At 36.5% G+C, this 251257-nt stretch overlaps 4 protein-coding genes, 1 long non-coding RNA gene and 1 pseudogene across 14 annotated transcripts; 2 read left to right on the top strand and 4 right to left on the bottom strand.

The window, feature by feature from the left end:
- Positions 1 to 21635: 21635 nt before the first annotated feature.
- On the bottom strand, positions 21636 to 148649 carry LOC102509418 (kinesin-like protein KIF27). The gene is given in 26 exon segments (XM_032477510.1): positions 21636 to 24250; positions 26484 to 26561; positions 27073 to 27143; positions 29981 to 30044; positions 34044 to 34145; positions 43038 to 43190; positions 57289 to 57311; positions 59618 to 59741; positions 62976 to 63053; positions 69411 to 69554; positions 72062 to 72315; positions 99225 to 99389; positions 101513 to 101711; positions 103182 to 103388; positions 107577 to 107792; positions 111364 to 111441; positions 111443 to 111541; positions 114143 to 114253; positions 120582 to 120779; positions 121942 to 122147; positions 124923 to 125078; positions 126356 to 126462; positions 126927 to 127096; positions 132905 to 133111; positions 139478 to 139621; positions 148483 to 148649. Coding segments are annotated over 26 exon segments (3420 nt in total). The 5' UTR covers positions 148501 to 148649; the 3' UTR covers positions 21636 to 24202.
- A 19734-nt stretch (positions 148650 to 168383) lies between these two features.
- Positions 168384 to 178619, bottom strand: C4H9orf64 (chromosome 4 C9orf64 homolog). Its single transcript, XM_006183189.3, has 4 exons — positions 177784 to 178619; positions 177043 to 177302; positions 171702 to 171897; positions 168384 to 169048 (listed from the first exon to the last, which is right to left on the bottom strand). Exons 1-4 carry the CDS (start codon positions 178118 to 178120, stop codon positions 168816 to 168818), a joined length of 1026 nt encoding a protein of 341 aa, XP_006183251.2. The 5' UTR covers positions 178121 to 178619; the 3' UTR covers positions 168384 to 168815.
- A 9244-nt stretch (positions 178620 to 187863) lies between these two features.
- HNRNPK (heterogeneous nuclear ribonucleoprotein K) lies at positions 187864 to 199489 on the bottom strand. Of its 9 annotated transcripts, none has more exons than XM_032477502.1 (17): positions 198988 to 199083; positions 197261 to 197338; positions 197069 to 197153; positions 196572 to 196669; positions 195856 to 195912; positions 194336 to 194379; positions 193386 to 193458; positions 192799 to 192870; positions 192184 to 192297; positions 191702 to 191830; positions 190773 to 191080; positions 190585 to 190639; positions 190151 to 190234; positions 189832 to 189847; positions 189673 to 189755; positions 189119 to 189288; positions 187864 to 188404 (listed from the first exon to the last, which is right to left on the bottom strand). In XM_032477502.1, the coding sequence occupies exons 3-17, from the start codon at positions 197124 to 197126 to the stop codon at positions 188371 to 188373; spliced, it is 1395 nt and encodes a 464-aa protein (XP_032333393.1). In that variant the 5' UTR covers positions 197127 to 197153; positions 197261 to 197338; positions 198988 to 199083; the 3' UTR covers positions 187864 to 188370. The 9 variants fall into 9 exon arrangements, with proteins under 9 accessions (XP_032333393.1, XP_032333395.1, XP_032333392.1 ...); XM_032477501.1 differs by lacking the exon at positions 198988 to 199083 and adding an exon at positions 199346 to 199489 and having other exon boundaries at positions 187865 to 188404; XM_032477505.1 differs by lacking the exon at positions 198988 to 199083 and adding an exon at positions 199346 to 199489 and having other exon boundaries at positions 187865 to 188344.
- Positions 191781 to 194651, top strand: LOC116663047. The gene is made up of 2 exons (XR_004319069.1): positions 191781 to 191901; positions 194307 to 194651. It is a non-coding gene; the product is annotated as an uncharacterized LOC116663047 (long non-coding RNA).
- Positions 199490 to 199588: 99 nt separating the features above from the next.
- RMI1 (RecQ mediated genome instability 1) lies at positions 199589 to 213010 on the top strand. Of its 2 annotated transcripts, none has more exons than XM_032477500.1 (3): positions 199589 to 199725; positions 210038 to 210134; positions 210912 to 213010. In XM_032477500.1, the coding sequence occupies exon 3, from the start codon at positions 210948 to 210950 to the stop codon at positions 212826 to 212828; it is 1881 nt and encodes a 626-aa protein (XP_032333391.1). In that variant the 5' UTR covers positions 199589 to 199725; positions 210038 to 210134; positions 210912 to 210947; the 3' UTR covers positions 212829 to 213010. The 2 variants fall into 2 exon arrangements, with proteins under 2 accessions (XP_032333391.1, XP_032333390.1); XM_032477499.1 differs by having other exon boundaries at positions 199626 to 199831.
- Positions 213011 to 220812: 7802 nt separating this feature from the next.
- LOC116663045 lies at positions 220813 to 221279 on the bottom strand (annotated as a pseudogene).
- Between the last annotated feature and the right edge of the window lie 29978 nt (positions 221280 to 251257).

Here is a 251257-nt window from a genome sequence, read left to right as displayed (position 1 = left end):
TTTTATAATTAGACTCCAGCTTGGTTTTATTCTATGTAAAACTCCCAGCCTTATGATTTCTTTTCAAGGACAAATTTATTGAAAACACACGTATTTGAAATGTGTTTCCTAACCTTAGAAGGTTACCCTCTGTGAAGAGTCTGCCATCATGTTGTGTAAACTAAGCAGATAAGCCATGGGGAAATTTTAGGTGCTCTCTGAGGGCAGAGAGAAGTAAGTTAAAGGGTACAAAATCTATTATATGAAGTTATGTAGAAATTCCAAAGAATAACAGTGGTTCTGGAAAAAATGCTTCTGATTGTTTGTTTTGTAGCACTCAAGAAGGCAGCCTATTGAGATATTTTACATAGGATGCTGAGAAGTGTTTTTAAAGTCATTCAATCTTTCCATTTCATCCAAATAATTCTTACAACCTTGGTTACCAAATGTGTTGAAAGGTGAAGACAGAACTACATTGTAGCTTATCTGAGTTGTTCTGTAATGTATCAAGAATAGTGAAGGGTCTGAGATTTTTCCCTACTTACAAACTAACAGTTTCTTGGAATGCTGACAAAAGACACACGACTCTTAGGTTAGAAACAAAGGACTTTGTTACAGCAGTAACAGTGGCCAGTGTATCAGCTTTTCCTTGCATCAGTTCCCCAATCCCTAACTTCTGCAGAGTGATGCAGAAAGGGCCAGGTGAACCTGCACACGCAGTGGGTTGCATTATAAGATAGGAACCTCAGGCATGGGGAACCCAGATCCTTTCAATGGGCAGTAAGCTTGCAGCCCTTTGCTCTGGGGGGAGATATTGTATTCCCCAAAACTGTTCACTATACAAGTATCCTTGAAAAAAATAATCCAGAACAAAGGCAGTGTATTCGTTTCCTATTGCTGCTGTAACAGATAACCACAAATGTAGTGGCTTAATTCAACACAGATTTTTCTTACAATTCTGGAGATCAGAAGTCCAAAAAGGATCTTAAAGGGCTAAAAATCAAGGACTGCGTTCCTTCTGGAGACTCTAGGGGAGAATCCATTTCTTGCTTTTTCCAGCTTCTAGAGACTGCCTACATTCCTTGGCTTGTGGCCAGATCGCTTGAACCTCTGCTTCCATTGTCAGTTTCTTCTCACTTTCCTGCCACTCTCTTTTCCTTATAAAGACCCTTAAAAGGATGATGTTGGCCCCCCCTCCCAGATAATCCAGGATAATCTCCCCATCTCAGGATCCTTAATCACATCTGCAGAGTCCCTCTGGCATATGAAGTGACAGATTCACAGGTTCTGGGGGTTATGATATGAACATCATTGGGGAGCCATTATTCTGCCCACCAGAGACTGTCAGTGCCTGTTTTTACAGATGTGCAGAATTGTGAGAGAACCATAAAGAATTTTCTCCCCAAAATATCCACTCCTTGTTTCTACACTTTCTTGACTTCTGGCAAACTTTCCCATGAGTATGCCATTCTGTTTGTCATTCTGATCAATTTGACCACAAAAGGCTGAGACTGAATCCACTCCATTTGTTTCATATAACATTTAATAAGGTTCCTATCGGTAGAATTCCAAATAGCAGGATGAGGCCACCCCACAGTATTAATAACCATGCTCACCAGGGGTTCAAACCCAATCAGCTGAACAAACCCCATACACTGTCAGAGTCTACTTTGGCTGCTTCCTAGGTATTGTTCCTGTATTGACTTTTCCCCTTGGTCCAAGGCATTAATCTAGTTACAGCCGGTTGTCTTAATGATTGCACATATTTTGCTTTGGCCTGCAAGGAGGCAATCTAGCGCAATTATATCAATCATCACCCTGAGCAGTGAGTTGAGGCTGATTTGAATGCCTTCCAGGGCCAATGTGATGTCATTGATGTCTTCAGCTAAAGTCAGGACACATTTTGATCTGCCTCTTCAAATTAGATGGTTCTCGTTGTAGGAGTAGGAATAACTGCTCACTAATTGCATACAAATAACAAGTAAGTAAGTAAGCCCTCTGAGAAGCTCCTCCAAGTAGTCAAGGGCAGCTTCATTCTGTATAGTCCGCCCAGTAACCTGAGGGCTGTGTGATCTGCTGATGATGCTTCCTTAAATGTGTCTTATGACCAGCTCTAAGGTGCAAGCCACTGTGTTTTCAAGAGGAGGCAAGTTAATACCTGGCTTCTATGTAAGAAGTATAGTCCTGGGGCGCACATGGTAAACCTGGAAAGAAAATGTTGTTTATAAATTTTGGAGCTCCCTAAATGTGATCACCAGCTGGTTGTTAAGCCTTAGGGTTCCTAGTTCAGTTTGAATAATTGAGACTAGTCCTTGTTTATGGAAGGACTGCCTGCAAGCAGTGAGTCCAAACTGTCCTGTTTGTCCACATCACCTGCCCACAGAATGACTAGTGAAGGCCACAGGGATGGGAATGGGAAAGCTCTCTGAAGGTGCTGACACATGTTTTGCATGGAAGGTGCAGGATCTGGGCCATTCCTTGTCATTTCCAGTTGGCTTCTTATTCGGGTTGAGGAGAATGGCACTTGTGGTCAGAGCTATCTGGTAAGGTATAGCAGCCCCAGCAGTGAGTTAAAGTCAGTGTTTGGTAGTTCCAGAGAGCCCACCTAAGCATTTTTCTTCATGAGGAAAGATCCCGGGATAGCTCTGAAAGATGGAAGATCATTAATGTCTCTCCCTTTCCTGTGCCTGCCAAGGCCCAAGATGTTTCTACCCCTAGTGCTGGGATTGTTTACCTCCACCACCAACATATCAGTGTGTCCCATTCCAGTAACTGTAACTTTATCCCTAATCATCTCTACTCACACCCAGACCTTTTATTCAGAAGAGTAGGTGCAGACGGGATAAGGACATTTTTCTAAAACTTACAGGGACACATTGTGTCTCTCATTTTGACCTTTATGGAACATGTGAGGGGGGCCCAGGGAGGAAGGTATTCAGTTATGTAGTCATTATCTTCATGAGCTAGGACCATGTCAGGCCAAGAAGAGAATCCAAGCACCTGAACCAGGTTTAAGTTTCAATCCCATAGGCTCCATTTGGCTGAGCTGCCACCAACTGGGCCAGCCCGCAGTTGTCATTAGGGGAAAGAAAGAAGTGTCATGCCCAGGAATGCCCAGGGTAGAATTCTGGATATTCAAAGTAGGTTTATAAACTCCCACTCTGGCCCTTTTGTCCTTACAATTACCTCGGAAGTGGCCAAGAGGAGATGAACCCTTCCTGGGGATAGCCCCATTCAGTGACCAAAATACCCAGCACTAAAGTGTATGAACTAGGAGGAGGTAGGGGTTATAGATTAAAAGATCTTTTTGAGTTGATTTTTGAGATGACTGTTTCAACACTCAGTAACACCAGATGCCTGTGGATAACAGCATGGGAAGTCCGTTAAGGACCTTGGCCATCAGCCCACTGAGTAACTTTTGACAAAGATATACCATTGTCAGACTGTAAATGCTCCAGAAAGCCAAAAATATTAGTTTCAAGGGCCACAGTGGTGTGGTTAGAATCAGTTGATTGGACTAGACTAATAACACTGAAGCTGAAAAATTGTCCAGAGCAGTGAGGCACCAGCAGTGGCCCTGCTACTGGTAAGACAGGGTCAAAAGTCCGATGTAATCAACATGCCAGGAGTGGGCGGGGTCCACACTCATGCATCATGGCCTCATTCCCTGTGAGAAAAAAATGTGTCACCTTTTGCCGGGAGTCCCAGTGTGGCGTGCAGTGGTAGCCTCTGCATCAGGAACATAGACTTCTCTACTCTGTTCCCAGTTTATGACGATGGGTGTGAATCATACCTCATACAATGACAGACACATGGCAATAAGGGCAGCACAGACCTCTGTCAGCAGCTTGACTCCAGTCAGTCCACTCAGAATGGCCCCTACCGTGGCTGGCTCTCTACATGAGACACAAGTGGCTGGGCCAGCAGCTGTGGTTTGTTTCCACAGCTCACATCTCCAAAGAGGAGGAGTGTTTTTAATCTGCCCATCCGTAGTTTTCCAAGTACAGACCAAAGAGCTAGGCCATTGGCAACTGCCCAAGAGTCAGTACAAATATAACAAGGTTCAGCAAGAGGACTACTGGTGAGAGATAAGAGAGTAGCCTTGAATTCTGCCCAGAGTGTAGTGACCTTGTCCACTTTTGATTCTACATGTTAACGCTGGAATTGCACAGCTGCAACAGCTCCAAGAACCCTATCAGGTTTCAGCGTAGCCAAACCATCAGTGAATCAGGCCCAGGTATTTAGAGGAAAGTGTGAACTGAGGGCCCCACTGAGCCAGTGGCTTTGCCTCAAGCAGAAAAGCCAGAGGGAGGAGAAAGTAAAGGATAACTTTTCTCCTAGGGCATAGCTACCACTTTTTCACATAAAGCCAAGATACCACTGGGGCAAGAACGGTGGGATTCTTGAGCATACCATTTCCATTGACAAGCAAGGCTTATTGAGCCCTTTTCACCTTGGTGTCCTTCAGTCCAAGTTGACCCATCCCAAAATGATAATATTAGGCTGAGAGTTGCAAGGCCTTTATCAGTCAGGCATTCAGTTTCAACAAGAGCTCAGCAGCAAGCTAACAGCTGCTTTTCAACAGGGGTGTAGGTAGCAGCTGTTTTAGAGAAACTATGAGTTAAAACTCCAAGGGGGAACCTCCAGGTGGAGACTGCCTCCCCTTGTCAGAGGTTCCAGTGGGCAAAGTCATCAGTCCTGTAGACTTGTAGCTCAAATCATGGTGCCTCAGAGATACTAGGGCTTCTCAACCTGCAGCTCCTCCCAATCAGAAGAATCTCCTCTGCACAACATTGTACACTGACTATAACTCAATAAAAAAAATTTTTTTAAAAGGAGAATCTCCTCTGGCATTTATAGGACGAGGAAACCCAAGTATATGACACATCAGTTACTACCGTACCCTCAGCTGTAAAAATAACAGCACCAGTACATTGAATAGGCCTGAAGGGCCCCACCCACAAGGTCTTACTAGCTCCCTTTCTCCAGGTGAACCCTGCCTGAACCCCATTAGCTGAATCCAGGAGCCAGTTCGCCCATGGGGCTGGTAGAATGGTGACTTGGGCACCTGTACCCAGCAGAGCCATACAAGTTTGGCTTCCTCCCCTCCCCAAAGTTTCCCAGCTTACTTGCCAGATGCATGGACCTCTGGTTCCCCTTGTGGAAAGAGAAACCTTGTCCCCTCCCCTAATTATCACCACCTTACAGCAGCAGCTGAGATTGGGGTGGAGGAGAAAGGAGGGAGCTAGAGGCAAGGAAGGAGAGAGTGGCTAGCTGTGGAAAGGGAGGTACACTGACTTTGCTTTAAGTAGTGCAGTGGCTGACCTCAGTTTAACCAAACAAAATTCCAATGTTTTTAGTCCACCCAAAGCCTTCTATTAGGCAGCAAAGTCATCATTTGCTCACATTATTTTAGCCTTAGGGTCTGTGGCAGCCACAGCCACATTTTCTAGAGTTTGTGTCCTTCAGCTGACCACCTTCTTGGAGGAGTCCACCTTAATCTGAGTCATCTGCTGTCCCACTATCAAAATAACATCTCTTAAATTCAACATAAGTGCTAGAGGGAGTTTTTTCTGATGTCAGGGCTGATTGCAAGGATTACTTCTAGATTTCTTTGAGTCTGTTTCTTAATCTTCAATGCGTTACGTCATCAGCATTGTAAACCCAATCTGGGGCAGTTAACAGCCTTAATAACTAATCTAAATGCCTCATTTATGGTTTTTCCACAGGAGTTAGTCTGCTCAGGATAATCTCCCTGAGAAGGCCAAAGCTTCTTATAGAAGTTTGAATGCAATGTGAAAAAAGCAAACAAAAAAAACCTCCAAGACCTTTTACTGTCATCTATGGGTGGATCTAAGATTAGCACGATAAACTTAGGGAAGGGCTGAGCCGAAGGACAAGTAGAGCTGTTGCCATTCTTAACAAGCATTATATGCCGACTCCCTGATAACCGTAGCCAACCAGCCAGAGTTCTAAACATTTGCCTGGTTTCTGCCATAACAGTTGGAAATTTCCCTTTCATGTAAGTGCGTATCTCTGTAACTATTGTCAGAAAGAGGTCAAAACTTTGTACTATTTATTGTAATGGGGTGAACTGAGGCTGATCTAGTATCAGCCTCTACTTGCCCTACTTGCAAGCTGTCGAGTTAGTCTGTGGGGGTTTTGTGGATGTGGACAGAAGACACAAGTCTCCTAGGTTAGAGACAAAAGAGTACTAGCAGTAGACAGTCTCAGAGTTGCCATATGCACCATTTTCCCCAGGGCCCCGTTCTCACAGGCCAAGGCAAAGAGGACCAGCGTCATCTGTACTTGCAGTGGGTTGTATTACACAAGAGGAACTCAGAGCCTGAAAAACTCAAATCCTTTGTGATAGGCAGTAATCCAGTCTGCCCTTTGCTCTGGAGGGGAACACTATGTTCCAAGGCTGAAGCACACCTGCCCTTCGCTCCAGAAGGAGATAGACACTGTATCTTCCAAGTTTGTTGTTTACTATATAAGTGTCATTGAAAGTAGTTCTTAACAGAAGTAGCCAGCGCCTCTTCTCACAAGACATGCAGAAATGCAACAGACCACTGGAAACTGTCCTCTAACATAGTCTCATAACAATTTATATGTATCTGAAACTCCTTGCATTCGAAAGTTCTTGAGAATATATTTATTCTAGTTCTTCTCATCCTTAAAGACATATCTCAGAAAAGACTAGAAAGAGAGAGGTCAAAAAGCTTTTTCTATAAAGGATCAGGTAGTAAAGATGAAAAGTTTTTTGTACCATGCAATCTCTGCTGCAACTACTCTGCTGTTGTAGCACTAAGCAGCCATAGACAATATGTAAATGAGTCAGGGTGATGATCAGTCAATCAATCAATGGGTGTTAACAGTACAACTTCATTTAGGGACATTGAAATTTGGATTTCATATAATTTTTATGTGTTATGAAATTGGTATTATTCCCCTTTTGATTTTTTAACCATTAAAATGTAAAAATAATTTTAATCCACAGGCTATAGAAAAACAGGTAGAAAAATAAGCAGCAGGCCAAATTTGTTCCCTACTGTTCTAAAGAATAAGATTCTCTGTGAGGAGCCTCAGCCAAGTGCTGGAGGCTCAGCAAGTACCCAGCCAACCCGTTCCTGCACACCATCCTGATACTACTAGAGCCTCCGGCACCCCTGTAATCAGCCCTTAATGTATCCATTTATTAAATAAACATTACCTGAGCATCCAAAAAAAAAAAAAAAACAAACAAAACCAAAAAGAATAAGATCCTCATAAATTGGCATGAATTCAACTAGGAGATGACAACCTTTTTTTTTTTTTAAATCTATTTCTTCTAAGTACCTGTTCCCCAAGTTAGAAGAACTTACAGTTAAAGGGAAACAAAACCACTTAAGTTCTAAGGCTTACTTATAAAACTGCTAATTGTAGTGTGTGACACATGGTTAAATTTCTGTGTCAACTTGACTGGGACACACAGTGCCCAGATTAAACATTATTTCTGGGTGTATCTATGAGGCTGTTTCTGGGTGAGATTAGCATTTGAATCAGTGGACTCAGTAAAGCAGATGGCCCTCCCCAGTGTGGGTGGGCATCACCTGACCTGTTGACTGTCCAACTCTGACAAAAAGGCAAAGAAAGGTTGGATTTTCTCTTTGCCTGACTATTTGAGTTGAGACATCAGCCTTCTCCTGCTCTCAACTAGAGCTAACACCACTGGCCCTCCAGTTCTCAGAACTACACTGCTGGCTTTCCTGGGTTCCCAGCTTGCAGATGACAGATTGTGTCTATGTAATTGTGTGAGCTAACTCAATATATACACACATATATATATTCCATTGCTTCTGTTTCTCCGGAGAACAGACTTGACCATGTGTTAGTATGAGTATCTTGATTAGTTAATATATAAGATCTTCCTAATATTCTTCAACTAAGTTTAAGTGAAAATGCTTAATTGATTATAAGATAAAATTTTAGGTTTCTTGGAAGATTGAACACTCAGTTTCAATTGTGGATAATCAAGGTATAACCCCTAAACATTATGACTGTATTAATACACATGTTGGCAGATGATATCACAGCTTGAGGGGGTAGGGAGGGAGTTTTTGTGTGGAATTTGTAACCCAAAGCAAAACTTAATAGCTTTTAGAAGCTAGGAGAGAATTTCTCAAATAAAACACAAAAAGCACAAATCACAAAGAAAACACTGACTTAGTTAATTATATTAAAATAAAAAATTTCTGTGTATCAAAACTTCAAAAACAAAATGAAAAGGAAAGCTATATGCTGAAAAATAAATATGAGAAACTTACAACAGTTAGTATCCAGAATATATAAAGAATGCCTGTATATAAATAAGAATAAAATAACTAAGAAATGGGCATTTCAATCAAATGGAAATGCTCAACCTCATTAGTTTATACGGAAAACACAAATTTAAGCAAGATACCAATTCCTACCCATTATACTAGCAAAAATAAATCTGACAATAGCAGATTTTTTTTTAAAATCTATTTCTTCTAAGTACCTGTTCCCCAAGTTGGAAGAACTTACAGTTAAAGGGAAACAAAACCACTTAAGTTCTAAGGCTTATTTACAAAACTGGAATATAAGGAAAAGGGAACTTTACTGTACTGCCATTGGGAGCATAAATTGGTTTAGCCACTTAGGAAAATAATTAAGCAGTATTTAGTAAAGTTGATGATGTACCTATCCTACAATCTGGCAATTCCACTGGATAATATAACTATAGACCTTAGAAAACCCCGCTATAAATCCACAAAGAGACATACAAGAATATTTATTGCAACACTGTATGTAATAAAGTGAGAAATAACCTAAATATTCACCCACAATACTCATACAGTAGAATGTTATACAGCAGGTAAAATGAGCAAACCAGAGATATATGTATCAATTTAATAAAATCTCAAAAATGGTGAGCAAAAACTGCAAGCTGCATACCATTACCTATAGTTTATCATTTATATCAAGTTTTAAAACAAGCAAAACAATACTAAAGTGTGAAAACATGCACAGGAGTGACAACAAAAACATCAGGGTAGTAATTACCTCTGAGATGAAGGGAAAGGAATGAGATTGGGAAAGGATATGTGGTGGTGGGAGTGTTTTGTTTTATTTATATTGTTTTATTCTTTAAGTACATTAATAGATACAGAAATGTTTGCTGTATCTTTCTCTAATCTTTTGTACTTCTGAAATACCGCATTAATTAGACAGATTCTTTTTAAACCCTTCAAAATGATGTAGTCCCCCTTCCTCACTCTTTCTGAAGTCACTAGGTGGTATGAGAGTCAGGAAGAAGAACCTAGAAGGGCATGGTGGTAGGCACTATAGCCCAGAGCTGGGAGTCAGAGCCCAAGCAAGTGACAAGGGCATTCCACAGTGGAGGGGGTGGCAGCACCAATGGGAGATAGCTTACAAACAGGGAAACTGATCAAATAAATGCAGAAGATCTCATTATTTGTGAATTCCCTATTTGCAAATTCACTTACTTGTTAAAATTCATTTGTAACCTCAAAATCAATACTTGTGATGCGTTTGCAATCATTTGTAGACATGCACAGGGTGGTAAAAAGTTTGAGTTATTTGATGCACACATTCCCAGCTGAGGTCAGACAGGGTGACACTCTGCCTTTACTTCAGTTCTCATACTATAAACAAGTGTCCTTTTCACAGTCTGTCTAGTTAGTGCCACATTAAAAAAAAACATTTTTGAGCTTTTTTGTTGGTGATTTAACTATTTAAAATGGCCCCAGTCATAATGCTGAAGTGCTGTCTAGTGCTCGTAAGGGCAAGAAGGCTGTGATGTGCCTTACAAAGAAAATATGCGTGTTAAATAAGGTTTGTTTCAGCATGAGTTACAGTGCTGTTCGTCATGTGTTCAATGTTTATGAATCAATAATATATATTAATAAAATGTCCTTATACAGAAACAAATTTTAAACGATCCTATATTGATCAGTTGATAAAAATGTTAACGAGAGGCACCTAACTCTGTATGTCCCCTCGGAGCAATGGTTCAGTGTTCACAGTGATATTACAGAACAAACTACCTCGAGTAATGAGATTCAACTGTAAATATATTAAGGATAATGGAAACCAGGTTTCTCCCTGTCAGGGAAGAGAATGACAAATACAGTAAGGGAGAAAACTAGAATGAACTTCATAGTGTTGGATTGGAATTAGTTGAACTCATAGTTTTTAACATAGATACAGATTGACTATAAATAGGAACGTTTGTATCTATGAGCATGTGTGTGTGCATGTGTGTATTCCTAACTCTGTTCACTGAAAGGTCTAGGAACAGTAGTATCACGATAGGAATAAGCACACCGAGCGCACAGATCTTGGCTTTTTCCCCTCTTGTAAAATGAACCAGGGGTCCCTGGAACATACCTGATTCACAGGGCTGCAGTAGGAAAAGTACATCTTTTCTTTTTTTTTCCAGAAAGCAAAAACGTGCTAATAGAATGATGGGATGTGTCACAAGGACACAAAAGTCAGCTTGAAGAGGCTCCCAATAACCAAATTGGGGACAATTTGAGTAACAAAATAATAGATTACAGATCTTTGAATAAAATAATAAACCACAAGTCCGTAAGATGGAAATGAATAAATAAATTAAAATTTTGGTAAAGACTAGTAAATTTAAAGCACCCCCCCCCACAAATTATTAATTACAAAGGGAAAGAGATTAACTTTCTGTTGGATAAGCCTGGCAGACCATATCAAGCAAGTGATCAAAGTGCACATCATCAGAAACGGGACAGACCTGTATCATGCGTTCATAGGATGTTCCATCAATTTGAGAAACTTGGATGGGGACTAAGAATTGGATGGAAGTAATGTAACAATGTTAATTTCCTTATTTTGATGGTTGTATTGTGGTTGTGTAAGAGAGTGTCCTTTTTAAAATGAAATACACAGAAAGTATTCTGGACTATCAGGTTGGCAACGTATTCTCAAATGATCAGGGAAAAAGAAATTTTTTTGTTATTTAAAGAGATTTTCTGTTAGGTTGTTATTTTGTTCCAAAAATTTTTTTTAAAAATCATTAACACTGATCAAAATTAAGTAGTGACCACTAGAAGACAGAATGGATTTGGGGAGAATATTGTGCCACAGTAAATCTATTTATAGGTTTTGATAGAATTATTGAATAATCAGACATAAAGAGTAAACATAATTATCCTGATTTCAGCAAGATATTTGACAGAAACCTCATGCAATCTCTCTGTAAATAAAATGGGAAAATGTGTGCTGGAAAATAGTAAAGTTAGGCAGCTTCAAAGCTGGTTGAATATTTATACCAAAATAATGCCTTTTTTTTTCAATGTAAGCCTGAGAGAAAGTTTCCAGCAGCATGCCATAGGACTTTGTACTTGGTCCTAATCTACTCAACATTCTTGTCAACATGGAAGATATGAGTCATCTTTGTCAAATGTACAGAAGATAATATTTAGGAGACTAGCTAATATAGTGGATGGCAGAGTCATTAAAAATCTCTGCAATGACAAGCTGAAGTGAATTAAAGAATATCTAATAGATATATGTATATAATCCCCTCACTTAGGTATATGAAACTAAACAAATACAAAGAGTCTTTAATGATTAGAAGTGCTTACAGTCAACCCAAATTGACTTGTGAATGTTCATGTAAAAGCAAAATGAAAAGCTGGTATCACAGATGTTACAGAAGAAGCCTTTCATTGGCTGGGCCAAGTAACCAGCAGTGTATTTCTCACTTTAAAATGCAGTGGAGGGAAAAACAGTTAAAATTTTTCAACACAAATACTGTTTTTCAGCTTCCAAAGAGGCTGAGTTGTGCCCTAGTGTCCGTATAGTATCTGTTTCTAGTATCTGGAAGTATTTGTGAATTAAAAAAGGAAAAAGAAAAAGAAAAAGAAAAAGAAAAAGAAAAAGAAAAAGAAAAAGAAAAAGAAAAAGAAAATCAGTGTAAAATATGTATCTAAGAGAACAGTGTACTTAGATTTTTGTTGTAAATACAGGCTGAATTTGATAATTAAATGTAAACTTCACAGGGTAGGGTAGATTTGGTGTAGACCTATTTTTGTAGGTATTTAAATTCTAAAAAGTATTTTACATAACAACTAGCTGTTTTTTAGAATGCTATACCTCTAATATCACCTATACAAACTAGTACAAGGAGGGAGGAAGAGGTGGAGGGAGGGAGAGAAGAGGAAGAGGGGGAGGGGGAGAGGGGGAAGGGGAAAGGGGGAGGAGGAGGAGATGCATGTGTTGTAGGCTGCTGGCCATTGAGGGGCAAAAATAAGTATTTCAAAAGGAGTAGCTTCCCTTCAAAGTAGAAACTAGATCTATTGGATTTAGTGTACTAACCACACATAAGAAAAGAAACAGGTCACATTGCAGTAAATGGGAAGAGAACATAGGCTTCACTGAAAGACAAATGGTGTTTTTTCTTTTACAGTTGGACTGTTGGATCTATTTTACCACTTTATTCTTCAACACGGCCTTTATTTCAAAGTGCTCCAAAGGATAAATGCAAACCTTTCTGAATTTTATGATCAGGTTTTAAAACCGAAGACTTTGAAAGGAGAGACTGAGGCAATAAGCATCTAAATGACTACTGACACAGACAAAAATGCAGTCTGGCTTTTCTGCGTTCTCATCAGGTGTGCCTTCATACTAGACACCTGCTCACTGAGGGTGCTGCGTCTCACCACCATCTACGTGTCACTTCAGAAAAGTTACTATGGTATCTTCCACGTAGTGGGAAGACTGAATAAATGATGCTTCTCAATCTCAGATTAATAAAGGAACAATAAACTCTAGGGGCCTTTATTATATATATTATAAGCAGCTTGAGGGAATCTGGACAAAGAGAAAAGATATTCATTAAACACTGAAGACATTAGCCCCCAAAATCATGATATTCCAAATGGGGCAACTGCCTCCTACAAACAGAACAGTTCTTCTCTCCTGAATGCAGCAGTTGGAAGTAGAAATCAACTGCTGAGCAAGCGACCTAAAGAGCAGGGGGCTGTGTCGATGATTTTTCTTTTTCCTATTAACACTATCAGAAAATGTCAGGGACTTGGTCTAATGCATGCTGAGTGTTGTTATTCTTCTATTTTTTCCCTACTCTTCAATTTTTTTATTTTCTAAGTTTTACGTCAGTTAACTTCTCTTGTTTGAGCAGCTTTCTTGTTTAAGGCTTAGGAAGTAACTGATTCTCTTGATATAACTGTTTGTCAAACATGTTAAGCTTCTCTAAAGATAAGAAAGCCAATGAGAAAAAGTTTAAATTTATATTCAGAACTCCTAGTCTTTAAGCAGTAGTGTGTTGATAAACTGGTTGGGGTGAAGATGGAGGTGTTGATTTGTAGCTTTTATGTGTTGCCAACTTCCGCAGTGTAAATAGTCCCACCGTGACCATTTCAAGCTATCAATGTGATGTGATATCATTGATTTCAGAGTTGGGAAGAGATGCACAGTCAGCTCTTAGGAGCCAGTAAAAGTCGTGACCGACACACCACTGTGATCTTAAGTCACTGATTACCACCCAACATACAGTATTTCTGTTTTTAGTACCTATGTTTTTTAAAGTGTACTGTAAAAATTTAGTGTTCAAAAATCCCCTGACAATATTTTTTAAATCACAAAAATGCAAAATGGACATTTAGAATCTTCCAGAACCCCAGATGCATACATAAGTCATTAAGAGGGAAATGCCTAGTTTCTTCCTAGAATTTAAAGTTATTTTTACATTAATCCCTTATCAGTCATATCATTTCCAAATATCTTCTCCCATTCAGTAGGCTCTTTTCATTTTGTCTATGGTCTACTTTGCTGCACAGAAGCTTTTAAGTTTAATTAGATCCCATTTATTTTTGCTTTTATTTCCTTTACTTTGGGAGCTAGATCCAAAAAAATATTGCTCTGATTTCTGTCAAAGAGTGTTCTGCCTATGTTTTCTGGTAGATTTTACCAAACATTTAGAGAAGAGTTAACACCTGTCCGTCTGGAACTATTCCAAAATTTTTGGCCTATTTTTAAATTTCATATGTATAATATCACAGTATTTGTATCCTTTTCTATTTTCCTTCTTTCATTTAGTATTGTTTAGCACATGCATCCATCATGTTTTTTTGTATAGGTGGGCCTTGTTAATACATTTCAGATGGATTTTTCCCTGTAGTTTTTTCCTATTACAAACAGTGCTTCTATGAATATCCTCACACACATAAAATGTAACGTTCTCCAGGATACGTATATTTATGGGTGGATTATGGGGTCTGTGGGTCTACAGCTTTGCAAGGATAACGACATAATATTTCTCAAGATGGCTGTAACAGTTTACACCCTAATCAAGTCTGTATGAGAATTTTAATTACCACAAAATTTCACCAGCTCTTGGTATTCTCAGACCTTTAGATTTTTTTTTACCTTTTTGGGTAGAGATATAAATGGTTTATCATTGTAGTTTGAATTTAAATGAGGCTGAACACATTTTTATGGGCTGTTTGGATTTTTGGATTTTGCATGTTTTTTACTATTTGGTTTTAAGAGTCTGCTGGGTGTGTAAGGGTATTTCATTTTGGTTTTATTTCCTTTATTAATAAAGCTGATCAGCCTTTTAAATGTTTACTGGCTATGTGTGTATATGCGTATGTTATACACATATATATATATATTTTTTTTTTTTTTCTTTTTGTGGTTGCTCTAAGATAGTGTTTCCCAACTGGAGGTGATTATGCCCCTCAGGGGACATTTGGGCAATGTCCAAAGACATTTTCGGTTGTCACAACTGCAGGAGGGGGCTGCTATTGGCATCTAATGGGTAGAGACCAAGGATGTTGCGAAACCTCCTACCATGCACAGGATAGTGCCCTGCTCCCAACAAGAAAGAATTAGTATGATTACTCCTGCACTTGGATTTCATTTTGCCCTTTGATCTAGATCAACCACACTTTTCTGTTTCTAGTTGCCTTGACTGCTGAAAATTCAGTACCTGATGTTCTCAGATAAATCTTGGTGACATTAATAAAGCACTTCACTTTTGGTGATAAATACCACTTTTAAGAGGTCAGACTGGAGCTACTCGACATTTTTTCACAAGATACAATAGGTCTGTTGCTAAAAGCAAAAAAAAAAAAAAAAGGCAGTTATTATAAGAAAGTATTTGTGGTAACTTATTTTTGAAATATTTTCTTTATATAGTTTTAAATCTTTCTCCCACTTTGTATTTTAAGAGTGTGGTTCTTCAGACTGAATTCATCTTATTCACAATGCCACAGTGAAAGCAATTCTAGCTCAAATGAAACTCCTTTAAGACACGCTTCTACATAAAGTTCTTTACGTAAGAGATGTTATAACAAATAATATGTGTGAGGGCAGTTTGTTTCATCCACAGGAGGGTTATATGGAACTGATACACTTTGTAGACTGCTGGTAATTTTTGTAATTAACTTATTCTTTAAACTTTGAAGTGCTTTTCCATCGTTTGACAATGGTAATTTCCAATCATTTGGTATCAGTATGCCAAGCAGGTAATAAAAGGTGGAGTTAAAAATGTCTGTGGAGTTTGTATAATTTAATTTCAATTTCCAACTGCTCATTGCTAGTTTATTAAAAATACTGCTTTTTGTATATCGACATACAAAGTATATTTCTTGTAGGAAGCATATAGTTGGATCTTGCCTTTCGAAATAAGTATGACCATTTCTGTCTTTTCACTGCAGTATTTAGATCTGCTTGCATGTAATATGATTACTGATATGGTTAGGTATTTACATATGACTATTTTAAGTTGCTGATCTCTTCAGGCCCCCTATGTGGGCTGTGTGGGCCCTCCTCCTGTGGCCAGCTGCCTACTGCAGGCGGTCTGGTAGGAATGCCTGGCCCCTGGTCCAGCAGGTTGCCAGGACCTGCTGTGTGGATTAGAGAGGATTCCAAAATAGCCAGCACCACTGTCCCTGTGGTAGAACAAGTTCCCCAAATGGCTGCCTCCAGTTTATGCCCCAGGGTGAGTCCCAGTTGCCGCCTGCCTCTCTGGGAAGCTCTCCACGATCAGCAAGTGGGTCTGACCCAGGCTCCTAAGTACTGCCTCTGCCCTGGGTCTCAGAGCAGGTGAGATTTTGTGTGAGCCCTTCAGAGGAGTCTCTATTTCCTACAGCCCTCCGGCCCTCCTGAAAGTAATCCCCGCTGGTTTCAAAGCCAGACATTCTGGGGGCTTGTCTTCCCCAGTGAAGGAGTCCTGGGCTGGGGAGCCCGATGTGGGGCTGGGACCCCTCACTCCATGGGGAGAGTCCCTGCAATTGTAACTGTCCTCCTGTTTGTGAGTTACGCACCTGAGGAGGTGGGTCGTGACAGTACCACCTCTCTGCTCTTCCTACACGTGTTGCTGTGGTTCCTTCTTTGTATCTTTAGTTGTAGAAGGTATTTTCTGCTAGTCTTCAGGTCTTCTCATCAATATCTGCTCTGCAAATAGTTGGTAGTTTCGTGTGACTGTGGGAGGAAATGAGCTTAGGGTTTTCCCACTCCACCACCTTGGCCCACTCCCCCTGAGTCTCTGAGGTCTTAACAAAAGGGTCTTGTAGAATAAATCCTTGAGCCCTTTCTCTTTACTTTACTGTTAGCTCCCTGGTTTCAATCCTTGCCCTTTATTATTTTCAGAACCTTCGGCAAGGAAAGCCTGGGTTTGAGATTTTATTATTGAACACAGCAATTCCTGGCTCATTTTCATTTTCTTTAAATTCTGCTGAAGAACTGAAGAGTTTCATTAGTTCACCTCTATGTATTTTAGCTTAAGCAGTTATTAAAAAAAATAACTTTCTATATTGTCTGAAAAACCTACCCAGTCAGATTTTCCTTCATTATAGTTTCTATTTTCCATGCTGCTATAGGCAACAGTGTTGCCAAACTTGGTCATTTCAAAACAAGAAGCCCCTTTTCTCCAGCTTCCAATTACATTTTCCTTCTTGTCTTTCAAGTTCTCACCAAAAGTCTCAAGTCCCTTCTATATTCATTAAAAAGCCCCCTTGGGGTCTTTCCACCTTCAGTCTGCTACCTGGTGCCAAAATCAATATCACATGCTCTAAGGGTTTTATTATAGCATTACCTTTCTTCCAAGTAACAAGTTTTGCTTTGGTTTTTTATTGCTGTGTAATGACTACTCTCAAACTTAACAGCCTACCACAACAATTTGTTCTCTCTCACTGTGCTGCGGGTTGTCTGGGCAGTTATCACTCGTGATCTCTCATGCAGTTGGTCAGAATGCTGCTCAGGTTAGGGTCACATGAAGCCTTGCCTGGGATGGATGTCCAAAGTGCTTCACTTACATGGCCTACAGTTGCTGCTGGTTGTTGGTGAGGCTGAGGTCATCAACCAGAGTACCTATAGGTGGCTTTCCATGTGACTTGAGTTTCTTACAGCATGGAGTCCCAAAGTAATTCCACATGGTAGCTGGCTTTCCCCCGAGGGAGTACTGCAAGAAGGCAGAAGTGGAAGTTGCCAGTCTCTTAAGGCCCACGCTTAAAAACAGGTACAGTGTCATTTTACTGTCATCTATTGGCCAGAACAGTCACAGAGCCCACCCAAATTCAAGAGAAATCATAGATGCCACTTCCTGATAGAAGATAAATAATTCATGGACACATTAGAGGAAGGGGCAGTTAATAATATTTGTGTGTGATGGATTTCACACATACACACGCATACACACTCACACATTTTCCCTGAATTTGTTTTTGTTTTGCCTTTTAGCCTAACGGTGAACCTGGCCGGCTACAGTTTTTAAATCATCTAGAGAACTGATTCACTGTAATACTCCATGATAAGCTGATATTATAACATTTAGAAATAAGCAGAAAAAAAGCCTGTTACTGTGACAATTAGCAAAAATATTTTGCTATTACATAAGTCTAAACGTTATCTAGTATGAGTAGCATTGTCCTTTACTGAAACCAAAAGAGATGCCTTTATATATTATTTATATATTATTTCTTAGTATAGTACTACTGCTCAGGTAACAACATAAATGTTATATTTGGTAAGATTAAAATCACTGGCTCAAAATGAACTACAGTGTTAATGAAGAGTAATCTAAACTCTAATTGTTGGCCATCTTCCTCCAACAATAGCTGGTTTAATTATAGGCCTTTAAATCAGTTATGTTAAAACATCAACTCAGCCTCTGAACTCAAATGTTTGCACTATAAATTGGTGGCTATAGCTCCATTAAGGGAAATAGCAAAATAGACTGATAGAATTTTTAGTTCCTTCTTTTCCAGGGATATGCCAGAACAGCTTCTACAGACAAACTCTTCTGTTTGAAAATGCTAAAATGTTGAAGGACTTCTTAAAATACTGAAGGCCTGACAAAGGAGGAGATCAGCAAGTCAGTTACTCAAAGAAAATGAGAAAAGGAAATAAGCAGAAATACAGAAAGTCTGTCAGCCTGGAACTGAAAAAAAATGCTATGCTAGTACTAAGCTATTTAGAGGATATCTACTGAAAAACTAATGTGGCTATACTATTGGATGAAATAGACTTTTAAAGCAAAATAACATACTAGTGATTGTCACTGTAAAAATAAAATCATCAGGAAGATAGAACAGTTTTTAAATTGTTAGTACGTCAAAAGCAGAACTGACACACACTTTTAAATAGCTGACAAATTCACAATCACTGTCAGATTTTAACATATCCTCTCAGTAACCGACAGAACAGAGGATAGAGATTAAAGACATATAAGATTTGAAGAAACGTGATCTAATTGGACATAGACTACTGCACCCAACAACTGCAGAATACATATTCTTTGTAAGCCCACAAAAAACATAGTTAGATCACATATAGTTGCATGAAGCAAATCTTAAGAAATTTCAAAGTATTGAAATCATAGAATGTTTACTTATCCCATATTTCATGTGCAGTTATATGTCATTTATATTGTAACAAAGTTGTGTTATAAAAAACTAATTTTATACAAAATATTACAGTCAGTACCCACTATGTATATTGAGGTATTTAGAAGAAAACTATCTCTTCCTTAACAAATACATAATGGGGAGCATAGTGTATAAAATAATTTATACAATAAAATAACTCACATCTTAGTTTGTAATATGATTACAAAAAACCAATTTTGAATAGATGTCACCAGAACAGTATGACATGGTTAATGACAATAAAACTAATGTTCTAAAATTTTTCGAATGGGAAGTAAAACAAAGGAAATGTCAAGCTGGTTGATTAAAATTTTACAAGTTTTCTTGCAGCAACACAGTCATTTTGATTCACAAAGCTACCTTCCCTGGTTTAGTTCGATTATAGTGAAGGGTTCTGGATTATAAAGCAAAACTTCCATGTCTAGGAGATGTTCTGTATTAACTAACACAATATAGTTGAGCATGTCAATAAAATAAGTTTATACAACCTACTTCCATATCAGCAAATCACTTAACACAAATTCAAGCAGAAGTATTTTTCCAATTTTTTTCAATTACAAATAACAGTACATTAGATAAAATTTGGGGGAAAAATAATTAACCTGTAATTCTCCATAATCCCTCATCCCAACACAAGCAGTTTTATTTTGTAATTTGTTTTCCAGTTTGTCCATATGCATATGTATTTTCACATTAGCTATAATGAATTTACAAGTTTGTATTTTGTTTTTATATTTAAACTATGTCCAATATATTCCATGTTTTTACATAGTTGCCCTAATTATACCTTTTTAAAGGCTGCATAATAAGAACTCCCCGTGATGTGTTACATTTAGTCATTCAAGTTGGATATTTGGGTTAGACATTGAAGCTGAACATCTAGGTTATCCCATGGTTCCTTTTTATACCTACTGTTATACCTGTATAGATCTCTTAATGTTTAGTCTTCTCTCAAACTGTTTTCTTAGGATAAATTAGCCAATATTGGGAATTAGTGGGTAAAAACATTTTTTTTTTTTTTTGGCTCCAGAAACATGTTACTATAGTGCTTTTCCAAAATGCAGAAACCAAAGTACAAGACTGCTAATAGTACATGTGGGTATCCACTTCTTAACAACCACACTAGCAGTGGATGTTAACTTCAAGAGAATAATATTTTAAATTAAATAAAACATTTACCCCAGGACCATCCCTCAATGATTTACAGTGTTTGGAGGACCTGTCGTTCACTTACCATCTTGTCTGTTGCTTCAGGACTTGTTCCTTCATGGAAGTTTACTAATGTCTGATCATGAAATCATTTTATATTCCTTTTTAAAATCATTAATATTCTTAAATTATTATATGGAAAGGGCGACAATTCCATTAACAGAGAACAGCATAATTTAGAATTAAATTACACATCAGAAAAGGTTGATAAGGAAACCAAATTACATAATGACAAGTAAACATCTAAATGGTGGTCTCTGAACTCAATCCCTCACTCCCATGCCCCAATCTCTTTTTTTCCTTTATTGGCTCCTTTCTGTTTATGAACATAGTAAAAGTCTACTCAGTCCTGAATGTAAACAAACCAAATTCACTCAACCCTGTAGCCCCTTTAAGGCACCTTGGGGGCCCCTTATAACTAACAAAATTTTAAGGAGTATAACTTTCTCCTCAGTGCCTTGCTCTGTGTCCTTGCAAAAGCTATTTTTGAAGGTGATTAACATGTCCTTTAGCTGTTAAATCCAGTAGTCTTTCCTCAGGCTCATAACCTAAGACCTCTCTGCAATACTCATAACCATGCCTCCCACCTTTCTCACCGCTGTTTCCTACCATTCCCAAAGTCTGTACTCAGCAATATTTCTCTTCAAAAACCTTTTCCTTTGGGTTTGTCAACTATTTATACAACTTTATTGTAGACGGATCCCAAATCTGTTAACTTCAGTATTTCCTCAAAGGAATAGATCTATATCTCCAACTTCTTGAATTCTCTACCTTCAGATGCTCTGTAGGCAAATCCAATTTAACAAGTCAAAAGTCTTTTCTAAAGAATATGAAAACAAATGTATGTATGTATATGCATGACTGGGACATTTGCTGTACACCAGAAATCGACACACTGTAACCGACTGTACTTCAATTTAAATAGTTAATTAATTTTATTAAAAAGTCATTTCTGTCTCTTTCCCCGACGTTAAGTCCTCCATCAGTGCACCCTACTAGTGGCCCTCTCATTCTCACTCTCATTTAGGCTTGAGATCTTGTTTTCATCTCTGATGTCCTTGTTCTTTTGTACACGTTTGCTAGATTCCACCCTGAGAATGTTTTTTATTTCATTTTCTGAGTCCCACTGCTACCTCCCTAGTTCAGATCCTCTTTATCTCCTGTTTCTACTATTATAAAAGCTTCCTTGATATTTCCAAATTGATTCTTCTGTAATTTCCTATTATATCACTGCCATTTCAGTCTTCTTAAAGGACAGCTTTGATTGCATCGCTTCGTCCATAAACTCTTAATGGCTTTTTCCCATGCTTACCAAATTATGTATAGACTACTTAATCTGAAATTTAAGATGAAGAACAGCTATCCCCAAACAACCTTTCTGTTTACCTCATTACTGCCTATGCTCCAGGCAAAATAAAGGCACTCAGTTTCACTCCTTGCTATCTTTCTATATCCTGAACACACTGCTTTTCCTTCTTCCCTCTTTTTTTATTTTTCTTTTTTGTTAAATGACCTCCACCCCTTAAAACTTTGTGGAAAAGTTGCCTATTCTTTAAGAACCAATTTAAAATGTTACTTTTTTCAGTAAGTAACACTTGACTTTCCTGAACAAATATACTCTCTTCCATAAAACTGTTATGGAATCCACTGTATTCTGCCTTGAATTTCAGTTATTTATGTACTGTACTCTTTTATTATTCATATTAGACTGAAAATAATTTGAAAGTAGAAATGGCATCTTACATAGCTTTCTACCCAATATTTTCACTACCTATTCTCATTTGATACCCAATTTCATGCTGTTCAATCATTTACTAACTATTTATTTTGAGCCAAGGTAATAAAACTAGGACCTGAACATAGCTCTGGTTCCGATAGCTTTACTAACACACCATAGAGAATGTCAAAAATCCCATAGAAGATGTCTAAAATATTTGATCCATTTAAATAACTTGCTTTGTTGCCATAATCACTTTTTAAGTAATATATTACTAATGGAGTTTGAAGTAATTAAAATAAATTGTCTAAGTTACCTCTTTGAAATAGTAAGATGCATTTTCTTCTGTACTCCAATAGCAATCTGAATGTATCAGTATTATTATTTATTGGAATATTTTATGAATAGTTCTTTACATTTCTGTTTTCTTCCAATTGTGGTCATATTTGCATCTCTAGTACTTAGCACAATGCCCAGCACATAATAAGCTATCAATAATTTCACTGAACATTCAGAAAAGAATCTGAGTAACGATATTTATTAAAAAGGAATGCCTGATAAATCAATCTAACAGAAGAAATCACCATCTGGTCACTGATTGTCTTTTTTTTTTTAATTTTTTTTTTGAGGGGGGAAGTAATTAGGTTATTTAATTATTTGTTTTAATGGAGGTACTGGGATTGGACCCAGGACCTCGTGCACGCTAAGCACGTGCTCTACCACTGAGCTATGCCCTCCCCCCCGATTGTCTTTTCTATCTCTAACTAAATAAAACTTTCCCTGTTGAAACTGAGATAATGGTCTAGCAGTGACAGATTAATCCACAGGATTGGCTACATCAATCAAGAGAAAAGAATTCAGGGGGGAAACAAAGTTATGAGTGCAGTACTCCAGAGAATACCCAATGTAAAAGAGGAAAATCAATGAAGTTTTCTACGTGCCAGGTGATTTTAAGCCAATATACACACTAATAGAAAATGGCATATCTATTGAGTGTCTACCATGTACCAAGCCCTGTGCTAGATGTTAGATAATGTACAAAATGGATAGTGTACTGGTAGATAATCAAAAATAAGTGATAATATACTGAGCGTTGGTAATTCAGTTCATTAACTGCTTGGATAACTGAATTATAATTGGAACTATTCAAATTCTATTTAGCTTGTTCATATAAGACAGTATTAGAAATTTGATCTTGCTTATCACTGGGTTGAAAAATATGGTATCATGGATTACCAAATATACTGAATGAAATAATTAGGTTTTGATGGTACCTATTCTTAATCAAAGGTAAAATTAGGGAAAAACTAAAGAGGCTTTACCACTTTATCAATTAAACAAATAATTCTTTAGCATCTACTCTGTGCCAGAGAGAACTAAGTGTTATGTGTAAGTCACAATTCTTTGCAAAGTTCATGTAACTTCATGGAACAAGCCAGACATATAGGCAATGCTGACATTTTTTCTTAAAGACTGTCATGAAGTGGAGTCTTTCAGTTAATGCTGGTTTTGGAGGCAAGACGTCTATCTTTGTTATAAAACAAACAAACAAAATCCTCTGTATTTTAATGAATCGTATTTGTATTTCATTGACTACACTAAAAAAAATCCCATAAATGCTGATTATTCTAGTAATTGATTACACCAGTGAAAAATATCTCATTCATTCCTCCCTCACATCACCGCTCTTCCTACTCTGTGTGTCTCATTTCTGTCCTCAAACCAGACTGTTCTTTAAACAAATACTTCAGCCTAGATTTTGTTCGTTCTGCCTGGAATGCCTCTCAAAAAATTTACAAAAAAGGCATCCACCTTCCGAAAACTGTCTCATGCAAGTTTTCTCAATTTCCAAACAATGTGATATCACACTCTAATATGTATAGTAATTATTTTTGCTGTTGTCATTACCTATGCCCCGCCTTCTACTTCCCCTGAGCATAAGCAATCTGAGGATATCTTCTGTGTCTTGTAGGCTTTCACATGCAGAAAGTGCTAAGTATTCACTAAGCTTAAATCCATTAATTGTGCTATATGCAAAAATACTTTCACATGTTTCTGAAATTTAAAAAGTCAAACATATTAATGGAAGAGTAAATTAATTTTATTGACTGATGAAAAACTAAAGTGATAAGAAGTATGAATAGTAATAATAATCACTGAGTTCTGCTGGAATTCTATTTCTCTTCTTTTCACTTTAAGCCAAAAATTATAGACTGTTAGTGAGCTAATCATTTAAGTTTCTTCAACAAAAACTGCATAGTTTAGCAGTTGTACAGCATTAAATATACACATTTTTGCAAAACCCTGAAAGTTTTAATTTTTGTGTTGACCTCAAAGGCTAATGGAATCACCTACACTGGTCGGATTCAGAGTTTCTTTTCCCTTTTCTGCCACCCTGTAAAGAAAAATAGGGCAAATTATTAAGGAAATAACATTTTGGGGGCATTTTCTTTTAAGAATAAATGAGACCAAAGGTATTGTTTAATATGAAAAGGAAGCAGCTTTTTTTCAGTTTGTTGCAAATTTGAATGAGCATACCACTAAATTATTTTTAAATAGTGATTTTTACAAATGGTTAAAGTAAGCTGTAGAAAACAACTATCTATTTAAATTAGTCTGGACTTAGTAAGACCACCAGCGTCCTATTTTTTAGAGGTTATTTGCACTGTCCCAGATTTTAAAAAAATAAAAATTGTGATCAATACTAAATTAAAGTTTGTTTCATATGATCAGCAAATTTGGTGATTCAGTTCATTACTCTTTGGTGTAATTAAATTCAAGTTCTGTATAGTTGTGTTCATATTAGACAGCATTAGAAATCTGATTTTGTACATTAGTGGGTTGAAGAGTAGGTTATACTTTTCATACTGCTCAATGGTGTATATAAATCTGTATTTAATTTGCTCCAAATGAAACTCTATGTATGGTATTTGAGCCAAGGAAAGAAAAAAGTAGCTTAAAAGACAAAATATTTTTCATCAATTACTTTTAACATAACATTTTCTGCCTCATTCTGACTCAAAAAGTAAATACTCACTTTAAAAACATAGAAAGCACAAAGGTACAGAGAAGAAAATTTAAGCCATCCATAACTATTCTACTCTCCATTTTAACCATAAATAATAATTGGATGTATTTATAATAATTTTAGTTTTTTTCTCCATTTTTATAAACTATAGCAATGATACTCAAATTTAGTTGATCACTAGAATCACCTACGTGGTAATACTTCTTAAATTCTAATGTCTAGACTTTGTCCCAAACCTATTTATTTACGATTATTAGGAGTGGGCTGAACAATCTGCAATTCAAAAAGTTCCCAAGTGATTCTGATGACCAGCCACGTTTGGGAACTACTTGTCTGTGGAAGTGCGTTCCTTAGAGTGGTGGTTATCTAAGGGGCACGCAGAACCCAGACCCACTTAATAATGTTGGTAGCTTCTCTTGGTTTCTTTCTTTTTCTGCCTGTAACTTCCCTCTTGGTGTTCAAAAACATTTCTATATCGACCCTCTTTAAAAAAAAACCAAGTATAAGAATGCTGTTATTCACTCCTGACCAAATAAAACTTTTGCAAAGATTCATTCACAGAAAAAAAGGATGAAGAGGTTTTATAAAACTTGAGATGTATAATGACATGTACTAAAAACAAGATTTATTTCTTGATAGCAGGAAGATAAAAATAAACTTACCAAAAAACCTTCTATAAGGTAGATACCCACCATACATAAGTACCAATGTTATACAGCTTAAAACTCTTACCTTGCTTCTAAACAAGTTCAAAATAATAATAATAACAAGGATCCTTTTCAAAGACTCCCAGGCCAAGTCTTTTCCTTCCTGGGACTGATGAGATGTCAGAGCTGGACATCTTATGCTCTCTATGCTACCAGTGGTGGCTTTCAGACTTTTCTGACTATGACACCACAATAATTAACTCATTTTATATCATGACATAGACAAACATACACACGTATATACAAGTATATGTGTGTGTGTATATTCACACATATACATATACTGAAACAAAGCCCTGATATTTTTTACTGCTTCATCCAGAAAAAAATGCTGAATGCCAGCTTGTAAATGCAGAAGAAATGATAGAATTAGAAAAATCACTATTTTGCAACTACCAAAATAATAACTGATACAAATATCATCAATGGACGCTAAAATTATTAGGTAAAAAGAATAGGATATTCACACAATCTCAAAATATAACTTCACATGTTATTTATTAATTACAAAGGGGAAAAGATATATTTACAATGAAGATATCTAGGGGATATTACTGTATCAAATGATCAAACTTTTTATATAATAGGGTAAATATTATTATGTATCTTCCCTCAATATGATTTACTGGTAAATACGCCATGTCCTCTATGTGGTACCAAGGATTTTTCCAAATTACTTTTCTGAATTCCTGTATATACCAATATCTAGAATAAATTTAACATTTCCTAAAATGTAAACTATATGACACATAATAACAAAATTATTCGTATGTTTGGTGAATAAATTTTGGCCTAAGAATAAAATAGCACATTTATTCTCACATATATAAATATGTGTCTATTCCCAATGTATTATTTGTGATAAAACCACTTTCAAAATTATAAAAGCATACCTGATATTTGGCTAATTCTGCTTGTAATACTTTCACTTTAGATCTTTCTTGTTCTAATGCAGCATGAAGGGAAGTCACCTATAACCAAATATTCAATTAAAAAAAACCTTTTTTGGTAAATGCTCTCAATTCTAAACACTTATTCACAATGATGATTTTTGCCTACTAAATGAATAAGAATCAGAGGAGAATTCCTCTCCCCACACGATTTCAATCAGGCATTTTACTCAGCTGTATGTTAAGGATAGATAGGACAAGCTTGCTGTTCTAAAACAAGACCACAGAATAAGGATGGAAGGGGAGAAGAAGTCCATGAGCAAGATACGTTCCAGCTGTCCGTTGTATCTCCATGTTCATAGTCCACATCAGCTAACATGCACCCTTATCGTCCCCCATTCTTTAGGACATACATACCACTCTTAGCACAGTAAATAGAATCTTCATTCATTTGCTATTATGTAATAATAACGAAGTATAGTTTAAAACAATTTTTCTGTATTGATGGGCTCTGTTTTTGTTTAGTCAAGTTTCATAATTCAGGACTAAAGAATAGCTTAAGAAAATCAGTCCTATATATAGTCTTCCTTACCTGTACAGTTAGCTCATTCTTGATACTTTGTGATTCATCAACTTGCAGAAGAATTTCTGCTTTATCTTTCACTGACAAAAAAGGAAAAACAGCAGTATAGTCTTTTCAGTCACACAGATCCTTTAAGAATACTTCTGGTGAACCGAGACAGCAGTGCAGTCAGGCAAAGATTAACTGTTCTCATACTTAATGAATTTATTTCTTGACCCTATATATAGCTCTTCATTTTCACTGGTAAATTCTGATCATTATTATCACCACAGCAGTTTTTATTAGAAATTTTACATTTTCTGTAATGTTAAAATATTAATTGCACAGATATGACGAAAGATAAATTTTTCCATCTATACTAAAAAGGACAAGGACACAAGAAAACGAAAGATTGCACGTAGAGTTGAGGAAAAGCTTTAAATACCTTGATTAATCTTAAAGCAGGATTTTTAAAACAATGTAGAATGTTTTTATTTTGTTTTGTTTTGTCAAGGTGTACATACTCTAAGGCCCACAAAAATTATTTTTATTTGACTTTTCATACCACTAAAGCACTGTCAAATGTAGGTCATATTCATATGACATCTGTGGTCTCTTAGAACTATTCATTTGTGTAGAGATTTTTCCCTCTTTGGGGAAGCAAGAGATCTGTATTTTGGCTTCTATGTTTCCTAAGCTTTAAAAATTTCCACATGGCTGATTTACTTAACCTATAGTAAAAGCTAATGCATGAGAAATTTGATCCTCAACTTTGAAAACAATCTAGCAAAGACTGAAGAGATAAAACTAATAAAATTAGTATAGGAGGAAATGTTCAAATATATAAGAGTACTGATATCACCACAGCTCTACCAACATAACACTGTCATTCACCCTTACTTTTCATAGTTTAATATGATATGAACTAAGGTGAGACTCTGTCAAGAAACAAATCACAATCTCTCAAGAATTAACTTGGGAACTTTTACAAATTGTACTTTCTACTCTTGCATCCTCAGAATTAAACCCACTCACTGAGAACTACTGATTTTTAACAATTATGTAATATTTCAATTACAGTCAGTTTTCCTATAGTGCTGTTTTGTGTTTCGAGATTAATACATCAGGGAACAACTTGAACGCAACATGAATTGTGTACTTGCTTAAGCACAATTTCGTGAACACAGAAACCTGCACCCACGCACACACCTCAGATATCTGCCGGCTATTTCAGTTCACTGTGTCATGAACCACACCAACCTTCCATCCTTCCTTGACTTAGCAGTAACACACACAAGCTGCAACCCCTCTGAAACCTCCTTCTACAGCAAACTTTACGTTGTCTTCAAAGTGCCATTATTATTATAGTATTTATGTGTTTAACTATTTTAACATCTATAAAACTGTTACTGTTTTTATTAGGCTCCCATCTTTTTTTAATGTGTCACTGACAAAATTTTTGAGTGTTGTATGCGCCTAACTCCATTTTCCCTATAAACTTTGTGATTTAATTGTCTAACTTTGTAGAGGTTAATGATTTATAGGAACACGTATTGCATTATAACAGATTGACTGTATTTACATTTATATTATAAATGCTAGAGTTTGTACACTCTAATATACTGTACTTTTCATGTAATGATCCTATATAAAATTCTTCTACTTGGATTATTTATAGTATGGCATATGGACACTAATGTTATTTATTGGTAGCCATTTTTAATCTGTTTTTGAGAGTAAGCTTTTATCAGTTAACTTTTTCACTTTTCACAAATGTTTCCTTAAGGAATATTACTTTATTTTTACATATTTAAAAAAATCACACATCCAGTATACAATGATACCCTTAATTTCTCCAATTAAAACTATACCTTGTAAACAATCATTTTCTTTTCATAATTTTATTCATTAAATGATCCACATGGAGCTCAGTGACATGTACAGATCTAAATTAATCTCAGGGTACTGATATCTAATTATTCAAATAATGCCTTTTCCCATTATTATTTAACTTCTATGTTATCACAGTTAAGCTGTATAATAGTTAAGTTACAGTTATAACTATATAACTATTTTACTCATATTATTTTGATAACTGTTATTTAATAGTTTAAATTTTGGCTGGACAGTTCCACTCCCAGTATCTTCATATTTGAAACAATTTTTGTTATTTTATTTACTTACCCTTTAAGGTAAGCTTCATAATTTCTTAGGTGCTATACAGAACTCACAGGAGCTATATTTGGCATTTCTTAACATTTGTTAACAAGGGAAATTGTTTATTACACTTACTTTTGTCTATTCAGAAGATTTTCTCATTTATTCATGTCTTTCTCTATGCCTCTTTTATGGTTCATAATTTTCTTTTGTAATTTAATACACACTTCCCTTTCTGTTATGAATGAAAAATGTTCACAGAGCTTTCAACGTTACTGTCACCAGGTACACATATTCAGGAATGCAACTGACTTAGGGGGTTTTCATATAACATCAGCTTTTTTAATCTTATTATCTCTAATCGTTTTGTGTTGATTTCCTTGGCTTCCTGCTGGTGACACAGCACCAGAAGTTTAGAGTGGCTGCAAAAGTATGAAGAGTTGGGGTGGGGGGAGGGGGGAAGAAGGAAACCTAGGCTTTCTCTCTAATAATTAATAAGCAGAATCTTAAACAAATGTTATTCTTGTTTTCTCTCTAAATGCAATCCAATAATTCATAAGAAGTGAAACTTCAAGAGTTTCTTACCTGAATAGTTGTAAACTTGTGTAATACTAAGGTGCTGTAAGAGAGACTTGTAATAATAAAATTATCAGCAACAATCCAGTTTGTATCACTTGGGAAACCTTTTTATTTTACTGATTTCATAAATCACGTATCTTGAAAAGCTGTCTTCAAATATTTTTAAGATTAACTTTTAATTCTAAAAACAGAAATCACTTACTTTCACCTTCCTGAAGCATTTTCAGTAACTGTGCATTTCTTGCCTTTACTTCTTTATACTTTGCCTAATAGTCAAAGAAAAAGAGATTTAATTTTTAAAAAGTAAATGATATAATTAATGATTTACTATAAATTTATCAAACTTTGAATTCTGGGCTTGCTCAATTGTTTCTGAAAGAAACAAGATGAAGGAAAATGTACTCAGAACTGTCTACTACTTAATTAAACTCCTGGTATAATAATATAAATTAATATAAATGACTGAAGAAGAGTAGAATAAAAGTAGAGAAAACTGAGAATACTACTAAATTTTCTGAAGAATTTCTTTTCTTCCTCAAATAAAATCCTTGTACATTCAAAATACTTAGATAAAAACAACAAAAAAAACTGACTCACAGCCCTATACCAGTACTATACTAGAACTCTAAGTACCTGTTCTATATCTGCCACTGTCCAATATGTGGCTACTTAATGGAAATACGGCCAGTATGATTTTAATTTTATTTAGTTTTATTTAAAAAGTTTTAAATTTTATTTAATTTTTATTTATAAAAATTTTAAAATTCACTTTTATTTACTTAAAAACCCATGTGATATATTAATTTTATACCACATGTAGTGGTTACTGTACAGCACAGTTCTATAGTCTCAGTTAAGGCTTTACTAATCTCTTGTGATCTCATTAACTAAATATTGTTAAAATAATTTTTGGCTGACATGAATTAGTAATTTATGGAAATATCCTTCAATTATTTTTCAACTTTATTTCCAAATGGCTTAGCTTTTCTTCAAAGTATATAAATGACACAGTTATATTATAAACAATTTAGGAATTATGTTCCCACATTAACATCCATATTTTGAATAATTTTCCCCCTATACTACCCTTATTCAACATATCTTATAATACATACTGAATTTATAAATATTTAATACATTAAAGGAAACAATACATTTAATAATTATAGAAATACAAGAGGTCAGAGAAAGCAAACAGATCAATATAAAAAACTTGTCATCCTTTCTCTCAACATGTACGCAGATACAGAAAGAAGTTACCAGATTCAAAGATCTTTGTAAAACAAATTTAATGTATCTTAAATTAAGTCCATTAGATGACTTTTACTAAATACTCCAGTAACTTGCTTAGGATAAATCAATAATGGTACTGAGTGATACTGCAAACAATTCACTGAACAGAAGAAGCAAGCACCATCATAAACATAAAGGGAGTAAGACTTTTGAGAAGCTTAGAAATGAAGGAAGGAGCTAAATCAGATGGAAACATAAAAATATGAAGGGGAAAACCATATAAAGTCAACTACAACTATATTCACTATGAATATAGAAATATATCTACTGGGAATATGAAACTTTATCTTATTACGAGATTCTCACTCTCAGGGCTTCAATCAATGTTAATATCAAATTCTATCTCGAGCTCAAGCCCTTTGTCCAAGGTCCAGGTCAGTGTACATGGAGGCACTTCTTTAGCTGGTCTTCAAGGTCTAAAGCAAGCTCATAAAGCAAAGATTGCAAATGAGCAAAATTAACTGTGAAAATTCTTCATGTTGTCCATAAAAAGATCATACAGTTTTGTATATGCAATCCCGAGTAGTAAATACATCTATAAAAGCATAAAAGTATAAAATCCTAGTACTGTGCAATTTATAATAGTTTATGAAATAAACAGTGCCCTCTTTAGTATTTTTAACTTCATGAAAAAGAGAACACTTAAAGTTAAATGCATGTACATTTAACTCCACTGTGATTCCACTGTGTCCAATACAGATGTCCAACATCCTGAACACCTATGCCTGTGACCACAGCCATTTCAAACTCAACATGTCCAAAATGGAATCTATTAGTTCCCATTCCCCAGAGCAGTTCAAAATGTGTTCTTCCTCTTACACTCAATACCTGTTCATTGTACTACCAGACTGTCTTCACTCCAGGCCTCAGCTATGTGCATTACCTTCCACAAAACAATTCTTATGCCACTTCCCTTCTAAAACCTTAACTACCCTCCTCCTTGTCTAAAATACAAATGCCTTCAAACTCTGACCCCAACTAACATCTCCAATCTCATCTTCTACAACTTCCCATTTCTCTAAATGTCAGCAGCCATGTATTTCCTACCATTTCCATGCCTTTGTATGCACTGTTCTATCTGGAAAAACTGTCTCATTTTGTGAAATCCTTACCAATTTTCAATAGCACCAATGGATTCATTCCTGTTCCGGGCTTCTGGAGCACTCTGTCAAATCTCAGTCACAAATTCTACATTGTAATTGACAAAATACTGTAAATTGGCTATATATCTCAATAAAAATAAATAAATAATAAAAAAGCAAATTCTACATTGTACTGCAATTATTTACATGTTTATCTTCTCCATTAGACTATGAACTTCTTACTAACTTATCTTTGTATTCGCTGTGCCTAACACATGGTAAGTGCTCAACAAAAGCAAAGGAAAAATATAAATGACAAAGAAAAAGCTAAGGGAGAAGTGGGTGCCGTTCAAAAAGGTTTTTGCAGGGATGGCTCCTAAAGGGATGAGTAGAAGAGGAAGGGAAACCATCAGGGTTGGAACTTGCTTTATTTATTTCACTATTACATATACAGGCACAGAAAAAGCACCTGGCATATTATAGGCATTCAATAAATAATTGTTGAATGAATAAATATGAGGTCAAAAAAGAATGATACTTGAGATGAATAAGGTATTTTTTTTAAAGCCTAAGGAAGGAAGAGAGTAATCGGTCTGTGGTTAAAATAAATTATATAAATAACTAGTGTTGGATTAGGATGTGAAGAAACTGGTACCCTTGTGCACTGCTGGTGGAAATTTAACATGGTGCAGATGCTATGGAAAACAGTTTAGTGGTTCCTTAAAAAGTTAAACATGAAATTACCATATGACCTAGCAATTCCACTCTTAGGTATATACCAAAAGAATTGAAAGCAGGATCTCAGATACTTGTACACCAATGTTCATAGCAGTGTTATTCATAATAGCCAAAAGGTGGAAACAATGCAAGTGCCCATCAACAGATGAATAAACAAAAAAAATGTGGTATATACATACAGTGCAGTTATTATTCGGCCATAAAAAGGAAAGAAGTTCAGATACATGCTAAAACACAGATAGATATACATGTTGAAAACATTTTTCCAAGTGAAATACGCTAGACACAAAAGGACAAATATCATGACTCCACTTCTATGAAGTACCTAGAATAAGCAAATTCAATGAGAATTAGAGGTTACCAAGGACTGCAGTGGAAAGGCAAATAGGGAGTTTAATGGGTACAGAGTTTCTATTTGAGATGATGGAAAAGTTCTAGAAATAGATCATGGTGATGGTTACACGTGAGGAGGAAAAACGTTGCCTGCCATATTGGTAAACAAAGGATGTTGCAGCCATCAAGTCAGCAGCCACTGCAGCTGCCCCAACTGTGCACCCTGAGGGGATTCAAGATGGGGAAAAGCAGGACATTGGCCCTAGTTAAGATGCATATCAAAGGAACAATTTCAATGGACCCATCGTCTTGCAACTTCCCATACACAGAAAAGTGCTAAACTTATTGAGATATCTGATTTTCTTTAATTAACAGTAATCTTCTGATGTTCCAATTACCTAATTTTTGTTGCAAAACTACTATATATCCTGGCTCCTCCCTTACCTCTTCAGAGCAGTCCCTCAGAGTGATCTGAGAGGCTGTCTTCCGGGCTTAAAGTCCTCAGAGAATCCACCAAGTAAAAACATAATTCTCAACTTTTAGGTTGTGCATATTTTTTTGGTCGACATCCAATACTGAGAAGGTACTTAATGCCACTGAATTGTATGGTTAAAATTGGCAACTTTAATGTTATATATATTTTACCATGGTAAAAATATACTATCATTCAGATTATGTCTCATTAATGAGTTAAAAAACCTAAACAGCAGAAATATTGTTTCTATCATTCAAATATTAAACATATTCACATATAAGAAAAACAGAAAATGTACAAATTTATAGAATTATTTTAGCTTACAACAGTAAATATATACAAACCTCCCACTGAGTAATCACATTTTTCAGCTTCTGGATCTCAGCATCTTTCCTTTCAAGTTCCAACTTTAGTCTTTCAATTCTTCCATCTTTTAAAACTACGTCCTGAAGAGGGAAAACATTATTTTAGAATGAAGATAGTTGGGCCAATTCTGGTTTACAATATCCTTTTTGAAAAGTTTAAGAGGAAAAAATCCCAATTTTAATTCATCTCCTAAAGCAACCTTAAAGTTGTTGAATACATTTCCACTTGTACTCAGTTATATAATTATAATTATGTACAGTACAAGCAATAAAATATTTATGACTAATCTCAAACTACAAACATAACCAAGAACAATACCAGGACTTTGAAATGATATTTCCATCCTGGAATAAACATACTAAAAGTGGTCTGTAACAAGTTGTTATTAGTCTATCTTAAAAACCTGAAACAATTGAAAACTTATGAGAAAAACACACACAAGAAAATACCAAATCCCCAAATAGCTTTTCTCTAGATCAGCAATTAACAGAGAGAGGATATAACTAGGAAAAAACATTTCTCCCAACATTAATTTTAAAAAAATCTCCAAGAATAAAATTCAGTAATTTTCAGGATTAATAAATTACAAAATATTGAAAAGGAAAGAACAAAGCATGTCTGTAGACAGGAAAACTAAATATTACTAAATATTAATTTGTATATTCAATAAAGTTTCAATAGAAATTCCACTATGGTTTTGTTCAGTGGAACTTAGCAAGACAGTCAAAACTTCATCTGGGAGGATACAGGAAAGAAACAAAAAGTTAATGCAGTAGGATTTGCCTATCAAATAATTATACACTATACAGCAAAAATAAATAGCATGGTCACGGTACCTAGGTTGACAGAGCAATGGGCAAGAAAAGAAAGTCCAGAAAGAGATTTAAGATATAAAAATTTATTATAATATAGCCAACTATGGTATTTTAAAGAAGTGAAAAAAGCTGAATTACAGAATAATGGTAGGTTATGAGACAAATGGGTAACTGGGAAAAATCAAGTTAAATCCCTGGCATCTTGCACCATATAACAAAATAAATAAATTTAAATATAAAAAGAATCACTCAAAGTTATACTTTTGATAAGAGTATAAACTGGTTCTATTTATCTTAATGAATAATGTGGCAACATTGTTTTATTCCAAAAAATACTCACTCAGCACCTATCTGCTAGGTGCTGGGTGTACTAAGGTGAACCAAACTGAAAAGATTCTTGCCTTCATGGGACTTGTCTGGTAGAGGAGGCAGGCGTTACATTAAGAAATGCTGCAATTAGAAACCGAGGTTGAAGCAACGAAGGAAAGAAACATAGTGCTATAAAGGGAATAATGTAGATTATTCCCTGGTGGATCAGGGAAGCTCTCTGCAGTAGTAACACTTAAAATGAAACTCGAGTGGTTGGGTAGAAGCTGACTAAGTAAAAAGTGGAGGGAAGTAAGAGCTTTCCAGGTGAAAGAACAGTATGTACAAAGGCCTGGAGGCAGGAAAAGAGCCTAGAGAATTTGAAGGCAAGTAAAGAGGCAAGTGAAGTGCAGTTGGAGCTTAGTGAAGAAGACAGTATAAGTTAGTTTAGGAAAAGTTAAGTAGAAGCCTGATCATGGAGGGCCATGCAGGCCATAAGAATGGTCTGTATATAAGTCTGAGTAAAACAGAAATCAGTGAAGGATTTTGAGCAGGATATTTGTTAGGTTTATGTTTTTGAGAGAATCACTGTTGCTGCTGTGTGGAAAATGCACTTGATCTTAGCCAAAAGCCCAAGAAGTGATGGAAAATGGATTAGAGTGAGGTAAAACAGGTAGAAAGATCCTTTAGATTTCTACTGCAAGCCCAGCTCAAAGAAGATTATGCACTGGATTAGGGTGAAAGTAGTTTAAATGGAGAGAAGTGTATCATAAATTATTTGGAGGCAGAATCAACAGCATTTGAGGTTCAATGTGACACGTGAGGAAGACAGACACTTCAATCCAAGTTTCTAGTTTAAGGAATAAGGTTGGTGGATCAAAAATAAAAATATACATACTATTAGACCCAGGAACCTCACTTTTAGGAATTTATCTTAAATATACAAGTGAGAGGGGGAATATGTATAAAGTGTTCACTGCAGATTTATTACAACAAAAAAATGGACATCAATTTAAATGTCCACCAGTAGGATGCAGGCTCAATACCTGATAAATTTACAAAGCTGGAAACTCTGAAATCACTAAAAATGATGATGCAGACCATAAAATATATCTGCATGATGCCAAAATTGTGATACTATATGCAAAGAAAAAATTCTGGAAGGATATACGCCAAAATTTTAGTAACTCTCTTAGAATGTGAGATTATGGAAGATTTTTACTTTTTTGTTTAAAAATTGTCTTTCATCAAAATTGTTTTATACTGAGTTTATAATCACTGAATAACATAAAACACTAACACTATTTTAATTTTTAAAAATGAAACCACTTAAGTATTAAAGTAAAATCTACATAATATGAATAGCCATTATCCTTAAATAGGAAAGCCCTTCTGAACACAATACCAAAGGGAAAAAACAAAAAAGAAAAGATTGTTAGATATAACTTGACGAAGAATCTCCAAAAATACTGAAACAAAATCAAAAGGTAAATCAAAAACTGGAAAAAATAGTTGCAACTCATATGACAGGCATATGACCAACAGAAATGAGAAAGTGTATAATCTCAGTAGTAAGCAAAGAAATGTATCAAACTGGTATATTTAATTTTTTCTCAGTGTGGGTAACTGAAAGCAATTTAGCTATAAACATAATTATTTAATGAACGTATTACAGCTGACTCTTGAACAACAAGGAGGTCAGGAATGCCAACCTTCTGTGAAATCCAAAGTCCATTTGTAACTTACAGTTGACCCTCTATATATGTGGTTCCTTCCTCATCCACAGATTCAACCAACATTGACTGGGAAAATCCGTGTAAAGTAAACCCAAGCAGCTCAAACCTGTATTGCTCAAGGGTCAACAGTATTACTTTATGTATCTGAAACGCTCACCATCTCTATATTTCACTGAAAAGTGGTCCATATAAGTTTCCACATTATTGGGGGGAAAAGTATATACCCATACAAAAGTAGGACCACGTAAAGTATCAATAGTAGTTTTCTACAGGTGAATGAGATTAGGGTCAATTTTTTCCCACTGTATCTGCAAATTGGGGATAATAAGATATGTACCAACTTCATAGTTAACTGTGAGAACTAAATGAAATAATTATTTTAGTACTTAATATCTGGCAAATATATACTAAGGCCCCAAATATTTATTTTTGCCATTATTGTTTCTTCATTTCTAATCAGTAGGTTTCCAAATTTTCTACATCACTTTTTATAACAGAAAATCATAGTTTTAATGTACACCCATTTTTTGTAAAGTCTTGTATTTTATTAAATTTTATATTATCTTTTAAGTAGAAGATGTTACACTAAAATGAAGATAAAAGGGTGTATATGTGTATAAGTCTATGTCCACAAGGGATTTGTAATCTATCAAGAATGATAATAATTAAAAATGTGCTATGTGAAAATGTGCCATAAAAAAAGCCAAAATTCTGTGGGTTATAGAAGAATAAGGGAAGCTGAAGATTTGTTAAGTTGCAGAGGCCCTCCCACAGAAGTGAGAGTTCTAAGCCCCATGTCAGGCTCCCCAGCCTGGGGCTCTGGCTTGGGAGGAGGAGGAGACTCCAGGACATCTGGTTTTGAAGGCCAGCAGGGCTTAGCTCCAGGAGCCCCAAGGGACTAGGGGAAACGGACTTTACTCTCTTGGGAAGCATACAGACAGAAACTCACATGTGCCAGGTCCAAGGGCAGAGGCAGTGATTTCATAGGAACCTGGGCCAGGTCTGCCTGCTGGATTTAGAAGGTCTCCTGGGGATGTTGGGGATGGCTGCGGCTCATCCAGGGGACATAAAAGCTGGTGGCAGACATTCCGGGAGTGTTAATCTATATTAGTTTTCCTGGAGGCTGGTATCTTGATTGGATCATTAGCACCAAGACCTAGCCCCACCCAACAGCCTGTAGGGAATCCTCAGGCCAAACAACATATGGGGTGGAGGAACACAGTCCCACCCATCAGAAGACCTCCTGAGCCACAAATGCCTCTAGACACGGCCCTACCCACCAGAGGTCCAGGACTAAGCTGCACCCAACAGTGGGCAGGCACTGGCTCCTCCTGCCAGGAAGCCTGCATAAGCCTCTAGTTCAGCTTTATCCACCAGGGGCTGATACCAGAAATAAGAAAACAACAATCCCAAAGCCTGTGGAAGGAATCCACAAACACAGGCCAGAATCTACACTGGGACTGGCTGGGCCATGGTTCTTGGGTGACAAGAGCAGTGTACTGCCCTGGGAAGCATAGGATGTCTTCCACAGAGGGCCACCTCTCCAAGGTTGAGAAACTAACTAACCTGCCTAAAAATACAAATAGAAAGATAGACAATATGAGGCGGCAGAGGAATTATCTCCAACGCCAAGGCACAAGATAAAATCCTAGAAGAAATTAGTGATGAGAAGATAGGCAATTTAACTGAGAAAGAGTTTAAAGTAATGATGGCGAAGATGCTCAGAAAACTCGAGGAGTATAGATACACAAAGTGAAGTTTTTAGCAAAGAGTTGGAAAATATAAAGAATACCCAAACAGAGCTGAAGAATAAAATCACTAAAATGAATAACATACTAGAAGGAACGAAGGATAGACTAAACAAGGCAGAAGAACGGATCAATGAGCTAGAAGACAGATTAGTGGAAATCACTACTGCAGAACAGAAAAAAGAATGAAAAGAAATGAGGATAGCTTAAGAGAACTCTGGGACAACATGAAGTACACTAATATTTGCATTACAGGGGTCCCAGAAAGAGAAGAGAGGAAGAACCTGAGAAGATGTTTGGAGAGATAATAACTGAAAACTTCCCCAACTTGGGAAAGGAAACAGTCATACAAGTCTAGGAAGCGCAGAGTTCCACACAGGATCAACCCAAAGATGAGCACACCAAGGCACATAATCATCAAATTGACAAAAATTAAGGATAAGGAGAAAATATTAAAATTAGCAAGAGAAAAGCAACAAATAACAAACAAGGGAACTCCCATAAGGTTATCAGCTGATTTTTCAGCAGAAACTCTACAGGCCAGAAGGGGGTGGCATGATATATTTAAAGTGATGCAATGGGGAAACTTACAACCAAGAATACTCTATTCAGCAAGGCTATTGTTCAGACTTGATGGAGAAATCAAAAGCTTCACAGATAAACAAAAGCTAAAAGAATTCAGCATCACCAAATCAGCTTTACAACAAGTTAAAGGAACTTCTCTAGTCATGAAAACTGTAAGACAACAAAAAGAATAAAGAAAGAAAAATAGAACTAAATAGAACAGAAGATTGCTTAGGCAGTTTGGGGTCTTTTATGGTTCCATGTAAATTTTGGAGTTGTTGTTCTAGTTCTGTGAAGAATGTCGCATTTTGACAGGGGTTGCACTGGATCTGTAGATTGCTTTGCATAGTACGGCCATTTTGATAATGTTGATTCTTCTAATTCAAGAGCACAAGATATCTTTCCATTTCTCTGTATCATCTTCAATTTCCTTCATCAATGTTTTACAGTTTTCAGAGTATAGGTAACCTCCTTGGTTAAGTTTATTTCTAGGTATTTTGCTCCTTTTGATGCAAAGGAAATGTTTATGCCAGTTATAAAATTCTGGTTTTTGAAGTGAAAAAAAATGAATGAAAGGCCGCAAATGGCAAAATATCCCTCTTTCTTATGGGTGAGTTGTATTCTATTACATATACATGCTGCATCTTCTTTAACCATTCATCTTTTGATGTGCACTTAGGATGCTTCCGTATCTTGGCAATTATAAATAATGTTGCTGTTAATAGCAGGGTGTATGTATCTTTTTGAATTAATTTTTATTTTGTGGTTGGCTTTATTCCTTTGATAACTGTGTAAGTTTAAAAAGCTAAAGCTCTAAATGTTCTTAGAAACAGTGAACAGTATATATATGTAAATTTAAAAAATATGTGCAGTGTATTGTGTGTATGTATTTACATACAATACATTGTTTATGTGCAGTCAAATTGTAACAATTCTACCTAATAAAACTGAAAAATGGAAAAAAACTAATAATATGCCAAAAAAGATGCCATCTACAAATAAAGATTTCTATTAAAATTAATTGTCATTGTCTTCCTTTGTTAGTCTTTTATAACATTGAGCTGTATCTCTGAATTGTATTATTAAAATTTATATAAATGGTATCAAACTATTACTATTTGATAGCTTGATTTTCATTAAAGATTATGTTTTTGATATTCATCCAAGTTGCATGTATTGCCATATAGCTCATTCATTTCTCCTACTGATTTTGTTATCACAAACAACTGAGTTTTGAACATTCTTCTTAAAGATGTCTCCAGGGCTTAATCTAAGGCAGAATTTCTAGGATATACTGCCTCCCCATCATCTTCAACTTTAAAAGTTAATGCCAAATTGTTCTTCAAAATGGTTATGCCAGTTTATGTTATCGGGAGTAGTAAGTTACTTTTGTTCCACCTCCTTACTAGTACTGCGTATTGTCTGATTCCTATCACTAGTCTTTTCACGTTCCTGCAGTTTTCTCTAGGCACTGCAGTGAAATTAATATTACATAATAGAACTTTTTCATCTGCTCAAAAATTTTCAAAAATTCTTTACTATCTCCTGACTAAATCATAAATCAGGCTTTTAAATCCTTTACAATCCTTCCAAACCCACCTTGCCAAACTTATACTATGCTCCCCTGTAAACCTTGTCTTAATTAAACTGGTTTACACTTCACTGCCTCTACTCTTCTACTCATGGCATTCCAATTTCTTCTCTCTCACCTCTACATGTTCAAATCCTACTGTTCCTTAAATTCCAATTCAAAAGCTATTTTTTCCTAAGAAAGCCACAGCTAATCTCTGTTCCTGTGAGTTAGCTTTTTTGGACTTACCACTTTCCTCCTGTACAAAAACAATTGTCTCTTAAATGCATGCTGTGGGTAACACATTCTGCTAAACATTTTAAATCATAATTGCTAATTTTCCTAATAACAGTACATGAAAGGCAGGTAATTTCATCCCAATGTAACACAGCTGATAAGCTGCAGAGTTATATTTTGTGTTAATAGGTTTGTTTGATTTCAAAGACTGTCCTCCTTCTACTAAACTCAAGTCATTTTGGTTTTATTATATCATTAATATTACTTAAAATTTAACTGAACTTAAATGTACCCAACTTTGCTCTACAAAGGATTTGAGATACCTAATTATTTGCAAGTATATACTAATATCTTTCTTCCTATCCTACAATATATGAGATGGTTTAAAAAATAAGAAGATATGAACCACAAAGGGAAAAATAATAATCAATGAAAAAAGAGGTAACAAATATACTAACTATAAATGCTACCATGGTTGCTTGGACTGTACATAAAATTTGGCAGTCAGTCAAGGTAAGACAGGAAAACTCCAAATTTAACTCAATGCCAGAAAGAAGTTCACGTGTACCTCAGGGCATGCAAGGATTTCTCACTACTAAGTTGAAAATACATGAGAATAATAAGATGATAATTCATGTGGTATAGTGTTTTTATAAAGCAATCTTATTGCTGCATTAGAGTAAAAAGTTCTTAAGAGTCTGGCTTCTCTTGTGTCTTACATAACACAATACAGTAGATGTTTAATTTTTTGAATGACTGAATTTATCAGAGGAAAACAAAGAGATAATATCCATTAAAGAGAGTAATAGGATGGGAAACGGGCTTTTGAATTTGGAATGATCACTGTAGAAATTTATTAAAGTCAGAAAGAGATGATAGAAATGAAGATATGGCCAAAGTTACATGGCGCTAATTTTCAGAAGAAAACATGAGCACTGTTTTTTTAAAAAAATATTGTCTAGCAATACCAATTAATACCAAAATTAAATTACAATAGAGAAAGCAGATAGTACTGTGAGAGCCAATGCTGTGTACTGGCGAGAAGGTTATACCAGAAAATCAAGAAAGTAAGAGAAAGTGTTCATGCGGACGTCACTGAAATTGCTTACCACAAGCTCCCAGCTGGGAGAACAGTTATTGACGGACTGGAGGTCAATATAAGGTAAAGAACAGGTTCCTAACTTAAGAGGAAGTAAAAGAAAAGACTGGTGGTGTGGTGAGAAAAATGAATGCAGACTTAAAGATCTCTACATGATGAGATCTTTTGTTTTTTTCCAAACAATATTTTTAAAACGTGAATACCATTCTTAGCATGTGAGCCTTACAAAAATAGACCAGTGCCAAAGTTTGCAACCACTGGTCTGCAGGATAAAATTCTAACTTCTTAGTTTCACATTAAAAAGACCTCTATAATCTAGATTCAATCTATTTCTCTAGTCATGTTATCCCACACTCACTTAAGTCTATACTTAGATACAGAACTTTCCTGTTTCCTGATTATTCAGTCTAAGGCCTTTCACAGCTCTGGGCCATGGCTCTTGCAGTTCCTTAGAGTTCTCCATTTCTCAAAATCCAACCCAAATGTCGCTTCTTTATATACCTTTCCCAGTTCACCCAAGGATCTTTTCCATTCAAAATCTCTTTTTTAGTGTCCATCTCTCTCTTAAGCCTTCACCATGCTGAATGATACTCTCTTTACAGGTCTAAGTCCTCTTATCCCCACTACTCTGAGGGTCTAAAGCAAGAACAGTCTTATCCATCTCGGTATTCCCACTCCCTACACTGGTGCCTAAAAATGTACCCAGCATATAGAACATGCTCAATAAATTTGCATCAATTAATGAAGTACCTCACACTTTTTAATATAAATATCTGTGTGTAATGATGACTAAGACTGGAACTTTATACAATCATAACTGGATTTCACTGCTTATGATTTTTAAAAAAAGAAAAATAATTTCACTGTGATTTTAAGAGAATTTTCTATTTTACATGCCTGGTTGTGCTCATGAGCTGTGCAATTATCTGTTCCATTATATTCTGTAAGCTGTTCTCTTCTTTTTTCTCTAATAAGAATTTTATGCACATCATCTTCCAGTCTATTGAAGAATCCTCCATCATGTGATAAAGTCTGAGAAGAACTCAATTCCTGTCAAAAATGAATTAAGATTTACTATCAATCAACACAAAAGTGCATGCATTTAATAAACCTGGTCAGCTCCTAGAAGGATAGAGAATGAAAGAAAAATGATAACTAAGAAATAACCAACCATCTGATTTTTCTCTATCTCCAGAAGATAACCAATAGGGACACATTTGCAGATGTCTTTTTCTTACTTCATATTTTTTGAGTTGGGTACTGCTTAATTTTAAAATTATATTTTCATCCATTTACAAAAAATTTACTCATTTAATTTGCACAGTTCAATTTTAATATATTCACAGAGTTGTGCAACCATAAGCCTTTCATAAAGTTTCATCAGACCAAAAATAAACCCAGAACCCCCTCCATTCCTTCCTAAAACCTCCCCAGTTGTTCCCTTGGCAACACTAATCTACTTTCTATCTGTATAGATCTGGCTATTCTGGACATCTAATATAAATGGAATCATACAATATATGGTCTTTTGTGACTAACTTCTTTCACTTAGCAAAATGTTTTCAAGGTTCATCCATATCATAGCACCTATCAGCACTTCATTCTTTACTGGCAAATAATATCCCATTGATGGATACACATTTTATTTCTCCATTCATTGGTTGATGGACATTTGGGTTGTTTCTATTTTTTGGCTATTATGAATAAAGCTGCTATAAACATTCATGTACAAGTTTTTGTGTGGACATGCTTTCAGTTCTCTTGGGTATACACCTGGAAGTAGAATTGCTGGGACATATGGTAACACTATGTGTAACCCTTTGAAAAATTGCCTGACGGTTTTCCAAAGCAACCATACTGTTTTACAGTCCTATCAACATATTGATGTATGAGGGTTCTGATTTTTCCATATTCTCACACTTAGTATGTATCTTTTTTGACTATGGCCACCCTAGTGGGTATGAAGTGGTGTCTCACTGTGATTGTGAGTTGCATTTCCCTGATGGCTAATTGTGCTGAGCATCTTTTCATGTGCTTATAGGACATTTGTGATCTTTTCGGACAAATGTTTACTCAGACCCTTTGCCCAATTTTTAACTGAGTTACTTTTTATTTCTAAGTTGTAGGAGTTCTTTATATACTCTAGATACAAGTCTTTCAGCAGATATATGATTTGCAAATATTTTCTCCCATTCTGTGGGTTGTCTTCACATTCTTGATAGTGTATCTATCTCTGTATCACAAAAGTTTTTAATTTTGATGAAGTTCAGTTTATCCAAGAAACCACTGCCTAATTCAGGGTCACAAAGATTTATTCATATATATTCTTCTAAGAGCTTCAGTTTTAGCTCTTACAAATTTAGGTTTGTAATTCATTTTGAGTTTTTTTTGTGTATAGTGTAAAGAAGGGGTCCAAATTCATTCTTCTGCATGTGGGTATCCAGCATCACTTGTTAAGAAGACTATTCATTTCCCAATGAGTTTTCTTGGCACCCTTGTCCAAAATCAACTGAACATATATTGAAGGGCTTCTTTCTGAACTCTTTATTCTGTCAACCTTTACGTCTATCCCTATGCCATACCACACTGTCTTAAATACAGAAGACTTGTATTGCCCAATCTTTTACAATATATTTAAAAATAACGTTTACATAAATTCTACACACCTGTGATAAAGAGATAAAAATCTCTTTTTATCACAGTCTACTCAATTATATAAAATTAGAGATTTTATAGCTCTCCAAGAGAAGCATCATTTCCTTTCTAACTTCCTGTTATAAGACAGAGACTGAAAAAAGTGTTCCTCTCACTCCCGTTGGTTTTACCTATGTCCCACATTTGTGAGCTTTAACAGTCCCAGTTTTATCCATTTCAAATGTATTTGTGACCAAATGACCCAACAGTTCAACGACTGTTCATCCTTTTCCTTTCACATTATCTTACGGTGTTTGAAAGAAAAAAAATGTATGTATCAGTGCTTAATATATAACAACATTTAAAATGTTTGTACAGCACTTTATATTTTGCAAAGTTCTTACAGAAACATCCCTTTATTTGAATCTCATTAGCACCATAAGAAATTGAAAGAGCAAGAATAATTTCCCCACAAAGTAATCATGGCCACAGGAAAGGGACGTAACTTGCCCATGAGTCATTCTATTGTTAAGTGGTACAGATATAACTCTTAAGTCTACTGCTTTATAAGATACTTCCGGTATTTTGTATGATTTCATTTTAAGCAATAAATACAGCAATGCTTAAAACACTGCTGAGCTTCTGTGGAAGGTATAGCATGATAATGGCAACTAATCAGCGTCTGGATTTCACTTCTTTAAAGACTGCAGTTCTAGCCAATGTCCTGTTTTTTGATGGCTGCTACCAATACTAGCACACCTACCCCAAAGGGTACTCTGTCCTCGATTTTTTTAAGGCATAAAATTTCTTTTCAGCCTAAGAAGAGAAAACACTTCATAACTCTTTTTATGAGGCCAGCATAACCCTGATATCCAAGCTAGACAAAGACACTACAAGAAAACTACAGACTAATATCCCTTATGAACATCAAAATACAAAAATCCTCAACAAACTACTAGCAAACAGGATTCAGCAGCATATTGAAAGAATTATACACCATAACCAAGTCAACCCACTGTACGGGAAAAAAATATCTGCAAATCGTATACTTGATAAGGGATTAGTATCTAGGATATATAGAGAACATCTAAAACTCAGTAACACAACAAGAAGAATAAAACCCAAACAACACAATTTTAAAATGAGCCAAGGATCTGAACAGGCTTTTCTCCAAAGATACATTAATGTCCAATAAGCACATGAAAAGATGCTCAACAGCACTAATTATTGGGGAAATGCAAATCAAAATTACAATGAGATACTACCTCAGACCCATCAAGATAGGTACTGTCAAAAAAAAAAAAAAACCAGAAAACAAATATTTGCAAGGATGTGGAGAAACTGAAACCCTTTTACACTGTTGGTGGGAATGTAAAATGGTATAGCTGCTGCGTGAAGCAGAATGATGGTGTCTCAAAAAATTAAAAATAGGATTACCATATGATCCAGAATTCCATTTCTGGGTATATTCTGAAAGGAATTGAAAGCAGGGTCTCAAAGAGGTACTTGTACACCCACGTTCACAGCAGCATTATTCCCAATAGCTAAAACATGGAAGCACCCAAGTGGCCATCAACAGACGAATGGATAAGCAAAATGCAGTATATACATACAATGGAATATCAGTCAGCCACAAAAACAAAGGAAATGCTGCAAATGCTATAACACAGATGAAACTTGAGGATATTATGCTAAGTGAAATGTCAGCCACAGTAAGACAAATATGTATGATTCCACTAGGTATACAGAGTGGTCAAAGTCATAGAGACAAAGTAGAATGGTGGTTGCTGGGGGTTGGGAGGAGAGGAAAATGAGGAATTACTGTTCAACAGGTAAAGATTTTCAGTTTTACAAGATGAAAAGAATTATAGTGATGAATGGTGATGGCTGTACAATGTGAATGTACTTAGTACTACTGAACTGTACACTTAAAAATGGTTAAAATGGTAAATTTTATGTGTATTTTACCACAATGGGAAAAAAAAAAGAAAAAAATGGAGCATAGACTTCAAGGGAAGAATTAAAACCATAAAATTAGAATAAATTGTTGTGACTTTGGGTTAAGCAAATAGTTAAATGTTCACCAAAAGCATGATCCATAAAAGAAAAAAATTAATAAGCTAGACTTTATCAAAATTTAAAACTTTTATGTTTCAAAAGACACTAAGAAAGTAAGAAGGCAAGTGCCAGTCTGGGAGAGAATACTCGCAAATCATACATATGACAGGAGACCTGTATCCAGAATAAGTAAAGGAACTTTACAAAACAATAATAAGACAACACACTTAAAAATGGGCAGAAGATATGAATAGACATTTCCTCAGAGAAGATGTAATAGCTGATGAGCAAATAAAATCATGTTCAAAATCACCAGTCATTAGGTAAATGCAAATTAAAATGGGATAGCCCTCATTCAGTCACTAGTGTGGCTATAATCAAAACAATAGACAATATTAAGTACTGGCACGGATGTGGAGAAACTGGAGCCTTCAAACATTACTGGTGGGAATGATAAATAGTATAGCCACTTTGAAAAACAGCCTGACAAAACACTTACATAAAAGTTTAACATAAATTACCAATACAACCCGGCAACTTCACTCCTAAGTATCCACCTAAGAGAAATGAAAACACCTCCACACAAAGATATGTATCATATGTTCATAGCAAATGTCCATCAACTGGTGAATAAACAACATTTATACAATGGAATGCCATTCAGCAATAAAGTGAGATGAATTACTGACACCTGCTAGAACACAGATAAACCTCAACAACACTATGCTAAGTGAAAGAAGCTGTGTATGAACGAATGCATATTATATGAGTCCATTCACATTAGATTACCAGAAAAGGCAAATCTATAGGGACATAAAACTAGATTAGCAGTTGCCAGGGTTTGAAGGTGGAGTAGAAACTGACTACAAATGGATCTGAGGGAAATTTGGGGGATGATAGAAATGTTCTAAATTTAGACCATGGTTATGGTTGCACAGTTACTTAAGTTTATTATAAATTATTGAATTATATACTCAACAAAGGCTGAATCTTATGGTATGTAAATTATAACTAAATAAAGATTTTTTTTTAAAAGGACACCCATGTTTGCACTATTTAGCTTAAAAACTAGATTATTACCTATACCACGTACTCTCCATTGAAAATAACTGCTAATACAAATTTAGTGTTTACCATTTCCATCTTTTATTGTTCTATAGATGTATCAGGGTTCTATTTTCACTTTGCTTGTTTTACTTTATATTATGAAATTTTTTGCTCAAATACTCTACACCTAGATTTAACAACTGTTAAACCTTAATTGTAAATCCTTAACAATTTATCCCACCCCCTTTTTTGCTTAGGTATTTTAAAGTATTGACATGACATTTCATCTCAAAATTCACATGTAACTAGCTACAAAAAAATAAATTTTCTGATTTAACCAAAATGTCAGCACATCTAACAAAGATATTCCTTAACATCATCTTATACCTAGTTTATATTTAAATTTCTTCAATTGTATAGAAATATCTTTTATTGCTAATCTAATTAGGGTCTAAACATTACATTGGCCATTTCTTAGATCTTCTATAATCCACAACATCCCCTCCCCACACTCCACCTTTTCTTCTTCATAATACTTTCCTGTTGAAGAGATCAGGCCAGTTGTTCTACAAAATATGCATCTTCTAGGTTTGCCTGATTGCTTCCACTAGGTATCTAATCCCTATATTTCCTGTAAAATGGAAGTCAGATCTTCCGACTTGATGTATATATAGCTTAAAGATTTTTGGCAGGAGTAGTTTGCTTGATTTTAAGTTTTGTTAAATTAGTATCACTCTGATAAAGTCTTCTAAGACTTTTTCACTCAACATTCTCTTTTGGATTGATCCATTTTGTTGCCTAGAGTTACATAATCATTTTCATTACTGTATAAACCATTGTTATTATAATTTAAATTTATCCATTCTACTGAACATCTACATTTGGATTTTTTTCAAAGGTTTTTTTTTTTTTTTTGGCCTGGGCTATTACACATTTATAAACATTCCTGTACACAGTTCTCACGATACATGGGCAAGTTTCTCTAGGGCATGTATCCCTAATAAGAGAACTGACAAATCTTAAGTTATATCAGTTGTCAGCAAACTATGGCCCGAAAGGGGTCCTGCTGCAGTTTTTTGTAAATAAAGTTTTACTGGAACACATCCATGCTTATTCATTTATCTACTGCCTGTGGCTATTTCTGTAGTACATGGCAGAGTTCAGGAGCTTTGACAGAGATCTGATATGCTCCAAAGTCTGAAATATTTGCTACCTGGCCCTTTACAGAAAATTTTTACTGACTCCTGGGTTAAAATGTACATTCAACTTTCCAAGAACACCAAACTTATACAAAATATTTGTAGAAATTTACATTCCCATTAATCCATAACTCCACTGATCTGTAACATCTGAATCCTGGTATTTTCTAACTTCCTAATTTTTGACTATCTGTTGAATAGGGAAAAAACAGTATCTCAGTGTGGTCTTAACTTGCATTTCTCCAATAGTAGCAAAGTTAGACCTTTTTTTTCATGTCTTTAGCTATTCATATTTCCCGGTTTTGTAAAATGCCTGATGTTTCTTGGCTATTTTTTAAAATTTCTAAACTATGAGAAAGAAAGAAAACAAGACGGCAATCTCTTTTTTAACCATGTGATAGTTCTTTCTGTATCTGGACACTAATCCAGTTCTATGTTTTGAAAATAGGTTCTCTCAATTTGTGCCTTGTCTTCTAAATTTCTTTTTAGTATTTTTGTGGAAAATAAGTTATTTATTTTGAATGGCATCCAATTTATCCACCTTTCATTTTATAGTGTTTTTGTTGTTTTCCCCTACCCCTAGGTCAGAAATATATTCTCCTATATTTTACACTTCTAAAGGTGGTAGAATTTGTCTTTCACATACAAGTATTTAATCTATGTAGAACAGATTTTAAAGTGTGACAGAAGGTAGAGATCCAATTGATTTTTTTCTTAATATGACTAACAGCTGTCCCTTGCTTTTTCATACATAAAACATTATGATGTGATGTACAGATTGCAACATTAGGACAGGAATAAATCAACCAATGGATCAGAATACAGGCATACCTCATTTTATTGTGATTTGCTTTATTGTGCTCCATAGATAATTATGTTTTTGACAAATTGAAGGTTTCTAGCAACCTTCTGTGGTCAGATGATGGTTAGCATTTTTTTTTTAGCAATAAAATATTTTTTAATTAAGGTATGAACATTTCTAATACACAATGCTCCTGCACACTTAACAAAACTACACTATAGTGTAAACATAACTTTTATATGCACTAGGAAACCAAAAATTCATGTGACTCATTTTACTGCAGTATTTGTTTTATTGCAGTGGTCTGGAACTGAACTAGCATTATCTCCTAGGTATGAGTGTAATTTTCAGTATACAGGTCTTTAACCTCTTTGGTTAAATGTATTCCTAGGTATTATATTTTTCTGATGCAACTGCAAATGGAACTGTTTTCTTAATTTCTCTTTCTGATGGTTATCAGTGTATAGAAATGCAAGAGATTTCAGTATATTGGTTTTGTCTCCTGCATCTTTACTGAATTCATTTATTAGCTTCAATAGTTTTTTAGTGAAGTCTTCAGTTAACCCTTGAGCAATTGAGTTTGAACTATGTGGGACCACTTATATGCGAATTTTTTTCAATAATAAATACTCCAGTACTATATGATCTGTAGGTGGTTGAATCTGTGGATGTGGAAGTCCAAATACAGAGGAACCTCTAATATGGAGGAACCCCATATACAGACGGCCAACTACAAATTACACATGACTTTTCTGACTGTGCAGAGGGTTGGCACCTCTAACCTCTGCACTGGTCAAGGGTTACCTGTAATAACATGACATCGGCAAATAGTGACAGTTTTACTACTACTTTTCCAATCTGGATGCCTTTTATTTCTTTTTCTTGACTGCTTTGGCTAGGACTTCCAATACTATGTTGAACCAAACTGTTTAATACAGTTTACCTCTTCAGAAGCAGTGTGCAATTCATTATTCCATATCCTCACCAACACTTCAAATCGTTAGACTTTCATTTTTGCTAACCTAGAGGGTAAATAATATTCTCATTGTCATTTTAATTTGCATTTCCCTGATTACAAATGAGGCTGAACATCTTTTTGTATCTTTTTACACCATGAAATATCCTCTTTTGTGAGTATGTCTTTTTTCACTTGTCCTTCGGTTGAATTCTTCTCTGGAAAAAAATCTTTTCTTACTCTGAAGATCATCCTTTCACTTTCCTAACATACTTCGATGAAAAGAAGTCCTTGATTTAATGCATAAATTTAAAGCCAGTGGGTTTTGTGTCTTTCCTACCCTAAAGTCATAAACATATTCTTCCTATATTTGCACCTAAAAGATTTGTAACATTGCCTTTGACTTTTGGGTCTCTGATGCACTGTGGATGAATTTTTGTGTATGATGTGAAGTAACAATCCAACCTTTTTTCCATAAATATATTCAGTGGGCTCCCCGAAACCAACTTACTTTAAAAGGTTCATCCTTTTCATAGTACTACTCCATATCACTCTGTTACAGATCAAGGGGAGCACCATCGTGCTAAGTGTAAGAAGTCACAAAAGACCACATATTGTATGATTCCATTTATACAAAACGTCCAGAATAGGCAAATATACATAAACAGAATGTAGATTAGTGGTTGCTTAGGCAGGGTTGGGCAGGGCAAAAGGGGTATGGGAAGTGGACTGGTAATGGGCACAAGGTTTATTTGGGGGATGATGGAAATATTGTAAAATTTGATGGCTACATGTGCTATTTCTCTTTTGCCACACTTGAGTGCTTTGAACTTACTCCAAGAAGAAGTCTAAATAATGATATATGAGCATCATGTTAAAGACTACATTATATATGGGGTAAGTCTACTTTCTTCTCTCCCCTAGAATAGACCCCAGTGGATTCAAGTCTTGAAGTTGAACTGGCAGAGGAATTAAAACCTATGTGCCTCTGTTGCAGTGTTATAAAAATATACAGGAGAAGCAGACCAAAAAAGGCTATAGAAAGTTTTAGTAAGAAGGCTGAACATTCACTCATCAACCAATATTCATTTACAATATCTACTATGTGAAAGGAGTCAGGACTACCAGAGAAACTAAATCAAAAGCATATGGCCCCAGACTTCCAAGAACTCAAATACTAGTGAAGAAGCAAAACCCTGATTAAACAGGGTGTTGAGTGCCATGAGTATACACAGGGTGTTCTGGGAATCTAAATAAGACTATGATTAGGAAACCCTTCCAGGAAAAAGTGACTCTTTGGTCTATTTCTGAAGCATAGTTAGTTAGCCAAATAAAGAAAGATGGAAGGGGTATGATGTCACCAAAATGGCAACACAGGTTGTTCCCGATTTCCCTCCCCCTCACAAGAACTAACTACTATTCATGGACAAGACACCACTGAGAAAGTCGGAAGGGAAGAATACATAGGCGGCAAGGTAGTATGAAAAAATATAGCATGTTCAGAAAAACTCTATAAATACTCTTGCATGGCTTGACACAGAGTCAATCTTGAAATTCGAGGATTTTAAAATGTAGTAAGAGAAGGGCAATAGCTGAGGTACTACCGGTTTCATAAGCCCTATCATTCAATTATTACCATACGTATGTATTACTGAAGTAAAAATTTAAATTTAATGAAGAGTGAGATCTAAAGAAATAATGGATCAGTCACTATTAGCTGCTAAAAGCATTGCATGAAAGTCTGATGGGAAATGTTATATTGGCTCACAACACCTGAACCCACTGATCAATTTTTTAAAAAAACTTTTTAGAATAGTCTTAGATTTACAGAAAAGCTGCAGATAGTACAGAGTTTCCATCTGTCTCTCACCCAGTTTCCCCTGTTGATAACATCTTACATTACTATGGTGCCATTTGTTACAACTAAGGAACCAACACTGGTACATTACTATAATTATGCTCCACACTTTTTTCATATTTCTCTAGGACTAGTTTCTCGTAATGTTCTTTTTCTGGTCCAAGATCCCATTCAGGATATATTACATTTAGTTATCATGTCTCTTTAGCCTTCTCTGGTCCATGATGGTTCCTCAGCCTTTGTTTTTGATGACCTTGATATTTTCAAGGAATACTGGAATAATGGTCAGGTATTTTGTAGAATGTCCCTCGATTTTGGTTTGCTGGATATTTTTCTCATAATTAGACATGTATTTTTATGGGGCAAACCACAGAGGAATAGGTTATTCTCATCACATCATATCAAGGGTACATACTATTAACATGAATTATCACTAATAGTATTAACATTGATCACCTGCTCAAGGTTGTGTTTGCCAGGTTTCTCCAGTGTAAAGTTACTTTCCCTCCCTTTCTGTATTCTACTCTTTGGAAGCAAGTTACTAAGTGTAGCCCACACTCAAGGGAAGTGGAGGGAGTTAAGCTCCCTCTCCTGGAGGAGGAATATCTGCCTAAATTATTTGGAATTTTCTGTATGGGAGATTGTCTCTTGTGTCCCACTAATTTATTCAAATCACTTATTTATATTGGTGTTGACTCACAGATTTTATTTTGTTTCTCAAATTGTCCCAGCTCTGGCCCCTGGAGGTATTTCACATCGGTTCCTATGTTCCTCTGACAGCCCCTAAGTGCCTGTCCTTTTATTTTTTGAGTACTTCCTTGTTTTCTGGCACTACCAGATGCTCCAGGCTCGTCTTACATATATTCTCTTGCAGCTCTAGAAGAGCCATTTTTTCAAGGAATCCTGGTTCCTTTTATTGGAGAATGGTAGAACCACTGATCAACTTTCACATCATAACAATAACCAGACAGTCTATGTTCCCTGATGCTGATATGAGAGGAAGTGTGACACACCACACAGGAAATACTTTTGCTTCCCTCATCTCCTCAAAAAAACAAAAAAAAAAAACCCAAAACAAAACAAACTGAACTTGATTCAAAAGTTAATTAACATTTTACAGGAAATCTTGTAAAGATGTAACTGCAAGATCCCCCAGTAATCATGTGAACTATTATGAGGTAAAGCCATAAATGGCAACTGAGACTTGGGCGCAAAATGAAGAGTTCTAAAGCTATATAAACCCGTGGCTTCAGCCAACTATGAGGCCAGCTCTTTCCTTTTCCTCCATGGCTTGGCATATGAACTAAGTAAGTGTCTCTTTTTTGCTTTTGATGAATTGAGTTTGGCTTCTGTTACCTGTTACTATAGAGAGCAAACAAGTATAATAAATACAAATAAGAAAAGGCAAGTGAACAAAAATAGATTCAGGACACTGAGAGCAGTAGTATATAGGTTGAATTGCTTAGGTAGCACCAGATTTTAGGTGAGATTTTTAAAAGCTAGAGAGAATTTATTTGCTTTTAAAATTTAATGATCTATTATTACTATTCTCTTCTGTTTTGGTAGTGTAATAGGGTTCACTTTTCGGCATATAATATTTATTTCAATCACACATTGATGATTTATCATAATTTTAGAAATCAACAGATCCCATCTTACTTTTCAGCTAATATAATTAGGGCCTCAAATGAATAAATTATTTCCACAGCCTCACATATCCACAGTAGACATGCTGAAAGCATAGTGCAATAAAAAGGAGATAGGCTGTGCAGCCAGATGTGACCAGATTTGTTCCCTGGTTCCCTCTCTCACCCTTTTCTCTCAGTGCTTTTTATTTTTTAACCTTGATTATTATTTTTATTGATACATAGTTGAAATACAATACTATATAAATTACAAGTGTACAATGCAGTGCCAATGCTTTCTATTTTTAACATAAATTTTTTAACAGGTAGTAAGTACACAGACATGATAGAAAATTCAAAAATTTACACTGTGAAAGGCAAGCCCTTCTCCTATCCCTGTCCCAGTAACCCCTCCTTCCCCACTCTTTGGCAACCACCGTTACAACTTCTTGGTTACTTTTCTAGAAATGGTGCATTTAGGCATATTGACGACTTGGCCTTTCAGACATCAAGGCACATGATGATCACTAAAAGTTTGACGTTACTGAATGGCATTAGAAGGACTGGAGTTGGGAGGGCCTGATGAAAGTGGACTAAAGAGAAGGGAGTTGCTATGAGATACTCCACCCAACAGCACTGCGTTTAAAAAGGAGGCAACTGAAAATTTGAAACAAACAACTTTCAGGATCAAATAATGTTCATTAAAGGCATGATTAGTTGAGGTTTTTAAGAGGTATGTACAAGCACCTATTCTATTATTCACTTTCTTTGTCTAGATTTCTCTTGAGATCTTCTTGACCATTATAGGGAATGATAGGGAGGGTACTGGTGTAATAGTGTTACATCTCCTGGACATGTAAAGAAGAAAATTTAATTGCTCCCATTTTCTACTCCTGCAAGAGTCATTTTTATTCTAATTGTTTTAGGGTGAGAGAGATCACAAAGAATTGGGACTGAAGAGAAAACACTGAGAATAACACATGACCAAGATGGATGGAGAAAGAAAAGGGGGAATGATGAAATTAAGCTGAGAACATGTTTTAGCTAGCAGTCTGAGAAATACACAGACAGTTCAAGTACTCATCATTACTCAGAAAAAAAAGTAAAAACTCTAATCTCGTTTAAATTTTATCCAGTAAAGATCTGACTTAAAAGGGGATGACTAAGGCGCAATGCACTCTGTTCTCAACAGAGGTTAGGAATTTTACAGTAACCATGAAAAAGAAATTCTCTTGGAATAAGTAACATACTAAAGATGGAAAGAATTAAGTCAATTATTGAGTATAAAATGTAACAAAAATTAGAACATTTTTAGGAGTAGAAAACATTTCACTGTAAAGTTGAAATTAGAATTTTTTTTTCAGACTTATTTTTGAACTCTCTGAAAAAGAGTTTTTCTAAATTCCTACAGCAATGGCATAACCATTGCACACTTACTCAACTCCAGAGAAAGTAATACCCCTAACGGAAATGGAACATAACTCTGGTATACTTTAAACAAGAATCAAAGGATAATGTGAACTACATATTCTTTTGACCAATGTCTTAAAATAGTTACGTAGGAAATAAATTATAATTAGACTGCATTTACAAATGCATAAAATGTCTTAATCACTAAGATTTTTCAAAGTGAATTTTATTACATATCAAGTTTTCTAATAATAGATGGCAGAAAACAGCTTTAAAACTATAATGAGAAACAAAATATATGTCCCACACCCATGCTTGTTTAAATATAACTCGGATTAAATATATTAAATAGATGAGATTCTGTCAGTCTACTTTTTTTTTCAAATTAGTGAAGAGGAAAAACTAAGCATAAATAGCATATAAAAATTATTTTTCCCTCCACTAACAGTTCCTGGTAGTCTCTTAGGAACAGGGGTATACAATTTGCATCTGCTTTCTCATTTGCATAAAACTCCTCCAAATAAGGTAATGAGAAAAAAATTGAAATCAGTCAAAAAGTACATGTTTTACACTTTCAAACATAAAATTAATACTCAGTCTATAATTGTAGTCATAAATTTTAATCTAAGAAATGGCAACAGTGGTTTGTAAATAACTTTAGAAGAATTTCTACCAACTATTTTAACAACAAATCAATTTTGTGCTTGTGTGCACAGTTGAGGACTGTATTATTAATACAGTCACAGAGTTATTTAGATGTGGTTTTCTTAGACACGGATTTCACTTCCCTGACCTGTCAAGCAAACACCTAAAACAACAACAACAAAAAACTGTCGAAACCATATATGTATTCTAAATTGAAATCAAGGAACATCTGACCATTTAAAAAAAAACAATTACTGGAATTACTAACATGAATACACACGTAACAGAAGAGTAATGAAACTTTCAAATTACCACCTAATGAAGTCAAAAGAATTCTCACAATTTATTAGTACCTTTCTCAATATTAGAAGATATTTTATAGCAGTATCTCCCAATTCTAAAAGGTTTAGAGGCTGTGTTAGTCTTAAAAAAAAAAAAAAAAAGTAACAGAACACTAGGAAATTATGTGTAGGCTGTACTACCCTCTAATGGTGAATGGTCAGAGAAGTACATGATCAGGCTAACCTTATCCATAGGTATAAACTACAGAATCACAGCTTACCTCACAATTTCCCTAATTCCAAAATATCTTGAGACATGGTTTCATGATGTTTTTAATAAAGATTAGAATGTTACACCACTTCTCCCTAAAATTTTAAGCTTATATGTGGGAACCTTTAAACACACACAAATTAGGATGCTGGTGTCAAATGATATTATAGTTCATACAAATAACATTTTTACTCTATTATAATATACTTTATATCCTGCCAAAAACATGACTGTGTTCATTCATGAGAAACCTATGTTGTCCTCTAAATGGTTATGTCTCAAAAAACTCATTTCTAAACTCTAAAGTATTACTCTTAAAATCATCAAGTGTTTCCTAGAATAAAGATGGTTCTAATAACTTACCTCAGTCTTTTTACTATTGTGATCTGTAAATGGAGAAAAAAATGGTCAGACTTTACTGAAAGATATTAACATATAATAATATTTCAATATATAAAATACTTAAACAAAGTAACTGAAAAGAATTTCAAAATTATAATAAGAGTTACAGAAGTCATTTGGGGGTTGTCCAGGACTCATGTCAGATTTATGTTTCTAAGGATAAGATGTTAAAATTTACCACATAATTATTAGTTTGCTCAGTGTAAGGACTTATATCTAAGCATATGCCATCCACACCAAAGGGTATTACTAAATTTTAAACATTTGAATTCCATATATTTTAGGTTTTTAGTTTCACATAATTGGGGGAGGAAGAACTTGAAGGGGGACAAGTATGTCTAAAATCAAATCGCTGAGTACTGTTACTACAAAAGCTGACAGATCACTGCCCTTGTGGAGTAAAATAAAAGGCAGAATAGTAATTTGTGTCCTTTAAAACTATTAACTAGTTTTTCTTTTTTATTTTAAAAATATGTATCATAGTCACTTGATAATACTATGAAAAAAATCCTAAAAATTGATATATATATTTATAAATGAATACAAAAAACCAGCATAACTATATCTAGATTTAACAAATCACTGACTTAGTAACAATACAGTATTTCTGGAAAGTGATCACAAAATGAGAAAAGGAAGACATAGGGAATCCACACAGATATAAAGTTCAAACTATAGTAAAAAGGTAGCAAGTGTTCTTATTTAAATTGGAGATGATCAAGGTATGTAATATTTAACAATGCTTCTTGTGCACAGCAGAAATCTTCCATTTCCAAGGACTAAAAATAATTTAACTGAATAGTTTCTTACAAGAAATGTACTTGAGAACCTAAAAGCTAGTCTGGTTCCCTAAAACATCTATTGTTCAGAACTGAGTCCATATGCAGCAAAGTAAATGTCAAAATCACAAGTTTCAGATCAAACTACCAAATCCTCGAGGGCTACACAGTCATTCTAGCATGTCCTACCTGGAGTACCACATGATGCCAGAAACTAGAGGAAGAATCATGCTGTGTTAATCACGTTTTGAAACAGTTGTGCAGCTTCTCCTTAACAGTGTCATACTAACGTCTTTCTCTATGCATCTAATAAATTTACATAGTATTTAAACATATGAAGAATGTATTAAGGAGTTTTAAAAAGCATTATTTTCATGTCTCTGCCTAGTTTTTGATGATATTCTTATATAAAATCTTTCTTATTAAAATTGGAAATTTTAACCCCAAAACAAAGCAACTTAATCTAGAGAGACAGGCTATAGGAAAAACCTTCCTGATCCTTAAATGAAAGCAATACAATCCTCCAAATTTATTCCTAACTTCACAGACAGGCTTGTTTCGGGTTTTTTCTGCCATTATTGATGTGGTATTATTAATCCTTATGGAACAAATGTCCAATGTATTAAGGTTAAATTTGTAAGAGTCAAATAGACTTCTCTGGCAATGAACAAACAGCTGTTCATTGTTATGCAGTTGTTATGACTGGTATAAGCACAGAACTCTTCATTAAAAATTTCTGTGATGACAGTAATGTTCTGTACTTGTGCTGTTTAACACAGAAGCTACTAGTTACACGTGACTACTAAGTACTTGAAATGTGGCTAGTGCAACTAAGAAGTTTTTTATTTTAGTTCATTTTAATTAACTTAAATTTAAGTTACCACACATGAATAGTAGTCACCATAATATACAGCACAGACTTAAGGTTTTCACCACTTCCCACATCAAAAATAGTGTGTTTTGTGGTCTGTCTTCAAAAGTTTGGTGGATGGTATAATTTCCTTCTATCTTCTCTGTTCGATAAAAACAATACAAAGGATATTATAAATTTCTAGTAGTAAGTCTCATTTTAAAAATTTACATCTTAGTTTTCTATGATACAGTTCCAGATAACTTGAAGACGTTAACCTATAATGGATGAAATCTGAAAATACTACTCCTGGTCTAGTGTAAGCCAAACCACTTTATGTATAAAAACAGTAATATTGTTCAAGATGACTCAAAAACTACAAATGTCAATTTTTATTTTCAGTGAGTTTTAGAAAAGGGACAAATTCAGAAATATAAAAAGATAAATTCTTTCTGAAGTTTATGAGGTTTTAATGACTGATTTAAATTACTTTAACCCCCAAACAGTTTCTTTCCAAACAGGTTTACATTTTTTACATTCTAAGAAACAAATTAATAAAACAATCTTTATGTACTTTAAATATTAGAAACATACTTATAACTTACATATAAAAAGACTTAGAACAGTTTCTCTAGCATAACAGATTTTGTACATATATTACCTTCAGATTGAAACTCTTTTAGTGATACTGTAAGAGGTTTGTCTTTTCCCTGATGGGTCTTTCTTTTATCTTTTTTATTTATAACCTTTGACTGAGTTGAAGTATTTTCAGCATTTTCATATTCCTAAAAAAGAATTAATTAACAATAATTAAGCTTGGCTTATACTAGTAAAATCAACTCACCAATAGGTAATATGTTTCTTAAAGTTTTATTTTTTAAAGATAAACGGCAAATAAAAAATCAAAAAGGTTAGCCAAACTGTATAAAAAGATATCTGTTTATTTACATACTCAATCTCTTGCCTCTTAAACATTAAAATAAAAATAAAAAGGTATACCTTGGTCTACAACTTCTAGTTGCCATTCTCTTCATTTCAGGACCAAAATTAAGACAATTATTGACAGTCAATTTCCATTCTCACTCACACTGAAATCTGGCTTCTACTGTTCTGATACTAAAATTAAAGTCAATCTCCTCTTCAACACCAAATCCGAAGACATTATTTTTTTCAAGCATCTCTTGGTTTTCTCAACATACTTCTGACACTATTCTTAAGTCTCCTTCACTGGCTTCTCTTTTCTCAACTCTGTTCTTAAAAATGCATCTGCTGTTCAGCATTATTCCACTCTTAACCTATTCCTACGCTTTACACCTATTGTTCCTCAAATGCAAAGTTTAAAGTTCTACCTGATGACTTCTGTATGTACAGACAACTCAACTGGAATATTCAATAAGCATCTCCAAACTAAGTATGTTCACCCTGCCTTCCCTACTTGATCCTCTCTAAATCTTGTTTAATGCCACTATCATCCACTATCATCGACACAATTCTCTAGGCTAGAAACCTCACTCATCCTTATCTATTCCTCCTATACACTTTATACGCAAATTAGTGACTAAATCTTGTTGAGTTTATCTCCTAAAGATATCATAAATCTATTCTTTTTCCTTCACACTTTCCGTCATTTCTCCTATCCTCTTTTGCTTGACACTGCAACACCTTCTAATTTTAGCCCCTCCATCTATCTTCTACACTGTTACAGCATGAGTCTCTAAAATGAAAACCTGAAATCAATCTCAAAGTTAAAAATATTCAATAGTTCTCTGCCAACAAATGTCTAAAATTCAATCTCCTCAGCCTGGTACACAAGGTTCTCTATATACTATCCTTGTGGCAGTATCTTCAGCAACTCTAGGTCTTGAAATTATAGTTTTTCAAATATGCTATGTTCTTTCACATGTACATATCTTGTACACTTGCCACTCCTTCTCTGAGAATGCCTACTTTCTCTTGTCTACCACTGAACTTCTAATACATCTAATGACTCCTCTTTACGAATCTTTTACCAAGATATCCTGGACTTCTGACAATATGGATAGACCTTGAGCACATTACACTAAGTGAGATAAGTAAGACAGAGAAAGACAACTACTATATGGTATCACTTACATGTGGAATCTTAAGAAAAAAGTCAAATCTATTAAAAAAAAAAAACGGAGAGCAAAATGGTGGTTACCAGGGGATGGGAGTGCGAGGATAAGACTGATGGTGTTTAAGGATACAAACTTGTAATGAGCAGTAAATAAGCCACAGAGATCCAATGTACAGTATAATGAATACATTCAATAATATTATACTAAAATGATGTAATGTGATAAATACTGCTTTACTGGCACTCATAATACATACATGTAACAAAGTAACACACTGTGTACCTTTAATTTATAAATACAACATGCCAAATTTATCAAATGAAAAAAAAGAATTCTTTCCTAAAACCCACCCCCATCAAAGGCACAGAAAATTATTATCTTCCTGAATTCCCACTGCACTGAGAAAAGACATGTCTCAATACTACACACTACAATTATATGTGTGTCTACCTTCACTAAACTCAACGGCTTGGACGATGTCTTTATCCTTGCATTGTGTGCCTAGCAAAGTTTGGCTATTCAAAAAAATATCTGGTAAATGAGTGACAGAATAGAAAATGCCACCCCAAATTTTAATTATTATAAAAACCCTTTGGCTATAATAAGCATCATTTCTTTACTGGAATACTGACTTAAAACTCAATGGCTACATCACTGTAATCACATCAAATTAGCATCGCATAAAAAGGAGTTCCTTTATTCTCTGAGTCGTTACAGTCTAAAAAAAACAATGAGTACCAGGACTATGGCTGTGCCAAGAAAACTGGCTGACAGCATATTTTACCAACACCATCAACTTTACACCTTCTCTATAGGTACAGCTAATCCCTGTAAGCTTTAGAATATTATGAGATGTATGTCTAGATTCTATTTGATAAATTTTATCTCCAATCGAGCAAGCCAGGAGTGTTTTTCCAGTGTAACCTGAAAGTCCATCTAAATGATTAAATCACAGTAAAGCTAGCTATACCCACTTTTGTAATTGCCATCTCTGTGTCTAAATGAACAATAGTAAGGATTATGTTATTAATTATTCATGATAACAGGAATATGGACACAGGAAATGAAACCAACATACATAGTGTACCAAATCCACTCTAACGACAACTTTTATCCTCTTCTCTTGAGGTATAAATAAATAGCAAAATTATCTGCTGTAAATTTTAATTCCTCTCTTTCTTTCATCTTGAGTGAAGGAGCTAGTAGTGTACAATGACATAGTCTAAAGCCCTTAAGTATGACCAGAGGCCAATTATGATGAACCACTGAGTAATCACAAGTTGAATAAATTTTATGGACCAAAAAAAATTCCCAATATATGTAAAGGACCAAAATATTAAATAATACAGAAACAACATAAATGTTCGATTTAAATATAGAAACTAGAAACCAACACTACTTTTTGCTTAAGTTCCTACAGTTACAACTTGTAGAATACACTTCACCATATAGCCTAATATCACAGGTTAGTGACAAAAGCGGAGTTCAAGAGCCCAAGTTATCAGAAATGACCTCCCATTTACTTTAGCTAATTTGTAGTGTATCTCTACCAGAAGGTCTCTTAATAGATGCCCCTGTATTCACAACTACTTAAAAAATTTAAATTTAATTGTTTTCTATGTTCATTTAAAATATTGAAGTAAATCATCTGCTATTAACTTCCCTTCTTTTCTTCCCTTCATCTTGGCTGGAGAAATTTCTTAACATTCCAAACCAGCAGACAAAGCTTAGTCCACGTGTTTCTGTTGTCTCTCTAAACTTGAAGAGAAATCTTATAAAAACTTTATGATAATACTTTGTTGCAATAATGAATTTTTAAGACAAACTTCAAAGGAGAACTTTCACACAAAATTCAGAGAAAGGTTGATCCTAACCTTTGACCACTAAAACCTAAAATATTTAAATCGATAAATGTGTAAATACCTTTTTGTGTTCTTCATATTCTAATTTACTTAGCAACAATGCCTTCTCAAGATCTGCTTCAAACATTTCAGATGTCAGCTAAAAATTAAAAGAAAGTTTCACAATAAACATATGATAACATTATAATACATCAGCAAAATAACCATAACAAAACAAACAGGAAAAGAAAAACAAATACTTTAAAAACAAAGTCTGGGTTCTCCAAAGTTATCTACTCATGCCAAAGGAGAGAACTCTTTGAGATTTTTATTGCCTCCTTTTCAACTTATCTGTGGTATATCACATAATCTTTTCACTTTAATTTAAAAAAATCTTACAAAAAAATTGACACTGTAATAGATGTCAAAGACGGTACCCAGTTTAGGACATAGAAAATGTCACAGTGATTATTACTAAAAATATAAGAATACTGAAAACTCAGTAAATATTATAAAACACACCATTTTCTTAATACAGACTAATCCACAGGTACAGAACCTTCAAATAACTGTGACCAATTGTCCTGGTATATGCCTGGTGTTACAGAATAATTCCAGTGCATCATTTTACTGCTATCCTTTTATTCCTTTTATATGACAGCCCTATCTTTAAAGTCATGTAACTCTAGAATGATTCTTTGTAATCTGTATCTTTTGATTCCTCTTTCTCATCAGTCAATCTCACCTTAACTTCTTACAATCTAGTTTCCACCACCCTCCAGTAAAATTACTCTCCAAGAACTACTTTTCCTAACTGCCAAAAAGAATTGCTGCAGGAGTTGAACAGGACTCTGGGTTGTCCACCTTTGGGGATAAGTTATGCCTGCAGCTGAATACAGGACAGATACAACACGACAGGAGTAAACATCCTGGATTCATTTACATATACGTGTCTACCTATGCATACTGTATAATGAAAGCATAAATTTAATGGACATCGCTTGTTTTTGTCTGTCCATAATCCCTTCCTTTATTCCCCTGAATAACTACACTTCATTCCAGTGTCCTACAATTCTAGCAGGACAGCCAGTCACCTAACCCTGCATACCACCTGCTACCACACCCACACAAACATCCCAGCTGCCATCACCAACGACGACAGGGTGGGAGCAAAGGATCCAACTGTTTTTTGTTCTTTTAGGAATTAAAGTTTGAGAACAAACACAAAGCAAGTGGGTTTCAATCACCTGATAGCCTCTAAAAGTGAGTGTAATAGTTCTAGTACTAGTTAATGCCTCGGAGCACCCTAGAATTCCTTAGTTTCCACTTTTCCCAAGGCCTACTTATTTAGCTTTTAATTAAAATCTGTGAATCACTCAGTATCCTTTTGGCAAATTATTTTTTGCCCAAGTTACTCAGAATTGTTTCCGTTGTTTAAATATTTTTTAAAAAGCTAAACTAAAACAGAAACCAGCTCCAAAAAGGAGTGATCTGTTTCAAAAGGATATGCTGAAAATTAGAAAAATATTAATGAACTGGACACTATGAACTAATAAACCTTGGTCCTTAATAGATAGACATAATTTGGATAGGTAGAAAAAGGAATGGAAGAATTTCAGGAGGAAAAAGCCATGTGAACAAAGGTATGATATTAAGAATAGATATATTATGGGATACCTGATAAAAGATGAATTCTATACAATAAAAGAGAGATGTGGGGAAAACAGGCTTTGGGAGATCACACAGGTGGATAATTTAAATCCCTATTCCACCCATGCTAGTTGTGACGTTGGGCAAGTTATGTAACTTCTGTGAATCTCAGTTTCTTCATACGTTAAAAAAGAAATAGAAACATCAACCTTGCAGGGTAGTTTTGAAGATTTAAAGCTATAATATGTGTAAAGTACCTAGCACACTGCCTATCTGGCCCAAGAGTTACACAGAGTAAATTAGAATTCTCCTCCTCTATGTTGGAAAATAGTAGAAAATAAGATTGCTTAGGTAGGGTAGAATTAGATTCCAGACACTCCCTAAAAATTAGGGATTCAGGTCAGATGAAAGAGGAACACTGATAAAAAGTAATTTTAAAGCAATAAACTGGCATAATAGAAGAATGAGAACTAAGAACTGATAAGTCTGGCTAAACCACTGTAGTCTCAGCATATAGGAACCTGGACCAGAACACAGCAGTGCAGAAAACAAAAGAAGGCTACATCTTAGCAAAGAACGACCAAATTTTAAAGGAACACTGATTAAATATGAAGAATAAATCAAAGATAAGATTTATGACTCCAGATAACAGGGAGAATGGTAGCACAAGATTACAATATCAAGAAAGAGAAAGAAAACGTGATTCCAAATTCCCTAAACATGTCTTAATTAAAGAATTAGTTCATCATAAGACTGCTGTAAATATAGCTGTCAATTTAATTAACCACTACATGTAAGGCAGAACTGTGGTGGGGGGAGAGTCTGGGCCTAAGACAGGCACCGGACAAGAAAATGCAAATAAAACCATGATTTTTAAAAAGTACCTTATATTTAAGTTGCAAATTGAGAATTCCTCATCATTTTCTTTGTACTTGTAGGAGGAGGAGGAAAGGAAGAAAAAGAGGAAAGAGTAGGCACTAAACGGCCTACAGGACTGGAGAAGATACTTACATGTGCCCAAGATGGAGTACTTCAGATCCCCTTCCTCTTGGCTTCCTTCATTGCCTCCTACTCCCCATCTAGTAGTAAAACATTTTTTTTCTATTTAAACAAACCTATAGCTCAAGGGTTTATGACCACTTAAAGAGTATGAAGAACCAATGGAAAATGAAAAGTAAATATTTCGGAACTAGATTTTTAAAAAATTTTAAGTCAAAGTACCATAAAAGTTTAATCCATTTTAAATCCAAGCAAATCAAACTGCAAATGAAGAGCTGATCTTCATTTCTCATAGGCACCATGGGAACAGATTAATTACGAAACAACACAGAATATTATTCTGAAGACATCTAACACCTGCACCCAAGCGTTCAGTCACAGTAGCCGTAGCAGCTTCTGCTCCTCTAACTCAGTGATTTTCAAAGTGTGGACCACACACCTTTCACCAATTTGGAAAGAAAAATTATTTTCCCAGAAATCTTCTAATAGTTTTATTTAACATTATGATTTTAAAGGCTGTCAATATTCTACAAAAACTGTATCTATGTGCTTACACTAATGATTAAGTTCAGTTCAACTCAGCTAATGCATCTTCGTGTCCTTTGAGTGTTGTTTACCTTTATTTCAGTCTGCATTTTTTCTTTGCTTTATTATATCTCAAAGTAATAAAAATGGTTCAAGGATTTACTGAAGGAAAGCAGTAATGAAAACAGTAAATAATGCAACTTATAAAAATACCATAAATTTAAAGATGAACAGGACTCTAACATAGTGAATACAGAATATAAAAGCTGTATGTGTCAGGACAAGAGTGATATCACATAAGCAGCTGAAAAGGAAAATTATAAACAGAAAACGAAAATAGTGAGTATTTGAAATTTTGATTTGTTGAGTCATCAATCTATTCCCAGCTTCCTGCTATGAAACATGGTCAGACCAGTGGCCAAAAGACATTTACAGTTTTTGTTTCACTTTCAAAGCACAATGACCTGCATGAGTCTTTCCAAGACAACTACCAAGTAATGCTTTTCAGAACAAAAAGTGATGAATTTTATTGTTAAAGAAAGAGCCAAAAAACACAAAGGACTTATTTGAACTTGCACTCCTCATAGGGAAACCAGGTGCAAGTCAAACTATCACCAAGAGACTTACTATCCCAGCCACAAGGTTAATGAGAAATACCATGCTCACACACACACACACACAAAAACAGAACAAGCTATTAGCAAAATGCCTTTCTCAGATGGACTGGAGGATGCAATGTGAAATGCCAATTACTGTCGTGTACGTGCTAGAAAAGATTTCACTTCAGAGCTGGACAAAACCAGTGATGTGTGGCATTTGATTCAATACAACAAGAGGAAGAAATACACAATGAAATTTGATCAATTTATCACTGAAAATCTGAGAAGAGATTTTTCTATTCATTCATTATTTTTGAGCCATGATGTAAAATTTTAAAAGGTACACTGTAATCAGTAATATTAATGCACTATCATGAATAAAAGAGGTTATACCTGAACAACATCTACAGAGATTTAGTCCCAGGCAAGAGGTGTTGGTGAACAATACATCTCTTGATCTTGATTCAATGTTAAAAGAAATGGTAAAAAAAAAAAAATTCTGAGTACAATCAAATCAAAGTCATGGCCTATTCATCTTTTTTTTAATAGCTTTACTGAGATATAATTTACATATTTAAATATCACATATCACATAAAAATCACCCATCTCAAGTGTGAAATGTACACCTCCTCTAATGCGTACATCTCTGCAAAGAAATTCTGTATTTCCCCCACCTCCCTTTCAATTTCTCTTACCCAATTTTTCATCTCAGCCTAGTATTTCACCATTTTATATAACATGACTGTCACCTTGACTTTTACAAAATGTTCTAGAGCTCCTTGGATTTTATCAAAGCAAAAAATAGATGCTGCCTAAAATCAATTTCTGTTTCCCGTAGCAAACTTTTTTCAAAGTACGCTTTCACTCTGGACATTAAGTACAAAGTTCTTTTCCTTTTATGTGGTAGAAACTTTTCTTTAGTTGACATGAGATCAACTAAGGTCCAGTGTTTGCTCATAAGTAGGTGGAGTGGATGCTTCCTTACTGTCTATCTGGTTGCAGTTTAATGCCAGCTCTCAGATTTTTACGCTGGGGCTTTGCTGGTGTAAATTTACATTATCACTTTGATGATTTAGGAGTAGGAAAATTTGTCTTAGCATAATTTCTTTTTTGTATTTAAAATAAGCAGCCACATAACAGGCAAGATTTCAATATCCAGCTTTTGGAACAGCTCAGCCTTCAAAACCTGCAGTTTCTCTTAGTGCTGTCTACCTTTTTCAGAGAGAACACCCACTGTAACTGTATGCCTCTGCCTAGTACAGTCACTGCCAGGTCCCTACTTTCAAAATCTATTATTCTACACACTAAAACACGCCGGGTGGTATACTGTCCATCGGTTCCAAGGCTTCCCCTTATCTCTTCCTCACCTGTCAGTGTAATTATCCCAGGATCTACTCTACTTCACATGACCTTGATTATTTTCCTACAAGTGAGATTTCCAAAGGTGGTACCAGGTTTCCTAAGTGATGCATCAACAGTATACCCCGCAAAAATTCCTCAAAGTTCCTGAGCCTTGGATGATATTCTTACATAGCATTAGGGCCAAGATGACTATTTATTTCTTTTTCATAATTAACGGGGGTAGGAAGAAAGGCAATCAAATATCAGTGTTTAAATTCCCACATTACACAGAATTTATTTCAGTGCAAAATCGAGTAGTCTTTCTTTATAATTTTCCAGTGCTCCTTGGGCCACTGACAGAAAGTCTCTCTGGTGAAGACACTGGTAAATTCTATTACTGTCTAAACAAGTAGATCACTACATTAGTAATACATGTAAACCAGAAAAAACTTGTCATAATAAATGCTGTAGAAGGAAAAAAAGAGTCAAATAACTCCCCTAGAAAAATACAAGACAATTTATCCAGTATACCAGTGCCTGGAAACACCATTTAACTGACACTTGTAATGATTAGCCTGAGGCATTACAAAATCCTATAGAAAATGTTATGATCAACATAGTTTGTTAAAAGCATAGTTTAGTATATAGTCTAATTCTTTCAAAACTGGTAACCCAAGCACAATAGGTATAGCCACTCTATTAAGCCAAACATATGCTAAAAAAATACCTATTCCCAATAGAGCAAATGACAATATAACACATAAGCAAGTAACTATTCATTTCTCATACATATGGCATTTCCTGGAGTATATTCTTAGTATGTTATTTTCCTGGATACCACACACACAAAAAGAAACTGACTGTTTTTATTAAATTATCCATTTGATTTGGTTATTAATGACATGTATTTAATAGAGGCATAAAAGAACAAAACATCATGTAAATAGGTTAAAGAAGAAAACAAATGTCATAAACTATTTTATTTACATCAAGGCTGAAAAGGAAAAGTTTCCCCTCATAGTCTTTCTTTTTTTAAGCAAAACTGTCACTGAGTATTTTTAATAAGAGACTTCCGGCCCTACAAATGCGAGTGTTTACCTGAAATAATTAAATCCTGTTGTTCTACCTTCCGTATCTCTCCCTCACTTGTAAAAAGGCAGATGAATTAAAAACTCAAAAAATAACTGCTTAAAATTGCCAAAACTAACAAAAATAACAAATCTGTTAATCTGCTTTCCTAGTAATAAAAAACAGAACCTCTTAAATAGCAAACACACTTAAGTTAAACCAATATAAAATGCTCCTCAGAACAGTGGTGTCATGGATTCAGATGCACTGCTATCTTAAAAATGTATAAATTCACTAAAAACAGAACAAAATAATGTGATTAACTTAGCTGTACCTGTTCATCTCTTTGTCTCCATTCTTGCCAGTTTTCTTCTCGTGAATCTTTCTGTACTGTGTTTGGTAATAAAAGCTCATGTTGAGCATTACACACAGCATGGGAGGATTTCTGGGGAATTTTCTTAAAAGCAAGATTCCTGAGCTATGAAACAAAGAAAATATATTAAATTCAGTCTACCAATCCTGGGATATTAACAATTTTTTTGAAGTTAAGAAATCAATATTTTTATACTAAACATTCATTATGCTAACTCAAAAAGTCACTACTCGTATTTTTATAATCTTTGTAGAATGTTAATTTTGCTTTTGAGATAGTTTTGGTGGATTTCTAGATGAAATGATTAATAAGTCAGAGTGGCTTATACTCTATTAGACCACCATTTTAATGATTCTGCTTTACTAAAGGGAAGTTAATAGGAGTAGATAACGGGATAAGTGTGCTTTTAAAATGCAAAACAACAGGGTTCAATAAGATTAAAGTTTAACAGTTTACAAATTCAAAAGTTTAAATAGTTAGAGAAGATAGCTTAAGTAACTCTAGTCACTACTTTGCTAGTCCTGAAAAATACAGGGCCTAGTCCACAAAGTAACATAATGAACGGTACTGGCCAAGCCACTCTCAGTAAGAGTTATCTGAGACACAGTAGTTGAAACAAAGGAGAAAAATATTGAGAGGCTATTTTTGGATTACATCATATTCCCTCAAAAAATATGTTGTAGGCCTAACCCTTTGCTGTCTGTGAATGTAACATTATTTGGAAATAGGATCTTGGCAAATACACTCAAGTTAAAATAAGGTTATGCTGAATTAGGATGAGCCCTAATCCAATGACTAGTGTTCTTATAAGAAGGGTATAGACAAGGATACACAAAGGGAACACAGTAACAAAAGAGGCAGATTGGAGTGATCCAATCACAAGCCAAGGAATGCCAAGGATTGATGGCCACTACAAGAAGCTAGGAAAGAGGCAAGGAAAGGTCCCACTTAGTTTCAGGGAGAACACGGCCCTTGATGACACCATGGTTTGGACTTCCAGCCTCTAGAACTATGAAGAGAATAAACTTCTGTTGTTTTAAGCCACCTAGTTTGTAGTACTTTATTACAGAAACCCTAGGAAGCTAAAAAAGAGGCTTTAAATCGAAGATCAACAATTTAACTGACTATCCTGTTCTACAAGAGGGAGTGATGAGATACAAAGACTACTTTACGCAGCTGGTTTCTGCTGCAAAGGACACAGAAGAGGAGATGCTGCTGGAGATGAAGCCCTGGTAGGTAGACTGTTTATGTACTTTACAGAATGACAGCCATGGAAGTGGGAAGGGAGGATCCTCAGGCTCATTCTCAGTTACACAGTTTCTTATTCTCTAATGTAAATCCCACTATTTCCTTGTTTTCTGTTCCCCCAAATCATCTTTCATTCCAAAAAGAAAATGGTAGGCAATCAAAAGTTCTGTAAGATTGGACTTCTAAAAAGTTGTATGGTGGGGAAAAAAATGCCTTTTAAAGTGACTCTCTGTGGGGCAGAATTTTAAAAAGAGAAATTTAGAAAGCAATAGTAATGGAAATGTAATAAAAACAAACATGATATGTATGTTCATGTATGACTAAAGCACTATGCTGTACACCAGACATTGATACAACATTGTAAACTGACTATAATTCAATTACACACACACACACACACACACACACACACACACACACACACTAGAACAAAACAAAACAAAACAAAAAGGAACAAACTTGAATTGAAAAGGCTTTTTCTAAGTCTGGGAATGTGATGAAGTGAATATAGGAAGTAAAAAACACTGTTGCTATTTGTCTCATTAAATGGTACTGAGAAAAGTTCTTACATATTTGCCTCCTTCTATTAAAAGACAAACACAGGCTAGAATTGTTTTTCAGCATTTCTTTTAAAAATAAATTAGCACATTAAATGTTGGTCATATAACTCATGCTAGGAATGTCCAGGGGAGACAATCCTACCATGCACTTACTTCCCTTAAGAAAAAGATGACCATCAAATGCATAAAAATGTACATTGAAGGATAGTCATAGGATTATTGTCTATAGCAGTAAAAAAGTGAGAAATAATCTAAATGTGTATGACAAGGGTTCGATTAAGTAAACTATGACATAAACACATAGTTAAATAATGCGGAGTCCTTTAAAATAATGTAGATCTTTATTTACTCATATGGAAAACTACTCATGCTAATTTTAAAAAAGCCAGTTATGAAATTCGATTATATAATTTCATTTTCTTTTAAGTAAAATAAGAATGTATAGATGTGTACATGTTCATCCCTATATATTCATATAAGCTTACATTTGTGTACAGAAAACACACACCAAAATATTGATTTGTTGTATCTCTAGCTATATTTACAAATGACCTTTGTTTCCTTTCAAGATTTTGTTTTTCAGAAATTTTTTGGAATGAGCAAGTAAGCTTCTACAGACAGAAAAAAAGGCATTTAAAAAAACGTTCATTACATTTGACTTTAAATATACACAAATTCATACCCATTCATTGAAGTCATATTTCCAAGTACTTATGGACCAGGAACTCTGGATACATGCATCAACAAGATAGTACCTGTCCTCCACCCACTGGGAAAGCAGATACAAATAATTATAATTGCTACCTCATTTGCTTCACTCTGTTGCTGTTCCTTCTTTTTTCTTCTTTTCTCTCTCTTCTTCTCATTTGTAGTTGATTTATTAGTTTGAGACTTTCCAGGATTTCGACCTTTGCTTTTTCCAGGCTCAGAATCGGAACCACTGCCACTGTCCACTTGCAACAAGGCGAAACGAGAAGCAGTGGTGGGAACAGAACTAAGTACTGCTGAGGCCATTGTAAAGGTTTCTTCTTTTAAAATACTTCTGTCAAGAATAATTCCTGTGCGGAGGAAGAAGAGGAGGCAGATGAGTAAACACACTTAGTAAAATTCATTCCAGATTCTAGAACAAATATAAATATAAATATATATATATTTACTTCTCCAGACACTGGATTTAGTAACATTTGGATTCATACCCACAGTCCTACTTGCAATAACATAACTTTTAAATCTTAAATAAACAATATAAAATTGTATAACAAAAATAGAAAAATGATATATTGAGATCTCACAATTATGACAAGACTACCACCAATACAATGTATTCATTTTTCCATGTATAATTTCTAAAAATTAATGATTTTTCTTTCTTTTAAATACACTGCCAGAATACACACATATTTATGAAGAATATCCTAAATCAATATAGTTTACAATGGAAAAGTAAGAATATCATTTTTCATGGTGCACAGAGACCCTTGGTTCAACAACATGTTCACCCCCAACTTCTAAGACAGGAAAAAAAAAAAAGAGAGAGAAAAGGAAGACAATTCTTATCATATACCAAGTGCTGCCTTAAGTTTGATTCTGGAGACTGTTCTCAGTCACAGAACTGACAGCAAAACAGAACTTAAATTTCCTCAACCAAAGGAAAACTTCAAATGCCCTTCACGTGACAGTTTAGGTCACTAGTCTCAGTGCACCCAACCTCCTTCAGCTTTTTCAGAACCTTTTAAGCTTAAGGCAGGATATTAAATGTCCTCTTGTAATATCTAACCCAAATCATTTGGTTTTACAGATGATGCAACTGGCACTTAGACTGCTTAAGTCATTCTGCAGGTTATTGGCAAAATCAGGACCTGAAACTAGGTTTGCTGAACCTTACTCTGCAAATTCAAATTAAGAAGCCTTGTAATACTAGAAGACTAAGTACTCTCTCAATTCAAAACTGATTTTCTTAATAGATTATACAACTCAGAAATTTATTTCTATTTTGAAATGTATCAGGTACACAACTGAATAAAATATTAAGTCCACAGAAATAAATGAATACTTCAAGTACCCAGCATTAAGATGAACAGAATGTTAACCCATCCCATGCCTCTCCTCAACAGTATCCCCCCAATTTCTGCCCTGTCCAGAAATAATTATTATCCTGATTTTTGTGTTACTTATTCCTTTTTCTTTATAGTTTTATCATGTCTGTCTGGAGTCACAGTGCTCATATCTGAACTAGTTACTGTCATTTCCACAATATCCTACTGCTCACAGAAGTCCACTCTATTCAGTATGGGAGGTGACTATGCATACGTGTGAATACCAGGAGGTAAGGATCACTGAGGTCCATTCTGAAAGCTAACCACACACTATAGTTTTCATGTTTTCAGGAGGGAACAAAAATGAGAAGCATGTGTTCAATCTTCCATCTTAACCTAAGAATCCAGAAAATTATCTGGAAATCTTTCAATTTTTTTGGTAAAACAATGAAGAAAAATTAAAAGAGCTGAAATTTGACAATGTCATCTGGTAGTTACTAATCAAAGTATTTATATTATAATGCCATGATAATACCTACTGCTCAGAAATAAGTGCATCAAGAAAAAAATACCACAACATGCAGAAATGACATTACAGCAATAAAATTATGACATATTTTTAGGCTTAAATCTTTCCCACAAGCATGAGAGTTAAGGCTTGGAAGTTATTACAAGAGAGAAAATATTACAAAATGAAAAAGAAATTCCAGACTCAAAAATATTACGGAAAATATTAATTCTGCTTCAACTTCAACTTCAACATGTTAAAATCCTGTAAGTTTTGGTCACTTTGAGCACTTTAGGTAATTTATTAATCCTACACAGTTGTTCAACATCTACTGTATTTAATTTTAACTGTTGGTACTATAAATTGTATATGTTAGCTGTTCACAAATATTCACTGCCCCTCCCTGAAAGAGAGTTATGTATCACTCTCATGTTGAACGCAGGCATGGCTATGTGACTCACCAGTGAAATATAAGCTTTAAAAGCCAGAACATGGTTCACCATGTTCTCTTTTATCTGCTTCTGTGATTGTGGAAGCATATGTTGAGATGAAATCTCCATCAGTCAGGTCTGATGGAGTCTGAAGCTACAATGAACAAAATCTCTTTACTAACCTGTAATGGATATGTAGCTTGACCAAAAAAGCAACTTTGCTGCTTTCAGCTGCTGAAATTTTCAGGTTGTTACTGCAATATAGTCTAACCTTATCATGACTAATAGCTTACACAAATACATCTCTTTTCCATTTTAGGACTGGTATCAATACCATGAATTTCATATTTGGATTGTTCTGCATGAGTGAAATGTTCACAAATGTTCTAAACACCTCTCCAAAGATCATAGAAAAAATTTTTTCTGTGGCATAGGGCAGAACTTCCTCACCCGTGTATCATCAGATAAAGCTCCCCTTAGTTCTCGGCACTGCCAAGACATCGTGGAGAATTGAGAGACTCTGGGCCAGTCCCCATCAGATGCAAGCAGCCTTATCTGCTGTTTCCTGCACATGCTGCCCTGCAGTTCTGTCAGCTGTGACCAGAGAAGTACTCAAGCCCCTGGAAATCTACTTCATCACCAGGTGCAGAATGCACTACTGCTCATCATGGCAGATAGGGCCATGGAACTGCTGGAAGAATTCATGTTCTAGGTGCCCAAAATGCAAGGCATGCAGTACCGGGAGCAGCAGCTGCTGTTAGGAGTGAGGAACACAAAATCTCCTAGTGAGCAAGGTTCCAAGCAAAAGCCTGAAAACTCTATATTCACAAACAGCAGATACTTCTCCCCATTTGCTAGTGGCATGTCTTTTAAATGGCACAAAATCTAGCAGCAAGGTGACTGCTCAAATAATGCATGTGCTTTCTGCAAATTAGAGCCTGTCATTATTTTAAATACTTGAAGTTACAAAGTTCAATTGAATTTGAACTCCTTTCTTTTTATCACAAGAAATTCTGTATTACATTTTTGATGAGAAAACTTTTTAAATTTTTAAAAAATATTTTCAACTGTTATAAATTATTGAATATAACAAAATGTTTTGTTTTTACTACCTATAAAATTTCAATGGGGGTTCAATTTGAAGAAAGCACCATTAAAAAGTCTGGATCAGAAACCATATATTCTTATTTAATGGATAAACCTATTATTCAAAAATTTATATTTGCGGAAGCAAGTACAATTTCCTCATTAAAACCCTAAAAAGATTTTGAAGTTTTATACAAATTCAACACTTATTATCTTTCCTAATACTTTATATTTTGTTTTACTTATCCTAGTCACACACTATTAAAAAAACAACTTAACAAATTTTTTTCCACTCAGCTCTACGTACACTGTAGATCTCCCCCTCAGTTGTGGAACAATGAGATGCCTCTGGTCCTTTGTGTTAGTAATGCAAAAGCCAAATGGCAGACAAGCACTGGCACAAGAATGCCGACCTGGAGCAAGAATGCCTGGTCAAGCCCAACCAGCTGCTTACTGTGAGCCCCTGAGCAATTTCCTTGAGCTCTCAGCTTCTTCACCTGTGGAATAGGGACGAGAATACCTAGCTCACTGAGTTGCTGTGAAGATTAAATATGTCAGTACGTGTAAAATGCTTAGAACAGTAGCCAGAACAGCAGAAGCACTCAAACATAAACACTGACTAGTATTTTTACTATGATAATTGACTGAAGTATGTCTTGAGGGCCTATGAGGCATAAGAGAAGTGGCACAAGCTATTGAAAAATATGGCTGAGCATGTCTGATTCCATAGCAAAAAGTGTTCTGAAACTCAAGTGAACATCTGGCCCCTCTAAAAGCTAAGGTTTTAATCTTTGAAATGAAAAGTAAAAAAATTTTAAGCACTGAGAAGTTGTGGTTGAGCAACCAGCCACTGAAAAGAGCCAAAGACCTAAAGATCATACCTAACACACTACAGAAGAACACCAATCTATCTGAAACCCCAAATCACAGAAGTGACCATGCAGTGGACACACATGACAAACAATAAATGTTTCCTGAAGAAGTGAAAAGAAATAAAAGACAGAAAGACAGAGAAAAAAAAGCATTAAAACAAATACTGTTGACTGAGAAAAGAATCAGTGATAAACACTCAAAAAACAAAATAATTATTTTTCTGAGGAGGCAGCTACCTACGCTTTACCTTAGCAACCCCTGTGTTAGAATACTTTAATAAAAGGGTAGATGGAAAAAAAAAAGGGTAGATGGAAAGGGGAAAATGCTCACGTCTAACGATCCTTTGGTCAGGAGTAGGGGTGGGAGAGTAGGAGAGTGGTAGTATTTGCACTATACTTTACATAACAGCAAATATTAAAGGCAAAAAGTGGCTCTACTTAGTCAGCAGTTGAGGGAGTAAAGAGATGGGACAAACAGAAGGGCTCGATCAATCTAGGCTATACATTGTATGTAAAAAAAAAAAAAAAAGTGACAAATAGCCAACATACCAACTATCTCAATAGCCATGAGAGAAATCTACATACCATATCAAAAGATGTATTAACTAAGTAGAGGAAAAAAGGAGGGGGGGAAATATAAATTTTAAATGAAAGAAGGAAATAAAAACATAAAAATAATCCCCAGTTTATAAATATGTGATTATTTATTTATATACCAAAAGAAGGAAATTCAGGGGTCTAATCATTATGCTTATTTTCCTTTCTATAGCTTTCACTAGTTCCCCAAATATTCTATAATGACCGTATTTATCCCATAAGAAAAAAAAATCTCATTTTAAAAAGGGAAAATGGTCATCTGTACCCAAATTCAAAAAGGTAAGCATAATGCAATCAATGCAATATTGATTTTTCTGTCCTGTGTTGAAACTTAGGGCAACTACAGGTCAGAATTGACAATGAGATGCCTCTGGTCCCTTATGTGACTCAGAAGACAAATGACAGAAAGCAACTGTCAAAGGCTGATTATGTCATGTTTTTAACAGAACACTGCCTTCATTAATAAATTTTTCAGAATTTGCAAAAAGATAATCATGTTATATAATCCAGGAATTCACTTGAAACTGCTTTTTGTTTAAAGCTTGAAGAGAGAAGGAGATAAATAAGTAGGCCATGAAAACATCAGACTTTTTAAAGATAGTATTTCAGGGAAAGGCTAGGGTTAGTATTCCTTCAGTTTTGTGTCCTAAACTTCAGCATCTCCACCTATAGTCATATCTAAGAGATGCTGGGTAAATAGAGTCAAACAGAGCTCTTCTCCCTCCTCCTACTAGTTTTTCTTTCTCTCTCTCTCACATGGTCAAATGCTCAGACATTTATATACATACACTTAAAATAACATGGACATAAGGAAGGTACACAATGGAAAAATACAGCGGACATCCACTAAGCTACCTACATCGGTCAGCCTATGAACATAGTAGCCAGTCCTCTATATTAAACATTTACATGTTACGAAAATACTACACAAATCAGGCTTTCTAGTCCAGAAATTTAATGATTATTTCCTGTGTTTCTGCCTTTTCCCTTTGAGTCTCCTTTTAAAAATAATTTAAAGGCTAATTTAAGTAGTTGAAGGAAGACAAAATTCACAAGATAATTAAAAAACAAATGTTTCAGGTCAAATGCACAAGAAACAAGCTCACAAATCTAAATATGCAGGCAGCTCATCACGTAAGTAGAATATTTTATAATTTCTTGATGATTATCATTAGTAAAAACTATTAATTCCTCTATACTTGAAATTGCAGCAATGGCAAATTATATTGAAGTCTTCACTTTATAAATACTCAGTACTCAAAAGTCAATTACCCGATTTATTAAATATTAGAGCTTATGTTAGATCTTTCTATAGCAACTATCCTTCCTCAGATTTTGTACTCCAACAAAGCAAACTATTTAAAATTTCTTGACCACACATTTAGTTTTACTTGTTCATATCTCTTTGCTGTGCCTTTTGCCTAAAATGCCGCCTGTCTCTTTCACTTATAACTTATACTCATCCCACAAAATCCTGCTCAGGTGCTAGCATCTCTGTAAAGCTTTATCTCACCTGCCCACTGAGTTAATCATTCCCTCCTCTGTAACATTTCTGTACTTCATATTTACCTTTATTACTGAATAGATTTTATTAAAATGATCTGTTTAGTGTTGTGCCTAGTCCTTCATAAGCCTGAGTTCAACATCCTGAAAGGCAAGGGCCTCTTCTTTCCATCCCTAACAAAACCACAGGACCTGGCACACAAAAGATAAATATACTGAATTTAGTTTTTAAAAAAATACATTTCCCAAGTACATGTAGAGTACTTGGGAAGTACTATGCATTCCAAGTATCTATGTAAAGACATGTTCAAAGGCAGAATGGACAGCTAAAGGAAATGTAAAGTGCACTACAGATAATCCACAATTCCCATAATGCAAATATGAGTTAACAATAATTACTAGCGGTTCAGAGTTGCTTCACTGTAAATCCCACTCTATTAACTGATCATCACCACAACTAATTTTGTTTAGGAAACATATTTGTTAGGAAACATAACTGATTTTAAAGTACTGATTTAAAAGAATTAGGATACATCAGGAACTTAACTACTTTTAAAAATGAATAGTCTAAACTGCAAACAGCTGTATTTCCAAATGGCTGGTCCTCTACCAAGGTTTTGAGGACCACTGACTGCCACTATGATGTCATCCCTCTAGACTATGATCTCTCTAGGGGCAAGAAAGATAGTAGCAGTAGCCATACCTCAGTCCATGAAACTACAATTAGGGCATTTCAAAACTAATATATGTATACAATCCTCCATCGAGAACAACCAAATATATCCCATTTTATAAAATAACAACAGTCATCTTGCATTAACACTATCAGTCATCCTGATCAAAAAAGAAATTAATACAATGCAGCTGCCAATCAGCACAGGTTCAATTAAAAAAAAAAACAACCATAAAATGAAATGACTCTAAGTATGAGTGACTTAATATCTGGTGAATTTTTTTTTAAAGAATTCTATTTCTGTTCTTCAAATAACACAGCAAAATAATATCTTTCACTTTAGCTTGTTATAAAGGTTCACAACCAGCAAGTGCCAAGTGCACACCAAAACTTTGCTCCCAATAGACTTACTGCAAACAAACCACATAAACTTAATGGGCATGTCCTATATTCCCTTTTTTCTTCATAGTTAAATACTGCTTCCTCTCTCCAACCTGCAGCGCCTAGTTTCTATGGACTGAAAAAGATAAGCAAAAAGTACAAGCAGGTACTGAGTGAGGACCTGAGGGATTCTCCCACAAATAAAGCACATGTATTTTCATTTGCCTCCTTGATCTCCTGGTCAACTTCTGAGTTTTTTACCTTAATCTACAGAGTGAAGACATTTGATTGGTATCTTATAGATAAGTTTGTTGTAACCATTTGTATGAATATCCTTTATTAATTAGGAATCGACTAATGAACTAAAGCGTTATAAACCTGTTAAGAAAAAAATCTGTATTTCCATAGATTAAAATTTTTTAACATTTTAACTTGCCATAAAGTTTCTCTAATATCTTTATAGCTGCAAGTCAAATTTATTAAACTGATTCAGATTACAACCACAAACATGCTTACTACATAAAGAAACAGACGATACAGAACGGTGTAGAAAAAATTTCACTGGCTTTTTAGTAGAGAAAAGACGATCTTGTATTAGTGCTTCCAGTGAGAGTCGTAGCACCTACCCACTGTAGAATCTAGCTAAGGTAAAAATGAAAAATCTAAAAGAAGGTGGAGAAAAAAGACAATTAATGAGCCATTTTTTATCGTTACTGTTCAATATCTACAAAGTACCCTAAATGCTGGAGATGACAAAAATTCTGTAGGACTCCTTGTTCCAAACAATAACAGCAAAAAACAGACAAAAAACAAAACTCAAAACCCTTCTCTTTTACTTTTCAACAGCTAGCGGGGAGGAGTAGGAGCACTTTATTCAGAAAGTAATCCACTATACCTCATTCATGAACGAAAGCCAAATTTCACCCATAGGCTGTTAACCGATGCTCCAAAACTTACTCGCGCAAAGTACATACAGAAAGAAACAGGGCTGGGCGAGACCTAACTCGTGCAAGAGAAGCGGTTTCAAAACCTGAAAGGAGAAAACAGCGAGTCAGGTCGTCGCTCCAGAAATTTCCGAGCGCCTGGCTCCCCGGGAGGGAGCGCGATGCCCGCGGCGGGGAGGGGACGGCGGCACCTGTCACTCGGCGGCCCCGCGACCACGGTCACCCCCGGCCCCGACCCCCGCGGGGTCTGCGGAGGCCCCGGCACGGCCCGGACGCCGGGGCCTGGGGTCGGCGAGGGTCTCTCTCCGCCGCCCCGAGCCCGGCGCCGAGCGTCGGGGCTGCGGCCCTTCCCGAGGAGCGGCCCTCCCGCGCACTCTGCCCAGCGGCTCCGGCCAGTGGGCCCGTCGCCTCAGGCCGAGTCCCCAACCGCCGAGCCCGCGGCGCACAGAGCGGCGCGGCCAAGCCGCCACCACCGCCTCAGGGGCGCCGGAGCGGACCCTCGGGAGGCAGCTCGCCTCCGCGTACTCACCGGGCCTCCCCGGCCGCCGGCTCGGCCCTCCTCACCCTCCTCCCCCCGCCGCCGCCGCCGCTCCGCGGCTCTCGGGGCGGCCGCACTGGGCGTTGGGACTGGGCTGGGTCAAGGGGCGGGGGCGGACTCGCGCCGGGCGGGGGTCGCGCGGCGTCCTGTGAACGGACGCCGGGCACTAACGGGCCCCGGGGCGCCGGGCCGGGCGGACCGCGGCGGGGAGCGCGGCTGCAGGCTGCGGTGAGGGGCGGGGAAAGCGCGGCGGCGAGCCGAGGGCGGGAGGGAAGTCCCGCCGGAGGGGGCGGTGTGAGAGCCGCGGGGCGGGGCGGGGCGGGGCCTGGCGCGCCCGCCGCCGCGCGCGCGGGGGTTTGTTTATTTTCTCGGTTGGTTGCGGCGCTGGCGCGTGGGTAGAGGTTCGCCCGTGACGTGAGCGCCCGGAGTTAGGGGAGAGGGCCAGAACCACCTGCTGGAGAAGGGGAGCTACGGGGGCCGGGCAGGGTCCAAACGTCTCACGTAGGCGGAGGCGCCGCGGTCTTTGGGGTTACTGGGAAGAGAAGGGCTTTCCCGGAGCGGGGGAAAGGAGCCAGGCCTCCCAAGAGAACTGGAGTCCAGGCCATTCCCCCGCGGTTGGGCGGCTTCACCTACATCGCGGAGAGCAGTTACAGGGCCCTGGACTGGATAAGGGCTGTGGAACCTGGGGGTCCGAATTCCTAGCCACTTGGAGCTCGATCTCCCGTTAGTGAAGTAGGGATGGTCCTGCAAATCAAGATTGGAATAAAAAGACTGCATCACATCTCTGTAAGGAAATAACATTGCCCAGTTCTCTGTAGTTACAGCACTTTGACATTATCTCCCTTGGTGCTCTATCACGGTAGTAGGAGTCTCATTTTACAAGCCAAGTTAAGTGACTTAAAGCCTCACAGCTAATAAATGCCAGAGCCGGAACCCTAAAGTCCGGACTTCAAATTCTGTGCTGCTTACCGCTGCATCACATTATCTCCCTAAATCACTTTGATTCATCTAATAGTAGACGCCCCCTAGGTAAGGTGCTGCAGGGTTACAGAGGGGGAGTTGAAGATGTTATCCTCGCCTTCAGAGTAAGGAATAAAACAAGGATAAAGCAATTATAATAAAAGACAAACTATGATAGGTGCCATGTGGAAAATACAGAGTACAGCAGATCACGGAACTGCTCAGACCTGTCTGGAAGATCAGGAAAGAAAGGCAGTTGAGAAGGAGGAGGCATTAGGGATTGACACTGAAAGAGATGGGATAGTTTTGTAGCCAGAAGAGGTAGCATGAGAACATATATGAAGAATCAGTGAAAGTCGTGTTCAGGAAAAGCAAATGGTAAGACTCTAGAGCATGTTGAGAAGTGGAGACACAGAGGAGAATGGGGCCTGAAATGCCAGGTGGAAGAATTTGTATTTGTAACAAAATTTTGGGGAAAGAAAAGCAAGGTTTTTCTTTGATCTCTGTGAGTGGACACAGAAATTAGAGGGAAAATGGTCAGACAGATCTGCAATAAGCCAGATGAAAGGTAATGGTGAGTCTCAGCTAAAGGTAAGGCAGAAGGAATTTAAAAGAACTTGACTGAAAGATGATATGGAAGCAGAATCTACAGAATTTGGCCATTAATTGGTTTTCCAGTAAGAGAGGATAGCCTGAGAACATATCTGAAGGTTAGTCAATGAAGGGGGAAGAGAAAAATCAAAGACAGTGAGAGTTTTGAGTTTGGAGATAACTGTAAAAGACAGAAAAAAAGACAGTTAGAGATAGGAACTGCTTTAGGAGAGATCAGTTTAGATTTGAACATTTTAAGGCTTTGAAAGATTTTCCAGACAGCCAGACAGAGATGGACACTAAGAACTTAGATGTAAAGGCTTTGAATTATGGGAAAGAGGGTTGAACTAGAAAAGAGATTGGGAAGTTATCAGCCTAGCAGTGATATCACTGTGAGAGAAAAGAAGAAAACAAAGGGCAGAATCTTGAAGATATTCAGAACCTTGCTATGCAAAATGTGGTCAATGGCCCAGCAGCACTGGTGCCACCAGGGAGTTGGTTGGAAAGGTGGAATCTCAGCCGTCCCCACCCTAGACCTGCTGAATCAGCACCTTCAATTTAACAAGAACCCCAGATGATTTGTATCACATTAAAGTTCAAGAAACTAAGACCTAAATGAGAAAGAAGGGATCTAACCTAGGTAGAGAAGTCAGCAAAGAAAGAGAGAAGGAAGTGGGAGAAGCAGAGCAATGCAGAATCGGCAAAACAAGATAAATTGGAGTTTCACAAAGACAGGGGCAGGACTATCCAAAACCACAGAGGTCGCAAAGTGCAAGGAAAGAAGGTATGTTTGAATTTTGTGATTAGGTGGTGTGGTCATTGTGCCCACGTTGTTCTAACTGAAAGCTTGGAGATTGCCCTTTGTGACTGGGGACAGCCTAGAAATATAATCCCCCCAGTCCCCACATACACGGGCCATATTGAAGTAGGTGTGTGGATTTGACAGCGGGACAAAGTAGAAGTTCTTTACTAGTTGCTTCTGTTTTCTCAGTGAAAGAAAATCATGTGGAGAAAATGCTAATTGTCCATCACAGTGTATTCTCCCCTTTCTGGGTACACAGACTATTTTCCTCAGCCTTTCTTTCAGTTAGCAATGGTCAAATGTGAAGTTACTGCTGGTGGAATGTGAGCAGAAATGATGTTCGTCACTGCCGGGCCAGCATGCCTCCTTCATCCATTTTTCCTTCCTGACAGCTGGATTATACAGATGACTACAAGCCCCTGGGGTTGGCAGAACCACAAGAAAGAAGGTGCATGGATGCAGGAAAGCTGCCCACTGACCTGGTTCCCCCATTCTGTATTATTATGTGAACAAGATATAAATTTCTATTGAGTGGGAGCCATAACAGTTGTGTTTATTTGTTATAGCAGTTTAGTCTACTCTGGCTAATGTAGTTATTAACTGAAAGTAATGAGGGGGGAGTTTGGAAGGGGGAGGGACAGAGGAAGAGAGGTGAAATAATAGTCTGTGAGTGTGGGAGAGGGAATTGACTAGGAAAACATGGTAAGGTTTGCAGACACTACTAAGGGCCCACCTGAGTGAGTGGTCATGAATTTACAGTGAGATCAGTCAATATGGTTGTGCATTTTTCTCCAGCTATATTTAGTTGCTTATGAGCAGGCACTGAGTAGGTAGTTTGGGATTACCCAGGACTGAGATTTGGCCGGGCGAGTATGATGGGGGAGAGATGGGCAAAATAGTTGAGGGTAAATGCAAAGGAGACATTATAATTTCAGATCTAGTAAGAAGGAAGGCTTTGAGAGGGGTAGGGAACTGTGAAAAGATGACAGGGTGAATAGAATGGTGTTTCTCATCAGGTTGAAGAATTGTTGGAGTTTAGGTACTATAGAGAATGACCTGAAAAGAGAAGAAATGGGTTGGAGAGTAGCGGGCTTGAAATTAAAATTGGAAGAGGGTCAGTAATGTAAAGGTGGAGGGAATGGCCGTGACAGTGGGTAGCTAAGATAGCACAGGGCAAAGATCGTTCAAACAGACGTGGTCCAAGAGTTGAGAGGCAGTAAGTGTTTGAAAGATATATCTATGTCTATATATTTACTTTGCAAAGAATTACCCACCAAAGTGACACTAGAGTTGATGCAGTGAGTAGCTGTGGTGAGAGTGATAATGAGCCTGGTGCTAAAATCTTCAAAGAATGAGGAGCTGAATTCTCTGAATTAAGGTGTTGAAAGTCATCGGTGATTTAAGATGTTAAAGTCTTGCAGTTATCATGTTTCATTTAAACAGACGTTCTAAAGTTTTGTGTTACTAATGTGGGATTCTAATTGCTTCTCTTTGACCTCTCAAATTACAGATGGTTACTGCTTCTTTAAGAGGAAATGCCCATCTGTCCGTATTATAAAACACACACATGCCAGGATTCCCAGTTTAAATATCTGTGCTTTAAAATTTGTCATAAAAGAGTCTCTTCTACCTCCAACGTGTATCCTCAAATAGGTATATTAACAGTGATACTAGCCTTGCCACATCAAATAATGTGCTGTACATGTTCAAAATCTACATGGAGAACCACAGGTATTGCTTAAGTTAACAGAAAATAGGGATTGACTAGAGACCTGACAAATTAAAAATAACAAGAGAACCTGTAGTTTAGAAGATGATGCACCACGGTATTATATAGCATAGGGGCTCTGGAGTCAGACTGCTGGGAGGTAAGCACATCACCCATCTCATGGGGTTATTGAGGATAAAATACGTAATACATGTAATACATGTAAAGCATTTACAAGACTGTTTAGCACATACTAGCACTCGCTAAACGGTGTATTATTGTACTTCTATCTAATCCTTATGGAATTGCCTATAACTAGGACTTCTCCTACTTAGAAAATATGTTCATTACATCTATATAGATGGTACGGAGACTTCTGGTTAAACGTGGTGCATTGACCACATGTTTTTCTCCACTCACTCCAGATACCTCATTAAAATGACAGGGAAGGGATAAAAATATAAACCCATAAAGGCAAAGCGAACAGGAAAAGAGATCTTCTGCTGAAGAAAGATGTCAGCAAACTTGGGAACATGGAAACCAGATGGATGAGTGACAACTAATGTACCCAAACTGAGAAATTTAATACATAAGCTTTTGGGAGGAGGTAGAGCCAACCAGAGTGAACCTTTTCAAGTCCCAGGCCCTGGAAAGGCTCTGAAACTGCAGCTGCCACACCTTTGAAAGCAGAGGTAGAGCAGGGATGAAAATGAGAATGTATTACAAAAGTTTTATGAAGAACAGTGGGATCCTACTTTCCCTCAATCCCTACTTAATTCAGCAGATAGGAAGTTTACTTTCTGAAGAATTTGACTCAGAGCTCCTCTGGACACCAGGCAGAGTTGAGGACAGGGATGACTCACTCCACAGAAAAACAGAATTAAATGAAGTTGTGCATATTGAATTATGAGACATCCCCACCAGCTTCGTTCCCAAATTCGGATCCTAGAATGCTGGGATCCCATCAGGAAATTGGCAGCTTCCTCTGGGGGGAAAATTGGCTGGTCCAAGAGAAAAAACATTGACAGTTGGAGGGTTCTATAATGGAGAATGTGGCTTGTAACCTATCTTTTTACAGTGAAGCCCAACAATGGACAAGCCCTGCTCTTGCCAACAGAGGCTCCCATCAACTTTTAATCATCTCATTCTTAAATGTGGGTGAATAGTTAGAGGATCTCCAGATATTTGAAGAAACCCCCTTACATGAAAGAGCCTGAAATGAACAAACAGAAAAAAGGAAAAAAGAAAAGGCAGAGAGAGAGGTAGGGAAGGAAGGAAAGGAGGGAGGGAGAGAGGAAGGAAGGAATAAAGGAAAGAAAGAAGAAAAAACAAAAGAAACAGAGGAAATAGAGCCAATGCTGGGAGCAAGAAAAAGATGTCAAAATGAAAAAGATTTTAACTTGCATATGTTCAGGAATCTGCTGGAAGGAGGTACCCCATCAAAATAAGGGTGTAAAACAAGAAACAGAAACACACGGGGCCTAGTAAATGGTCAAAGTTACCATCAGTCTTTCCTTAACAGACTATGCTCCTTAATGGATGGGTCTGTGATTTATTAAACTATGTTTCCTTTAGCAGTTAGCACTTAGCATAAGACCCAGCACATAAAAATTTATTGAATAAATTAGCTTTCTCTGCATTTCCATTAATCTTTAAAATACATAGCATTGAGAAATATACAGAGAGTACCCTCACGATACAGAGAGACAGGGTGCTCCTTTTGTGTTTTACTTAAGTAGGAAAAATACATGTGAAAGACCTGAGAGTATAGACTACAGAAGCCAAATTACCTGGCTGTGCTCTGTGCTCTTACCATTCTTCGCCTGGCAATAAAACAGAAATAATTCTTGAAGGAATAATCTTAAAATAATAAGCTAAAATTTATCATCGCCACTAACAACAACAAGAAGTTGCATTTCTGCTTATTAAGTCAGTTTGTATGGGTAAACATTACCTAAGTTCCTCAATTTATGGTATGGTGTGTTGCTATCCCAAAATTACTGTCCACCAAAACCAAACAGTGATCAATAAACAAAAATTAGTTTTATTTCTCTACACTAGCAATGAACAATCTGAAAATGAAATTAAGAAAACAAGTCCACTTACAATAGCATCAAAAGAAAAAATATTTAGGAATAAATTTCAAAGAAGCATTAAGACTTGTACACTGAAAACTACAAAAAAGGGTTAAAAGAAATTAAAGAAGATCTAAATAAATGAAAGATAGCCCATGTTTATGGACTGGAAAGCTTAATATTGTTAAGATGGCAATAGTCTCCAAATACAGCTATAGAGTCAATATAATTTCTATCAAAATTTCAGCAGGATTTTTTGCATGAATGGATAAGCTGCTCCTGAAATTCATATTCGAACTAAAGGGACCTCAAATAGCCAAATCAATATTGAAAAAGAACAAAGCTGGTATACTGACACTTCACAACTTCAAAATTTACTACAGAGCTACAGTAATCAAGTGTGGTACTGGCATAAAGACAGACATAAATCAATGGAATAGAATCAAAAGTCCATAAACAAAAACAAACATCTGTGGTCAATTAGTTTTCAACGTAGGTGCCAAGACAACTCAATAAGGAAAAGACAGTTGTTTTTTCAATAAGTGGTGCTGAGACAACTTGATTTCCACACACAAAAGAATAATGTTGGACCCCTACCTCACATTTATACAAAACTTAATTCAAAATGGACTCAAGACATAAATTTAAAAGCTAAATCAATAAAACTCTTAAAACGTAAGATAGACATAAATCTGTATGATATTGGATTAGGCAATGGTTTCTAAGATATGACAACTAAAGCAAACAACCAAAAAAAAATATTTATACTGGACTTCATCAAAAGTAAAACTTCTGCAATGCAAAGGACACCATCACAAAAGTGAAAAGACAACACAGAATGGGAGAAAATATCTGCAAATCATAAATCTGATAAGGGATTTGTATCTAGAATATATAAAGAACTCTTGCAACTCAACATTGAAAAGACAAATGCCTCAATTTTAAACTGGCAAAAGATTTGAATAGACATTAATTCAATGAAGATAAACAAATGGCCAATAGCACATGAATTTAGTCATTGAGAAAATATAACTCAAAACCACAATGAGATACCACTTTACATATACTAGGATGAGCATAATCAAAAAGACCAGACAATAACAAGTGTTGACAAGGATGTAGAGTAACTGGAACCCCCATACACTACTGATGAGAATGTAAAATGGTGCAGCTGCTGTGGAAAACAGTTTGAGAGTTTCTCGAAAAGTTAAACATTGACTTATCATATGACTCAGAAATTCCACTCTTAGGCAGAATTGAAACATGTTCACACAAAAACTTGTACACAGATATTTATAGCATTCCATAGCATGGTTATTCATCATAGCCCCAAAGTAGAAATAATCCAAATGTCCATCAACTCATGAATGGATAAACAATGGATTATTATTCAGCCATAAAAAAGAATGAAATACTGTTACATGCTATATGAGTGAATCTTGAAAACATTATTCTAAGGAAAAGAAGCCATATAGTATAAGATATATGCTGTATGATACCCATCTATACGAAGTGTCAAAAGTAGGCAATTCCATAGAGACAGAGAGTAGATTAGTGGTTGCCAGGGGATGGGGGAAAGCTGAAATTGAGACTGATTGCTAATAGGGACAGAGTTTCTTTTTGGTGTGATGAAATGTTCTGGAATTAGTGATTGCACAACACAGTGAATATACTAAAAACTACTGAATTGTGCACTTTAAGATGGTAAATTTTATATTATGTGAATTATATCTTAGTTTAAAAACAATTTAAGTGAAATGTGATCCTAAATCTGAAATAAATCCTAAGCAATTCTATAGATCAAAGCAGTAGATCTAGAGCAGTTTCCTGTTTATGGAAGGACAAAATGGCTTGGCAAAATCAGTCAGTGCTCTTCCCCTCCCATAAAAACTAGCTGGATGTGATTTCTGTGTTCAGATGCAATTTATGATAAGTTGCCCCCTTTGAGAATACATGCATTGAGTTAATTGAAAAGCAATTTTTGTCAGTGAGTTTACATCTAGTTTTTCCAGTTCTGTGCATGTTTGCCTAGCTCAGAAACATATTTCCATCTATAAAAAGCATCCTTGATATTCTATCCCCTTACCCTGCTTTATTTTCTCCAGAGTACCTATCACTGGAATATTAAGTTCCTTGAGTGACAGGGCTTTTAGTTCTCAGCTCTATCCTCAATGATAAAAGGTTAATAGAAAACGTAAAGCAGGAAAAATGCCTATAAATTATCTACAGAAAATTTCTATCTGTTGTCTATAGATGCTATCTTTGTGATGTCTTCAGAATACGAGTAACTTTAGTTACCATCTCACCCTTTGAAAGAGGCACAGATTCTTCCCTAAGAACTAAACCCCAGGGCACTGGCCTGGTTCTGAAGGGTACTTTGGTTTGCGGTAGCCTGGCCGACTAAACTCACGTAATCAGGTCCTTACATCTAGTTTCCCTTCTCAGAGAATAGTGAAATAGTGAACTCTGTAATAAACCTTACTAAGAGGACCTCAGTACCACTGAAGGTGACTCTTCCAGTAAGAGTGTATATGTTAGTATTCTTCTCTGATTTATTTGTTCACAATCCACTAGAATACTTCTGATTGTAGGTTCCATCACTCTTAAAGTCTTGGCTTTCTCTTTGATTACTTGGCTGCACAGCTCATGGGTGCTTTGATCTAAACGGAGATAAAATATTCCTTAACATTGGCAGATACTTGCAAACTAAGGGGAGTGATCTTCCCTCAGAGTACCTATAAAGGAGAACATCATGGTAATGTTGGATTTAATTCTAATATTATTCTTGTATGCAGTAGCAAAGAGTACTCAGTGCCAAACAAAGCCTGACTTTGCTGTTAATTTGATCACATACCTATACATATACCCAAAAAATAACTGTTACAGTTTCCTTGAATGAAAAATTGAGTTTAAAATATCTTTGTGATTACCAAATGGAGGAAACCAGACCTCTCAGTTATAAGAAAAGTTATTTTCTAACCATTCAAAAATGCAACTATTACTAAAGAAATAAGTAACAAAGAGCCAAAAACTGGTGGTTAAAAACCCAGTAAAAATATATTTTTTGTTCATAAATCAAAGAAATGAAGTACTTCTTATGCCTATAAAAAGACTCGGCACATCTTTAAAATATTTTCTTGTGAGAATAGAATTCATATGAAACTTTCCAGAGAATAGTTATTTCTACTGTTGCTAACATATATAACTAAAACTCTGAGAATTTGTTTAAAAATGTGTTATGATATATATAAAGTAAGCAACCACATTTGTGCTAAAAAGTTATCCCATTTTGACAGCCAACTCTATAGAAAAACCTTCATATAGTAAAAATAGCAGTTTCACTTCCAATTAATTTATTAAATAATTACTTTGAGTTGCATTTAAAAAATAAGATTTTGACTTTAAATGCTTTTTTAAAAGAAAAGGCTGTTCGGTGTTTTAGAAAGTATTATTTAATGTATTCCATTAGTAAGATTATAACCTGGGTCACTTGGATCATGTTCTGGTCATGTCTTATAGCCAGTGACACCTGGTGCTGGCTGGGGAAATGTCTAGTGAAACAGATCGGCTTAGTTCCAGGCTTTGAATGGAACAATTCAAATTCTGCCCAACCTCCAGGTGATGGGAATTTCAAAAGAAGACTGGCACCTCAGTAAAAAAAAAAAAAAGTACCTTGCCCTGTTCCCTACCTAGAAAAAAAAAATCATGCTAGAATGTAACAGCAAAAACCTTCGACAATTTTAATATTTATATATTATCAAAATTATAAAATCAGTTGAATTAAGATTAACTCCTCACTCCTTTTCATGGTGGATAGTGAAATACCACTGCAGGCCACAAACAAAAATGAATAACATCAATTCAGCCTCTCAAGGCAGGCCAGTAGCTGCTGGTTTGTAATTATGAATGCAAGTCTTTTATCCAGAGATTTTTTCAGTAGGAAAATTCAGGGATAGTTTAGCAGAGAGAAAAACTAAGCAAAATGGTTAAGTATTGTTTTATAAAGATAAATCCTGTCAATTCTGTCTACAGTGTTTGTTTTGGCACACTATTCATGGCTCTTCACTAGTAAAAATCACTGAAGTCCTATTCTTCAGTTGATGTTATGGCTGTTGGAATTTATCCAAAACTACTGTTTCTTGTAATTCCCTACTGAATGGCTCCACAATTTCCATTTAAATTCTGTTTAGGGTGGCTTCTTTTCATATAGTCCTCAATAGTCATCATAGGAAGAGAAATCAGTATAAACTGGGTTGTATATTTTCAAATGGCAAATTTAATAATAACTAGGAGTATTCTTTAGGGTTTAGAGAAAGCCAAAGATTTAAGTTAAGTTGCAGTGTTGTTGCAAGAGAAATAGAATTATATTCTCTCAAAATATTTTTGAAAATCCCTTGCTGGTGTATGGAACGCTTTAAAATAAACCTCTTTTTTCTCCTGTTTTTATCAGAGCTATTTGAATCTTGGAACACTGTGGGGAGTGAGAGGTAAGCAAGCTATAATTTGCCTATAATTTGATTTTGTTACTTGGGGCAGGGTCCAAGAAGTGGTTCTTTTAAGAGACCCCTTAGATCAAATAAATTCTACCAATATTTACTATTTTGGACTTGAAAAATTGTACCTTGCTTTGTATATACTGTAATAAGCTTAAAACCACAATACAGTATGCAAATATTATTTTAAGATACATTTCTTTTGTTCTACTTTAATTACACAAGCATTAACTAATAAGTGGTGTTTTAAATTTTCAACAGTCATACATATAAAATTTTTTAAATATTTAGTTTTCTCCTCTTCTGTTGTGAATGGTTTTGCTCCTTGGGCATATTAAAGATCTTGCTCATTGTAACAAAGCCTGTGAGACTTGTATTTTTCTCTTAAAGTACCATAGAGATTAACTCAGTAGAACTTTGTGTCATAATTTACCAGTAGAACCCAATACATAAATCTAAGTCAATATATTTGGGTTCAATTAAATTACACTGCTAGCATTTCAAATAGTGGCAAATTCTGTTGCTTCACTGAGGAAATTCCTACAAAAAAAGATATAAAAACGGACAACTAAGACCGATTCAAACTATCAAAAGCCAGTATTATAATATCAAGCTTTTCTCACTTCCTCTTTATAATTTCTCTTATTCTAATTATCACCATACTGGGGTATTGTCAGGGTCAACATGAAGGACATTATAAAACTCAAATACCACTCCAGTATTTGGTGCCATATATGCACTGCATTCCAAAAGCAAGAAGTGGAAACAGTCTCTCCTTATGCATGCATTAAGGGGTGCACTGTTTATAGAAAATTTAAAAACAATAAAACTTATGAAAATTCAGTCTACTTTTTATTCTCAGCCTCCAGGTAAACAATGACATTGATAAAATATTCCTATTAGACAGATGCTCCCATACCCACCCTTTAAACACTACTGCCCAAATGAGTTCAGAAATACTACATACTCAGTGCATTTATGAAACTTGCTGTGATGAGATCTCACTCTCACCTTTATTTTCAATTTTTGAAAATATAAATGTAAAAGAATGTGTTAACAGTACTAATCAAGGTAGCCTGCAGCCTGTTATATCTTTAACTGTAATATTTTAAAAAGTTCCAGTGAAGTTGAGAGAGTCATTATAGGCATGAATGAACATTGAGCTTTCATTATTCATACCCCAGTGTTTTAAAAAGTCACAAGTATGTTTCTCAGGAAATAAATGAAAGAGTAAAACATCTCATACCTGCATTCAATGCATGAGAATTTGTGTTGACTATAAAAACAAACGCCCACTAAGGACCTGACTCCTTAGCAAATCATTCTGAGACGTACTATGAGACTCCTTTTTAAAAAAATATGACACCCATTCTTAAATAAGCACTTATCACTTTATTGACCTGGACTAATACAAACAAGTCAGTGGCAATAAAGTCCACATTACTGAAGATCATATGTAAATTTTTGCTGACTTCTTGGACCCTGAATTCATGAAGACATGAAGAACTGAGGGGGAAAAAAAAAACCATTAGCAAAAGAAAACAACATTAAAGCACAAAAGGACCTTCACTTGACACCTAGAGTTTCCATTTTCATAGAATTCTCCAACTCTTATCTATGACACTCTGGAGTCAGGGAAGGAACTAGTACTTCATGGAGGCAAATATATTTCCTTTCAAATGCTCTGTATAAGTGGAAAAACCTAATAAACAAACAAACAAAAAACTATAAGCATATTTCATATACATGCAAAAAGGTAAACACAATGACAAAATATTTAAGAAGGGCATGTGAAACAAACAGTGAAATTTATTATTAGTGTATATATTTAAAATTGTACTTGCCTTGGGGGGAGGTGCCTTTATTTCTCTTTCCTTTGTGAATGCACCGACTAAACTAGAAAGACAGGAGGTTCACTCCCGGAATGTATTATTCAGGACATTCTGTATATGTGTGTTTGAGTATGTATATGAAATCTATCATATATGAAGGATGTATGTTTAACCAAAAGGGAAAAAAAAAACTGTACCTCTGTTATTTAGAAGTCAGTTCACATTTGCATTATCAAATCTATTCATTGTTGGTTTAGTATAAATTTTCTTTGTTAGTGAGCTTGCTTTTAGAAAATGTGTTTATATTTCCACAGGTAAAACAAATATGTGTCAATTTCTTGGGCAGGCAGAATTCCGGTGTCAAATATATTCTTTTATGAATTATTCCTAAGTTATTGCTTAATTTTATAAGGAATTTAAAATTAGGAACTTCATTAATAAATATGTGTTTATTAATAAGTATATGATTGCTGTGCTTTGTTAAGGCACTGGCCTTTTGTCATTATTTATGTATGATGTATATTAAATATATATCCTACAAACCAAAGGCAAAAAGAGAAAACTAGCTTAAAACCAGAATCTGACTTCAAATAGTCGCTGTTAAAAATAAAATTTCTAAGTTGGTTTGTAAATTTGTTGTTTGAAGTAGTTTCTCATTGGGCGGATGTTATAAAAACTATGGTTCCATTTTCAGGTAAGACCACAGAAGTCTGTTTCACCCATAATTTAAGTGAGTTTTAGTAACATACTTAAGAGATATAGAAACTATTCACCAATTTAGAATTTTGTTTTGGTTTGGTTTTCCTCTATAGGAACTGGTTTTTACCAGTGAGACCAAGAAACCCTACTCCCTAGGAGCTAAAAACTAGAAAAAACTAGAAAACTCTTTGAGCACAGGGCAACAGTTGGGTCTTAGGTGAGATGGTCAGGGTCAACAGCAACAGAGGAAAGAATAAAAGAAAAAATTAGCAAGCAGCATCAGATAAGAAAAACTAGAGTCAGTAAGAAAGAGGTTATTCTCATTGAGTAGGCACCCATAAATCAGGGTGACTTTGCTACTGCCCTACCCAAATATTAATCAGTTTAAGAAAAACTTTATTTTACAAGTGAAAGTTTGGAAAAGTAACAAAAATAACAATATAAGTAACAAAAAATAGCAAAATAATACCTCTGGTCATTATAATGGGATGAAAAATATGAAAATTTTAAAAAGTACAAATTGTATTTGGGCAAATCAACATTTAGCTCTTAATTCCAAACTGAAGTTTATGTTACATAATAAGATTTAGAGCAAAAAAACTTGAAGAAAAAATTTCATTTATATATTCACAGCCCCAGGGCTATCTGGCCAGCCTGTGTACAAGGCCTGACTAAGCAGGCTGTAGAGAAGAATCTCAGATTAAGTCCATCAGATTATTAGCTAAAGATCCTCTGTTTGGACTTCAAGCTTTACAAGTGTGCTCCATGTGACCAGATTTCTTTTTCTTGAAATGTCAGAATGCTTTCATGTTATTCTATCCTTGTTTCCCTATTCCATGGAGCTGTATCCACTTCTCCCAAAGAGGTACGTTGAATAGACAGGCAGAGGACAGATGAAAACTTACATTCCATAGTATCAGCAAACCAATTAATATAACACTCTAAAAAGAATTCCAGAAGAAGAGTAGAGCCCATGTTTAAGACTGATCTTAAACACCCTGTATGGGCTCTGAGGACCATAAATTAACCTTAATCTATAAACCCAAGCAGTTGCCTTAGCCCGCAGGCTGCATTTTGGCACAAATTTTCAGCTGTGCCAAAACATATGCAGCAGGTGACTCTCTGACACAAGCAATATTTAATCGTGTTTTTTTAAATAATAAAATATCCTTGTATTTATAGAACAACAATCTGAATTTATAAGGTATTATAACATACTTATAATAATGTACTTCATAATATACTTTAATATAATAATACACATTTGAGGAATATTTTACTTTATTATTCTACTCTTAGTTTTGCTCTTCAAATATGACTGGAAAAAAATTTTAAGCAAATTTATAAGTGGAAATATTTAAAAGTCCCATTACTTGACAGTATTGTAAAGCATGTGTGTGTTTGGTTTATTATGGAAATACAAATTAAAACTCCTCAAATATATAACAGAAGATATACACATCTATAGTATACAAAAGGATTAGAGATTCCTTCCTCCCCTTCTTCTTTTATCCTGAGGGAAGAGCTAGTGAGCTTAAGCTTTAATGTTTAACAGGTTAGAAAAAGGAATCTTACACATCTACTAAATTAAAAGTTCTATTATTAAATGTCTAAGTTTTTAAGTCACTCGGTTTCCTAGCTACTTCAATGGAATCAGCAGTCATAGATCCAACCCCAAGACTGGAACGTCGTAATGATAGTTCGAAGGTAGAAATCTGACGTAACTCTTTGCGACACAACTTTACAGGTGTGACACCATGCAGCTGTCCCACATTTCCTACTGGCTGAATGTGGGGTGATGATCGACTATGAGATTTTGTAAACTGATTTTCATCTGTTTCTGTTTTGTCCTCATTGCTTAACAAATGCCCACTAGTAGGTGCTAAAGAGCTATAAATTGGAGGTAATTCTGGGCCATCTTCCCAGAGCTTCTGCGGATTTGGTTGCGTTCGTAAGCTGCTTGTGGAACTGTCTAATTCTCTCTCCCTTCCACTTAATTTCATACTTTCAGTTCTGGACACCCATTTTGATTCTTCTGAAACCACGCCTGCTTTGTCTGGGTTCTGGACTCTATCTCCAGCATCATGATCTAAAAATAATCCAAAGAGCAGGGAAAAAATTAGAGGTTTCCTCAAAAACAGGTATCTTAATCATGAAATCCTAACATAACTACATTATTATCACTCAATATAAATTATAATCTTTCAGCTCTATTTGTTAAATGACTTCTTTGAGACAAATAGAAGTGTGAATATGATTCTTATTTCATGTAGAGGCATCTTGCATGTGAAGGACTGAGAGCTATTACTTAATGGGAAAAAATTGAGAAATAGTCTTCAGGAGATTTTGGTACTCCCTGGAAACACAGGAGTGCTTTAGGCCTCTCTGGTGCCCTTCCACACTTGCCCTCTTCTGGGTTTGCCACTGGTGAATCACATTCCAAAACCTGGTCATATTTCCAGGGAATCTTCTTGAAAATCTGCTCTTGGTTGGCACTCCTAGCATGAGAGCAGGGTTCTACTGTCTGAATGTATTCTGGGGTACATGCCATAGCTTCCACCATCAAAATGGAATAGACAGCACACCCCGCTGGAATGAGTGACAGGAATGAAGAGATCAAAGCCTGAGGCCCTCAAGTCAGAGAATCATATAATATCAAAGACAAAAACTTACTTAAAGGAAGTCCATATAGATACCAGACCTAATGCAGAGAAAAATGCTAACTTTAACATATGTTGATGATGCAATTAATACACTTCTGGTCCTGTGAATACCAAGTTTAAAAACAGGAGTTGTACACTGGTAGCTCCCAAGCCAAATCTGGCCCACAGACATGTTTTACTTAGCCTATAAAATAACATGTGATGCAAAATTTAAAAAGTGGAAAGTTTCATATAAAAATACAATTTTCCAGCTTTTATAGAAAAATGAGAAGAACTGACGATTTTTCCCGGGCAACAGCAGCTGGGCAGAGCTGCCCCTGCCAATTTAGACAACTGCTACAGTCCCACTGCTCACTGTGGCTTCCCAATTCCCACAGGCATTCTAGTTTGTGACCCCTGGTTTAAAACATATTTGATGTTACATACAACCTTTAAAAATTGTGAATCACTTTGGTGTACACTTGAAACTTATATAATATTGGACATCAACTATACCTCAATTAAAAAAAAGAAAAAAAAAAGGGAAAACATTTTCTAATTTTTAAAATTCTTCTAACAAACAAAAAACCTAAACTAGCAAATGACATAGATCCTCATGTGGAATTAGCAGATACTCACAAAGTTGACCAGAGTGATCACAGTGGCTCCCAAACTTTGCTGCACATTAGTGTCACCTGGAAGCTTTTAAAAACCCTGATACCCAGTGTCTGGGGAACGGAGCCAGGCATTGTAATTTTTAAGGATCATATGAGAGCAGAGATGAGCTCATTGGAAAGGCTCACTTCAAAACCCTCTTAGATTCCTCACAACAGAAAGTTTCCCTCTCCAGAATTTTACCATTGAGGGGAAAAACTGAAGATTAATTCACCCATAGTCTCACAGCCAGTAAAAGAAGTTAGTATTCCAACCAGATCTTCTGACTCTAGTATCCTCACAGAGTTTTATAAGGATAGAGTTTTAAATACTTAAACAAGTATGTAGACTGTATGTCCATATAAACCGATTTTATCCTCACAAAATGTTAGAAAACAGATGCATTGTAACAGAAGCATGATCAAGAAGTGACCAAGATATTTTAGCCTAAAGATTAAATTTTCTGCTATCTGAAAATGCCAAAAATATTCAAAGCAGGTAAACACAAGTCTGGTAGGCAGATAGTGAAAAGATTAATATCAAAAACCAATCAACCGAATACCAGGACACTTATGCATTAACTAGGATACTGATTATTAAGCACAGAATACATTTTAGGGAACTCAAAATTTTGATATATTTAAATTGCTATATTTTATAATTCAAACAAGTCTTATTAAATGTCATCACATTAGAGCAGCATTTTGAGATAGGATATAGTACAAGCTATACCCCAATATGAGTCCAGCTGAATTTTTTTAAAGCATGGGGAAAATACTGAAAAGAATTAAGCTGAAATGTTAATAGTTGTAGGTAGGATTATGGGTGCTTTTTTCTATAATTTCAAAGTTTTCTATAATGACTATATATTGCTTTTTATAGTCAAAAAATAAAATATGGTTTCATTTTTATAATTATCTGTTTTGAGATACAATTGATATATAACATTATATTAGCTTTAGGTGTACTCTTTATATATTATTGTACCCACCTTTCAGCAGTTTTCTTTATAAGTACAAAATAGCTGTGTTACTAAAAGGCTGTAAAGTCACCTTTCAAAAGCCAAACTTAAGTTATTAGAAGAATACTTCTCTAAAGGAAAGCTAATTCTTTCATAAAATGCGATTACTTTAGAAATATCGATTCCTCTCTATTGGTGGGCTTAAAGACAATCTTTTTTTAAAATTTAATTTAATTTAATTTATTTTATTTTTTAGGGGGGAGGTAATTAGGTTTATTTATTCATTTAAATTGAGGCACTTGGGATTGAAGCCAGGACCTCACGCATGCTGTGCAGGTACTCTACCCCTGGGCTCAACTGCTGAGCTATACCCTCCCCTCAGACAATCAATCTGTTTTAATCATAGCACTATATCACCTTCATGGCACTTTTTACTTTTGCAAAGTTCTTTTTCATGTTTTATCATTTCATTGAGGAAGGTGGTATTTCTACATATCTACATATAATTATGCAAGAAAACATCTTTGTCTCAACATGGGTTTTATTATATCTTTTAATTTTCAGGGGTCATAGTATGAAAATACCCAATTTAGAAATAAATACAATATTATTTTACCTTTACTTTTATTATTCACTATTTAGTTTACTTTTTTGTGATAATCAGAAGGGTTCATTTACTATAAAACAGGAAAACAACAGCTATTCCATATTATAGGGGTATTTTAAGGATTAAGTGAGTTAGGGAATGCAAAAGCCCCAGCTACGTGGCAGGCAATCCAATAAATGATCATTTCCTTCCACATACACATTTGTTCATTCATGCACTTCTCCAGCGATTCTTATACATAGACTAGACAACTGTTTGTTTACAGAGACAAACAGAAGTTAAATATCTAATTCTAAATAACCTATCAATTGGGAAAGGCTCCACTATAAACCATGTTACGGTGTCAGCATGACAAGTAACACTAAATCTCTTACTTTCTGATGGTGCTAGTTGCCGCCGAATTGCTTCCCCTAACAGTTCCTTAAGTTTCTTCTTAAGATCTCTGCTGGTTTTCTTATAGAAATAAAGATCTCTTTCCAGCTGCTGGATTTTATCTTCATAATTTTTTAAAGTTTCCACAATGCCTTCCCCATCTTGCTCTATAAAATAGAAATTTACATTTAAAATCAGTTTAAGATAAATTATTGAAAATTATGTTCTAACAGAGCTCGCAGACTATATTTAAAGGGCAGAAGTATGTTACATGTATCTGTTACCTCAATGGATTTGTTTTCAGCTACAATTTGAATTCTTCTGTCTGTAAAATTTTTCGAAGTTAAGACAGAGCCCTTCTCCACCCTAACCCCTACCAACTACAACATTTTTCATGATTCATAAACACTTTTTGAGTCACTACTAACTAGATTTATCTTCAGAACAGCAGAAGTTAAGGTTCACATTTGGAACTCTGTCCACTAGCTGCATTAGTTTATATTAGGAACTATGGATATGTGGAAAGTTGTAAGCCTGAAGTTTATAGGCTCGAGAAATATACAGCCAAAAAACCCCACAAAAAATAGAAACCTGTCAAAAGAGGCTACAGAGATTAAATTACAAAGGAAAACGCCATTTAAAGAAGGAGAAGAGGGGGAAAAACACAAGCAAAGTTTTAGTTTATGCTACAATAACTTAAAGCTTCTAATTAATATTTAGGAATGTCCAAAACTGCATCCATTTGGATTATGTTCTAGAACCAGTAAAACTCAGATTACTGACCTTCAGAGATACACACTTTCAGACTTACTCTTTCTTATTGGTAAGTTTATAAAATGGCCCTATTGGTTTATAATTTTCTTTTATTATAACTGTTTTATAAAAATTGATCTAAGTATATTGTATATTTTATATTAATCCATCATCCTGGTTAAATTTTTTTAAATTAATAATATCATAAGTCAGAATCCCCATGAAGGATATCATTAGAATCAACTTAATTTTACATCCTATATTCAGTTGAAATTAGAAAATTCATAAATTGTTAATATTTCTCAGTTAACAACTTTGTTATGAAAAACTTGTCCCAGCTATAGAAATGAGTAATTTTTAAAATGTTTTCATTTGATTAAAGCATGAGCTTTTGTGATACAAGGCCAATCACTTGAAAAACATATTAAAAATTCTATTAAAATATCACTCTTAGAGACTTAAGACAGAATTAACATAAGGTAAGGAGAGCATGTTTGCATGAAATAACGACTGGAATCCTGTCAAGGAAATCTGTCATCAGGCAACTGGTTGCTAATTAACTGGTTATAGAATTAACTTAGAGGCAAATTGTCTCAACACTCAAATGCATATATTTTCCAATTTTCTGCATTCTCAGGTTGCTTCTTCCAGATCCTTTTTAAGTCATTTCCAGCTGTAGATTCACAAGAATCAAGACTAAGCAGCTAAGCAGCCTGGACTGAAGCATTACCAGTATTGCTAGGCAGTGATTTTGTTGCCATAGCAACTGTTTGTGTACCAGCCATAAGCCGTATGGTGAGGACCAATTGCTGCGACAACTCTTTCTACACCAGAGTTGACAGCTGAACTACTGTGCACTGATAACAGTGTGTGCCCTTCAATTGTAGACTAATTTTGACCTAAGCTATAACCTTAATGCATAAAATTTACAACTGACTGATACTTATAACAAGAAATATAACCAGAAATCTTACAGAACCTATCACTTTAATTTTATGAAGGGAAAGTAATTTAAATATCCGGATTCTATATTCTTGGGAGATAGGACCTTTTCAACTGTACACCACCAAGCCAGAAGTCACCCCACATTCCTACATGAAAACTAGACCAACAATAAATTAACAGGATTGCAGCAGTTGTGGCGCTGGGGACAGGCAGAGGGGATGCCATTTCAAGCACAAACAGCTTGACATCAAAGTCAACTGTCTCAGCATGTGGACCAAGACATGTAAAGCACAAAACATCCGTAAGTAGTAACTATTTATGCATGTTGGGCTTTCTTTTTTTATCTTTTTTTTTTTTTGGCAGGGGGAGGTAATTAGGTTTTTAAATTTTATTTATTCATTTATTTATTCATTTGGAGGAGGTACCAGGGATTGAACCCAGGACCTCATGCTTGCTAAGCATGCACTCTACCACTTGAGCTATACCCTCCCCCCATGCTGGGCTTTTAAGTGATCCAATTCTGTCCTAGCTTCCTTTCCCAATCCTCCTCCTACACATCACCTTTACACAGCTGACAAGAAGAGGCAGGTACCTTTGAAATGATGTAAGAGCAGCTGCATTTTTTGCTCATGTTCCTTTTGCTGGAGGGTCAGTCTCCGGTCACACTGCAATTTCAGATGTTCCAGTGCAGATTCCAACTCACGAACTGTATTATCCCGTTCCAGAACTTTCATTTTAATTTCTTCATTCTGTAACTGCAGTTTCCGTTCAGCTTCTCGCAAATTAACCACCTAGCAAAGACATTTTTTGACCTTTTCAGTGAGTCTTAGATAGCCTAATACAACAGGTTATTTACTTTTCTTAGACTTCATAAAGATGAACTCCCATGATCACCATGATATAACCAGACAAATGCTTTGTAACATACCCATAAAATAACCTAACAGCCTTTTGAATTTGTTGGGATCCTGAATTGGTAACAATTTCATTTTAAATATAATGTTCTAACAATCACCCCTCCAACATTTCTTAGACATGATCTCTGAAGTTTACATTTATAATCCTACAACTCTATTTCTCCAATCTAAAAAGATAGCAAGAATCTAAAGACTCTTGTAACATCTAGATAATTCCCAATTTTAACTCCAAGATGAATGTTATAAATAAGTGACAGAATTTTTTAAACTACAAATATGGAATTTGGTCTCAGATTGTACATGCAGTCTAGTGGGTTCCTCTCTGCACTGATATAAAGTGAGAATACTTCAGGCAATATCTGTGTCACAGAACTTGTTAATAATGCAATGACTTTCTCTCCAGAAAAATACTCATTTCCACAAAGGGTTCTTCAGATCAGAAAACCCCTTGGTCTGGGAGCTTTGGGTTAAGAACCCTTGGTCTAAGAACACTACAAAGGAGTAATCTAAATTTTAAAAAAAGTTATCTATATCAAAACCTCGGACAATAACCACCATATTTTTGCCCTCCATTTAAATATCCGGTGATACGATGTACTCTTACCACTGACAGTAATTATCCAAGAGGAGGGCTGGGTATAACATTTCCATTAATTTGTTCATCTTTATTTCATTTGTCCAACAGAATCAGAACTTTATTTTAAAACTTAAGTGTTTCATTTTTCATTAATTTTCTGCTATTCCCTTAAATTGAATATATTTTTCACAGAAAAGAATAATCTACTTGTTTAACACTTCATAATATTTATCTTAAGAGAAGACATTAGAGAAAAGATAGATACAGTTTTCAATGCTATGAAACATCTCTGCATCAGTAAATTGTCACATTTGAACAAAATGTTTTTATTTATATTAAGCACATTCAGGTTAATGCTAAAATCTATTACTATCTTTGTCACTAATGCACCATTTCATCTCCATTTCAATTCTCAGGGTAGGGTTAGAAAGTACAGGTACCCCTACCCTACAGCAATGAAGGAAGGGGAACCCAAATGTGCAGGGCCCTTGAGTTTTTCACAAATGCTGAGTAGCAACCGAATCTAGAAAACATCCAAGAAATAGTGACTGAGGAATATAACAAATTCTTTGGTTTTTAGAAGTACTTAAAAATCCCTTCTTTCAAAAGGCACTTCAACTTTAAGAACCTCACAAAGTTAGGCCTACATACTTGGATAAGAAATTTTAGATGACAACATTCACTACTGTAAATTCTACAGAAATGTGAGCTGTGTAAATATCTCAATTCCTCTTTATAAGAAAATCCTTTGTCCCTGAAACACAAACCTTATTGAAATATCTGAGAAGAATAGCTCTAATCTCAACTGGATTCAGGCAAATTAGCTTTTCCAAGACATTTGCTTCACTGTGAGAGAGGTTTTGGAATGCAGCTCTGAGTGACTTCTGGCGACTCTGGATACCTTCGTTCTTGTATTCAATTGCAGCTTCCAAAGCTTCAATCCCTTCTTCGAGTTGAAAAAGGACATGTTCTTCCTAGATATAATACAATAGAAGCCACTCATTTTAAATGAAGTAGTCTAACTTGGCCTTTGTCATATACTAAGACCATACAATACTACTTGAGTTGAGTCTAATGGACATTACCATTCTTTTACTAAATGTTAAGAAAATGTTTATTGAGTGCTTGCTATGCCACACAATGCATGGTGTGTTTACAGAGATACATATAACATATAATCATTGAATCCTCACAGTAAATCCTGGGTAGTAAAACGGAAGAGGTAGAAGCTTAGGTGAAATATGAAACACCCCAAGGTCATAAGCAAATGCTAGTCATCAAGGAATACACTTGAACAAAGCCTCAGCCCACAGGTTTGGCAGTATTGTCATCTATCTCCCTCCATGGCTCCTAAAGTGTACATTATGTGTCAGTGAGATCTGGAGACTGTGGGCGTCCTTCAAGGATCTATCAAAACAATATATTGCTAGGAAGGAAAGAAGAAATAGATTTAGAACAATCTATTAAGAACCAGTAATCAGAGGAGAGTCTCTAGGGAAAAATCACAGTATGACATAAGAAAAAGTAGTGAGGATTTAAGGACATGAAACATTTCATAACATTCTTATGAGATGTCTAATAGGAAAGTGTAGGTATCAAAAATGGTGGCAGCATAATCTTTTTTTCATACACTGGAGAAGACTTTCTTTATAGGAAAAAAAATCTGATGAATTCCTGTCAGAAAACCTAGCAGTTCTCTGAACTATCCAAATAACATCTTAACTGGGGGGAATCTAAATCTCTGGTAAGAAGTTATTTTGGATGTGGTACGACTTGGATGTATATTTCTGTATACCTGTACTTGTGATGGAGCCCACCTCAACTTTAAGTTCCTCGCGGACAGATGGTTTTGTCCATACTCACATCCTCATTGCCTAGCACAGTACATATCACATAGTTTAAACTCAGTATCTGCTGAATGAGTTAATAAAGGGGGAAGAGAAAAAATTTTTCATATGTCTTGGGTACATGACCCGAGTATTTCTCTCCACTTTTCCCCCTAGCGTTTCAAAGGAAAATAGTGTTCATATTTCTGATCTACCTAAAGAACAGTTAGAGTGACTTCTGGAACTCCTTTTTTGGAATTCAAGGAAAGGTATGTAATAACCTATTCCAAGGGAGGCTGAATAACACTTATTTTTAAAACGCTATTTTATAAAATTTCCTGAAAGAGCTATTTTGAACAAAAAAGTTCAATAGCATTTTATTTCTCTGTGCAATCACTAACCATCAAGAATTTGGTGATCTGATAATCATTCCATAAGGAAGAAAGTAAGATTCACCTTTTTAAGAAAAACAAACTTAAATCTTGAAAGGAACTTAGATGAATAAAAAGAACCAGAAAATAAAAGTGAATTTTCCAAAGAACATATTTGACTTTTGAATGCATACTGCTATTATATTCTACCAAAAACAAATGTGGAAAGAGTTTGCCTTTATGTATGGCTGAGAACAATTGGTATAAATTCAGTCTCTCTAGTTTCGGATCTAACTTAAAGAAGCACTGAGATAATATAAGGCAGTATGACTACAGAACCCTGAGGACAGCCCTCTCTAGCAGGGCTGCAGCATATAAATATTTGTGGTTCCATCCAATCCAGCAATAGGTTGTAGGCTGACAAGATGAGTGGCAATGGGAAACTGTCCTGGGATGAAAAATTAGCCACAACTCAAACCATAGATTATGAAGAGTTGACTGTGCTTTGTCACTGCTTTTCAAATGTGCACCAGGGATCTTGTTAAAACGCAGACTTCTAGTTCAGCAGGTCTGGGTGGGTCCCGAGGCCCTGCATTTCTAACAGGCTCCCAAAGTGATGCTGTTGCTGCTGGTAAAGAGACCACGCTGAGAATAACAAGGATCTAAAGCAGTGGTCTCCACACATTTTAGATCACACATTCCCATCAGTAAAAGGAAACAAAACAAAAACAACTTTTGAGCAAGCACTGAATGTATTTCTTTATAAATTATATGTATTTTCCAGTGCTAAAACATGAAATTAAAAGTTTAAGAGATGAAATAAACATAGATTAATACTTCATATATGTTCTTCCTATACTCCACTTATTAGGCAACTTCCCTGCATTATTAGAAAAATGGAGTTAGAATATTTTATTTTTCTTTAATTTTAGCTTCTGGATTTTACTCCCAAAAAGGTGATTTGTGTATATTAAGTTGTTGGGTAATCCTGTACTAGTATAGTGCTCTAAAGTCTTTGTCACTTCCCATGAAGTAATACAATTAGAAAAAGTATTCTGATTTATTTTGGAAAGAAAAAATAATTCTAAGCAAGTTTAAAGACATCAAAACAGGGAGCCATTCCACTTAGATTTTACTCATGTCTTGTGTCACATCAGAATCTCATGTTCCCAATCACCTGCTATTAGCAGATCTACTTGGTACTATTAATCTTGGCTAAAAACAGTGGTGAGAGCAGATCCCATTTCAGAGCTATACTAAGAAGAACCAACCACGTGGAAGAGGGTGCACAGAAGATCACATGACTACATGGAACCCCACCAACGGTAGGAGGCTCGTCCTTCCCTCAAACCAATCCAGGGTGGCTGTCAAATAGGTATCATGCATGGTGCTACATTTCACCACAAAACACTGTATGTTTTCAGTTACAGAATTTCTCATGAAATAGAAACTTAAACGTTTCTTAAAGATGAGAATGGGCCCCCTATCCTTCTGTGAACATAGTTTGCTCATTCCCATCTCTATACCTTATTTAACAGTGTTCTATCTAAAATGGCCTTCTTTCTTAGGTCTACCAATACATACCATGTTTTTCATAATCCAGCTCAAGATTCTGATCCACCAAGGCTGCCTTAATTGAGTCTTCCCCCAAATGATCACTGCATTGCTTTGTATAAATAATGTAGTAAGTATAGCTTTATTACATTACCTATAAGTTGCTTTTTTATATTCTTCAAGGTCTAGAGTTTTCTCATCTTTCTGTCTCTCTTTCTCAGATGGAGTATGAGTTTCTCAAGAGGAGCATAATGTTTTCTACTATGTTTCTTCCACAGGGCCCAATAACTGTCCTAGGTGGGCAATAATTCCTAAAATATTCATATGTTTTGCTTTTCTTAGGCCCTGAGACCTACAAATCCGCAAGCTTGGGGCACCGATTTAACCACCTCGGGAGGACAGCCTGATTCTGTGATCCTCTGCAAAGCTACCCAAGTTAAGTTATAAAGCAGGGCAGTGGAACCTTATGTCACATGGCCCCCAGTCAAGTCTGTCTTTAAATCCTTTCATCAACTCAATGAACAATAATCTAATATCATGAAATCCTTTCCCCTGTTCTTCTTAACCGAACCCCTTAACTACTTCTTACACGTGCCCCAGTCTAAATCACAAGATTCAGTGAGATGCATGATTCCCAGCTTCTTAATTTTCTCTTAGCAATTTCCCTTGCTTTGGTAATGACAGGACATCAACTATAAATATTTGAGGAGAAAATCCAGGCTCAAAAGTTCATCTCTGTCTGATAAAGTAAGGTATAGATACTATTGCCAACTGAAGTAAAATTTTTAAAAAAGACAAAGTCTGGGACAATTTGTAGCCATTAATAAAACATATTTTGCATAGTTAAAAAAAAAAGGTGAGAGAAGCCATATGCTCCCCTAAATGAAAACTCCAACTGAAAGATATTTTTATTGGGGTTTGAATCTTATGCGTCTACCTGGCTGGGACATAGTGTGAAATGTGCTCAACATGCTCCTAAACTTTCCGGAAGAATTAACCCATAATGCTGGAGGCATCCATCATAGGTGATGAACTACCTAATACCATTCAAGAAAGATGCACAGAGAGAAGGTAGGTCCCCTCTTTGGAAGAAATGAGAAAAAGAGTCCCTCAAATCATTTTCTGTGTTCTGTGATTTCAGATGAGAAATCCCAGCTGAGAAAGGCCAGACTGAAGGGAAGGGTTAGTCTCCCAATCCTGGGCAGTGCCAGGGAGAGGCCGTGTTCACGGACCTCCACGTGAGAACTTATGGTGCCAAACAGGTGCCAGGTAAACTCATTACATCTGACAAAGTCTCAAGGAAACGAAGTTGACCAGATTTGTCATTTTTATGTTTAAGTAACAAGGATGGAGGGACTCATCCAAGTGATCCATCATACAGCACTTCCAGTTCCAAAGAATACTGACTTACTTCCGGTGATAACACGCTACCATTTTTAAGTTTCTCATCCACGCTGTCTCTTCGTCTCTGCAGCTGATCCTTTTCTTTCTGGAGGGCTTGAACTTGTTCTGAAATCTTTATTTTCTCCTCAGATGTGCTGCTCTGGAGCTGTACATTCTTTTCAGACAACTCTTGGTCCAACAAGTTCAGGCGAGTTGCTATTTTCAAACTGTCTGTGTTTAAAGCCTAAAATAGACAACCAATCAGACATGGCAAAGACAGTTACTAGAAGTCCAGGCTGTAAATAAATTAGGAAAAACACAGAGAAAATTACTACATGAATATATTTTTAGCTTCTACATTATTGTTTTCTCCCATGGATTTTTGGCAGGGAGGGGCTTCATTTTCTAAAATCTTGAGTTGAATGCCTTTTTTTTTAAAAAATGGAGATTCAAACAATGAATTTAATACCAAGTGTGCTTGGCCATACTTGACCGGACTATACAACACAGGTTTTGAGATGCAGTATTTTTCTTTTTTACTATTTTCTAAATTAAATTTTTCTTCCTTGGCCTATTACATGGTAGAATTAATTATGTTAACATTTCCTAGAGGTTGACATTTCATTTGTTGTTTAAACATTTAATTTGTCTCTACACTTACTTCATTCTGTTAGATTAATAGAGATGACCAGTTAGATACATAGAGATCTTCATTATGACACACTTTAAGATAATCTTAAAAAGTTTTTCATCAAAGTAATTATATGTATATACTACCATAAGCCTTATAGTATTTTTTCAACATTTTTTATTGATTTACAATCATTTTACAATGTTGTGTCAAATTCCAGTGTAGAGCACCATTTTTCAGTTATACATGAACATATATATATTCATTGTCACATTTTTTTCTCTGGAACTACCATAAGATCTTGTATATATTTCCCTGTGCTATACAGTATCATCTTGTTTATCTATTCTACAATTTGGAAATCCCAGTCTATCTCTTCCTGCCCCCCGCCCCCCTTTTATAGTATTTTTTTTAAAAAGCAGCCTTCCTTTCACCTGAGTCCTGCTCCCTAGAATCAGCCATCTTCAGCCTTTTAAGCTTTCTTCTGGTGTTTATGTCCATTATTGTAAATAACATTACCAATTTAAGACATTGTCTGCTGACCGTCTATTATGGAAAATAAGGATTTAGCACACTTATGTCCCCTCTTCTATACTTCCCCTCCCCCTATTCTCCAAACACAAGTTAAATTACAGTTTTTAGTAAAATCAATATTCGGTTTACATGACTTTGTAAACATTATTCAAAACTGAACATAGCATAAAATGACCATATTTCCATGTGAAACAACTTTTTTGGTAACTTATAACTAATTCTTCTCCAACAGAACTATTAAATTCCTCTCAACATTATTTTTTCAATTGATCAAAACTTAAATTAGGAAATCTCATTCCATTCTTTTCTGGAAATGTTTTGCCTGGAGTCTCCATCCTCCTGCTCCAAACTAGACTAGTTGTTTCTGGACTACCTTTAGCATTATTCTGAAATTTCCTACGTTAGATCACATTTTTAGGATCCTGAGTCTTCCTTTTCCATAGTTATGCCCACCTCTTTAAGAAGCACCATCTTCTGGCAGTTTCCTGAGGCAGGCTAGGTAGTAGATAATATTTTCTCCTGAAAATGTCCTTATTCTACCTTCACATTTGATTGATAGTTGGGCTAAAAAGTGAATCCTTGATTGGAAACAATTTCCTTATGATTTTAAAGACTGCTTCAGGTCTTTTAACTTCTAATGAAGAAGGCTGAGAAGTCCAGTGCCACTCTGATTCTCGAGATTTACAAGTGGCTCGTCTTTTCTACCTGGAAGCTTTCAGGATCCTTTTTTCCCCCTTTGTGTACTCACAACTTCACAATGATATGCTTTTGGCACTCATTTTGCTGGGCCCTTGATGAGCTATTTCAACCCAGAGTCTCATATCTTCACTGTTGGCAAGTTTTTTGTATTAAGTCTTTGATACTCTCCTTTTCTCCTGTTTTCTTTGTTGTATCTTTCTGGAATCCCCATTACTTGGATGATGAACTTTCTGGATATATCTGCTGATTAAAATTTTTTCCTTCCATATTTCTATTTATTTACTTTCTGGGATATTTCCTCAACAAGAGTTGGATATCTTCCAACTCTTTTAATTTCCAGAGTTTGTTCATATTTTTAGTAACTTGCAGTTCTTGTTTTATGGATAGAGCATCATCCACCTTGAGGATATTAAGGTTTTTTAAGAAGTTTTTTCAGCTCCTTGCTCTATCTCTGATTTCTCTGAACATCCTTTTTCCCTTTTGTTTTGGTCTCTGTCTTTAATGTTAGTAACATTCCTGAAATATCTATCATACTTAACAGTCAGCTATTAAAGTGCTGATAAGCTGTGTGGTAGGTAAGATGTGTCGTAATAGGGTATCTGGGATCTGGCCACTTAGTTGGGGGCTCCCAAATATTAGTTTTGTTTTGTTTTTTTCTACAAAAAGTGTAATCAAATTTAAGTTTTTTAAGGTCTTTTTTCCAGGACTGTTTCAGAAAAATCTACCAAAGTCCTGCTGGGAAGTATAAATCTGGCTGCTAGCATTCTGGGATCCAAGTAAGGGTTAGGGAATGGACCTAACCCTAATGAATCTCAGGATTCATATGTAAACTTTCACTTATTCCCTGTTTAAAGTATTTTGACTTACCCCAGCCCTCTGCTGTGCCTGGTTCAATCTTCCAAAAATAAACCATCTAGCCAGTCCCAGAGTGAGAAAAGCATGGTTTCCTGACTATGCCCTGTTTTCATCCTTATGCCTCAACTTTTGCTTTCTGAAAATCTTGGTCCCTTCATTTCTAGTGTTTTTCATGTTCGATGTGAATTATCTCTTGTAAAGCTGTTATTAAAAAAAAAAAAAGAGGTAAAGCTAAAGGCTTGGCTCTCATTGGTGTCCCTCTTGCAGGCACTTGATTCCGGCTTCCTCTTTTCTGCTGTGTCAGTAACCACTCATCTATCTGCTTTCCATCTTACATTTTTGGGTAACTTTTGTCCTCTGTTGTCTCCCCTACTGTTTTTTCCCGTTATGGGTTTATAGGTTTTTTTTTTTTTGAGTAATAGCTTTACTGAAATATAATTGACATACTATACAATTCACCTATTTAAAGCGTATAATTTAATGGTTTTTAGTATATTCGCAGAGTTGTGCAACTATCACCACAAAAAATTCTGGAATATTGTCATCAGCCCCAAACAAAAAACCCATGCCCACTAGCAGCCTTTCCATTCCTTCGCCAAGCCCCCACCCAGCCCTGAGTAACCACTATTCTACTTTCTGTCTCTATGGAATTGCCTACTGTGACTAGCTTCTTCCACTTAACATTTTCAGGGTTCATCCATGTTGCATCATGTATCAGTGCTTCTTCTCTTTCTATTGCTGAATAATATTCCATTGTATGGATGTACTTCATTTCATTGTGAATGTATTAATACCTTATATACTTTAAAATGGTCAGAATGGTAAATTTTATGTTACATTTGTTATACAATGATTTTTAAAACACAAAAAAGTTAATAATAAATCATACTTGGCAGAACGTTGAACATTTTACTTCAAAATTGCAATAGATTTTTGTGATGGTTATTAAATAAGTGCTAATAAGCAAAATACAGTGGAAACCAGCAGTTTTCTTTTGGTTTCTAACTTCACAGGGGTATGATTTACTTCATAGAGGAAGAAAATTCTAGTTTATATGGCTTACAACCAGAATCAGAGAGCACATTAAATAGAATACCTGACTAGATCGCAACTTCTTATTTTCCAGATGACTCTTCTCCTGTAACAGGGCCTCCTTCTTAGAAACTATGGCCTCCCAGTTTCTTTAAGTCTTCTTCCAGCATCTCTAATTCTTGGCGTTGGTTCAGAACTTTCTCTACTTCTTCATCTAACCATTTCTTTTGCTCATCCAGTTTCTACATTAAAATTCCAAAGAAATGTTATCATTTGTTTTTCTTCTGCCATAAAATTTATATGGTAATAACATAATTTCAGATTGGCTAAAACACCTTAAATGAACATTTAAAAACTATCTAGAAGACCTTAAATGAATAATGGGAATAACAAATATTGTCTGTCCAAAACCGTTAAAAAATATGTGGTTCTAAGTTAACATCTTTGTGTTTGTTTTATAAGGAATTAAAATTCATTTCCCAAATATGTTTGAGTCTGGGGTTTTTCAGGGTGACAGTTTTCTTTACATATATTGAGAGTTAGTACCGAGAACATGCTGGAAATCTTCTCCCTGTTGGAGAGGTGCACACCTCCATCACAGCACTAACACTGCCAGTTGCTCTGCAGTCTGTCTCCCCTGCTTGAGCCCCTGACTGACTGCAGGCACTATGTTTTTCACCTCTCTATCCCCAGTGCCTGCTTTACTGCCTGGCCCGTGATTAGCCTTCAATGAAATGTTAAATGAATGACTCAATGACTGCCTGAGTCAATCAATTAACCAATGAAGTGAATAAATGAATACACGTAGTTGAAGGCATAGATGATGGAGCATGGAAAGCCACTCTACAGTGTCACCTGTTAACATCAAATAATTATAAAACAAATGGAGCTGGAAAGATTTCCAAAACAAGCATCTTAGTATTCTCTTCAGTTAAGGCTACCCATTGAAATAAGCACAAACAAAAATATGAATGGAAGGACTATTCAAGATGAACTCTACCAAGTGCCCCTCTGCACTGTGGACAACAGTAATGTAGCAAAGTCACCTAAATAAAAAATAGTAGAACAATTCTATATAGTACTATTTTCCAGTTCTGCTCCAACTTAATAAAAATGGTTCCTAGAAATCTATATTAAGACAATGAGACACTAAATATGCATGAGAAAAAAAGAGCAAATTTGCCACAACAAAGTAGGTCCAGAGCTATGCAGTCTTCCATCCAGACCTAAATAGTATGGTCCTATAAACAACAGCACATCCAGATAATATGGAAGCCTAAAAGAGTGTATCTACAATTATCAGGAACAGGAAAGATATCCTAGAGCAACTATAAAAATGCTTTAGTTTTGTTATGTCCACCTATACCTTAGAAACTCCATACATGAGACCCTACGAAGTCTAGCAATTAACTTAAACATAGTCTACAAACATTTCTTGATTGTGAGTGGGTTTGAAAGATAAATAATAAATCTTTTGTAAGTTCCATTCCAACAGGAGAGAAACTCCCAAAATTATGATCGCTAATAAGAAATGCTGTATACAGCTAACTCCTAGGTACCATGTAAGCAAAAATGGAGAGAGATTCGTTCTGTCTGGGAAATGGAAGAAATATGAGTGCCAGCCTCACAGAGTAGTTAACATTTTAGCTGTGCTTTGAAGAATGGGTAGGAGTCCGCTAACATATTATAGGGTTTTTATGGAAACAATAATAAATGAATGAATTTGCCTGCATTTAATAGTAATAAAGGTTATGATTCGTGCAATTCACTGTATCTTACTAATATAAGTTTTCTGAAAATTTCTTAATTTGTCTTTTCTCTTTTTATTCCTACCACACAGTTCCAATTTTAAATACTTTCTTCTTATTAAGCGGCTTCATATCAAATCAATGTCCTATTAGAACTCTTTGGATATTCACATTGATTAATTTATATTCGTATTCTTGTTTAGAGTCCAATTCTGGAAAATGGGTTTTTGTTTTGCACAGTTAAAAAGCGTGAAGTTTTTTGTGTGTTTCAGTATTATTTTTAACCCAACACAGTCAGTGCAAGCGGCAGAATCTATTATCGTTTTCATTTAAAATTTAGATCCTTAATTTTGAAAAACAGGTCTCGCTATTCTTTGCATTCCTACCTCTCCTACTCCCTCACACCTTTTCCAGCCAGAAATATTATCACCGAGCAGCTTGGACTGTCCGAGAGAGAACTCTTTAACCAATTTCTAAAATACGCTAGTAAAATAACTGGGAATACATCCATGTTCTAAATTTTACTATTAAAATGTAATATATAAAGTTTAAGAAGAGAGAGCAAATAAAATTTTCACAATTAAGGTGATGTACTTGCATTTGAGTGTAATTACAGTTTTAAGTGCAGTAATTTTTCTAGACTGCCATTCTGAATTTACATAAAATTAAAGTTTTGAATTTTGATATTAGTTTATGGATTTCATTTTTTTAATGTGGCACTAAAATGATAGCTTTTTAATATATTATATATGGCACATATACAATTTGGTTATGTTTAAATAGAGAGCTCTTATTTGTAGAAATGAATGTTTCCAGGGGGATAAACCAGACTTGACATTAAATAAATGTTTAATGTTTATATTCCACAACATTCAAATAAGCCCATTTCTACTGAAATAAGAATATAGCACATTTCTGGATAAGAAAGTAATTTTTTAATAACAGAAAGGTTTCAGGTGAAATATTAGAATTTTGCAGTCAAGTGGCAAAGTCTAGTGTTTGAAGATTTTATTCAGAGTCCACCATTTTTTACCTCTACTTAGACAATTATCAAATTGATGACAAACCAGGAAACACTAAATAGAATTGACAAACCTGAAGTTGGTCTACACTTCCAAATGGGCCTTTTCTCCTCATCTTAAACGCATCAAGGTCCTCAGCTTTCAGTTTTAGACCTTCTTTCTGTTCTGTTTTTAACTGTAGTTCCTGTAGAAAACAGAAATTTAAAACACCTTATTGTTTTTACTACATGGCTATCATTAAATATTTATGCAGATAACCATTTTCTTAACATTTACTTTCTTGGTTGCAAAAAGAAAAGAAGAGTCAATGAAGGTTGGGGCTATTTGAGAAGAAAATAATCTTAATCCCTCACTGGAGCAATAAATTCTCACAAACAAAATCAAGACTTACTAACAAAACTAGGTATTTTTTTTTCCTTCTCTGACAGTTTTACAAATTAGCATAACAGGGGTAAGAGTCTGAAAAGTTTAAACCTGCTTTCTCTTCTTCCTTTCTGAGTTTCGTCACCTTCAGATAGTCCACCCAGAGCACCCATCTGCAATGGGGATATTAGAATTTATAACAGTAGAAATATAAAAAGAAAAGTAATATTCAGTTCCTGGCATTCAAAAATCAGATTTTACATCATGAGACTAGCCAGCCTTTCAAGACAGATCTTGGTCTTGTGAATAGTAGTTTCCAAATTCCCTTAGTTTCCATCCACATCTTAAGAGTCAAGTGAAAAGGCCCCTTGTGCTCTCCTGGGGTTTAGAGACAATGCTACTGTCCAGCACCACAGCTTAGCAGGAATCAGGAAGGAGGCCATGAATTCAAAACGGGCTGGTCTGTATTGCTACTCGTACTGGTCCATGATGGATAAGTACAGAAATTCAAAGTGTTTAGAAACTTTTATAACAACTTAACAGAATAATTTTATGTCTGTTGAATCTAACCATTAAAAGATGGACTTCTATTGTGTATTTTAATTTTTTATTTCATTTTTCTACTAGTTCTTATTTTACAAAAATGTGGGCTGTGACAAATTAATAATAAAATGAAAACTGTACCTTCTCCATAGGTGACTTCAGAAGTACTGATATAAAGGAAGTAAAAGCAAAGCCAACCATTTTCCAGCCCTGGGAATGGTGGGAAGAAGAAAAGAGACAGTAATGGATGTACATCCCAACTTTTCTCTCTCAGAGTCTTGGTCCAGAAAGGGAATGATGAGTAAAGGTATCACTGAGGGCAGAAGGAGAGAATGAAGACTGCAGTGCAGAGGCCCCATACCCACATGGGTCTGCCCAGCCTCGCTGAAAGAACAGAGAAGTACGATCAGGAGACACTAACTGGACTCCTCAGCCTCGGGTGATGAGGATTCTAAGTTGAGAACCAATAAGGGTTGGTTATCATGGGGAAGTGACTCCCAGACTGAAGGTAAGGGCAGGCCACTGGGCTAGCAAGCTAGGTGGAAGACCTAGTTCTCTGGAGAGGGATTTACAATGCCTTTAGGAGATGAGATGAAGCCAAAGCACCTCCACGCTCTAAGTTGAAAGCGAGACTAAGTTATAGACTATAAGCCCTAGGCTTCATCGTCAGGAGCCAGCAGGGAAAGGAGGATGAGAGAGAGCAGATTCCAGCCAGTCATATCCAAGGACCAGCTTAACTCCATACGATGCAATAAAAGCTACACACCAGAACATCACACACACTGGACTCTTATATTAGAGAAGCACACGGAGGAAGAGGCCAAAAAACTGAGCAGTCGTATTCAAGAGAACTGAGAATTGTTTAAGAAAATTGTTTAAACTATCAGAATAAGGCTTGAAAAGACTGGACATCTGGTTGGTTCCCACCACATTTCCAGCAATTACCCTGACATGGATTGGGCCGGGTAGGGTGGGAGGGTATCATAAAGAACACAGGTCTTAGTCCCTGTCATACACAGCAACTTCAGGATGTTGAAACAAAGGCACGCTATACTTGGAGCTGATGCCCTACTATTCCGATTCTTCCACAAATGCTTTAAAAGTATACTATATTTGGTTTAATCCCCTCTTCTGCTTGTTGCTCTAGATATTACTGCCTTTATCTTAATATTAAAGTAACTGTCTACCAGGCACTGTGCTAGCCTTTTTACAGCTATTTAATTATCCCACTTAATCCTCACAGCAATCCTATTGAGACAATACCATTATAAACTCCACTTTATAGATGAGTAAATTGGTGCTTAGAGAACTAAAAAATCCTAAGATCATGCTATTACCCACAATTTCATGGATTCTCATACTTTTTCTTTATAGCTCATCCATGGACTTCAGTTTAGAACTGCTGCTCTAAGAAGAACCTATGCAGAAATCATAGAATTCTCTGGAAATGGTTTAGTCAAGGAGAAAATGGACTGTTAGAAAGGACAAGATGTCCTTTAGGATTCTGAGCAAGTTTTCTATTTTTTGCATGAAGTAGTGGAAACTTCAGTATATCTTTGGGGCAGACTGTTCCTTTTTCTGGAATACTCATTCTCTCCCTTGAATGGATACAATTCCCTAGAAGGGGTACATTTTCCTAGAAGGAACAAAGCTGCCCAGATAAAGATGTAAAAAGTTAAAGTTACAGGCAGAGGTGCATTTCAGCAGACTATGCACTCTGATCAAAAGAGTTTTTTCTTTTCCCTAAACAGATTTAGAGTGCTATCTATGTCTTGCTGGTTTAAGCCATGATTCATGAGAGATGAGAACTTCAGACCCAAAGACCAAAAGACTGACAGGCAGCCTTGATTCTCACGCTGGAAGGACTATAACAAAGAGACAAGGTTGTGGGCAGTGAAATGAGAACTGAACAGATTCAAGGTATTTAGAAGATACAATCTATAGGACTTAGTGATTCATTGGATGTGGGTAATGAGGAAGAGGACAGAGTCAAGGATGACTGCTAAATCTCTAGCTCTCTGAACTGAATGGATTGAAATGTCATGTAAACTGCATTGCTCCCATGAAGGGAGCACAGAGGCGGAATAGTGGGGAGATAAGGAAGATCTTGAATTCATCTAGAAGACAACCTAATGAAGATGTCAGTGGTTGGATACATGAATCCACAGCTCAAAGGGAAAATCTGGGATTAAATCTGGGAGCTGTCAGAGTTTAACTGCAGTCATGGAAAAGATGAAGTCACCCAGGACAGAGTATAGAAGGTAAGAGAGCACAGGTAAGAGCCTTGAGTAATTCCCATAGGTAAAGGAATGACAGTGTAGGAGAAGCTAGCAAAGACAAAGAACAGGCAGTCAGTGAAGAAAAAACAAGGTAAGTATAATTTCACAAAGGCAAAGGGGAAAATACTTCAAGATGGAGGGAGTGGAAACTATGCTGGATGCAGCTGGGGTGTTAAGGACTTTAGTGACAGAGAGAGCGCTAGTGAACTTCTCAAGATCTTTGAAGTGAATGGTACAGCCAGGACCCAGAAACCACACTGGAGAGGATAAGGGAATGAATGAAAGCAAAGGAAACAGAATCAAATGTAGTAAACTTTTCCAAGAAGTTTGGTTATAAAGGGGAGAAGAGAGAAGTGTAAGGCTGAAGGAGAAAACCTTTAGGAGGAGAAAAATCTAAGATGTTTAAAGAAAGAATCTAGGAAAAAAGGAAAAGTTAAAAATACAGGAGAAAAAAATAAATAAAGCATTATAAGTGCTTAGCATGGCACTGACTGAAGATAAATAATGTTATTTACTTCCATAATGATTATTATTACTATTAAGAATGAGTAACTCAAGGAAATTAAGAAAGCAATTCCATTTACAACAACATCTCAAAGAATAAAATATATGGGAATGAATTTGTCCAAGGAGATAAAAGACTAGTACACTAAAAATTGTAAAACAATGCTGAAAGAAATTAAAGAAGATTTAAATAAATGAAAATATACCCCATGCTCATACATAGGAAAACTTAACATTCTCATGATGTCAGTAGTACCCTAAGAGATCTACACAGTCAACGCAATCCATATCAAAATTCCAATGGCCTTTTTTGCAGAAATGGAAAAGCTGATCCTTAAATTCATATGGAAGTGTAAGGGTCCTCAAATAGTCAAAACAATCTTGAAAAAAGAAGAACAAAACTGGAGGACTTACTTCCTAATTTCAAAACCTACTGCACAGCTACAGTAATTAAAAGTGTGCTACTGGCATAAGGACAGATATACAGACAAATGGAATAGAATTGAGAGTTTAGCAACAAATCCATGAATCTATAGCCAAATGACTTTGACATGGGTACCAAGACCATTCAATGGAGACAGAACAGTTTTTTTTTAACAAATAGTGCTGAAGCAACTGGATTTCTACAAAAGAATGAAGTTTGGTCCCTACCTCACACCATATACAAAAAAATAACTCAAAATGGACCAACAACTTAAATATAAGAGCTACAACCACAAAACTCCAGAAGAAAACCTAGGGGTATATCTTTGTGACCTTAGATTTGGAAATGGATTCTTAGATATGACATTAAAAGCACAAGCAACAAAAGGAAAAATAGATAAATTATTTCATGAAAATTTAAATCTTGGGTGCATAAATTAATAATATTTAAGAAAATTTAAAGATAACCCACAGAATGGGAAAAAACTTTTTTCTAAGTCACATATCTGATAAAAGTTTAATGTCCAGAATATATGACAAACTCCTACAACTCAACAGTGAAAAGACAATCCAATTAAAAAGTAAACAATGAATAGATATTCCGCCAAAGAAGATATACAAATGGCCAATAAGCACATGAAAAGATGCTCAACATCCTTAGTCTTCAGAAAAAAGCAAATTGAAACCAGAATGAGATTCCACTTCACATATATTTGGATGACTATAAAAAAAAAAAAAAAGTGTTGGTGAAGATGTGGAGAAATCAGAACCCTACGACATCACTGATAGGAATGTAAAATGGTGCTGCCACTATTGAAAACAGTTGGTGGTGTCTCAAAAAGCTAAATATAGAATTACCATAGGACCCAAGAATCCCACTCTTAGGTATTTCAATTCCTTTGGAATTGAAAGCAGGGACTTGATCAGTTACTCATATGCCAATATTTGCCACAGCATTATTCACAATAGCCAAAAGGTGGAAACAATCCAAGGGTCTATCAACATATAAAATGGATAAACAAAATGTGGCATAAACATGCAATGGAGTATTACTCAGCTATAAAAACAAATGAAGTTCTGATACACACTACAACACGGCTGAACCTTGAAAACATGCTAAATGAAATAACCCAGACAGGACAAATATTGCATGATTCCACTTTTGTGAAGTATCTAGAATATGCAAATTCATAAAGATAGAAGTAGATCAGAGGTTACCAGGGGCTGGGGGGCAAAGGGGAAAGGGAGTTATTGCTTAATGGTTATAGAGTGTCTGTGAAGAGTAACAAAAAAGTTTTCAAAATAGATAGTGGTGATGGTTGCACAACATTGTGAATGTAATGAACGACACTGAACTGTACACTTCAACATGGTTAAAGTGGTAAATTTCATGTCATATATATTTTACATAATTTACAAAAATTAATAATGTTATAAACCAAAACCCATTAAATTGTTCACTTTACATGGGAGAATTGTATGGTATGTGAAGTATATCTCAATAAAACTATTAAAAAAAAAGAATCAGTAACTTGGCTTAATTTCTCTTTAAGCTTCCTTCCATCGCTAAATTCTGTCATTTTTTTAAGGTCTGAGAATATATTATATTCCAAAGTTAAAAATCTAGGAAATCTTCAGTTATGTTCCATGCCTTGGGTTGGGCTTAACATTTCAATAAACAGAGTCTGGTCCACAGTGCTAGTTAAGTGTTTGTTATTGTTGTTATAATCATGATGATCCTCTTCTTCAGAAGAGCCCTGGTGAGGCAAGTATGATTAAGACCATTTTAGATAAGAATAAACAGACAGATGCAGAGAGGGTAAGTGATTTTCTCAATAAATGATCTAGCCAGGAACTGACAGAGCTGGGGTTTGAATACACGCTAGCTTGGCTCCAGAGCTCGGGCTGACACCACTAGTTCCTCTCCAGCCCAATTCATTCTACACAACTGCTGGGTGTGCCGGTCTGACCACTCTTGTGCTCACCACAGAAGAAATGGATACCATTTTACCTTGTACTTTTTCTGATGCCGCCACAGGGACAGTGCATGTCAAAGCACTTTGAATATGGGAAATCCTATTCAAATGTTCACGACTTTTTAGAAAGCCAGCTTTATATATTTATGTTTTCGATAGCCTCAACTAAAGTTAAGGTCCTTGTAAGAGAAATTATCACTGTACTTTCTTTTGTGCAGTCACAGCCTTCAAGACAGTACTCAGAATTCAATAAATAGTTTTTACTACGTAGATCAGCAAAGCTTTACAGTGAATGAGGACAGCAGCCAAGGACAGGCCAAGGTAAGACACCTCGCAAGCCAACTGAATCAAAACCTTGGCTTCGTTACCTCTGAGCCGTTGAACATTTCATATTATGCTTAGCAGGAAAGTATGACAATATTACTTTGATTTTTTGTTGATCCCGCTTAATTTCTGCATCCAGTTGTTTCCGTGTTTCGTTTTCTTCTCGAAGTCTTTTTTGCAGCTGTACCTTTTGATATTTCATGTGATCTACATTCTGCTCTAGTTCATTAGCACGTTTCTCATTTTGGATCGAAAGCGATGCCAATTTCTTACTATTTTGTTGCTTCTTCTGTAGGACCTGGGATCATATGGAATATTTCAAAATGAAAAACTGCATCTCTCATATCCATCAAGTAAACAAACTTCTCATTCAATGGCACAGGGAGGCATTTTGCCTAGATTTTAATTTATTCTTGATAGAACTGAAGCTAGGATATAAACCCATGAAATTCTAAATAAAATTTCATAATAAACACAAAGGAAAAAGTCTTAATTGTTTTGTTTTACTAATGTTTTTGTTAAAATGAGTATTTTGTTCGACATCCCAGCCTGAATTTAAAGGGTCAAGAAGTGAAAAAGAACTGATCCTAAGACTCTCTGAGGTGAATTGCTAAGTGAAAATACGTATCCTGAAGGAAAGTGGAAAGGGCTGTCAAGTTATTTTAACTTGGTGTTGACTTGAGAGGCTACTTAGGTAAAAAAAATTTAATAGAGATGTCCAGATGTTTGAGATGGCATTAAAAACCCTAGAAGGAGGAGCTTTTTGAGTGTGTTCACTTCTGCATCTCTACCTAGTATAGGACCTGGCACACAGGAGGTGTGCAGCGAACATTTATCTTGTTGAAAGAAAACAACTGTGGCACAGTTTCAAAAATACAACCAATGCTCTGAATGGGTTAACTACCATTCCTTCTACCTACAGTGGAAACATGAAAGAAAAAGATTACGAATCAAAAGAAATGGAAAAGGCATTGTAGCAAATTCATTGTATTTCTGAGATTATAGCAAAGTCCAGCATTTAAGAATTAAGAATAAGCTGTAGTACTCAAAGTTATTGACCTTTCTTAAATTGAGCAGTTATGATTTCAGAAAACCATCCGAAATAGTCATCATTTGCTGAATGTCAACCAAGTGCTATACACGTGCCAGGTATTTTATGTGTATTATTTAATCATTCATCTTTCATCCTTCAGAAAAGGACACTATTTCTGTGGTTATCTTTATTTCTCACCACGTAATTTTTGATAAAAAGATTAGTATATTTCTTGGATGAAGAAATATACTGCCCAGGCTGAAATTATATAAATCCAATCATATAAAAGCACACTGGAAAAGAAAACCTGCCATCCAGTTCCTCTTGCTAGTAAGAACTGAATCCTACTTCTTTCCTAACTAGGTACAAGAATCCTCAAAAGCAGGAAGCCTTAAATAAGTTTTCTCAACTACATTTTTTAAATTACCTGGACTCTTAGCTTTGCGGCATCCATCTTTTTACGAAACTCCTTCTGTAATTTTACCTTCAAAGCAATATCAGAAAGATCTCTGTTTTCCAGTTCCTGTAGCTGCTTTTCTGTTTCAGTTAATTCCACTTTTGCTTGTTCTGCTTCCTGCTCAAGTTTTGTTACTTTCAGAGAATACTGTTTGCTTACAGACTTGGCATCATTACCTTCATAATAATTACAGTAACAATAATTATAAATTATGTTTAAAAAAACTAAGCAAAACATTGAAAACATAAAATTGTCCTACTCTTAAAAAGCTGGGAAGGGGAACTACGTAAGGCATAGCATTAGAAACCCAGCTGTCCTCTCCCATCCCCATCAAACACAACTTGCCACCTGGCCTCTTAATAATAATTCCTTAATGATTGCCCCATTTGGAGCCATTCAGTCTTCTCCCTGGTTCATCTTTCGTCTTCTGCAGCATTTGATCTTCTGAGTTTGCAATTTAGCTTTGCTAGCATCAAATTCTAGTTAAAAAGGATATTTGGGGTTATTGGCCTCTGCTTACTACACTTTGGTGTCCCACCCATAATCTGTCTCTGAATTCTTTTTTTTTTAACTGTTACCAAAAAATTTTCAACATATCAAAAGTTAGAAAGCAACATAATGAACTGCCATCACTCAGATTCGAGAGTTATCAAGATTTTGCCACAGCTGCATTATCTATGCCTTTTATCTTTTGTTTTAACTTGCTTAAAAACTGTAAAGCAATCCCAGATGTCATATCATCACTTATATATACTTCAATAAGTATCTACAAAGAATATGGAAATAACCAAAAAGTCATTATCACACCTAACAGTGTTAATACTCACCAGTCCCTATTCAGACTTCCCCTTGTCTCAAAATGTCTTTTACAACTAGTCTATTTTAATCACGATCCAAACAAGAGCCACAATACATCTGATCGTTGTGTGTCTCAAAGAATCCTTTAATCAATACCCAGCCCCTCTCCTTTTTCATTTCACTTGAACTTGTTAAAGATGAATTCTTTTTAAATGCTTTTCTTATGAATATTTAGAACATAGAGAAAAATGGAATATAGATGTTTCTGTATGTCTTCATTCTAAGCCCAGCTACTGACCTTAAAAACTTCGTTTTGATTTGTTCTGAATAGTCAACTAGACCAGCAAACTCACAGCATTGGGAAGTAAGAGTTTAGAGCCCATGGGATGAATAACCACCAGGGACTGGTTGTTATACTGCTGTACTGAAAATCTCTTAATTTTCTAATAAAAGGAATTATTAAACTAAATGCACCATAAGTTGTCTTCTCACTCTACAATTCTATGACTAACTTTAAAATACGTATGACTACTGTATTTTAATGAATCTAAGACCCCATAAATTGATTAACACATCAGTATCATGTATTTTATGAACCAGTAAGAAAAAAAAATACAGTGCCAATTACACCGTGATAAAATGCTAAAATGCCACTGACTGTAGTAAGATGCATCCTGATTTCAGATATTGAAGTGTGAAAAATACGTATTAAAACAGAGGAAACAGTACACTTGTCACTTTAACGTTGGCTGAAGTAGCTGCTGTTCGGGGAAGTCTTCACTGAGAAGGCATTGAAAAATAAGCATATATTGGCCCTTTAGCTAACCACCACCTCTAACGGTCTTTAGGAAAGTTCCAAACTTCCCTTGGTTCTAATGAGCAAGAAAGACATTCTCTATGGAAGTTCAGGTATCCTCTATTTTAAAGCAACCAGGATGGGTGGCTACAAAAATGTGCTTGTTTAGTAAGACAGCCCATGGTAGGATAATCTATCTGAAAGAAAATCATTTATTCTAGGGGGGTAAACATCCTCAACTTCCACGGGCAGTCCTCTGGAATCACGGGGATGGAGAGGATATATAAACCCCTGAATACCTCTACAGAGGTTTACTGGCATGATCCTGCCTACGAGGAAGGAGCATGCTCAAAACCAAACAACTGGGATAACTGGAACTGCGATGATGCACAGTGCATCCATCACCGGAACAAGGAGGGAAGATGCTTTGGACAGCAGCTGGGGTGAGGAGACTGAGAAAGGAGGAGCCACGGCCAGAAAGCAAGCTTGCAGGAAAGAGGAGGGGGTGGGGAGGCAGGTTTCTCTTTGCTGGCAGAGGATTTGGGACCCACAATTTGGGAGGTTTGAGTGTGATTATAGCTTTGGGCTTGAAGAAGAGGAAAACAGTATTGCCTTCAGTTCCCCCAGATGTGACCATGGAGTTGTTTTTCATTGGAACTGGGGGAAAGAAATGCTAGTGTGTCTTATTCCTTCAATTTTTTAGTGAATTTCAAAGTAGTCAAGGCTCACACTTGAAGTACAGTAGTGGAGAGAAACCCCAAAAGCTTGAGGTGTGCATTTTTAGGGCAAACCTAACGTAGTTGAGGGTTGCGTACATATGCCCAGCCTGGCAGAATTTGAAACTAAGGGAATGAACTGAAAGTTTGGCTCACTCAAGAGAACAGCTCTCAAGGACCAATCCTTAAAACATTAGAGAAATAAAAATTATTTTAAATGTATTATACATTTAAAATACCAAGTTTATCATTCATGTTAAAAATAAGCTATCCAAGAAAATAAAGACAAATAATTTAAAACAAGTATTTACTAAAATGAGTTAGAAAAACTCTCCAACTTATTCCCAGATGCCTAGTATAATGGTTCTTATAAAAGTGGCAAAAAACATTAAGTCCCATAGAGTTCCAGGGCAACACAGAGTTCACACTGGTTACAACAATTCACAGGTAAAATCAAATATAACAAAGTTATTTTGATGACTAACTTCCACACATTGGCTCTAGAGTATCCTTTGTTATACCAAATTCCAAGCTACAGTGGATAGTACTGAGTGTGAAAAACTTGAGTAAATGTTACAACATCAGAAGCAAATTTAGAAGCTTTTCTTTCTCATATAAGCTGGTTCACAGGATACTATTACCTGTTTTAATTAATTCTTTAATCAGATCTTCCTTCATCTTGATGTTAATTGTAAGTTCTCTCATTTTTTGCTTAGCTTCAGTAAGTATGAGTTCTGAATTCTTTAATTTTTGCAAATTCAACTCTTGACTCTCCTGGAGACATTCAATTTTTAAATCTTTAAAATTAAAAAAAAAAAGAAACTGAGCAATAAAACTACCTGCTCATAAATATTCAACAGATTTAGAGTTAAAAAAGAAAAGGAGACACAGAAGCATCCTAGTGGTAACAGAGGAAGGAACAGAAAAAGAAAAGAAAAAATACATGGCACTTGGGATTTTAGTTTTCCAGCTTACAGTGAGTTTTCCTTTCCTTAAAATATATGCATGCTCTAGTCATAACCTGTAGATTCTGATACACAGTTTTTCATGGCCCTTAGATATTCTGCAATTTGACATTTTCTTACCCTGAGTTATTTAAGAAAGGTGTAAGATTTTCAGATGGGTAGAAATTTGAATTTTTTTTCCTGTTAACTTGTGGTTTTACTGCAATCAGAGAAGGTAGTCTACGCCAGGCTACTCAGTGTGGTCCTCACACTATTACTGTCTTGCACCAGAACATAAATCAACTATGTCACTGTTTTAGTTCAGCTGACGTTTTTTGTACCAAGACTTCCTCAGTGAGGGGGCTGGTGCACTGATTTACATTCTGACATAAGTTTCTTACCTGGCTGTAGCCCAGTGACAAACAGTTGGAGGATGGCTATTTGGGTAGTGTTTATCTACACTATTTATATATTTTTAAATTTTACTTCAGTTTCATTTGTGACATAGAGTCAATTTTTTGTTAATAGTACATGCATAAGCTCTAGGAAAGATGCTATTTTCACAGTGTGCAATTGATTTATCATGTCATTTATACTCTCTGTACTCTTACTCTTTGTGTTTTGACCACTCATATCCAAGAAAATGAGCTAAAATGTCGTACTATAATTTCTGCAACAAATATTTTTAATGCTGTTTTTGATGCATAAAAATTCTCGTCTGTTGTGAACACTATGAGCACTGAGTAGACTAAGTTGGCTCTAATGCCAGATACATCACTAACGGTAGGCACGTGTGCCAGTGAGGCAGTAACACCTAGTAAATTACTGAACATGTATTTTAAAGTAGTCAAGAGTACAATGCATATCAACTGAGGTCTGAATATAAAATCCCCATTCTGAGAGATTTAGCCTATATCTCTAGCCAGAACTGACTGGTGGAAAAACTTTATTAAGGAGTAAAAAAGGACAAAAAAATCAGAGGTAGAGCAGGGACTATAAAGGAAAAGGCAGGAAATACTCCTAAGTTCCCACCTTTGTGAATTCCTGGATGCTTCTTCAATTATTGCCTGAAGGAAAAGAGAAGTGTCTTATAAACATTATATCTAAATTAATTGAGAAAGTCTGTGTACCTTCATTCTCCAATCTTGACTTTTGTGTTTGATCCTGCATATCATTCAATTCAACAAGAGAACAAACAGAGCCTGGCTTCTGAATCCAATGGGAGTAACTTCCATGTCTTAAAAAAAAAAAAAAAATCAGGATCAAAGGTAACTTGTATGTTAATGGTTTCTAACCTGCCCTCAAATTAGTTTCCTCCCAAATTATTTTTTAAATTATGAATTAGAAAAAATAAACAGAATTTACTAATATTCCACAAAATAAAAAGATGCCCCCCCACCATGATGGGCCCAGTGGAAAATTCATCATGTTTCTTGCCACTGTGGCAGCAGAATGAGGAAATCTAAAAGCATTCCCTCTGAAAATTAAAATCCAACCACCATAAAATTATCTTACAATCGTTAAACTACATGACTTGTATTCAAATACTAGTTTCATAACATATTAGTTCAAAGTTCATGTAGCAAAACGACCTACTCTTACATCAAACAGAAGAGATACACTTTAATGAAAAAACCCACATCTGCATATATTTATTGTATCATGTAATTCTGTCTATTAAATCAGCCTATGTGAACATACCTAATTTCAGATTTCTCTTGGCTTTCTGATTCTTCATCATCACTGTTATCAGAAAACTGGCAGTGGAGGACTTCATCTTGTTCTTCTATGTGACCCAGCAGCATCTGACTTCGTGTTCGAAATCCGGCAACTAGTCGATCCAGAGAGTATACAGAAGGACTTGTGTGGACCTTACAAGTGATGCCCCCACCCAACAACAGAGAAAGTGATTTTTAAAGTGTCTATTTTTATCTTATTGCCCAAAATATTTTTAAGAGGTTATTACATAGGTATTCTTCAAACAGCCAATCACTGAAAATACATTCCCCCCCCAAAAAAGTCAAAATTCATTTCACATTACTATTGTATCTCATGGACACATACTTTTTTCAGAATCTACATAGCTCTTCCTCTTCTAGAAAGATCATCTAGTTTCAATGATAGCTTCGTGGAAAATAGTATTCAAAAATGAAACCAGAAAGGGGCATGAGTGAAAGCATCACAGTTCTTAAACACAGCACAGGTACTCCCCGACAAATGTGGAGTCTGTACATAGTGTAATAGGAGACAACTGTTCCTCACCCCACCCGCTAGTCTTCCCAGCTCAGAACACTGGGAGAACTGCTAAGGGTCTGCGATTCCCCTCCAATCCAAATCCCACCACGTGAAGAAATCCAGAGCCACTGCCACTCCCTCTGCCAGGGTAAAATATTCCTGATTTGTAAGCCTGATGTATTTACTCACACTTCCTATGTGGTAGTCAGGGGGAACTGAATAATGACCTAAGAGACATACTTAATATGTATCACAGGATGAAGAGATTTTCATGGACTAGCCGGGGAGCTTTCTGTATTGTAACATGCTTCTATTGGCAATACACCGTAAGTTCCCAAAAACTGACCTTGGAAAACAACAATGAATTAGAAATTGCCTTTATACCTTTATTCTAGTTTCTGTTACCAAATATTTCCTTTTTCACCACTTCTCTGTAACCAAACGGCAGTAATTTCTCAAAAAAGGATAATAAGATCTTAGGGGAGATACTCAATGTATTAGTTTAAATTATTATAAGCTATTCAAATTATAACATATAGCAGAATGTGTATATCACATGGTGCTCCAGATTCAACTGACACAGGTCCCTCACACAACCCCTCCCAGAAAAGCCGACCTGGTACTGAATATTCCTTGATACCTGATTTTTGTGCCTCCACTGTTGGTCACCTAATAAGACCAGTTGTCATATCAGGACCACGATGGGTAAAGGGTAAAGTTTTCTAGGTGGTCTCCCATCTCTCGGGTACAGGGGGAGGGTTTATTTACAGAAGAACCAACTCAAGAACTATTTATCCAACAAGCCCAACGTACCTAGCGTGGCCATTCTGCATCATAATTGACAGGAATCAAGCTTTCTCTTTGTCATGGGAGGGGGATTATTTTGGAAGCAAATAAAACTTACTGTTCAGAATAACTTTGTTCTCTGGGATTGTAATTTGCTTTAAAATTTTCTTTTTACAAAGAAAACCAAATGACCCAACTTAATAAGGAACACCAAATAAGTTCTGTCAAATGAGTAACATTCAGTAAACTAATTCATTAACAGTCTTTCCAACAGAAGGTGCTTTGCCCCTTCTAGGCTCACAAAGCCATCTATAATCTCCTTCCTAGCTAAGGGTTAGGTCCTGCTTCCTGTAGTTGCTTCTGCACTCCCTGCTGCCCACAAATGATATTTCTGCATTTTCAACCACACCCCAAACAGTACTGATCACAATGTAAGTACTAAATAAGCTGATTAGTAATTTAGATAGCTGAAGTGTATCCAACTGGAAGGTAAGTTAAAAAAGTTTCTTTTGTATAGCACAGGAAACTACGTTCAGTATCCTGTAATAACCTTTAATGGAAAAAAATATGAAAATGAATATATGTATATATATCCAAGACTGGGACATTGTGCTGTACACCAGAGACTGACACACTGTAATTGACTGTACTTTAAAATAAAAAAAAGGTAAGTTTTTCTCTCTAAACTTCTCCTAGAATTGCACAGCAGCAGGACTGGACAGAACTTTAAAGCTTACTGAGTTCAACTCATCCCATGTTTGACTCTCCTTTCTAATACTGCAATTTACCATTTAACTTCTGCTTAAATAATCACACTGTGGGGGCCCTCACAAGCCTGGGACCTTGGCCAGTTTTCACTAGCAAGTCCCTCTTTATACTCCCTTAGCACTTCTTCTCCTTGGTCCTACCTAGTCCTAGAGATAAAGCCTAACAATAATGATCCACCTTCAGATATCTGAAACCAGTCATCACGTCTCCTCTGAATCAGACTAAATCTTCAGATTTTCCCCAAGGTCCTTCAGGAGCTTGCTTGTTATCTGAAAATAATCTAATTTGACTTAAGGTGCTATATCCAGACCTGAGTGTAATATTCTCAATCAGCATACAATAAGATAATTTCCTCTCACTAATGATGCATTTGACTTTGTTTCATCAGATGTGCTACAACTCATTTGCCACAGTTTCTAGCTTTCACATATTTAGCTTTGTAGTTTAATTTGAGAGCATCACAAAGGTTCATGAGATGTAAACTGTGGTTTTGCTACTGTAAAGTTGGTGTGTTTTGCTGGAATGAGGGCTTGGCTAGCAAGGGAACCTGGTCCAATCTCAGCAGACACATCTCATACAGCTCTACTTCACCATGAGCAATCATGTATGCAAAGAAGCGATTAAAAACCAAAACAAATTACTTATTTTGTGAGAAAAAAATGGCTTCAGCGTGAGAGAAAAAATTTTAGTAGCAAACTGAAAAGGATGTTAACTTATAGTACATGGAGATAATGCCTAAGAATTTTGTGGATGAAATGTAATTCACTCAGGAAAAAGAGAAAAGATTTTACAAACATTCACTTCTGTGAATTTGGAGATTCCGAAAGGTTTTTAAAATATATCCCGTAAGAACACTTTGGTTGGTTGTCTTTGTATACAATTGTGTCAAGCACTGAAAGTGATACTCTTTCCCTATTGCTTTTATTTCCTTTTCATAATACGGTATTTCATCAAATCTAAAATGCCATTAACTGCAAGACAAACCCTTATTTTTATACCATCAAGAAAGAAAAAACGCTGCCAACTATGACATACCATCAACTGTAACGCATATCCTGCCATCAAAGATGATAAAATGTGAAAAAAAATGTGAATCTTACAATCAATGAAAAATGGTAGATTTTCATCAGCATTTGTGGTATTATTTTAAACCTAAGTAATGACTGGGGCCACCTTTGTAATTTTTTCTTTCCAAAGTGCCCTTTTGTATGTACAACACTGGCTCTTAGTTTTAATTATATCATACTTACCATGTTAAGAAAATAGAAATCTGTTGTATTTTTTCTTTAAGTTTAAATCTAGATTTGATTTTTATATTTCATTAGATGAGTTCCTGCTATCTATTGAGACAAGTAAGTTTCCTTCTCTTTTTTCCAATTAATTTGATAAATTACACCATTTTAGTTGTGAGGGGCCATTTCATTAGGGTTTTTGCAAAAGCAGACAAATCCTAAAGTTACATTTCGGTGTTAAGCTTTTTAGAGCAAGAGATAGTTGAAAACAAATGTGAAACAATAGGAAACGGTATGCCCTTAGGATAAAATATTATTCAGCCATCAAGATCATGATATACTATGAATATTTAATGATTGTTGTCAAGTGTTTGTGATATATTAAGTGAGAAAAGCTAGCTACAAAAGTAGATCTACAAATATAACATAAACAATACACCTTTAAAATAAGATCTTTTCACCTTTTCTCTCCAATATGTGTAAACAAGCATATAAAAAATAAAATCAAACTCTTTCTGTAATCAATTTAAAAACTGATTAAGGAGGGAGGGTACATAGCTCAGTGGTAGAGTACAAGCGTAACACGCATGAGGTCCCAGGTTCTATCCCTGGTACTTCCACCAAAAGTCATAAATAAATAGATAAACCTAATTACTTCCCACACAAAAATTTTTAAAAATAAACAAATAAAATTTTTAAAAATTAAAAAAAAATCTGATTAAGCCACCCCCCCTTCCTTTGAAAGTATTTTAAGTTGAGAAAATATTTCCCTTGTCAGACTGAAAACATGAAACATTAGAGTTGAACTCTAAAAGAAAATATTAGAGCTGGGAAATATTTGCTTGACTTCTGCCAGGGAGACAGAAATCCAGGAAAAAAAGAACTGGTATTTCAGATGTCTCTGGCTTAATTTAGCTAGTTTAAGTATTTAATATGAAACCTTCCCCTCTCTCTTAGAACAATGGGACAGGAAACAGGACTTGAACAAGGCTTGGCATGCTTTGTGTCTCCCCATGCAAGCCTGCCTTTTCATGTCTGCAGCAGTAACTAGCCCAAGCAGGAGGTGTGGCCAGCGTTCCTGGACGCACAGTAGGAGCAAAAGAACTCTCAAAACTGATCATATGATCTTTCCCCCATATTTTAGTAGCTAGAAGGGTTCTTTTGAGGGTAGAAGGAAAATTTTAAAAACAAAACTGAGAATTTGCTAATTTGAAATAATAACTGTGGAAGTCTTTATTCCAGTCATGCCTGTTTCAGGTTTAATCAAACATCTAGACATAAGAACAGAGGGGCCTAGCCCCTTTTCAAGGGCCAGTGGCTCTGTCTCCTCATAGAATAAATGTGTGTGTGTGTGTGTGTGTGTGTGTGAACATCCAGTGAAAAAGAAACAGTCACTGAAAGAGAGAATAAATCTGTGTAACTTTTATAATCAGAAAAAAATGTTATTCTAAAAAAATAAAAGAATGGACAGAAATGGGAAATTCTTTCACATTACTAGGCAGTAGTAAAAAAAAAAATTTAGTTAGAAGTTTTGATATATAACTATTAAGTTGAACTAATAGATACCTGATTTGAATCCTACAAAGGACTTATATTTCTTCTCAAATGTTCTATAAAAATTTACCATGTATTCAGCCATAAAGAAAATGTCAATAATTCTAGAAACTTTACCTGAAATTAATAATAATGGTTTGAATTTTAAAATCTAACCACTTAAAATTGCAAACTACATAGGTAACAATAGCATCTCTCTTACTCGCTCCAGGCACTGAGTCTGGGATGCAGCAGAGGCACCCCGTGAACACGTGTTGAGGATGCGGTGTGCCAGGCACTTCCGGAGTCACCATCTCATGTAAAACCTCCATACACCCCGCCCACCCCCAATTCTGACAGATAAGGAACCTGAGGTTCACACAGGTTTAGTTCCATGTCCGGGCCTATACAATAGAGCTGGTGTTCACACCCAAGCCTGCATGACTGCCAAGTCTATAACCCGTCTCATATTTCTTATCCCTTTACTATGTAACCAACACACAGATCTCGAACAAATCACTTGCCTTCATAAAATTAATAAACAGAAACCAAAATTCATGAGTCTGCTAGTCTTTTCCATGGTGGAGATTCCTTGATTTTTTTCCAGAGAAATCTGTGTGTGCACATATTGACAACCCACACGCTTAGTTTTATAAACAAAAATTAAACTGAAACTTCCTGATTTTTATAGTCTTGATTATGTCAGCCTGGCAAGACTGAATAATACATAAACGAAATTTTGAAAAGAATCAGACGGACCAAAAAAGGCAAAATAAATACCTCCAACCTTATCAACTTGCTGCGGTTAAAGAAAGAAAAAAATTCATGAAGATATTAGGCTTAGTCATGTCCAAAAATATGATGGCAAAGGGCAGCTTTTTTCTCCTTAATGAATGTAGACATTATCTTCGAACTATTCCTTCCAAATATAACTACACATTCTCCTACTTACTAATTTTTTTACTAAAAAGAAGCATGGTTTTTTTAAAAGACTGTACACAAGTCTATAAAACCAAATAGAAAAAAAAAACCCCACTGAGACTATACAAATACACTGTACTACAATATTACATATAACATATTTTAAATCTGAAAATAAGAAAGAGATTAATGTTTAGACTTTACCTTCCTGGAATCTGATCTTGCTGGGATATAAATATAATGCCCCAAATGAGTATCAAATGGTACAGTATATGGTCTCTTTTCAAGGATCCTGGCATCTGGCCCATCTCCACAAGTTTCCTTAGCTGGAGAAGTCATTGACAGGTTAAGTTTTGTTAGTTCTTCATTCAGTTGATCCACAAGAAGTTGTTGTTCTATTATTTTTTCATTCTTTGTAAAAGAGAGATAAGAATTTTAAAAATAGACAACCTCAGTACATGTGTAATGATTAAAAATAAATTGTATATGGACCAAAACCACAACTACCTTAACAAAAACAGTAAAACTTCATTTATCCAAAGACTAGCTTCCGGTGTTCACAAGAATCTAGGATTGTTCCGAGTGGTAAAAATTTTTGAACAGTAAGCAGCAACAAACACAGCCTAAAGAGTTAAATACTCAAAGATAACGAACGTCCCATACCCTGTGATTGGTTACCTTGCCAACCTGAAGCACTCTGATTAGTTGATCTTTATAAACTTCCTGAGTGAAATTCAAGAAGTAACAAGAGACAAGGAAGTTGACAAGTGGTGAAAGAATTGCAAATAGTTGAGGCGACAGCAAAGAAAGTGGTAATGGGTACAGTGAAGTGAAAGCCTGTACAGAGTGAAAAAGAAAGCCAGAACCACAAAGAGATAGAAGATGGGCAAGTGAGAGTCGTGGGAGAAAGGAGAACTTGGAAATCAAAGGCTGAACACATTGTATATGGGAGTAGGGAGACAGGGAGACAGGGAGACAGGGAGAGAGAAGAGGGAATAGAGAGAGAGACACACACACATTATATGTGGTTTAGTTTTCTATGCATCCTCTAAAGAAAAATTCTGAAGTATTATCCAACCTAGAAAGCTCAACATCAATCTTTATTTTATAATCACAAAACTATGTAAACAAGAAATGTCATTCATCTTAATACGTCCCATGGACTATAATGTTTAAATAGGGGGAAACCCCCCCCTAAAGTTTCACTGTGTTAATGCTGAACTATAAAATGTAACTTTATTTAAAAGTCATGTATTCAGATAATTAAAATATACAATACCAATAGCATATAAGTTGAGGCAGGTATTAAACACAGTCCTTACATTCTCTGGGAAAAGGGTAAAGATATCAATTAATGTTAGACTGTATTAAGTCAAGGGTGCATGGTATACTCTCTAGGATAACCACTAAAAAAGGGGAAAGTTCAACCTCTAAGATAATTAAGTAAATACAAAAAGTAAAAATACACAATTAATCCAAAAGAAGGTGAGGAGAGAAAAAGGAACATAGAGCAGATAGGACTAGTAAAAATCACAATGGTGGGATTATAACCAGAATACAACAGTAATCGTGTTAAATTCAGAAATGAACTGAGAAATCCCAATTAAAGGAGAAGGACTGTCAGAATGAATCATAAAATTATCTAGTCTGCTGCTTAAAAGAAAGTTAAAATTGACACAGAAAGATTAAAAAGAAGATGGAAAAAGAGACTCTGGAAATATTAATCAAAAGAAAGCTGGTATAGCTATATTAATATAAAATAGACTTAAAGGCAAAAACCATTAGAAGAGATAAAATGAGGCAAAAAACTGATAAAAAGGTAAATTCACCAGAATGATGTAACAATTTTACATGTCTACATACTTGATAACCCAGATTCAATATATATAATGCCAAAATTGTCAGTATTCACGAAGAAGGACAAATCCAAAGTCACAGTGGGGGATTTTAACGTCACTCTAAATTACCAATACAACAAAAAGACCAAAAAAGTGAGTAAAAATACAGATTTGAATAATGTGATTAACATGATTAAGAGAACCCAGAGGTTGCAGAATACACATTCTTTTCAAGCACATCTCTAATATCTACAAAAACTAGCCTTATGCTGAGCCATACAGCAAGTTTCAACACATTCAAAGAACTGAAATCATATGGACCATAATGCAATTAAGCTAAAAATTAATGAAAAGAAATCCTCCATGTGTTAGAAATAAAATAACTATATAACCCAGAGATCAAAGAAAAAAGTCACAAAAAAATTAGGAAATACTTTGAGCTAAATGTGGAATGCAGGTAAAGATAAGCTTAGGAGGCACCATATTAACTTTAAATGCATATATTATAAAAAAGGCTAAAAATAAATAGAAAGGCTAAAAATCAATAAACTAAGTATCCATCTAAATAATTTAGAAAGATAGCATACAGTTTCCCCCCAAAAAGCAGACAAATTAAATAATAAAGGTAAGGATAGAAGTTAATTAAATAATAAAGAAACATACACTAGAGAAGATTAACGCAGTCAAGAACTGCCTCTCCGAAGACACTAATAAAACTGGTAAACCCTCAGTGAATATGACCAGAAAAAAAGAGAAGGCACAAATTACCAGGAATAAACAGGGGCTATCATCACATATCTAAAGAGATATAAGACTATTATAAACTTATGCCAATAAATATGAAAACTTAGATACAGTGGTCAGATTCTTAGAAAAATAAACCTTATCAAAGGGGAGGCAAAAAGGAAATATGATTGAATTCATACTCAAACGTTCCCACAAAGAAACATCACACTCTCAAATATTTCACAGGTGAATTCAATCAAACATTTAAGGAAGAAATAATACTAATTTTTCACACACTAGAAAAATAAAGAACGCTACCTAACTTATACCGCAAGGCTAATCTAAGTTGTTATAATATCTGACAAGAATATTCTGAGACAGGAAAATACAGGCTAACTGCACATGTGCATAGAGATGTTAAAATCCTAAACAAAATAATTGCAAGCCAAATCAAGAACATTTGTAGAAAAGAATTAACATAGCAAGCCTGCCTGCTATCCTTTGAAAGACCTGCTTACAAGGCTGTCCACTGGCTGGTGTCTGTTCCCAAAACCCTAACTGGTAAGAATGGCTTACTTTGTTCAAACTGTTTGTTAAGACAAGGTAGTTTACGCTGAACACCTGCTTTCCTTCTGGTAGTCTGGAAATTTAGTACATGCTGGGCAGAGAATGCCTTCATTACCGTGCCTCAATGAAACCTGAGTCTCTACTGAGTTCCCTCATAGAAAACAATTCACATGAGTTGTCACAGTCTTTGCTGGAGAAATTATGTACACGTGGGTGACTCCACTGGAAGCTTGTGCTTGGTTTCTTCCAGACTTCATTCTATGGGTGTTTTCTCTTTGCTGCTCATTTCTCTTCTTTCACTGCAGTAAATCTTAGCCATGAACACAACTATGTGCTGAGTCCTCCCAGTGCATCATCCAACCTGAGAGTGGTCTTGGGAACCCCAATACAACAGTACATCATGACCAAAAAAAGGGATTATTCTAGGAATACAAGATTGGTTTAAAATTATAAAAATCAACAGAATTCACATTAATAGAATAAAAGGGGAAAATCATGATAAAGGAAAATCATTTGATAAAATTTAATATCCACTCATAATAGAAGTTCTCAGCAAAGAGATTTTCCTTGGTTTGATGAAGGATAAATTTAAAAATATCTACAGCAAACATGATACTTAATAGTGAAATGATGAAAATTTTTCTTCTATGGTTGGAAACAAGACAAAGACACTTGCTATCACCACTTATATTCAACACTGTATAGAATATTGCAGTAAATGAAGAAAGGTTAAAAAAAACAAATAGAAAGTATAAGGATTATAAAGGAAGAAATAAAAACGTCATTATTTGCAGAAGATACAATTAGAAACAAAAATACAAAAAATTTACATAAAATATCAGAATTAAAAAGTAAATTTAACTGTGTTGCTGGGTAAAAGCTATCAATATACACAAATCAGTACAGTTACACGTACTAACAGTTAAGAAAATAACAATTTAAAAAGACACCATTTACAGTCACATAAAAAAATCAAGTACCTAGGAATGAATCTAACAAAAGATGTACAGTACTTCTACAAACACATACACACACACACACACACACACACACACACACACACACAAATCATTATGAGAAAAACCAAAGGAAATGTAAGAACATGGAGGGAGGTAACATGTTCATGCATTAATTAGAAGACTCACAATCAAAAGATGTTAATTTTTTCCAAATGTATCTTATAGATCTAACCCAATCTCAACCAAAATCACAAGTTTGTGTGTGTATGTGAGTATGGTCCCTGACAAACTGACTCTAAAATTTATATGGAACAACCAAGACATTCTTGAGAAAAAGGGAAATAGAGCAAAGACCTTGCTCTACAGAATATCTAGACTTATTAGAAAACTACATTAAATAAATGTGATATTGGTCCAAGGATAGACAAACCAATGGGACACAACAGAAGACCCAGAAATACACGATACATGCATGAATGAACCTTGACTTATGACAAAGATAGCACTCAGAACAGTGGTGAAAAGATCACCTTTTCAGTAAATGATGCCAGAACAAATGGATATCCACTTGGAAAAAACTGAAATTTGACCTATATCCCATACACAAAAATCAATTTCAGGAGGACCATAAAGCTAAATGTGTCAGGTGAACGAAATTTGTAGATACTGACGGGCATACGTAGAATGGATAAACAAGATTATACTATATAGCACAGGGAAATAAATACGGATCTTGTGGTAGCTCACAGTGAAAAAGAATGCGACAATGTATATATGTATGTTCCCGTATAACTGAAAAATTGTGCTCTACACTGGAAATTGACACAACATCGTAAACTGACTATAATTCAATTAAAAAAAAAAGGTTAAAAAAAAAAAAAGGCTAAATGTGAAAGGCAAAACTACAAAGCTCCTAGAAGGTAATATAGAAAGTATTCTCAGAGGAAAGGGCTGAGAAAAGGAAAGTTGTTAAATAGAGCACCAACGTCATTAACCATTAAGAAAAAGATTGTTGAATTTTATTCCACCTTTTCATCAAAAGACAACATTAAGAGTAAAAGCAAGTCACAGAAAGGGAAAAAATATTTGAAACCATGTAACAGAACTCATACCCAGATTATCTAATATGCTTCTGCAAATTAACTGAAAAGACTCAGTCCAATAGAAAAACAAGCAAGAGACTTGAATGAGCTTCTCACAAAAGAAAGTATCCCAACAGCCCAAAAAACATGAAATTCAAGTGCTCAATTTCACTAGTCACTGGAGAAATGCAAATTAAAACCACAACAAAATAACACTACAAACCTACAGGTTGCCTAAGATTTAAAAATTAACAATAACAAATGCTGGCAAGCAAGTGGAACAGCAGGAAGTGCTCATACAATGGAAAACAGTTTGGTTTTATTTACTAAAGTTGAAGATTTGATGTGCAGTCAAATTCTAACAATTCTACCTAATAAAACTGAAAACTGAAAAAAAAAAAAGAGTTGAAGATTAGCCAACCCTATGACTTAGCAATTCAACTCCTAGGCATCAAATCCGAAGGAAATGTGTGTGCATGTGCACCACGAGACATGGATAAGAAAACTCATAGGAAAACAAAAAGTCCCTCAACAATAGAGCAGAAAAATAAATTGTGGCATATTTATACAGTGAAATCCTATACAGCTATAAAACTGATCAAGCCGCAGTGACAAACAACAACAGATAAATCAGAATAGACAAAATGTTCAATAAATGCAACCAGATACTAAAAAAAATATACTGAATGATTAAATTTATAAAAATTACAAAAACTAAACTGTAGTGTTCAAGGATACACAGTAAAACAACACAGCAAGGCAAGGAGATGAATTACTATGAAAGGAAGGAGAGCAGCTCTCTCTGAGGAGGAGACACTAAGGACAGTCTGAGGGGCTGGCAGTTTGCTATTGCTTGATCTGGCAGTGGTTACCCAGCCATTCTCTTTGTGATAAATCAATGAACAATACATTTTGTTTCATGGTTTTAAATTATTCAAAATTACAAGGGTTAAAAAGGAAAAGAAAAATAATGTCAAAATCAAAGCCTACCTCATCCTGGGTCAGATTATTACTCAGGGCGACAGTTACTTCCTGGTAGGAAGGAAAGGTTTTAAATGAAATTAACTGTTTTGGGGGTGGGAGCGTTCATACCAGGGAGTATCATATTTAGGGACATACCATGTTACACTGCAGGCACATCCATGTTAATAATATGAAAGCTAAGGTAGAGAATTTGAAAGATTTAGCCAAAGTTAAAGAGCAAATTATTGATGGAGTATAAAAGGATAATCTAACAAATTAAAAAGTTTAAATTCTGCATTTACCTTCCAACACTTAACAATATCACATTATCTATTACCTTGGCGAACAAGGGAAGGGAAGAGTATAAAAAAAAAGATACCATAATATGTTTTGCAAGTTAAGTTCCTGGGTATTAGGATTTATGTTTTTGAAATATAAGTCAAACTAACAATAAAAATGTTTTCCCTTTATACCAATTCAGGGGGAAAACTGTAATAACTCTTCTAGGTGCTTGTGTTGAGAACTCTTCAAATGAAACTTATTTTTGCAAACATTCCCACTTATCATTTAAAACTGCTATTCCATTTAATAAGGTACTCTTGCAACGAAATATATAGAGCAAGGTACATTAAGAGACTCTACCTGCAACCTGTTCACTTTTTGTGCTTCTTTCAAAGATACAACATGTCCTTTGTTTTCCTGCACCATCATTTGCACTTGATTCTTTAGTTCCTTCACCTCCAGGTCCTTCTGATTAAATACTACTTCATCAGCTGCAAGAGCACACTGGGAGGAGGGAGAGAAAGCACGAGAGAATCACCACGGAGAGTAAGAAAGCGCACGTAATACCACAAAATCTGTGGTTTAACGACAGCTAGGCAATGTCTCTTCAAATTTTCTTATTCTGTTCATTATCACTTTTCTTCTGGTTTCTTTATAAGAAAGACAGAAACAGCTGAGAGGACCTAAAACTGCTATAAGTGTAATAATCACCACAAAGATAGGAAGATTTTCCGGATTTTTATTTTCTGCATTTTAAAACTGAAACCAGTGATTCAGGTTGTAGAGTACATTCAATAAGATTTTTACAAGTTTGCTAGAATTGCCGTAAGATTTTAATGTGGGTTTTTAAAAATCAAAGAGGTCACAATTTCCCAAACTGACCTATAGAGTTTAAGAATGCATTTGGATATCTAAATAAAGAGTATTTGCTAATTTTGTAAACTTTCACTATGAAGAGCTATATTTTGAAGCTGTCTGAAAATACAGTTAAACAAATAGTTTTCTTAGTTTCCACTGAATTATTCCTGTTTCCAAATAAACTTGGGATATGCAAATAAATACATTTACAATAAATTTTCAACTAAATAAACAGAAAATTAACATTGGTCAAGGGTCTACTTTATGCTAGGTTGTGATTTTTAAAGTAATTTTAAAATATTTTAAAATATCTCACTGAATAGACACGATTCCTCTCTCATGAAGAAGCTACAGCTCAATGAGTTGACACCTCTTCCTAAGATGACACAGTGGATAAACCAAACTTCTGACATTCAACTCCAGGGTCTGTCTGAATCTGAAACCTGTGCTCTTTCCACTAAGCCACAGGAAAAGACAAGAACACGTAGCTGATTTACAAAATAGTGTTTCCTTTACAAACAAGATTTAATTCACAAAAACGAAGTATGCACGTGACTCCCCAGGTGGTGGGAACCTGTGGGCTGAGGCTAGCCTTGATTTTACCACAGCCTCCCCTTGGGGCTTTGGGCAAGATCCTTCTCTTCTCTGCTTGGCTCTTCAAATGACCAAATGATCCTGGACTTTAGAACTCTGTGCGTTTATATAACCTACGTGACTCCTCTTTTTAAAGTAAGATATAACTGTAATTCACATTAGTTAAGTTCCTCTTCTACAGGCAATTAACTGTCCATCTGAGAAGCTAAAATGTAATTGCTCTCCCAGTGCTGCATATTTAAATATTTTTATATACGCTTGATAAACTACAGTTTTATTGTTTATTATTTATTTAAAAGTGTTTATCCGTTGAGTATATTCATGTTTATGTAGTGTTCTTGTGTTTAAATTCTGGGGTTAAAAAGCAACAAAGTCCTCTAAGAGGTATTTATGAGAGGATGGAGCATTCCACTAATTGACGAGTGGTAAAAAACCAAGCTTACAACACTATCTGACAGTATCTGAAAAGGAGAAGACAGTAACTTCAAAATGACATTGGTCTAGCAAAAGTCCAGCTCTTATTCTGCCTGCGAGATGGCCCACAATCTCATCTTGCTGAGGAATTTGTTTTTAAAATACTCACCTGCCTGCCTACTAGGCCAAGGGAGCAGGGCTGAGCAAAGAGAATGTCCACGCCTCTCAGCACACAGACCCACTGACTCCCTGAGCAGATGAGTTTATCGAGCTGCCTCCACAGAATGCCTGGCACGTGGCCCTACCTACTGGCTACTGAGTCCAACCCCTTAGCTACCACCGATGTATAACCTAGGCACAGGCAGGTGAAAAATAAATGAGAGATCACAATAAGCTAACATGTGTAACATGTGCTTGTCCCTTACTACAGCTCAGACATCAGTCTCATCACTTCATGGGAACTAACAGTGCTCTAACAGCCTTCACAACAACCCTGCATGGAGCTTATTATTAGTGTTTTCATTTTACAGATGGGGAAACTGAGGCACAGAGAGGTTAAGTATCTGTCTAAGGTCAGAGTGCCCATAAGCGGAGGAGCTGGAACTCAAACCTTGGGAGTCTGATACCTGTGTTCTTAACTACTATGATATTCTGTCTCTCACAGGAAAAAAAAGAATAGAAAAGAAAATTTTAAAAACAATTTTTTAAAGAGACACATGGGGCAAGGAATGACAGCAATCATTTCTCTATTTGCTGTTCAGTGGTATCCAAAGATGACTGGTCCTGCAAGATTGTAGACCGAAAAAGGGAATTCACTTTTTGAAACTAGGAAACACTGAATGCTATGTTTCTCACTTTGAGACTCAATATACACTAACACTTACCAAATTTCTCAGAAGTCTTGGGATTAAGAAACCTGTTTGCTTTTTGTAACCTGGAATTCCCCCAAAACAATGTGACCGTGGTACCATTTTACCATTTTTCATCAAGGCCGTTACATAATCTAGAGCATGGTTAGTTTCCAACAGATGGAGAGAGGAAGTTACTACCCACTCACCCCTAAGCAGGTGGGTTTTTGGGGCTTCCAATACCAGCACCTCAGAAGCATGCTTCCTGTCCCCAACTGCCATCAAGTACCTATTACCTGTACTCCCTCTTCTGCCAGTTTCTTACACCAAAAAGGAAGGGCCAGGCCTGCTCTATCTAGGAGAAAGGCAGGGCAGAGTTACTGCCTTTAAAAGGATCCATGATTTTTAGAAGTATTATTTTATATGCTTATATTTAAATATCAAAGCTTTGTAATCGAGCAGCAGTTTTCATAGTGTGACCCTTCTGGCATGAACTTTAGATCTTTCCAGGGTGTTCGTGAGGTCAAAACTATTTTCCTAGTTATACTAAAACGGTATTTGCCTTTTTCACCACGTTAACATTGGCACTGATGATGCAAAAGCAATGATGGGTGAAACTGCTGGCTCCTAGTATGAATAAGGGAAGTGTCACCAAACTGCACTGCAAGTCACTGCATTCTTCACTGCTGTGCACTCACAATACGAACAAACCAGCAAATGCCAGTTTCACTTAAGAATATCTTGATGAAGTAATAAAAATTACTTTATTAAATCCCAACCCATGCATACTTTTTTTAAGGTATTCTATGGGACAAAATGGGAGGTATACATAAAGTAATTCTGCTATATATGAAGAGAGATAGTTATCTGGGGCAAGAGACTGTATGCAAGTGTTTGAGCTGAACTAGCCAGATTTTTCAAAGGGTGCTATTTTCACTCTAAAGAACAACAGACAAACTACGGTTATTCACACTTGCTATGTGACAAAACCGTCATTTCGAGGAAAACAAATAACCAGTATTTGCTCCAAATGATAAAATTCAAGTTTCATGCAAAAATTAGAATTTTGGAAAACATTTCTGCTACTGTAAACTTCACAGCTTACAATACTTAAAGATTTTGCAGGTGAGATCAGTGGTGCTATAAGTAAATGTGACTTTTTGATATTGTATAATGAAATATGTCAACATTTGAATGATCTGCATAACTTAGTAAATAAATATTTTCCAAGTGACCAATGCATCATGATTTAAAATCACATGTGGATAAAAGATCCATTCAAAGTACAAGATAAAAATCAGTGAATTTTAATGTATAAATCTTAATGTAACAGAATGGTTTCAAATCCCACACTGCCAAGTAACCTTTAGGAAATTTCTACTTGTTGAGTTTTGATATAATGTCAAAGAAGAATATCCACAATTATCTGAAAACGTCATTAAAATATTCGTCCCTTCTAACTACAAATCTAGATGGGGCTGGTTTTCTTCATACACTTCAACTAAAAAAATATATTTCAACAAACTGAATGCTGACAGATACAAAAACCCACCTGCCTTCTATTAAGTCGGACATTAAAAGAGATTTACAAAAATGCAAAACAATTCCACTCCTATTAAATTCTTTCAGTTTTAGGAAATAGTTATTTCTCATGAAAAAATACTCTTTATACTATCATGTAATCAGGTTATCATTGTTAGTTCTGAGTGAATTAATAGTTTAAATTTGTTTTAAATTCTAATAATGGTAAATATCAACAGATAAAACCCACATAAACAAAAGCTCTCTAGGGAACCTCAATTTGAAGACTGTAAAGAAAAAGAGAATTGCTAGAATAGAGGCTTCAGTACATATGAAAAGGTACTGAGATAAGATTTCTAACTAGAAAGCTTTGTTGTTGTTTCTTGTTTTCTTAATTTTTTTTAGAAAGCTTTGTTTTTAACTATGTTTTCCTATTCTTAAAAAATGGTAGGATATCCATTTGCCCACCAGATTATAAACTCCACGCAAACAGAACTAGGTATCTTATTCTCCATTACATCCCCAGTGACCCATACTCTTCATACAGTAAGTATTTTTTGAATAATGAGTGGGGAAATGTAATCCTTGAGTCAATATACATAATATGTACACATGTACATACCTACATTCCTTAAATATTATCAAATACAATGGTTTGTTTTTTGTCTAAAAAAAATCAATACTCCAAACTCAAGGGATGAAGCATGTTTTGCTTTCAAGAATCATTGACCCACAGAGGGATAAAAATAAAGGTTGGCTTAATTTTGTTTCTGAAACTGTTTCCTTTCATCCTGTAAACAAATGACCAGGTCTACAAAAGTCTACTTAATAAATATAACAAAATACATTTAAAGGAGAAAGAAGGACAAGCCAAGACAGGTATGAATTATGAGGAGAGAGCAACAGAAAAGGGAAGAGAGAAAGAAACAGAGTAAAGGCAAGTGAGATTTTACACATAATCTTTTTTAAGAATTTCTGAAATTCCCAAATGACTCTTACTTGCCCAAATGCATTTAGTCCCTAAACAAGTTACTTACAAAAGCAGTGTCTAAGTACCTGGCATTTCTTAAGCTCTCGCTTCAGCTGGAGAACTGTAATATGCTGCGGTCCTTCCTCCAGGTTTCCTACGCCTTGGCTCCCTCTGAATGAGGTGAGAATCGCCTTCCTGATCTCCTGGGTCGTGTTAAACCACTCCTGCAGTCTGTGTTGCTGCTTCTGGTTCAGTTTCACGGCATCTTTCAGGTCCACCAGGAAGGTAAAGGCTTCCTCTATACAGTTTTGGTAACCCAGACATTCTCCTTGCAGCTGAGCTACTTGCTCCTCAAGAGAATGGATCTTATTTTTATCAGGAGTCTCCTCTCGGTGCATCTGGCTAGTCTGGCTGCTAACAGACTGCTGGCTTTGCAAAGCTTCTCGAAGCAACTTAATCTCAAATTCCATTTCGTCCATACGGTCTGACTCGGGGCTGAAGTTCAAGGTGGGTTTGTTTCTAATGTTGCGTGCTCTGTTGGCGTATTTGAGAGAATTTAAGGACTCATCGAAATCTGAGGAGGATGGGCTGACACAAGTGATCATGAGAGTCTTGGCACTGCCTCCCAGGGAATCTTTCAGAAGCCGGGTAATTTTAGCGTCCCTATATGGAATATGAGAACTCTTCCTGCGTGGGTCCCCAAGAGCGCTTATTACATTTCCTAAAGCCAGCAACCCACTGTTGATTTGAATGGATTCTTTGAACCGTTCGCCAGTATTCCCTGTTTTGGTTACTCTTTCTGACCCAGCCAAATCCACAAAATGGAACTTTGAGACAATATGTCTATGGGAATACCACGATCCATCTTCGGCTGCCTCTATATTTTTCTTCACTTGACAAACGCTGATTGTGAAAATTGCATGTGATCTACTGGAGTGCTCGTTCATTTGGGTGGTACCCGTATGCCTGGCTGCATTTCCCATCTCCAGGAGACTCAGCACTTCATCTGCACTCTCCACCTGGCATTCCTTGGCCCCAACAATCACTTAAAATAGCAACAGCAAGCTTTTAAACCAAGTTTTAATCAAAATCCAGTAGAGTTAAACTAACCACACAATAGTTATCGTTTGCTAAACTGCCCAGCTAAGACAGTCCATTTAAAAAAAGCAACAGCATTTCAAACAACAGTAAAATCAGCAACATCATTAAATCATTTTAGATGATCTTCTAACCAGACTATTTTAATAGACAGCAGTCATTTTGATGTTTAAATTCTGTAAGATGTAACATACATGCCTTTTCAAACAACCTGGTGTCTTTGGAATCACACATCACTCTCAATTCTTCAAGATGGTTGACAAAAGAAAAACTCTTTATTCAATTATTTTGATTTGTAGAGTCCAACACATTAATTAAATGAACAGACTAACTAAATATATAACTCAAAAGAATTAGTCAGTAGTAGATTAATTAAAGGAAATTAATTTCTTCTGTGCTTCATTAATATTCAAGCCATCCTGAGGTTGAAGGTTTGTGGTACATAACCAATGATAAATGAAAATGTCAGTATCAAGTTGGTTATTCATTATAAAAACAGGTTTGCCTTGTATAACATCAGAGTGCAAGGTAAACAATGAGATGGCAATTCAAAAAAAGCAAAAAAAGTTTCTATTTTAATGGCAGAATAGAACCCAAAATAACCTAAGGTTACTACCCACATTGTCTATATACAAAAATATTTCAAAAAGGAGTAGGTGGATTTGGGATTTGAATCATAGCAATCTCCAGAGCCTGTGCTCAAAAATGACAGCGTCATGCTTCCTCTTTAATCTATCCTGTCATGCCATCGTTTCTTTGAAAAGTAGTCATTCTGCTTGCACTGTTTCCACCATGACACATTTTTAAACAATCTAGTTCATTTAAAGCTCTAAATACCTGTACTACAGAAAGTGCTAAACTGTCAGCAATTATAAAATATAACAAGGTAATCATAAATCAGAATAAAACTATTGTATAAAATTTTTCTAATGTTAGGCTATAGCTTAATACTATCTATGGTCCTCAAACCCAGCTGCAAATCACTTGGGACCTTTCTAAAACGTAAAGTACCAACATCCATGCCCCATCCTAGACTAATTAATCAGAATCTCTAAAAAGTGGGGCCTAGAAACCAGTATTTCTTAAAAAGCTTCCAAGGTAATGTTATTTGTGCAGCATCCAGGTTGGATACCACCCACCACTTGACACAGAGGAATTCAATAAATATGTCAGACAAATGCATTTCTGTTCTGAGTGGGACATTTTATAAGGTATATGGCAATTTGTCTTGTGACAGTTTGTTACATCCTACAAAAATTTCTGTAGGACTGCTATCAGCTGTGGAATATTTCCGTCATTATATTTATGAGTATGATAGTGTATACTTCTGCACTATTTTACAATAAGCATATTTTACTTCTGTAACTCTTAGTAAAAGATAAAAACATTTGATAATTACATTTCATAAGATACAGAAGCTCGAAACATCAGTCTGACTTCTGTCCAGAAAAGATAAACTATACTAAATTATCTAACAAGACCATAAACCACGTTAGCCTTCTTTCTAAGAAACAAAACAAAACCAGTTTCTTCAAACACCCAGGAATATAGGTATGTATATGTATGACTGAACTATTATGCTGTACACCAGAAATTGACACAACATTGTAAACTGACTATACTTTAATAAAACAAACAAATCAAAACCCCAAACACCCAGGAACACCAGGGCTGCCAGGACAGGGCCTATAAGGAGACAAGCTTTACTGCCCCCTGCAGGCTGCTGCTGAATGAGATAACCATCTTACTTTCCTAACTGCTAAGGTTCTACTAAATGTGTTTTCTAGGAGAAGAGACATCTAAGAACAGTCATTGTTATTAATAATGGTGAAAATCTGAAAACAACCTAAATGTCCAACAATGGACCATCAGCCAAATAAATCATTATAATATATTCAGAAGATAAATTACACAACCGTGAAAAGTCATAAATTTGAAAAATACTTAATGATGTGGAAAATTCTTACAATATAAATACTAAATGAAAAAATAAGATGAAATGCTATACATGAGTTTGCAAGTATATTTTTAAAAAATAGGATGTGCATAGAAAAAGAAATCTGGAAGAAAACACACCAAAATTAGAAGCTGCGATCTCTGTATTCTGAGATTAAAGATGACCTTTAACTTTCTTCCTTAGACTTTAGTATGTTTTCAAAATGTTCTATGTTGAACATATGACCTTTTAAATCAGAAAAGCAGAGTTATTCTTTAAAATATCTGTATTTTGATCTCCCCATTCTAACCTTCTCCCATTGCCAAACAAATGCATATTTAATGAGATTACAAGGTTGATAGCACAGAAAAGCCAGACCTTGAGAAGCACAACAAAGGACAGGTAAAATGTCAATACAAAGGAGAAAACAAAACACATAAACCCTAAATTAACAACAACAACAACAACAAAAAACAAAGAGGAAGTGATAGGTGTGCTGGGACAAAAATCAAAGAGAAAGAGAGAGTTCTGGATCAACTGGAACACCAAAGGGAGAAGCCGTCCCCAATCTCACAGTAACTCTGGGAGGAAAACAAGTATAAAAGTTAATTTACCCTATGTCACAATGTCACAATCTTTCTTGAGGACAGCCCAAAGTGGAGGATAATTATAGAAAATATAGCTGACCTTTGAACAACATGGGTTTGAGCGAATTTTTTTCAATAGTAAATACTACAGCATTTACTCTACACTACCTGTGGTTGACTGAATCCACCCACGCAGAACCATGGATACAGAAGGCAGACTGTAAGTTATACTTGGATTTTTGACTGCGTGGAGGGTTGGTGGCCTGATCTGCCACCACCCCTTTACTCATGTTGTTCAAGGGTCAACTGTACTTTGAATTACACCCTAATAAGTCCATCTTACCAGCCAGTCTGAACTTTATTTTTCACCTGGGTGATTAAACTGCTATTGGTAATCAATAAACTACTCAATTTAAAAGTAAAAACAAATCCATTTTACATCCATGTCTGACTTAAAACAATCTTTGGAATATAACCAGAATCTGAATTAAATCAAATTCTTTTGCTAATGAAGGCTTTCAATTAAGCAAGCTATTTACCTGTGTTTCCCTTTTCATCTTCTCGGATGTGAAGATCCTTCACAGATGTCTCCAATTCTAGAAGATCTCTTAGGTCTTCCTTGTATACTTCTATATAAGACACTTTTACATTAAAGTCAATGCTAGGATTTTCAGAGATGTTTTGAAATATTTCTTGGATAGCACGAGGAATGATACCCTTTTGACCCTCCACAATTGAAGCTGAAAATTTAGGAAAAAAAGCATATCTGAAACTATAAGAAAAGCTACAATCAACAAATTTACAATCCATAAATTAATTTTCTTAAATTTCTGTTTAAAAAAATTTAAAAACCAAAACTATAAATTCATAGGCAAAAGTTTTCATATGCATGCCCTTACTCAAAATGTATTCATGTGCTCAATAAATATTTATACAGTACCTACTATGTACCGGGCAGTATTCTAGGACCCCCAGAAACATCAGTGAATAAAACGGGGGAAAAAAAATCCCTGTCCTTATGGAACTGTACTAGGAGAGACAGACAACAGCAAAAAAAGAATAACTGGTACATTAAAATAGTGTTAAGTAAGCTTGCCTGGAGGAAAAAATAGGGCAAGGTAAGGGGGACTGGAAGTGTGACTGTATTTAGGTGGGCAGTGCTTGCAGTTTTAAATAGGAAAGTCACGATGAGCATCAGGAAAAGCTGACATTTGAGCAGAAACTTGAAAGAGGTGGCAGAGGAGCCAGGCTGGTATCTGAGTGTCCCAGACAGAGAACAGCAAGTGCAAAGGTGCTAAACTGGTGTGATCCGGAAACAAGGAGGCCATGTGGCTGGAGCAGAGGGAGCAAGGGGAGAGTGACGGGATGAGGTCGGAGGGGTGACAGAAATCAGAGCATGTAGGTCTTGGTAGACCATGATAAGCTTCAGGTTTTTTCCTGAGATGAGAGCAACTGGAGCAGAGCAGTAATTTGGGATTTAAAAGAGACCACTCTGGCTGCTAGGTTTTACTTCGATCATAGAAGGGCAGGGGTAGAAGCGGGGAGACCACTTAGGAGACCAGTGCAGTAATCCAGGAGTTAAGAGGGCTGGGGGATGGGATGCACGTGATAGAGGCTCACACAAGGGAAATGTGAGAACTGACCAGATTCCAGATTATGTTGAAGAGAAAGCCATTAAGATTCACTGACAGATTGGATGTGGAATGTGAAAGTGATGAGCCAAGGATGACTTCAAGGTTTTGTCTTCAGCCACGGGAGTTGCCATCAACTGACATGGGGAAGAGTGGGTGTTGAGTTGGTTTAAGGGGAAAATGGCAGAGATAATTTTTTGACCTATTAATCTTGAGCTATCTATTTGGGATACAACTGGAAAGGCTGAATAGGCAGTTGGATATATGAGACCAGAGTTCAAGACAGTGTCTGAACTGGAGGTAAAAAACTGGAAGTCAGCTAGCTACATACAGACGGTATTTAATGTCATAGGGCTGGATGAGATCCATCACTGCCTCTTCTTCTCTGTCACTTCCATAACTCGGAACACAGATGTAATATTATGAATGCACATAAGACACTCAGATACTGAATGTTCACAGCAGCACTATTCACAATAGCCAAAAGGGGGATACAACTCAAGTGTCCATCAACAAATGAATGGTTAAACAAAATGTGACTTGGACATACAATGGAATATTATTCAGCCATAGAAAGGTATTAAGTTCCAGTACATGCTACAACATGGAGGAGACCCCTGGAATCTTTATGCTACATGAAAAAAGCCAGACTTGGGAGAACAAATACTTTATGGTTCAACTTCTATGAACATCTAGAAGAGACAAATTCACAGTTAAAGAAAGTAAACTTAGAGATTACCAGGGGATGGTGGGAAGGGGAGTTATTGCTTAATGGGTACAAACCTATTTGGGGCGATGAAAAATTTTGGGAAGAGTGGTGATGGCTGCAAAACACTGTGAATGTATTTAATGTCACAGAACTATACTCTTAAAAATGGTTAAAATGGTGAATTTTATATTTACTGCAATAAATGGCTAAAATGCCAAATTTTGTCTTACATTTATTTATTTAACTGCAATTTTTAAAATAGTAAAAAATATTACAAGATGAAATTTAGAGTAAGTAAAAGAATAAATTGGGACTTAAGGGTAAATAAGTTTCTGTAGGCCAGTTTAGAAATCTGCCCACCATTTTTAGCACTGTTCCATGGAAAATATAGTCCAAGCCACAAAAAGGTGGCTTATAAATGAACCTTAAAAACAACTTACTTCTCAGTCGAAGATTACAAACGTTTAGATTTTTGGCAACAAACACCTTGAAAAGCTGGACCTTATTAATTTGGACTGCCTTTCACTTAATTTAAGATGCAGGATTGCCATCGTGTGGCAGGTACAGGAAACTGCAGGTTTTTCCAGTGTGAAGCAAAGCGAAGATTTCCTCTTGGAGAACTTCCAAGAACTAGCCAATAGTACTGTCTGTAAACTCCAGTATATATATATATACGCATTCTAGATTAGCCAGAATATAAGACTGACCAGAACTAGTTCATTTACTTCCCACTTCAACAGATGAAAACCCACAATAATTCATTCAGAACACATCAGAAAGGTGAACTTCAAATAATACTTACAATATTTATTATAAGTTTCAACATGTATTTTGGTAACCTAAATATCACATTTTCAATGCCACACTTATATTCCTGAAACAGACTATTTCAGAGAGAAACTGTAAACGTTAACACCTCAACAACCACCATTTAGCTTTATAAACTATTTAAAGAGTATGCAAACAGAAGTTTTTAGAGAAGATTATACCTAGTAAAAGTTGGTAAATCCAAGGTTCTGAAAGGCAGGGAAATGAATATTAGTTTAAATAAGCATCATATTGAAAAATAAGAGATTTTCATTCTGCCACAGTGTCTTGTATGGTACCTAGCCACTGCAAATGCTCAATAGATTACTTAATGGAGGAAAAAACATTATTTCCATGGTCAATAATCAAAAAGCAGATGACTGAACCAGAATTAGTGTCCTACAGACAACCTGGGAAATCAAAATACTATTTTCACAAATACACCAAGGAATGTAACTTCAAACAACAAAGTGCAATTTTTCACAACAAAGTGCAATTTTTCAATCTATCACATGGCAAAAAAAAAAAAAAAAAAATTGGGGGTTCATGATTTCCAGTAAGTGGCAAGGATATAAGCAAATAAATGGCTTTCGTATATTGGTGGTAGGAATATAAAATAGGCATATTTTAGGTATTAAATACATCATTAAATGAACAAATAACAACAACAAAACAAAAACTACATGCGTGAGTACTTGTAATATGCCTAGAATATGTCTAGAGGACTCTAGAACATTATTTCCTGGGAATGAGAAGAGCTTTCATTTGCTTAACTTGATTTCTTAAGCATTATTTGCAATTTGTTTTACAATGAACATTAATCTGTTTAAAAAGTAGAGGAAAAAACATCAAAAACTGTTCCTAATGGTGATCTATTTCTTCTGGCATGAAATATTTTACAGCAGTTAAAATATTTTAGGATTATAGATAACTTGAATAACTTTTTCCCTTAGGGAATTAAAATTGCATTCATGGCCCCTTAAAAAACAATATAGCCATAAATCAGTCACCAAGCTCTGAAAATTTTAAGACTCCTATGAGTAAAAGGAATAAACTGAGTCTTAAAGATCATAAAACATCTGCCAATCAAAAAAAAAGTTACACTTTTCAAGAAAACCCACAACTTGTAGTAGAAAAACTGAATTTAAAAAATTTTGAGACCCTAAAATAATCTAGCATCTATAGTCTCTTAATACTGTAATAACAGTGATTCTAAAAATCGGGAAGGGAGAGGGGGTACTGGGCACTTACAAACTTAGAATCTTTAGAATAAGGGCTTCCTCAAACCACAGAGCCACCCTCTAACCCTCCCCACCAATCCCTGCATGTAATGAGAGATGTTTCTGAAAGTCACATATTCTATTTCAGAAGCATGAAAGAGGAAAACACATTGAGTCATTACACATACACAGAACACTGATGATAATTTAAATAATAACAAATATGCACAGCATTCCAAAATTTGCTTTTAGTAAAAAAAAAAAAAAAAGCAATATAGTAAATGATCTCAACAGAGGACTTGGCTTTCAATCCCAGCTCTGTCAGCAGTCACCTAACTGAGAAAGCCCTTCATTGCTCTGTGGATGGAAATCCTCAATTATAAATGAAGAAAAATGATTTCCAAAGTTCCTTCCAGGTCTAAAGGAAATCCTATGATTCCATCTTTCCAAACTAGAATTATAAGCAAGAGAAAGTATATCTCAAATGCTCAGTTTTTAAAATAGGAATCTGTATGTATGCATGAGGTGCTAGATATGTTAACTACATGTTTCACAGTTTCAGTTTTACCAAATCATTACACTGTACACTTTAAGTATTTTACTATTTTATTTGTCAATTATACCTCAATAATGCTTAAAAAATAAAATAGAAATCTCACTAGAAAATTTTTAAGAAACACTTTAAACTACATAATAAAATTCTCCTACTGCCTCTAAGTCCTGGTTGCAAGACTCTTAACATTTACAATATTAAAAGATGCAGAACCTGATCATGTTAACTCATTTCTATTTTAAATTCTATTCAAAATGACAAAGCGTTGCTAGAGGCAGACGTTGGCAGGTAAGGAAATTGGTGAAGGCGGTCAAAAGGTAAAAACTCCCAGTTATCAGATACTTAAGTCCTGGGGATGTAATGTACAGCATGATGACTATAGTTAACAATACTATACTGTATATTTGAAAGCTGCTAAAAGAGTAGAACTTAAAAGTTCTCATCACAAGAAAGAAATGTAGCTATGTGAGATGACTGATGCTAGCTAAACTTACCCTGGTGATCATTTTGCAATATATACATACATCAAATCATGATGTGGTACACCTTGGACTAAGACAATATTACACGTCAGTTACAGCTCAACAAAACCAGGGGGTGGGGGGGGAGACACAAGAAGGGCTGAACACTGAACATTGTCTTAAACTTCTTTCCTCAAGCAAATATAATCATAAATTGTTTAATGGCACTTCCATATTTAAAACCAAATCTTTCAAAGATGATCTTCTGAACACATCTGATTACCCTATTCATTATTTCATTCGGTCAATATGCTGAGCACCTACTATGTGTCAGGCACAGTAGTATTTTAGGTTCTTTCTAGTGTCTCAAATAAAAGTCAAAGAGTATGAAAATCTTACCAACATGGCCTCCTCCAATGGTGTATGTCTTCCCAGATCCAGTTTGTCCATAGGCAAAAACTGTTGCATTATAGCCCTCAATGAGTGACAACACTAGTGGCTTTATACAGGTATTATAAACTTCGTCTTGAGTGGAATTTTTGCCAAAAACAAAATCAAAAGTAAAGATTCTATCTCTCCCAATGATAATTTGTTGGGTGTTTGGAATAGCTCTCACACAAGCTTGATGATTATGAAGAACTTCTTTGCACAGCAGAGGTCTAATTCTTACAGCAACTTTTACTGGTATTTCCTCCATGGCAGCTTAGATTTTACTAAATAGATTTTCTACTTAATATTCAGTATCTAGTGTGAGAAACATCCATTTTATGTAAGATCTGGACCCCTGTGTATCAAAACAAAAACAAAACTTAATTATCAACTCCTCTATCCCAAAAAACTAACCATCTTCTAAAGCAAAGTCAATTAGAGCAGGTTTTGTTCCAATATAAGAGAGCTACAAAGATGAACTCTGTCTTGAAAAAGTATCCCTATACTTTACAGATTTGCTGCAAAATAATCTAGAGTATGGGAGCCATGAGTTAGAGTATGGTGAAGCAAAGTTTTAAGTGCATGAAATTCCATTATGGCATTTCTTCTATAGTGGTAATACATTTACAGCTCATTCATCTAAATATTGGCTAACTGGGGAGCTAGAAGAATAAGGCAAGGATATAACTGGGTAATTGTACACATGTACACAAGTACTAAAAAGCAAACCCTTGTACTAACTTTTATAGCTATGTACCGAAAAATAAAATCTTTTTGTCACAAATATTAGAAATCAATTCGCGAAAATAGTTTTAAGGATTTCTGTAAGTTAATGTAAATTTAAACCAAAATTTTTATTCAAACATAATCAAAACTAACAGAAAAACTACTTTTCTACTCCTAAATTATGTTGTACTTATTTCTGAATATCTCTGGTGGAATAAATACTTTAAAAATTAAATTGGCAGCTACACTTACAATGAACAACCTGAAAAATAAATGTAAGAAAACAATTTCACTTACAATAGCATTAAAAAGAATAAAATACTCAGGAACAAATTTAACAAAAGATGTGTAAAACTTACACTTTGAAAACTACAAAATATTGTTGAAAGTAAAGGAGATCTAAATAAATGGAAAGACACCTAATGTTCATGGAAGACTTAACATGTTAAAATGGAGATAATCCCCTAAATTGATCTAAAGATACAACAGAACACCTTTCAAAATCCCAGCTGACCTCTTTGCAGAACTTGACAAGCTGGTCATAAAACTCATATGGAAATTCAAGGGACGTAGAATAGCCAATACAATGCTGAAAAAGAACACAGTTGGAGGATATACTTCCCCAATTTTGAAACTAAGCAACAGTAATCAAGACTGTGGTACTGGCTAGCATAAGACAGACTTAAAGACCAATGGAAAAGAATTGAGAATCCAGAAATAATCCCCCAGATTTATGGGCAACTGATTTTCGACAAGAGTGCCAAGACAAATCAATGGGGGAAAGAGCAGTCTTTTCAACAAATGGTCATGGGACAACTGGATATCTACATGTATAAGAGTGAAATTGAACTCTGACCACACATCATAGACAAATTATACATATTAATTCAAAATGGTTCATAGACCTAAATGTAAGAACTGAAAACATGAAGCTCTTAAAACATGGGAGTAACTTTTTGTAATCTTGGATTTGGCAATGGTTTCTTAGATATGACACCAAAATCAATAAGCAAAAAGGAAAAATAGATAGAATGGATGTAATCAAATTTAAAAGCCTAGGGCCTCAAAGGACACCATCAAAAAAGTAAAAAGACAACTCACTGAGTGGGAGAAAATATTTGCAAGTTATACATCTAATAAGCATTACTATCTAGAACATATAAAAAACTATTACAACTCAATAGTAAAAAGACAACTCTGTTTAAAAGTGGGCAAAGGATCTGAAAAGACAGTTCTTCAAAGATGATATAAAAATGGCCAATAAGCAAATGCAAAGATGCTCGACATTATTAGCTATGATGCTATCGGGGAAATGCAATCAAAACCACAATAAGATACCATTTCACACTCACTAACACAGCTATAATCAAAAAGACAGATCATAATTTGTGTTGGCAAGAGTGTAGAGGGTAAGGAACCCTCATACACTCTTGAAGGGAATGCAAAATGATGCAGCTGCGTTGGAACAGTCTGGCAGTTCCTCAAAAAGTTAAACACTGAGTCATCATTTAATCCAGCAACCCCATTCTTAAGATGTGGCATCTAAAAAAAAATAACATAAACGAATGTATTTACAAACCAGAAATAGACTCACAAACATAGGAAACAAACTATGGTTACCAAAGGGGTAAGTGGTGGGGCATTGGGATAAATTAGGAGTTTGGGATTAACAGATACTATATATAAAACAGATAACAAGGTCCTACTGTATAGCACAGGGAATTATATTCAGTATCTTGTAATAACCTATAATGGAAACAATCTGAAAAAGAATATATATGTATATGTGTAATTGAATCACTTTGCTGTACACCCGAAGCTAACACAACACTGTAAATCAGCTATACGTCAATAAGAAATAAATAAAATAATATTTTCAGCACTATTTGCAATGGAAATGTTAATTAAGGCATACTGAATATTCACTAGCCTTAAAAAAAAAAACTCTGCACCAGTACTGTGCATTTATAATTTTGTGAGTAGATAGTCTGAAAAGATTCACAATAACAGAAAAGATTTACATCACACTAGTAAGGGGCCATTGAGAGTAAAAAAATATCAGCTCCCCTGGGCTGTGAAATCCCAAAACAGAGTCAGCAAACTACCTTTAATGGCCAACAAAGAGATGCACCTAACCTTGGCAGTTTTAATCATTTTAGTGAAATTCTACACTGAAAAAGTACTCATAAACATGGCAAATCTTTTCTTGGATTCTAAAGGACTCTACAGTCATTTGGTACTGGAAACTTTTCCAAAGAAACTACAGGGATACAGTATGACTTGATTCCTCCAGATGTCTCTGAACACCTATATTACAGTTTTCATCATAAAGATTAGTTTAGTTTTTTTTTTTTTAACACCATTGAGGGAGGCAGGGAACCAGGTAATTGAAACTCAGACCTGTTGTTCACCGACTTCTTTAAAGTTTAAAATTAACCTATAGCTGGCCCTAGAAAATGCTTCCGCTTGAGTAATGGAAAAGGCTATTTTGTGGAAACACAAAGCCCTGACTCAATTTAATATATATAACCACACTGTTCAAGGGTTTTGCTTGCTCAGCCTAGCTTAATCACATTGTTCCAGGGTCCCTAGTTACCTGATCTTATTTTTGCAGAGTGTTTGTTCCACAGAGCAGAACAAACTGGAAAGCAAGCAGGAAAAAACTGCCAAGGAAAAGAAAACAAGAAGCACCAAAGAAGACAGATAAAAGGACCCAGCCGAGACCCCAAAGTAGGGGTTCTTACGTCAAGCCACCTGAGCTCACAGCTCCTCCACTTGAGTGTCTTCAAGGGTCTCTGCCTCTTTTCCTTTTTTGAGCAATAAAGCAGCTTTCCCTTTTTCCCTTTGCCTCTGTTGAGAATTCTTTCTCAACCAGCAAGCAAGGACCCACGCTTTTGGTGGGCTTTCTAACTTGGGACTCTAGCCACTAACATCATCATATTAAAACAAAAGTCATGGTCTATGTTAAACTAAACCTAACTACTCCCAACGAAATTGCTAATAAAAGACGCCAAGTGTAACATGTTTTTACTTTCTTGGTTTTCTTAATAGGAACAATCTGGCTACAAAAGCAATTGAAATCCACCTACTCTAATTATTAAAAAGCGACAATAAGCAGATGCCTTGCAAAAAAATTAATATACGAGAATTGAAGCTTAAAAAAATAGCACTTCTTCAGATTCTGATCAATTACAGCCATCAGAAGCAAACGTCACCAGTAAAGGTAAGGAAGGGTGAAATCTGGACAGTAATATTTTGGCATACTCAATGGAGTTTTGAAATCTGAGCAAAGGAAAGAGAAATATTTGACCCCTGATGCCATGTCATTGATCAGAAAGAGGTATTTCCAAATTCCGTTGCTATCCTTGTCTTTTAAAAAGTAGTGATTGTCTAAAAATCGTGGTTTGTTAGTAATAAATATTCTTGTGAGAAACTTTCTGGCAAATGGATAGTGAATCTCATAAGGATCCTAGGAAAAGGTCCCAAATGCATAAAGAACTAGATGGAGAAGAAAGCAAGTAAAGAGGGGGAAAAAGCAAAGCTTTTAAAACTTGGAGAAGGCAAAGTTTTGTTTGAAAGATGTTTCAAAAAAAGAATCTGAGTACTCCTTTCTCAATTATCACTTGCTCTAAGGGAAGGAGGCTTTCAGACTTTTGCAGCGCTTAGAATGCACCGAAGTTTCAACACCCGCAACGGAAAGGAGAGGCCTGCGACAAAACGAAACCCCAAGGAGGGTGGACGGTCCCATCCCTCTTCAGGTCCCGCAGCTGGAAGTATGAACACAAGAAATACACAGGATCCGATTCAGTGGGCCTCGGCCTGGAGTTCCCGCGCGTCCCTATTCCCCAGGCCCTTCTACCTCGAGGGGCACCAACTTCCCCCCGCCGCTCGCCGGGGGTCCCAGCATCGACCCCAGGCTCCCCCGGGGGCCGTCCTGGGCCTCGCCGGGGTCCCCGCCGCCCCCGGAGCCACGCAGCAGCGGCCGGGCCCCCTCCTCCCACGGCGGGCTTGGGGCAAGGGCGCGGAGGGCGGGGGCGGGGCCGGCCGGCCCACCACTCACTCACTGGTTCGAGGAAGCCCGTCTCCGGCGGCGAGAGCAGCGCAGGACTTCTCGGCTCCGCTTCGCCGCGCCGCTGCTAGAGCCGCCGCCGGCGCCTTTTGTTGCCCCGGGTTCTCCCGGCAACGGGCGAAGCCCGCGGCTGAGGCGTCTGGCCGCTCCCCTGACCCGGAGCGGCCCAGCCCGCCCCGCCCCGCCCCGGCCCCGCCCCGCCCCGCCCTGCTAGGCCAGGCCCCGCCCCTCCCCGCGAAGCCCCGCCCTGCCCCATCAGGAAGGAGCCTAGAGCCCGCCGCCTGGAGGCCCGCCTCCCAGATTCCCTCCAAAGTAAATATCCCAGGGACCCCTCAAAGTCCTGAGCCGAAGTAACTCTCCCTGAGTTTATAAGATGAATAGGAGAAAGATTCACGTTGCTTTCAAGATATTAGCTACCAGTTCTGTTTATTTTTATTGAGGTAAAGTTCTCGTAACATGAAATGAACCACTTTAAAGTGTACAATTCAGTGGCGGCTTTAGACATTCACAATGTTGTGCAACCATCACCTCTATTTTCAAAACATCTTCCTCAACCCAAAAAGAAATCCCCATACCAGTTAGCAGTAACCCCCATTCCTCTCTCCCCAAGCCACTGCCGACCACTAAGCTGCTTCCTGTTCCTATGGCTTTACCTCTTCTGGGTATTTCATCTTATTTATAGAATCTTACAGTTTGTGACCTTGAGTCTAGTTTCTTTTGCTAAACAATATTTTCCAGATTCAACCGTGTTGTACCATGTATCAGGACTTTTATTCCTTTTTGTGGCTGAATAATACTCCATTGTATGGACATACTACATTTTATTTATCCATTTATCAGTTGATGGACATGTGGGTTGTTTCCACATTAGGGCTAATATGAATAATGCTGCTATGAACATCCAAGTACAAGTATTTGTTTAATGTCTTTTTTCAGTTCTTTTGGGTATAGACCTAGGTATGGAATTGCTGGATCATCTGGTAATTTTACATTTAACTTTTCCAATTTAGTTTTAAATGCCTCAATGCCTCCCATTTTTAGTAGCACAATCTAAGCATCTTCAAAAAGCAGTACTTCTCTCTTGTAAAGCACATAGAACAGTAAGGACTCAAAAATTATTAGGTAGCTAGAATGGTGATGACAATTTTCTCAATTTTGTTCAGAGGAGAAATACATGTATAAAAGCACAAAACAGTAAAAATATTCAACAAAATTCACCAAAATAACCATCATCAAAACTGGATTCAGGTCATTTATAATCTAATCAATTTGGGTCTTGATTCAAGGAACAAAAAACAATTCTGGATTACTTAAGGAAAAAAAAGACAGTTGAAATGTTGAAAAGTTTATCATTAAAATGCTTTGTTACAAGTAATAAAAATGCCAAGTCATATTATCTTGACTAAGAAAATATATTTTGGTTCATACAGCCTCAAGTAAATATGAAAAATTCTTAGAGTCAGTGCAATAGGACATACTTCTAAATATTCATGAGTTTATTTGAGGGGGGGTCTGTTCTGTTGCATTGATCAGTTTATTCCTGTAACAGTACTACACTGCTTTAATTACTATAGCTCTACTGTATATATTGGGAATTGAGCAAGCTGTTCCTCATTGTCCTCTTTTCTTGACTATTCTTGGCATTTCTCTTCCAGAAGAACTTTTGAATCCATTTGACAATTTTCAGAAGAAAGTTCCATTGAGATTTTTCAGTTCGGATGGCAATTAAATTTTAAAAACTTGTTAACACACTATTTTTATAAATGTAGAGGACAATTTTTTAAATGTAAGAACCTCCTGGCACTTTATAACAAAGATAAAATGGCTCTTCATGATAAAGTACAGTCTTCTTGATATGGTATACAAGGCCTCCCATAATCTACTTTTTGACTACCTTTCTAGACTCATCTCTACTATTTTTTGCGTCACATTTTATTCTCCAGCATCAGCAGAGACCATATATTATTTTTATGTACCCATTGCTGAGCACAGTCATAGTGTTTAATACATAGTAAATATTAAGCTCATTGTAGAGATGCAATAAATATTTATGGAAGTAAAAAATAAAAAACAGAAAACAAGCAATTTGCTCAAGGCTACAGGACTGGTAAGTGGCAGAGGCAAGACTGAAGCCTATATGTGTCAGATGACATGGTCAACACTGCTCCCTAAACACTGAGCTGAGCTAAAGCTTTTTCTAAAATACACCTCATCTCTCTGTCTCTCTATCTCCCCCCATATTTACTCAAATCAGGATCCAAACATAGTCCACGTGTAGCATTTGGTTGACACGCCCCTTAATTCTCTTTTAATGTTACCTGCCTCCTTTTTCAAAATTGTGGCAAAATACATGTAACATTTACTATCTTGACCATTTAAAAATACGCAGTTCAATAGTGTTAAATATGTTCCCATTGTTGTTCAACCAATTTCCAGAACTCTTTTTATCTTGCAAGACTGAAACTCTATACTCATTAAACAGCAATTCCCTATTCACCCCTTTTCCCAGCCCCAGGAAACCACCATTCTACTTTCTATCTCTATGAATGTGACTACTCCAGGTACCTCACATGAGTGGAATCATATAGTACTTGGCCTTCTGTGACTGGGTTATTCACTTAGCATAATGTCCTCAAGTTTCACCCATGTGGTAGCATATGTCAGAATTTCCTTCGTTTTCAAGGCTAATGTTCTATTGTACGGATATAACATATTTTGTTTACCCATTTATCTCTTGTTGGACACTTGGGTTGCTTCCAACTTTTGGCTATTCCGAATAATGCTGCAAAGAAACAAAGGTGTATAACTCTCTGTTCAAGATACTGCTTTCAATTATTTTTGGTATATACCCAGAATGGAATTCCTAGATTGTGTGGTGATCCTATCTTTAATTTTTTGAGGAACTGCCATACTGTTTTCCACAGCAGTGTCACCATTTTATAATCCCAACAACGCACAAGTGTTCCAATTTCTCCACATCTTCACTGATCCTTATCTTTAAAAAAAAATCACTTATTTGTTGAAGAAACCGTGCCATTTGTATTGTAGAACATCTCATATTCTAGATTTGGCGACTGCATCTTTGTGTTGTCATTTAACTTGTTACTCTTTTTCCTACATTTCCTGTAAACTTGTAGATCTAGATTCTTGATTAGATTCAGGTTCAGTTTTTCCTGGCAAGAATAATAGACAGGGCTGTGTACTTCCTATTGCAACATACCAGGAAGCACATAATGTCTGAGTATCCCACTTTTAGTGATGTTAAGATTATTAGTGAGTTCAGGTGCTTTCAGCCTAATCCATCCATTTAAAATTTCCCCATCAGCATTTTACCTTATGGTTTAACAAAGACTGATGATGATTTTACAGGTCTATTATTTCATTAGGTATTCCAAAATGCTACTGTTCTAATATTCCTTTCTGCATTTATTAGCCAGAATTGTTCTATAAAGAAGAGCTTTCCCTCTATCAGGTTATCCTGAAATGCAGTTAATTTCATGCAGCAATGGTAGGAACCATGCTTGATTTTTTTTCTCTTTTATTTATCAATTTGAGAATAACGAAGTGATTCCTACCAAACTCCAAAGTCAATCAATAGTTTCTTTTTTTGGATTTGGTGTAGGAGGGGTGACTATGAACTCATAGCATTTTATATTTTTTATTTGCTTTCCAAATACTATGCTCACTCCTCAGAGTATTTCTAGACTTCTTATTAAATACCATTGTGAACTTTTTCTTTTTTTTTGCATTATTAAAATTTTTTCTTAAGACTTTCTTTTTTTGTTTTAATAGAGTTTATATTCTTTCAGAGCAGTTTAAGGTTCACAACAGAATTGAGCATATAACACAGTTTGCACATAGCTCTCCCCACCCACACATATATACTCCCCTACCCTCAACATCACTCATCAGTGTGGCATATTTGGTACAACTGATGAAACAACATGGGCACATTATTATCAACCAAAGTCTGTGACCTTTTTCTTTTCATTTTAATTCACACTTCATCAAAGTTATTGAGTCTTAATAATTGAATTCCATTCCAGCAAACAAAGAATACTGATTAATTCATATGCCAGCCAATCCTTAGTCTATCCTGAGAATGTTGAAATAGAAATAGTGAAGGAAGGGAGAGCATTATTAGGTTTTTTCCCACCTCCAGACAGGAAACTGGATTAGTTCTTTCCTTAGACCAACTCAGAATACAGATTTACCCCTTTCCTAGTTCTTCTTCAGCAGTTCCCAACTTGATATGCCCCCCACTTACTGAAGAATTCTGATCATATAAAGATGTAGGAGACAAGGTTGTTTTGGCTGCTTACAATCTCTTTTCCTTTCTATAAACAGAACAACTCAATTTATTCAAGAACTGCCACTGCTCCACCTGGTAAGCCAGCCAATCACTTGGCCCTTGCCCGAGGCCCCCTGGCTGGGGACCTGGGACTCAAGCCAGGCACAACAGCCAAGTGGCAGATTTTTGCATGGGCTATTGGCAAAGACTGGCACTCTTGCCTGTAATCACTAGCTACTAGAGTCATCCCTTCCAATAGGGCAAAAAGAAATACAAAGTGTGATCTCTGTGCATTTTAATCCGTGGAATATAACTGGGCATTGCTAAGATCAGCTCTTTCCCTGGATTTATCTTTTTTTTTTTTTTATCATTACATTTCCTTTTTCATTAAGCTAGTTTCCATCTGGTTTCTTTCATTTAAAACTAAAATATCCTTAACCCAATGCGAGAAATTAAAACAGAAAGGAAAAGGAAAAAAATGGAATGTAGTGCATGGGAAAAAGAGAAACTTAGATGACTGCCACAGTAATAAGTTCCCCAAGCTTTCAATTGTTTGGTCAGCAAATTTTATACCTGAGGGAACCTTACAAGTTATTTAGTCCCATTATACATTTATTAATTTTTTACTTTATATCTGATATCCTTGAGTTAGACAAAAGTTATTTTGCCATATTATTTATTCATACCTGTATTCGGGTTCTCCAGACAAACAAAACCAATAGAATGCAGAGACCTACCTATAGATATATTTCTATCTATAGACTTATAATCTATATCTGTCTATCTTTCCATCCATCCATCCATTCATCCGCCTAGAGAGAGAGAAAGAGAGATTTATTTTAAGGAATTGGCTCATGTGATTGTGGGAGATTGTAAGTCCAAAATCTGTAGGGCTGGCTAGCAAGTTGGAAATTCAGGTAAGAGCTGATGTTATATTATAGTCTTGAGTCTAAAATCTGCAGGGTAGGGCAGCAAGTGGGAAAGTCAAGCAGAGTCTCTCTGTTTCAGTCTTTAATCAGAGTTGTTTCTTTTTCTGGAAAACTTGTCTTTGCTCTTAAGGCCTTCAACAGATGGGTTGAAGCCCCCACGTTACAGAGTGTAACTACTTTACTCAAGTCTATTGACTATAAATGTTAATCACACCTTAAAAATATCCTCACAGCTACATCTAAACTGGTGTTTGACCAAACAACTGGGCACCAAGCTGATACATAAAATTAACTATCACAATGCCATCCTATCTCATCCTATAAATAAATGATTTGAGACATGCATATATTTTACAAAATGATACAAAAAGAATATTGGAACCAAAACGAGAAAATCAGGCTTAGATTACCCTATTTCATATGTAAATTTAAAAGGCATAGAGATTTTAACTGACTTGTCCAAAAGTTGATGACAAAACCAAGGCAGTGAGCATACATTGATTCCCCTTAGGGCAGCCCAGACCCTTGGATCTTTACTTGGGACATTTTACACTGTGGAGGACTCACAATTCTGGACTTCTTTATTTTCAGGGACATTACTTCCCATGGTTTGGGGAGCAAATAAAATGAATGAACAGATAAAAATGCTGCCTAGATCCTGGCAGCCTATTTTGTTGCCAACCAATGCACGAGCATGAGAAGGGGTTGATGGTGACCATGCTGAACTTTATCTGAGCTCTGTAATTTTGGAACATAATTAAGAAATGACATTAAGAAATCCCTCCAACCTTCTGTTTTCTGAAATTCCCCACCCTTCTATGTTCTGGGAAATGGTATACCCCAAAGGACCACCCTCTCTACGTGACTTAGATAAGACTAAGTGTCGACTCTTTCTCATGTCTCCCTTGTTGACCTGTGACTGTGACAAAGCCAAACACAGATCTTCCCTCTTTCGCCTAAACCTGCTGACAAGACCAGACACAGACTCTCCAATTCCTCATTCTTTGTCTTGTGAATGATTAGCTAATATTAGAACTATCTGTCTGCCTGAAACTAGCTAGACACAAAGATAAACATTTCCTGTTCAGTGAACTGAGATGTCTCCTGACTGCAAAACCCCACCCATAAATCCCCCCACATGTAACTTGTCTACTTCTCAACACCCCCCTGCCAAGGAACTCTAGTCTTTGGATCTGGGGTGCTCTTATTGCAATTAACTGAATAACATCAATTTCCTTACTTGTTCAGGTTTTGTCTTTGGCAATAACATCTACCAAAGGGCTGAGGATAAAGAATCGGCTTCCTTTCTCTCCAGGCAAGATGGGGGTGGGGTGGTGGTGGTGAGGTTGATGTGATTTTAAGGCAGCCACATCTTTCTCGGCAAGATCCTATACTTTGGATGTTACCAAGTTAACACCACTTTCACAGCAGGTTATCAGCAGACAAGCCACAATTAACATAGGTACAACTGGTCACGTAGCTCATGGGAAATCTATGACTGCAAAAGCTATTTCTGGAGTTCACACTGTCAGCTTCAAAAGTGAACTAGAAAGCAATGTTACAAACTTGGCTATGTTAATGCTAAGGTTTAGAAACCTGATGACCCAAGTTGTCCTTGGCCAGAATGTTATAGATCCTGTGGAAGTAATACACCCAATGAGTTTCCTACGGACATTCCAGGGACCAAAGGAAAGTTCAAATTACTCAGACATGTTTCCATTGTTGATTGTACTGGCCACGATATTTTGATGGCTACTACGGTGAATGGTGCCGCATAATGTTGGACTGAATCTACATTTTACCAGAAATTAGTCATTCCCAATAATGTCTAATTTATATATCAATGCAAGGTTTGAAATGACACTGTCTGCTATAACCAGCTTTTGCTATAGCATGCATAACACCGAATCTATTTGAAATAAATTTTTTTTCTTAAAAAAAAATAAGTAAACCTAAGTAAAAAAAGAAGGAAAAAAGTGATGTAAACACACTGTGAGACAGTTGGGTCATAGAGTTATAAGGAAAAGGAAGATGTAGTTGCCTCAAGTCAGATACTATGGCTCATTAAACCTGTCTTTCCTCAACCGGATTATTAAGCCATTGCCAATTCAGCTTCAGGGGAGAGAAACAGTGAAGGAATACATTGATTGATTTCTGAATTGACCTGAATGAAATCTATTGACTTTTTCAGTGCCAGATAATCAGGGGGAAATTAAAGATTGAGAGATGAACAAAAGCAGCCCCTGACAAAAGCGGGCCGGGCACTCCCAGCTATGCTATGTTACTCTCCTGTTGAATGTAATCTCAGACAAGGTTACTCAGGGACCTTAGTGAAGTGAGACAAAATAAGGCCACTTGATAACTTTGTCTAGGCCTCTGTGCCACACACACAGTACATCCTGCTATCTTGGCTAAAATGAGTGACTGCTGCTTTTTTACCAATTTCAGCTCCCTTGCTCCAGCCTGCCCTCCTAGCAGGTAAGATTTATTGAGACAACCAAAGGTAGAATTGCCCCTGTTTTCCGACAGCATCCAATCCAGAGAGAATCTGCTTCCTTAGACCCTCCCTCAAGTCATCCTCTTACTGAGACACCCTATGCTGCAGCAAGTAATTAACCCAACCTGTTTACCTGGAGAACACTGACATGGTACCACAGCTAAATTACTTGAGTCCATAGATGGAGGCAGTCCTGAAGAATTAATGAAATATGTTAAATTTCTTAAAAAGGCAAAATGGTTTTTTGAGCCTGTCACAAAGTAAAAGCTATTAAAGGAAACTGAGTCACCAAGGAGTCAGAACTAGTGTTTAATCTCTGCTAGGGAGCTGGTTTAGCGACAGAAATAAAGGACTTCCCTGAATGAAGGGCTATGATCGGGGGCTCCAGGAGCTGGGCACATTTTCATCGATCGTCTTTAGGAGATCAGCATGCAGAATAAATCAACACAACCAAAAACCTTTCTAGATCCTCTTTCTACATTCTTATCTTCTGGAACTTCAGGAGCTGGCTCCAAGTTCATTATGTTCCCCAGTCTACCCCGAAATTCAACAAGAGAGAAGTTATCTCTGCGCAAAGCCCACACAACTAAGAATACTAGAATTAAAACATTTGTAATCCCTAATGAAATAATAGGGATGCTCCTGGAAGAGGAGCATCAATGGCTGTTAAAACCATCAGGTGAAATGTTATTTAACTTAAATTCTTAGACTATATCAGGTATAAAAACTATAAAACCCATGCATGGCGATGAAAACTTGCCATTTCCCAATATCCATCCACACTCCCTGAATAGTTTAGCTGGTACCCAATGCCCAGAATAGAGACTACTTTCCTGGCCACCCAGGCAGTTAGTTGTGGTCATGTGACCAAGTTCTAGTCAGTGAAATGAAAGCAAAAACGCACATGGTAGCTGCTAGACCCTTCCTGTCAACCTTGCATGCTTCACTTCATTGCTTCTTCAACCTTGCTGCCTAGATTAGAACACAGACATCTTCGGTGATGAGTTCAGGCTATGCTTAGTGGCACAAGAGAAAAGACAGCTGGGTTTTGGACATCAAAGAGCACCATACAGCCTGGAACTGCCTTCCCTGTGCTTTACACGATGGAGCAGTAAATGAGGAAAGCAGGAAGCCCAGAGCTGGCTGAGGCTGGGGGAGGTAGGGGAGAGAATGGGAGAGGGAGAGGTAGGAAGAGAGGGAAGAGGGAAAAGGAAGGAGGAGAAAGGGCACAGGGGTGGGCAAGAGAGGGAGAGGAGCAGGAAGGGCGGCAGGAAGAGGGGTCGGGTGAGGCCTGAGGTCTGGGTAATCATTTGACTTTCGCTTCCTGGAGCCTTATAAAAGCGGGTTAAATTGTAAACCATTAGCTATGATACTTTCTACAAATTACAGAAAACTAATTCAAAATGATGGCAATCATAATGTGATGTGCTCATTAGCTCAGGAACGAAGGTTGTAGGTAAGATGGGCTCTGGCCCCACACAGTGGCTACTACAGCTTCAGGTATCGTGTTTAGACAGAGCACTGCTCAGAGTAAGAAGATGGACCTTCTCCTCTGTCCCTTTAAAAGTGAAGAAACCTTTTCCCATAAGCCTCCCTGCATACTTCCCTTACACTGCCACTGGCCAAAACTAGATTATATATCCATTACTAAAGCAATCACAGGCAGAGAATGGGATAATCACAAATAAGAAACCATTCAAATTCACTCAGGTCTACCTCTGGACCCGGGGACAAGATCACCTTCCCCTGAGTCACACAGGGGAGGGCTAGACACAGGACCACTACTTCTGGTGGCGCAAGCTGTGCACTACAAGACTCCAGGGGTCCCCATTCACATTTCCAGTCATTGTAACGTGTAAAGTTATTACAAAAACTTTCCAGCAGATGGCAGTAAGGACTTGGAGAAAGGACAGCTTTTTCTGATTCACACAAATTCATAGGTAGTTAACTAACAAAAATCAACATTATGCTAGAAGGTCGCGGTACAGGTGGGAAATGAGTGCCTGAGAGGTAATGAAAGTTCTGCAACATAAAGTAAATAATTAAACTCACTGTAAACCTTTTAAAATTATACGTGGTAAATTCTATTTTAATGAAAGAATCCATTCCAGGTTTAAGAAAAATTTTTAAATTCTTTATTCAATTCCAATATAGTTACTCTGAAAAAAAATAGATATTCTAAACTGAAAATCATTATGTACGAAATCCACTGTATTTACCAATAAGAAGTTTTTGAAAATTTGTCAAGACTGATTTTTATAAAAGCAGCAGCATCCATGTAGCAAAGATCCCATTCTGTCTCTCTTATCAAATAATTAAGGTACACAGAAAATTACTACACTTTGAAAAAAGATACCAATTGAATGAATTATCACTGAAGTTTAATCACATTATAAGATATGATTAATTTTAAGAAATCTGAGATTCAAAGAAAGCATTAAATTTCCTTCATTATTTCTGTCATGTACCCTCTTAATATCAAAGCAAAACTGTACATATAACTATGTGATAAAAAATGCAAGTTTTCTTTGGATCAGTTTACACTGTGGGTCAATAGTATATGCAACGTGTGCGATGAAACGGAATTCCTTTCATACCGTTCCTGTGGTCACGGGCATAGTCCCATAAGTAATAATCCAGAAGAATGGAATTGATCTCGTCACTAGATTTTTCACCCTTTTCTTCAATAAGCTCCAGAAGACAATCACGGATCAGCTCAACACACCAAAGTGAACACCCTCTGATTTCCACCTCTTGCCTACTCCCATATGAAAGCATTTCTCCTGCAAGGGGAAAAAACAGAGCAAGAAACACAATAATCTAGATGAACAACAAGGTCCTACTGTATAGTGCAGGGAACTATATTCAATACCCATCCAGGTAGAGCCATTGGATGAGACGACTGCCCCCGCTGATAGCTTGACTACCACTATGAGTCAGAGGCACTCAGTTAACTAGCACACAGATTCCTGACCCAAAGAAACTATGAGATAACAAATGTTTGTTGTTTAAAGTAATTAAATTTTAGCGTAATTTGTTACCTACAGCAACAAAAGCCATCATGTTGAACTGTGGCCCTTTGCCCACCAAAAATACATTTAAGTCCGAAGTCCTGGTGCCTATGAATGTGGCTTTATTTGTAAATGGAGTCTTTGCAGATGTAATAAAGTTAAGATGAGGTCACACTGGATTAGGGTGGGTTTTCAATACCATGACTGTTGTCCTCATTAAACAAAAAGGAGAGGATACAGCGAGACAGAGGAGACACACAGGGAAGAAAGTCATGATTGGAGTGATGCAGCTACAAGCTGAAGAAGGCTAAGGGTGGCTGGCAGCCACCAGAAGCCAGGAAGAGGCAAGGCAGGATTCTTCTCAAGATCTTTCAGAGAAAGTATGGCCCTGCCGACACCTTGATTTCAGACTTCTAGCCTCCAGAGATGTGAGAGAATAAATGTCTGCTGTTTTAAGTCATCAAGTTTGTGGTAATTAGTTATGTCAGCTTAGGAAACTAATAAAGTAACTAATACAACAACTTACAGTATGGGATAGGACATGGACTTTGAAACAGAAAAAGAATGAACCATTTGAGAGGACAGACACAGATTAGAGCCAGGGAAGGTAACATGGCCAACATACTAGGCCTAATAGTCAGCCATAGAATCACACTGAGGAATCTAATGCAGCCAAACTGCATTGTCAGTTTTTATAATTGACTAAAAAAAAAAAGTAGGTCTTTGGTGAAGAGAAGGGTTAAAAATAAAATGCACAGGAATCTGGGAAGATCTTCCAAGGGGTGCCCTGGAGATATCCGGAGAGAAGAGAAGGAATACATGTGCATTATCCTCAAGTCTGGAAGAAGTACCACTGGAGGCCTGTTAAGGAAGTTCTACCTCATCCAGTCAAGCCACCTGGTTCGAGATTTCATTTAAAATAGGTTTTAAATATCGGTGTCTTCTACTTACGTGTGCTCCTTTACATTTATAGTTTCTGTTTCTCCTCTCATTTGCTAGTAAAGTACTTTCTGGAAAAAAAAATTCTAACTTTGCTTAAAAAAAACTAAAGGACAAAGGAATTTGTTTCTCTTATGCCAAACTAGCTAAGGACAGCAGAGTATCCTTTCAGAAGCTGGACATGGTGGAGGCAGTAACAGCTGCAGCTGGACATCTGGAAAAGAGCCTCTGGAGGTGAAATGGATGGCAGGAGAAAACTCAGACAACTCTGTACAACAATGCTCGGTGATCCCTTCTCACCAGGGTTTTTCTCACAGTAGCAGAGACAACTGAGTGCTATAAAAATACAGCAGAAGGAGACAGAGAAACCATGAGAAGTCAGGAAAAGCAATGTGGAAGAGGTAGCATTTGAGCTAAACCTTTATGGATGTGCAGGATTTGAATTGAAAAAAAGAAAATTTGGATGAGGGAAATCAGGCAAGAGAATGTTTAGAGAAAGGAATAAGCACTGTATACACGGGCCAAAACCAGACCAGCCAAATACGGCTGTATGTAAAAGAAGCCCTGACTGCTAAATGCTGTCGCTTCTAAAGCTATCCCACAATTAATGACCCTGGACATGAGCTTCATGACATAAAACAGCTTGTTATTTTTCAAATGAGGAAATGGGCAAAATGGATTGCCCAAGGCTGCATAAAAACCTGGTAGAAGCAACCACAGGAAAATGGTACCTTTATATTCTCTTAGTCTGGGTGATTGAAATCTATTTTACAAGAGAAAACTATTTAATCATAAAAACTACTTCTTTTAAAACCAAAGAAAAAAGTAGTAAAAATACTGCACCTAAAGAGAGAAATTAACATAAAAATTATACAATATGATTATTTTTCTTATACAAAGAAGTGTTTAAAAAACAAACAGCTACTTGTCCCACAAACATAATTATCGATACTCATGTATTATAGAAAGGCACCTACTCTTGAGAATCAATAATCAAATCCAATAATGGTAAACAAATAAGCCTAGAAAAGTGAGTGACTTGTGCAAGATAAACCAGTGGCAGACCTTGGAGTCCCCAACTCAAAATCCAGTACATATTACTTATCTCTCAATCCTTCAGTCCACCTTTTATTTCACAGTGTAGTATGCTCTTCAGATTAATTAACATTCTTTAAATACAAACCTGAACTGTCTTAGTGTTCACACTTTCACGTGACATAAATTTATGTTTCAGTTTATTATGAGGCTCTGAAATGATAATGTCCAAATACTGTGATTTCCCACAATATCCATATTCCACAGTGTAAACAACAAAAAGTAATTTTCGCTATACTTTAATTATCCTTGCATTCTTCTTTATATGTGCTTTTAACAATAATAGTGTTTTCTTTTTCTAAGGAAAGGAGACGTTTTGTGAAAGAAACTAGACAAAGACTCAACAACAATTCATAATATAACAAAGAATGTCTTAATTAAGCTGGCAAACCTTTGAGAAGCTTCTCCAGTAGTTCATCAGAGTATTTCAAGGCTCCCAGGTAAACAAGAACCTGAGGCAATCTATAGTCAGCAAACATGGTGATACTGGAGATGTCCTTAAAGCAGCCGTCTCCTTTTCCCTCTAATACACTCCACGTATCTGCCACGAGGATTTGGGCACGTTTGTAAAAAGAAATTCTTTTCCCCTGATGGGTCAAGAATATAAATGTTACCTGGGTATCTGAAAGCTTTATGTATGCAGTAAAAAAAAAAAAAAAGGCACACAGAGAAAACATTTCTCAAGGGTAGAATAATCTTAGTCTGTCAGTAAGAATTTACAGACGTTTTACAGAAAAAAAGAAGGGAGTCTAATAAATATTAAATTATCTCTATCACTTCAAATTTACTTCCGATATTTTTCAAAGCACATAAAATATAATTTATGTAGTCATGGTACTCTTTAGTGTTCTTTTTCAATGGTATTACTTCATTACATATTTCTGTGTCACTATAATTCACCTGCTTACTATTTCTAAGGGCTAGATAGTATTTCTTAAGAAAGTTCATTAAATTAAAAAACATATATATTTTTTATGATTGCAACTTAATTCACATTAATTGTATAAAACCTGGAAGAGTATATGGAAGAAAATAATCATCCCTGAACTCACCTCTGAAGAGAACTACAACATTCATTTTTTTGTTTCCATTTAGATAATATGATTAACTTATTTCAGAGATAAGGACATAATTGATCAAAAGCCAGAATTTATCAAGTCTACCATTTTTGGAAATGGTCCAAGTCAATATGTTAGTCCATATAACAAAATAAATTACCAATTACATTTATACACGGAAGAAACACATTTAACCAGGCATTATAAGATAGTGGGTCATAATTTAACTCAAAAATTCTTGATAAAACTATAAATGCTCACTAGTATTGAACTGTGGAAAAACACAGAGACAGATAATTACCATCTATTTCTAGTCCTAATACCAATGCTAATAACTTCAAATCATCTTTTATAATTGCTAGTCTGCTAAAGAGGAATAATCAATATCACTGGCTCCCAAAATACATCCTGACCACCTTGGAAAATATTTTAATACGTAGATAATTAAAGTAAATAAAAAATGAAATTAAATTCTTTAAGGAAAGGCTCCATATAAAAATTCCTTAAGATAATAACATAGATTCCTTTATTTATTAAAAAAAACTCCAATGATACTCTATCCTAATAAGAAATAATCTAATATTGCTCACCTTAAGGCCTACCTCTTGCAATCAATCCAGACCTACTTTTACTATGTAAATTAAATTTTCTAAGGCCACCACTAAGAAACTTAGTATCTTGTTATCCAGAGTAAAAACATATGCTGATTTTTCTGAAGTCTATAAATTTAATTGAGTGTTGGGGGAACAAATCATCATTAAGAAATATCCCTCTATCATTTGGGAATATAGATTATTCCCAACATGGCAACTGTTCCTCTATATAGAGGAACTTACTTATGGACATACATATGGTAAGTAGGTTTCTAATTCAAGTCTATTTCTTAAACAGCAATATATAAAACTTAATTTACAAAATAAAACTGTATCAAACAAAATCATCATGTTTATTTACTACAATAGAGATTACTGTCTCCTATTTTTAACAAGATTCATAGAGCAAACTGGAAAAATCTAGGAACCAGATTTATATAACAAAATCAGTGCCAGCATCTAACAAAACATAAATTGTCACAACATGAGCACTGTTTGCATGGTAGTCAATTAGTATATCACAAAATTAGATTACAATACCTTAAAATGAAAACAAAAACCAAAAAAATTCTAGTGAACAATCTAAAAATAAATTAAAATCATCTATAAAACATTTCCTTAAGCTGATATGTACTCAAATAATTTTAGTAATCAAATATTCTACACCTCTAAAATATTAACTGGTATCACCAAAATACCAGTAAATCCCAAAATAACAATTCCCTTTATGTTCCATAATATTGCTTTGAAAATAAAATATTTTCAAAATAGTACCTTTATAAAATAATTGTCAATGTAAAACCCTATAACCATGAGTTGATTTTCTGCAACAAATTTATCATGAACATATTACAAAGGTCAAGAATTACAAATGCTTAAGAGTAACATGAAATGTTATTAACTAAAATGTCAAAAAAGCTCATGCTTTTCATGTATATTTATCAGTATGTCAGAGTAAAGGACACCAGTTTATTAATTAGGACTTTTACATAGCTACTGTATATTCTAAATCAGACTCACTTGAAGAGTTTAAAAAAAAACCGCTCTTTCTCTTTTACCCATAGATCAGAATCTTTGAGGGTAGTGCTTTGAAAATGTGTCTGAATTCTAAAGCTTCCCTGATTCTGGGGCACAGCCAGGTTAGGAAATCACTGATTCAAATTTGTCTGAATTAAAATTTTATAATTTCATTAATTTGTTCATAATGTCTAAAAATAAATGATACTCTTAGTAAATATATATAACATTAAAAACAATTGTAACTATTTAAAAAATACAGCAACTAATAACATGACCATATTAAGAAGAAGCAAGGAAAAAGGCACTCTCATATGCTGCTGGAGCATCTTTGCTATCACCCTCCTGGAGAAGAGTTACTGTTTTACGTATTACAAGCCTGAAAATCCTGGCCATGCTCTGACTCAGTAATTCCATTACTAGGAATCCATTCTAAGAAAACAATTATGAGTGTTAAACTATTGTGCAGTATTGCTTATTATCACACAAAACTGAAAAAAAAATATGTAAAATTCAATTAAAAAATAAAACTGTATCACAATTATTGTGGTAAAATAATTTGGGCAAATAATTATGGTACTGTACATCCATACAGTGGAATACTGTGAAGTCAATAAAAATAGTTCTATGGAAAAAAATTGTGCTGTGAAAGAATTTTTATTGACACAGATGTTCATAATATGTTAAACTTTCAAATAATTTATGTGGCTTAATTCTCCCCAGCCCATATGTATACACATTCACACACATAGAGAAAAAGACCAAACTGCGTGAACAGTGGCTACCTCTTGGCAGAATAGAGACCGCTTCTCTGTACTTTTCAAAATCTATAATTAATGTTTTACTTTTGAAATTAAAAATTTTTAAAATATGGATAAAAAGATATTTGATTTTAGCACTTTCTGAATTCTAAAGCAACACCAAAAGTTCATTAGAATTCCTTTATACTTGCTATGAATTAAGCAGAGTGCTTTAATTATTTGTATGTCTTTTAAATTAATATGCAAAGATAACTGTAGATTAACTAATTGAAGGATTAAGTGAGCACCCACTATATGCTCAGTGTTATGTTAGGAATCACAGGGATTCCAGAAATATAGTGCTTTTGGATAACACTAATGATAATCTTATGAAAAAAAAGAAAAAAAATAATACTCCTTTAAGAAATTGTTAAAATTTTTAAGTTTGATTTTTGTTACATTTTGGGGATTTTTCTGTAAGAATTATTTTAGAAATGAGTACTGATGGGAAGTGGTTCAGATACTAATCTTCATTTTAAAATCTATCAGCCTTAAATTAATCTATATCCTGGTACAATTTTTTTACAGAACTTTTTAGCATACGTAGCAAATTGAAAGAAAGCACTGTGTTGTAAATTAAACAGAAATTCAGCAAATGCTTCCTAAATCAATATTATAATTTACCAAAAAAATACACTCCTTTCTTTCACAAAAACAAAGACTCAGGACAATTTGTAAGTACACAAACTACAAGGTGTCCTGAATTCATTCCACCCTAAAGTCATGTTAAGTTTCACCTTAACTCTTCTACTACAACCATGTCGATTCTGGATACATGGATTCTTAGCCACATGAATGGCAGTTTGATTTCTTTTACATGCTGTTTAATATATTTAAATTGCTTGAATGATGGACCAAGGAACTTGATCCAACTTTCCTGAAAAACAAGTTTGAAATGACATACTCTGAAAACAAAGATAAATGTCTTTGCAATAGTAAAATGGTAAGTCAGAAGAGAGTGAAGTTCTACAGTGGCTTACGGTCTCTTTCCTAGAAACTGCCTCTGTCCGCAGCCACACTTAATTGGTTATAATACATGCCAGTTCAAACAGCCTTTGCCCAGGAATTTTAGAACTGAAAGTGAGAGTTTTTCCCTTTCTCTCCCTGGTGGCTGAAGCAATAAAATGCAACATTCATGGGCCTTTTCTACTTCATGGAGAAAGCTGGTCTGCAGTAAGAGAAAAATGGAGTCCACAGAAAGCAGAGAGACTGAATCCTGATTGCACTGAGTCCCTGATCCTGGATGTTCCTATCCCCAGTACTCACCCCTAATTCTTCTTTTTGCTCAGGATGTTTCTTGTTTTGTGTCTGTCACTTGCAATTAAAAGAATCTTAACATGTATACTCAGGCATCTCTCGCTTCATAGTAGAATTGAAACACTAGCTATTACCTGACTAAATGACCTAAGCTAGACTAGCTAACCTTTCTTTCTTTTAGACTTCGGTTCCTGGTCTGCAAACAGGACTATAATACTCCTTGTCCTTAGGCCCTACAGAGCTGTTCTGTGGATCAAACAAGAGGGTGTGTGCAAACACCCTGTAAATCATAAAAAGCGATTTGAACAATATTATCGGTAATTTTAGTTGCTGTTGAATTGTGATTACAAAAAGATAGCTTTAAAGTTGAGTTGATAGAAGTATTCATTAACTTAGTCAATAGATTTATATTACATGATCTCTCTAAAGTTGCTTTCAATTCTATGTCACAGTTCAAATCACACCGTGATAAGATTCCAAAAGAATTATACAAAAACAAAATTCAGGTGTATACTGGGACAGTATACAAAATGTTCACCATTTTAAAAGTATGTCTATTTAAGTTTTTTTGTACCATAAATGAAATAATACTGTTAAAGTAGCCTGTGCATGAAGAAGAAAACACATAGTATATATACATTAGAAGTCGGCAAGAAATTTTTTTATTAGGGAGAATTTAGTATATATCCTGATTTTCATCCAATGAAGTAAATTATTTTGAAGTATTAAAAGGACCTCGTTATCTCTAAGTGACAGCATCATTTTTTTTAGGTTTGAAATATTTTAAAGGACAAAAAGAAAAAGACAAAAGAATAAAGGGACTACATTGATTAGAACTCATTAAGAGAAGTAATGTCTTTGAAACACTACTTAAAAATTTTGTTACTGTTCACAAGGAACAAATTCCAAAATTAAAATTTTGGGTCTCAAAAGGAGTTCTGGAAGTAAAAGAGTTAACTATGAGAAGATAATTAAGAAATCTAAAATGCCCAACCAAAGTAACTCACCTCAAACTGAGTTACATCTCTGTAAGAAGGAAAGCTTTCAACTACCAGGTGCATTAACTTCTGTGCACTTTTTTCACTTTTTCTGACACAATTAAGAAAAGAGCCTTCAAATTTCTCAAGCAGAATTCTCCCGGTTTCATTGAGAATTCGATGCCTCTCTTCTATCAAAGGCATGGGAACATCTGTGTCACAACGAAGTATATGCCGAACCTGATCAAGGGTTACTGTGGCATAGTACGAAGCACTAGTTATTGGTATCCCTTAGGGAGAAAAGAAAATGCAGAGGAAAGTCATAATTTTACATTCATTAGGTCCTCGATTTTACAACATACAATTAATATGAAACCACATGAGTGTTCCAGGTATGCACTGGAAGTGGATGTATAATTAAAAATCAGAAACAGATCCCTCATTTTCTATTTGCTCGTTTGTATTTGTTCATCCATGTCCAACAATTGTAATACTACAGCAGATGTATTTTGGCTGGGTAGAGTGTGTTACATAGATGTCATCAAGTAGTGTTCTTCAGAAAACTGACTTTTATACTTAGCTGCGACAATCAATACTAGGACCATTTCCCACTGAATAAAGATTTGGTGCCAGTCTCCCCTTAGACTTCTATTTTTAAGCAGAGGTACTGGCCATGAAGAACTTCAGCTTATCGACACATTATTCCATTTCACAACCCAGTAAACTAAAACCTCAAAGCTGCTAGGTCTGACCGGAAGAAGGGACACCAACCTTCGTCCAGGGCTCTGTTGACCGCGGCGCACAAGGACCAGTACCCACTGTACGTCTTCCCCCGATATCCCACCAGACTTTTGTGCTCGTCATGCTCCGACCAGAAGGAGAAGTTGAGCGTGTCTATCACGAACACCCAGTTGACCGCGGCCTCGTCGGCCGCTCTGGGGTTCAGCTCGTGAAGGGCCTTCCAGCCCCCCACGCGCAGCTCGGGCCCCGCGGCCTTGGCGAGCAGCAGTTCGGCCACCCTCCGCACGCCCCCGCCGTCAATGAAAACATCCCGACTGTTTTCGGCAATGAATTTTGCGGACTCCCTGGGGGTCAGCAGCCCGTCCATCCCGCCCCTCCCCTGTGGGACTGGGGACCGACGCTTTCACCCGCGGGCTGGCCAAACTCTCTTCCCTCTCTAGGCGGGACAAAGGCCCAGGGGTCCCGTGCGACTCTCCCTCCCTTCTCTCCGTGGGATTGCCGCCCTAATAGGATCCCGCCCTCCCAGAGCGGCGAGGAGAGCCAACTAGCTCCGAACCCTTCTACCGCCGGACCCGCACGGCTGGGAAACTGCAGATCGCGGGGCCGCGCGCCGGGCTGAAGCCGCAGGCATTTCCGGGAGGGAGGCCCCGCCTACTCGCGTGCCCGAGACCCGCTTCCGGCTCCGAAGGTCCGGAAACTGCTCTGAGGGGTTGGCCGAGTGCCAGCCAGGAGTTCCCAGCCCGAGACGTGGGGCTTCGCGGTTTTGCCCATGCTCCGACCCTCCCTCGGGTAGGTGGGCCTGCGTGCGTCCCCGTGGCCCGAGTCACGGTGACTCCAACCGGTGTACTGCGTTGTCCTCACTCGGCTGCCGCCCTTCTCTCCACGGAGGGCGAAGTCTGGGCCGGGCGCCCTCGGTCACGCCCTGCATCCGGGTCCCTGGGACGCGACGAGCTTTATGGCCGCGGGTCGCGGTGCGAGGGGCCGGCCACCCCTAAGACTGCGACACGGGTTGGCGGTCCCCACACCCTCATCCCCCAGGCAGACTTGTCGTTTATTGTGCTGAAGTCTTGGTCTATTTGGAGGTTTAGGATTAGTTGAAACTTTTGGAGAAATGGATGAGGAAACAAGTGTATTAATTTGTTTTATGGACATTATGTGCCTGGAATTGTATTTAAATACCGAATTTTATTTAGTCTCCGGCCATGACAAAAGCAGCAGTTTTAATCCCCGTTTTACAAGAGAAGCCGAATGGTTTAGTGGTTAGTGCCTGGTCCCAGCAATGGTCTGGGCTGGTATTAGATCTCCAAGTCAAAGGCACTTTCTACCAGCTGAGCTCACCAATGCCAACCAACCTCGTCAAGTAGTGATTCTATCACTGGCTCTACTGTAATTATATATCTGTATCTACTGAGGAGGCGACGTTATTAAAGGATATAAATATCACCTTACAGCCTCAAACTTTTAAAAAATACTTTCTAGCAGGATGAAGAGAGCTTTAGGAGTCAATTTAGCGATGATCCAAATTCGCCTAATGGTGAAATTTTTGTATAGATGCGTGTTATTTTTTTCTCCTTCGGAGACTTAAACCCCCATGGATCATATAAAACGTTCACATCTTTGAAAATCAACTATTAAAAATAACCATCAGTAATCATCTCTAGTTATTGCATTTGGGGGAGGATTTGGAACTTTTAAGTCTGACAACTGTACCCTAGAGAAGCAGAACATCTTCATCCTTCTAGTTGCTTTATTTGGATAAGAAAAAGGAATTTTAAGGGCTTCACTAGAATTTATTCTTCCAGAAAAAAGTCACTAATACAGTAATACAGTTGTTGAATAAATGTGAATCTGTTGACTTGGGATTTTCCCTATCTGTCCCAGCAGTTCATAGTCTTGAGATTCAAAGAAGTTGATTAGCAAGCAAATCTAGCAATCTACAAAAGAATCCAAGAGGTTAAATTTATGCCATTACCTCTTACTGGGGCTTGTTGACAGAAAAAAAATTAACAGTTGAATTCCTACTATGTTCAGGATATTGAGTTAGACACAGGAGTAGCATAAACAAAAATAAAACATGCTTCCTTCTCTCAAGAAACTTGTTGAGGTAAAGCATAAACTCTGTGTGTGTGTGTGTGTGTGTGTGTGTGTGTGTGTGTGTGTGTGTGTCTTTTAAAGTATGTTTGCAAGGTGCTGGGAATACAAAAAGTGAGTTCTTTACCTACTCAACATCCTTTCCCTCCTTCTTCCTGTCCAACAGAATCCCGATGTTCAGGAATCTCTCCCTCTTAACCCGCAATTGGTGTAGCACAGCATCCTCAGCTCCAGGGGTGGTCTGGACTGGTCTAAGGGTAATATCACTCACTTGCCAGGGTCTGGATTAGAATCATGCATTTTCTCCAGTTCACTTCAATGAGTTGCAAGGGTAGATTTGCAGGATACTTCCAGAAAAGCTTTTCCAGGAGAACTTCCAGAATTGATTCCTTCTCCCTCTGGACGTGGTTGAGCTTGGATATGAGGCTTGAAATTGCTACAGTCCTGTTGATGGCACCCTGAGTATGAAGTCGACACACGGGGGAAGCCAAAAGAATAGCAGAGAAGTGGAACTGGAGTAATGGGATTATGTCAACTCAACTCTTAAGTTTGTCCTACTTTTGGATCTCTATGTAAGTTAACAAACTTCCTTATAGTTAAAGCAGTTTTGAGTTGGATTTTCTATTACTTGCTATGAAAGCTTCCTGTCTTACACAGGTAGCAAATACAGACATGCTATCTGACATCTTCTGATCTAGTAGGGTAGGCGGACAATCAAATGTCTGGGTAAAACTGTGCCTCAAGCATCAGAAAACTAGACTCTAGTGACTAAACAAAAAGGGGATTGTTTTTGCCATATAAGAAGTAGTCCAGAGTTAGGCACTTCAGGCCTGATGCAGCTATTTGAGAATGTAACTAGGCTCTTTCTGTCTCACTCTCTTTAGCATGTGGCTTTTGTCTTTATGGTTGTAAGATGGCTTTACTCTTATAGGCATTGTGTCCACAAAAAGGAGGAGGAAAGTAAAGTGGGCAAAGGGCCAAGGGAACATGCCGTCTGAGTATGCTTCTTTTAAAAACCTTAGCCAGCTCTATGCCATAGGCAGAGGCCTTTGAAGAGAAGATCAAGGGAGGGAGGCATGATCAATGATGTGGTGTCCTTGTCATTTTCCCCATCCTGAACAGTGTTCAAGTTAGATAATTCCAGTCATCAAGAGAGCCATCCTTCTGAATGGCTAAATTAAATGTCACGCATTGGCAACAGTCATTGCTACATCTGCAATTTTGTCATGATTGACTATGGCAGATACTTAAATAGTCGGTTAAAAGGTATTCTTGAAGAAAAGTTGCAAAAGGCAAAGAAGTAAAATGGATTTTGTGAAGATAGGATTATTTTGATTTCCCCCAACTCTTCCAAAGAGATCAATAGACTATAAAGCCCCAACAAGGCTTAGCAGAAAAAAGAGATGGTTCAATACTATGTAATTTTTCTCTTTTCCTTTTCTTCTTGATTTATCCATATATAGCATTTAAAATTGACCCCTTCCTTAAAATTTACTCTTGGGTTCTAGGGCATTGTGTTATCCTAGTTTTCTTAGTACCATTGAAGGCTCTTTCTCTTCCTACTCTCTTCTTATTGTATGTAAAATGTCCCATCTACAGGCTGTGGCATAGGGACAGAATGGACTCTTTCTGGTGAAAACTCAGACTCTTAAATACTTCCAATTTCTGTTTTAAAATATTTAGTTATAATAGAATAAACATATCATTTCTATTACATTTCATTATTACTACAGTTCAAAACCAATTATGGGAGAAAATATTTGCAAATGATGTGACTAAAAAAGGCTTAATTTCAAGAATATATAAACAGCTCATACAACTTAATAACAAAAAAACAAACAACCCAATCCAAAAATGGGCAGAAGACCTAAACAAGCATTTCTCCAATTAAGACATATGAATGGCCAATAGACATATGAAAAAATGCTCAATATCACTAATTACCAGAGAAATGCAAATCAAAACTACAATGAGCTATCACTTTACACCAGTCAGAATGGCCATCATCCAAAAAGTCCAAGAATGATAAATGCTGGAGAGGGAGTAGAGAAAAGGGGACCCTCCTACACTGTTGGTGGAAATGTAGGTTGGTGCAGCCATTATGGAAAACAGTATGGAGATTTCTCGAAAAACTAAAAATAGACTTACCATATGATCCAGCAATCCCACTGCTGGATATGTATCCAGAGGGAATCCTAAGTCAAAAAGACACATGCATGTACCCCAGTGTTCATAGCAGCACTATATACGATAGCCAAGACATGGAAGCAACCTAAATGTCCACCGGCCAATGACTAGATAAAGAAGATGTGGTATGTTTATACAATGGAATACTACTTTGCCATAAAAAAGAATAAAATAAAGCCATTTGCAGCAACATGGATGGACCTAGAGATTGTCATTCTAAGAGAAGTAACCCAGAAAGAGAAAAAAAAATACCATATTATATCACTCATATGTGGTATCTAAAAAAAAGGTGGGGGGGGGGAACTATGAACTCATTTACAAAACAGAAACAGACTTGCAGGCTTAGTAAACAAGGCTTAGTTACCGAGGAAAGGGGGTGGGAGTTTGAAATTTACAAATGTTAGCCACCACATATAAAAATAGATTTAACAAAATAAAAAATAAAAAAGATGCATTTATTCTAAAAAAAAAAGTTAGGATTTTTTGAACCATAGTTTGTTTTTAGTGAAATTAACATTAATATTTCCTACTTAGGAGGAAGAACTAAGTATTATAAAAATAGTATGGAGCTTCTAGGTTGGTGAGATTTGGGGAAAGTAACATAATAGGGGAGCAGGAGAGCTCTGGGCCCCTTCCCACATACCTTGCCCTGTGCATCTCTTTCATCTAGCTGTTCCTGAGTTATATGTAAACCAGTAATCTATTTTCCTTGCTCTCTAAAAAACACAACAAAACTCTGAAACAAACCACAGTCCTTGAGAGATTTGCTGAGTTCCAATGATATTCCTTTACCAGATTCCAAACAAGACTTAAATGTCATCAAAGGAGTGATTTGAATAATGTTAGAGAGAATCAGTTCTTGCTTGACAAATTCTCTTCACTATGATCCAAACTTGGTATATGCCCTGCTTTACAAATGAGAGCTCTTTGAACAGTTTTGATCTTCACTTCAGGATATAATACAGAGTATTGATCTGGTAATCACCTTTAGCTCAAGGTTGCTACAAGCTGGAGCTGAGCTGTCTGTGGAATGGATTCTAGAAATCATCAAGCAAGGGGTTGTTGCCCAAAAACAGACTAGTTAAAGAAATCTCCAGAACTGAAGATTCAAATATGTGGAAGGATGAGGTGGAAAGAGGGTAACTGGAGGAAGGCAGTTTTTTCCTATTTAATTTTGTACCATATGGGATCATGGATATTCACTAAACTTAATGTGATAATCATTTCATGATGTATGTAATCAAATTATTACGCTGTACATCTTAAACTTATACAGTGCTATATGTCAATTATATCTCAATAAAACTCAAACAAAAAACCCAGTTATGTTGAAGAGGAGCAGCAACCCTTCTAGTAATTTTATTCCTTGGAAACAGAGGTAGACAGATTGCCTGCTGTATCTTCTATTAAAGAGGATCACACTTTGTTATTTTTGTTTTTTTGTTATTCCACAGTGCACTTTGATTTGGAGAATTGGTGCCAGTCGGCAGTAGATCATTCATCTTAGACTGCAGTGCAGGAAAAAAAAAAAAAGGGCAGGGAGGGGATACACAATAACATGTAAAAATCTGCTTTTAAAAAGTGCAAAAATAAACAGATACAAAGGAATATTTTTCTTGACAACATGAGGCAGGGATTAATGTTTACCTGTAAGGTGCAATCTGAGGGCACTGACAGGGAAAGGAAAAGAGAAGTTTCAGTTAGCAAGTAACATAAGGGGATATAGTATCTGTGCTGGCTACTGCTTCTTGGTGGGTCTCAAAGAGACACAGCTCATCACCGTGTAACAGCGCTGGCACAGACTACACCACACAGGACAGACTGTTAAGAAATTGCCTCAGAGCCGTTTGTGGAGAAAGGAGAGGAAGTTCTCCTATCTCTCGTCCTTTTTTTTTTTTTTTTTTTTTTTTTTTAGAGGTTTTAGGATTTTAATGTTCTTCACGTTCAACGTAAAATACTGACAATGGATAAATAGGGGAAAAGACTCTTCAGCAAAGACCTTCCAGAACTCACAGCATCACTCCGGTCAGACCAACAGTCAAGTGAACGAAGGATAAGGGAGTTTAACAGAATTTTAGTTCAATAGCATAACTAACAGATAAACATGTAACTTTATATATTAAACATACTGCTTTTGGCTTCCTAGTCAACATATCTGGAGTTTCTGCTCTTACTAATCATTCCTCACTTGCACTGAACCCTAGAGACGTCTCTGAGGGACCTAGCTGGCACTTTCTACTACTTTCCTGCCAAATCTTTTATTACTATCAAAATGACTTCTACCGCTTTTGGTGTGATAAGCAGCTATCATATACTCTTCTCTCTTACTCTATAGAGTTTTTGAACTAAGTGAACAAGGTGGCCCTTTCCTTCTAATGAAGACTGTCCTTAAAGGTAGAAAGACTTCTAGGAAAAAAGGACATGATGTTTGAATGGGGAAAATGAAAGGATTTGAAGTGTGAGGTTTTGGTGACTGAAATAATTTCCTTCACAATCACAGGTCTAGGGTTAGGGGAGTGAAACGGGGAGAGCTGTTGAGGGAGGATAGGAAATTCTTACGGGTTCTGGGCAAAAAGTGAGGTGGCTAGAAAGTTTTGATGTCATTGGATAGCTGGTGCTAACATTTTACCCCAATACCGTTGCTAGTGCCTGTTGCTCAGCTGGCAAACAGGTGAACCACCCCATAGAACATTTGCATCTTTTTCCAGTTGTGTTTGCACAATCACCTCAACTCAGCAGATTAGCTCCACATTTTAAATATACACAAATGTATAACTGCCTGGGCATTAAGTATCTGGGCATTCCCTTCTTTTCCTCAGTCAGGCTTCTTCCAACTGGAAGTGCTGAGGCCTGGCTTGCGTAAATGTTCATATGTGTATACAAGCCCTGATGTCTTCATTTTTTTCATCTGCCAAGAGGAGCAGAGGGCAGTAGTTTAGGTCAACACAATGGGATTTTCCTAGTTTAACTGAAGTTTTGCCTCAAGCAACATGCTTGTCAATCTATACACATACACACACCAGTTTCTGCTTTCTTAAACACATCCCACAGTACTGTTTTTCCTTACTATCAAGTTACTGGATTCTCCCCAAGTACTTTTTGCTAACAACTACCTCTGTGGGGCTTACCACTGTTCTTGTACACTTCAGGAACTAAATACGTATTTGATGAGTTAATGAAAAGATACAGAAACTTGTGTTTCTTACTACACGTAGCTGTAAACATTTAACTTAAAACTATTAATTGGAGGAATTTGTTAAACACGCAGATTCCTGGCACCTCTCTACGTAGACTGTGACTCAGTTGAGCTGAGGTGTGGTCCATCTTAAACTGCAGTTAATTTTGAACGTACTTCAAATAGTTTTGAGAAACACTGATAATGCTTCCCAAATAGCTAATTTACATCTAGTCATCAAGAGTCCTTTCCAAAAAATTTTTGATGGCATCTAACGTTTAGAAAATCTAACTTTATGACCAGAAAACTTTCCACTGGTCTAAAGAGAAAATTTTAAATGCAGGCCTCTTTAGCAAGTCTTAAGCAAATCACAACTTACCATTTGTGGAACAGTAACCCCATTTTGAGTACTAACAAGGCATTTTGAGATAAAACCACTGAATATTGAAAAAAACTACTATGTTCATTTCCCTGTAAGATCCAGTCTCTGTATTCCAGTGGTATCAGTTATCAGGAGTAACTACTTGATCACTCAATAGTTTATTATCAGTTTCATTATGCAAACGATTAAAAGTTGAATAGTACACAAAAATTTAAATTCCTTTTCATTCCTGAAAAAATTTTGGTGCAACCTGGTTTCCAACATGTCTGTTGGCATTTTGTTAATAATTTTCAAATGTAGGCTAAAACACTTTAAAACTTCACACCAGCCTAGTCCTTAGTTGCTTCTTACAAAATTGATTCAACACTCCATTTAAGTCCATTTTAAGCTTGTTTTACTTCTCTGAGAATATTCTCAATGTAACTCAAATTTCCAGCCTATATTCAAACACCATTTACCAGTAACAGTGGTAATGAAAAGGGCCTCTCCCCCTCCCAAGCTGTATACCCAACGTGCCAATGTCAAATATTCTCCAGTCTATTTTTCATTAGGTTCTTGGGTTCAAGGTCTCATTTTTTAAAGGCAAAAATGAGAATACTTTCTGCTAGTAGTTTATTAACATAACTGATTTTTGGAAGGCGAGTGGAAGCTCTGAAAGCCAGTGTTCTCTACAGGGATGCTTTCTTCCAGCAGGTTTAACAATCTGACTAAAACATCATTACTGGTGTAAACTTTCTCTAGAGGAAGGGCTCATTTCAATCTGAGTAGGCTGTACTACCCCAAGCAACCCAAACTTACCATACTTAAACTACTCAAGAGGGAAGGTAACACCCAAGAGTAATTCAGGCTAATTTCACCTTTGGGGAAGCCTTATCACAGGTATTTTAAGTGATGTTGTGGTACCATTTATTTCATTTATCAAGAGAACACTCAATTCCCCTCCCCAAAACTAAAAAAGGTATCATTTAAGTTTGTCACTTTAAATGGCATATTTAAATGTACTGCCCATACATATTTCACATAAACTGTTTTCTCATTTTTTTTTATCATACACAAATCTTGAAACTGCCCATATTTCACATTCTGTCGTACACAAGTCTCTTTTCTAAACTTAAAGCAAAACTGCATCCACGAATCCCTGTCTATTTAATTGTTGGGTTGTTCCCATGCTTTCTGGGCAGTTGGAGGCTAACAGGTAGCATTTTAGGGATTTATAAGCCAAAAATCAGGGGAAAAAAACACTGTATGTAAATATTCTTACAACACAGTAGGGCTATTTTTAAGACAGAAACCTAAAAAACAGTGTATCAAAGTTAAGAAGGACTTGTAGAATTGGAATGACTCAGCTCTTTATGCTGTTACCCTTTAAGAAATTAAAAGAGCCCAACTACTGGAATTTTAAATTTACCAATAGTACCAAATCTATTTAAAAATGCTAGAAAAACACTTCACACAAAAAATATATAATGTAAGATTACTGTATTTCCTTGTAAGAGGAACGTTTTAACAAATTTTACAGGTGTCAATCAACCCTTGTTCAAATTGGGCACACATCAAATCTAGCATTATAGGAGTTTTATTTATTTGGAAGTGAACTTCTAACTATTAATACAAATGCCAAGATACTACAGAAAACATCCACAGGAATTTTTTTCATCTTTTTTGAATTGTTCACAAACATTTCCTACATAATCCAACATACAACATAGAAATGGTACATCTTTTTCTTTCAATTTGCATACAATGGAAAAACAAGAATATATATATATTTTACAAAGTTTAACTAATAAGACACTAGCAAGCTGACAGTTTAAGTCTATAGGTAAAATTATCTAATAAAAAATAATCAGAATTTGTTTAGCATCAGTCACTTCCATAACCAAGTATTATTCTGATTAATACTTGCTGCTGTTTGGTATATACTTATACCACTACTCCACCTGTACTGCTCCCCCTTGGTTTTCACAATTACTAACAGAAAACTGTTGCAGAGCAGGGGCAAGCATTTGTAAAAACAAACAAACAAGAATACCCAGCTTATTGTAAGCATGAATGTGTGGTGGAATTTCCTCCCAAGTAATGGACTTTCAAACCATCAAGAAATCACCAGAACTGACTTTGTCAAGATATTTTGCCTATGTCCTAGAGGAGATGCACTTATTTATATCCAACAGAAGACTGAAAATCAAACTTAGTGTTTATAGTTTGGAGGCCGGTTGGGGGAATTCAGCCATTTGAAAAATGACCATCTTAAAAAAAAAATGACCACCAAAAAATAGGTTCACTAAATTTATTTTAAAAATCATAAAACGTTTCTTACAAAAGAGCATTACATTCTGCACACTGCTCTGAAATAGATGCCAGGGACATATGGACTATTGTTACTTTTCCTCCCTGTCCCCCACCCCCAAATGTTACAGTGACCACAAAGCAAAGTGTTCACAATAATTACATGGGGGGAATTTTTTTTTTAACCACCAACAACGAACAAAAATTAAAATTCACTCACTCTGCTGCTGTTTCAAAATTTCAATGTTAGTTTTTGCACACCCTCCCCCACCCCCCAACCCTGTTTGAAAGGAACTAAAACATTACATCTGGTGAACAGCAAAGATTTCACTACACCTCAAATGCAGAACACCTATGAAGCAGAGGAATGTTGGCTTTTTAAACAGAAGCAGATAAAAAAAAAAAGATGCAGGACTCCTTCAGTTCTTCACTAGTCTTAGAAAAACTTTCCAGAATACTGCTTCACACTATAAAAAAGAAAAAATATCTTGCATTAGAATCCTTCAACATCTGCATACTGCTTCACACTATAAAAGAAAAGAAAAAAAAGTACGAATTAGAATTTGTTTGTAACATCTTAATCAACATTAAGACAATTTCAATGCTAAATTAAACCGATAATTATGTCCATTACACAATTAGAAATAAGAATTAAAACATTAGCAAATATGAAATAGAGCAATGTAAAATTCAAGAAAAAAAGATTAATAGTAAATCAGACATTAGTAGAACAGAATTAAGAAAACCAAAAGTTGTTAATATTTGGTAGAAAAGACAAAGAAATGCCAGTTAAGGTGTGAAATGCTGCATTTTACTGCACCAATCATTTGTCCTGTAGAGGCATGGCCTGTGCCATATGGCAGACTGTGATTTGTTGTCGATTTAGTTATCTAAAAACAACAAAATCACTAGTCTTCCACACAGAACTAGACCAACATCCACTGAAATCTTCTATATTTTCTACAGGCTCTGTATAATTTATAACAAGTGGTTCTGGCAGCAGTTTTCACCAGAGAAATGAGAAGTTTGCTTGGTTAAGGCTTCTTCCAGCAAGATTAGTATTGAATGTCTTCGTTTTTAGTAAGAAAGAAGAAAACTGAAGCAAAGCTATTAGAATGTTTAGAAGTTAGGTCCCCAAAAGGTTGAGACACCATGGCTTCTAAAAGAAAAATTAGTTGAGAAGAAAAGCTTTTTAAAGTTTTAGTATGTGTAGGCTAACATAAAGCTAAACTCAAACTGACCTGTTCTGCAGCAAATACTGTGCATTCTGTATCTGGTCCTGTGTTCCTGTAATGGTAATGATCCGATCTTCGGACCCTTCTAAAGGCTCATCAATTTTGATCGAAGCTCCTGACTCATGACGGATTTGTTTAATCCGCTGACCACCTTTGCCAATAATAGATCCAGCCAACTGAAAAGATTTTTAGAAACAAGTGTTTATGACATACTTTCAAAAATATCTGTATTATTTTGTATTTTCAGTGACCATAAAGAGCATTAACTTTGTACAACTTATTGACTTTGTTTTATTAATGTGTAGATTTGGATTATAATGTATTTACAACACTAACCACCATTTCCTTTCATGAAAGAATCAAGGGCTCAGAACCCTTGTAACTGCTTTTAATAGTACTGAGTATCATTTGACAAGACTCAAACTGCAGAATACCTCACTGAAGTCCTTAAAACATAATTTTAATCCTAAAATGGAATATTTTTGTTAAAACCTTTTACTTAAAGTCAGGGAACTTAAAATGACTCATTAAATACCCTTTGTAATATTAAAGATACTTACATCTTTGGGAATAGTTACTTGTGTAGTAATAATAGGTCCACCAAGATCACCATATGAGCCACGACCCCCTGCATAGGAATAATCTGATTTAAATAATGAGCATTAAGTTCATTTAGAAAGCATGAAATAATGTTTGATTTCACAAAGGAGAAAACTTACCATATCCAGAGCCACCCTAAAACAAACAAAAAAACAAAACAAACAAAAAAAAAAACAGGAAAAAAAAGATTATTTTGCCTCAAAACTTCAGGTATTTTAACATCCCTAAAACCCCTCAGTTTAGGATACCAAAGCCTCCCATATCCTCCCTAGTTAAATAAATTTCAGAAGACAATCCTTAGGGAAAGAAACCATACAGGTACACAGCCTTCCAAGAAACAAAAACATTACATATGGGTAAATAAAACACCTAATTGATGAATAAGCAAGCATCTTAAAGCTGTTACTGACAAGAATGCAAACACCCATGATACTCAACCTGTGGTTCATAAGCCATCTGCCACTCTGATGGGCTCCATGTATCTATTGCAGAGTCCCAAGTTTCATCAGCACTGAAACCAACCTGTGTTAAAAGATTAAACTATTAACATGAGCCTGTCTCTATTCGTCAAGGACACTATATTTTTTATGACCAATTTCTATTTCATATCTTTATAAAATACATAAATTGGCAAAACCCACAAATTTGGGAGGAAACAAAGATGGATCAATAGCCTTAATATTCCAGCAAAAAAAAAAAAAACAAAAAAAAAAAACAAAAACAAAAAACACCTTAAGTAGCTACCTAAAAAAAAGTCCGCTTGTGGAAGTCTTCAGTTAATAGTATCTTCAACAAAAAATGCTAACTACCTGACTTTAAGACCCCTTTTAGCTCTCATACAGATGCTGTATTTGACATATCAAAGGTCTTACCATGCCATCATAACGGTCTCCAGGTCTTCCTCTTCTGTCATAGGCCATCAGATCTCTGCAAGCAAGCATAACACTTGTAATCTCAGCTTCTTTACATGTCACTTACATCAAACAAAAAAAAAAAGTACCCCCTTCACCTCTGAAGTATAGCTTTACCTATGTTAATAATGCGAGTGAAAGAAACTTACCCTCCTCTAGGTGGTGGTGGTGGAGGAAGAGGAAGATTCCGAGCTCTGCTACCACCCCGGCCACCTCGTCCAGGAGGAGGTGGAGGAGGTCCTCGACGAGGGCTCATATCATCATAATCTCTTCTAGATGGAGGCATGGGACGCCCACCCCGACCAGGAGGCATTCTGTCAAAGCCACCTCTTCCTCGCATGGGAAATCCCACTGGACGTCCACGGCGGTCATCAAACATCATTGTAAAACCACCATAATCGTAAGTTTCATCATAAAAATTGGGATCATAAGGCTGAGCACGTCCTTTGATAGGAGACTGAAACAAAAATACAGCAAGATTATAGATTAAAAAAGAGCCTTGGTTCATATTAGCCTTCTTGTTAACAAAACATTTCACATCCTTTTATTTGAGGTACTTGACACCAGGACAGGAATAGGCAAAGATAATAGGAAGAATTTTAAAAATGTACTATTTTTGGTGAGCCCCAAACAAAAAAACCAAGTCTTAGTGCTTGTGAGGTTAAGATTAATAGCTTGATTTTACCCTTAGATCTTAAGAGACCACAAAACCTCTTTCACATTTCACAACGGGGAATTACGAAGCTCTGACCACCCTGAGGGGATCAGTATCCTGGATAAGCCTGTAACCTATAGTGAGGCACAGCACTTGGGAAGCTGTGCAGTGTAGCACTATAGAACCATAGAAACTTCATTTCAAGGACCAAAAGCTATTAAAATTATCTCACCTAACATTAAAAAAAATCCACCCTCCAGATTCTCCTCTAGTATTTTTAATTTAAAGTGATAGCAAAAGCAGAGTGATAGAAAACTGTTAGGGAAGGGATAAACAAAATCTATTTGCCTCAATGTTTTGAAACTACTCTTGAATAAAACATGTTTTATGAAATTAAATATAAATGAAGTGTTCTGAAGGTACCTCTGATATAAGATCAAGGATGATCTTTATGCACTCTACAACCCTATCAGGTTTTCCTCCAATAAGAACAACTCTGTCAGTGGACTGAGGACAGCATTCCTGGAAAAGCTTGATCGTTGTCTGAGTGTTCTGTAATAAGTTCACAAAAGCAGCATTAGTCAATCAGAAAAAACAAATGCACCGAAAAACCCCAGGTTCAGGTAAATTTACATTTATGTTTCAGTAATTCCCCTCACAAAAAACCTTGTTAAGTAAGGGACAGGACTTTGCAAAGACACAAAAATTTTGGCAAAATAACTTCTCTAGCGTGGCCAGGTTTTTTGGGTTATATTTCGATTAGCAATCTAGTTAAATATGGAAGTGATGAGGAATCTTAGGGGAAGAAACTCAAAGGGGGGAGGGAGTGAGAAGCCCACCAAACCAAATCTATACAGAAAAACTATTTTCCAGTAACACAGCGGAAAAAAAACAATGCTTTTTACCTCTCGAAGTTCTTTGATTTTAGCACCTTTGACCCCAATAATTCCTCCTGCCAGACTCTGATGAATCAACAGTCTCAACTCGCAGTCAAAGTCGCTTCCTTTATAGTGTTGGTACTGCAGAGGGAGAATTATAAAATTTTAGACTCAAATCAAGATACCCCATGAATAGACACTTATCTGCTATAAGCATAACAATATACTGTTGCAGTGAGCAACCTGAATTTATATTTCAATAACTTTACCAGTTATGTGCTTATTATCCTCAATAGCCAGGCCCAAAAAGGACATTCTGCACCACCTTAAAAAACTATTTTATTTTCAGGTCCTGCAACACCATACCCACACTGCAGCCATTTAGCATGTCGCTGTTACCACAAAATTATTATTAACATTCAAATAACACCATAATAAAAATGACTGCAAAGCACTTTGCAAATGTAGTTAATTCCCACTGCAGCATGGAGCAGGGTCAACAGTGAGTTGTAAGACCATTAATTTATCATGTTTTTAAGCCTTTTTCTATAGAGATGGGAAAAGTACACTATGTTGAAAATAAAATTGATCCTATGGGCCAGGCTCCATACTTCAGTGGGGTTCAATGGCACTATGACATACATTTAAGCATTCCACAGCATCAGATTCGAGCGGGAGCTGGCTGGTTGCAGTGGGTGATGGCAACTGCAGGCCCTGAAAGTAGAAAAATAAGAGTAATAGGTTAAGTGTCTAGTGTGATCAGGCTATTGTCGCATATATTGGTAAAGCTACTACAACATATTTCACAACTGTCACTAAGTAACAAGAAACTAGGCTAAAAATCAACGTACAAGGCTTTTCTCTATATATCTAGTAAACAATGGCATAGAATCGAAAAGTTCTCAAACTAGAGTCATCCTTTCCAACACAGTCCCAGTCAATATTCTAACTTAAAACCTCCTCTAAAACTAAAGCCCATAAAATATACCCTAAACCCATGAGAATGCATGACCACAGGTAGTTCCTATCTACTCCAGAGTGGCCAGACTACATTTTTTAAAACAAATAATATAGGTACAATATATTCCTCAACATTACACAGCAAAGGATTAAGACATTGCTGCTACAAAACTATTATACCCATTGTCTCCCCATCTCTCCCATTATGCCCCTTTAAAACATCCTTAAACACCCCCCAATTGCCAAATACATTAAAAAAATGAGCCTACCTCTTCCAAGGTAGGGATGATTTTCTTCAGAATTTCTCCAATTGTTTCAATATCAGCACTGATACTCAATATGCTGTCAAACATCACAAATAGCAGATAGTACAAAAAAGGTGGAAAAGAAAAATGAGTTTTGTGTTCATCATCAGTAGTCATACAAACTTCTACAGAGAAGTAACATACAATTATTTAATACTCCCCATTTAAAGTAGCCTATTTATACATTGTTCACATGCATTTTGTTTTATGCCCAATACAAACATGGTAACAATATTAGGAGACTTGCAGAGAGACAGAGAGAATGGGCTCTTGGAAGGGCTCAGATTAAGTGGGCAATAAATTGACCAGAACTGAAGCAGAGTTGAATATTTCTGTTCCCCGCCACCACTAAGTTAATTAAGGATACCCTCGCTGTTACATTGGTAAAACTGGCACACCTTCTCTTAGGCAAAGTGGGGAATATGCAAGTGGTGAACATTGTATTTGGAGTAAGGTTATGGATACCAGTTAGAAATTAGATCACTAATGGGCTCTGCAAGAAAACAAATACAAATGCGAGACAAAACAAAGACAACACAAATGAGAAGTGAAGGAAAGTGAACCAGAGTTAGCATTTCATCAGAAAAAATTATGAACAGGCAATGTTGGGAAGCAAGGTGGGCCACAAAGACAGAGCGAGAGACTATTTCGGTAACAATTTGATTTACAATGCAGCAAATATGCAACACTTGAAGCTGTGCTCCTTCCATCGAAATAAAATTAGTGGATCGTTTGGGTGGGCAACTCACGGTAAAAGTTCAGTGACAAAAAGACTTAATGGGGAAAATAAGACAGAAACTTGAAAAACAATACACCGTCTAAAGGGGATACTATTTAATTATATAAAAGGCAGGTAATAAAATACATTTCTCTCTTTCTATTCAGGCAGTGAGGCATAAACTGTTGGGACATACCGCTCGGGGCCACTGCTGTCTGGGACTGAAACACTGGCATTGTACTGCATTGGTCATTGGCGTTCGTGGATGTTGGCATTGGGCATGGGCATTCAATCAGAAGTTGTCAAGTATGGTACCCGTTTGGCAACGAGCACATTTTTGGGCATAGCCAACCAGGGTTTTCACATGGGCGTTCAGGGGCGGATGGGCCAACGTCATGGTGGGCAACGCAGGGGTAAGTCGATCCAGTACATGGGCAACGGAGATATATGGCCAAAAAAACAAGGAGAGGGAAAAGGGGGAAAAGCAATAAATTTTAATTTAATACAAACTATACTCATACTCTCAATTAATGAAACAAGCTTAAGTTGTTCTGAAGACTAACACAATAATGGACTTCTCTATATCTGACTGTGGCTTAACATTTAAGGACCTTTAATGATGGTAACTAGCTTTTTTTTTTTTTAAAAAAAACAAACGATGTTTCAGTAGCAGGCTGGCTCATGAGGGTAGACACAAAACCTGTCATGACTCAAATTCTTGAGGAAAATGGGGAAATTAATAACCCAGATAATTATATAGAACATCTGGATTAAGAGGAAAGAGGTTTATAAAAGACAAAACAAAAATTCCCACACCACCAAAAACCCTAGCTCTTAAAAGACTAGTTATTTTGGTTTCCTGGAAGTTTAAAACGCACTCCTAGATGCTAACAGGTAAGTTTGTAAAATTTAAACAAATTTTCAAGTTCAGTTTACAGTAAAATCAAGAAGAACATACAGAGATCTGCGACCAAGAGAGAAATGAAATACTATCAAATCAATATTCAACACAAAGCTATCATTTGCCTCAACTTTAGCAAGAAAACATCAAGAGTGTGTACATGAGAAAAAAAATTTAGGAATTGTGGTGTAACCAAGTCCTACAAATAAGCTCACTTCTGGTGATACTAACATTTACTGTGTCTAATCACAAGAGTCAACCCACTATAAAATATGAAGACTCAAATCATTAGCATTGACAAACTGTTTCCCAGTTACAAAATGCCTACTCTGTTTTTTATCCATATTTAAACCATGCAACCTCAATTTCTTTGTGCTCCATGTGTAAGCTGTTAAAGAACAGATGGACAAGTTGAAAAAAAAAATAAGGGAAATAAAAATTTCGGAGCTAAATCAGCCACCTGCAATGGTTTTCAGTAATACTGTATTTGATTCACACATGGGAAATGATGCAATTAAGGGTTTTTTTTATACCATTGTTATTTCTAATTAAGATGTTATCTTGCTTTTAAGTGAATAATTTGGTGGAAAGTTAATTAGAAAGTGAAGAGAGGTTTAATACAGATACACCCCCCAAATCGAACTGTCTGGGCTTTGTTAAATCAGGAATGGCAAACCCTGAAATCATCTATGTAATCAATTATTATAAAAGGCTTGTATCTAGACTATTAAATGATTTCTATGACGCTCATCTTTAAACTACAAACACATAAACTGAAGCTGCCTGTGTAGTAGTTTAAACTCTTTAATACTTACGTCTGTACGGAGAGCCTTAATATTCTTGCCTCCTTTCCCAATCACTGCCCCAGCATTCTGGAGAAAATAATGAGAGAAGACACTTATTTTATCTTTTCCTAAAATTAAGTTTCCCTATGCTCATAAGCTTTAGCCAAAACCAATCAAACAAACCCCACACAACTCTAATCTTCTCTTTTTTTGGGAGTAATAAGGCTGAAAATCTATTTGGGGATCTCATAACATCAGGTTAACAAAAATTAAGTTTACGCAGCTTTGAGGACTAAACCCCAGGACAGCTTAGAACTATTCAGAATGCCAGAAATACACTCAGATAAAACTTAAGCACTGGATCTAATTTTACAGTACCTTTGTAAAATAGTAACTTATATACTTGTTAGTAGGTACCTTCACATTATGAGATAGTCAGATAAGCTGCCAACCAAAGAATCCACAATGTAATCAAGATATAACCTTTAATCCACTAATGCTTTAAGGATTACCCACACCCATCTCCTAGTTTGACCTGTGCAATGGTTAGGTTTAGGGTTTTTATTTTAATTGTTAGCAAAATAAGTCATGGCCTAGAAAGTCTGTTCAGAAAGAACCACAGAAATCTTTTAGATTCCGCAGCCTGTGTGTAGACCAAATTTGAAGGCTTCCCAGAGGGCCCAATCAGAACTTAATTCCTACTTGAGAAAGAACCAGTTTCAAATTTTCAAAAATAAAATTTATACCTTGCTCTGAAGCAGAATGCGTAATTCAACCATCTCATCAGTGTTTCTCGATCTTTTAAAAGCTTGTTCCTCTTCCATATCTTCGGCAGGGCGTTTACCTAGAAATTAACAGTTCAGATTTCAAAGGAAGCACCAGCATCTTCAAGAAAGGCACCTTTAACCACATTTAAAAGTAACTTCTTTCTGTTTTAAGAGATTTGTTGCTAATTTTTGGACTTTTAAGTATAATACAAAGCATGCTCCCTTCCAGTAACATTTTTCTAAAACACAAGATACTGTTACCAAACAGTTCCAAAGATTAGAAATTTCAAAATACTAGAAAAAGATTTTTATTATATACTGTCTTTTTTAAAATCAAGTTTACAGTTAATGATGCAAATGAGTTAGTTCTAGTTCCTAAATAAAGGCTAGGATGTAACTGACCGGGATCCCAAATTGAACAAATACCAAAATTAACAGTACAGAAAATGTATAAAGTTGTTAAAATGTCTTCTCACCAAATTCACCATTGGTTTCGGTGTTGGGAAAGGTTTCCTCTGGCTGTTCCGTTTCCATTTTCTCGTATTAAATGGACACACCAATCTGTTGAAAAATAGAAAGGCTAGTACGTTTGGCTTATTGGAAAATAATCTATACATCTCACTAAATATTAAAAAAAGGCAAGAAAAGACTCTGCTTCTAGAACATACCAGTTATTATATATCCTTGCAGAGCAGAACTCAAAGTGTTCTGGGCGGGACCAACTGACACCCTAGTCCTGCAGTAGCCTATAAAAACCAACACAAATCAGTTTTGTTTTTTTTCGGTTATTACTGAATACTAATGAACACCCATTTGAACACAACAAACAAAAGAGCTATTTTAAAAACTTGTTCCTTGGTTTTAGGGTCTTAAACTTCCAAATGACTACCTTAAAACACAAGAACACAAACCAAAGGACCATAATTGATTTTTTTCGGTAAAAGGACAATCACTAATTTTTAGCCATTGGATCAAATCCAACCACAGCAACTGGTTATTTTATATGATACATATACATAGAAGACCAGACACATGTGAGGCATTTAAGTCCAAGTTGCTCCCGAAAGTATAAATTTATGAAAAGGTAACAAAATGTTTATATTGGAATTTTAAATCGCTATGGGGTTTTCGTTTCTACTTGTGACTTGAAACAACATTCTCTTAACTCTTTACAGTTTACGGGTATAAAGGCAAATTCTAGGTATAGCCAACCGTCGGGTCTATCCACTGAAGGAATAAATCTGCAAAGCTGATAGCGCAGCTCTAACTACCAGTACCACTCGACTCTCCAACAGAGCCCTTGAACACCAATAGTGTCACTAGCGGGATATTTTAAATTACGTTAAAAAAAAAACCCAGTATACCCTGACAGTTATACCTGCAATACCAGAGTGGTGATAGTCCTGCAAACAGCCTTTTAGCTCCCCCCACCTCGGGACTAGTAGGAGGCTACATGTGGTCCCTATAGAAAAAGAATAATAAATAGCTCAACAGCTTAGCGCTAAAAGTCATGCCAGTATTTATGCCTCCCACTCTTCCCTAATGTTTGTCTCTAAACCACTCTAATGACTAACTGAAACGCTAACCTTCTGGCACACCACTCAGTTAAATACTGAGGTGTGGTGGCAGATCCGGATAGTTTCAAGACAAATAGGCTGTTTCTAAGGATAACCTATTCTTCAGGTCCTTCAGTCACCATCTCTCGGGCCGCGAAAACCACGAAGTACGTGCGCGACCAGCCCGGAGCCAACATGCCCTCCTCTCCCCAACACCCCATACCGGGATCCGCCACAGCCGAGTATCTGGAGCTGAACAAGCTCCCGCGGCGAGAGCACCAGCGCCGCACCTCTCCTCACCCGGAGACGACAGGAAATGGCGGCCCGCGTAATGGCGACTACGTGCTACTAGGCGGAGCCGAGTGCGGACCCCCTCCCCCACCCACCACGCGGTCCCGCGATCTCATCCCCCGCACCCTCCCCCACCGCGGGAGAGACAAAGCAACGGAGGCAGCCCGGCCGTCCCAGCTCGCCCGCGCCCGCTCCCGGCCGGGGGAGTCCGAGTGCGGCGGGACCCACACAAAGAGAACGGCAGCGTGGTCCACCGCTCTCGGGGCCCGCCCGCCGGCCCCCCCTCCTTCCTACACAAGAGGCCTAGCTCCCAATACTACAACTCGTCCTACCGGCAGAAGCCTCGCCACTTCCCGAAGCCTCTAGTACCACAAGGCGGACTGCGGATCTACGCTAGGGAAATGGCGGAGGTGGGGGAGGGGAACCTCGGCAACGTTCCCTCCCAGAATCGGCCAACCCCCAAGCAGCCCCCAAACGCCTCCCTCAGGCGGAGAAACGGGCCTCGAGCCCTCGCCCCCACGCGCAGTCCGCCCAGCCCCACTCCTCACCGGGCGAAGCTACAGCCCCTATGCCGACGCGCCGCCTCAGCCGGTCACAGCTAGACAGAGAACGAGCGCAGGCCCCCACCACCGTCCCCCGCCTCCCCGCGCTCGCCTACCCCGCCGCCGTGCCCGATTGGCTGCCCCGGCTTTACCGGTGGCGCGAGGGCGAAGCGATTGGCCCAACGCAGCATCAATCAAGGCGCCGGAGGAGGGGACGACCCCGCCCCCCACCGGCGCCTCCCTTTAGGCTGTAAGGCCGCTAAGGGCCCGAGAAACCCGGGCTTGGAAAAAGTCAACGCAGCCTTTAGGGAGGCCAAACCCCTACCCGAACCCATACTACTCAAGCCCCAATAACCCTAATTACCTATAGGCCACAAACCAGCGGGACGTAGGCAAGACGTCGAGGTTGGTGCAGCAGAGAAACAGAGGATAATGGCGTCCGCAGTGCTTTCGCCTGGAGCGCCCTCCTCCTTTCTCGTTCGCGCACTCACTAGCGGGGGGGAGGGAGGGGAAACCTCTCGCGAGAACTGAAAGTTGTCTCGTTCACGCGCACAAGGAGGGGGCGGGGAAGGGGCGTCCTCAGGGCCCGGAGGAGTTTTCTGGATTGGGAGGAGGGGCGTGAGCGCGCGGCAAATCGGGCGGGAAGGAGCGAAACGAGTTAGGGCGCCCGCCGTGGCGGTTCCTGGTCTCACAGTCGCGCCGCCAGGGAACCGCTGTTGCGCGAGGGGAAGGCGGGACGCCCAGGTCGGTGCTAGGCCCAGACGAATGCCCCGTTTCCACAGTCCACATTCGCTTCTCTCCCTCCCCGGTGCCCATCTCCCGCTCGGGCTGCGGGGCGAGCTGCGCGCCGGTAAGTGCGGCCCGCCCGCCGGCCCAGCCCACGCCGAGGTAACCCGCTGTCTGTAACTAGCCGCAGCGCCCGTCAGGTGTGGCGGGGCCTGTCGCGCTGGCGGCGCGGGCGGGATTACGGGGAATGCGGGCCCGCCAGCCGGGTTGTGGCGGGCAAGCCTTGGAGTCCTGGAGAACTTGTCCCCTTTGCTTCCGACCCTGGGCCTGCACGCCAGGGGAGAGCCTGGGGTCTTTACAGGGCACTCGGTTCTAACGTCTTTTATCCTTTTTTTTCTTTCTTTTTCTTCTTTTTTTGGTTAATGGGGTCTGTGATACAAGTATTTTGTGGTACCTTCGCTGCAGTTGTGTGTGAAAAATTTCTGGAAAGTATTGCGTTCATATCCTGCAGTGAATGCAAATCGCAAAATGTCTTGTAGACATCCGCTTTCGGTTCATTCAGCTCTATAAAGCACCCACCGTGTGATAGGGTTTCTGTCAGTGATTAAAACAGACCAAAACTCTCGCCCTCAGATACGCTACCGTTCTAGTGTATTGTGTTCGGTTATTTCTAAGGCCCCTTTTGTTAAGGCACTTAAGGTCACTGAATCCCTGGGGTAATTGCCCGGCCTGGTAGTGCCCAGTATCCACATCGTCACTCTTAACCCTCTACCCTTCTCTCACAACCCCAAACTTGTGTTGAAGCAAAAAAATGTTATAATTTACACATGAAGCTAAATCCACCGTTAGAATACTTTTTTTTTTTTTGTAAGGAGGAATTTCTGCTGATTCATTCCATAGTAACTTGATTTCCCTCTTGAATAGTTTGCAAATTAGATATAACTAGCGTCTTTTAAAAATGGCTATGATTGTGGCTGTCCGTTATCATTTACTCGCTGAATTAGGAAGACTTTTTTAGGGGTAACTGAGGACCTCATGCAGTACCAACATTTATTTACTGGCTGGGAAGAAAGTTAATATATACTGTAAGAGCATAGTGTCTGTGATTGTGGAGTTTATAAAAAGGCTCTTTGAGTGGAAGTCCAATTTTTTAAATGGCCCCCACCATGAAGAATACCATAGTCTTGTTGGGAGGTAAAACTTGCTTTTGGTTTTTGATACATAGTTCAGATTTTTATTTCATGTTCAACAAAGAATTGATTTAGTGTACGAAGAGGCTGGGGATACTTAATCATTTATGGTATTATAGAGATTTAACCTGCCAGTCAGGATTTGCAACATTTAATTGAACATGTCATTTAAAACCTGTCATTTCACTAACACAAATAGGCACATGTAGGGGTACTGTACTAATGATGCTTTCTTTCGAGCTAGTATTTCTGTTGCAGTCATCATTTTCTGCCTTGATAAACAGTGATGAGTGACGAGCAGGAATGCAATTAGCAGCTCTAAGAACTTCCCAATTTCACTGTCATCTGACTGGACCCTAACTGGTAAAAGTGGTAATTCTCCTTTTCTGGATGCCGTTGTCAGATGTTTTTTCTCTCTCTCTCTCTCTCTTTTTTTTTTTTTTTTTTTTTTTTGCCTTTTCCTACTTGCTTCTTTCTTTACCTCTTTCAGTCTGCTTTTTAGGTTTCTCTTTAAATAACAGGAAAGTCTGTCTTTTCACCATCTTTTCCTCCTCTATTTTCAACCAAACTGTATCACACCTGCACTCATTTAAGGACTTGCCGACTTGAGGAAAGTCCGTCTTTTCACCATCCTTTCATCTGTTGTTTTCAGCCAAACTGTTATATCTGTGCTCATTCAAGGACTTGCCAGTTTGATTAATAGATTCAGTGGCTGCTGTCTTCTGTAATTAATTTTATTATTATTTGGACTTTCAGTGAATTTAGAGTTAGTATTAGTTAGATATAGGATTTACTTTAGCTAAACTAATATAATTGAGATTGTACACTCGCCAGGTGGATGATTATTTAAAATTTTATAACTGCCATTTTCTGGGTTCCCCATTATGTTCCCCACTTATGCTGGCAGTTTAATGCTAATTACAGTCCTGTGAGTAAATTGTGGTTATCTTTGTTTTACAGATTAGAAAATTAAGACTAAGAGAAGTTAAGGAACATGTCTAAGGTCACATAGCAGAGATGGGATTCAGACTCGTAAACCTATTCTCTCTTTTCCTTACATTAGGTTATGGAGGATCCACAAACAGCTCCACTCATTACTTCTTTCTGATTTCAGTCATTAAATATAAATTTTTCTCCCTAATTTTCAGACAGTGCCTTCTCAAAATTCTGGGGTTACCTTGAAGTCGTCCCCAAGAAGTTGCAACACAGGCTTACCTGTGTTTTTAAGATGGAGACAGTGGAAACATGTTGTGGTTATAATTTAAATATTTGTTAGTGCTTTTAAGTCTTAGCTGTTCATTGAATGCCACATATGATGTCCAAATGGATGGTACTTTTGCCTCTTTTTCTATCTATTAAAAAATTAGAGTATGTGAGGCTGACTGAAAATTAACCTGTAAAGCAAATTTGCCTGTCTTTGTGGTGATAGAATTTTCCTACTCTATTTTCTTCCACTCTGTTCCTGCAGTCGAGATCTAGAATGTAGATTATTGTGGTCAGCCAAGTTTAACCTGCACAAAATGTCAATCAATTTTTTAAAAAACATTTTTTCATGATTATAAAATTAATGGAGATTAAGATGTATGTTGTTTTATACCTGGCTTTTTTTCTTAACAAAATAAAATGCGAACATATTTTCATGTTATAATCCTTAAAAATGTTTTTATAAAAAGCTCTAACTACTATTTCATGGATCCAATGTAATGTACTTAATTTTTTTCTCTGTTGTTGAACATTTAGATTGTTTCTGTTTCTTCCATACTGTAAAAACACAGTGATGAACACTCTGGCACATAAATCTGTCCTCATTTCTGATTATTTTATTAAGATTAAAATTTAAAAATAAAAGAATGGATTATATTGTAAACATTTTTAATGTACAATTTAAACAACGTATTTTTTTTGTCTTGTTCAGTGATGTACTTGAGGATCAGGGGCTTCTTTGTGTATGAGCAGATGGGACGTTGTACTGCTGTAGCTAACACTTCCCTTCTGAGTTGCTTCTACCTGCAGTGAGTGACTGGTTACTCAATCTCTCAAGAAAGAATTACTAAATTAAAGGAAAAAATTACTAAATTTTTAAGGGGTTCAGTTATTGAAACCCAGTCTAAACTTTATAACCCCACATAATAATACTTTTTCCATTTAATTAAAAAATTTAGTAAGCTTTTCTTTTTAATCTGTAGAAAAAAATCCTATTATACATAGAATCATTTTTTTATTAAAATTGTTATAACATCCAGTTATGGGGACTAAACCATGTTTCAGATCAGTTTGCCCTCCATTTTACTTTGCTGTTAAATGAAGAATTCTGTGTAGCAAATGTGCATTTAGTCATGATAACATTATTATAAAATCATAGTACATCAGGTTTCTCCAAAAGTGGAGATTCCAATCCTAGAGGGTAGTATTTGGAGAGAATTATTAACACTGACACATATTAATGGAACAATTTCACTGTAGTTTATTGAGCACTGTTTCTCAGAATTTGTCCCAACTATCATCTGCAATGAGTTTTGTTTCTTTCTTTGTTCAACAACACAAACAAGGAAGTAGGTGTTAAATAAGTACATTTTAATTAATAAAATAAACACATAAGCCTTAAAATATCAGTTTGTAATATTTAAAAAATGTAAAAATTATTTTGTGACGTTATTTTAATGGAGTTACAGTGAAAGGAAAAGTTGTACTTAACACTTGTTTTGAAGTTGTTACAAAGGTAGATGCATAGGTGACTAAATAAAATAATTTGGAATGCACTAGGTGAGCTTGTTATTTAAATGAGAGCTGAGAAATGTCTGTTCATTATAATAGCCATGTAGTGCTCTTATAGAATGACCATTTATGCATGGGTTTTATATGTAAGTGGGTTTTGTATGTAAATAAGGGACTGACTTTACTTTCTCTTTTCACTTAAGTCAACAGGATCTAGAAAAAGGTATGGGAATAGAGATTAGTAGAATTTATGTTCTAGTTCTGGGTCAGCTGCTGGGTATGATGTTTTGGTCTTAATCTTGGTGCCTTTTTCATTCTCTCTCAAGTAGGTAACAATACCTGACTTTTCTATCATAAATTGCTGGTTTGAGGTTTAGATAATATTGCAGATGTACAAGTATGTATTTTGAGAAGTTTAAAATCCTTCAAATATGAGGTTTTCATTTTCAGCAAAACTTCAATTCTCTGTTTATACAGATGTACTTGCTGGGATGTAGGATTAACACCACTGAAATTCATCTTTTTTTCCATTTCATTTTCTATACAGCCTTGACCTTTTCAGTTCCGAATCAGTCAGTCTTCTCTTTTTTTTTTGGTTCGTTCTTCCTCCTAGATATATTAACAGTATTAGCTCCGACTGTTTAACAGTTTTGGGTAGAAAATAGCATTTGTGTTAAATGGCTGCATATAATAACTTAGGGGTGTATACTGTACCCTGAGTAATTTATAGTACAAAACATTCTGCAAACAACTTAATTGTGATTTTGGCGTTTATACTTGATAATTCATTTAGGTAATTATAACTCTACTGAAAGTACACTTTTCAGTTTACTTAATGACTGTCATCCCGTTACTACAACACCTCTGCCAGTTATTACTAGGTCCATTTGTCAGCCCTGTGGTGTTTAAATTTTAGTGGAGCGAGTAAGGTAACTTATTATTGAATGAGCACACCTAAGAGCCTTAGATCTCGCTTAATTTTTAAGGTTAAAAGAACAACAGATGAGATAAAATAGCACTTTGGAGTCTTAGGTTATACAAGTACAGATCTCTCAGTCTTGAGAATAAGATGTCACAAAGCTTTGGCCTCATATCATGCTGGAGATTTTAACATGCCTTATGTTGATTAATTTCGTATTTTGATGTTATTTTGTTTTAGGTGTATCTTTTAAGAGTACAGCAGAATTTGGTTTCTTCACTTTGAAAATGTTTTAACAAGTGAATTAATCTATTCATTATTAGGATTGCTGATATATTTAGACTTATTTCTACCATCTTATTTATTGTTTCTATTTGTAGTGCATGCTACTTCCTTTTGTGCCTTCTTTTGGATCATTTTCTTTATTCTATGTTTTCCTCAGCAAATCTGAAAATTATCTATATATATTTACTTGTGTTTTCAATTTTTTTATTGAGGATATAATTTACATTCAGTAAAATTCATGTTTTTTTTGGTGCGTAGTTCTATGAGTTTTGACAAACATTAGTCATATAACCATCACTGCCACCGCCACCACCACCACCACAGTTGTGACATAGAATGGTTTCATCACCCTCAAAATTTCCTTGTGCCCTTTGTCAGCCCCTCTTCACACCCCCAGCCTTTGGCGACCACTGAACTGTTTTTTGTTTCTATAGTGTTGTCTTTTCCACAGTATCATGTAAATAGAATTATATAGTCTTTGACTTCGTTACTTAGCATGCCACATTTGACATGTCTTAGTCTGTTCAGGCTACCTTAACAAAATAGTATGGCTCATAAACAATAGACATTTATTTCCCTGTGCTGGGAAGTCCAAGGTCAAGGTGATGGTAGACTTAGTAGGTGTCTGTGAGGACATGCTTCCCAGTTCCTGGACAGTCTTTTTACTGTGACTCACCATGGTAGAGAGGTAAGTAGCTGTGTGGAGGGGTCTCCTTTATAAGAACCCTAATCACTGTTATGAGGGCTCCACTCTCATAATCTAAGCACTTTCCAAAGGCCACACCCCCAATACCATTAAATTGGGCATTGGGATTTCAGTATATGAATTTTAAGGGACACAGTCTGTAGCAGCATTCACCCATGTTATTGCATCTATTAGTAATTTATTCCTTTTTATTGCTGAATAGTATTCCATTGTAAGATGTACTACAATTTGTTTATCCATTCACAGGGTGAAGGACATATGGGTTGTTTCCAGTTTTTGGTGATTATGAATGAAGCTGCTATAAGTGTCCACATACAGATTTTTGTGGGGTATTTTGGCGGGGAGTAATTAGGTTTATTTATTTATTTTTTAATGGAGATACTAGGGATTGAACCCAGGACCTCGTGCATGCTAAACATGTACTCTAACCACTGAACTATACCCTTCCCCTCCACATACAGATTTTTAATAAGTGAAGTTTTCATTTCTCCTGAGTGAATACCTAGTATTGTGATGCTGGGTTGTATGGTGAGTGTTTGCTTAATTTTCTAAGAAAATGCTAAACTCTATTTTAAAGTGGCTGTACCATTTTGCAGTCCCACCGATGATGTATGAGAATTTCATTACTTGGTAATGTCAGTTATTTTTTATTTTAGCTGTGCTAATAGATGTGTAGTATCACATTGTGATTTTAGTTTTCATTTCCCTAATGTCTTATTTTTCATCTGCTCATCTTTTGGGGAAATGTCTATTCATATCTTTTGCTTATTTTTGAATTAGTTTGTTTTATTGAATTTTAGAATTCTTTATGTAGTCTGGATGTAAGTATTTTGTTAGTTACATGTTTCTTCCAGACTATGGCTTGTCTTTATACTCTTAACAGTGTCTTTTACAGAGCAGAATTTTAAAATTTGGTGAAGCCCAATTTATTGATTTCTTTCTTTTACAGATTATGCTTTTGGTGTTGTGTCTCAGAAAATTTTTAAGAAACTAAGATGACAAAGGTTTTTCTCCTAACTTTTATTTCATTTTTTAAAAAAATTGAGGTATAATTGACATACAACATTTTAGTTTCAGATGTACAACATAATAATTTGTTATTTATATACATTATCATGTGATCACCATGATAAGTCTAGTTAACATCCATCACCACAATTAGTTACAAAAAATTTTTTCTTGTGATGAGAACTTTAAGATCTAAGATCTCTTAGCAATTTTTGTATATTCAGTACAGTATATTAATTATAGTGACCATTCTGTACATTACATTCCCATGATTTATTTTATTCCTGGAAGTTTGTACCTTTTGACTCCCTTCACCCTTTGTGCCTATCCTCTGGCAACTACCAATCTGTTCTCTGTTATCTATGAGCTTGATTTTTTTTCCCTCCTAACTTTTCTTACAGATGTTTTACAGTTTTAGTTTTCACATTTAGGTCTATGATCCATTTAGAGTTAATTTTTATATATGTTATAAGGTATTGGTTGAGATTCATATTTTTGCATATGTATGTCCAGTTGTTTTAGCACGATTTGTTCAAAAGACTATCCTATTTCCATTGAATTGCCTTTGCAACTTTATGGGACATCAATTGACCATATATGAATGAGTCTATTTCTAGACTGTCTTCTCTTCCTATTGACCTATATGTTACTCCTTTTGCCAATACCTCACTGTCTTGATTACTGTGATTTTATACTAAGTCATGAACTCAACATGAGCCTCCCTCCAACTTTTTCTTTTTCAAAATTACCTTGGCTATTCTATTTCCTTTACCTTTCCATATAAATTTTGGAATTAACTTGCCATTCTTTATTTTAAAAAAAGATTGTTGGGATTTTGAGTGGAATTGCATTAAAGCTATGTATTAGTTTGGGGAGAATTGAACCTTGATCATAGAGTCTTCAACACAATATCTCTCTTCATTTGTTTAAGTTGTCTTTGATTTTTTTCATCAGTGGTTTGTAGTTTTCAGTATATGCATCCTGCACATATTTTGTTAGATTTAAGTTTTTGGAGCGATTGTAAATTGTAATGTTTTGTTCACTACTAGTACAATCAAGTCTCATTTTTTCATGGTAGTTATGTTCTATATAAAGTCGCTGTGAACACTGAGTTAGGGAACACTGAACCATTGTTTCTAAAGGATAGGCAGGGTTAGGTTCCTGTGAGCCTTTGGTCATGAAATTTTCATCAACCAATCAATACATGATCTTGTTTTATGTGTGTTTCTGTTTAAAGACAGTTTATTCAATATATGTTGTTGATTCATTAACTGAATTTATGACCAGGAATAAATTCTGTTTGTTTTGTAGGCTGATGTGGCTCATGGTGGTAATTTTCCTCAAGTGTGTTACAGTTATGGTTGGAAAGTTCATGTTGAATAAGAGTTTTCCCTGTGTGTGTTTTCCGCTTGTATGTGTTTCTGGAGTTTCTTCAGCTTGACCTTCTGGCTGTTGTAGCTCTAGATCTTTAGAGATTTGGGTTTTTACTTTATGTGAATAGCCTAGTTTTGGACCATACTATATGTACTATACATGTTATGTAGGCCCCTTTTCCATTCTTAGGTTATTTCTGTTCCCTCCACAGGCCATAGGTAGGTGTTGAGTGGAACACTGTTTTGGCCCAGTTCTAGCAAGGAGTCTGTTCTGGTCTTCTGCCCTATAGTTGGCATGTTGGATTCTTAGAGCCTTGGAGCTTTAGCCTACAAGTCCCTTTTCCTGGTGATTTTAGTGCCCACTTACTACTCTATGTTTCTCCTCTGTTCCTGGCCCACATGATTTTTACCCTTTGTTATTGAGTATATAGCTATGTGTTAAATGTTCTATTGTATATCCTTGTAGAGGTCCTTTATGTATATATGAGTAAATAAGAGGATGCTTATTTTCCTTTCTTTTGTATTCAAAAGTTATCACACTGTATTTTGCTCTTCTTACTTAGCAACAAGTTAGGAAATACTTCCATTTGATAAATCAGAGGGGTGGTGTAGATATTGTTGGCTTCTTTGTTAAAGGGACTTTCTGATTTGACTCTACATGGTTTATTTTTTATCACATTGGACAGGGACTGCTCCTACGTTTGGATTTTTACATTGTTTTTCAGATGTGATTTAAAATATATATATCTGTACTCAATGATTTTTGTCAGTGTAAAGTTTTATCAGTTCTGTAGTTATGACCTTCTTAATTCCTCCTTTAAAATGTTATTCATGTATTTCTCACAACAACTGTAACTCTTCCTTTGAATTTTAACTATTTGTTAAATTAATGTGACCACTGTGTAGGGTCACAGAGTTTGTAAGTGAAAGATAATTTGGCACCAGACTTGTACTCTGAACCACTAGATTATATACTGGTTCTCCTTTATTTTATGTTTTTTTTTTAATACAATAAAGGGGCTTTACTTTTTTTTTTTAAAGGGCTTTACTTTTAAATGATTATCAGTACACCAAATAATAACATGTAACAAATTCTTGAATTCTGTCTGGTAATTTTGTTGGAGACACTAAAAGCAGCCCAAGCAACTATACTAGTATTCATCGTTCTAACTTTTAGCTGGAAAGGACTATTTTAAGGCCGGCTGCTGCTTAATACAGGTTACAAATAACTATTTACTACTTTCTCATAGATTAAGACCCTGACCTTGAGAAAGCTTTAGGGAAAAAAATTAATCCATTTTTCTTCTTTAAAAATTTAGTATTCTCCAAAAAGGGAGGGGACCTACTATGTAATGTACAGAGATAATTTAATGTCTTTTCACAAGACTATAACTTGAACTTTGTTAAAATTTCATTTTCCATGAAGGCATCTAAAATGCCAGTCTATGGAAAGGGCTTCTTCCCCTACCCACTTACGCGATAGTTTTCATGGATTTCTGGCCAGATGTCGCAGACAGAGGCCAAGAGTTTACCTGGGACTTTGTCCCTGTTCTGCCGGAAGTAGATCTGGTGGATGGTCATCTCCTGGGTCCCCTTTTGCACCTCAGTGCTGCCATTGCCGTGGGGCCCAGAGCCCTAGCTTCTTTGACTTTGAACCTTTTCTCCCTCTGCAACTGGTACTGTTCAGTTTCAGTTTCAGCTGCTTTGGCCTGCTTCAGCCTCGGATTGCTTGTGGGCCTCGACACCTTTTGGGCAGCCCACTTCTGGTCTGTAGCTGCTGCTGGGGCCTGGGCGAGCAGCCTAAATGGCTGGATTGTTGCCTCAGGTCAACTGATCTGTGCCTGCACCGGTGCTCTGCCTGCCATCCTCTCTTATCCTTTAATTTCCACAGTAGCCCTAAGAAGTAGGTATATAGACAAGGAAACAAGTTTCAGTATAGAGTGTCTAAGTTTCTCATGGTCACTTGTTTTTGTTTATTTCATTCCAAACCACATTTTTATTCTGTATTACCTCTACTCTACCCTGATTGATAATGCGAACCCTCAAAACCATACCATCACACTCTTGCACTTAAAATAGGTCCGTGATTCTTTCTGCAGCTTTTTCTTATAACCCTGACTGCTTCTTGTCTTAGCTCTCAGGGCCATTTCTGAGCCGTAGAGGTTACAAGTACTCCACTGAACAACCAGTTCCAAATCCTGTCATCAAATCCTATGCTCCTGTTCCAAATGGTAAGTTTTCTTGTGGACATATTAAAACTTTTATAAATTCAAACTTAGATGTAGAAGGAAAAATATACTTTTGTGAACACAGGGTTAGTCTTCAGTGTTTTGCTACTGTTTTATCATACTAAGAAAATCAGGAGGATCAGTGTATTTACCTGACAGGACTGTTGAGAATTACTTAGCCAAACAAATAATATACTTTATATCAGCTCAGAATCTATTCTTACTTATTTAATTTTGTGGAACACAATGGTATAAGTTTTAATATAAGAGTATGAATTATAGATATGAAAAGAACATTTGTAGATACTGTTATTTAACTAAGTTTTAAATAATTAGAATCTGTTTATTATATTAATATAATAACTACTAATTCTGCCTATATTTCATGTCTGACATTATGCTTTACAAATATTAATCATATAATCCTCACAACAACCCTGTTAGGTAGGTGGTGGGTGGTGGTACTGACATTTTATAGATGAAAAAACTAGGTTAGAGACGTTAAAGAATTTATGTTAGGTCACAAAGCTTGTGATCTGACAGAGCTAGCCTTCATACCTAGGTATATCTGTCTGAAACCTTTTGCTTTTTCTCATTATACCATCTGATTACTTGTGGTATTTGAATTTAGGCCATGTAGAAAGTCAAAAGAATTATAAAGATGCTGAAGAGAGAAATATCTAAAGGGTGTGGTTATGCCTGTTTGTGCATTGTAGAGAATTATGAAAACTATGTTTAGATGTACTGAATTATCATAATTTCTTTTTTGTTTATTTTCAGGTAATAGATGCCTAGTGTTTCTTTTACTTTAAAGACATGAGTGTTAATAGTATTGCATTAAGAGTTGAAACCTGGCTTTTAGCTACATGGCATGTTAAAGTACCTTTAATGTGGCTGAAAGCTTGTATTAACTGGATCCAAGAAGAAAATGATAACATTAATTTGAGTCAGGCACAAGTGAATAAACAAGTGTTTGAGCAATGGCTCCTTACTGATTTGAGAGATTTGGAGCATCCTCTTTTACCTGATGGCATTTTAGAAGTTCCAAAAGGAGAACTGAATGGATTTTTCGCTCTGCAGATTAATTCATTGGTTGATGTAAGTCAGCCTGCATATGCCCAGATACAAAAGTTGAGAGGAAAGAATACAACCAATGACCTAATTACAGCAGAAACACAAGTAACTCCAAAACCTTGGGAAGCAAAGCCTTCACGAATGTTGATGCTACAGCTAACTGATGGCATTGTACAAATACAGGGAATGGAGTATCAGTCTATTCCAACTCTTCATAGTGATCTTCCTCCAGGTACAAAAATTTTGATTTATGGAAATATTTCTTTTCGTCTTGGTGTTCTCTTATTGAAACCAGAAAATGTGAAGTTGTTGGGAGGAGAAGTAGATGCTCTTTTAGAGGAATATGCTCAAGAAAAAGTACTCGCAAGATTAATTGGGGAAACTGATCCTATGGTTTCAGTCATACCAAATAATTCTAACCAAAGCATCCCCAGAGTTACAGATGTTCTAGATCCTGCATTAGGACCTTCTGATGAAGAACTCTTGGCAAGTCTTGACGAAAATGATGAGCTTGCAGCAAATAATAACACCTCCTTGGAAAGAAGTTGTTTCATCACAGGTAGTTCCTCAAATACTATTCCCACCAGAAGGTCAGATTGTGAACCAGGACTTATTTCTCCAAGATCGAAGGAGAAACCACAAAATCAATCTGCGCTTTTCACTGATGGGGAATTAGATGACTTTTCACTGGAGGAAGCCTTGCTTTTAGAAGAAGCTGTCCAGAAAGAACAAATGGAGACTAACAAATTGCAGCCATTGACTTTGAACAAAACTGCTGATAAAAGTATAGAGAGATTTTCACATGGACCTAATACACCGAATAATTTTTCTTTGACTTGCAAAAATAGAAACAATAATTGGAATGAAAAAAATATATCTGAGCAAATGACCGATGGAGACCCATCTTTTAGTTGTCCATCTGATAGAGACCAGAACAGTAGTATTTTTTCAGTTAATCATAATGTATCCCTACACCATGATTTTACAAATAAAGATAAGAACTCAGAGACATGTTATAAAAAAAACCAAGCCATCAGCAGTTCAGATGGCCATTTCTTAAATAATAAAATATTAGATGGAGAGCTGGTCAATTATGTACCGAAAAAGAGTTCACAAATTTCTAAAGATAATGAGCACCTTTTACAGACTTGTTCTTTAAGATCGTCAGAGAATAGCACTGATCTTTCTATCACCATGGATTTGTATTCGCCACCCTTTATCTATTTGTCTGTTCTAATGGCCAGCAAACCAAAGGAAGTTCTAACAGTGAAAGTCAAAGCATTTATTGTAACCTTAACTGGAAATCTCTCAAGTTCCGGTGGCATCTGGAGTATAACAGCAAAAATTTCTGATGGTACTGCATATCTAGATGTAGACTTTGTAGATGAAATACTTACTAGTCTGATAGGGTTTTCAGTACCAGAAATGAAACAGTTAAAGAAGGATCCTTGTAAATACCGAAAATTCTTGGAAGGTTTGCAGAAATGTCAGAGGGATCTGATAGATTTGTGCTGTCTAATGACTATTTCATTCAATCCCTCCTTGTCCAAGGCAATGGTACTGGCATTACAAGATGTTAATATGGAACACCTTGAGAGCCTAAAGAGGCGATTAAAGAAGTAATTTACTAAAATAGTATTAGAAAGCAATTCAGAAAAAACAAGGAAATGTTTATAATTAAATTTGTCCTTTTACTTTTCAACTCTGTAAGAGGGGAAAAAGAAGTTTTATTACTGATTTCAGTTTAATTTTAAAATGTTTAATCATGTTTGTGTGTTTAAGTTTTTTAAATAAAATTTTTTATACTAACTGTTTGATGACCCACTGTTATTCAGAAATTTGTTTTCACTTGTTATTTCTCATAAGGTGAAAGTACTGTATTGGCGTTTACTGATGAGTCATACTGTTGAAAGTCGACAGTTAATAAATAGGTAGTTCAGTACTTCTAATATGTTGAGTACCCCCAAAAGATTTGTTTATATTATTTTTCTTAGGAAAAAATGTAAATCCAGTGGATTAGAATGTCAGACTTTCAAGTGCAAATTGTTTTGCTGGTTTTTATTTTGCTGATTGTAAATATTTGTCTGGTATATTTAAAGCAAATATTAACTAGATACCATTTCAAAGATTATATTGAATGGTTAAAAACCTTATTTTTAAGACTAACCTATTACTAAAATCCAGTAAATATTTCATTTTTTTGGATTAAAATAAGGTATTTATCCATGTCGTTAGGTGTTATCCTCCTTTCTGAATTAGCTCTACATGTAAACCTTCTTTTAGTTTTATTGAAAATGCTGATTTCTTTCTTTTTTTAAATATGTATTTATTGAAGTATAGTCAGTTTACAATGTTGTGTCAATTTCTGGTGTACAGCACAATGCTTCATTCATATAGGAACATACATATATTTGTTTTCATATTCTTTTTCATCATAGGTCACTACAAGATACTGAATATAGTTCCCTGTGCTATATAGTATAAACTTTTTGTTTATCTGTTTTATGTATATTAGTATCTGCAAATCTAGAACTCCCAATTTATCCCTTCCCACCCCTTCCCCCCTGGTAACCATAAGTTTGTTTTCTATGTCTGTTTCTGTTTTGTAAACAAGTTCGTTTGTCCTTTTTTTTTTTTTTAGATTCCACATAAAAGTGATATCATATGGTATTTTTTTTTCTCTTTCTGGCTTACTTCACTTAGAATGACAATCTCCAGGTCCATCCATGTTGCTGCAAATGGCATTATTTTATTCTTTTTAATGGCTGAGTATTATTCCATTGTATAAATATACCACAACTTCTTTATCCAGTCATCTGTTGATGGACATTTAGGTTGTTTCCATGTCTTGGCTATTATATATAGTGCTGCTATGAACATTGGGGTGCAGGTATCTTTTTAAATTAGGGTTCCCTCTGGATATATGCCCAGGAGTGGGATTGCTGGGTCATATGGTAAGTCTATTTTAAGTCTTTTGAGGAACGTCCGTACTGTTTTCCGTAATGGCTACACCAAACTACATTCCCACCAACAGTGTAGGAGGATTCCCTTTTCTCCACCTGATTTCTTTTTTAAGGGAGACTGTTTCCTACCTTTCTACTTTGCTGTTAAAAAGTCACAGTTGAGAGGTAAAGTTACTTTTATTAATCTTTTGTCTTTAAAAAATTGAAATTAAAGCATCTTGAATTTTCAAACATTAAACAAATACTTAAAATGACATTTTATTTTAGTTAAAATAATGTAATAGGAAAATATCTGGAAGTAGGATAAATACACATATAACAATATGTTCTGGATGTAGTAGAACAATATTCTGAAAATCCTTTGTCGTTGATTGAAGGATGATAATCAGAGTTCAAGGCACAACCCAGATTTTGCCGCTATATCCTCTGATAATCACCACTTCTATATACATAGCTCTTTAACTACAAGAAATCTATATGGACAGTGTTACCTTTCTTCTAAATGTTCCCCTGTGCTCTATGTCAGTAGTGCTTGAAAGCTGGGATTAAACCTTATTTCCTCTTCATATTCAGTTACTAAAGATTGGGTATAGTACTTTACCTTATCAATCCATCCTTCTATATCGGTGCTTTGATTTTGGCTCTGGTCTTCTCTGGCCTGGAGTATTCTAGTAGGTTTACTAGCTTTTGCCCTTAAGCCTTTTCCCATAATTTTGCCTGAATGATCTTTCTTGAATAAATTTCTTGTTTTCTCTTTGTTACCCTTTAATATCAACCTTTGCTTTCCTTTTCAGCTTCATCTTACCTCCTTGTTCTCCACCTACCTAGTCCACCCCTAAATTTTAGTCTTACCAAGGTATTTGTTATTCCCCAAACCTGTGGGGAATGCACTTCATGCTTTCATACTCAAGTTCATGGTAATCCCCTTACCTCCCGAGTTCATTCATATTTCAACTCAGCTTAAGATTTAGGTGCCAACTGAAGTGTTTCATGAATTCCTCTGCCCGCTCTCATGCCCTCTGTACCTTCTACAGACTAACACTGTGTTTTATTGTACTTATTTTCTCCTCTTAACTTTACTGCTGCATTTTGGGCAGAGTAATTCTTTGTTGTTGAGAGCTGTCCTGAGCTCCCTTTAGCAACATCCTGGCTTCTACCCATGCAGTGTCAGTAGAATCCTCCCATTTGTGACAACCAAAAATCTTTCCAGCCATTACAAAATATTGCCTGGGGGACAAAGTTGCCCTTGGTCAGAACCATTGCTTTAAAGGAATGTGAGATGCTTGAGGGTACGATAAGTGATTTATCTTTGTAATTCCAGTAAACTGTTTTTGATACTATAAATGAATCAATATCTGATCATCTGTGTTCCCTTGCTTAATACTTTTTTACTGATTCCTCATCATTTCAGTAGCATGGTACTTAAAGCCCTGCCTGCAGCCTCTGTATACACAACTCCTCAGATATCCTCTTCAGTGAAAGAGTAAATTAAAAAAATCTGCCCAATAGCAGAGGAAGACTACAAGAAAACTTGGTTAGCTTGGCTGAGATTTTAGTTGAGAGGAAAGAAGTTTTCCCTGAGAATTTGTTGCCATAGAGCTGCTCTTATGTGAGTCTAAGCAGACACTTAAGTTACCTGCATGATACTTTCCAACTGAGAATTTAACAAAAAAGAATGACTCTATGGGAACCTGGCAAAAGCAAATGGGAAGGGGAAAAAATGGGTATAATCAGATCATCTTTATCTTCCTCTTGGCATTGAAACTGCTTTCATAGAGTACATGTTCTTTGCTCCTCCATTCTGTATATCCTACCTGTATTTGCCCCTGCCCTGGTTCAGCACTGCTTATGACTGGATGGATAAGTCTACTCAGTTCTGAAGTTAGCAGGCACTATATGAAATGCTCAGACATGCCTGGGCTAAAAAATAACTGTAATATGCACAGGAGGAAAACAAAAAAGAAGATTGAAATTTTCAATACGGAATTGGAAATTAAAAAAACTAAAAAGAAGGGACTATAATAGATAAAATTAAGAAATCAGTGAATGAGTTTAATACCAGATGAAACACAGCTGAAGATACAGTGAATTAAGTTTGGTCAGAAGAGAAAATTCAGAATAATGTATAGAGAGACAAAAGGATGGAAAAGGACCAGAAAACTATAACAGAGAAGCGCTAACATTAATGTAACTGTAGTCCTCAAAAGAGAGGAAATAGAGAATACTTGGAGTTAATGCTTAAGAAATTTACCAAATTAATGGAAATCAAGCTGCAGGTTTCAGAAGTCCCACAACCTCAAGCAAAATATTTCAGAGGAAATTAGACCTATGCAAATATTATTAATACATTGAAAGCTAAAAAAGAAAAGAGAAAATCTAAAGCAGTGAAAGAAATAAGGCATATTTCAAAGGACCCAAAATACGGTAACTGACTACTCAATAAAAAGTGGGAATCATGATGGTATATACCTGAAACTTACATGCCAGTTTTACCTGTTCTAAAAAAAAAAGTTGGGATCAGCAGACAAGGGGATGGTATTTTCAAAGTGATGGAGAAAATAACTACCAACATAGAATTCCATATAGAGCAAGAACGCCCTTAACAATTAGGGTACAATAGGTAAAATTTAGAAAATTTTACACAAAAAAATTTCTCCCTAACTACACAAAAATGTTTTTAAGCAGAAGGGAAACAATAATCAGATGGAAGCCTGTAGATGGAAGCCTGTAGATGCAAGAAAGAATGACGAACAACCAAAAGGGTAAACACATGGGTTAAATGAATAGTGATTTTGAGTCAAAAATAATGTCATGAGGGTTTAGAAAGCAAAAGACTAAACTACATGAAAACAATAGCATTTAAGTTGGGTGAGGGGTAAAGAAAAGTGTTTTTAAGATCCGAATGAGAAAAGGTTAGTGCAGTTTTGTGTTAGTCTTGACTATTCAGAGATTCATGTTATAATATTTAGAGTATCCATACTAAAAGATTTGTAAAAGTATATCACTGTATATTAATGGGTTAAAAAGGAATAATATCAATAAGAAGTACCTAATCCAAAAAAGTAGCAAGAAAGAGAAAAGAACAAAGAAAAAATGGTATATAGGAAAAACAGTTGGTGAGGTGGCAAATTTAAATCCAAATGGATCAATTTTTAATCAAGTCAAATCAAAGGAAATTGCATTAAATGTAAATAAACTAAATCTTCCAATAAAGACTGTCAGATAGCAATACAATCTAATTACAATCATACCTTATTTTATTATGCATCTCTTTATTGTTGTCTGCTTTATTGTGATTTTTATAAATTTAGGGTTTGTGGCAACCCTGTGTTGAGCAAGTCTTTTGGGACCATTTTTCTGTTATTTTTAAATTAAATTATTTACTTTTTTTAGGCTTAATGCTATTGCACACTTAATGGTCTACAGTATAGTGTAAACATAACTTTCATATGTGCTGAGAAATCAAAAAAATTTGTGTGACTCACTTTATTGCTTTATTGTTGTAATTGCTTTATTGTGAGGTCTGCAACTGAAACCACAATATCGCTGAGGTATGCTTGTGTATACAAGAGAGACACATATAAGGATATGGAAAAGTGAAAGAGTATGTAAAGACTAACCAACATATAGCTGCTGGGCTATACTAATATCAAACAGAATTTTAGGCAAACGACTTACTAGTAGTAAAGAGAAACAATTGATAAGGGACTAATTCACCAGGAAGATTTAGCAATCCTAAATTTATAGAATTCAACATATGGCTTCCAAGTTTATCAGAACTACACGGAGAAATAGAGAAAACTATTATTGTAGAGGAAGATCACACACTCAGTAGTAAAAAAAATTGATAGGGATATAGAAAATAGAATTAACCTAATCACCATGTATAAGCTACTGTACTCAACAGATACATAATATACATTTTTTAATGGACATGTGGAACATTCATAAAAACTGACCATTTTCTGTACCAAGAAGCAAATCTAAACAAAGAATTATAACCATACAGAGTATATTCTCTGACCATAATTAAGATAAGCTACAAAAAAAAGTTAAATCTCATGTTTAGAAACTATAAAAACATACTCTAAACTAACCTTGGGTTAAGGAAGAATCCACAATGAAAATTAGAAAATATAAAAATAAAGTGTCAAAATTCATGAGGTATAGTTAAAGTTATGCTTAGAGGGGACTTTATTTTTTTCTTTATCTTTTTTTTTTTCGGTTTTGTTTTTTTGCTTTTTAAAAAAATTCTTTTCTTTAGAGGGTAGTTTATATATCTTTAAAAGAAAAGAATAAAGGTTAAAAGTCAATAGATGGAGTATTTATCCCAGTAAGTTACAGAAACTGCAAATTAAGCACAAAGAAGAGGGAAGAAGAGCTTAACTTACTGAAAAAGGAATCAGACCTAATAGGATTAACAAAGCTAACAGTTGCTTCTTTGAAAAGATTAAAATGAAGGAAAAAGTTTGAAGGCACAAACATCAGAAATGAAATGGAGACATCACTCACTTTCTACACACATTAAGAATCTTCTACAAGTATATTATGATTAATGATGCCGAGGCATTTAAAAATTTAGATGAAATGGTCAAATAACTGAGAAACTACAGATATAAGAAAAAATCGGAATAGCTTCATATTTGTTAAAGTAGTTGGATCTATTTTTTTTGGTAGCAGAGGGTAAATTTTATTTAAAAATTTTTTTATTTTTATTTTTTATTGAAGTATAGTCAGTTTACAATGTTGTGTCAATTTTTGGTGTGCAGCACAGTGCTTCAGTTATACATGAATATACCTATATTCGTTTTCATATTTTTCACTGTAAGCTACTACAAGATATTGAATATAGTTCCCTGTGCTATACAGTATAAACTTGTTTATCTATTTTATATATATTAGTTAGTATCTGCAAATCTTGAACTCCCAATTTATCCTTTCCCACCCTCTTCCCCCTAGTAACAGTAAGTTTGTTTTCTGTGTGAATCTGTTTCTGTTTTGTAAATAAGTTCATCTTTTTTTTTGTAGATTCCACATGTAATTGATAGCATATGGTATTTTTCTTTCTTTTCCTGGCTTACTTAACTTCGAATGACATTCTCCAGGAACATCCATGTTGCTGCAAATGGCGTTATGTTGTCATTTTTAATGGCTGAATAGTATTCCATTGTATAAATATACCACATCTTCTTTATCCAATCATCTGTTGATGGACATTTATGTTGTTTAGATATTTGCAACTTTAACTTGTGAATGTTTTTTCCATGATGATTGAGAGAATATCATTTATAACATAGTTAATAGATATATACAAAAAAGAAAAATCACTGTACTTTGAGCATACTGAGTTTGGGCTGTCAGGAGGACAGGCAGATGTCCAACAGGCAGTTGGAATGTGGACTGCGGCAGTAGTTAGGACTGAAGATTGGCAGGCAAGATTGAGTAAAATTCCTAAAGGAGAGAACATAAAGAGAAGAGAAATGGGCCATGGACATAACCAAAGGGAATACTTAACTTTTGGGGTCAGAAGGAGATAGAGGAATCCAAGAGTGAAAAGTAGATCTGAGAGTGAACAGCATTATGAAAAATATTGGGAGAAGAAGTAAAAGTTGTTGATAGTGGCTTGCTGCAGAGAGTCTGAGGAAGATGAAAACAGAAAAAGCTTTTGGATTTGATACTTCAGTGATTATCAAGAGAGAATTTTTTTGCACATAGGTTAGATGGTGAGGATATGGAGGCCATGAAAAAGACACTTGGTAGTAAAGGGAAGGAGGGAGGAACAGGTAGTTCAAGGGGTAGCCTGGTAAGTGGAGGTGTGTGTGTGTGTGTGTGTGTGTGTGTGTGTGTGTGTTAAGATGGGGAACACAACAAAACATTTATACGTTGGCAGGATGAAAGCACAGAAGAAAGAATGAAGATGTAATGAAATGTTGTCAAGTTGGGGGGTTATTGTTGGAGTAAGGCCCCAGAGTAAGAATGAGGACCAAGAAGGAGCTTTCACTTTGAAATAGAGGAGGATCACTTCTTTTGTGTGTGTGTGTTTGTGTGTGTGTTTCTTGATACCAATCACTTCTGTTTATTTCAGGACATAATATGCTACTTAGACCCATGGATAATACTAACTTATAATCCTGTTTAAATGTTTTGTTTTGTAAAGATAGGCTCTAAAAATCATAAAACTGAATAGATGAATGATATAACACATATCAACTTAGATTTAAAATGTAGATCATGATTCTCATTCATTCTGTCCTATTGTTAAATGTATTACAAAGATACACATTTAGAAGACCACCCTGTTATTCTCTCCTGAGGAGACTATTCAAGTTGATGAGAAGTAACCCAACATGTTTAGACATAGCTGTTATCAAAAGGATCTTTCTGTGATGTTAACAAGGAAAAACAGTTCAAGTATCATGATCCATATCAACATGATATAAGTACATCATGTACTACAATATGTTTCAAATCTTGAAATTAAAGTGTTATTCGCATATATACATGTACCAGGTTGATACACATATTTTTCAGGCTAAGTAGAGACATACATTTAGAGCTGTATTAATGTATCAAAGCAAAAGACAACCCAGCTTAATACCAAGAGATGTTGTGACTGTCCACGTAGTGTTTGTTAGAGAAAACACTGATTTTGACACATCATTTTATTCAGATAGAGGTCTGGTCACACATGGTCCAAGGATACTCAAATGATAAACCAAATATAATCAGATGTTAAAGATTGGTCTTCAAACATTATAGCCAATGATGCCATGCCTGCCTATGATCTCACCCACATAAAACCACATCCACACTCAGTGGCCAGCAACCATTGAACACAGTTCCTTACCTGTGAGCTGTTTGAAGCTACCAGATTGAGCACTAGTGACTATGTTTTATACTCCTGAATAGCAGTAGGAATCTCAACAAGATTGGAGGAACCAGCTTAACCCTCACATAGTGAGTGCCAAAATGTGACAGTTAAGTCAGAGCATCGTTTACCAGGGCATGAGCCTTCTCTGTGAGGTTATGGATAAATTGGGCCATGGTTCTAGGATGGAAAAATCTGTCACCCAGAACTGGAGGATCACCACTTTCTCTGTGGCAGTAGTGAAGGAAGGGAGGAAGGGGAAAAGAAAAAGAAGTGGTGGTAATGTGGAAGCATGTCCACATTTTGAATAAAGAAACAAATGAGATCATCTGCAGAGAATAAGGAGGCCTGAGTAGAAGGGGATTTTATATATATAGAATATTCTTGTAAAAGTTATAATTAGAAGAAAACATGGAAGTTTTTCTCTTAATTTAGCAAAGCAGGTGGTTTGCAGTATCATGATGTCATGGAGAGAACGTTAGCATTGGAGCCAGAAAGACCTGAATTTGAGTCGTGGCTTTATCCCTTTTTAACAAGTTACCAAACTTATCTTTCTCAATTTCTTCACAGTAAAATGGGGACAACAGTACCTATTTTGTCAGGTAGTTATGCAGATGCAGTGATAGGATATGTCAGTTAATTTCAGTTTCAGCAAACATTTGTTAACCTCCTGTTGTGCGCCACATACTCCACTAAGTCCATATCTTGGAGGAGTTTGAAGTCAAGGAGGAAATTCACTTCTCCTTCATTGTCTTTTGGGACAAAAAACCCCCAACTTTTGCAGAATGGTGAGAGGGCTTGCTGGTTACTTGTCTGTGCACTTTCAAATACTAGATCAGATCCTGCCTGCAGGTGTTATTCCGGTCTGCCGGGATTTAGCCAGTAACGCTGGGTGTGCCACTTCTCCAAGGCAGTGTCCCTGCTATTCCGACCTCTTGCCTTCTGGACAGTGGGGCTGGCAAAGGGAACCCTTTGTATCTGCCAATCATGAGGTGTGAGTGGCCTTGGAATACTGACTCCTTCAATGGTAATTCAGCCTATCTCACTCAACCTCTGTTGTAAGCTGGCTGTGTATTTTTTTTCTCTGTCTCATTTTTGTTATTGTTGTTGTTAGCAGCTAAATGTAGGGTTGTTTAGTTTTCAAATAGCATCCCAGAGGGAAGTGGTCCCAGACCAAGGACTTGAGAACAACTGACCCCATCGTGAACGGTAATGAAATCCATCCATTTATAATCTCTATTACTTTGGGGGAGAATAAGTAAAGACATGCGTCCTTGATTAGGGAGGTTGGAATTAATTGTAATGATTGGACTTGGAGTGTGAGTCTAGAGAAATATTAAATTAAGTTCTAACAGAAGTGCTTTGGCAAAAGGATTATAAATTAAAGCTTTAATATGTGTACTCTAGTTGCTTAAATGATTGTAACATCATTCAAGCATTTAATGACAGTAAAATTGTTCCAGTGTCATCTGTGATTTGTGATGAAGATCAGCACGTCCAGATCAGGACTGACTGAAGCTCATCACCAAGGAAGGGACAAAACATTCTGACTAATACCTGTATTGTGTAATAGACAACTTCCCCTTCTTTAGTTCTTTTTCAGTTCAGCAGAGCTTTTATAACTTTATGTTGGATCAGCAAGGATTAGGTTGGCTCCATTTCTAGGATCGCATAAATACCAACCTTTCAGTGTCGGCAATAGGAAGTTCATTGATGTGTTTTTTTCATATATGTGACCTCTCAGATCTCTCAGGCAGGCCAGTCTGTTTTCCACAGGACTGATCTGTTTCCTTAGTTGTCAACTTTGTATGAGAATTATTGCTGTGCCATGGGCACCAGTAGAGTGTTCCAGCTGACCTTTGTTAGGCCTTTGAGGAAAGGTGGAAAACAACAACCACAAAAAAAAAAAAAAAAAAAAAAAAAAAAAAAAAAACCCACAGAAAAACCAGTTGGCAAGTGCCAAGGTACCATCAGTGACTAACAACAATGTTCTCTGGACATTTTGTGTGATTCCGTTAAAATAGCGGGCCAGAAATTAACTTGCTTCGAGCGCGATGATGCATGAAAGGCATTCACTGAGCACAGAGCCAGTGCTCAATAAATGTAATCTCTTACTACCATTATTATATTATTTGGAATGAATGTCACCTATTTTCCCCTCCTTCCCCCACTTTGGTCCTCACAAACATCTGAACCTCAGTGGTATGCAGGTAAACAACATTCGTCCTCTTTTCTGAGAACAGGCTGCCCTGATGTTGAAGGTGACATGGCATGGTCAGCAGCCCTGGAAGCCCCATTCCAGACTCCCCGTGATTTTGCTGGGTCAGCCCAGCCTTGCAAACTGGCAGCCGCCTGGAAGATTGAGGTCATGTTCTGCACTGGCCCACACTGGGGAATTGCCGCACATAGCCAACAATCTTCCCTGGCAATAAGAAGTGAAGGGTAGTTCTGGACCCCACTTAACAGCATCCCTTTAAATGCTGCTCTCATAAGCTGGAACTTAAACGCTGCACTAACAAGGGAGTCAGTTTTTGGACAGTCAAAGGCATTTTTTGTCAACAAAGCATCATTATTCAGGCCACACTAGGGTTGCTACATGTATAGTTCTGTTCAGTTCACCTGGTAGATAAAAGGGAATTTGGAGCTTTCATAGCTTCTAAATCAACTCTTACTTCAAACAGATGGCTCCTTGTTCTAAATAATGTCCTTTATATTTTTGTGTGGCAGACTTGACATTTCTAACTGCCCGATGGACATTTCCACTTGGATTTCCAGCTGTTAGCACCTGTTCCCAACATCCTTATTTCTATCTGTGCTATCACTATTTACTGACACTGAGAGACTAGCTATGTAGTGGTTAAGAGTGAGGGCTTAGGAGGCTGACTGCCTGGTTTCAAATCCCTGCCATGTTACTTACTAGGTGTGTGTCCTTGGCCAAGTTTTTTGACTGTTTGATGCCTTAATTACATCATCTGTATAATTGGGATAATAATAACACATTCCTTGTCAAGTTGTGGTAAGTACTGAGTTCAATTGCTTAGACCAGTGTCTGGCATGTAGTCAGTGCTTGTATCAGTTTGGTTGTATTAGACTGCAAGTAGCAGAGCACCAGGTAATAATATTTTAAGCAAGACTCACATTTAATTAGCTTTCATAACTAGAATACTGGAGGTGGGTGGTTCCAGGTTTGGTGCAGCAGTTCAGTGGTGCCACAAAAGACCCCATCTAACTTTCTACTTTCCCCTCCGCCGTCTTTAGCATGCTGGCTTCTCATCTTCATAGTTATCACACTGTGGTCACCAGGTGCAGGTCCAGACATCATGTCTACACTGAGGGCTGGAAGAAGGGAGAAGGGCAGGGCCAGCACCCACTATTCCTTTCACCAGGAAAACAAAAGCTCTCCCAGAAGCCTCCCGAAGTATTTCTCCCTACATCTGATTGCCAAGAGTAAGTCACACGTCCACCCTTGTCTGTGGGAGAGGCCGGGAAAGAGGCTGTCTAGTTTCCAGCCTCTGTAAAGGGAAATGAGGGAAAAAGGAAGAGGGTTGGGCATGGTTGCTGAAGTAACCAGGCCACAGTGACTGCCACAGTGATTATTACATGTTAGCTATTACTCATTATTATTCCAGTTTCTCAAGTTAGAAACATTGAAGTTATTTTTCATTCTCCTTCTTCTTCTCTAGCAAACACTCAGTCACCAAGTTTGGTGATTCCTCCTGCTCAGTGTTTTCCATGCCCACCCCTTCATTTCCCTTCATATTCTTCCTAGTGTTTCTGGTTTTGATTATCTCATGAGTGGAGAAATGCAGCAGCGTTTGTTCTGTATCTTTCATCTCCAGTTTCTCTGCCCTCTGCTCTGTCTTGTACTCTGGTAGGTGAGTCTTCACCAGACACTTCTGTCATGACACCTCTGGCCTCGGATTCCTCAATCATTCTCTGTTGTCTACTATATATAATGTAGTATATATATATCCTCATAGCACTCACAGTATGATGGGAAGGACCGGTTAAATAATCAAGGGTATTGTCATTTATTTTCTTTGCCACCCATTTGGCACATTAAATGTACTGCTTTCCATAAGATCCATTATTATCTTTTCATGTATATACAAGTCTTATCTCTTTCAATAGACCAGAAATTCCTTGAAGGCAGAGTTTATATAATACCACTTTGTGGCTCTCATTAGTCCTAAACACTGAACAAAAAATATGTTGAAGAATTAGTGGCATTCATACAAAATATTTAGTGGATGTTTAATAAATTTTGGCCAGGTCCAATAAAAACATTGGGAAACCTCAGAGACACAAAGAATCTGGTTAAAGAAATCCTCTATCAGATTAGATATATCGTTTGAAGCAGCAGAACTACATCTGTCTGAGAAGTGGCTACAGTGTAATAATATGCAGCTAGATCTTGCATGATTCAAAAGGAAAGCTATAGTGTAGCTTTGCCATAAATGCAAAACTTCAAGGGGTGAAAAGACATCAGTAATCAGTAATTCTGTCAGAAGTGGGATTCGTGTGATTTTTGTGGGGGATACCATCATTACATTGTTCAAGGTACTCATGACACCCACTGGAGGTAAGCTGCTTTCAGTAGCAAAATGTATTGTGAATTAAATATAGAAGAAAAAAGTGATCATTCATTTGTTTGCTTAATCAACCAATAACCAACAAACACTTGGTCTGTGCCAGGGTATTTAATGATAGGTAGGACTCAGTCTCTCAAGGAACTGTGGTGTTCAGTAAGAAAAAGAAGCATGCAAACGAGTTCAACAGCCGATTTTAGGTGTGACCATAGAGTGCCGTGTGGGAAATAGGGCAGGAGCGCAGGGTCTATTCTGTCTGGAGTGTGAGGACAGAATAGAGTTACCTTCCTCAGTTATCCTCTCACCTCCCACTGTACTGCTAGAGTTACTACTTTTCCCATGTGTGGTCTCACTTTCCTACCAGCTACTAAATTGCAAAATTAACATTCAAGGAGTTGATAACATCTGTGCTTCTTTGCACTGATTAGACTGGAAACAACCTCAGAAATCATCAAATCTGACCCAGCCTTTATAAACAAAGTAGACATTTGTTCTCTCTCATTCCACCTACCCCAGTCTTCCACCCTTATTCCCTGAATATGAGAGACTAAAGGTGATCAGCTATCCTGGTGTTCCCAGGAATGAGGAATGTCCTGGCACATACGACTTCCAGTGCTAAGACCTAGGGCGGTCCCAGGCAAACTGAGACGTGTTGGTTACTCAAGGATATAGTAGAAAGATTTGGAATTAAGGGATCTGGGTTAAATTCTAGGTTAAATTCCTGACTGTGGGCCAATCTCTTAATGTTGATGGCTGCTTTATGCCGCCTGAAGATAAGTTGTGACCCTGGAAGCCAAGGCAGCAGCCAGTCTGTACTGATTCCACCACAGCCCACTGGGCTTGTCTTATCCACTGGTTGGGTTAAGTCAACATGAGCATATGTTTACTGTAAATATTTGACGTTAACTTTCTCAGAAGTCTCCATTATCATAGAGTCTTATGATCTAGTGATAAAATTGCATTAGACAAAAATAGAATATATTTAACAACTTTTAGATTTTTATTGGCTCCATGAGGCTGGTTCCAGTTGTTAGAGTAACTTTGTCACTTACTAGCTGTGTGACCTTGAATAAGGGCTTAATTTTTCTCATCTGAAACATGTGATAAGGTTAATTGTAATGATTAAATGGGTAAATGTGGGTAAATATTGGTCATGAAACAGAAACTATTTTTTTCCTTCCAGTTTTATTGACATATAACTGGCATACATCACTGTGTAAGTTTAAAGTGGATAGTATAATGATTAGACTTACATGTATCACGAGATTATTTCACAATAAGTTTAGTGAACATCCATCATCTCACATAGATACAAAATTTAAAAAAAATAGAAAAAGATTTTCCTTGTGATGGAAACTCTTAGGATTTACACTCATTATTATTATTATTTTATTTATTTTTTAAATTGTAGTATAATCAATTTAAATGTTTCAGATGTACGGGGTATAGCAAGGTGATTCAGTTATACATATATATTCTTTTTTAGATTCTTTTCCATTATAGGTTATTACATGATATTGACTATAGTGCCCTGTGCTATATACACAGGGGGGCAGAGGGCTAGAGGTGCTCAAGTAAGAAACTGCAGGTGTGCATAGCAACAGGGAGTGCATGGTTTACTTGCTTTCACAATAAAAAACAGTGAAGATTGGAAAAACAGGAAGGTGATTCCATTACTGGGAGCAGTTTTATTTAACTTCAGTATTATAACAAAACAGGTGCCAGGTTCAGACTCTGGAACTTAGTCTAGAAAAGAACAGTTGCCTTCCCTGGGCAGGGTGTGAGATGTGATACAACCCACCTGCTTTCGGTACCCCTCTGGCCTCATGCACAGGCCCACAGTGCTAGCCTCGTCATCATTCCTGAGCTCCTAGGAATTGTGCTTTGTTGGTGATAAAGGCCTCTGAGGCTCTTTAAGTCAGTGATGTATTGATTAAAATAAGAAGTGAGACTTCCTTTCTTCCTTAAGCTGGAGGAATGAAAATAGCAATATTTATTTTCCTTTTATCAAAATTAAAACAGAACTCTCAGTGTCCTGGGCCATCTAAAGACGAGTTTCTGCTTATCCTTTCCTATTGGTAAATGATATGGTGATTTTTCAGTTCCTTCCGCCTTGAGTACTGAAATAGACAATGCAGGTTAAGTTGTCAGCAAAGGGCCTGGCTAGTAATGGCAAACATCAAAGCAAATTGATAATACTGGTAATTTGTATATATATTTCATGTAATCAGAAATGTCTGGTTAAATAAACTTTGTCCCCAGCTGCTATTTCAGCTGTGAGTGGGCCAGGATTGCAACTGTGGATCTTTTGTTCTTTCTCGCTTGAATATCTCCAGGTTGAATTGTTGGGAAGTTTTTAGTTAAAATAAAATATCCTAAGAGAGGTGGGGCTGGCCATGGAGGAATAGAGGAGAGGAGAGGGGATGGAATTGAGCTCTGGGAGAAACAGGAGCCAGGTTCCAAGCCAGGGGTGGCAGGTGTTCTGGGACCTCCCTCTTCCGAACACTGTCCCCACGTCCTCCTCCCACACTCTCTGCCCGTCATCCCCAGTGACTTTGACAGACTGGTGGGACGAGTATAAATGACTAATGACATAAGAAAAGTCGCTTGGCCTCATTATAAGCCAGAAAATGGGAATTAAAACAACAGTTAGATAATTGACTATGGGTTTTAAATAAGGGAGGGATATGGTTAGAAAATTTTCTAAATGAATGCTCCTTGAGTAGAGTCATTATTTTAACACAGCGTGTAATTCTCTGGGTAAATCTCAGACTGAGACTTCAGATTTTTAAAAAACACTCAAATAACAACATTATACCAACAGAAAGACATATATTTCAATAATAAAAAAATTGTATATAATGCTGAAAACCCATGCTGTAGCCCTATGGGCTAAATTAGATATATCTTCCAAAGATATTAGCTATAACTATGATTGTTGCCATCTAATAGGCATCTAAATAGTGCTACTATGAACATTGGGGTGAACGTATCTTTTCGAATTAGTGTTTTCATCTTTTCCAGATATATGCCCAGAAGTGGGATTACTGGATCATACGGTAACTCTGTTTTTAGTTTTTTAAGAAATCTCCATACTGTTCTCCACAGCAGCTGCACCGATTAGCATTCCCTGGTGTCTCTTCTTTAAGGACTCTAATCCTATCAGATCAGGGACTCATAAGCTCATTTAACCTTCATTAATTTCTTAGAGGGCCTTCTTCAAACATAGCCACATTGAAGGTTGGAGTTTCACCATATGAATTTTGGGGATTCACAAGCATTTAGCCCATAATAGCCTATGAAAACGGTAACTACCACGCAGTCCCTGCTATATTCTAGGTTCTGTGCAGAGTTTTCTACACATTACCTCATTGAATCCTCTTGAGAACTGTATGAAGGGGATATTTTATTGCCTATATTTTACAAATGAGGAAACTGAGTCTCAGGGAAGATACAAAATTTATTCATGCCGCATGCCCTTTAGGAGTGGAGGCAGAATTTGAAGAAGAGCTGCATGACACCTACGCTCTTGCCCTTTGCATGGTCCTCCTGAGTGCTTCCATCTCAGCTGCTGCTCTGTCCTTCCCACCCCATCCCCGAGTCCCGTCGTAAACCTCAGCATTCTCTCCACATGATGTATTTCTTGTGGCCTTGCATTGGCTTATGCTGTTTTCTCAGACTGAAATGTCTTTTTTCTTTTTATTTATTGTTCAAGTTTCATCCCAAGAGGCAATGCCTCCATGAAACCTTCCTATGTACTTAATTTTTTGTTACTGTTGAATCATATATGTATGAAGCCTTCCTATATATTCTATTCTGGTTCATTTGGCCTTGTCTATATGTCTGTGCTTCCCGCCCAGCCACCCCCGCCCCAGGTTATAAGTATTTTGAGGTATTACACATCTGTATTTTCCACCATACCCAGCACATAGTAGGTGCTTTAATAAACATCTACTGAGTGAAAGTCCAGGTGAGAGGGAGTGAAGGTGTGAACCAGAGGAGTGACAATGGAAATGCAAAGGAGAGGATGAATTGTTAAGACTTGGTGATTCTTTGGATTAGTGACTGAGGGAGGGGAAAGAGGTGAGAATGACTTGAAAGATTTTCTTGGGAAGAATGTCATTGTTATTCCAAAAGCCAGGAGATGTTGCTACTTGTGGAGAAATAAATATAGCATTAATAGGGGCAGTGGTAGTGATGATAGCAGCTACCACTAGCTAAATGTGTGAATCAGCAACCATGCCAAGTGCTTATTATATATTGCTCATTTATTTCTTATAATAACCTTGTGAGGTGAGCACCATTAGTCCCAATTTACAGATGATAAAATGGAGGCTCAGAGAGACTAAACAAATTGCTCAAGGTAACACAACGAGCAAACAGCAGAGCTGAGATTCAAATTCAAGTCTGATTCCAAAGCTTCGTGTCCTAAAGCACTGTGCCCATGAAAACTGCCTACCGATGTTATTTCATGTTCTTCAAGGGGCAGGAGGGGCAGTCTTGCCACTTCTTAACGACCATTTGTGATGTCTGAAGACTGAGCAGAATTCAGTGCCATGTTAGTCCTGCATGACACAATTTCCTGCATGCAGACAGAAGGTTCCCTGTCCAGCCCGTGCAGCACTGTAAAGTTATAGGCATGGACATGAGATGTCTGAGTGACGCCCCAGATGTCTCCTCTCCTTCCCTCCCTCCCCTCTCAGGTGTGTAAGCTGTTTAGCAAAAGTTGCCAGAGCTTCTAGCCTGTTGCATTCATAGACTTGACCAAAGAGAATCCCAGCAAAGCTGAGTGATATCATCTCTTCTACTTGTTTGGTATAGGCAGGGAAGAAAAGGTCCCTACATATTTTGTTAGAGTCACCAGTAAACAAATACCTTCATTAATAGCAACATCAACAATAAGTGAGTGCGGGGTAGGCTACTGCATGGAGGGAGATACCCAAGACTCAGGGTCACACATCCCTAGTAACACAGGAGTTTGCATAATGGAAACAAAGGCTTCAGTTTGTCAACAGCAATACTTACATTAGCTCTACATCTTGGAGGAAAGGAAGTGCAAAACTGGAGCACATTTTGCAGAATTCTATAGGCAATACCCTCCCTGGGCTCAACATGAATGTATTTTAAAATTTTACGTCTGGAAGTGTTTTAATTCTGCCTTATGAGTAGAAGTAGCAATATAAATGGTGTGACAGTAGTGAGGAGGAGCTATAGCAGATTGCAGCAGGTAGTGGTGGAAGGTTTGGGGGATAAGACGGTCTTCTTCAAAAACAAAATGGATCGGACCTTTTCATTCTGGCAACGTAAAGGAAGAAGGAAGGATTGTGATGTTCTTCCTGTGGTATGAAAAGAGAAATGTGTAACAGATTTTCACCATGCCTACCTAGGTCAGCATCAAAGGGATTTCCATAAATGCTCAGAAACATGTGCAGATGAAGACAGTAGAACTACAGAATATGACAGGAGTACTTTGTCTTGGCAGGTTTTTAAAGAATAAAGTAAATGGGAAGCCTTGCTTCCTAGATCACACAGCGAGTTTTCTTTTAGCTCTGTGTTTTTATAAATAAGTGCAGATGTTCTTAGTTTAACTTGTATTTGTCCTATGTTCAGAAGAAGACACTTTCAACTGTATTCTCCTGTATTGGAGAATAATTTAGCATTTTCCCTCCTTCAAAGTGAAATATGAGCTTTCAGAAAAAAAAAAAAAAAAATCCCGCCCTGTAGTGTTGCAGCATTTTGATGTGCTTTTATATTTTAATAATTTTTACTGTAGTATATTAATTTTGATTATAAATGTTCCCACACACATGCCCACTGGTGGTAATATTCTGTGTTTACCTTCTTGTTTGTACATTTTTTGGGGATAATGCATTCTGATAACTCATTAGGATACATGGCTGGAAAATTCTCATTTTAAAGTAGAATAGTTGTTAAGCAACATTAAATTTTAATTAGAATTCTTCACTGCATTTCATTATGAGGTTATTGTATAATTACCCAGCAGGTCCTGGTTTTCACTAATGCAGAAGTGACAGCACATAATACTGCTAAATTATTGCCACGTTGCTGGAGAAGACAATTGGAGAATGGGGAACAGATAAAGGCATTATTTAAAGAGCCTCAGGGGAAAACCCAACCTCAGAACACAATCCTTATTTTCTTTTTAACTACCTTTTTCATGTCCATCTAGGGCAACGCATAGCATGTAGACCTCCTCTATCATAGGTTAAGTAGCCGACATATAATGTCTCCAGTTGCAGTTTTCACATTTGGCAGGAAACCCTTTTCTTACAACCCTTTCCTCTGTGTGAAGTGGGGCTTGGTAGATACAGTTCTGAATTGCTCAGACACATTACATGTGGGGAGAAAATAAACCTGCAAATAAACAGCCATAAACTGAGGTTTCTAAGAAGCTTTGTGCTTTCTAAATCATCATATTTTATTCCTCTTTAGTTAGGATACAGATGATTACATTATGGCCTGAGAACATAACGCTGTTATAAATGTACCCCAACCCCCCCCATAACATGGCAGGGATGTGGGGGTGGCAGTTTCCATATATGAGCACATTGAAATTCTTTCTTCCTTTAGATTTTTTTCCTTTATGCAGATCTCATAATCTTGCTGTTAATTTGATTCCTGGCTCCCTCCCCTCATTATGCCCAAGACTGCCTCTGTACACTCAAAGCAAATGGAGGCAACTTTTTTGACAATTTGGATGAAAATTAGTTTTAACAGACATTCAGATAATAGGGGTGTGTGTGTGTGTGTGTGTGTGTTTGTGTGTGTGTGTGTGTGTGTGTGGAGTTGGTCTAGTGAGGGCTGTTGTAGTGAGGGGATGAGATGACACCTATGGAGTAGATAGATTGTCTTATTAAATCACAGCCTCTTCTCTTCACATGCCTGTTCACACGAGAGTAGGGAGCAGACATTCTTGCCTTGTTCTTGACTTGGGGTGGGAGGTGGAAAAGCAATCAGTCTTTCATTCTTAAACATGATGTTAGTTGTAGGTCCCTGTATTATTTTGTGGGTATCTGTGTTAGTTGACCAGGGCTGCCATAACCAAGAAGCACAGACTGGGAGGCTTAAACTACCTACATTTATTTCTCACAGCTCTGGACCCTGGGAGTCTAAGATCAAGGTGTCAGCAGATTTGGTTTTTCCTGGGGCCTCTCTCCTTGACTGTACATGACTGCCTTCTCTCTGTGTCCTCACATGGCCTTTCCTCTGTGTGCACACCCCTAGTGTCTCTTTGTGTGTCCAAATTTTCTCTTGTAAAGACACCATTCAGATTGGATTAGGGCCTACCCTAATCCCAGTTTTAACTTAATCACCTCTTTGAAGGCCCTGTCTCAGACTATAGTCACATTCTGAGGTCCTGAGGCTTAGGTCTTCCAATTGTGAATTTTGCAGGGGACACATTTCAGCCTATAACAGTACCTTTTACTAGGCTGATGAAGTTTCATTCTATTTCAGTTGCTGAGAGTTTTTGTCATGAATGAATGTTGAATTTTTTTAAGTGATTTTTTTTTGGCATAAATTGATAGGTTTTTCTTCTTTAGACTGTTATAATAATGGATTACAGTGACTTTTTGCATATTGAACAAGTTGTTATGGTGCATTTAAAAAATACATTGCTGGATTCCATTTGCTAATATTTTGTATTTTTGCAAAAATTTTCATGAGGTGTATTGTTTTCTTTCACTTTAATCTACCTATGTCATTATATTTGAGGTTAATTTCTTGTAGACAGCATATAATCTCATGTTTTTATTATTTCTAAATCCATCATCCATCTGGCAATCTGTCTTTTCATTGTTGTATTTAGGACATATAATGTAGTTACTGATATATTTGGATTTGGACCTACCATTTTATTATTTGTGTTCTGTTTTTTTCCCCTCTGATTTTTATTCCTCTGTTTCCCTGTCCTTCCTTTTTTTGGGTTATTTGAACATAATTTAGTATTCTGTTTATGTATATATATTAGTAATTGCTCTACGGATTATAAAACACATATATAACTTGTTACATTCTACTTAGAAACAATATTTTGCCATTTCAAGTGCACTTAAGTAGTAAAGGATTTAACTCAGCAGGCTTGGGAAGTTCAACCCTTGTGCATTCTAAAGGCCCTTGACCAGCTTATTGGAGATAATCTCTAAAACCTTGGAATATCCTGATAAAAGTGTTTTTGTGGACCTGGGGCTTTGGGCCTTGCCAGATAGTTTATGCTAACAATGTGATTTACGTGGGGGCTTTGGACCACATTGTCTCAATTTGATCTCTGGTGGGGCTGGAGACTGAGTAACTAAAGTCAGTCAAGTGAATGTTCCATGTTTCTGTGACCAACCCCCAATAAAAATCCTGGACACAAAGTCTTGGGTGGGTTTCTCTGGCTGGCAATACTCTGTTTGTTGTCACGTGTCATTCCTGGGAGAATTAAGTGCTGTCTGTGCAGCTCCACTGGGAGAGGACGACTGGAAGCTTGCACCTGGTCTCTCCTAGACTCTCCTCTATGCACCTTTTACCTTTGCCAATTTTAATCTGTATTCTTTTGCTGCAATAAACTGTAACCACGAACATAACTTTTCTGATGTCTGTTTTTCTTTCTAGAAAATCATTGAGCCTGAGTGTGGGCTTGAGGACCCCTGACACAAAGTGGAATGTAGAATCCTACTGCCGTCTTTACTCTTCCTGCTCTGTGTTGTAACTGTCTTATTCAGCTGCATCTAGTGAAAACCCTATCAGACTTTGTTACAATTTTTGCTTTCAGCAGTTACACATATGTTAAAGAACTCCAGAGGAGAATTATCTATATTTATTCAGATATTTAACATTTCTCCTGCTCTTTCTTCATTCTTGATATTCCACGCTTCTTTCTGATGTCATTTCCCTTTTATCTGAAGAACTTCTTCTAGCAATTCTTTTAGAGTAGGTCTGCTGGCAAAAGATTCCCATAGTTTATCATATCTGAGATGCCTTAAAAAAAAAACTATCATTCCTGAAAGATATTTTCACTACATATATAATTCTATGTTGATAGTTCTTTTCTTTCAGCACTTTAAATATGTTATTTCACTTCTGGTCTCCACGGTTTCAGGTGAAAAATCTGTATCATTTGAATCGTTGTTCCCCTACAAGTAGAATTTTGTTTTTCTCTACTTTTAGTTTTCAGCAGTTTTATGGTGTTTTGGGGCATGAATTTCTTTGAATTTACCCATTTGGGTTTACTGGCTCTTGGATTTGTAAGTTAATGTTTTATGTCTTTTGCCAACTTTGGGAAAATTTTAGCTGCTATTTATTTAATTTTTTTTCAGTCCCTCATTCTTTCTTTTTTTTCCCCCTTCTGAGACTCCTATGACACAAATGTTAGAATTTTTAGTATTGTCCCATAGGTCCCACAAGCTCTGTTCATTATATTTTTAATGTTTTATTTTTTTCCTATTCTGGTAGGATAAATTCTATCAATCTACCTGTAAGTTCACCAACTCCTTCTTCAGTCATCTTCATTTTGCTATGGAGCTCATTCAATGAGTTTTAAATTGTTATTGTATTTATTAGATCTAAAATTTCTATTTGGTTCTTCTTTGTATTTTCTATCTCTTTGCTGACGTTTTCTATGTTTCTATTTGTTTCAAGAGTTTTTGCCCTTACTTCCTGGAGCACTTATGCAATAGCTATTTTAAAGTCTCTCATTTTAATGTATGTCATCTTATTGTTGTTGTCTGTTGATTATGTTTTCTCATGTGAGTAAAAGTTTTCTTGATTTTTTTGTATGACAAGTAATTTTGGATTATATGTTGGAAAATTTGAATATTATGTTATGAGACTCTGGATCTTGTTTAAATCTTAAAGAGAATGTTGTTGTTTTTGTTTTAGAAGGGTATTGACACTTGGGTTCAGGCTGCAAATTCTGTCCTGTCTTCTGTGGGTTATGGTTTCAATGTCAGTTCTATTTTCAAAGGCTTTGAAGTGCTGTTTGAGTCAATCTTGTGTGTGTACCATCCACCAGCCATTCTGGGAGCTTGGCAAGCTCTATCCCATAGTTTAGGTTTCAAAGTCTGTGATGTGCTGCATATGTTATTTGGGGATGAGTCTAGGAGTTCATAAACAACTTTATCTGGTCACTTCTCTGAGCTCCTTCCTTTCTGTAATCTCCATGTCCCTTTCCAGTCTCCTGGTTTTTCTAATCAGAAAGCTGAGGCTTTAGTTATCACAGTCTGCCAAACAATTCTCGTAATCACACCCACATTGGGGGCCACGTGGCAGGAGGACAGAGAGACAGAAAAGCAACAGGAGTTTACGCATCCTCCTGGGAGCAAAGCTCCCCTGATGGAAGAGAAAAGTTTCCTTCAGGCAGAGTTGTAGGCGCCTGTGGGCCCTGCTGCTGTTACTACTGCTGCCGCCACAACCATCACCACTGCCATCTATGTGGGACAGAATAGAGCCTGGGGAAAAAAAAAAAAAGAAGAAATACTCACTCTCTCTGAGCGTTAGGAGTCCCCTGTCTCACTCCTGGAGCCAAGACTAGAGGACTTCATCTGTAGCTATCTTTGTTCATTCCCTGGTGTCCACTTCTGGGTTTGTGCATGCCTTGTGCCTGGGCTGAAAGAGGCTGATTAAAAAACAGGAATTCTCCTACATGTTCCCCTACTGGCTGGGTTGCCCTTCCAATTCTGATCTTCTTTCTCAGTCTGTCTGGGAAATTTACTTTTCAGGGTTCTCATATAGTTGTTCCATGCATTCCATGTAGGTTTTATATCTCCATTATGTGGGTAAGACAGAGAGGAGTGGCCTTATTCCATCTACCTGAAACTGGAACTCTTATATGTAACTCTGGTTTTACCTACGAGGTCCCAGGGCAAGTAACTTACCACCATACCAGTCTTTGGGCTAAGTATGTAAAATACATTTGACCTATTGGTTCTATTCCAGTGGTGCTGGAAGCCTGGGCTGTTACAGAAGAAAGTTGGAAAGGAGACAACACTTACTTTCGCCCCACTACATCTGTACTTCTGTAATACTTGCCAGTGATGCCTTTCACGAGCAGTGTTGTGACTCTCGGGGTACTAACAGACTGAAGGGAAAATTGGGAAGTTGGTCAAATATGTCATGGGGATCCCAGCCTCTCCTTTCTACAGCCTTTGCCAACTTCAGTGGCCCCAGGACACTCACTTTTTCATGCAGAAGGATTCCTGCATCCTTTTATTTGAGGGTTGGATAAATTGGATCCAATCATATGTGTCAACTATTGTTAGAGAACTATGTTGAGAGGACTGTTATGTCTAAATTCAGAAGGAAATGATGCTGGTTCTACTAACGATGTCTGTTATAGTCTGGGAAAAGGGCAACAGAAGTAGATGTTCTGTTGTATTATTTGCTAACTTTCTCCTCTTCTCACATAAAAATCTTATCTGCAAAAAGATTTGCTATTGTCAGGTATTTTTTTTGTATAAATTTAAGGTAATTTGCTTCCCCTATCTCACATCTTTTCTACTATTATTCTTCTCTATAATTATGGACTAAAGGCTCCATCATCTGTTAAAGGAATTTCCAGGGTCAGTGAGCAGTTGTAGGAAACTTTTGGGGAGAGGAAAGTAATGGGTGCTGGTGGGCAGACTTTCCTTGAATCCTGTCATGATTCCTTGTATATCTAGTAAGGCTAATCATGTCCATGTGTGTGTAGTAACATGGGAAGAGGGGTTTGACAGGCTCAAATCACAGGCCAGGCAGATGATATGGTGCCAGACAGTAGGTAGAATTTCTTAGCAGGGTCAGTGGGTGCTATTCCTTTTTTTCTTCAAAAATTACTCCATTGCAAAAAGACCCGCAGCTCACAAGAGCAGCATAAGGGGTCTTGGCCTCCAAGTGGCATGAGAAAAACATTTGACTGGGAAGAGACTGACCTGGACATACCTGAGCCAACTTAGAAGAGTGGTTAGAACGATGGGCTTTGGAATAACATACACCTGGCTTTGAATTCTGGATTTAAGACTTATGAGTTGTGAGACTGAGGGTAAGTTGCTACTTTTCTGAGACTTTGTTTCCTCATCTGTTAAAACAGGATGATGTTTACCCACTTCCCTCTCTGATTGTGGAGACCAGCTGACTTAACTGAAAGAAGAAAATGCCTGATACAGGCAGTAGGTACTCAGTGAATGTTAGCTTTTTATTATTCTGAGATCATGTGGGTGTCAACAGTCACTGCTCACCTTGGTTCTTCTGACAGGGTGCAAGCAAGGGCAAAGTCATGGGCATGGCCTTTCTTTGATGGCAAAGGAATCATCTTGTCTTTCATGCTGAAACTGAATCAGTTCCTTAAATCTAATGTTACCAAAACTTACAATAATTTGCTTTTTAAAAAAAGTGCCATGTAATTCAGAACAACTTTTGATTGTGAGCCTCTTTCTTTAAAACAAAAAATTCACATAAGCAAATGCTAATATTTCAAGAAAATTCTTCGAGGGATTTTAATTGACACATGCAAATGTTGTAGTTCAATTTGCATCTAAATAGGCATTCTTAATATTTCCTTTTAAAGGGGCTTTATTTTTCTCTTGTAAAACTAAAAATTGATTTCTTCTTTCTAGCAAAATGGGTGCCTACTAGGGTTCATGGTTAAGAGATATTGTGCAGCTGCTCTTTTATTTCTCCCACTCAGTGTGGAAATAGCCTTACCGGAGCAAGGCAGAAGTGAACAATAGAAATAATATTTTTTATAAATATGCTTCTGCAAAGGATTGATCAGTGGTTTAACAGAGGTTGACATTAGCATGACATTCTCTCCATGAATACAAAATGCTGCACAGAAAATTCTCCCCTATTTACTAGTGTAGTCAGTCTTCCATCTCTGGTTTCTCCTTGATATCAACAGTGATTCTCTTAAAATACGCTGCAGGGATGGGCTTTCTTTGCATTTCTTCACTCTATACTGGGATGGGAGAGTTCCCTGAAAAAGCCTCCAGTAATGGAATCTGGGGAGGAAGAATTCTCATCTAGAATTTATTGCCAAAGTAACTCTTGAACAGGTGTTTGACACATGTTCCCAGTCTCCTGAGGAGGGTAACCATCGTGTGGAGCTTGGAATTATGGATGTCCCTTATTCAAGTCTGACTTTATGTCTACTAATGATCTGTGACAGGAAATACTAGGGGCTCTCCCAAATCCACGTTCTCTTCTTCATTCTGGGCACATAGCTCAACTATGCCTCCCCGCCTCCCTTGTAGTTAGGTGTGGTCATGTGCCTGAATTTCATCTGAAACTATGTCCTCCTTCCAGGCTTCGTCCATCTAAACCTCCCACAAATTCCTTGCTATTTTCTCCTTCTGGGTGGTTAGAATGAATCGACTCCCAGGACAACCTTGGAAGCCCACCTGTTGAATATGGCAGCACCTCCGTCAGCTTGGGCTCCCTGAATGACTGTTCTTCCAACCTGCTCAATCTTGTTTCATGAACGAGAAATAAACTTCTATTGAGTTTGAGCCATTATATATACATTTGGGGGCTTATTTGCTATAGCAGTTAACCTATCATAACGCTAACAGCTAGTCTTTTTTCCTACACTGTCAGTCACAGCATACATTTTAACAGGGCTATGAGTTCTGCCCTCACAGGGCCAGTACTCCTTTAAGCATCTGGTATAACCCTTAATCCTTATGCATCATTTTCTCTGGGGATCTGAGGTCTAGGTTACTGCCCAATGATGCTAAAGTAGTTCTTTCACAGAATATCTGGTATTTCCATCCCACCGAATCACTTTGAAGACCTTGCTCTTCTCAAAAACAGTCACATTCATTTATTCAACTGCTCATTTATTTCACCATTTGAGGAGTAAATTATCCACTCATTTCATTATCTCTTTTAAAAAATGTTCCAGGCATGGAAGGCAGTTTACAAGGTTAATAAAATACATCAAAGTGGCCTATGAAAACCAAACCAGGAGTGAAAAAAGAAAAGAAAACAAGGGAAGAATTAACAAAATGGGGCCATAAATATTTGCTAACATACAGAAGGGTTCACCTCGTTAGCCCTGCCCTCTCTGACATCTTACTCCTGAAGCTGCTTCTGGCTGCTTCCTCTCACCTCCTTCTTCATAAATCCTAATTTCTTGGGAGACCATTTCTTTAAACATTTTCTGATGGCCCCAAGTTTCCATCTCCTCCTGTGAGATCCTTGGCGGTTTCTCATCCCCTTAAATTCCAGGTAGGCAGTTGGACAGTTTGGTGTGGGAAGCCATAACTTGGGAAGTCATTTTTCTCATCTTTCATGAGGCTGAATATTTTTTCATATACTATATTTCTTTTCCATTTATATTTCTTATCTTGTGAGTTTTTATTCTAATCTATTACTGTTTTTTCTATTGAATTTCTTTTTTATTGATGAATAGATGTTCTTTGCACATGAACAATATTAATCACATTTTGTATTTTTTTGAATTGATTTGCTAATATTTTGTTGAAGATTTTTGCATCTATTTTCATGAGGGATATTGGTCTGTGTTTTTCTTTTCTTGTAATGTCTTTGTCTGGTTTTGGTTTTAGAGTGATGCTGGCCTCACAGAATGAATGAAAAGTATTTCCTCTGCTTCTATTATGAGAAAGAGCTTGTAGTGAGTTGGTATAATTTCTTCCTTAAATGTTCGGTAGAATTCATCCATGAATCCATCAGGTCCTGGTGCTTTCTTTTTTGGGAGATTATTTATTACAGATTCAATTTTAAAAATAGATACAGGCCTATTATTTCCTCTATATAATATAATGTGAATTTTAGCAGATTGTGTCTTTCAAGGAATTTTCATCTGTTTCATGTAAGATATCAAATTTGTGGGAACAGAGTTGTTTATACTATTACTTTAATATCCTTTTCCATGGGATCTGTAGTAACGTCCCCTGTTTCATTTCAGGTATTGGTAATTTGTATACTTTCTCTTTTTTCTTGCTTAACTTGGCAAGAGGCTTATCAACTTTACTGATCTTTTCAAAAAACTAGCTTTTGGTTTTGTTGATTTTTCTCTGGTGATGTCCTGTTTTCAATTTCATTGATTTTTTTTTTTTTTTGCTTTAAATTTTACTATTTCTTTTCTCATACTTACTCATGATTTAATATGCTCTTTTTGTAGTTTTCACAGCTGGAAACTTAGATGATTGATTTTAGATTTTTTTTTCTAATATGTGCGGTCAATGCTATAAATTTCTCTCTAAGCACTGCTTTTGCTGCATCACACACATTTTGATTATTTGCTCTTTCATTTTCATTTAGTTCAAAATATTTTAAAATTTCTCTTGAGATGTCTTCCTTGGCCTATGTGCTATTTAGAAGTGTGTTGTTTAATCTCCATGTATTTGGGGATTTTCCAGGTATCTTTATGTTATTAATCTCTTGTTTAATTTCAGTATGGTCTGAGAACAGATGTCACATAATTTCTATTCTTTTAGATTTGTTAGGGTATGTTTTATGGCCCAGAATATGGTCTATCTTGGTGAATGTTTCATGTGAGCTTGAGAAAAATGTGTGCATCCTGCTGTTGTTGGATGAAGAAGTCCATAGATGTCAATTACATCCAATTGATTAATGGTGCTGAGTTTAACTATGTCTATACTGATTTTCTGCCTGCTGGATCTGTCTTTTTCTGAGAGAGGGGTGTTGAAGTCTCCAACTATGATAGTGGATTCATCTTTTTCTCCGCACAGTTCTATCAGTTTTTGCATCATAAATTTGAGCTCCGTTGTAAGGTACATACACATTAAGAATTGTTACGTGTTCTTGGGGAGCTGGCTCCTGTATTGGTATGTAATGCCCTTCTTTATCCTTGATTACCTTCCTTACTTTGAAGTCTGCTGTGTCTGAAATTAATATAACTACTCCTGCTTTATTTTGAATAGTGTTGGCATAGTGTGTTTTTCTCCATTCGAGTACTTTTAATCTATATGTGTCTCTATATTTAAAGTGGATTTCTTATAGAAAACATATAGTTGGGTAGTGTGTTTGATCAACTCTGAAAATCTCTGTTTTTTAACTTTGTGTTTAGACTACTGGCATTCAGAGTGATCATTGATATATTTGGATGAATGACTACCATATTCATTACTGTTTTGTATATGTTGCCTTTGTTCTTTGTTCCTATTTTTGTCTTCCATTCTTTTTCTGCCTTTTGAGGTTTTAGCTGAGCATTTAATATGATTAAATTTTCTTTTCCTTCTTAGCATATCAGTTATACTTCTTTTTTTTTTTTTTTTTACTCTTCTTTAGTGGTTTACCTAGAGTTTGCAATACATTTACAACTAATTCATGTCCATGTTCAAATAAAACTATTCCAATCTACAGGTAGTATGAGGACCTTATGATAACAAAATAATGTTAATTCTTTCCTTCCATCCCTGGTATCATTGCTGTCATTCATTTCTCTCTCTCTCACACACACACACACACACACACACACACATGCATATACAAGTGTATGTCTATTTATCTATCTTTCTAACTATAGATATAGATACATAATCAAATACACTTTTGCTATTATTATGTTAAACAAATTGATCTGTTAGGTCAATTAAGAATAATAAAAATGGGTGAAGGTGGTTGAAACATTGAAGCATTCTTTGCAGTAAGTAGCAAAAGACTGGAAACAACTCAAATGTAAATCAATAGGGACATGGTTTTAAAAAACAACAACAATGGTGTATTCATACAATGGAATCCCATATAGCTGTTAAAAAACAAAAACAAAAAGAAAAGAAGAATTGATATGAAAAGATTTTCAGGATAAACTGAATTGTTAAGTAAAAAAAAAAAGTGCAGAGCAGACTTTATAACATGCAACCTTTTGTGGGAAAAAAAAGGAAATAAAAGTACATATTCATGTTTGCTTCTAAATGCATAAAGAAACTAAAAGGATTAAAAGAAATTAATGAAAGTAATTACCTGTTGGAGTAGTGATAGGAACTGGGGTGAATGTGACCTTTTCACTGTATGCTTTTATATATTATTTGATTCTTGAGCCATGTGAGTATATTGTCATTAAAATTAAATAAAATATAAAAAATAAATAGTGATATATTTCATGTAAGAAGTATTCTCAATCTGCCAGCTGGTACAATAAAGAAATGGAAATTATTTCAGATTTGTACACACTTGAGGAACTGGTGTCTTTGGTACAGCTGTTAAATGTTCGCAGAAATAACATGCAAGGTGACGGTGGCAGCAGGAGCAGCAGCCGCAGAATCAGAGTTCCCTAGTTGGCTCCATTTCATTCGGGAAGCTTTTCTGCACCAGGCAGTTAGGGTTAATGTGCTTTTGTTTGTCTTCTTTTCAGGCTATAGGGCTCAGTGCACATCAAATCATTTTAGTAAAGCTTCTGTTTTGATGCAAAGTGTTTCAGCCTTGTCCTCTTAGTTCAAGTTAAATCAATTAAACATCTCTTAATAATTTCAAGGTAAATTGGTTTCAGAGGACTACAAGTGACTCGCCCACAGTTCACTTATTCACCAAATTAATTAAACTTGTTAACAAATGTAAAGTATAGAATTGCAGATATTGAAGTCTTGGCTGCCTTGGCCTGGTTTATTCATCTTCTTCGTTAGTATTAACCATTCTTTCCTATGTGATTGTAAAACTCATGGTCTTAAATTTATGTTGTGAACAGAGTTGACAAGGCTTTGCGTATGGTACATTTTAAAAAACAGCTCTATCATTATCTAAAAAAAGCATCAGTGTGAAAAGTGTTACTTATGAACTGTATCAAGAGAATTTACATAAATTTGGTCGCTATCTTCTAGGGATTTACAATGAAAGATTTAATTTAAAATCGAAGCTAAATCATATAGATTCGATAGTAACTGTGGAAGTTCTGTGTAAAGAGCACTGTACAAATAGATGGCATTGTTATTTTTTGACATGCATTGTAATATAAAAATAATCTTTTAAAAAGGTAGAAAATGACATAGAGGATGAATGGGCAGTTCAGGTTGGGGAAGACGGATGAAAGTCGTTCTAATAAATGCAATCAGCTTTCGGCTAGATAAAAAGGCTCCACAAATGCTCAGGTTATTTACTGAGACTCACCAACCGCTTGGTAATCATGCATCTAAGGAGAGTGAGCACTGATGGATCAAGGAGTTGCGAGTCCAATTATTAAGTTTTATCAAAATGTTTTCTCTACTTGTCTTCAATTAGTTAGACCCAATCTAATTTTCCTTCAAAATCGAATTCTGGAGCTCAAGCTAATTTATGCGACTGGACATTTAAAGAAAGAGGTCCTCTCTACATACATGTAACATGACTGAGAAAGAGCACTGTATGTTTCCACAGCGCTTTGTTGAAACACAACCATTTCCCTGAACTTAATAAAGTAATGTGCAGTGCAAAGAGCCTTGTCGCTGAACACTGAAATGCAGACAGCCTTCGCATTCCCATTTTCCTTACTCTCCTAGCCCACCTACTACTACTCAGTGGCTGTAGCAAGCTCCCTGTCACTTTTACCTAAAAACTCATTCACAGTTGACTACATACAAGGCCAGGACCCAAGGTCAAAGTAAGTCTAAGAGAATGAAGTATTCAGGGTCCAGAATAACAATACATGCAAGTATCCCCTGCTTTTCAAAAGTTCGCTTTATGCCATGTCACTTACAAAAGACCTACATTAGTACCTGTTTTTGCTAATCAAAAGATATCCAAAGAGTATTTTTGCTTTAATGAAAAACCATGAAAAGCAAAAATAGTGTCGGTGTTTGTTTTGCAGTGAGCTGTCCCGGAGGCAGCCTGTACCCCACCTAGAGCAGCGACAGTGGCACCCAAGCTCCTTCTCCAGGAACTACACTCAGCCTCTCAGCTTCAAGTCGCCATCACTTTCAACTGTGTCTGTGCGCATCTGTGCTCTGTCTCTATCTCCTGCATCCCTGAGAGCAAGACGTGTCCTAAGGTAAATGATTCTTTGCTTTACACCATTTTGGCTTACAAAAAATTTCATAGTAACGCTTTACTTTCGGAGAGTGGGGAAACCTGTATTCAATTCTTGGATGATTAATCGCAGAACTGTCCCTAAATCTGGAATCTCAGTGGTCATTCAAGAAATAACCCCTTGCTTGGACCTGGAAGTCTGGGACCTGTTTTGATGTGCAGCCCCTGGATATTATTCAGCATTGTTCAGGAGCCAGATGCAGCTACTTATAAAAGGATGCATGTTGAATAGCTTGTTGCCTTTCCTGGCTGGGGTACCTGGAACTTATGGCCACTGTGAGGCCTGACCACCATCTAGGCTCCTCCCTCTCCATCTTCTACGGTTCCTGTTCTCTCTGCCTCTGAGCTTCTTTTCCTCTCTGCCTTTATTTTCCTATACAAAATTTACCTTTTCTTCAAGGCACCAGTTGTATATCACCTTACTTTGAGAAAAAAAAACAAGTTTTGATAGAACCGGAGCCTAAGAATTTAATAACTTATCAATGGGGATGACTCAGGTTAGAGTTGTTATGTGTATTCCAAGTAGACTGACTTGTTCCTCAAAGGGTAGATGTTGCCTCATTTGAGTGGACAATATACACATTTAAATTTCTGAATGTCTACACTCAGGATGCAGTTTTCGTAATTATCTTATAAGAGGCATCAGCCAGATGAATAATTTGAAAATTGGCATTGGAATGCACAATAGAATTATTTTACTAATTACATTTGGTTTGGACTTATATTAAAATAAATACTTCTATATACTTAAATTAAAAAAAAAATACTTCTCTAGATTATTCACCAAACTGCTTCTAAGGAGAGCAATCTAGAAATAGCTGGGACATGGGCAGAGGGGAAAGGGAAATGAAAAATGTTCAGAATCAGAAGAGTCAACATTTAGTCAATTATTTATTTAGTCCTTGCTATATTCCAAAGAAGATTTTGAGGTGGAACAATAGCTGTGGCTCACACTGGGAGGATTATGCCTTTCGGGGCCCAAATGAAAGGTTCTAGCTCTGTCCGGTGTAGTATTTTACTGTCTGATCATAACAACAAGAGTAATCATTCCTGGATGGCCCACAGTGCCAAGTGCTAAATTCTTAACATGATTTACCTCATTTAATCCTCAGATTACTTGTTGTCCTAATTTTATAGATGAGGCTCAGAGAGATTAATTACCTTGCCCAGAGTCACAAAGCTAGTACATGGCAGAAGCATCGCTTGGAACCCAGCTTGTGAGGCTCTGATGCCTGTGTCACCCTCCTGCCTCTGATTTTGTTAAAGATCAGACATATAGCTATGACTGCTTTCTAGTGAAAAACTTCTGGGTATTTTTAAAGTGCATCTCAGGGCCTGAAACACTGTCTACATTGAACAGGAAGGAAGCAGGCTTTGTTAATGTCAAATTATCCCATCTGAGAAAGGGGTTGTAACTGTCTTACCAGGACAGTTTTGAGAAAACAAATGGAATCCCAAACCTTTGATGATTGCCCAGACACACTATTTCCAGAAAAGTGTAAAGTCTTGAGATACATCCACATGGTCTTGGCTTGACCCGGCCTTGGAACTCCTCACCCAGAGTCACACATTCCCGTTCGCCATTGCATTCCTTGCTTTGTGTTATCCCCTGCTAAATGATCTCCCCCACCCTCAAATACAGGTCTCAGTCAGCCATGGGCTGCATCTCAGCCCCAGGATGGGAAGTACCTCTTGGTGGGCCTTACAACCCACCCTACTGTGTAGGCTTAGCTGTCCAGCGGCTAGTGACCTTGTCATTGTCCTCCAGTTCAACATCCTGAACTTAGCTGCTACTTACCCTCCCCAGTTACGGTTGCTGAGAATGCAATAGTGTTGGACACCATCTGTGACCTTTGGCACAATCTCAACTCAGATGTATCCTCTTAGAGGAAAATTTCTTAGTGCAAAGTCTTTACCTACACCTCTTTTTCCATCCTGCTGCCTACTGTCCTCCACTCTCCTATATCGTAATACAAAGACCAATAACTACTAAGTTTTAGCTCTTAGCTAATATCAACGCTTCTTACGGTGGTGAAATTTTTGGTAGTTACTCAAAACTGTTTGAGTCAATTGTATGCAGTTTTGTTTTTTAATAGAGGAGAAAAAATTGAACCTACGATAACATGAATCTTCCTGAGCACGCACTTCCCCGCCTTGTGGAAATTACTTTGCCGAAACAATGCACAGTACCTAAATCATGTCAGTGCAAATCACTACTTTGTCAAGAAGCAGGGACTTAATGTGTGTGTTATTTTAAAATTGTCTTCAGCCCGAGATTGGCATACTTAATTGCCTTTTAAGTACACTTGTTAAAGCATCAAGGATATTGTTGATGGTATTTAAGCGTCTTTGGGTGGGCTGCTGTCATTAAGAAGCAAGGCTGGCATTTTCCTCTCTAACCTCGAACTTGATGGTTTTAATATCTAGGCTATTAAATTTACATCGGGAAGAACTGGCAGATAAATCTTTTACCAAAGCAATTTAAGTAAACAACAGGAATAAAGAAAAGGGTAAAGCTTTTAGCTTTCAGATAACATATCCTTCAAGGACTGTCCTCTATTTTTGTGGCATTGCACAGTTGCTTGAAACTGAAGACGCTATATTTGAGGTTGACTTTTTTGTGGAATCAGCCTCTGAATTCAACCCTGAAGCAAATGCTCTGGCTTCAAGTGTGGTGTTGATGAATTACTGAAGAAATTTCTGTTGGAGGAAAACATCCTGAATTCTCTTTAATTCTCTTTTTTTTTTTTGGAAGACAAGAGTAACTCCTTCGGGGGGGCAAAAAGAAAGCAAAATAAAACTGACTTACTTTGCTTTATTTATAAATGTTGCTTTGGTCTTTCCCCACCCTCAAAGTCCAAGGGCCCTATAAACATTCATCCTTCATTCAGCAAATGGTTATGGGCCATCTACGGCTTACCAAATACTGTTTTCTGCACCAGGAAGTATGGAGACCATACTCCAGAAAGACACATCCCTGGGAACTTCTCTGTACCTATTTGATGATAATTTATCTGGGGAAACTTTGGCTGAGACTAAAATGTCTTAGGAGAGTTGTGAAAAATAAAGATATGAAGTTTTTGAAATTTGGTATGCATTTCAATGTGGAATCTATTTGAGGATACTTCCCCATTTCTTTGTGGTGAGATATACAACAAAGGAGCACAGGGTGTTTTTGGAGAACTTGCTTGCTTCTTGTTGTTGAATTAAAGTCTTACATGAAATAAAAGCTCTATTCAAGGTTGGGACTATTGGTGACAAACACTGTGTTATCTGTGAAAGAGGAAATTTGCAATTTTCCCTCTGTGGTATGATGTGCCTTTATTAGAGTGTTTATCAAATAATTTGGTTTTCCAATACATTATCAGAAATTAGTGAGATTGGTTATGGACTTAATTACGCTTTTCTAAAAAATGATTTTAGCCTGCTCTCAAACATTCTGAAGTGAACCTTTATTATAGTTACCAAATTGTATGAAAGCACATGGCCCTCATCACGTAAGGGTCACAGGTGGAATGTAGCTGAGCTGAAATGAAGGGTAATGGAAAAATCCAGTACTTGTGTTTGCTACTTAAATGTCATAGCTGGGTAAATGGATTTCGCTACTTCCTAGGACTCGGCTTCTACTACATTAGCCTGGCAGCAATTAGAGAGGAGAGGTTGCTCCACAAATTGGCTTGGCGAACCATGTAGTTCATCTTTTTATTGTGCAAAACAGAAAAAATTGCTTCTAATCAATCCACTTCAACTTTTAGTCTAAAAATTATTTACCATCCCATCAGCTGAAAGTACCTATGAAATGTTCTATTTGAATCAACTGGAGGGAAGAGATATTTGTATCAATAAGCTGATTATGATTATGGGGGCACAATCTTACTATGGAAGCAGTAAAGAGACTGCATTATTACTGAGGTGTCCTTGCCCAATTGATTAATGCTTTTAGGAGAATTAATCTACATTTCAAATATAATTGGACTCTTATTAACTAAATCCGAAATGTACCACTGCATGGCTGTGATGCTCAAAAGAGACAGATTTTCCTCCAGAATAGAACATTATTCATTTTGAATTTTTTTGTAATCTTTGCATTTGATTCACATAATTAATCAATCCCTCTGCTTTTAACTGCCCTAGGATGTAATGTTTTGGGAATGCTTAGATGAAAGTTTATTATTCTTAATTTTTTCACAGCATAAATTAACAAAGAACTGATGTGAGGGACAGGGAAATTTTACTAATTTCCACTTTGCCCATCAGCACACTCAATGATTTTAAGAAATGAATAAATGAATTACATTTCTAAATGAAGTGTAATAATGAATTTAAGGTAGTGCAAACTACAGGAGTAATCTCCTTTAATCTGTGCCTTACCCAGCCAGCTTCACTAGGAAAACACCATGATTCAGGCAGCCTGTGCAGGAAACTGGGGTGTTGTAGCCCAAGGAAATGAGTCTCATTTGAGAAGAACCCTCACTCACAGCTCCAGATCAGGTAAACATTGTTTTGTGTCTCAAAAGCTAAAGATTTCTTATGCATCTGGAGTCCAAATTTCTGAACCAAAAATCTTAGCAGAGAAGAACAAAAATGTCTGTTGAAACCCATTTTTCCCCCAGAGAAGTTCTAATTCTTCTCATTGGCAAAACCAAAATCATCTAAATTGTGAATATTTTTAAAAAGGTCGGTTCTGAAAAGAGAAAACTCCCTTTTTTTAGACGAATGTTAATTTCACAGTGCAGGATTAGGTGATGTCTGCAGATAATGCCACGTCTTATTTGGGGTAGTAGCTTAAATTCTAGGCTGGCTTTTCAAAAGAAGCCCTTTAAACTTTGTAAAAAAAAAAATTAATAGAACTCCATCAGAGAGGCCTCCCCTTTTGTTTTCTCCCTGACTTCCCCTCCTGCCTTGAAACAGGGGCTACTTCTGTGCTGGTTTATGCCTACAGAGAAAAAGGAAGGGGCAGCTGGCTTTTGCTTTGATTTGAGTGCCATTCATCTTTCTCAGTTCCCCTCTCCTTACCAGGGCCACATATGTTATTAACATCCAAATAAAGCTTGCTACCTCTTGCAAGTTAAGAGGGTTTCGCTGAAGTGGACATTGTGCATTTGGTGCACACGGGAGTGCCTGAGCTGCAGCATTCTGTTCGTTTAGTCCTCCGCTTCCACCCAGACAGGCCTCATGAGAAAGCTGAAGGGCTAGGATTCAGAAAGCAGAGAAGAAGAAAAGGTGAGGGAAGGATTCCCAAGTGCAGTGCTTTATGTGGACTTAAGGCTCTTGGGTAACCTCATCCCTGTGGAAGGACGGCTGCTGAGAGGATTTTAACATGGCAGTCCTGCTGCTTGCTGGTTAGACCCAAGTGTCACCTTCCAGGCTTCCCTTGTCTTCAAGGGTTGTCTGTATCTTTTGACTTTAGTTCCAAGTCACAGCCTCTCAGACTCTCAGATCCCTGCAAAGATGAGAAGGTTGACTCAATGGGTGACCTTCTCCAGTCCCTTCTAGTGCTAAGATTTAATGAAATAATCTTGCAAGTGTTGACCACCAATGAATCAAACATTCCAGAAAACACAAGGTGTGGATAATCAGGATTGCAAAGATGGTCCCAAATCCATGTGGAATGCAATAGCACATTTTTTCTTTTACACTGTCTTCTGTGTATACACAGATCAAATTTTATTTGCTTCCAAGTCAGGCCTGCCCAAAGACGTAATAGTGAGCTTTCATTAAACAGTTTAGACACAAGCATTCCCCAGGGCAAGGATGTACTACTGTGCATGTTCATAAATAAAACTGGTTTCCCACATTAAGAAATGACTGTTCTTCCTCATATCCTTGATCAAATGTTTTGTTTTCTGAGAAGTAGGGGAGAGGAGAGAGAGGACTATGAGAAGTTTCATGGGAAAATGTGCAAAAATATAAACAAAGATTTCTGTGCTTTATTAATCTTCTAAAAGAGACCACAGCTAATTGGTATTTGTTTGGTAGGTTCCTTCCTTCCTTTTTTCCTTCCTTCTTTTTTTTTTTCCCCAGAAGAAAAAAACAAAAACAAAACCAAAAAACTCTGGCAGCAAATGCTTAGGCACCTGTAGAGGTCAGAACCTTGGTGCAGATCACTGAAAAGGAGCAGGATAATGCCTTGCCCTGAGAATTAATTCCACTCCCCGCCCCCAGAAGGTTTACTTCATTTTGTATTTCTCCTGGGTTAATTAGGAAATAAAAATAGTCGTAAAATTATTGTCTAGCCCCCCTTCTCACACCTCATGAAGAAGGAGCTGGGTTGGGGCCGGAGAGCGGTTGACACAGTTGGCCACAGACCACGGAAACTTCACGGGGCAAATTGTGTCTCTTGGCTGGTGCGGTTCCCAAACCTTTACTTAGACAGGAAGTGCTGTGAACCAGGAAACTGACCAGGCAGGGACTGTCTGTAAACCACTAGCAAGAGGGCGACGTTCTGCGGGCTTGGAAACCCATGGCCCCTGGAAATCACTGGCATTACGCCTTGCAGTTTTGGGTTTTTTCAGGGCGAAACGACATCGCGAGCCGTCCAGCGAGAGCGCTTGGACTTTCCTGCCCTTCTGCGTCTTACCGTGCCTGCCCCGCGCAGGCGCGGGCGCGGGCGCAGCGGCGGGTTACTCCGGGCAGACCCCGGCGCTGGCACGCCCCACCCCGGTATTCAGC

This window comes from Camelus ferus, chromosome 4 (assembly GCF_009834535.1).
Source record: "Camelus ferus isolate YT-003-E chromosome 4, BCGSAC_Cfer_1.0, whole genome shotgun sequence".
In the NCBI taxonomy this organism is placed as follows: domain Eukaryota; kingdom Metazoa; phylum Chordata; class Mammalia; order Artiodactyla; family Camelidae; genus Camelus; species Camelus ferus.
The sequence above is the reverse complement of the archived record's forward strand: the minus strand, read 5'-3'. Positions and strand labels throughout refer to the sequence as shown.

Excerpts from the sequence above, each read along its gene's own strand:
- C4H9orf64 (XM_006183189.3), bottom strand. The coding sequence starts at position 178,120 with ATGGACGGGCTGCTGACCCCCAGGGAGTCCGCAAAATTCATTGCCGAA. Across the intron at positions 177,303-177,783 it reads CAACAGAGCCCTGGACGAAG|GGATACCAATAACTAGTGCT; the intron begins GTTGGTGTCCCT and ends TTTCTCCCTAAG. Across the intron at positions 171,898-177,042 it reads GAGATGTAACTCAGTTTGAG|GGGAAAAGAATTTCTTTTTA; the intron begins GTGAGTTACTTT and ends TTGACCCATCAG.
- RMI1 (XM_032477500.1), top strand. The coding sequence starts at position 210,948 with ATGAGTGTTAATAGTATTGCATTAAGAGTTGAAACCTGGCTTTTAGCT.
- HNRNPK (XM_032477501.1), bottom strand. The coding sequence starts at position 197,126 with ATGGAAACGGAACAGCCAGAGGAAACCTTTCCCAACACCGAAACCAAT. Across the intron at positions 192,871-193,385 it reads TCATCCCTACCTTGGAAGAG|GGCCTGCAGTTGCCATCACC; the intron begins GTAGGCTCATTT and ends TTCTACTTTCAG. Across the intron at positions 188,405-189,118 it reads CAGTATTTGCTGCAGAACAG|TGTGAAGCAGTATGCAGATG; the intron begins GTCAGTTTGAGT and ends TTTCTTTTATAG.